This window comes from Babylonia areolata, chromosome 21, assembly GCF_041734735.1.
Source record: "Babylonia areolata isolate BAREFJ2019XMU chromosome 21, ASM4173473v1, whole genome shotgun sequence".
NCBI lineage: Eukaryota > Metazoa > Mollusca > Gastropoda > Neogastropoda > Buccinidae > Babylonia > Babylonia areolata.
Window position 1 is genome coordinate 43,632,673 of NC_134896.1, and position 273,565 is coordinate 43,906,237.

Consider the following 273,565-nt stretch of genomic DNA (forward strand, 5'->3'; position numbering starts at 1 on the left):
CTTATCAGTGCTTAATCATACCGATTCAAATCTTTAATTGTTGATTAGTCAAGTTCGCTTACTTTTATCATGAGTATTTCGTTCTAAGGATGTTATATTGTAATCTCATATTTTACACAAAATTTCACCAGTTATAAGTTATCTAACACACACACACACACTGCGTGAACAGTTACTTTTCCCTCACCAGTAGCTGTCTTTTTCCTCTGTGTTTGTCAAATAACACTTTTGGTTAAAAGACGCTAAACTGAAGAAGACGACGACAACAACTGCAGCAGCAACAACCACCACACACACAGACAACAACTGCAGCAGCAACAACCACACACACACACACACACACACACACACGGGGGAGTATCGACACGGGGGAGTATTGACGCGGGGGAGTATCGACACGCTCCCGTCTGAAACGATGGTCATGAGCTGCCATTACATACGCGATGATCCATCACACTTCTCCCTCGTCCACCCCGCCTGTGTGTGTGAAGCGTGAGAGTGGGGACGGCGTAGTGCATGGTGTGTCAGCAGTCAAGCTTCGTTGATCAAATACTTGACATTTGACGAAGTCATGATGACGTGCTGTGTCAATAGCAGTTTTTAAGGGGAGATGCATTCAGCTGTAGTTGTTTTTTTTTAATTCCTCTTTATCATTCAGTCCCAGCACTAAACGGTCCCTAATGGCTTCGTCTCTCTCCACGAAGTCGCAGTGACGTGAAAGTTCATAAAGCTATCTGACATACTGCTCAAACCAGCCCTGTTTTGCACACTGGGGTGAAATTTTGTTGTTTTGTATATTCAGAGATGTGAGAGACTGAATAAAAAAGCGTACTGTAGCCGGGGAGATGGGGTGCTGCAAAAGCCCTGGTGCAATGTAAAGGTGATACCTCCCTGGGAGGGGGGGGGGGGGGGGGTGTGGGGGGCAAGCCCACTTGAAGCTGACAAAAAGGAAAAAAAAGTTTTTAAATCCCCAATAACAGTGCAGGAATCACCAATGTTTCACTGTTCTGCAGGGCTCAATATTACTCTCTTTTTTTTTCTTTTTTTTTTTAACGTCATGTAAAGACACAAAAGGAAGAACAGTGTTTCCTATTTGCCTAAAATCTGGTATAAAACAAAATATTTTCTGTTCGTAATAGGAATGAATCTTTGGCACTTCGATTTTAGATCCCAGATCAGTCATCACTGTTTCACCGCATCATCAGCTGACGTAATTTCAGAAGAAAAAAAGCACATGTCCAATGTTACGGTTTTCGTGGCAAAACATCAGCACGCTCCCGAGGACAGGAGCAAATAATTTTTTGTTAGTTTGTTGTTTTTAATCTAAGCATTTTTGTTTGTTTTTTTAATCAAAATTCGCCAGATTTAACTGGAATTGACTCTTAGCCGGATCTGAGTAACGCATAAGCCTGTGGTGTACTTCCAAAGGAGCAAATGATGAATCTGTTAGTTGCAGTGGAACGGTGCATGGAGTGGCGAATTAAATAACGAATTTATTTTATATTTATATATATTTTTTATATAATCCTTTAGAGATGCTTTCCTCATTCAGAAAGTTACACAGCCAACAAGCCACATGAAACAATAAAAATCTACTTTTGATGACTTAGTATAAGTTAATGATGATCACTTAATATCAGATATTACACACATGGACCCCATGGGGAAGAGTGACCACGACATATTGACATGTGACCTATATGTGTCAAGAGAAAATACTTTTCAGAAAAGAAAATATAAGTTTGACCTTAATACAGAACATTGACTTGATGAGGGAGAAAATTAGTCAGTTTTGAATTCTCTGTGTTGGAAAACAAAGATGTAGAAGTAACATTGTCCACAATTTTAAAATATATATATATGTATATTGTGATGGAAAGCATGGAGACATGCATACCATCAGTCTCCGTAAAAGCGGACAGAAATTCAAACCCCTTATCCCTCAGCTTATGGATGAGAAGTGTCTAAAAGTGTGACAAAGAAACACAAATTGTACAATAGATTTTTACAAACTGAAGAAGGACGACTATAAGGTACATCGACAACAACGAAATGGAAAGAAAAAGTATGGATTATTGTATATGAAATACAAGAAAGTGAGAAACAAATGCAATAAAGTGATATAGAAGGCAGAGAAAGCACATGAGAAATATGTTGCAAGCAAGTGTAAAACAAATCCAAGATACTTTTGGAAATATGCACAAGAAAAAAACTCATTATAATACAGGCATAAGATGGTGGTGGTTTAGCCAAATCTGAAAAAGAAAAAGCTAAGACCTTGAACAAGTTTTTTTGCTAGCGTCTTCACTAATGAAGATATTTCCATCCTACCAGTACTGACAAGAGTGCTCCATGTCGAGTGGTGTATCAATTTCCGAGATACTCCACAAGCTGTTGAAAAAAATAGTTGAGGGAACTTCATGCCTTAAAAGCACAGGGACCAGACAAAATACCACCAAGGGTATTAAAAGAGCCAGCAAAAGAATTGTCATACCCACTGACATTACTGTACAATAGGTCAGTAGAATTAGGTATTGTTCCCAAAGATTGGAAAAAAGCTGATATCGCAGCAATTTTTAAGAAAGGGTCAATCTGAGCCAGGAAACTATCGACCAGTAAGTCTAACTTGTATCACATGCAAAATTCTAGAATCCTTTGTAACGGATGCCATTATTTCACACACGGATACAAATAATCTGTATGCTAAGTGCCAACATGGCTTTAGACGTAAAAGGTCTTGTGTCACACAGCTTTTGGAGGTGATGGAGGAAATTACTAACTAAAGTTACTTGACAAAGGTGACCCAGTGACATAATTTACCTAGATATTCGTAAAGCTTTTGATAGTATACCAGATGAAAGACTTAAAGAAACTAGAAGCTTATGGCATAGTCAGTAGTTTACACAAATTGACAAAATATTTTTTGACAGGAAGAACTCAGAAAGTCAGAGTTGGTGATGCGTACTCTGATGCTGACATTCATAGTGGAATACCGCAGGTAAGTATTCTAGGACCAGTACTTTTTACTGTTTTTATTAATGACCTTCCAGACTGTAGAATCATCTTGTAAAATCTTTGACGATGACACCAAAATATATAACAAGACATGCAACAGTAACAGCCTGCAGCAAGATCTGGACAAACACCAGGTTTGGACAGAGAAATGGAATCAGTATTTTAATGTGGACAAATGTAAAGTGATGCATGCTGGTAGAAGAAATCCAAACAAAACATATACTATGCAGCTGAATAACACTACAAACATAGTAAAATCATGTGACAATGAAAAAGACCTAGGAGTCACTTTAGATAGTAATCTTTCATTTGACCTATATATTCATAACTGCCATAAATAAAGCAAATCAAGTGATTGGAATAATCAAAAGAACTTTTAATTATCCTGACTGTGATATTTTTGTAAAACTATATAAAGCTCTGGAGTATGGAAATAATATTTGGTGTCCTCATCAATCGATTGCAATTGAGAGGGCACAGAGACGAGCTACAAAGCTTGTACATGAATGTAGGCTCATGTCTTATAATTGTGATATGCTAAGCTTGGCTTGGAGCTGTGACTTATTAAGAGATATAATGAATTTGCACATCCTATGCTCACAGCGCCAAGTTGTAACAAGGTACACTTGGTGGTAAAGGGCTGTGGTTTAGGGATGGATTAAATTTGGTTAAAAGAACTGATAATTTAGATCTATTATGTGATGGATCTTTATCCTGTCCGCAACGCCACTTTTGTAGCGGTGTAGTGGTATATAAGGGGACGAGTGGTATATAAGGGGACGAGTGGTATATAAGGGGACGGCGGTACAAAAGAACTAAATAAATGATGATTTACTGTATTAAAGGATAGACATGAACTCCCGCACACAGGCCAGGAACATATGGAGGCCAGTCACAAATGGGTTTTTCTATTGTTTTATTTACAATAGTTATTAGATGAGAAGAAGAGCTAAGAAGAAGATATAAGAAAGAGAAGACAAATAATGAGAGAAGAACAGAAGAACAAATAATGGAGAAGAACAGAAGAAGACAATGAGAGAAGAGATGAAAGGAGAAGAGATGAAAAGAAGAAGACAGTGCAGTGACACGTAGCGAGATGTCAGCCTGTGGGAACACACACGACACACACACTGCTTGCGACGCAGCAAGAGAGAGAGAGAGAGGCTCTGGTCAGATGACTGACCAGGTATGGAGTGACCACTCAATCACTCACTGTGCCAATTTATGCAAGTTAAGCGAACTACAAAGACAATCACATGTGCTGCGAAGCAGATCGGCTCAAATTAGGCCAAATCTGAGAGAAACTGTGTTTCTTACAAGGTGTTCAGTGATAGATTTCTTAATGATTCCTGCACTGATTTACGTCGGATAAGTTGCAAAAGAAAGAGCTCAACGCCTACTTTCTAATGAGTATAGGAATGAAGTGTTGATTATTTACGATGAATTTATAATCTAAATTTAAGTCACCTGAACAGGGTCAGTTTTAACGAGCTCGTCGCTGAAAATTACAAACTGCGTTAAATCAGTTTAATGTAGGCAAACATAAATGGCTGTGCGAAATAACAGAAATCATGCACGCCATTCGGGCCACTGGGATGGGGCACTAAAATTTTATTTTCCTGGTGGGTGAAACTTTGCTAGTTTCTGTTCAGGACGCTAACAATACTTTAAAAAAAATTTTTTTATATCGAAGACCCGCTAAAAATGTGTTATGGAATCTTCTGACAATCACAGCTTCTGACACCATGCTTTACAAGGCAGACAAAAGAACAAAGTTTCGACTTCCCTCAAATAACAGGTGTGAATCTTTTGTCAGTCATCAGGAATGATTCTGGTTTATCTTTACAACGAGGTAGGGGAAGTGACAGTCGCATCATTTAAACCGATAGCGTGCAAGCCTTTACTGAACAGTAATCGGGGTTTAAAAAATATAATAAAAATTCTGTTTCATCAGATTAACTCAAGGTTTCATACATTCCTCAATTTTATGATTATTATTTACAGGAACCCTTTCTGCTTATTTTGAATTGTCTAGGCTATATGGTAAATGAATAAAAACATCTTGCAAATAGCAATCCCCATTCATACTTTGTGGGTCAAAACAGACCCACACTTTCTAGAGAACAAAATATATAACAAAATATATCAACAATGTCCATCCCAACATTATGGGTCTCACAGACCCACACACACATGATCCCCATTCACAAAAAGGGAAAGGACAAGTCGAAGGCTGACAGCTACAGACCCATCTGCCTTACAAGCTGCTTAGGAAAGCTGATAGAGAGACTAAGCTTGTCTGGCACCTTAAAAAGTATCAGCTGCTGAGCCCTGAACAGGCAGGCTTCCGCCAACACAGATCAACAGAAGACCAGATCACATTCATCACTCAAAGCATTGAGGACGCATTCCAAGAAAAGAAGAACACGCTTGCTGTCTGGACTGTTACCTAGTTCAAACAAGGGACCCTCAGATCAAAAGTCATATGCGTTTATCACTCGGCTATTGTACCTGACTAATTGTTCATGGACAATTATAGCACTTCCACAATAAAAAAATAAAAAAAATAAAAAAAATTTAAAGAAAAAAAGATATAAATAAAAACTTTAAAAAAAAACTGTACAAAAGTCAGCCCTCTGACCAGACAGACGGAAAATAAACAATCTGGAGTTGACTGTGTGACGATGTGTAATGTGAAAGCTTCTGACCATCTCACAATGCAGGGAAGAAAGATTTTACATGTGCATGCTTTTAACCAGCATCTGAAAAATGTATCTGTCTTTGTTCAGTATGAAGTCTGAAACAGGATCATTGGCAGCAGTCATACACCACGATAAAAACTCACACCCAGACATTACCTATGCAGATGAAAATAAGTTGAAGTCCGGCAGAGGTCTATTGGGGCATGAAAAATCATGTGCAAACTTTCAGCTTTGACAAAATAAGTTAGTTTGGGGATTTACTGGCCATGGTTATGTCAGTGTCTATGTTGCCTAATGGGGCACACTACCAAATACAAAAGGGAGGGTTTGCAGAGACTGCCAACTGTTTTATTCCCCAGTCAAACATTCTAATGAAATAAACGGAAATTGTGAAAAATTAGAGTTCCAACTTAAAATTATTTTTGAAAAGACCCAGATCATTCATCTGTTCATCTTATTGTTCCATTATTTAAGGCTCAAGCATTCTTTAACTATTCTCATGGAGTTCATGTGAACATATCAAGGACTGGAAAAGACATCCATCTTAAAAGTATTCCCAAATCAAAATATATGCAATCACACGTGCACAATCACATCAATCATGAACATGTGTTAAACTTACTTGGATCTAAAAGGGAAACATACTCCCTGTTGATCCTGTTCCATGCCCATCTTTGACCTATCCTTATCCTGAGAATATATATATATATATATATATATATATATATATAATATTTACAGTTGTGCAGATCTGTCATCTCCTGTTTGAAATTGTTGACCTTTTCTACTATGATACATTCCGCTGTTCTCCCAACATTTTCCTTATGGAAGACCGCACACTCAGACTGGGCCCTCAGCAACAACCAAATAAGCTCTGAAGCCTGTTTCATGTACTGCAAATGAAATAGTATGATACACAAATAAATTATATTTCACACTGAAATATTTACATCAGTACACAATTCAAATATGATTATCAAAATATATACAATGCTGTAAAAATAGATAGTCCATATATATATATATATATAGAGAGAGAGAGAGAGAGATGTGGATGTATGTATCTGTGTATAGTGAGGTATTTTGTATAAAATGTGTGGCAATGCATATCAGATTCATGTTCTGATGTTTCCCTGTAATCCCTGACCCAGCCTGTTAACTATCAAAGCTGTTTCCCTTTTCTTACTGTCTGTCCTTTGGCATTATCACTATAGCTTTCTGGTTTTTGCTTCACTGTCCAGTTTACAGAATCCAAAATGCAAGCTGTCTTCTTTTTTTCTTTTTCTTTTCTTCTTTTCTGTGCTTTCCACAGACTGGACAAGAAGGTGGATCTCTACAACAAATGCTGGGGTTTACTTTGTTTAGGGTTTTTTGCCCCTCACATTTTGTTTCCACCATTACTACTTGGAGTCTCTTGCTGAGACACAGTTTCTGTGCAGCATTAGTCCTGTCCCTTGCCTCCACTTTTTATCCTGGAAAAATTAACCCAGTGCTTTTTATCCTGTTTTTTCTCCTTGCATCCTAATAAAATTCCATGTCTCTTCTGTTTTCTTCATACCTGCTGAACATTTTGTAGCTCCCATCTATCATTCATCATCAATGCCTTTGACAGGAGATTTCCCCAGCAAAATGTGACCACTTGCATCACACATATCAATGTTGAGGTGAAAAAGGGATACAGGTTTCATCAGGAATTGTAGAATTTAGACAGCATGTCCTGTAACATCACATTCTGCTCACTTCTCAGCTCATAAGTTCAGAGCCATACAGAGTTGATTATAGTTTCTTCAACTTGTGTTCAAAATTTATGTGTTTTGCAAACAGACAGGCTACCACCTTCATTCATGACATTTTGCACTGGCATATAACCAAAGAAAAAAACCTTAAAAATCCTCCATCATCCCATGATGATGAACGGGGTCATCAGAGATAACCAACACAGAAAATCTTGTCAGCCTCCATCTGTCAGAAAAATCATGTGAATTATTATAATATGCATTACATTCATCTGTCTGCCCAAATCATGTGATCAAAATATCAGATGACATATGCCTGGGAAATTATTCAAACTTTCAGCACACTGTGGCATCAGAGGCAGCGAAAAAGCGGACATTCTGGCAAAAGGAGCAGGCCAACAAAATGGTGTCATACGATGAAATCAAGACAATCATCAAGGCACAGCAAGGAATAAAGTGGCGCCTCCAGCACACCAAATATAACCCAGAAGAGTGGAGAATGCCCTTGTGGTGAGAGACCAATGACAACCGACCACATCCTTCAAGACTGTAGGATGCATGCAGCATCCAGGAGGAAGTACTGGCCAACACTGACAGCAGTGGAAGCCAAACTGTACGGCACCCTGGCAGAGCTGCGACAGATGGCAGCCTTCATCGAGGACACCAGGCTGCTCATCTAATGGGAGGCGAATGTGGAAGAAGAAGAAGAAGAAGAAGAATTCAAACTTTCACCCAACACTGCACAGCTCTGCAGTTGCTATGACACCAATTATGGAAACATAGTTTTACTTCGAGTATGAACTTTGGCCCACAACCCCAAGTCTGTGAAAGGAATACATGTGTGTGTGTGCGCATGTGTGTGTGTATGCGTATACTGCAGTGATAGGGAGGGTGTGCAGACCCACTTTCGTCTTATTTTTGTGGAGGTTCTGGTTATTTTTAGTGAGAACCACGTGTGCATGTGCATTCCATTTCCTTTTTTTCCAGGTCACTGAAAGGCTAAAATTTCGTTGTGGACATTGATGTTCTGATGAAAGGATTTTGAACATTTTTTGTGACTATTTTTGCAAGTTTACAAGATATATTTGGTTTTATTAATATAAATACACCTATTATTTGCTTCAGTCTTCTATGTTTACTTTGAGCGTGTTTCTTGTCATATATATGCCATTACGTATTCAAACTGATCTGTTTATAAACTCTGCTGAAAAGTTGTGAGAACAACTGCAGTGCAAACTAAGAGAAGCCAGTTACAGTGGTGGGCTGCCCATTTTGTCATATGACCTACTTCTTATTCTGCGAGTGACAAGAAGCCCTCCACAAAAGCAGGCTGCACACCCTCCCAAATAAAAGAATTAACAACTGTTGCTGCCAAAGTAATCAATCCACAGTGATTTGTGCTGCATCCAAGTGAGTACCACTAATAGAGGGGTTGGACTTGTTTCTCAAGTAGGCTGGATGTCTTGTGACCTGGCCACACAACCAACCAAGTGACTGCACTGCTACTGGACTAATCTAATCTTAGCAATATACTTTCTGTGTAACATGTTCATGTGTTGAATATGACGTCAACCTGTTAACCATATCATAAACCAGAGAACAGATGGTTAAGCTCACAGGAAAGTGTTCTGTGGATGATATACTATGTAACACTGTCCTGACTGCACACCTTTCTGTGGCTGCAAGAAAAGGTGCAAAACAATAGGGAACCACAAAACTTTATATGCCTTTGTCTGTACGAGGGGTACCGCTTACTAGAAAAAGCAACGTGGAGCAAAGTCAGGGAAGTATACCAGCAAAATGGCAAAGTTTTAAATAAAAGTATAAATAATATTCAACAACTGGAATCTATCAATCAATCAAATACATTCAGTAATTTAATCAGATTAAGGCAAATTCAGGCTTTATCGAACAGGATAAATCTGAACGCTTTTATAACAAAGTTCAGCAAAGATGTTAAATGCATGTGTGGAGAATCTATTTCTAGCAAACACGAACTCTTTGAATGTCAGAGTCTAAAATCGTTTTTACCAAACTTCTCGGAAAATTCTTGTGAATGTATTTTTGACAATTCAAGATGTTATCTGCTATTGCAGAATGTTTGCTGCATAGTCCAACAGGGCATTTGTTATAGTTGTTTGATGTTAACATTTCCTTCCATATGCCTATGTCTCCCTTTTTGACTCACTTTGTAAACAAAGTGAGTCTATGTTTTAACCCGGTGTTCGGTTGTCTGTGTGTGTGTGTGTGTGTGTGTGTGTGTGTGTGTGTCCGTGGTAAACTTTAACATTGACATTTTCTCTGCAAATACTTTGTCAGTTGACACCAAATTAGGCATAAAAATGTAAAAGTTCAGTTCTTTCCAGTCATCTTGTTTAAAACAATATTGCACCTCTGGGATGGGCACCAAAAAAAAAAAAAAAAAAAAAAAAAAAAAAAAATGAAGGCTAATTATATGCAAACTGCACTTATATTTATATTTTTTGTATTCTCTAAACTTGGCACTTTGATCTGATATTCTGACCCAACAACAAGAGCAGTCATTATTATCATTTTTTGTTCAAACAGGAACTTCTTTTGCTAAGCATGGAAGTTTTATTTATTTTGCAAACGTTTTGGTGCAGATAGTAAAAAAAGGGAAATTACTCTGTAATTAATGCTAGGGGACTTAATTTGCTTTAAACTGATCTTTCTCATCTTAAACATTACATTTTGAAATTATACTCAATACATAAAAAGCTTGGATTTTTTTAAAAGTGTATCACAAGTGAGTCTTGAAGGCCTTGCCTCTCTTGTATTGTTTTATTTTTCCAATGCTCTGTATCTTTCCCCACCACACACACATGCACACACACACATACACACACTCACCATTCTTCACCCTCTGCCCAATTGTGTTCCCACCACGCCGCCCCCACCCCCCTCCCCTTTTTTCTCCCTGTCTAATATCATTTAAAGTAGAAGACATTAAACTGAAGACCACTACACTAAGCATTTTACATAATCTAAACCTGAATTGTTGTCACCGATTCTTTCCAATTACTTCATGTTTGTTATATTTCAATTTTTCTTTGTTAAAACACTTTGCTTGCTTTTTTTCTGATCCTGAAATATTATTTTGTCTCTGATTCTAATCAATTACTTTATGTTTATTATATTTCAATATTTCTCTCTTTAAACATTTCTGTTTGCATTCTTTTCTTATTGATGTACTTCTCATCATATATATTTACTTTTAAAACATTTAAATTGCTTTTTCACGTACTGAAATACTTATTTCAACGTTTTCAATGTAATTCGTATTGGTTATTCTTCATACTTTTTTTTTTCTTTTAAGACTTATTGTTTGCTGTTTTACTACTTGATATTCTACTTTAACCTCTTCAGTGCTGGACATTATTCTGGCTTGCGCTTCCTATTTGCCAGGTGGTTTTTTGGTTATGGTGGGTGATTAAAAAATAATTCTAGCATCCAAACAATTTTATCCAAACTTTACTGATAGGTAATTGAACAGATTATCAATTTCTGATAGTTTGAACTTTAACACAATGGTTAGCAATAAGTGAACTATAAATGCGAGATGCACAAATTTCAGACTTTCTGAATATATGTTACAGATTGTTTGTCAAAACAGCTGAAATGAACATTGAAAATAAATTAAGGCTTAAAACTAAATGTGTTGCCATACCTTTTGTTCCCATAAAGTTAAGAAATATAATCCTAACTTCAGGTATTCTACACAATTTCAGCCCATGATTCACAAGCAACTAGGCAACTGCAGTAGAAAAGTAGTCTGTAGAAACCAGTTTCTTTTAGTTCAGTTTCTGCAAGAGAAATATTAATCACACACACTTGCATGTGCCACGCTCACCAAATGTTTACAAATGATAGCCGATCCTCTTCTTTGATCAATGTATATATATATGCATCCTTGGCACTCAAGGTGTTAAATGTTTTCAATTAGTGTTTTTGTTTGTTTTATTTAATCTTATTTCTTTTTACTTACTGATTCACTCAGTAAGCTCTTTGCAGATGAACTTTTTAGTTTACAGCTTATTTCTCTTATCTACTCATTCATTCGGGAGAAACCTTGATGCACCAGGCCACAACAGATTATGTTTTGTCTTTGTGGACTTAAAAAAGCAACAACAAAAAACTCATTTGTGTAATGGCTTCATTTATCACGTCAAACTCAGCTCTGTTTGAAATGCAGATGTTTTCCCATGTCCCATGTGCTGAACCTTTTTGTTTTGTGTATATCCATGTCTTAGGACATGTAACCTACGAGTGACGCTGACAGTTTTCACACTGCAGCCCAAGTAGGGGTGTGGGGGTGGAGAGAGAGAGAGAGCAATTTTGTTGTATATGGTGATGATAAAGATGTTGAAGGTTGCATTTGACTATCTCATTTCTAGAATAAAGTTGAAAAAAAACCACATGATCCACAAAAGCATTTCTTTCAATTTGTGCACACTTCAAGTGTGTGCGTGCTGTGTGTGTGTGCGCTGTGTGTGTGTGTGTGTGTGTGTGTGTGTTTACAAGGTGATGCAAGTTTCTGTGGCAAATTTACATGAACGACATATATGAAACTGTTCCAAATCCAAATCTGACTTGCTTGCAGCCAAAGAAGTCTTTGCAGGCACCATTCTGTAAAGCATCAGTGTACATTGCCCTGAGAAAGACTTTTTCTGTTTCCTGCTATTTCAGAAGAGGCACTATCATGTGCACAAGACCGATTTTACAAAAGGGGGGAACATGCATCCTCAGGATTTCAGTGGTCTTTACTGTGCTTCTCAAGTTTAAGGAACCAAATTAATACCATTTAGAAACATATATTTGATTCAATCAAAGTATAACTTTGAATATTGGATTCAATCACAGTATCTATGCTTTCATATACACTTGATGAAACAAACACTTAACAGACAGTGATAATATTCTAGAACTCCTTTATGAACAATTGCATTCCCATTGCACCAGGGCTCAGTCCTTGGTGAAAAATGCCAACAGACTGCTGCTTTGCAGAGCTGATACTTTCCTGGGCCGACCCCTCCTTCCCCCACTCCTCTCTGAGGATTTTCTTTTGCTACAACTCCCTGTTCCCACCTTGTCAGAGAGCGACAATGGGGAGGCAGAGGGTGGTGGGCCATCAGATTGCTGAAGCTCCATGGCAAAATGAAAGTCAGAGTGCTCTGGCATCTCCCACACAGGCAGTGTCTGGCCGCATTTGTCACAGACCATCAGGTCTTCATCCTGTAGTCTGTTGCTGTGGCTGAACATTGCATTAGGAGGTCCAGGCCACTTGGAATCTTCTGCATTGCAGCTGGTTACAGTAGAAGGTGTGACTGTGGACGAGCTTCTCTCATCTGACCAATTTATACTGTCAGAATGTTGGTTATAAACAGTTTCAGTGCCCACCTGACTTTTTGGTGGGTCAGATTTTAAGGTAAAGCCCTTCCCTACAGTACTATCACTACTGGCCATCTCCTCAGCTTCCTCAAGCACCAAACAGGGCTGCTCAAAGTTTTCAGGCTGGATCACAGTGGCTGGTCTGTCACTGCTGCCTGCTTTTTGCAGAAGGTATGAGAAGCAATCAGGCTCTTTGTGTTTGGTGACTGAACAACCAGCTGCTTCCCAGCGCTCACTGTGAAAGGAATGAACTCCAAGTTGTTGCTGTTTTTGTCTGCTGGCAAAGAAACCCTTCTTCACACATCTCTCTTCTTGTTCATTCCCTCTTGAACCTTCTTTCCCTCTCACACTGGTGTCCTGGGTGCCCTCCTGGCTCTCTGACCATTGTATTGACTGTTTGAAATAAAACTTCAAGCTTGTTGATTTCTTCTTCTTGGGGTCTGGACAGGGGGTGAGTTGTGGTGTGGGACTCCACTGGTCTGAACTGATGTGCAGAAATGAAAGTGGGTTTGGATATGAAGACCGATCTCTGACGACGACTGCAGCTGATCCTGTTGACCTGGCACCACTGACATTGTGTGTGAGCCCCAGCTGACTGCCAGGGTCCCAGGCTAACTTTGAACTGCAGCCGGTTGATGATGGAGTGATGTCCCTCACACCCACAAGCTGGTTTGACTGAGAGGGACAAGGGAGTGTAATTAAAGGTGAAGAGCAGAGATTACTGTGGGCAGCAGAAGCAAACATAGAGGTGATTTTTCTGCTGGAAGCCACCTGCTCCTCTTCAAACTTGCTGGCCGACAACCCCAGCATGGTGATAGGGGGCGTCCTGCAAACACACCGTCCACACAAGTTCATTCATACTGGGCTGTCGTAAATAAACACATGTTTATTCATTATGGGCTGACCTGAACAAACACATGTACATTCATACTGGACTGTCATAAATAAACACATGTTCATTCATACTGGTCTGTCATAAATAAACACATGTTCATTCATACTGGGCTGTCATAAATAAACACATGTTTATTCATTATGGGCTGACCTGAACAAACACATGTACATTCATACTGGGCTGACCTGAACAAACACATGTACATTCATACTGGACTGACCTGAACAAACACATGTACATTCATACTGGGCTGACTTGAACAAACACATGTACATTCATACTGGACTGACCTGAACAAACACATGTACATTCATACTGGACTGACCTGAACAAACACATGTACATTCATACTGGACTGACCTGAACAAACACATGTACATTCATACTGGGCTGACCTGAACAAACACATGTACATTCATATTGGACTGACCTGAACAAACACATGTACATTCATACTGGGCTGACCTGAACAAACACATGTACATTCATTCTGGGCTGACGTGAACAAACACATATACATTCATACTGGGCTGACCTGAACAAACACATGTACATTCATTCTGGACTGACCTGAACAAACACATGTACATTCATATTGGACTGACCTGAACAAACATGTACATTCATACTGGGCTGACCTGAACAAACATCTACATTCATACTGGGCTGACCTGAACAAACACATGTACATTCATACTGGGCTGACCTGAACAAACACATGTACATTCATACTGGACTGACCTGAACAAACATCTACATTCATACTGGGCTGACCTGAACAAACACATGTACATTCATACTGGGCTGATGTGAACAAACACATGTACATTCATACTGGACTGACCTGAACAAACATGTACATTCATACTGGACTGACCTGAACAAACAAACATACATTCATACTGGACTGACGTGAACAAACACATGTACATTCATACTGGACTGACGTGAACAAACACATGTACATTCATACTGAACTGACCTGAACAAACAAACGTACATTCATACTGGACTGACCTGAACAAACACATGTACATTTATACTGGACTGACCTGAACAAACATGTACATTCATACTGGACTGACCTGAACAAACACATGTACATTCATACCGGACTGACCTGAACAAACATGTACATTCATACTGGACTGACCTGAACAAACACATGTACATTCATACTGGACTGACCTGAACAAACACATGTACATTCATACTGGACTGACCTGAACAAACACATGTACATTCATACTGGGCTGACCTGACAAAGACAAAGCTTTCATTCATACTTCTGATGTTTAGTGCTTTATTTTTTGTGTTCAAAAGTAGTTTCTGAAACAGACACACACAAACACAACATGCGCATATGCATATATGCACAGTCAGTTTGTCTCACAGTCTGAGCAAAAACCAAGGTCAATCAATACTTTCACAGAGCAGATAGCAACAAAAAAGAAAAGAAAAAAGAGCAGTACAAGCACCACTCACCATTCTGGCCAGCTGGCAGCAGCAGTGCTGATCTTCAACAGCAAGGTGTACGCAACTTCTGCCATTTTTTTGTCATTGTAACTATGATGCAAGGGACACGTGCGACTGCCTGTCAACTGCGTGGGTTCTGCCATGTAACGGAAGTAGACTGTCATGGACTTCGCTGTTCGCTTGTTCTGGAAGAAAGTGGAAATGTATGCACAATTCACAGGAGAGAAAGATTTCCTGACAGTGTCAAATAAAAACAACAGAGGACAAATCTTCAGCAAAGTCTGTGGTGTTGGTTCGTAACCGCTATGATTTTCCTTTCCAAATTTTTTTCAGCTTGATCAAATGAAGGAGTGACAAGTAAATAGTAATAAGACACCAGCCGCCGTGGCAAAGTGGTTAGCGTAGTGGACTGACGGCTGGGAGGACGCAGGTTTGAATCCCAGTGGAGGTGGGTTTTTCACCCCGCAGCAGGCTCCTTCCCAGAGTTGAGTGTGCTATGGACTTAAATGGGGAGGCTGGGACCACACAGTCGAGTATCATCCACTTCATGGATGCGTCTTTGGGGGTGTTGCTCTAATTACCTGACCAGCACTGCAAGTGTCTGTATCTATTGGGCCTGGTTGACTCCAGGATATCATTAAATCAGGAAGTGTAAAGTATCGCCTTATCGCCAAAATGGACCTCAATAGCAACATCCTCCTCCTCCTCCTTCTTCATCATCAATATAAACTAAAAAGTCCCAAAGTCTGTGGCCTTTCATGCCCTGCTGTCATCGTGACCTCAGTTTCGATACCCCTCCACTTCCATGCTTGGGATGAGTCCTGTCAATGTCTTCAGTGTTGACAGATTCATAGGGGGGCTGTTGTTGGAGGGATGAGGTGGCAGTCTCCACTCAGGGAGGGACGCTCACTCAGTCTGGCTCTGCGACTCAGCCATTACTGTCATCAGTAGGGAGTTTAGTAGGTGGTGTCCTGAGTACATTGAATTAGAACAGGCACCACTGGACACCACAGAAGTGACTCGGCAGCAGTGCAGGGTCTCCTCTGGTGTGTGGTCTCCAGATGACCTAACATCTATGGTTCCCTGTGGACTGCCAATGCTGGGACTGTGACAGACAAACCTGGGTGTGGCCATGTTAGGGGGACTCGGAAATGGTGCAGTTGAAAGGGCAGCAACCCCCCCCCCCACCCCCCCCCCTGCATCCTATACCCCCCCCCCCCTCATGTGTTTCGCTGAGAGCACAATGCCTTTGTTGTGGCACCAACGAAGCAGAGCTTTGGCCTGTGGTCAGTGTTTGGTCATCACACATTTGCATTATTTATGTTATGCTGTTGCCTATTCCAAACTAAGTGGTAGTCTTTCCATTGTAATATATTTTTTTCCTTCAACGAGATTGCATTAACAGTCACATAGGGTAATTTAACATTAGAGAAGAGAGAAGACAGTGCAGCATGCAGGTTACTATGTCAACGAATGAAACGTTGCCCCAGTGACATTGCCCAACCAACCAACTTACTGCCCAAACTCCCAACGCTATCCGGAGAGGAAACTGGCAGAGAGGTCGGTAACTTCATCTGGGAAGTCAGACTGATCCTTCATCTGCAACCCCTGGATGACACGACAGCCTCTCTCTGGCTGATGTCAGCCCTTGATGGCCAAGCTCGCCAGCAGATCGTCAGGCTGCTGGAGACTGAAGTGGCCACACCCAGCCAAGATTCTTGCGGTTCTTGACGAGAACCGGAGAGAACAGTGGGACACCACAGCCCTTTCTGCTGCCTTCTTCAACTGACAGCGGCAGCCCAAGGAGACGGTGGTAGAGTACAGGTCTCATCCTCATTACCTGTGGGCCAAGGTCAACAAGGCTGAGGATGGGATCATGCAGGTACCAGCGACCATCCTCCACAATGCCTTCACCAGAGGCCTTCAGCCAGCGGCACTCAGGCACAATGTCAGGCGCTACATTAGAAACTACCCTGACACCACCTTCCAGGCAGCGAAGAAGAAAGCCCAGCGATGGCTGAGGGAGGACAGCAATGCTGATGACACCTGCCCTGGCATAGACAACATCATTGTTGCCTGCCTACAGACTCAGCCAGCCACACTCACAGCTGAAGTCAAAAGCCTACAACAACAACAGCTGCAGTTTCCCAGGCAGGCACACTGCCCACATCCTCCAGGACCAGCCCTTCACCCTCACTGCTGTGCTGCTGACTGGGCCCCAGACCCTCCACACTGTGTCTGGTGTGAGCAGTCTGTTTACACCAAGGACCAGTGTCGCCACAAGTGGCGCTACGAGAAGAAGGCCTGACAACTAACACAATTTTGGTCAATATTTGCCATACTCGGGCCAGTTTGCTTGTTGATCCGTGTGGGTGTCTTTGCAGTTAGCGTGAGTTGCAGAAATAGTCGAAGCATGTGATCACTGGTCACTTTTCACCTGAGCCTCCTTGTGGTGATAGCTAGCTGGCTGACCACTGACCCTGTGTGTGTCAGTGTGTGTGTTGCCCCAAAGGCCAGCGTCTCGCCACATCGCTGTAAATGTTAATGTGCTGATGATTTGTAGATTGTCCAACACATTGCTTGTATTCATATGAGTATGTTGATGGCGTTTGTTGGTAAACTTTGTCAGAAGAATTGCATTGTTCAATCACAGCTCCTATTACTGTTTGACGTAAATTATCATCCTGTCGTTGCGATTCGCTAATGGATAGTTTATTTGCCTGTTCTAGGGTGACGCGTTCTTTCTCATTTGCTCTCAATGATAAAGGTCAGGCTTTACTTATACCGCGTTAAGTGGAGGAAATTTAAATGTCGAAGCCACTTAATGGTCAAGCCATGATAGTTCTTCCAGTCGTTGTACTGAACACTGACTTACTACCTGGTCTGTCAGTTGCCAGTATTTAATCTGAAAGCTTCTTATTCTGTCATCTTGTTAATTATTCATGTATTATTTCATATCAGTACTAGTGTTTATCAGTCAGTGTTACACTGACTTTCAGTACTACCCATCTCATTTACAGTGTGCTTAATCCTTATGTGTGTGTAGTATTTTGTTGTGGTGATTACATGATAGTGTTGGATTAATATCAGTTATTGGTTAACACCATCTGAAATGAACCACAGTTTGCAAATTGTAATTCAGCTATCATGCTTTTTCCTATATGGCTTACTCCAGTATAGTGCTACATGATAACTGATTCATTTGAGTCACTGTGACACAGTATAAGCTTTAATCTATACTGTCAGTGTACTTTCACTAAATCAGCTTTGCTTCAACCACTTTAACCTCTTGACTGCGCTGTTGACGTACGGCGTACGTCATGAAATGTCGCTCAGCAATGCTGTATTGACGTGCGCCGTACGTCATGTTACAACGTTCCATGTTTCGAGTCCCGCATTGCAGAAAATACAGTCTGCTAACCATTAAATTAGCTCCCCTGAGAGCTCTTTATCTCCTGAGTTCCATAAGCTAAAATTATTCATTGGATTGTCATATTTATGGCGAAAGTTTTGCAAGTTTGTACGAAGCTCAAGTTGTGTTTGCAAAGCCATGGCTGAACGCAGACAAACCCAAACACTTGCACTTGTATTGAAAGAATTCTTTCGCGATGCAAACAGTAGAGATAAAGATTGTGGACTGAATGAGACAGAACTGCGTGAAGTTGATGCCGAAGACGCTGATTTTGACAGTGGAGGGGGGTGGGAGGTGTTGTGTGATGAAACTGAAGACAAGCAAGCTCAGCTGATTCAAGATGCAGGTGGGTGTTTTCGAGGTTTGTCAGTTTATTATTTGCTCTCCGTTTGTTGTAACAATGAATATGACTGCATTGTGTGTGTTTTGAATGTGTTAGCTGTGGTAAGTGGCTTCGTCAGTCACTGATCAGTGTGTGTGAGTGAGAGTCAGTCACGTGGGTACTGTGTCTGACCATCACAGCCCAGGGGGGCGTGGCTTGCTGGCTGGCTCATTGTTGATGACAGCGTGTGTCGCTCGCCTGCAGCTTTCTGTGTGTTCGTTCCTGAGTGTGTATTGGTTTGTTGTTGTTATTGTTGTTGTTTTGTGTGTGTGTGTGTGTGTGTGAGAGAGAGAGAGAGAGAGAGAGAGGGGCGGGGGGGCGGGGGGCGGGGAAGAGATGATGTTTATAAAACTGAAATCAGAGAATGATATACAGAACTGTATGTCTAAATTACTTTGTAAATGCAACACTTGTAGAAGTGTGTGTGTGTGTGTGTGTGTGTGTGTGTGATGTGTTGTCATTTTGTTTTGTATGAGAAAGAAAAATGAAGGGGGTGTGGCATACCATGAACCAGTTTCAGTGTGTGTGTGTTTTGGGGGGTGGGGTAGGTATGTGTGTGTTTGTATTTCAGCTTCTGAAAACAATCAAAAATAAAATGGTACCATTTCATGATCTTTTTATATGTAAAAAACAAAAACAAAAAAAAACCCAAACCCAACAGACTTAGTCTTTTATGCAATGTGTTTCAGGTATGCAGCATGCTGATGATCATGATGTTCATCCTGGACTATCTGGAGTTGACAACTTGCCTCAAACCTACAACTGAAGACCAGCAGCAGCAAGACCAAAAGGCAGTAAACAAGCCTCCAGCAATTCTGGATTACAACAAAAACATGGGTGCCATGGACCATCATGACCAACAGCTGCAGCCCTACGATGTCACAAGGAAAACCTTGAAGTGGTACAAATAGCTGTGTGTGCATTTTCTACAAATTGCCATGCTGAATGCACACATCCTCTACAAAAAAGCAGGCAACAGCAGTACACTCCTGGACTTCAGAAGGATGTAATTAGTGCCATGATTTTTGGTGACCAAGACACTGCTAAAGATGACCACGCTGTTTGTCTTGTGTGGACGACACTTCATCCCACCTACCCCACAGAAGGCCTGGCCACAAAGGAGGTGCAGAGTCTGCTGGAAGAAAGGACAAAGAAAGGGTGTGGGGTTCTACTGCCCAGACTGCCCCAGCAAACCAGCACTGTGTCTTGAAGACTGTTTCTGCAAGTACCCCACACAGCGTTTTTACTGGCGGTAGATCCTGGGTGAGTACACCCTTTTCATTCTTTGTGTGGACTGTGTTGGAGTCTTATGCACCTGGACACTGTTGCTCAGCCTTGACAGTGTGTGTGGTTGATCACAACAGTCACAAGAAAGACAGGTTGATAACCTGTTTGATATTGTAGCACCTAAATGATGGAATGACAGTCCCAATTTTTTTAATTAATGCATTTGATGGAATTTTTCTGTCAGATTGACTCATTATTTGAACATGTGAGTATCAAAAACAAAATCTTGGTTCATTTTCCTTTCATTTGATATATACTTTTATGCACTTATCTTCAGTACTTTTTGAAATATAAGCAAATTAAAATCATTGGCGTGTTTTTCGTGTTTTTCTGAAAATTTTCTCAGCATAGCCCATAGCAAAACGTACTAGCAGTGAAGGGGTTAATTACACTGTTTACATGTCTAAGACATGTCATTTGTTGTCAGTGTTTGGTCTTCACACATATGTATTATTTATGTTATGTTGTTGCCTACTCCAAACTAAACGGTAGGCTTTCCATTGTAATATATGCTGTGCTTACTATCCACTTGCATTACCGACATGTACTTATGACATTTGTTTGTGTTGTCTTCTTTTCTTCTGTTCTCCTTCTCTTAATCAATATTGCAATAAAACAATAGAAAACCCTTTTTGTGACTGGCCTCTATATGCCCCTGTCCTGTGCAAGGGGCTATTTATCCTTTCTCTTTTCATCCTGTAAATTCAGTAATTCTTTTGTAATCCCCTTTTATATCTCACCATTGGATTTGGGATTTGCCTTACACAAGTGGCGTCACTGACAGGATACTGATCCACAACAAGATTGATCCAAAAATATTCATCCAAGAATATTCCTTTTCCCTTCAATGTTTTAATTCTTTAATCTTTTATCCAAATCAAATCCAAACAACAATGAACACCCCTTACCACTCATGTGTCCATTACATATAGATCTAGATCAAATTGTGTGTATGTGTGTGTGTGTGTGTGCGCGCGCACGCCCACCTGCGTTTCCAGATAATTTCTTTTCTTTTTACTTTTTTTTTCTTTCTTGATTCTTTTCAGTTGTTGGATTTAGTGCATGCCACAAGTGAGTCTTGAAGGCCTTGCCTCTCTTGTTAAAATAATATTTTCATGTTCTGAGTGTCTTCTATGAAACTAAGAATTGATTTGTTGAGCAATCTTGCATGCGAAACAGACAAATGAACAAATGGGCAAGCATGAAATGAAGAACATTCTAAATATATGTGACAGAAAAGGTTGCATCATAACGAACATCAAACCTATTTGGTCCAGCTTTCACACTCCTTATGTGAAAGTAAAGCACTGTGAAGCACCTTTTTTTTTCTATCATATTTATGTAGAGAGCTGAATCATTTTGATGTTAATCCCAACATCCCTTGAGAAAGATTCAGTTCAAGTCTTATTATATTATTATTTATATCATATTATATTTCATTACATTATATTCCATTATATCATATTCATATCATATTATACAGTATGACATATTTCTGTTTGAGTTGTACACATTGCCTTAATTCTGTTGTTTGCTATTGATTCAGATTCCGATGTTGAACTTGAGTCAATGCATTGCAGTAATACATCTTTCGTGAAATGCGATATAAATTGATGCGTTTCAGTGTCATTACTGTTGTCTTTACTAATGCCAGTTCCCCCCTAGGCCATGAACAATGAGCTGTGTCTGAGTCGGGAATAAATTTATGGTGTGACTGATTGCTATTAGAAAGCAGAACGAAAGCAAAATGGCGGACTGGACTGAAAGACTGGATTCTGATTTGGCTTTACAACACTGTACAAACAACTGAAGGCTGTAAAATTGTATTAAAAAAGTGTTTTTTCAAAAAAGCAGCAGAAAACAGAGCAGACGAATGGAGAAACACAGCCAAGCCAACAAGTCTGATTCCAGGCCAGTTTTCTGAAGATGATATCACTACCCAGAAAATAACACCCGCTCTTCACTGAGCCATCATGGAGGACTTTCACTTTACGGCAGATGCAGTTTTATGGATGTGTGTGCTTTAACCTGTTCAAAATAACTTTTTCTTTCTTATCCAGGGAGTGTGCCTTATGTGCTGCAGCACCTTGTAGGCTGTAAATTACGGTACTTAAATTCATGATCATGGAGGCTTTTGACAAGTCTTGGAACCTTCAATGGTTCCCTAGTGATGATATCATTTGGCAGTCGGATGTCCTACCTAGTTCGTTAAAACTCGTTTCAAAACTGTACTGAGGTAAAACTTACACCTTCCTCTCTGGTTAACTCACTTAGTACTGACAGTTAGCTCCCCTGACTTTCCCCACAGATGACCTATTTGTTTGGGTAAGAAAAGAAATTGCCAAAAACAAATGTTGGAATTTACTAACTTAAAACTTTCAAACTGATCAGTAACATAACGAGTTAGGGACAAAATATAAAACTTCCTCCCTTCTTATACTATCATATAGTAAGATGGTGAAAGTATCCATATCTTTTGCTTGAAATTTGCACACACTGATGACTTGTAAATGAATCTCAGAAAGCACACAGAGTTTGAAACAGATTAAATTCAGAACGTTTTATTGCCACAATGAAACAGTTCTTGGGTCTGACTTTACTGCCGGTTGGACATTATGATTTTTTTCAAGAAAACTGATTTGTCTGAAAGGACTGGACAATCACATTTATGTTATCTTTTACAGTAGTCACAACAAATTGTGAATGTCTTTTTATTTTTATTTTATTTATTTATTTTTTGTTGTTGTTGTGGTTGTTCTAGTCTAATTTGTCTGTACAAGTATTATATATTTGTCCAGAAAATATATTACTGTGTAAATTACCTGACAAATGCCGGAAATGAACAGGTTGAAAATGAGACAAAAAACAAATCACTGATTTCAAAACAATTGCAAGTCACTGGAAATCAACGAAATTGGAAAATATCATGTGTTTTGTATTCTTTATTCATTTACCTTTCAGAAAATATATACTTTTATGGGTGTCTCTCTAATAACGAAGTGCACAGAATAAAACAAACAAACAAACAAAACCCCTCCCCCCCTGTTTTTTGTGAAAAAAAACTTGGCAAACATTTCACTCAAAAGGAGGAGTTTGTATTATACTCCATGTTTGGTGTTAAATATACTTACCATGTCAAACTGATGCAAACTAGGCCTATTGGTTTGCTCTGCTTGGCCAAATTTCGCGCGGCTAACGGTGAAAAGACGGGCCCACCCGCTCTCAGCCAATCAAACGCCTCTAAAAACTATAAGCGCTTAATCATTCCGTGGCCATGAACAAAAATGCCCCATGAGAACCACGGCGGAGACGCGGGGACGGACGGGCGGGCATTCGAGTTTGACATGGTAAGTATATTTAACACCAAACATGGAGTATAATACAAACTCCTCCTTTTGGTGTCATATACTGTACCATGTCAAACTGATGCAGAATTTAAAGCAAATGGAGGAGGGCAACGCCTACTGGTTCATATGGGGAGCCCTTGTAACTGAGACGGCAGTGTTAGCCGCGACAAAGGAAATCCCCTTGGAACCGTCAGCCCTGGTCATACGGAAATTCCTGAGGTAGAAGTTGATGAAGGGATTCTCAGACCACCAGAAGGCTGCCTCCAAGACATGCTGCGTTGGCACTGAGTGCTGGAAAGCAGCCGAAGTAGCTATGGCCCGCACTTCGTGTGCTCTGGGATGAAGACAGCTGATATCCCTGTGTGCATGAGAGTAGGCTCTACGAATGACTTGGGAAACCTGGCGGGAAATGGTGCCTGCAGCGATGTCTTTCTTGTAATTCTCATTGAGGGAGATGAGCAGACACCTCTGAGAAGAACGCCTATGGCGAGACCTATCCCAATAATATTTGAGACACCGAACAGGACAGGTGCCTATCCTCATCTTGGGCAAGAATATCAGACAAAGGTCTGACTCTCAGAGAGGGGGAAGGAACCTCAGGGTCTTGGTTCTTAGCCAGAAACTCTGGAAGGAAACGAATAGTGATGGAACCATCTCTGTGGAAGGCCAGATCTTGTGGCATTCCACTAAGCCCATGCAGCTCACTTCTATGACTGCCTGTGGCCAGCCACAGAAGGAAAGTGGTCTTGAGGGTGAGGATGTCAAAAGGAATAGTCCCCAATGGTAGGAAGGGCTGTTTTCGAATGAAATCCAGCACCAGGAACAAGTCCCAGAGGGGCACTCTTCTGGGGTCTCTAGCTTCCTTCAGAGGGGCACCCCTAGCCACCTCTCTGAGCAGGCAATCCGCTTCCAAGGCGGAACCACCTAGCTGTTTGCAATGTGGTACAGAAGGCAGACCTGTACCCTCGCCCAGAACTAGCAGACAGGATGAACCGAGGAGCAGAGAGCCAGAAAGTTGGCCAGCTGCATGCTCGTAAGGTTCGTAGGGGTAATGCCCTGAGCTGTACACCACCGCAACCATTTCTTCCAGCGAAAGTCATACAAAGTCTCCGTTCCCTGCCTCCTTGCTTTGGTGACTATGGAGAGGAGGTCAGAGGAGGCACACCCCTGGGTCAGCACAGCCGACACAGAGGCCGACCGAGGGGTCGAGGACTTCAATGGTGATGCTGACAGTTCCGACCGCACAGCAGCCATGCGTGCTGGTGGAGCAGTTGAGGATTGGAATGCGGAGTGCCTGAGCGAGGCTGCCTCAGCAGATGAGATTTGGTTTCAAGTTCCAGGGGTGGGAACATGTGTCAGGGACTGAAGGTCCGGAAACCAGGTCTGGACTGGCCATTTCGGCGCAATGCGGATCAGCTGCGGGTGTTCCAATCTGTCTTTCCGTATCACCTTGGACAGAATTGGAAAGGGAGGAAATGCGGAGGCAATCAGACTGCTCCAATCTAGAGAGAGAGCATCCACTGCCCACGCTTCTGGGTCGGCAACCGAAGAGACGGAAGTGGGAAGTCTCTTGTTGAACAAGGTCCACCATCGGCCGAAACCACTGTTCCCACACCCCCTGAAGGCTGTCCTTGTCCAGGGTGCACTCTGTGCGTATGACACTCTTGGACCTGCTAAGAGCATCTGCCAAGAAGTTGGTTTTTCCTGCTCAGCGTCTCGCTGAAAGTGCAATGCCCTTGCTGTGGCACCAACGGAGGAGAGCCTCAGTCCGCATGGAGAGGTCTGCCGAGTGCGCTCCCCCCATTTGTTCACATAACATGCGACCGTCGTCTTGTCCGTGAACAAGCGGATGGTCTTGGCAGTGGCCTCCCCCATGAAGTGCAGGAGAGTCCTGCGAACTGCCTCCAGTTCCAGAACATTGATGTGGCACAGGCGCTCCTCCGGGGACCAAGTCCCTGCTGCATAGAGTGAGTCCATGTGGGCTCCCCAGCCCAGGGAGGAGGCGTCTGTGAAGAGTGCCACCTGAAGAGTAGGTGGGGCTAAGGGCACCCCCTGTGTCCGAAGGGGGGTGATTAACCACTCTGATGTCACCTCGAGGAACCACTCGCCCAGACATATCTGGGTATCCCATGGCTGAGTGCTCTGGGACTGGCGTAACCTCAGTGCCCTCTGGAGAGGGCGCTTGAGAACCCTGTCCAGGGGAATGAGAGGTGCCGTGGACTCCATCATGCCCAAGAGGGAAGAAAGTGTCCACGCTGTATCTTGGGAGGAGTGGCGCCAGTGGCTGAGGAGGCCTGCCAGACGGTCCCAGTGATCTGGCGCCAGAGAGACTATCATAGACCGCGTGTCGAATCTCATCCCTAAGAAGTCGAAGGACTAACGTGGGGACAGATCGCATATCTGCTGGTCCATGAGGAAGCCCCGTTGGGAGCAAAGGTCTAGAAGTCTGGCCGTATGACTCAGGCACAGGGCCTGCGACTGGGCCAGGATAAGCAAGTCGTCCAGGTACACACAGAGACAAATGGATTCCGAGCGGACGATGGACACCAATTCCCGCAGCACCTTGGTAGACAGGAAAGGGGCAAGGGACAGACCAAATGGGAGGGCCGGGAACTGGAACCCCTTGTCCCTCCACACGAACCTCAGGTACCGACGGGATGCCGAATGGATGAGTATATGAAAATAAGCATCTTCCAGATTGATAGAGGTAGGCCAATCACCTTGTTGGATGGTCTCCCGAATCTGTGCCTGTGTGTCCCTCTTGAATTTGATTTTGGGGAGGAATTTGTTGAGGGGGGACAAGTCCAAAACTGGTCTCCACCCTCCCGAGACCTTTGGAATCACCAACAACCAGCCGTAAAAACCGGGGCCCGGGTCCGAGAGTTGAGATATAGCCCCATGAGGAGTGGGTGCGATATCTCTTTTTCTAGGACGCTCTCCTGCTCCGTCGAGCTGGGCACCTAAGGAGGAGGAGTGGATCTTAGAGGGGGAGGTCCTCCACCCAAGACAGCATGTACCCAGACTCTAGCACCGACATAATCCCGTCGTTGAGTCCCAGAGCACACCACTGATGTGCATGCCGGGACAAGTTTCCTACTTGGAGGGGCTGAACGACTGGTGGTGCTGAATCGGGGCCCAGTCATTGGGGGTGCTGCCTTCTGGCCTTGGGCATGGCCAGTCGGCTTGGACGGACATAAGGTGGTTTATTCCTCTGACCCTGATTCAGCACACGCTGCCTTGACAGGCGGCGTGGTATATGGAGGGGCCCTGGTGGCCGGTCTCTTCAATGGCATAGAACCCTGGAGCCCATGAGAGGTGTGGGCCAAATATGAGGCCACCTCCCTGTTTGTCCCTGCCCTGTGGCTGACAAAATGGGGCGGGAACTGGCCGAAGAGGGAGTGCTGCTGTGCTGGGATGGACCGCAGGGCAGCCCTCTCCTCCACAGGAATGTTAGAGAGGCTGAAAATGGCATCACGCCGCGCTAGCACAGTACTGAAGTGAAGGCTGGTAGCTGTGTCTGCAGCTGCCGTGAGACCAGATGCTACCCTATTGCCAAAAGCGTGTAACCTCTGGTCGGTGAAGAGGCCCGGCGGGACTGAGGAAGGAGACCCCTTGTCCTGATTAACCGGACACTGTTCCCACAGGTCATTGGCCCTGTGAAGGAACGTGTCGAAGGTGTACGCCGTGGAAACCTCGAGGGGGCAGCGGCGGGCCAATTTGTCCCACTTTGCTAACGTTTTAAAGTATAGGTTAGCTGAAGTGGGGAAGGTGGTGCGCTGTGAGACCAACATCCTGTCCTGTGCGGAGGGCTCTGCTCCGCTGTAGGCAGGGTGGTCCTGTGTGTACCAGGACCACACCCCTCCCTTGGAGGAATCTTAAAGAAACTTTCCCGGGGAAAAGGCGCCCGGGGCAGAGAGGGACTCCCTGCCTGGAGGAGGGATGGAAGCAGCACCCCTGACAGTGCGGGCTGGCTTATTAAGCCATACCTGCACCATTTCTGGCACTCTGAGTTGCCTTGTGGTTCTGGAGTTAGAGTCACATGGCGTAAGGAGGGTCAAGGGTAACAAAGTAGCCTGAGGGACTGATTCGGCATACGTGACCCTATTGGGGAGGGTCAGTTGGAGCTCGGCAAAGTCCGAGTTTGGTTCAGGCTGGTCCCTAGGGAGGCATGGGCTCAATCTGTCCCCCCTGGGATGTGGGCGAAGAGTGTTCATCTGCTTGTTCGTCCTCATCCGAAGACAGGGGCTCCCACTCTTGTTCGCAGTCCATCCCCTGCTGGGTGCCATCCCAAGTGGATGTACCCACTGGGGCGTCCTGTGAGCTGTGGTCAGCCCAGCGGGATGAGCTGGGACGATCCCGAGCCGGGACCATGGCCGCCACTGTTATGTCCTTGACACCTGAAGCGGGTGGGGAGCGTGTGGACCGTAGGTCCAACCATGCTTGGGATGGTGGGTGCCACACCTTTTCAGAGAGGGCGCCCCTGGATGCAAGAGTGACCCACGAGTGCTGTGTGGGGACAAACACCCACTCATCTCACTGTAGGACCGAGGGCTGGGCAGGTGGGGACTGCCGGCTTCGCCGGGCCGAGTAGGGCCCTTGAGCAGCCGTCGGTCCTGACAAGGAGGCCGTTGTGACCGTGGAGGTCACCTGTGGGTTGACAGAGGCCCGATTTGTGGACAGAGTGGCAATATTGGTCGAGGAGCTCGACCTGACCGACAAGAAGTCGATCCCACTTGTCGGGGCTGTGTGTGTCACCCTGTGAGATGTGCTGGGTTGGGTCCGGTGGGGAGCGGACAAGGGGCTGGCCCTTGGTGCTCCCGGCAACCCAGTGTGCACCCTAGGTGCACCCCAGTACGGGTAGAATGGGGGTAACCACCCGTGGGCACCAGCCATACTGTGACCCGAACCCCAAGGGTCACTGGTGCGTTGACCTCCATGAAGGGAACAACCTGGCCAAGTCGGAGGGAGGTCAGGTCCGACTTGGGTGTCAGTCCCGCCCGAAGACGAGCGGGCTGACTGCCCGGAACCGCCTGACACGCACGGGCCTCCCCCAGCAGGGGAGACCGGCCGGATAGCGGGAAGACCTGCAGAGCAGGTTGCCACGCGCCCCGAATCCCCTCCCGTGGGGAGACTGGGGTGGCTTGGTCCGGGGTGGGCAAAGTAGAGATCCCCCCCCGGAACCAAATTTTTCTCCCCCCCCAAAAGGAGGTGGGGGAGGGGGGTCGACAGAGAAGGGAGGAGGGGGAACAACAATGGGGCACGTGAGGGCCGTCTCCGAGTGGGGACCCGGGTAATGGCCGGGCGCGGCCTCCCCTTGGGAGTCCGCGCCTAGCTGCGAGTCCCCACAGCACGGAGATGACTTGCCATTCACCCTTCTCCCTGCCTCGCGCTGGGACACCTCGGGAGGCGACGCTCGTACCTCTTTCCCCCCGGTCCCCTTCATGACCGTTTTACTGGTACAAACGTCGCCTCCGCAATCAGCGTCTAACGACGCATCGCCGCGGTCCGTATTGGGAGGAATCATGAGCTCCGGGCCTGGGAGAGTCTCTTACCGAGTCTCAATCCCAGCATCATGATTCCCTGCCTTCGTGGTATGGCACACGAGGCATGGAACCTGCGCTTAGGCACCCAGCGAAAATCCGACCCCCAACAGAGAAAGGAAAGACAGGATCGACTTAGAGGCAGAAAAAATCGAACGAATCGAGGGTGCCGAGTCGAATCGAGTACACAGAATGTAAGAATACAATAAACACAAGCCGCATGCAACAAAATAAGGCCAAAAGGATACGCTGAATAGCCGAAAAAAAGCGTAAGACGAGACAGAGCGTAAACCTGACAAGATGGCGTGGAGAGCCTTGGCCAAAGGAATGATTAAGCGCTTATAGTTTTTAGAGGCGTTTGATTGGCTGAGAGCGGGTGGGCCCGTCTTTTCACCGTTAGCCGCACGAAATTTGGCGAAGCAGAGCAAACCAATAGGCCTAGTTTGCATCAGTTTGACATGGTACAGTATATGACACCAAATTGTATTTCCCTGGCAGAAAAAAGGGTTAATTTTGTTTCCACCTTCTGTGCTTTGTAGCTCAGATCTGGAAGCTTTCACTGCTTCCACACTTAAGTATATACAGTACAACTTACAGAGTATCGTGATATCTGTTTACTGATTATTTCCATGTCAATCACTTGGCACACATGTTTGAAAGCAAACCTGTGTGAGTCCTTTAGTTCCTCCTGGTCTGGATTAAATTCTTTGTCAGTACTTTTCTAATAGACTGGATTTCTCAGGTATTACCTGCAGCAGCTGTGGTGATAATTTGCTTACCATGCTAGCTGGCTAAAACACCTTATTCTCCACAAGTGCTTTTAAACCCTTTCTTATTTTTCACCTTGAAGGACCATCTTCCAGCCTTCGTATTCAAATATCGCAAGTACTTCTGATGCCCCATAATCATTTTTCTATGATTAATTTTCTTTCTTACTTCTCTGTTGCAAAAGATGCAGTCTGGCTTGAAAAATGCTTTCTTTCTCCAATGTATCAGAGGAATGCCTAAACGTTTTTGGCTGCCAGTGAACAATTTCTTCATCTTTTGTGCATATCCTTAAATGGCAATTTAAAAAAAAAAAAAAAATTTTTTATTTTTTAACTGTGAAGCATTTATAGCCATCTCTATTTGCAGACACGATCATGCAATAGAGTCTGCAGGTTCCAGCAGTCTCTGTCTATGTCTTCTGTAACCAAAACCACAGCCAATTGAAATTAGAAACACAGACGAAAGGCTCTCCAGTCAATTCCTTACAATGTATACTCCTGTCTTGGACTTCCTCAACTTTTGATGTGAGATTGTTCCATGCTTGCTCTTTCCTGATGCCATTTCTTCTACCTTCTTATACCATCGCCAAGTTCACTTCAGCAGATAAACGAATTTAAATGTGAAAACGTGATACCCAAAACTGTCCACGAGTTAATCATCAGCTGCGAACATGAACATGCTAAAAAATTTTCATCTCCATAAAATCATATGCTTGAAATCATCGCTTTTTGAGGATAGTTACACAAGATCTTGTTACATTTATAAACATCATGTCGGCTCCATGAGAGCCTCACAATTGCCTTCAAGACACCAAATCTTGTGGCTTCATGTGGAAAACAATTGTAAAATCATCAAGGAACACTCTAAATATGTTTGAAACCGGGCTGCTTTATTCCTGTAAGTGTTACAGGGGAGGTGGTGGGTGCTTGGTGGGCAAACTTCATTTTCCTGACTAATATTATTTATTTGCAAGAATACACAATGTATTTTGAACAAAAATTCTTCAAATCAGTCTTTATTGTATTCTGAAGCAGGGGAAATGACAAAAACCACACAATTTTTAATTGTGAAGAAGGAATGCAGATATTTTGATTCTGGATATCTATTTGAATAGAAAAGACCATACTGAGAAAGAAAACTGAAATACATGGTTGTTCTTTTTTTATATAAAAATGTTTTATGAGGTTGTAAGTTGAGCGTTTCTTAATTTCACTGACTCAGGAGCGAGAGGGTACCCTTGTGGCAAGGACAGTAACTGAGAGTGCATCCCAATTTTTTCGTTGGGAACAAGTAAAAATGAGTTAAGCATTCACCAACAAACATTTTAAGACTAGTCTTCATCATTCCTGAAGGGTCAGGGGGGCGGGGAGGGGAATTAAACAGTAGGCCCCTCGGTCTTGTGGACTTCCAAAGCTTCTCACATAGTGCTTCATAAAAAGAGGAAGGGACCCATGCATGCTGGGAGGGCATGAGCACCCACTGATCTCCCGACAGCTGAGGGAGGATAAACTGTAAACTTCCCCAACCTGGGAAGACTGACCAAAAGGTGTCCCAAATGGGAGGTGCTGGTGACCATGTAGGTCCCCCTGACCAACACCAGCATGGTCTGTATAGATGAGGCAGTGCGCATCTCCAGGGAGCACAGGATGTAGTTGGTAAGAAGTGCTGAGCTTTGACCAGGGAGGATAGGACCTGGGGTCATCCCCAGCCTTCATGGCCGCCTAGTGTGCGCCAGGGGCTCACCCAGGTACAGGCAGAATGGAGGAATCTGCCTGTGGGTGCCAAAATCCTGTGAGCCCATTCCCAAGGGTCACTTGCACCTTGACCTCAAAGAAGAAAGAAAAAAAACAAAAAAACTGGAGTCCAGTGACCAGTCTGACCAAGGTGTCAGACCGCCTACAGGCCAGTGGGCCTACAGCCATAGATTGCCTGACAAAAATGGGCCTCCCCTAGCACAGCTGGATAGCGGAGTAGCCTGACACATAGCTGAGAGTCAAACAATCAGTATCCCCTCCCATAGAATGCTGGGGTGACCTGTGGGGTGACCAAAGGAGAGCTGTCCCCTCAGCCCTCTCCAGAGGCCATGGCTTTCCCCTCCACTGAGGGAAGTGACTTTTTCTTCACTGTACACAAACACTGTGTAAGGATTATGTAATAAAGGTATGTATCAACCACTGCTAACATACACATGCATATACATACACATATGTCAGGCAGCTAAGTGGAAGTAAGCAATTACTCCAAGAACATTGGTTCATATGGTATACATGTGTTCTGAAAATCAGAATACCGTAAATTTATTTGTGCTATATATTATTATATTTTGTACTTATGTTGAAGCTTACTAAGAAATCCTCTCAAAAGTGGATTACTTTTGTTCATTTTATACTGAAATACATACTGCTTTGCCAACAAAAGTATAAAGTAAAAAGTGGCATCAGTATGTATATGTCAATCAACTCCAAGGATAACAAGGCTTTTTGTCAACTGCATGTCATGTATTTTTCATTCACCACTGAGATAAAATCATGTCAGAATTTTTGGATTCTGGGCAATTCCAAAACATGTGGTCAATGCTGTCTTTTGCAGAACGGCAAAAATTTCAGTCGTCATTATCTGACAATCCCATTTGTTTCAAAATCACATTTGTCCCTATGCACCTATGGACAATGCTCATTTGAAACCATTTCATTTTTACATCAGAAAGTTTATGTAAATACAGAAAACATTTTTTCCAATCATTTTCAACATCAAGTTTTTTGTCCCATTTTGCACAGGATTCTGGTGCAATGTTATTCTCAATGAGTGAGTCATAGTACATTCTGGATCCTTTGACAACAGACATTAAAGTTTTAAAACAAAGTGACAAAGTAATGAAATGAAATAAAATGAAATTATGGTGCTTAGAGCCTCGCCGACCACTAAGGCCATTTCAAGGCTATCGCCGCGTCAATAACTACTACAAGGATAAAAAAAAAACCAACCAATTAAAACGAGTCACCACTTCAAACTTTCCACTCCAAAGTTTAAAAAAAATTCCATAGTTTAAAACCTTCAAATCTGGTTAAAAAGGTTCACTTCTTTTAAGAAGTCCATCAGCGCCCACGGAGGGACATCACAAAACAAAGTCTTCAAAGAAACCGCCGTGTAATGTCTGCGTCTAACGTCATGCAGATCCCAACAATCAAGGAGCACATGTTTCACGGTGAGAGGCTCGTCACAGGGAATGCATCGAGGGGCCTCTTCCCCCTTCAAAAAGTAAGAATGAGTAAAAAAAAAAGTGTGCCCCGCACACAGTCTGCACAGCACAGACTCCTCCTTTCTGTTCTTCACCCCCGAAGGGAGGGTCTCTTTTAGGTCCGGACGGATCTGGAAGAGCTTGTTGTCCGTCTGGGTGTTCCACTCCTCTTGCCAAAGATCCTTAACGTAGGTGTTCACCTTCCGGTTCATGTCTGTATATGGCACAAAGGATCTGGACAATTCTTTCTTTACAGCGTTCCTGGCCAGCAGGTCCGCCCTTTCGTTACCACGAATGCCAACATGTCCAGGAACCCAGGCCAACATAACCTCATATCCTTTCTTCGTTGCAAGAGTAAAAGTTTCATAAAATTCCAGCAGTTTGGGATGAGTGATATTCCTGCAGGCTATCGCCTCCAGGGCTGACAAGGAGTCGGAAAAGATCATGAATCTCTTTTGTTTCGAAGAGAGAACCATTTTACCAGAACCAGTGCGGTCAGTTCCGCAGTGTACACCGAGCTGTCAGACAGGATGTGTTCCGTTGAGGGCCGGTCAGGAAAGGCGGGACAGAACACAGATGCGGCGACTCCGTCCTCTGACTTGGAACCGTCAGTGAAGATGCTTTCAAAAGTGGGGAATTTGTGGCACAGTTCCGAAAAGTAAGTTCTGTAGGCCAGAGAACTGGTGGTGTCCTTACGGTACGAGGCCAGATCGAATCGGACCTCAGGTGTTGTAAAGGTCCACGGAGGGCTGTCAGGGAACTTAGAGAAATCCGAGATGCCACCGACATCCAGATCGGCCTTTTCTAAGTGCGGCTGAATGCGGAGTCCGAGAGGAGGTATGCAGTTTGGGTTGTCTGTAAATTTCTTATCGAAAGCGTCGTAAGCAGGGTTTGTAGGTTCAGAGAACAATTTCAAATAATAATTCAGGGTCAGCTTCAGTCTGCGGTTGGAAAGAGGCGGTTCCCCCGCCTCTGCATACAGGCTGTGCACAGTGGTGGTGCGGAAAGCACCTAAGCTGAGTCGGAGCCCTTGGTGGTGTACAGGGTCCAACAGTTTCAGGTAGGACGGTCTGGCCGAGCCGTATACAACACTTCCATAATCCAGTTTGGACCGGACCAGGGCTCTGTAGAGGTGCAAGAGAGTTCTCTTATCAGCACCCCAGTTCGTGTGTGCCACAACTCGGATGATGTTCAGGGCTTTTAGGCAAGATATTTTCAGCTGTTTAATATGGCTGAGGAAGTTCAGCTTCTGATCAAAGACGACCCCTAAGAATCTGGCTTCCTTGACCGCCGGGATGGTGGATGTTCCCAGACGGATTTCAGGGTCCGGATAGAACTGGCGAAAATTATGAAAATGGATGCATTCAGTTTTGGAGGACGAAAATGTGAAGCCATTCTCCTCTGCCCAACACTGGATTTTGTTGACGCAGAGCTGAAGCCATTGCTGGATGCTGGCGTACGTGCTGCCGGTTGCATATAAGGCAAAATCGTCCACGAACAGCAAGCTGTCCGATCCCTTCTGAACGGATTGAACGATGTCATTAATTTTGATGCTGAAAAGAGCCGGCGACAGGATGCTCCCTTGCGGGACACCCAGCTCCTGCTCATGAATGTCGGACAGGGTGGTGCCGACTCTCACCTGGAATTGTCTGTCTTGTAAAAAATTGTGGATGAACTGAGGCAGGTGTCCTCGGAAGCCGAGCTTGTGCAAGTCCGAGAGAATACCAAATTTCCACGTTGTATCATAAGCTTTCTCCAAGTCAAAAAATATGGCCACCACATGTTGTTTGTTCACAAAGGCATTTCTTACAGTGGTTTCCAGACGAACCAGATGGTCAACGGTAGAGCGATGCTTGCGGAAACCGCACTGTTCTTTCGCCAGAAGGCCGTCGGTCTCTAGTTTCCACATCAGTCTACCGTTGACCATCTTCTCCATCAGTTTGCAGATGCAGCTGGTCAGTGCAATTGGGCGGTAGTTGGAGGGGTTCGAGGGGTCTTTTCCCGGTTTCGGCAGCGGGATTATGAGGGCTTTCCGCCAGGAGGGTGGAAAGAAGCCTGTGACCCAGATGTGGTTATAAACTTTAAGCAGGGTGTCCAGACAGGTTTGGGGAAGGTGCTTTAAGAGTTTATAATTGACCTCGTACATTCCTGGACAGGAATCCGTACAGGTCTGAAGGGCAGATTTAAGTTCATTCATTGTGAAAGGAAGGTTGTAATTCTCTGTGTTGACAAAGTAATGGATTTATCATTATCTACTTTTATTTTAGTATTCTTATATATTCCGATATTGCAGATTTGTAACCACAAAAGGTAACAAAATCAATTTCTACATGATATTGTTTGCTTAATTCTTCATATAACATAATGTGGCCATTTTCTTTTCAAAAGTGTGCTATACAATATACTCCTTTATCTACATACTTTCGAGACTTAATAATCATTTTACTTATTTGAATTCTTCTGTTACAGAAAACTGGTTCAGCAAGAAGTTCTATTGAGTCTTTACAACAAATTGTGTAGAAGTATGCTTTATAAGCCAGCTATACCTCTGTCAAAAAACTATTTGATGTCGTGAATGTCATAGCAATCTTGGGTCCATATTCATCAATATTCTTAAGCAAAGGAAAGTTATATAATGCAATATGTTTCCAATTGTGCTTTGTTATATGGAATTTTCAGAGCCAGGCCAGCTTCAAAGCCACAGCAAAAGTTTTCAAATCTGGCAGCCAAAGTCCTCCATTTCTTATACTTTTGTGAACAGTTTTTCTTCTAATTTTCTCTTTTTCTGTCCCATACAAACTGATAACATATTTCTGCAGACTTTGGAAGAAAATATCATGGGGGTGGGAGGGGGGGGGGGATTGGTTAAAAAAAACATCCAGAAATGTATCAATTTTGAAAGAATGAGTGATTTCAATACTGCCTCTCTTCCAATTGGAGTTATCTGTCTCTTTATCCAAATCTTGAATAGGTGTTTTATATCAGCAATTCTTTCTGAGTAGTTTATTTCAGTACAGTCTTTCAGTTTATTAGTAAAGCAAAAGCAAATACCTAATATTTTTAATCGTGCAGCGTTCCATTCTATCTCCATGTAATGGACTGGGGAGTTTTTATACTGCCGATCCATATTGCACTTGTTTTTCTAGAGTTCATATATATGTAGCCAAGTGCTCAATATGACTGGCTACTAACTGTGACTCAACTCACAACGCAAGTTGAAAGCTGAGCTATAGCAGATGTCTTTTTCACATCTAACTGCCAGTCTCCAACTCTCGTGCAGAATGTGTGACGCCACTCCCAGTTTGATGCAAAGACCATTCTAAACCTATTCTCTAAACATCTGTTAAATCAAGTCTCTGTATCGTTCACTGCAAAAAATTTGTTGTGCTTACACACACACTTTAATCAGTCAGAAGAGTGCTTACACACACACTTTAATCAGTCAGAAGCATGCTTGATTTCAGTTTAATAGTTCGTCAGTGTTAAGATTTCAACTGACGCTGAGCTTATGTCATTTTGTCCTTCTCGCCACACAACCACTCCACAACCAATGTCGCCAACTGGGTGAGCTCTAATCTGTGTTTCTGCTGCACTGTATTTAATTAATATATCTTTTGTTGGATCAGTAAACTGAAAGTATTATGTACTGGCAGAATCGTCGCAATTCCATCTTTAAATCTATTCCAGTTGTGTTTGCCTACATTAAACTGTTTTAACACAGTTTGTAATTTTCAGCAATGAGCTCACTAAAACTGACCCTTTTCAGGTGACTTAAATTAAGATTATAAATTCATCTTAACCTCTTGACTGCGCTGTTGACGTACGGCGTACGTCATGAAATGTCGCTCAGCAATGCTGTATTGACGTGCGCCGTACGTCATGTTACAATGTTCTATGTTTCGAGTCCCGCATTACAGAAAATGCAGTCTGCTAACCATTGAATTAGCTCCCCTGAGAGCTCTTTATCTCCTGAGTTCCATAAGCTAAAATTATTCATCGGATTGTCATATTTAAGGCGAAAGTTTTGCAAGTTTGTACGAAGCTCAAGTTGTGTTTGCAAAGCCATGGCTGAACGCAGACAAACCCCAACACTTGCACTAATATTGAAAGAACTCTTTCGCGATGCAAACAGGAGAGATGAAGATTGTGGACTGAATGAGACAGAACTGCGTGAAGTTGATGCTGAAGACACTGATTTTGACAGTGGAGGGGGGTGGGAGGTGGAGTTGCTTGACGAAACTGAAGACAGACAAGCTCAGCTGATTCAATATGCAGGTGGGTGTTTATGAGGTTTGTCAGTTTATTATTTGCTTTCTGTTTGTTGTAACAATGAACATGACTGCATTGTGTGTGTTTTGAATGTGTTAGCTGTGGTAAGTAGCTTCGTCAGTCACTGATCAGTGTCTGTGTGAGAGAGAGAGAGTCACGTGTGTAATGTGTGACCAACGCTGTGCGAGGGGGCGTGGGTTGTTGTCGTTGTTGTTGTTGTTGTTGTTGTGTGTGTGTGTGTGTGTGTGTGTGTGTGTGTGTGTGTGTGTGTGTGTGTGTGTGTGTGTGTGTGTGTGTGTGAGTGGGGGAGGGGGGGGGGGGGGCGAGGGAGAGGGTGGGTGGGTGAGGAGATGTTTACTAAACTGAAATCAGAGAATGATATACAGAATTGTATGCCTAAATTACTTTGTAAATGCAACACTTGTAGAAGTGTGTGTGTGTGTGTGTGTGTGTGTGTGTTATTATGAGAAAGAATGAAGGGGGTGTGGCATACCATGAACCAGTTTCAGTGTGTGTGTGTGTGTGTTGGGGGTGGGATGTTGCAGGGAGGGGGGTGGTTGGGGGGGGGGGGGGGTGGTAATTGTGTGCGTGTGTATTTCAGCTTCTGAAAACAATCAGAAATAAAATGGTACCATTTCATAACCTTTTTATATGTAAAAAAAACAACAACAAACTTAGTCTTTTATGCAGTGTGTTTCAGGTATGCAGCATGGTGATGATCATGATGTTCATCCTGGACCATCTGGAGTTGACAGCTTGCCACAAACCTACAGCTGAAGACCAGCAGCAGCAAGACCAAAGGGCAGTAAACAAGCCTCCAGCACTTCTGGATTGCAACAAAAACATGGGTGCCATGGACCATCATGACCAACAACTGCAGCCCTACGATGCCACAAGGAAAACTCTGAAGTGGTACAAATATATGTGTGTGCATCCTCAACAAAAAAAGCAGGCAACAGCAGTACATTCCTGGACTTCCAGAAGGATGTAATTAGTGCCATGATTTTTGGTGACCAAGACCCAGACACTGCTACAGATGACCACGCTGTTCGTCTGTGTGGACGACACTTCATTGATGTCATCCCACCTACCCCACAGAAGGCCTGGCTACAAAGGAGGTGCAGAGTCTGCTGGAAGAAAGGGCAAAGAAAGGATGTGAGGTTCTACTGTCCAGACTGCCCCAGCAAACCAGCACTGTGTCTTGAAGACTGTTTCCACAAGTACCACACACAGCAATTTTACTGGCGATAGACACTGGGTGAGTACACCCTTTTCATTGTTTGTGTGGACTGTGTTGGAGACTTATGCACCTGGACACTGTTCCACAGCCTTTGACAGTGTGTGTGGTTGATCACAACAGTCACAAGAAAGACTGGTTAATAAGCTGGTTGATGTTTTAGCACCCACATGATGGAATGACAGTCCCAAATTTTTTTTTATTGCATTTTATGGAATTTTTGTGTCAGATTGGCTCATTATTTGAACATGTGAGTATTAAAAACAAAATCTTGGTTCATTTTCCTTTCATTTGATATATACTTTTATGCACTTATCTTCAGTACTTTTTGAAATATAAGCAAATTAAAATCACTGGCATGTTTTTCTTGTTTTTCTGAAAATTTTCTCAGCATAGGCTATAGCAAAACGTACTAGCAGTGAAGGGGTTAAATAATCAACACTTCATTTTTAACTCATTAGAAAGTAGGTGTTGAGCTCTTTCTTTTGCGACCTATCCGATATAAATCGGTTCAGGAATAATTTATAAATCTATCATTGAACACTCTGTCACAAACACAATTCTAATCAGATTTAGCCTGACTGGGGACGATTCGCTTCACCGGCCACGCTAGCATCAGTGCAGTCCGCTTAACTTGCACAAATAGCCACAGCAGGTGATGACTGGTCAATTTTCCACCTGGCTGAGCCTGCTTACAGCCACAGCCTGCTCTCTCTCTCTCTCTTGCTGTGTCGCAAGCAGTATGTGTATGTGTGTGTGTCGTGTGTGTTCCCACAATGGTTGGTGTCATTGCCATATTGTTGCACTGTTTTCCTCTTCTCCTCATTCTTGTTTTTCTCTTCTTTTTCTTTTCATTTATTCTTATTTTCTCATACCTATTGTAAATAAAACAACAGAAAACCCTTTTTGTTACTGGCCTCTACATGTTCCTGGCCTGTGCGCGTGGATTCTTTCCTATCACTTATTTCAGTAAATCAATCATTAGTATTTCTTTTGTACTGTCCACTTGGCTACAAAAGTGGTGCAGCCGACAGGATAAAGATCCACAACAATATAGATCCAAAATTATTCCTTTTAATGTTTCAATTCTTTTATCCAAATGAAATCCATCCCTAAACCACAGCCTTTTACCACCAAGTGTACTTTGTTACAGCTTGGCGCTTGTGAGCAAGAATATGTTAATTCTTTATTCTCTTAATAAATTAATGCCCTCCACCGCTAACGTGATCACATATAATCCTGATTTTTGCCAAAAATATCTAATATGTCTATGCCAGTCTCAAATGACTTCTTATTACCTGCTAAGAAAAATTCTGTATCATCAGCATACTGAGATATTTTGTGTTCTGTGTCATCTATAGTAATGCCACGAACATCCTTACATTCAGTTACCATTATAGCCAAAATTTCAACACACATTAACTCTTTCATTCCTATTTTTCTATGAACCATTACTCCCCCTTGTTCCGAGATCCCTACCATTCGCATATTCCCTTCTTTCCTGGATTTAGGGAAGAGAAAGAACGTATGAAGGAGGATACTTATTTCGGAGACTTTCGGCAACGCGGCTCATTACAGTACACTAAGACTGTCATGTACTGTTGTGTACAGAATTGATGTGAGAAGTTGTCTTGAGACCCTGTTGACACTATAGGGTGACATCTCTGGTGACACTCAGGTGTAAAACAGGGGGGGTCAAACACAATGCATACAAGTACGTACTACATGCAGGACAGTGTTTTGCTTGCAGAGTATGCACATCATGCAGGTACTCACCGAATAGTGCCTCATATGTATCTCAGTGCCACACTGCTTGTCATATCCACGAAAAACTGTCACAATTGTCACTACTATTGTCCTTATCACATGAATGATTTGAATTTTGTCTCAAAGAGAATATATGCCTTTCACCACACTAGCAGTCACTAAGCCAGAATCAGATCATTATCTACACAATTCTTGAACAAAAACTATTCAGAAACGATACTGTCTCTAAATACGCATGTCCATGTCACAATCATCACGTAATATGCGACACAAAGGTGACACGTGTGTGATATACCTTGAAGCAGTCATGCCAGTTACTGCACAAGTATACACCACAATTTTCACACTTCTTACTTTTTTAACTTTTCATCACCCGCTATCTGTGCTTCTGTAGCAACAGCTAATTGCACTCTCTCCTTGTCATTCATTTGAAACAGATCGAAATCATTATCTGTTAGAGCGTTATAAAACTCATCATCAGAAATTTGGTCACAATCCGAACTTTCTACACATTCCGTTTTTCTGTGTCCGTGTGTCTACACAGCAAATCGGCAAGAATGTAGCGGCGCCCACTTTCCCATGGCCTAGGGAGGGGGAAGGGGGTGTCTGGCATCCATTCCACTCATAAACACTGCCCCGCGAGTGACCCGGTCAAGGATAGATGACGCACACTGATGACACGACTCGCGGGAAGTTCAAAGTGCTTACTGCGAGAACCAATTTTCCGGGCTGCAGGAAGGAAAGGGGGAATTCTCTGCTGCATGGTTTTCCGGCCTCCAGGAATGAAGGGTAAAAATCCTGTAAACTGGAAAACCATGCTGCAAGGATGAAAGAGTTAAAAACAAATATGGTGATATAGGGTCACCTTTTCTACATCCTCACTCACATTAAACCAATTAGAAATCTGGTCATTAAAAATAACACAAGATTTAATGTTGTTATAGAATGTTTCTATCCATCTGCATATGTCTTCTTGAAAGCCAAAAGTCTTCAATACTTTGGACATAAAGTTCCAGCTGACAGAGTCAAAAGCTTTTCCGAAATCTCTGTTCAAAAGTAGTCCAGACAATTTTCATCTAAACATGCTATTGCATCATGAATATGTCTAATATTATCCCCAAAATACCTATGCCTCATGAAACTTGTCTGATCCTCATTTTTAAGTTTTGGCAACACAGTCTTCAGACGATTCGCTATGCAGATGATCCAATTCTGTAACATTTAGAAGTGATATAGGTCTCCAATACTTTATAAAATGTCTATCTTTGTCTCTTTTTGGTATGCATGCTATCATTCCTTGTGTTTGTATACAAGACATTTCCCCTTTTACCAAAAAAGCATTTAGTGCCCAAACTATAAACGGCCCTATTTTCGCCCCAAAGCATTAACAAACTTCTGCACCAAATCAATCTGTTCCTGGGCTTTTGTTGTTTTTCATATTTCTAAGTGCATTACCTGCCTCTTCTAATACATGTGATCTTGCCTTCTAGTTCATTTGCTTCACCAATGTTTAGTTTGGGTATATCCTTTACCAGGTCATATATCTCACAGTCCTTGACATTTGATTCCTCGTATAAAAATTCATAAAAATCTTTTAACCTCCTGTAGAATATGTTCTTAATTGTTTAATATATTTCCATCCTTATCAATGAGCTTAGCCATATTCTTACTTAGATAATGTCACTTCTCTAAATTGCAAAAATATTTTGTTACTTTCTCACCCTCATATATCCATCTGGCTGATCCTGAGGTTGAGCTATCCTGCCTTGATGCGTCTCCAAAGATGCATCAGCCTGATCACCAACAGAAGAACCCATGGGCCCCAGGACCTGAGATAGCCTCCTGGGAGAGCACTAGCCTCATGGGTCCAGCAATAGCAGGGTGCCGTGAGAGGCACTGCGATCAGGACAAGTCATTCCCCAAAATTGCGACAAGCCCACAAAGAAAAAGACAAATAAGAAGAAAAAGGAAAAAGAAAAAGAGCTAAAGTGAGTTGAAAATGATACAAAAACATGAATTTGCCACAAAGATGTATGCGAACCCCTATCAAGTGTTTGCAGGAACAATCAGGAAATTTGGTAGAAACATTTTGAATATGGCAGAAACTCCGAGCCACATCAGCAAATGTACATTTCATGTTCTGTTCCCACCACTGCTTCTTTACAGTTGACAAATCTGTGGCACTGTGTTGCTTCCCTGATCTTTGTTCGTCTTGTTTCTCACAATCAGAATCCATGGCTGACTTCTCTGTTTCAAGCTGCTTGTTCCTTCCTTGCACTCTATAGTTTTATCCACCAGACACAGACACCGTTTGACCAAGATGCAACCTGATTCAGCCATATTCTCTCTTGTTCAGGCAAACGATTAAGCTGAATGGTCAACTCAATGCTGTTTCAATGTAAACATGCATGCGAATAGCTGAGCACCATCACGTGAGACCAAGGTTAGTAGTGACTGCCCTGGCCTTGTGATCGATAGGTCTAGAGTGGGTAATGTTACGAGAGGAAAGCATGTGACCATGCTATGTTGTCGAAAATGAACTCGTCCGAAAAATTTTGACACTGGCATAATGTTGGAACAAACTCATAATAGTTGGCATCTCTGTTGACATCAATCAAGAACTGACTAAAATGATGTAAATGATATGAATTCTGAGATGAAAATGTCGCAGAAAACCGCATTAAACAACAGGCATGCAGTTCAAATGCATAAAAGGTTGGCAAAGACAGAGCAACAAGGTATGTACTTATCTCAAGCAATGGTGGCCATTGTGAATGAGTTATCAGCTCCAACTGGAAATGGCGCTTGATTGGCTAACAGACTGCAGACTAATAGCGAGACATCTTATCACTGAGTAGCCACAAATTTTGGCCAAACAGAGCAAACCAACAGGCCTAGTTTGCATCAATTTGACATGGTACAGTATATGACACCAAACTGCAGGTCAGGAAAGCCATTCGACAGCATGTTGGTTGGTATGAAGACCTACTGACCACAGTGAAAGAAAGGAAAATGAGATGGTATGGCCATGTGACAAGATCTGACGGGCTCTCCAAGACCATCCTTCAAGGAACAATGCAGGGGAAAAGGAAATGAGGCAGACAGTGAAAGAAGTGGGCAGACAACATCACTGAGTGCATTTAGAAGAGCTTTGCCAAGACTCAGGCACTATCCCACAACCACTAGAAATGGAGAATGTTGGTGATGCATTCAGCAGTGCAGCACCCCCATGACTAAACAAGGTTTCGGTGACAGTCACAGTCTTTCTTTCTTTCTCTGTCACACACACACACACAGTGCAAATCCATCAAATAATTAAATATAAGAACAGAATAAAGGTAAAGAAAACTGCTCAAGTATGAAATAGTGCAGGTCAGTCTAATAAACAACAGTGACACTTTGCAATACAGAGTTTCATGTTCACTTACATTTTCTCTGTCTTTAAGCAGTCTCTCAGTGACTTCTTTGGCCAGTTCTCCCACCCAGAATTTCACCTGCAATACAAAAATCGTCAAACTAAAAATAATATATATTTTTTTAAAACTCAACTTTTTGCTTACTCCCCTTAGTCTTTTAAAAATTTTTTTACCCCAGTCAAAAAAAGTCATATGCAGCACAAACAAAAACAGAAAAGAAAATGTGTGGACTTAAATGCAGCCAGCACACACACACACACACACACACACGCACAACCCCCTAAAAACTCTACTTATTTCAATACATCAAACAAACGGGAAAAAAAGAAGAAAAAAAAACAAACAAAAAAAACAAAAACTACATGGGTCTGTATACCTCAAGCCTGGCTGATACTGAGATATATTTTATGAAAGGCAGTGAAGAGCACAACCACATTACTGAATCTCCAATCAAAATGTACTTTGCACCAAACAGCCTTCTCCTCCTCAATTTCTTTTTAAATATGGAAAAAAAAATCACTCAGTTTTGTGGCCCTTTATAGACACTTTACATTCTAATCTAAATGATGCATTTCTAATCACAACAACAATTCTAACACAGTGGAGTCTGTTGAACACCAATATCAGGGGGCCGTGGGAAATATTGTGTTAACCGATGTTTGTGTTAAGAAAATGAAAAGAAATAGCTTCTAGAATGTTAGTTGAGAATGTAAAATTTTCTTGTATTTATATTACATTATCATGTCATCTATCCTTGGTGTTATGAGGACTCCACTGTACAATGTTTACTTTTTCCTTTGTGTCCAGTTTCTCCTTGCCCCGGAACATCTTGCTGCAGCCTATGGACTTTGCCAGCTGTCTGGATGACACTGCTTCATATTCCAACCCTTGACACGCTTGATGCAGCCACAGCCTATAAGTGTTACATCAGATGATATCAAGCCAAGGTATTTTACATGTTTCATGCCATAATCATAAACAGTCATATTCTTATCACTAGAAATGTCTATACTGCTACAGATCTGTCACCCAAGTACGCACGCACACATGCACAAACACACACACACATGGAGACATGCACAGAGCAGAGCAATAATTTTCATATAAAACACATCTCACTCTCCAAAATATTTCCATCGACTAACACACCACAGCATGAAACGGATGAAACTGTCGATGGTAAGTGAATATTTCTTTGGTAACTAAAAAAAGGAAATGTGAAAAAAGAAAAACCTATCTTTAGCAACCGACGAGAAACAAATTCATTCTCTGTACAAAACTACATACACATACGTCTGTACCAAAACATATATTGATATATACACATATGACATACCCAGTGTGTGAGCACATCACACACACACATACACACTATGCTGAAACGCACTTTATAAGCAAACATCTGAACTGATACACAAACATAGTTGGCATCAGGAGACTATGGAGTGGTACTCTGGGTGATGTTTCTGTCATAGCATTGGTTGTGGTTTGACAGGCCAGTTCAAGAATGGCAATCTCTACTACACTTTCTGCAGACGAAGTCTGATGCTCGTGTGTCTGTTAGACTCTGGGCCTTCCTTCTACACCATTTCTCTTCTGATGATGGGACAAGCGTCTCTTCAAACTTGGAAAAGTATTTTTGCACTAGGATGATCATTTGGAAGCTACAGCTTCCCATGTGTTTAGGTTGATGCCCAGGGTCTTCAGGTCTCTTTTGCAGACATCTCTGTAGTGTAGTTGGAGTCTGAATGTGAGGCATTTTCTCTGAGCCAACTCCCTGTGCAGGAGGTCCTTGGGTATTCAGCCATCATCCATTCACATGTGTCTGAACCAGCGCACGCATATCAGCTTCAAGAAGGCGTACATGCTGGGGATCCCAACCTTTTCCAGGACAGTATCAGCATCAGTATCACTATCAGTAGCTCAAGGAGGCTTCCCTGCGTTTGGACAAATCCATATACGCTACACCACATCTGCTAAGCAGATGCCTGACCAACAGCGTAACTAAATGCGCTTTGTCAGGCCTTAGTCAGGACAGTGTTACTGAAGACTTTCTCCTGCCAGATGTTCAGTATGTGTGCAGGTTTTGAGCTCTCACTCCTGTCTGGCACGCACTGTCCAACCTTCATTGCCATACAAAAGGATGTTCACAGTGCAAGCTTAGTAAACTGTACCATGGTCCAACTCTTTAGTTAAGCAGCGTCCTGGGTCAGACATTTTCTACATGTTCAGCACTTGCCGGTGTATCAGGTTTCAAGGTACTTCTGGCCCCATGCTTGAATCCTTGGCACTGCCTTGTTCCATGTTAGCACTATGCCAATATTTACTATACTGACCCTTCCCTTTTATCATGCTTTCAAAGCCTCCACACATTTCCTGCAGTGATCACACTTAGAAGTACAGAAACTTAAAAGTTAAATAAATAAATGTTTTTCCTGCTGGTGGTCACTGGATGCAACTTAAACTGTTTTAAACTTGTTTGTTTTTTTACTTTAAAAACACTGTCTTTTCCATGGAATAAAGGGGTGAGAGTTGGCTGCTTGTGTGTGTGTGTGTGTGTGTGTGTGTGTGTGTGTGTGTGTGTGTGTGTGTGTGTGTGTGTGTGTGTGTGTGTGTCTGTGTGTGACTTTTTTCCTGTGTGTTCATGTTCTTGTATATGTGTATGTGTGCATGTGTGTGTGTGTGTGCATGCACCCTCACTTGCGTGTGTGTGCGTGTGTCCAGTGTTGTGTGTTGTTCAGAATTTGTTGGTGCATGTGTATACAGTTCACATTTTTAAAAAGAGTGTGTATACTGAGATTTGTTCTGTTAATTCAGACAGGCGCCATAGCCGAATGGTTAAAGCGTTGGACTTTCGATCTGAGGGTCCCGGGTTCGAATCACGTTGACGGCGCCTGGTGGGTAAAGGGTGGAGATTTTTACGATCTCCCAGGTCAACATATGTGCAGACCTGCCAGTGCCTGAACCCCCTTCGTGTGTATGCGCAAGCATAAGATCAAATACGCATGTTAAAGATCCTGTAATCCATGTCAGCGTTCGGTGGGTTATGGAAACAAGAACATACCCAGCATGCACACCCCCAAAAGCGGAGTATGGCTGCCTACATGGTGGGGTAAAAACGGTCATACACGTGAAAGCCCACTCGCGTATATACGAGTGAACGTGGGAGTTGAAGCCCACGAACGCAGAAGAAGAAGAAGAAGAAGTTCTGTTCATTCTTTCTTGTTTGTTTGTTCATCTGTTTGTGCATGTATTGTTCAGATTTTTTTCTGTCCCTGGAGTAACATGTTGGGCATTATGTGTTTCCAACAAGTGCATTCTGCTATTCCAAGTTAGAAATTTCAAAGTCAGATTTGTAAACCAAGCATTCACTATTTGCTATGCACTGGTGTATATGTTTAGTGGGCACTGGTGTATATGTTTAGTGGGCACTTTTTTTCTGTGTCAAAATCATTTAGTGAACAAACATCAACAGAGCAAGGATACCGCTAAAAGCTGATGAAAAAGTGTGAACAGTGAAATGTGTACCTAATCACTACCACACACACAAAAAAAAACAACAGACAGTAACCCACTCCCATCCCCATGCTGCTCACACTGCCAGTGTGCCACAGTGTTTTTATTTGCTGACTTAATGTGCTGTCAGGAAAAATCTTGCAAGCTGATCTGCATGCAGACATACTGATTGTTCAGTAAGATTTCATGATGTTTTCCCTGTTTTCTTTAAAAGGGATTTAGATTTAATAATTTTTTGCAATCATGTTTCAGCCTACTTTCTCTTCTCTTTCTTCATTTATGTTTCAACCATTGATACAACAAATGCTATGTAAAACATACTGTGTTTGGAGTCATTGGAAAGCTTATTCTGCGCTCTTTTTAGTGTTTTGAAGTTATTTCCGATCCACCCGGGAAGATGATGCATGAAAGAAACAAAGCTAATTCACCACCGATAGTGGGGGTCATTAAGTCCGTAAAACAGGAGAAAGCTGCACTTCATGGTAGAAACATTCTGTTTGGTTTTTCTTATTCCTTATTCATTTATGGTTCATTTAAGCAAGGAATCCACCTTATCACTGCATCGGAAGTGGGCATGGTCAGCGTCTAAAGTAGGTCACTGAGTTCAAAACAAATGACACTTATTTCCACGGTAGTTTCTTTCTCTTTCCCAATTTCACACAGTGAAAATGTCCAGAATATGGCCTCCGAATGTTAACTATGTTATTTTTTACTTGCTATGTTTTGTAAATGGTTTCTGGGGTGTTTCGTGACAAAAATAATAAAGATGAAATAAAAATAGAAAATAGGTCATAGTGTCAGAGATGTTAACTGGTCGTTGTTTGATCCCAATGTCCACAGTTATGTTGCTCATACATTTTAAGGAACATGTACATAATTTTCATCTTTGTCTGGGCTACTTGTACCCAAAACAAAAAACAAACAAAATAAACAAAACAAAAACAAAAAAACAAAACAAAACAAAAAACAACAAAAAAACAACAACAAAAAAGAGAGGGAGGGGAAATCTGTTGATGTAAGTATGATCAATGTCAGCTCTGCCAATTTCCATAGGGTATCACACACATGTCTAAAACATTTTTTGCTTGGATACGTTTTTGAGTCATATCAAGCATTCACCAAACAATTCACTTGTGTAGACATTCTTTCAGCAATGACAGACAATATCGTATTTACTAGATTCAATGTGCAGAAGACCAACAATGATTGTAGAATGGTAAAATCCTTCTCATTCTCATAAATGTAAAGAGTGTCTCCCAGGAAAGGTGGTGGGTCTTGTCGCTGATGCTTGACTGCCTTCTGTCCTGCTGTCTTTTACAGCAGTCTGATGTGGGAGGATAAGGAGAAATTTGAATGTACCGATTCACACACTGGTGACTATAGACATTTTGTTGAAGTATTAAGTTTCACATTTGTTTTTTTCTTGCCCAGGGCATACACAGGTTGGTCCAATGACTCCATGCTGCCCTGGATGCTCCACTGCAGGCTGCACAACATCCATTACATGTTTTGTCATTGCGATTTAGTGCACATTTTCTGATAGCATGGCCAATGTTGCTGGTATATCTGTCCACATACCCATGACGTGCAGCATGAAAATCTGACCAGGAAAGTGTACCAGTGGCGATCTCACGTTCATCTTCAATGACACCTTTGCAGTGACTTATTGGATTTTTGCCTCTTGACTCCTTGTGGACCATAGGGATGCAACAGTACTCCTCCAGCGGACTCGGTTTTTGGCTGCTCTCTTCAGCCGGGCCTATGTCCATCTGGCTGTGCCTTCATCTCATCCTCCAAGCTTCTTCTCCAGGTCTGCTTTGGTCAGCCCGCTCGCCTCTTTCCTGTCTTGTGGTGTCGTCTGGAGGCTTTCGAAGGGTATTGCCTATCCAGCCCCATTTCCTCTTCCTGATCTCCTCACTAATGAGCACCTGGATGGTTCTTCTCCAGAGGCAGGCATTTGATATCATATTGTCTCTGGTCATCTAATGTTTAAAATATGATGCAGGCATCTATTGATGAAGGGCTGTAGTTTGCTTGTGTTCGTCTTGGTTGTTCACCATGTTGCAGAGCCATACAAGAGAACTGCCTTAATGTTGGTGTTGAAGATCTTCAGTTTGGTGTGAGTGGAAAGAAATGTGGAGTTTTCCAAATTGGCCGCAGGGTGTTGAAAGCATGCCCGCTTTGTTGATGCGGTTCTTGATGTCTTCATCCACCCCTCCGTCCTTGCTCACTATGCTGATACCTTTGCAGTACTCCAACCATTCACTTTCAGCATTGTGCGTCTTGTTTTCAAGTCTGATGGCTGGTTTTGCACTGACGTCACATGGTGGTATTTAGACATCTTTGGAGGTCTGGGCAACTGGATGCACTTTTGTGTAGGTGACAGGGAGGGGAGGCATTATTTCAATTCTGGCTGACACCGAATGCTGAATTGGGGGTGTGAAGTGCATAATTGCTTCTGTGTCTTCATGCTCATTCTGCATCAAATATCCAATGGAAGGTGTCTCCTGCTGTTGTCAATCTTGAGATGTGGTCAATTTTGTCGACAGCTCCAAGTATGTAAATGTTTTTCATCATTCTTGGCGGAAGAACTACACCATCTGTTTCAAATTTTTTATATACACTGTTTGCAATATCTGTTGAAATAGACAACACACGCTTGTATGAGATCCCATGGCTACAACTACTAAGGATTTCAACCAACCCTTTCTTTTTTGTCTGACAATGAACTTAAAGACTGAAGTAGATTTGGAGTGATGTCTCTCTGTTGCGCTGGATATGTGATGTTGCTTTTAATGATTTTTTGCAGTTATACGCAGTCATCTATGATATGCTGAGAACAGCTTGAATCTGGGGTGGAGTGGTTAATTCTTCAATGGAATCTGGCCCATTGGTCGTCATGCTGACGGCAATCTTTAGGGAGAAATATACACAATTTTCTTGACATTCTTTGGATGAATTTGCCATTGAATGAACTATCTAGCTACAACAGATCACTTCCTATCAGCTCAGCGGTTTTTGCAAGATGTGAGGTTTCTGTATCATAACTGCATGTCTTGATGGTGTCACTGAGGTGTTTGTCAAACATTAGGACAGTTCTCTGCCTTGTAAAGTGTGATGGGGTCTGTAAGAGCTGTGCAAATTTATGTTTGATACGTGTTAAATGCATTTCAGTTTGCTCGATTCCTGATTGTGCCAGTCCATTCATGTATATTCTACACAACTGAGACATATCATCATCCATGTCTTCATTTTTCTCTCGTGAGTTTGCATTCGACAAATTGTCAGCACGTCCTTAGAGTTAAATGAGCATGTGTATGGTACACATCTATTGTTACCATGTCCCCTGAAGCAAGTTTAACTAAAAGACTTCTATCCTGAAGCTCTTCTGCAGTTTCTCATCTTGTAATCAAGTCCTTAAGTCCTGGCTCCTTGCAGTATACCCTTATCACTGTTTAAAAAAATGCATTAATTTATTCGCATGAGATGTGTTACCAAAACGGTACTTTTTTCACAGGACTAGCAGTGGATTTGGAATTTTTTTTTTTTTTTTTTTGCTCTCAGTCTCGTTTTAGAGTTTGTCACTGCTTTCCTCTGTTCTACACCTCTTCTGCCACTTAGCAAAATGTCATTGAAACGTTGCTTCATATCCATCTCCTTCATCAAACAAAGACAGATCAATAGGATTTAGGCAATATCCTAATCTTTGAAAATCAGCAAGGGTTTTAGTAACACAGGTGTAACCAGCACATTCTTGCTTGGTTGGGCAGATCAAATTTCTTGTGATGCTGTTTGACATAATGTACAAAGATTCCAGTTGATTTGGACTGTGGCGGATCACAGCAGCCACATACTTGTCTGCATTGACAAGATACTAACTGTCTCTGAGAACAAATCAAGACAGTTGTGATGAGCTCTTTTATTTCAGTTTCAGATTCACATTGTTCAGAGCCCTGTCGACTGTGAAGGCCTCTTCAGGGCTACATGCTCTAATCATACACACCAGTATGAACAAATCAATTTAACCATACTTCCTTACAAAATATGCAACCTACAGGGTTGTCAACAGCTACCATTAAGTCTGTAAAATAATTACTGTTATTTTGTCTTGTACAAACCAAACAATCTCCTATTAATTTTTTTCTTCTTCTCTCTCTCTCTCTGTGTCATTCTTTCTTTCGTTATTTATTCATCTATCTATCTATTCATTTATTTATTCACTCATTTTGTAAACTGTACAGTCACAGTTATATAATACTTTCATCTAAAAATAAAACACAATAGCAATAGCCTATTGTTGATTACCACACTTCAATGGCAGATTTTTAAAAATGATTTTTTTTTTTTTTTAAAAGAAAGAAAGAAAGAAAAAGGCATGACACCTTCATTATAAAAATCTAACTTTTGCCACTAAGGATAGCCGTACTTTAGTTTCTGGTCTGCCATGGGTGATAACAACCAAACCAGCGTAATGCACGCTTAACTCCAGTCCCTGAAATTAGGGAGGTGCTGACAGCTGCGGGTTGAGCCTGGCTCACGCCACAACCCGCCTTGCTAAATACTATGGTGTCCCATTCACGTGTGAGCATTGTAAATGGTCTTCGTAATTAACTTTAATTAATTTTTACGCTTGCCATAAGCATCTGCGAACGTGGATCCCTCACTTGGTGGGTTCATTACGGGTTATTGTACATGTATGTTAATTATTATGTCTTTATCACGAAGTGCAGAATTTTTATTTAAGGAACCCAACTATAAACAAGCAAACAGAGATGACCACTAGCACTGCCTGCACATCAGCTGAGTTTATTTTTTCGCCATGCCCTACTTCCTAGGTTCATGAACTTTCACTGGGCAAACTGAACTGCCTGTGCTGAACACCCATGAGCTTGCCATTGCTCCTTCCTCTCTTTGTCAGGCTGGACATGGTGGTAGCAGCCTTGCCAATATACTTGTTTAGCCCGGAGTCAAGAGAGAGTCTGAAATTGTTGACCCCAGGTACACAAAGTTCAGGACAACTTTCTGTTCATGATCAGAGATTTGCTTGGTGGACAGTCCAAATCCTGTCCAATGACCTGTGTTCTTTTGAGACTGATGGTGAAGCCAAAGTCTTTACATACTAATCAAATAAAACAACACAGAACTTCATATCAAAAGGTATTTTCCCAATCATCTCCCTTTTTCCCAAAGCCGATTGCTTCACCTATTAACTTTAAAGTCACATGCTTTGGATGAACTGATACATTATATGTAATTCTTCTAAGGGATAATAAAGTCGTTTTGATTCAATTTCATTTAATGACTATTCATTCAAAACTTTTTTTCTCCATACAATCAGAATGGCATTTCAAGCATGTCTGTATTGTTGAATCAAGTCTCATTTCAAAACCTGTTCTCCTCTAACTGTAAGCATCTGTTTATCTTTTAGTAACACAAAGTTCTGATTAAGCATAATTTTGTTTTCTTTTATTGCCGATGATTCTGTGATAGTTGATGCATGCTGGGTATTTTCAACATCTCCATAACCCACCGAACACTGACGTGGGGCACAGGATCTTTAAAGTGTGTATTTGATTTTCTGCGTGCGTATACACATGAACGGGGTTCAGGCACTAGCAGGTCTGCACATATGTTGACCTGGGAGATCAGAAAAATGTCCACCCTTTACCCACCGGGCGCTGTTACTGGGATACAAACCTGGCACCCTCAGATTGAAAGTCCAATGCTTAAACCACTTCACAATTGTGCGTTTAATCTCATTCTGAAGATCGTCAGTGCCAGCAACCTTGACCTCTTGTTTTAAGTCATATCTTTTTATCTTAACACATGCAAATCAAAAAGAACAACATAGAACCTCATATCAATAGGAACATGCTCAAACACATTTCTGAACTTCATATTGCAAGCCCTAAACAGAACTTGCCCAATCAGTTTCCAATCCTGAATTCAGACATGTGTCACAATATGTCACCCATACACAAGACACAAAATGGAAACTGACCCGGACTTGTCTCCATACAACGCCTGGAGATGCTGCAAAGAGAACTTCTTCAGATCTCCCATCATCCGCACTCCCAACTCCTCCATCAACGATTGGCCCAACTTCCCCCCAAGACTGCGCCTGATAACAATAGGAAGAAATATCAAAACTGAACATCACATCTTACAACAGAGGTAAAATAACATCAAGATGAATGTCATGTCCTACAACAGAAGGAAAACAAAATGAAAATGAAAGTCTATATTTTTGCTCTGATGATCAATGTTTTCATTCATACTTTTTCTTAATGCAGTTATACTCACCCAGAATAATGAAAGAAGCAGTGAGCATGTTTCAGGTAAGGTAAGGTTACCCTAGGTCTGTGGCTATCCATGTATTAAAAAAACAACAACAACAGCAAGCAGCATGTTTGTTCACTTTTACTTTTACAATGGAGATGGGTTTATCTGAGCGAATGACAAAATATATTGCAGGTGTGCAGGTATGTAGACAAGATGCAAGCAAAGTGAGATTTCTGTTGTTGCAGGTAGTAATGGCTGAGGTGCAGGTGGAGATGATGTTAAGTGTGTACCACCTCTCTTTCAAAGGTGATCCTGAGAACCCAGATAATCACAGGGGCATATCTTTACTAAGTATATGCAGTAAAAACTACAGTTACATCCTAAATTGAAAAAAACAAAAAACATCCTGGACAACAAAAAAAAAGAAAAAAAGAACAGTCTTGTGAGTGAGTGTAGACTGGATTTCGCAAAGGTTACAGTACTATGGACCATTTATCTATAACAGTTGCTGTGATAAAAAGAGAATTACCTTACCATTGAAAATGATATGTAGCCTTCATTGATTCCAGAAAAGCATAAAAAAAGTATGAAGCAGTCAGAAGTATGTAGAATGTTGTGAAAGTAAGGGTGCAAATTAAAGGAGATCTAACAGAATCATTCACATGCCCTGGAGGTTTAAGTTGGGGAGAACTATGTAGTCCTACTTATTTTCACTTTTCTTAAACGAACTTGCAAAGGGCATTCAACAACATGGCAAACACAGTGTTTAATTAATACCTGATTTTATTGAAATATTAATTGTTATGTTTACAGACGATGTGATCTTGGTTTCTGACACTGTGGTCTTCAAAATTCAGCTTAATATTCTATACAATACTGCCAGTTGACTGGGTCTATTGCAAACTTAGATAAATCCAACATCATTGTATTTAGAAATGGAGGATATATCACAACAAATGAAACATGGCTATAAGGTAAACACTATGTAAACAATGTCAATGTATATGAGTACCAAGAAACAATATTATCAACTAGATTACCATTTTCACATGCACTGAACAATACTGCAAAATGTGCAAAGGAAGGGGTTATTGGAATTTTGAAAATCATTGTGGACTCTTGGAGAGAGGTCTTCATATGTCTTCATTAAACTTTTTGAAACACAGATCAAGTCCATGTTAATAAAAGGCACAAAAATATGGGATCTGACTGCAGACCTGGATCCAATTAAGATAACCCATCTGTTTGCTTTGAAAAGATTATCATATACTACTATCAGAACTCCAAATACTATGGTTTATGGTGAAACAGGAAGATACCCATTACATATTGTTTTGTTAAATGCATAAGATTCTGGTTACGTATTAGATACCACATCACTAGATGTTATGTTAATCACATAAGCAGAACAGAATTACTTGGGCATCTTCCGCCTGCTTTTGTTTTGTCTTGGTATGGGTTTGACAAAGTTTGGATTAATCAAGGAGTTGGTGATGAGAATGCACTTCTCACAGAATTTAAAGAAAGAATAATTTCTTCATATTACAATGAAAAATGAAGTTTCTCAAATTTAGTCAAAAGAACATTTCACATTTTATTCCACGTTCAAATCAACTTTGTCCATATCAGCTATCTCTCTGAACTTAAATCATGTGAGAGGAAGAAATCTTCAGGTCAGATTGTGGTTGAGTGTGTCTGCTTTGAAGACACATAGATTGCATTACTGCAAAAGAGCCATTGACTCCTCCTGTCCTTTCTGTTCTGATGAAGTGGAAACGGAAGTGCATTTTATACTTACTTAGATGCTCTTAGTATGCAGAACTATGAGAACAAAATCAACTATACATTCCTAAAAAGAGATAACAGCAGTCCATCAAGTTTTAAGCTTCCTCTTCTTGTTGCTTCTAACCACAGACCCACATTACTGCACCTAGCCTCTTATATCTTTAAAGAGTGCCAGATATGTAACGTATAATGACTATTCTTTATTAACCCTTTCGCTGCCAGGAAAATAAGATTTAAGTGAAATCTATTTGCCAGGGTTTTTTCACAAAAAACGGGTATAAATTTTCAAAAAATTCTGTGCTCTTTGTTATTGGAGAAAGACCCATAAAAGTATATATTTTCTGAAAGGTAAATGAATAAAGAATACAAAACACACGCTGTTTTCCCATTTTATATATTTTTAGTGACATGCTGTTGTTTTGAAATCAGTGTTTTGTTTTTTGTCACATTTTCAACTTGTTCATTACAAACATTAGTCAGGTAATTTGCACAAAAACATCATATTTTCTGGACAAATGGATATCTGCAAACACAAAATCATACTAGAACAACCACAATATATATATTTTTTTTAAGAGATAGATACACAATACTTTGTGACTTCTCCAAGTGATAAGATGGATGTGAGGCCACGCCCCCTCAGTCTCCACCCCCCCTCCTCCTCACCCCTCTCACACGGTCACTTGATCCAGTTCTCATCAGACCGCATTGGCTGCGTGCCAAGAATATCGCTCTGCTGCTAATTCGGTCATCTGTCGTCTGCTAACATCTGTACAGCTGGCATCACTCACTGACAGTCACATCTTGGCCACTCTCTTGATTACTCCCTTTATTTTCTATCAGATCGTCCTATAAATGTTCATCTCTATCTTCTCCTTCGAATTTACGCTTCAATTCTTTCTGAGCATCAGCTAAAGAAGGAAATCATGGTTGATTTAGTTCGTCACGATCGCATGTCTTGAGCACGGCGTCAGTCCGACATTTTGTTGAGCGAGCGAGGAGAGAAGTCAGGCAAACACTTGGACAGTGACCCAACCAAAACGTTCAAATAAAGGACTGCTTCATGACGTAGATGGGGTTTCTAGCTATGAATAGAATCTAGAGAGATTCCCCAGGCTAAAGCTACCACTATTTTTGCCAAGGAAGTGAATGCAAACCAGGGAAAAGTCAGAATATTTCGATGACGAGTTATCTCGTCATGCAGGCAGCGAAGCATACATGCTTGCCATGACAAGTTATCTCGTCATGCAGGCAGCCTAGGGGTTAACAAACGAAAGGAAATATTTGCTGATGGTACTTTTGAAAAATCATCTTGCTGCTTATTTCTGTGTCCCTTTTATATTACGTGTATTGTGTATGAATTAACCCCTTCAGTGTCTGGCATTATTTTGACTTGTGCTTCCTATTTGCCTGATGGTTTTTGGTTGCGAAGGGTAATAATTAATTTTTTTTTAAATTCTAGCACGCAAACTACTGTAAGAAAGTATACATAATCCATACTTTTCTTCAAGGAAAATGAAAATTTCTGGTTAGCAATTTTGAACCATAATCATGAGAAAAGTATATTCAATTTCAACACACTTTCTGAATACATGTTATAATTTTTTTAGTAATATGTAATAGATTGTTAGTAACAGCAGCTGAAATGAACCTAGAAATACATGAAAACTAAGAACTAAATGTGTCGCCATACTTTATACATAGTGATGAATTGTTGTCCAAATCTCTGGAATTCTACACTTTCCAGCCCATCATTCACACACATTTTCTTGGTAACTGCAGTATAAATGTGGTAAGCAAACCATTTCTTTTAATTGAAGTGTTTTCAAGAAAAATAGAAATCTCTCTCTCTCTCTCTCTCTCTCTCTCTCTCTCTCAAGTCCTTCACCAAGATCATGTGCCATGCCTGCCAGTACCACACCCACTCACCTCATACTCACTTTCAGACAACATCAAAAAGGTTAACAGTGACCTAGTTGGTGTATAAAGCAGGGGAGGGGGTGAGAACAGCTCAGATTTTCACCTGCAGTTGACAGCTGATCCCCTTTTCAGGTCAATACCAATGTGATTTTCAAAAACCATGCTTCTCCAGTGACTCATTCAACACAGAACATTGTTCCACCCCTTGCATCAGACACTCCCTCCCTGCCCTGAATAATAGGACAGGTTGTCTTTGAGGTCAATTCTGCATCAGCCACAGAGCTCTTCTTGGCTTCCTATCTGCTCTCTCTCTTCTTTAACCGAGTAGTTAAAAGCGTTGGACTTTCAATCTGAGGGTCCCGGGTTCGAAGCTCAGTAACGGTGCCGGATGGGTACAGGGTGGAGATTATTCCAATCTCCTAGGTCAACATATGTGCAGACCTGCTAGTGCTTGAACCCCCTTCGTGTGTATACCCATGCAGAAGATCAAATAAGCATGTAAAAGATACTGTAATCCATATCAGCTATCGATGGGTTTTGGAAACAAGAACGTACCCAGCATGCACATCCTCGAAAACAAAGTATTGCTGCCTACATGGTGGAGTAATAAACAAAACGGTCACACACGTAAAATGTTACATGTCTCTCTGAGTGTGTAAATATCTGTGCATGCCTGAAATCTGACTGAATGACACAGGAAACGAATGATGAGCATCCAGTAGCAGCCCTCAGTCAGCTCTACCCAGGTAGGCAGCCTGTTGTGCAAATGACTCCCAGTTTGTAAAGCACTTAGAGCTAGGTCTCCGACCAAGGATAGGCACTATATAACTTTTGTAAGTATCCATATCATCATCATCATCCTTTTATTGGAACATCTAGCTCAACAACTACCCCCACCCTCTTGGCAAATCATCACTCTCACTTTCATTCACATCAAGTAAACCATCTGACAAGATTTTTTAACCACAAGTAACTAAAGTCTTCAATGACTTGAAAAGTTTGTGCAACATCTTGGATGACAAAATCACAAAGGGTGTTTGCAGCATGCTACTGTCTCAAGTCACTAGAGCCAGTTTGTGTTTCATTGTCCACCATCTTAGAATTATCTGGGAGGGGTACTGACAATAACATCCAATAAATATCACACAGTGTGACTGGCTGTGACTGGCTAATGAAAGTAGACATATCAAGCTTTCTGACTGGTGTTTTTTTGGACACATCAACTTTGAAATGTAACTGTTAAAAATCCTGAAATACTGCGGACATTAAGACACATCATAGGGCAAATAGCAATGCATTTTCCATGATGTACATATACGTCATGGGGCATTAACCCTTTAACTGCCAGGAAAATAAGATTTAAGTGAAATCTGTTTGCCAGGGTTTTTTCCCAAAAAACGGGTATAAATTTTCAAAAAATTCTGTGCTCTTTGTTATTGGAGAAAGACCCATACAAGTATATATTTTCTGAAAGGGAAATGAATAAAGAATACAAAACACATGATGTTTTCCCATTTTATATATTTTTAGTGACATGCTGTTGTTTTGAAATCAGTGTTTTGTTTTTTGTCACATTTTCAACTTGTTCATTACAAACATTAATCAGGTAATTTGCACTAAAATATCATATTTTCTGGACAAATGGATATCTGCACACACAAAATCATACTAGAACAACCACAATTTAAAAAAAAAAAACTGAAAAAGAAATAGATACATAATGCATTGACTTCTGCAAGTGATAATATGGATGTGAGTTGACTTCTGCAAGTGATAATATGGATGTGAGTTGACTTCTGCAAGTGATAATATGGATGCGAGGCCACGTCCCCTCAGTCTCCACCCCCTCCTCTTCACCCCTCTCAAACGGTCACTTTAACCAGTTCTCATCAGACCACGTTGGCTGAGTGCCAAGAAAATAGCCCACACCGTGGCCTGCTAAAAATTCGGTGACTTCTGTCGTCCGCTAGAGCTGAACAGCCGGCATCGCTCACTGACAGTCGTATCTTGGCCACTCTCTTGATTGCTCCCTTTATTTTCTATCAAATCATCCTATAAATGTTCACCACTGTCTTCCCCTTCGAATTTATGCTTCAATTCTTTCTGAGCATCAGCTAAAGAAAGTAATCTTGGCTGATTTAGTTCGCCACAATCACATGTCTTGAGCATGGCGTCAGTCCGACATTTTGTTGAGCGAGCGAGGAGAGGAGCCAGGCAAAGACTGCGGCCAGTAACCCAACCAAAACGTTCAAATAAAGGATTGCCTTATGACGCAGATGGTGTTTCTAGCTATGAATAGAATCTAGACAGATTCCCCAAGCTAAAGCTACCAGCATTTTTGTCAACGAACTGAATGCAAAGTAGGTAAAAGTCAGAATATTTTGATGATGAGTTATCTCGTCATTGTGGCAGCGAAGCGTACATGCTTTCCATGACGAGTTATCTCGTCATATAGGCAGCCTAGGGGTTAAAGAGGTTAATGTTTTTGTGTATACTCTTCAACTGAAATAGACCTTCAGCCAAATCAGTAAACTATTCAGACTAAGACTTTGACTCAGACTCAGACACATACACTTACACTTTGTGCAGAGGCAGTGAACTGAAGATGATGTCAACAGAGCCATGGGGGATGACAGTCTGCTTGTTTGGTTTATGTAAACCACAAGCCAGTTTGGCCAGCATCTGTGCACATACACCCACATGGGATAAAAAACACATGCTATAATATTCATTCACACATACAGACACACCAAAATCATGTATATATATATATATATAAATATACACAAACACAATCTTTAAAAATCTGAACCTGACAGTTTAAGTATTTGTACTAGCCATTTCATGAACAAGCATCTCCCTTATAAACTCTTCCTTTTTTTCCCTTCTTGTGTCAGTTAGACAGATGTAAAAAGAAACAGATGATTGATACATATTTAGAAAACACTGTAGTATTTTAACACCAAAAATGAACGTTTGGAAATCTCCAGTCCTGATCTTGCCCTCAATATGACAATCAGTGACAACTACATACCAACAACAACACAAAGAGAGCAGGGGAAAGAGAAAGGAAGAAGAAAATATGTGAATTATTATGTATAACAAACTACTGAGACACCATGTATTAAATATGTGCTTGTGCAGATTTGTGTGGATCACTTCACACCTGCATGTGTGTGTGTGTGTGTGTGTGTGTGGTTGCTTACAAGCAATGCAGTCTATCAACTAGTACTAACATGACAAATCACCTTATTGTGGGCAATACCAGCCGAACACGTAAACCCTGTCTGTTCGAAGATGGCCGCTCGCATCTCTTCCACAATGACAGCTGCCATGGCCAAGAGACGATCCCCAGAACTGGTTTCCTCTGAGTCAAACGTTTTGGTCAACCACTTGGCTGTGCTTTTATGCATCCTTCCATCCTCTGCACATATCCAAAACAGTGCCTAACTTGAAACACACTGACTGATCAATAACTTACATCATCTTCCAATTTTTATGTTTATCCATATCAACAAATGTGTCGTGTCGTGTTGTATCATATTTTATCATATCGTATCGTATTGTATTACTCTTTGTAACAACAGATTCGTATTGTCTTGTGTTGTACCGTATCGTATCACATTGTGTCGTGTCATACTACTCATTGCCACAACAGTTCCTCTATATAAAATGCAGGCTGCTTTCCCCAGGGACAGCACACCGCTACAGCGTATTGTCTTGTGTTGTATCGTATTGTACCGTATCGTATCGTATTGTGTGTCGTGTCGTATTGTATTGCATCGCATCGTGTCGTATCGTATTACTTTTTGTTACAGCACATTCCTCTGTTTGAAACGCTGGCTGCTCTCCCTAGGGAGAGCACATCGTTACAGTTTACCGGCACATTTCTTTCTTTCTTTTCTTTTTTTTTTTTTTTTTTTTTTTTTTTTTTTGCCCACAAGTGTACTTGTTTTCCTATCAAAGTGGATTTGTCTACATAACTATTTCAGAGACAACAATTTTGTTGCCGGCAGTTCTTTTACATGCACTAAGTGCTTGATGCACCCGGCACATCATCAGTTGATCATCTCATCCAAATGACTAGAGTCCAGTCCACAACCCACAAGGTCTCGTGGATTCGGGGGAGGGGGGAGCAAGGGGGGGCAGAGAAATTGCTGGCGAGTGTGGGATTTGATCCGCATTCAATTAAATGGATTTCCTATATATTCATTTTTGACTCACTTGTGTAAACAAAGTGAGTATGTTTTAACCCGGTGTTCAGTTGTCTGTGTGTCCGTGGTAAACTTTAACATTGACATTTTCTCTGCAAATACTTTGTCAGTTGACACCAAATTTGGCATAAAAATAGGAAAAATTCAGTTCTTTTTAGTCATCTTGTTTAAAACAATATTGCACCTCTGGGATGGGCACAAAATTTTTTTTTAAATGAAGCCTAATTATATGCAAACTGCATTTACGGTTATATTTATATTTTTTGTATTCTCTAAACTTGGCACTTTGATCTGATATTTGACCCAACAACAAGAGCAGTTATAATTATCATTTTTTGTTCAAACAGGAACTTCTTTTGCTAAGCATGGAAGTTTTATTTATTTTGCAAACGTTTTGGTGCAGATAGTAAAAAAGGGAAATTACTCTAATTAATGCTAGGGGACTTAATTTGCTTTAAACTGATCTTTCTCATCTTAAACATTACATTTTGAAACAAGAGAGGCAAGGCCTTCAAGACTCACTTGTGATGCACTTTTAAAAAAAAAATCCAAGCTTTTTATGTATTGAGTATAATTTCAAAATGTAATGTTTAAGATGAGAAAGATCAGTTTACAGCAAACTAAGTCCCCTACAGAGTAATTTCCCTTATTTTACTGTCTGCACCAAAACGTTTGCAATAAACAAAACTTCCATGCTTAGCAAAAGAAGTTCCTGTTTGAACAAAAAATGATAATAATGACAGATCTTTTGTTGGGTCGAATATCAGATCAAAGTGCCGAGTTTAGAGAATACAAAAAATATAAATATAACAGGAAATGCATTATACTCAATACATAAAAAACTTGGATTTTTTTTAAAAGTGTATCACAAGTGAGTCTTGAAGGCCTTGCCTCTCTTGTTGTAGTTGTTGCTGCTGTTGTTTTGCATCCCAGAATTTGTGATTAAATAATTATTTTCTTTATTTCAATGATGATGGGGGTGATGACCATCCTACTTTGGGGGTGGGGGAGGTGGTGGGGGGACATGGGGGCAGGGGGCATTTAGTTTTGGATCTACTTATTTGTTATTGCACTTTTTTTCCCCTCAAGGCCTGACGCACGTTGGATTACCCAAGCGCGTTGGGTTACACTGCTGGTCAGGCATCTACTTAATGATGTGGTGTAGCGTATATGGATTTGTCCGAACGCAGTGACGCCCCTTGAGTTACTGTAATGAACTGAACAACAAAAGTTTGAAGTAAATAACAAGACTTATATTGGACATTTGTGAACTGTTTGTCCTTCAGTATCATAACAGACAGTCAAATATTTCTGATATGATTTGTCCATTATGCAAGAAGGAGGAATTTGTTTAATGTCCTGTCACACATATTGGTGCTTGAAGACATTTTGTTTGAGTATCAATACATACATTTGAGTATTATTGTTTGGAAAAGTGGCTCCAAGAAGCTGTGGCATGTGCAGCAGCCATATTCAAGTAAACTGTCTCAGCAGACAGGCTAAACCTGGTGAGGGTAGCCGATGGGTCTCAAACCCTCGGTGAGTTGGGGCTTGTCTACCGAGAGCATGTGAAGACTAAATTCGGTGGACTGCGTGGAGGAAACCACCAGATCGGTTCAACGGGCAGAAAGGCGAACACAGGAGGAAGAAGAGACGGAGGAGGATGAAAGGTGAGTTGGGGGAAACCGGATAAATAAAAATGAAATTTGAAACAAATATCTAAATACAATTACAGAAAATTACTTAATGGACTTCGTAAAAGAGAAGTCATTTATCTAACATGCGAAACAACTGATAATGAATGCAAAAAGTCAAAAACATCCATGGACTCAGTCACTTGTGATGACACACTTTTGTGCAGGTACGGCTTCATCAAATCAAAGTAAACAAGAAAGGCAAGGCCTTCAAGACTCACTTGTGATACACTTTTTAAAAAATCCAAGCTTTTTATGTATTGAGTATAATGCATTTACTGTTATATTTATATTTTTTGTATTCTCTAAACTCGGCACTTTGATCTGATATTCGACCCAACAAAAGATCTGTCATTATTATCATTTTTTGTTCAAACAGGAACTTCTTTTGCTAAGCATGGAAGTTTTATTTATTGCAAACGTTTTGGTGCAGACAGTAAAACAAGGGAAATTACTCTGCTGGGGAACTTAGTTACATTACATTTTGAAACAAGAGAGGTAAGGCCTTCAAGACTCACTTGTGATGCACTTTTAAAAAAAATCCAAGCTTTTTATGTATTGAGTATAATTTCAAAATGTAATGTTTAAGATGAGAAAGATCAGTTTAAAGCAAATTAACTCCACTAGCATTACAGAGTAATTTCCCTTTTAAAACAATTGCAAAATAAATAAAACTTCCATGTTTAGCAAAAGAAGTTCCTGTTTGAACAAAAAATGATAATAATGTAAAGCACCTAGAGCAGATTTCTGGATAGTGTGCTATATAAGTATCCATTATTATTATTATTATTATTAATGACTGCTCTAGCTGTTGGATCAGAATATCAGATCAAAGTGCCAAGTTTAGAGAATACAAAAAATATAAATATAACAGTAAATGCAGTTTGCATATAATTAGGCTTCATTCTTTATTTTTTGTGCCCATCCCAGAGGCGCAATATTGTTTTAAACAAGATGACTGGAAAGAACTGAATTTTTCCTATTTTTATGCCAAATTTGGTGTCAACTGACAAAGTAGTTGCAGAGAAAATGTCAATGTGGAAAAGTTTACCATGGACACACAGACACACACACACACACAGACAACCAAACACCGGGTTAAAACATACTCACTTTGTTTACACAAGTGAGTCAAAAATCATATACGTAATTGTCGCATTAATGAAACATATTCATTTGACTTAAGAGCAACATTTAGTCCGAAATGAATAATAGTATGAAAATTAAACTTAGAATTGGTCTGCAAATCGGACCAAAATCTGAGAGTCAACTGACAAGGTTTTAGAGTTGAATGAAAGCACCTATAAAAGTCTCTTTCTTGTATATTACTTATTTCCTTGTTTGACAATGAGCAATATACTTTTAAACTACCTGTATAATTCTTTGCTCTCCCCTTTTGATGCTTTGTCTGCTTGGTTGTTACAAAGGAATCCAGTATGGGATGGTATCCAATAAAATCAACATCTGCAATTTTCATAAATAGGGAGTGTAATAAATACCTGATTTCAAATAACAATATATCTTCTCTCTGATTATTCTCAAAAAGGAGCAAACTTTTTAAAACTGATCAAGAATCAACACAAAAGGAAACTACTTATCATCATCGGTATTTGAACAAGATGATTTAAGGCCATAAGGATGGCCGCTAACTCAGGTGTAAAAATTGAACGTCCCTTCCCTATATGATTTTTCTGCTTATAGGCTAGGAACAAAGCAGATCCAGCACTGCTATCATCCAGAACCGAGTCATTTAAACTTTTAACTGCCTTAGTCACTGTTGAACCAATGTGTTTCTTCCATAGTAGTAATTTGCTGGGATTCTAACAATTATCAAAGAGGATCAAGTGCGTTTTTTCTACAGAAAACTCAAAACCTTTCAAGTGCATAGAGCTATTCAATCTATCAAGTTCACCAAAAAAAACGTTTCTGTACATAAATGATGTAATGTAGGCTTGTCCTTTTCCTTGACCAGTTCAGTGCCACAGAATTTTGTAAAAAAAATTATTAAAAAAAAAAAAAAAAAAAAAAAAAGCAAAAGCGCTCTCCCCTTGCCTGAGATTTCTGAGGATTTGGGGATAATAAATCACAAAAAATTCTAGCACAAAAGCTATGGGCGAAACAGAAGGAAAGTAAACATTTTTGTGAAGGAAAATGAGTGTAGATTCTGCTTCTGGCCTTCTTTTCCCAGTTATGTTAACTGTAGATAACTGTTCATGCATGTAAAGTCAAGATAATAATTTTTGTGCAAAAAAAAAAAGTCTATTTCCACATCTACATAATGACATCCATAAAGAAAAGAAACAAAATATAGCTAGAAATAGCATGCCTATTGTCAGATTATTGTCTGCAGAAGAAATTAAAACAGGCTATAAGTTTATAAAAACAAATCACAGCTTGTGCAGACATGTAAGTAAATCACTGCCCCAACAACGACAAAGGTGGGTAATGTCAACACAAAAGGTCAATCATGGTCTCAGAAACTGAGCTGGCAAACTTTTTGGCAGCAAAGAGCGTTCGCACGTGAGAAGGTGAAGTTCTTTGATGACATTCACTCCTTTCAAGTTGCATGTGAGCCAATTAAAGTGTCTGCAGTGCAACTGGCTTGCCACCTCTTCAAACAAGTCATCCAGCTGATTCAGCGGGGAAAAAAGCGTTAAAAACAAAAAGCACATGTTTCACGTCCAATGCAGGTTCAACCCTGCATTTCATGAAAATCATGAATCATTGGCAGTTGTCAATTTCCTCCAGTCTGCACTGAAATATGAGTACTCTTCCGAATAGAAATAACCCAGAATATTATGAACATCTAAAGAAAGTTATCCAAAGTTTTCAAACCCATTACATAATAGCAGTAGGAGACTGGAATCTTGTACTTGACTCCTCTATTGATTATGATAATTACATGCATAATACCCTAGAGCTCAAGAAACTGTGTTGAATATGATGTATGAACTGCAGCTGTCAGGTGTATGGAGAGAACATAATCCTGAATGTAGATTTACTTGGCGGAAAACAACCCCTTCAAACAAAGCAGGTTAGATTTTTTTTTCTTCTTTCAGAATATTTTATATTTGCTGTGGAGGAGCATGAAATTCATATTGGCTATCAATCAGACCACTCTATGGTTAGCATAAAATTCAAATTTGGAAAGGCAAACAAACAGTTCTTTACTTTAGGACCATATTTTTGTCGATGAAATTAGCAATCCGATTGATAGCATCATTGAAGAATATACTGCAGATAATCATGATAAAATACATGTTAAAAACATTAACAGAGAAGATGTAAAATTAAAGGTTCCTGACAAGGTGTTTCTTGATTTTTTGCCTATGAAAGTTAGAGGTAAGCCGATCGCATATGCAATGATGAAAAGAAAGGAAAGGGAAAAGGAAGAAAATTGTCTGGAATGTAAAATTAAGCAAATTGAAAAAAAAAGAGCATAAGACAGAAAATGATGTAAATACATTAAATGATCTTAGCATGAGACCAGGTGCGGTAAGAGAGGAGAAAATGCAAGGAGTCTCACTGAGATCAAGAGCAAGATGGGCAGAAGATGGAGAGAAAGTTATAAAATATTTTCACAATCTTGAAAAAAGAAATTATGTCAGAGGAGAGAAAGTTATAAAATATTTTCACTATCTTGAAAAAAGAAATTATGTCAGTAAACATATGTCTAAACTAATTGTAGATGATAAAACAATACATGAACAAGATGAATTAATAACTATTGTTAAAGAATTTTATCAAAATTTATATCACGAAAGCAAATTTCAAGAGTGTGAAATTAAAGATTTGATTTGGGATATGCCTTTATCTATCTGAAGAAGAAAAATTATCACTTGAAGGAGAAATAACTATTGAAGAAGCAGGGTATGCTCTAAAAGATATGCACAATGGCAAAAGGCCAGGTACTGATGGTTTAACTTCAGAATTTTTCAAGTTTTTTTTTTTGGAGACAGCTAGGTGCTTTTGTCATCAAAGCCCTGAATGATTCTTTCAGGGGGGGAGAATAATCAAATAAACAAAAAGAAGGAATAACAATTTGCATACCAAAAGGAGAAAAAGCTAAGGAGTACATAAAAAATTGGAGACCAATATCCTTGCTAAATGTTATCTATAAAATAGGCTCCTCATGTATAGCTAATCATATTAAAAATGTTCTTCCAAAGCTTATTAGTGAAGATCAAACAGGTTTTCTTACAAACAGATACATCAGAGACAATATAAGACTGCTTTACGACCCCATTTCCCCTATTTATTTACTCTATATGTAGAAGTTTTAGCAATTATGATATGAGAAAAATATATATCAAAGGAATACACATTAATGATGCCGAACAAAAGCTGTCGCAGTTTGCAGATGATACACAGTTATCAAATGAAGGGGGCAGATTATCTTTTGAAAGTTCTATGGAAACTCTTGATCCACTCGAAAAGAGTCCAGTTTGTTTATAAATATTGAAAAAAACAAAAGCAGTTTGGCTAGGGAGGGAATTACATTCAAATATAAGATATATGCCACACCTGAAAATGGATTGTAATCCATCACAGTTTAAGATACTAGGTATTTGGTTCACTCCAGATCTTTCACAGTATGTTGAACTGAACTATAGCGAAAAATTCAGAGGTAAAATCCATTTTTAATGTCTGGATCAAGACAAAATATTACACCTATAGGCAGAGTAGCAGTACTAAATCACTAATTCTCTCGAAACTGATATATCTCTGCATACTGTTACCTAACCCACCAACTAAATATACTGACCTTCTTCAGAAACAGTGTTTTCGATTCATATGGGGTGGTAAACAAGACAGGATATCAAGGAGAACAGTAATAAAAAGTGTAAGAGACAGAGGAATAGGAATACCTTCTATTAAGCATCTGATAATGGCTCTCAAACTGGTGGTGGTGTGTGTCCATCGAGATCGATGATGACCATCGTTGTCATCCAGCTGGGGGATGGGGGGAGGGTGGTGGTGGGGGGTGGGGGGGATGCGCATCTGTGAATGCGCATATGGCTGAACAGTCTAATCTGCACACGTAATGTTCGCTGACAGTTGGGGTAGACAAAGACAGGCATAACACTGTCAGGGAGCTTGTTTGCCTGTGACTTTCTGGCCTGCCTCTTCTGAACAGCTGCAGCAGGCCTGTTGGCCTCACACAACTTGGCGCCTTTGTGCACAGCAGCGTGCCAATTGTCACAGTCCTTTGCAGACTCCTCCCAGGAGTCAGGGTTGATGTCAAACACTTTTAGAGAGACTTTCAGAGTATCTCTGAAGCGCTTCTTCTGGCCTCTGTATGATCTCTTCCCTTGTTGCAGCTCGCCATAGAAGAGCCTTTTGGGCAGCTGATGGTCTGGCATGCGTGCCACATGTCCAGCCCAGCGAAGCTGGGACTGCATCAGGATGGTGAAGATGCTGGGAAGGGTGGCTTCTGCAAGCACCTCCGTGTCTGGAGTCCTGTCTTGCCACTTGATGTTCAGTAGCTTCCTGAGGCATGTTGTGTGGAAGTGGTTCAGCTTCTTGGCGTGTCGTTGGTACACTGTCCAAGTTTCACAGGTGTACAGTTGTGTGGGGAGAACTACTGCTCTGTAGACCTTTAACTTGGTCTCGAGACCAATGCCTCTTCTGTTCCAGACATTTGCATAGAGTCTGCCAAAGGTTGCGCTTGCTCTTGTAATCCTGACGTTCACTTCATCGTCGATGGTCGCATTTCGTGACAGTGTGCTGCCAAGGTATGTGAACCACTCCACCGCACTGAGTCTCTGACCGTTGACTGTGATTTTGGGCTCATCTGGGGTTTCCCTGGGGCCAGCTGATGGAGAACTTCAGTTTTCTTCGTGCTGATGGTAAGGCCAAAGTTCCTGCTGGCAGTGGCAAACTTGTCGACGCTGAGTTGCATGTCAGCTTCAGATCCAGTGTTGAGGGCACAATCATCAGCAAACAAAAAGTCTCTGATGATGTCTGTCATGACCTTGGTTTTTGCTTGAAGCCTTCTGAGGTTAAACAGCTTGCCATCTGTTCGGTACTTTAGGCTGATTCCAACATCGCCATCTCTGAAGGCATCAGTAAGCACTGCAGAGAACATGAGGCTGAACAATGTTGGAGCCAGGATGCAGCCTTGCTTGACACCATTTGTGACTGGAAAAGGAGCAGATGTTTCACCATTGTCCTGGACTTGAGCCTGCATGCCTTCATGGGATTGGCTGACCAAGGAAATAAATTTCCGAGGGCATCTGTACTTGGCCATAATCTTCCACAGACCCTCTCTACTCACGGTGTTGAAGGCCTTGGTGAGGTCAACATAGGTGGAGAACAGATCAGCATTTTGCTCCTGACATTTCTCTTGCAGCTGCCTTGCAGCAAACATCATGTCAATGGTTCCACGCTCTTTCCGGAATCCACACTGGCTCTCAGGCAAATGACCTTGGTCAAGGTGTGCTGTGAGGCAGTTTAGTAGGATCCTGGCAAGTATCTTGCCTGCGATGGAGAGCAAGGAAATGCCCTGATGGTTATCACAGGCTTGCCGGTTCCCCTTTCGCTTGTACAAGTGAATGATAGAGGCATCTTTGAAATCCTGGGGGAGCGTCTCTTCTTTCAACATGAGTGAGTACAGCTGATGGTGCTTCTCAGTCAGCACAGTGCCTCCATCCTTGTAGACCTCTGCTGGCATGGAGTCTGAGCCAGGTGATTTGCCACTGGATAGCAGACGGATTGCTTTCTGGGTCTCAAGAAGTGTTGGCGGATCGTCCAGTGCTTCGTTGATGGGAACTTGTGGGAGATGGTCTAAGGCTTCATCATTTATGGAGGAAGGGCGATTTAAGACCTTGCTGAAGTGCTCAGCCCAGCGTTTGAGAATTTTCTCCTTCTTGGTGATTAAGGTATTCCCATCTGCACTGAGGAGGAGGGATGATCCTGAGGATGTGGGACCCTAGACTTCTTTTAAGGCATCATAGAACCTCTTCATATCGTGCCTGTCAGCATATCCCTGGATCTCATCAAACTAATGTGGATTAGAAAACTGAAATTTAGTAATCACAAGGAGAGATCCATAATAGAATCTATGTGACCTCTAGTTAAAGAACTTGATAAATACAGTCGTGATATACCAGTTAAACGAACAAACTCTAGAGATATCTGGAACGACACCTTCCAATGTTTCGAGAACAAGTCCATATTGATAATTCTGAAGACCTCTTAGCTGAAAATATTTTCTGTAATGAGTTTATCAAAATTGATAGAAAAATAATCCACTATTAGGAATGGATGAACAAAGGTGTACATCACATTGCAGATTTAGTCAGTGAAACTGGGGCATTCATTTCCTATGAAGATTTCAAAAGTAAAGTTAGCATCAAAACAAACTTTTTGGAATTCTCAGGCTGTGTACAAGCGGTCAAAAAGTTCATTCATGAAAATAGTGTTGATCTGAATAGTACTGTCAAATAAAACACAAAAAGCTCTTAACATAATCCAAAATGTAGGGAAAGGGTCAAAACTTATTATGAAACTCTTACTGCAGATAACAAACAACCAAGTTGCTGTGAAAAATGGAACAATGAAATAATCAATCTTAAGTGGAAAATATATTTGAGACAATACAAAGTATAGAAGAAAGTAAACTGAAATGGTTTCAATTAAGAACAATTCATAGAATACTGACAAAAAATATAATTCTTGAAAAAATGAGTACTGTTGAAAACAACAAATGTACATTTTGTAAAACCAAAAAGGAAACAATCAGCCACTTGTTCATCACATGCAGTATAATGTCTCCCTTCTGGAAAGATATAGAACATTTCTTAAATGACAATTGCACAAACACACAAAACTTCGTATTGTCAAAAGAATTTGTATTATTTTGCACCAACTGTAAGTTCAAGAGAGATGAAGTTCTCATCTACATAATAATATCTGCAAAGTTCTTCTTGTACAAATGCAAAGTTGAAAATGCTTATCCCCTGTTTTCAGTTTTTAGAAAATATTTTTAAATGAGATACCAAACTGAAGAATACATTGCAAAAACAAACATGCTGTACATAGATTTTACCTTTAAATGGCACCATTACAAAGAACTTATTAAATCAATTTCATGAAAAAAAGGTGAAGAAATTAGAATGCATGCTTATCTTTGCAATTCCACCAAATACAGCAATATGCTTGGCTTAGATCAGAAACATGTTCAGTTAGATATTGATATCCTCTTGTATGAGTTCGAGTATGTGTACTTTTTTTTTTTTTTTTTTTTTCTGAGTATGTTTTTGTAGTGTGACATTATCCCTTATCATGCATGTCAGAAAGTTGTATATCAATGATGCAGCCTATCATTATGTTCTTCTAACATTTCCTATGTTGTTAATATGTTTGGTTATATGTTTACCATAGGACACACCATTTTTGTTCTTCACTCCATAACTTTGTTGAAATATTCAAAAAGCATAACAGAAAAACAGCAACAAAATAGGCAAAGAATGGAAAATGAATTTAAATGATAGGTGTCTCTCTCTCGCTTGTTTGTTTGTTTGTTGGTTTTTTTTGTTTGTTTGTTTTTTGTTTTTTTTGGGCGCCATGAGACCCACCCCAACCCTGAAGATGGAGGAGACCACTGGGCTATAGTCACTGGAGGACAGAAGGGACACAAAAATCCTCATCCAGGCAGCAAAATACAAACGCCTTGAAAACCATCCAATGAATAACAGAATGGGCAGACCCACCAAGAGCCGGCTGAAAAGAGGCAGCTTCATCCACCAGTCAAGACGCCTTGAAAGACAAACCCCAGTCTTGATGGAACACGAAGCAAATCCTATCCCGGCAAATGTCACCCACCCGTCTTTGAAGAGGCAGGTGTTCCCAACAGTCGTCACCAGCATTCCCAGAGTGGAGAAGAGAGGAACACAGTCAGACAACCAAAGGAAGGCCCTGGCCATGGAGTACATCTGCAACCAGTACCCCCAGGAAGACTGGACCCATGTCTTTACAGATGGCTTCGTCACAGAAGCAACGAGGGATGGTGGAGCTGGAATCTTCCTCCAATACAAAGATGAGATGAAGTGCAATCCCAACAGGAAAATACTCCACCAACTTCTGAGCTGAGCGAGAAGCCCTCTGTGATGCAGCCACAACAGTCTCGCAGAACTCAACAAGAACAACAGGGCAGGTGGTGGTGTTCTCAGACGCTCTCTCCATGCTCCAAGACCTCAAGAACTCCCGCTGCAAAGAACAGAACCATCTCACTTCAGCCCTTGTTGCCCTGAGTGCCAGAGTGGAGAAAGTGGTGATACAATGGGTACCAGCACACTGTGGCATCAGAGGCAACGGAAAAGTGGATATTCTGGCAAAAGACGGTGCACAGGAAGAGCAGGCCAACAAACTGGTGTCATACGATAAAATCAAGACAATCATCAAGGCACAGCAAAGAATAAAGTGGTGCCCCCAGCACCCCAAATATAGCCCAGAAGACAGATACCATTAGCTGGAACAACAGGAACAGGTCTAGATCTTCAGCATGAGGACTGGACACAACTGCCAGCTCCACCACATGCACACAAAATTTGGCATTGGACAGAGTGGAGAGTGCCCTTGTGGTGAGGGACCAATGACAACTGACCACATCCTTCAAGACTGTAGGACAAATGCAGCATCCAGGAGGAAGTACTGGCCAACGACAGCAGTGGAAGCCAAAATGGGAGGCGAACAAGGAAGAAGAAGAAGAAGGAAAAAAAAGAAGAAAAGAAATGATAGGTGTGTCTCTCTCTGTTGTTGTTTTTTTTTTTCAGGTTTTTTTTTCATTTACTATGTTGTTTTCAGTTGTTGATGTTTTGTTGTATCTGTTCCAAATGTACTTGTGTACATGATACTACCCTGTAATATGTCTGGTGTGAACACTGAATAAAAAAGGAAATAAAAATCTTTAAAAAGAAAAAGAAAAAAAAGGTTATTCCTACTTTTTCCACTTTAGTTCTTAAACTTAATAAGGATTAAACATTGTGATAAATAAGACCAGACAAACCAATTTGTTTCAGCTTTCATAACAGTTTCCTTTGCCATACTCGGTCATAAGCTTTAGTAAGATCGAAGAAAGACGCAAGGATACTTTTTCGCTTGGAAAACAGTTTTTTGATTTGTGTAGTGAGAAGGGTCAAATGATTTGTTGTAGATCTTCCTTTCCAAAACCAAGTTTGAGCTGATGGAATTATGTTATTTTTGTCACAGTTATATACCATTCTAAAATCCACAACTTTCTCCATGACTTCCCAACGTGGGAAGTAAATGAAATTGGTCTATAGCTCGAAGCTTCCGTTCGGGGTTTACCCTGTTTAAGTACAGGAGTTACAATGAAAGTTTTCCATACCTCAGGGATTTGTCCGCATTGCCAGCACTTTTGAAATAGTGTATGCAATATATTATCCATTTTTCTGGTAAATGGTTGAATTATGGAAGATTCAAAGGACGTTGAAGTCTAGTTTGTGCTTGCTTGTTTCGAACTGAGAGATATCAGAGAACAATTTACCAGAGAAAAATATTTAATAATAATAATAATAATAATAATGGTACTTATATAGCGCTGAATCTTGTGCATAAACAAATCTAAGCGCTTTCGCACCAGTCATTCTCACGCACGCATAACTCTACAACTGGAGAAATTAAAGACAAGGAAGAGGCAGGGAAGGGAGGCTATTTTGGGAAGAGGTGGGTTTTAAGGCTAGACTTGAAAGAGCTGAGTGTGGAGACTTGACGAAGTGAAAGAGGAAGTTCATTCCAATTGCAAGGTCCAGAGACAGAGAAAGAACGGCGGCCAACAGTCGAGAGTTTGAATCTGGGTATGCGTAAGTGGAGTGGATCCGAAGCTGATCGTAGTGAGCGAGATGGAGTGTAGAGGTGAAGGCAGCCACAGAGATAGGAAGGGGCTGATTTGTGAATACATTTGTAGCATAGAGTGCTGATCTTGTACTTTATTCGGTGTGAGACAGGGAGCCAGTGGAGATGTTGCAAAAGAGGAGTGGTGTGCTCAGATCTTTTCTTTCTGAGGACGAGTTGGGCAGCAGAATTTTGTATGCGCTGAAGGGACTGAATGGATGAAGCAGGCAAACCAGACAATAGAGAGTTACAGTAGTCAAGGCGAGAGAGAATGAGAGAAACGACAAGTCTAGATGTTGCGTCAATGGACAGATATTTCCGGATGGAACTGATGCGCCGCAGTTGACAGTAGCAGGATTGACATGTCTGATTGATAAATGTTTGCATGGACAGTGTGTTGTCAAGGACAACGCCGAGGTTCCTGACTGAACTGGACAGAGGGATGGATGTACTGCCAAGTTTGATTGAAAAATATTTCAACAAAGCTGCTTTAACCTGTTCAGTGACAATAAGATGTCAGCTGACATCCTACACAAAATGTTGCCATAGTGCCTGTATGAAGTCCACTAACATCCTGTTTCTATTCTGATTTTTCCTTCATTGGAGTTTGGTTCAATTATATGGATACATATATGGATACTTATATGGGTCATTCTCCTGAAATATGCAAAACGTGAGGTTAGATTATGTTTGCAGCAATTTTTAAATAATTTATAAAACACAAACTTATTCTTTCTTTGCATGATTTTGTTCTTATTTCATTAAAGAAATAAAGGAATTGATTTTGAGTGAGTGTGTGTGTAAAAAAGATCTTGATTTATATCATTTTTCTTACTAACTGCCCGCTTTTTTCTCACTTCTGTTGTGACATACCTTTGAGGGTGCAAATTAGTTGCTGAAAAGAATTAAATGAAACGATATATTTAAAATCAAACAGCTTGAAAACCATGTACATCTGACTTAATATCAGGAAAACTGAAATTTTTAGTCCACATTACCCACTTTCTCAGAAATATTTGCGATAAAATCATGTGACACTTGTAACTTGTGGTGTTGAAAAACATGTGCCGAAGAGAAAAAGCAAACTGGAATGTTTGAAATATTGCTACATCAGGGTGTGTTATTCAATTCTCAAGATAAATATGTTTTCTATCAATTCTTGTATGATCTACACTCAAGGAGTGTAAAGATACATATTCAATGAAGAGGTAAAAAAAAAAAAATGTTGTGCCATGGCGTCTGAGAAAAATCATTACATGTGCGCATTTTGGGAACTATTTTTCTGAGATACACGGCCTGTGTGACTGCCTTTCGCACTTGAATATCTGAAGGCTTGTGTTGGGGCTTATAAATGGTTGTGACCACTCCAATCACTGAAACCTGTTGGGAATGCCGGTATTGAAGAAACCAATGGCATCTAATCTAAATTCGCCATTTTACACGCATGACAGTTTGTCCAGTGTCTGCTGAGTCATCTCATTTCAGTTAAGCTTCTTGCTCTAAACATGTATTTTGTAAATAACTTGTTTATCTGTGTTGATTATGAGACATTCCCAAATATTTTGATTGTTGTAAATACATTGATAATGAAAGTAAGCTTGTATAATATGAACAATACCAGCAACTGAGGCTCTTGCAACTTTCGACAACACTCATGGAGTAGTACGTTGGAATTTTTGCTTTTTGATTTTTTACATAACATGACCAGCTTTTGCATAAACAAACAGAGAAAATGAATGGACTTTGTAGAGATTCAATTTGATTTCTAATTTATTACTGTAAATTGGTCAATTCATTGTTGTGATACGGTAATTTTTGTGTGTGCATGTGTGTGACCTGCTTAACAGTATGCCAATACTGTGCTCCTTAACCAGTGTCTGAATGACATAGCATCACACTTGTTGGACTCTTATCTGATTCAGAATCCATATTCATTTTCCTTCACACAAATGTTGACAATGCTTTGTATCTCATAATCTGTTTTAGTTTTTGTACCAGTTGTTTTTTTTTTTATACTTAATTTATTACCTCTGAATCCTCAAAATTATCTGGCAAAGGAACAGCACTTTTTTTTTTTTCTTTCTTTAAACAAAATTCTCAGGCATTGTACCGGTTAATTATGCTTGTCCTGATGTTGTGATCTGTAAAGTGCAAATGAAATGTTTGTAAAACAGTTCACTCTGTACCTGTATAAAGCATTCAAAAGGTGAAGTGCCTTTATAACTACATGAACTTTCTGTGTGAATTGGTACCCATCTTTCATCTACTCATGTGTATCCCACTTTTAAGGGGTAAATCTTCATGAATAAAACATACAGATCTGAATGAGTGAGTATATCCTCTACACAAATGAATGAATGAAGAATTGGCATGCCCAAGAACATTTCCACAGCCAAAAACATTATCTCTGCAGCAAAGGAGGGAGGGCTTTAAAAACTAAATTAAAAAGAGGAGGGCGGCAAGAAATAAAAAAACCCAAAACAAGCATACTTTGAACAGGAACATAATATTAAACTTTATAGAATAAGTTAGCTATCCAGATCAACAGAAACAGAACAATGTTTATTCATATCTTTTGTAGAATTTTTTTAAATTTAAGTTTCAAGTGTCAAGAACACAGATAATATGCATGACTTTAACAATATAACAAAATGAGAAATGACAGGTAATAATAATATTAAGAAGAAGAAGAAGATCAATACTAATATTCTAATAATAATAATGATAACAATATCTACATTTATGATGCGCTCTGCTTCCTTAGCATAGGGGCCCAGAGCACTAATAATTAACATCAATATGGGATGGAAATGGTAACAAAAATTAACACCACAGGGCACTATAATCAAGACTTACAAATAAGACAATCAAATCAAATCAATTCATGTTGCTTATAGCAAAGCTGACCACAAAGGGGCCATTCCAGAGCTGAACATGTCAGTTCTTAAAACCAGTCAAAGAACACAAAATAATGTTAAAAGGTTTATAAAAACAATGATATAAAAATCAATCACCAATCAGTTCTTAAAAACAGTCAAAGAACACAATATAATGTTAAAGGGTTGATTTAAAATGACGATAAAAGAACCAGTTTGCTCACGCCTCACTTGATCTAGGCAAAACTGAAATCAAGATAAAACTGTTGTAAAAGTCTAAACAGATCATATCAATGATGTATATGATCTCAGACCATATAAAATTCATATCAAGTTTAAAACACTGATTTCCCTCAGGTACAAGAAAATGGTGGTGAGGGAGACATCCCTGATAGGATCTTCATGAAGCAAGCTGTAAAATGTTTGTGCCAGATATCATACAGATCCCAGCTGTTAATCAGAAAATGTTTGACACTCAGAGGCTGGTTGCATGGCACATACCATGGAGGTTTTCCACTTTTCAGAATTAAACAATGTGTCGGGTAGGAATGGCTTAAATGCAGCCTGCAGAGGACAGTCTCCTCTTTCCGGTTTCCAAACATGGAAGAATTCCTAAAAGTCAGGCCGGATATGAAACAACTTCTTCTGAGTCTGCAGATTCCATTCCTCCTGCCAGAGGCATCCCACATAAGAACTTTGGGCCTAAGGTCTGTGTTAGATAAAGTGACATGAGAAAACAGTTCCTGGTCCATGGCACTCTTTGCCAGTCAATCAGCCACTTCGTTCCCTCTAATGTCTATGCAACCTAGCCAGTACAATGCTGTAAACTTTGTGTTCCAGGCTCATGTAAAGTTCATGAAACTCCACCAGCATAGGATGGTCAATGTTAAACTTTAAGCTGGGGATGGCTTGACGAGCTGACAATGTCAGATTAAAAGAGAACTTTTTCAAAGAGAGGTTCTTGAACCAGTTTCAATGCGAGAAACAGGGAAGTCAGTTTGGCTGTGTAAACAGAAGGGATGTAAACCCACAATTTCTCGCAATCCCACGATTTCTCTCATTTTGAGAGAATTCTGTGAGAAACTGTGGGAAGCCCCCCTTATTTTAATCAAAAATATTTCCTTTATCATCGGAGTTGGGTTCTTGTCTTTTCCCAATGCAAATCTAAGAGAAAAATCTGTGAGAGGAAAAAAAGAAGGAAAGGTGCAACGACAATGACGATAGTGATAATGACAGTGGAGTTATTGATGCCATCAACAGTAATGACACTGAAACACATCCATTTATTGTATTTCACATAAAATGGATCACTGCAATGCACTGACCTCAAAATCAACATCCGAATCAATAGCAAACAATGAAATTAAGGCAATGTACATAACTCAAGCAGAAATATGATATAATATAATATAATATAATATAATATAATATAATATAATAAGACTTGAACCAAATCTTTCTTTCCCAAGGGATGTTGGGAATAACACCAAAGTGATTCAACTCTGCATAAATGTGATAGAAAAAGAGATGTTTTACAATGCTTTATCCTCATGTAGGAAGCGTGAAAACTGGACCTGTCACATTTATTTAGAATGTTCTTCATTTCGTGCTTGCTCATTTGTTCATCTGCTTGTGTCAGCATCCTTTCGCAGTAAGATTGCACTGAAAATAGATTCTCACTTTTACAGAAGACACTCAGAACATGAAAATATCATTTAAAAAACAGAGTGAAAGAAAAGAACAAATCAACCAGCCAAGGAAACACACAAAAGGAAACACACACACACACACACACACACGCACACTCACCCAATCACTCACCCACTCATACACATTTTTTTTAAACCAGTACTGTGTCATTACCTTCACCATCTGTTGTTGATATCTTCAACAATGCCACTGTCATTATCATTATCATCGTCTTTGCCCCATTTCTCATTTCTTTCTTTCTCTCTCTCTCTCTCTCTCATATTTCTCTCAGAATTGCATTGGGAAAAGACACAAACCCAACTTTGACGACAAAAGAAATAATTTTGATTAAAATAAGGGGGACTTCCCACAATTTCTCACAACTTCAAGAAAACGTGGGAAGGGAACGACCATGCTTTCTCGCAATCCCACAATTTCTCTCAAAGTTGTTTCTTACTTACAAGTCATCCATAAAGACTAGTAAAAGGAGGATAGGCTTGGCAGAACTTTCAGTAAAAAGTTTTGGTATTTTTCTTGTGAGCAGCCAGGTCAAAATGTACAGCAGTTGTTTGGAATATCAATGGAACATGGAAGAATCATCAGTGGCTCTGATGTCAATGTCCAAACTGTCAAGGTGAGGAAGAATGTGTATCCCCAGAGGTGTAATGCTGCATGGACTTTATTCATATTTGTCCTGGTAATGAGGCTTGAAAATGCAGTCATACGCAGGATTACCTGATAAATCATGTAGTTTCAGGTAAAAGAAATGAAATTATGGTGCTTAGAGCCTCGCCGACCACTAAGGCCATCTCAAGGCTATCGCCGCGTCAATAACTACTACAAGGATAAAAAAACAACCAATTAAAACGAGTCACCACTTCAAACTTTCCACTCCAAAGTTAAAAAGAAAACTTCCATAGTTTAAAACCTTCAAATCTGGTTAAAAAGGTTCACTTCTTTTAAGAAGTCCATCAGCGCCCACGGAGGGACATCACGAAACAAAGTCTTCAAAGAAACCGCCATGTAATGTCTGCGTCTAACGTCATGCAGATCCCAACAATCAAGGAGCACGTGTTTCACGGTGAGAGGCTCGTCACAGGGAATGCATCGAGGGGCCTCTTCCCCCTTCAACAAGTAAGAATGAGTAAAAAAAGTGTGCCCCGCGCGCAGTCTGCACAGCACAGACTCCTCCTTTCTGTTCTTCACCCCCGAAGGGAGGGTCTCTTTTAGGTCCGGACGGATCTGGAAGAGCTTGTTGTCCGTCTGGGTGTTCCACTCCTCTTGCCATAGATCCTTAACGTAGGTGTTCACCTTCCGCTTCATGTCTGTGTATGGCACAAAGGATCTGGACAATTCTTTCTTTACAGCGTTCCTGGCCAGCAGGTCCGCCCTTTCGTTACCACGAATGCCAACATGTCCAGGAACCCAGGCCAACACAACCTCATATCCTTTCTTCGTTGCAAGAGTAAAAGTTTCATAAAATTCCAGCAGTTTGGGATGAGTGATATTCCTGCAGGCTATCGCCTCCAGGGCTGACAAGGAGTCGGAAAAGATCATGAATCTCTTTTGTTTCGAAGAGAGAACCATTTTTACCGCCAGAACCAGTGCGGTCAGTTCCGCAGTGTACACCGAGCTGTCAGACAGGATGTGTTCCGTTGAGGGCCGGTCAGGAAAGGCGGGACAGAACGCAGATGCGGCGACTCCGTCCTCTGACTTGGAACCGTCAGTGAAGATGCTTTCAAAAGTGGGGAATTTGTGGCACAGTTCCGAAAAGTAAGTTCTGTAGGCCAGAGAACTGGTGGTGTCCTTACGGTACGAGGCCAGATCGAATCGGACCTCAGGTGTTGTAAAGGTCCATGGAGGGCTGTCAGGGAACTTAGAGAAATCCGAGATGCCACCGACATCCAGATCGGCCTTTTCTAAGTGCGGCTGAATGCGGAGTCCGAGAGGAGGTATGCAGTTTGGGTTGTCTGTAAATTTCTTATCGAAAGGGTTGTTGAATACAGCGTCGTAAGCAGGGTTTGTAGGTTCAGAGAACAATTTCAAATAATAATTCAGGGTCAGCTTCAGTCTGCGGTTGGAAAGAGGCGGTTCCCCCGCCTCTGCGTACAGGCTGTGCACAGGGGTGGTGCGGAAAGCACCTAAGCTGAGACGGAGCCCTTGGTGGTGTACAGGGTCCAACAGTTTCAGGTAGGACGGTCTGGCCGAGCCGTATACAACACTTCCATAATCCAGTTTGGACCGGACCAGGGCTCTGTAGAGGTGCAAGAGAGTTCTCTTATCAGCACCCCAGTTCGTGTGTGCCACAACTCGGATGATGTTCAGGGCTTTTAGGCAAGATATTTTCAGCTGTTTAATATGGCTGAGGAAGTTCAGCTTCTGATCAAAGACGACCCCCTAAAATCTGGCTTCCTTGACCGCCGGGATGGTGGATGTTCCCAGATGGATTTCAGGGTCCGGATAGAACTGGCGAAAATTATGAAAATGGATGCATTCAGTTTTGGAGGACGAAAATGTGAAGCCATTCTCCTCTGCCCAACATTGGATTTTGTTGACGCAGAGCTGAAGCCGTCGCTGGATGCTGGCGTACGTGCTGCCGGTTGCATATAAGGCAAAATCATCCACGAACAGCGAGCTGTCCGATCCTTTCTGAACGGATTGAACGATGTCATTAATTTTGATGCTGAAAAGAGCCGGCGACAGGATGCTCCCTTGCGGGACACCCAGCTCCTGCTCGTGAATGTCGGACAGGGTGGTGCCGAGTCTCACCTGGAATTGTCTGTCTTGTAAAAAATTGTGGATGAACTGAGGCAGGTGTCCTCGGAAGCCGAGCTTGTGCAAGTCCGAGAGAATACCAAACTTCCATGTGGTATCGTAAGCTTTCTCCAAGTCAAAAAATATGGCCACCACATGTTGTTTGTTCACGAAAGCATTTCTTACAGTGGTTTCCAGACGAACCAGATGGTCAACGGTAGAGCGATGCTTGCGGAAACCGCACTTTTCTTTCGCCAGAAGGCCGTCGGTCTCTAGTTTCCACATCAGTCTACCGTTGACCATCTTCTCCATCAGTTTGCAGATGCAGCTGATCAGTGCTATCGGGCGGTAGTTGGAGGGGTTCGAGGGGTCTTTTCCCGGTTTCGGCAGCGGGATTATGAGGGCTTTCCGCCAGGAGGGTGGAAAAAAGCCTGTGACCCAGATGTGGTTATAAACTTTAAGCAGGGTGTCCAGACAGGTTGTGGAAGGTGCTTTAAAAGTTTATAATGGACCTCGTCCATTCCTGGACAGGAATCCGCACAGGTCTGAAGGGCAGATTTAAGTTCATTCATTGTGAAAGGAAGGTTGTAATTCTCTGTGTTGTCGGAAAAGAAGTTACATGGTGTTTTTTCTGACAGGTTTTTGGTTTTAAGAAACCGAGCAGATTTGTTAGCAGATCTCGAGTTCTGTTCTATTGTGGAGGCAAGCAAATTGGCAACTGCTTTCTTCTCTGTGACCAGAGCGTCTGAAAGTTTAAGATGATGAAAGGTCGGGCATACGTTTTTGCCCTTAATTCTTTTTAAAACCCTCCACACTTTCTTCTTGGGTGTGTTGGAGGTTAAGGAAGAGCAGAAATCTCTCCATGACTTCCTCTGGCTCTTTTTAAAAACATACCTGGCTTTCGCCCTCAGCTGTTGATGGGTTCGAACGCTATCGGTCTCCGGTCTCCGAAAGACGCGTCGCTGCGCTCTCTTCCGAGACTTGCGGGCCTCCCGACATTCCGCGTTGAACCAGGGCGTTCTAGGGACCTGAGGCTTGGAGGTAGACGATGGGACTGCTGCTTTGGCGCAATCTAAAACGATCCGAGTCAGAGCGTCAGCACGGTCCTTGCTTTTCAATACTGTTTCTTCCTGCAGCTCCGCTCTTATCTTGGTGGTAAAAAAAACTCCAGTCTGCTTTGTCGTAGTACAGGCGGTCAGGCAGAGAGTCACCTTCTCCATCTGTGGGGCGGAGGACGACAGGAAAGTGGTCACTCCCGTGCAGATCGTCGTGCACTTTCCACTCGTAGTCCAGGACCAACGATGGATCGCAGACCGACAGATCTAAACACGAGAGCTTTCCAGAGGACAGATGCAGGTAAGTGGGAGACTTGTCGTTAAGACAGCACAAGTCCATGTCAGAAAGAAGGTTTTCTAAGAGAAGACCTCGGGCTGATGTCATCTCACTTCCCCAGAGCGGGGAGTGTCCATTGAAGTCGCCCAACAGTAAAAACGGACGTGGGAGCTGGTCGACCAGGTTCATGAGGTCCTGCCTCAGAACACGGACGGAAGGAGGAAGGTAGAGAGAGCAGACAGTGATGGTTTTCTCAAGCGTGACTCTGACTGCCACCGCCTGTAAAGGGGTGCTTAAAAGAACTGTACTGTATAAAAGGGACTTGCGAATAAAAAGAGCGACACCTCCCGTCAATCCCTCTTGCTTCGGTTGAGCGGGTTTAAAAACGGAGTTAAAACCAGAGAGAGATAAAACCTTGCCATCTCTTTGCAGTGTCTCCTGCAGCGCCAGCACTGAAGGTTTCAAAGCACGACAAAGCAGCTGGAGTTCCTGAAAATTGGCGTGGAACCCCCGGATGTTCCAGTGGATCACTGCCATTAAAAAAGGTTAAAAAAAATAAAGCAGCAGCCTATTCCATCGCTACCCCCTGCTCCTCTGCTTGCGGTGGCTCAAGGTCCGCCAGGATGGAGTATTTATTTTTTGAAATAAATTTTTCGGATTCCGGCCGAGTCGGAATATCCACCACCTCGGCCCCTCCCAATCCCGCCGAGGCCGCAACCCTCCCCTCCTTGAGTTTTGGAGGTACAGGGGGTTTCCGGCCACTTCCGCCAGCCCGAGGGCCAGGCAGACGAGAGGCGGGGCGAGGGGTGCCGGGGGGTGGGGTGGGGCGGGAGGAGGACAACGTGCCTCCGCCCGAGGTTTTCCGCTCCCGCCCAGCAGCCCCTGAGGACTGCCGCACAGGATGGGAAGGGGTGGACACAATGCCTCCACCCAAGGCCAACGGTTCCGATGAGGCGGTTAAGTCGTCCGTCTGCGTTCCTGTGGATGTCCACCGTCCCGGGTCTGACGACAGAGGCATACGACGCCTTAGGCGACGCGGCCTCCACCTGTTTCCTTGCCTCAAAGAAGGAAATTTTCTTTTCTGTCTTGACTTTCTGGATTTGTTTTTCTTTTTTCCAGGCGGGGCAGTCTTTCGATGAGGACAGGTGGCCACCTCCGCAGTTCGCACACCGGGCTGGATTGACACAATCGCCCTGGTGCGCCGCCTTTGAACAGGTGCCACACGCCTCTTCCTCCTTACATCGGTCTCTCACGTGTCCGAATTTCTGGCACTTAAAGCATCTCAGAGGGGTCGGCACGTACAGGCTTACATTAACTAGCAGGTATCCGACCCGAATGTCCTTGGGGACATGCGGGCAGCAGAAGGTGAGGAAGAAAGTGTTGGTCGGGACTCTGTCCGACCCCTTCCTCACCGTCACCCTGTACACGTCGGTCACTCCCTGAGAGGACAGCTCGCTCTTGATCTCGGCCTCAGACACACCTTTCAACTCCGGGCATCTGATGACTCCCTTTGAGCAGTTGAGACCTTTGTGAGGGGAAACCTTCACCGCCCTATCCACGAAAGTGGTCGCCTTGAGGAGGAGCTGTGTCTGCCTTCTGGACTCTGTCTGCACTAAAAACGCTCCGCTCCTCAGTCTCTTGATGGACTTTAGCGGTCCTGCCAGACACTGAAAGCCCTTCTGGACAGCGAAGGGGCTGAGAGCCGACAAGGGCTTGTCGTCATCAGCGCCCTCCATCACAAGCCACGATGGTCAAAAACCAGAGGTCTCAACAACCTCCGAGTCGGAGTCGGAGTCGTCCGTTCCTTCTCGTCGTCTTTTGCCAGAGTTAGGGGGGTGTAGTTTTTTGGAAGTCATGTTGAAAAAAATGTGAATTCATCCCTCCCTTACCCACCCACCATGGGGTCCAACTTAGGGGCCAGGGTCAAGGGAACACCAGCTTGACCCCTTCCAGGTTTCGGGAGGGATATACGACCAACAGTCCAGCTCCAACGTGTTCCCCCCCGATCATGCCCAGCTCCCGGGGACAGAGAACCGAGCACTACGGGGGTTACCTTCGTCAGCCACTAAACTGCCAGTCTTGACCCAGCCCCACGAAGGGGTAGCCGATTGACACACACGGGCCAATGTGTGCCGCCTGTCTTAGGAGAGGTCCGAGCCAAAGGAATGTGTTGAGAGCAGCGTGCTCTCTCTGTCCCCAGGATCTCATTCCCCTCCATCACAGGTCGCGCCGCACGGCAAACACGGCGGGCCTAAAGAAGGCCGCAGAGAAAAAAAGAATGTGGAAAAGAAGGCTTGATGGGGAGCTGAGGACAGAAAAGAGGCAATAAAAAGAAGAATAGAGAACAGCGAAAGGGACAGTGGGTCACGTTTAGTTTGGGCCTCACTCACGACCTGTTCGGCATGGGAAGCCCTATCAGGGGCATCAGTACAAAACCACCACTTATTCAGCCCTGACAGCTACAATGGCTATGTAGGCTGTCAATTAAGACCTGGGATCAGAGCACCAAACCCCAAGAAGCACTGATGCCCCCGCCGACATAGCTCGCTCGATCACTGGCCACTAAGCCTCCCGACCACGACAAGGTAGTGACCCTCCCGGGAGTGGGTCAGGAGAACACCAGCCTGACCCCCTCCAGGTTTCGGGAGGGTAGTTTCAGGTAGTAGTTCAAAACCAGTGTCTGTCTATGATTAGTCAAGAAGGGCTCTCCAACTTCAGCATACAGACTGTACACCATAATGGTGCAGAATGCCCCCAGAAAGAACCTGAGCCCCTGATGGTGTAGGGGTTCTAATGTTTTCAATGGCTTTACAGAACCATAGACGGCACAACCGCAGTCCAGTCTGGAGTGGACCAAAACTCTGTAGAAGGGTGGAAGATTCTTTCGGCCCATCCCCCAGTCCATGTGGGCCACTAAGTGCAAAATGTTATGCACTTTTTGGCATGCTGTTTTTAAGTTCCTTAACTTTTTAACTTTTTAAGTTCCAGTCAATGCCTCAAGGACTCAAACTGGACTAAATTGTCCACTGTAGAACAAAGTTTTCAAAAACTGCACTGTTATCTGAAGAATTATCCTGGATAGTGGGTGCCAAGAAGTTGGCAACAGCTTGTCTTTCAGTGATCCAAGCATCTTCCAATTTCAAATGGTTGACAGGAGAGGGGTTTCCCATTTAATTTTTGACTCACTTGTGTAAACAAAGTAAGTCTATGTTTTAATCCGGTGTTCGGTTGTCTCTGTGTGTGTGTGTGTGTGTTGTGTGTCTGTGTGTCCGTGGTAAACTTCTTTAACATTGACATTTTCTCTGCAAATACTTTGTCAGTTGACACCAAATTAGGCATAAAAATAGGAAAAATTCAGTTCTTTCCAGTCATCTTGTTTAAAACAATATTGCGCCTCTGGGATGGGCACAAAAATATAAAATGAAGCCTAATCATATGCAAACTGCATTTACTGTTGTATTTATATTTTTTGTATTCTCTAAACTTGGCACTTTGATCTGCTATTCTGACCCAACAACAAGAGCAGTCATTATTATCATTTTTTGTTCACACAGGAACTTCTTTTGCTAAGCATGGAAGTTTTATTTATTTTGCAAACGTTTTGGTGCAGATAGTAAAAAAAGGGAAATTACTCTGTAATTAATGCTTGGGGACTTTGCTTTAAACTGATCTTTCTCATCTTAAACATTACATTTTGAAATTATACTCAATACATAAAAAGCTTAGATTTTTTTTAAAAGTGTATCACAAGTGAGTCTTGAAGGCCTTGCCTCTCTTGTTATGATTATTTTCCACACTTTTTAACTGGGGTGCTTGAGTTCAGCTTGAAGCAAAAGTCTTTCAACAACTGCTATCTGCATGCCTCGTAAACATGCCTGGATATTGCCCTGAAGCATTGATGAGCTCTAGCGTTTTCTGAGGCTGGTCTTCGGAAAACCAGTCACTAGGCTTTCCTCTCTGCCTGAGCCTTCCAACAGCCTCTGTTGAACCAGGTTGTTTTCAGTAGCTGTGGCTTTGTGTAGGTTACAGGGATAGTGTAGAATAAATTTTGTCAAGTTTTCAGCCAGATCTCCACTTACCAAGATCTGATCCTCCTGCAGTTCTGTTTCGATGTTGGTTGAAAAAAGATTCCAGTCAGCCCTTCTGAAATTAAAGAGCTCAGAAAGAATTTCCTGATCTACTTGGTGTCAAAACCACAGGGAAATGGTCACTTCCATGGAGTTCCTCGTTAGTATAGCACTTCCCACTTATAGTCTAGGACCAATGAGGGATCACACACTGACAGATCCAAACATGAAAACGAATCATAGGCAATGTGGAGGTTAAGTGGGGCTTTTCCCCATTATGAACTCTGAGAAGGCAGCCTCCAGAATCAGACTTCTAGTCAACATGTGAATGCTGCCCTGCAGTGGAAAGTGACTGCTGAAGTCACCCAAAAGCAGAAAAGGTATGAGCACTTCCTGGTTAGGGACTGTAAGTGATGGTGGTAAACATGTATATGCTAAACTGTAAATCATTATGGTTTTGTGCTGAGTGAGTATCAGTATCAGCAGCTCAAGGGGGCGTCACTGCATTCGGTCAAATCCATATACACTACACCACGTCTGCCAAGCAGATGCCTGACCAGAGCATAACCCAATGCGCTTAGTCAGGCCTTGAGAATAAAAAAATAAAATAAATAAATAAATAAATAAATGAAATATAAAACAAAATAACAAAAATAAAAAGTGCAATAAATATTGATATTCTTTTCTTTTTGTAGCACATGCTAAACTATCCTGATCTCACGTATGCGCTGTGCAGCATGTCATTTTCTTCATAAAAAATGTCTGTATAATGTTCTACTTTCGCAACACTCAAAAATAAAGCAGGCTTTATTTCTTTCTCTTCCTATTCAAACATTTCTCTTCATGGATTCCTACAGCAGACTGAAGGATCTGAACTTTGAAAGAGACATATGAATATCAAGGTTGATGTATTCTGTTGCCTCACTAAGTGAAATCACTTAGTGAAATCAGAAACCATTTAAACTATTTGACGATTAAAAAAAAAAAAAAAAAAAAAAAAATATATATATATATATATATATAAAAGAACACACACACTTGAAACCACCTAAAATGATGAGGAGGGTGTGTAGAGTGAATCTGGCCTCAACAGCCTGAAGATGAGTCTGAAGATAAACCAGACTCCACAATAAGGGTCCATGAAAAAACAACACACTACTTGTGGGATTCAGCGCACGACAGCCACGCTGAGAGGATGTGTTTTGTCTGCGCTCTCTCTGACACTGAAAGTGAGCTGAGTTCGTGTCAACATAAAGTTTTCTTTGCCCACAGAGTGTAACACAGCTTTACAATCATGCTGCTTGAAATAGGAGAAAAATAGTTTGTGTCTCGATTTTTCTTTAGTATTTACCACAGCTTTCTGTCTTGCCTTGACTTTGTTTTTGTTTTTGTCCGTTCATAGTGCGTCACCTTGATTACTGTCTGTTGTCAGATAGCATGTTACTTCACTGTGTCTCTTGTGAACATCTAACTGTTCCCAACTCCGATCACAAAGCAGTTGTGATCAAACTTAATGTTAGTGAATTTCTTCGTGGTCCAGGTTACTGGAAATTCAATAATAGTTATTGAAAGATGGTGAACGTAATGCTAGATATTTTGTAATCTCAAAAAAGTTAGGGGGAAGACAAAAATCTATAACTAGAATAAAGAAAGAAACGGGTGAACTTATTATTAATCAGGGCGATGTCTTACAACAGCTGACGTCTTTCAATAGAAGTCTTTACAATAAAAAAACAACAGCAGAGAATCAGCAGAGAAACAAGAGAAGTAAACACGTTTATAGAAAATGAGGCTTTTCCACAGCTAAATGAAAAAGATGTGGCATCATGTGAAGGGATAATTTCACAAGGTGAAACAACAAGAGCATTAAAAAATGCCTCAACTCCTGGAAGTGATGGAATAATCAAAGAATTTTTGAAATTCTTTTGGGGGCAAATAAGGTGAAATAGTCACAAATCCTTTATGAGTCCTTTCACAGGGATGAACTATCATATACACAGAAACAGAGAATAATTACTTTATTACACAAACTGGCAAAGGGAAAGATTTAGAAAGAGATAAACTAACTGGAGACAAATAACATTAACCAATTCTGATTATAAAATATTTGCAAAAGTTTTAGCAGAAAGACTTAGCAATGTCATACACAAATTAGTTTATGAAGACCAGGTTGGGTACATCAAACTCAAAGGCAGAAACATTACTACGATAAGGACAATAGATGTTCTTGCTTCTGTTGTTTATAGTCCAGCCAACTGTCAAACCATACAAATGCTCAACCACGTCAACACAACACTGTGACATCTACAAAAAAACCCCACTAAGTAAGACAAACCCACAAAACACAGTTCATGACACAGTTCAAAACAATACTTCAAAGCCAAACAAAAAATAAATTAAAAAGGCCATGTAGGCAAATAACACTGCCGAATGGGCAGCTAGAACCCATCCTAGTGTTAACATCTCACTACCTAATCGCCAGAGCAAAACAGTACAGATAGTACATCATAGAATGCTGAAAAGAGAAAAACGTGTGAAAGCTTGCTTGAATAAAGAAAGGGGAATGGACTGGGAAGGCAGAAAAAGGAGAAAACAGTGAAGAAAGAAAAAAGACAGAAACAAAGCGAGTGATAGAAAAGAGGAAATTTCTAGCACAGAATTTCCAGAGGGTGGGGATGCTATTTATACTGAAAGACCGCCAGCATCCCCACGGGGGGAAGGCCAGTGGATGATGTAATTAATCATTTAAACAAAAGCAATAAAGCAGGTTATATATTTGCTATCAATTATTCTAAAGCTATCGATTCTGTGTCAAAACTGTTTTTCTTTCATGTGTTTGAAGTGTTTGGTTTGGTACAGACTTTAAAAAATGGGTTCAGGTTTCAAACAATGGAATCTCAAGTAGCATTAACAACGGGTTGGGTTTCTGAACCATTTGAGCTGACATGTGGGATTAGACAAGGACATCCTTTTTCTCCACCTGCTTTCGTATTAGCAGTAGAACTTCTTGCCATTCAAAATTAGAAATAGTTCTATAGAAGGTATCAAGTCACCCATGACAGATAATATAGATTCAGTCCATTTGAAAATAAAGCAAATGGCTGATGATACAACATTATTTCTTAAAAGTAAAGAAGACATGCTTAAATCAGCAGAAATACTTGAAACGTTTGAAAGATTTTCTGGTCTGAAGATGAATACACAGAAAACAAAAGCTATGAGAATGGGTCAGCAGAATAACGTTGAACATATTCCTTTTTCTTTAGTGAGCAAATAAAGATCTTTGGTATCCACTTTGAACTGAACAGAATGACAAAAGAAATTGAGGACAACTGGACTCATTGAATAGACCAAATGAACACTTTGATTAAAGAATGGAGTAAACATGACCTTGGTGTGTGTCCATCGAGATCGATGATGACCATCGTTGTCATCCAGCTGGAGGATGGGGTGGTGGTGGGGGGGCGGGGGGGGGGGGGGGGGGGGGGGATGCTCATGAATCTATCTGTGAATGTGCAGATGGCTGAATAGTCCAATCTGCGCACGAAATGTTCGCTGACAGTTGGGGCAGACAAAGACAGGCATATCATTGTCAGGGAGCTTGTTTGCCCGTGACTTTCTGGCCTGCCTCTTCTGAACAGCTGCAGCAGTCCTGTTGGCCTCGCACAACTTGGCGCCTTTGTGCACAGCAGCGCACCATTTGTCACGGTCCACCACAGATTCCTCCCATGAGTCAGGGTTGATATCAAACGCTTTCAGAGAGACTTTCAGAGTATCTCTGAAGCGCTTCTTCTGACTTCCGTGTGATCTCTTCCCTTGTTGCAGCTCGCCATAGAAGAGCCTTTTGGGCAGCCGATGGTCTGGCATGCGCGCCACATGTCCAGCCCAGCGAAGCTGGGACTGCATCAGGATGGTGAAGATGCTGGGAAGGGTGGCTTTTGCAAGCACCTCCGTGTCTGGGGTCCTGTCTTGCCACTTGATGTTCAGTAGCTTCCTGAGGCATGTTGTGTGGAAGTGGTTCAGCTTCTTGGCGTGTCGTTGGTACACTGTCCAAGTTTCGCAGGCGTACAGTAGTGTGGGGAGAACTACTGCTCTGTAGACCTTTAGCTTGGTCTCAAGACCAATGCCTCTAACATGACCTTAATATCTTAGGTAAAGTTGTAGTTATAAAAACTTTTCTTATCAGTCAACTTACATATGTAATGCAGTCTACTGGTCTTCCACACTGTGTGCTTTGCAAAATAAATATCAGTTTACAAAAAAAAATTGTGGCAAAATAAAATCAGAATAACAAGAAAGGATTTGAAGATGTTAAAAGAAAAATAATGGAAGCTGATTTTGAAGCAGGTAGGGTTACAACAATGGTTATATTCACAATGGGCTGGAAAATGTTTTGATGCCACTGAAGAAAATAACTGGGCATTAATTCCAAAATGGCATCAAGGAAAATTGGCCAAACACAATAATATATTCTATATCAACTGCAAAGTAAAAGATATAAAAGGTTTAGATGGAATAGATAATGAGTTTTGGAAAGAAGTCGTTCGTAATAACTTAGAAAGCAAAAATGCACTACACTAATTCATGAAGTCAACAGTAGCAATGTACAGATCAGCTGATTTTCAACAATTCATTAATCACTTATAAAAGTAAAATGTTTTTTCAAACATGGCAGAATAAAAGAATGGAACAAATTAGACAAATAATTAATCACAATGAAAATTGATTATTAACTTTAGAAGAAATACAGCACTTGCTCAGTACTAATAAAACAAACACAATGATTAAATACATCTTAGTCAACTCAATTCCAAAACCATGGGACCGTTCAATCCAAACAGAAGAAACGGGAAGGTACATGGGAATGTGAGGCATGTCAGTACAACAAGAAACCAAAATATATTAAGAAAATCTTAGCAGAACACAGAACAGCAGTAACTCCATGTGCATTTTGTTACAGAAAATTTGGTATAAATATAGATAGATCAGTGTGGTTTAGAGCCAAAGAGGTTACAAAAGAAACCAGATTACTGGTCCTTCATTGGAAGATATTACACAATATCTATCCTACAAACATTCTTCTAAACAACAGGGAAATTAAAGAAAACAACAAATATTCTTATTGTAATGACACAGTCAATCTTATGGAACACTTTTTCTATGAATGTCCAATTGTACGCAGTTTCTGGAGACACATCAAAGAAAAGATTGATACAAAAACAGACCTTACGATTTTAGTTAACAGCGACTAATGTTTTGCTTGGTGTTCCAAAGTCAGACATGTTTTCAGAAAGTTACAAATATATCAACTTACTTATACTCATCAATAAAATGTGTATAAGCATTTACAAAAAGACGGATTCTGCTGTCTCCTCACAATAAATATTTGAGAAAGAGTCTGAACTTAAGACTTTCATATAATAATAAATAGTGCATTTCCATTTTCAGACTGCCTTGGTTTTTTAGCATCTTTAAATTTGATTTATTTAGAATGATAAGTACTTGGTGAAAGCTGGCAAGCACACAGAGGCACATGAATTCAGGCACGAATTCAGAATCACTTGCTACATTGCAAGTGAAAGACATACACATTCACCCATTCAATACTCAAGCTAGAGCATTAAAAAACCTAGACATCATGAACAATTGTAAGATATTAAAAGAAAAAAGGGTGTCCATCAGTATGAAAACACACAGACCAAAAATTGTGAAAGAAAGGATTGCATGAGAGAGAATGAAAGGTGGGCAAGACCCGCCTCCCCCAAGAAAGATAATTGCACATGCTGCCCCATCCCTCTTCAGTATTACACATGAGCATGCAAAACAGTCAGATTGGTCTTCTATGTGTGTTGTGTCTATTATTTCTGTTGCTGTTCAATAAAATGACAATAAAAGAATAAATTAAAAAAAACAAAAAAAAAACAACCAAAAAAAAAAAAAAAAACAACAACAAAAAAACACACACACATAAAAAAAATACTTTCATAAAAAAAAATCTTTTTCATGTGTTGTTGTATCATTATCATTATGTTACATCTGTTTGTCTAAAAAAAAAACCAAAAACAAACAAACAAACAAAACAAAACAAAAAAACACCACCCCTGAGCCCATTCCATACAGGATGAGCTGCTTTGTATATATATATATATATACACTGTATCATGAGCAAGAGCATATGTTTCTCTTTCCATCCAAAGGGTTTCTTGAAGCACCAGCACTGAAGGCTGGTTTTCATGATCAACCAACATGGCTAGCTGTCGTTTATTTTTTATTTTCTCACTCTGTCAGTGTCCATGTCCGTCTTCATTCTTGTCCTTTTTGATGAAAAGGTTTTGTGTTTAGTCATGAAGCATAGCTCAAATATAGCAGTAAATAAATGGTCACTACAGAAGAGCTGCTGAACTGGAAGATGGACAATGGATGGCCTCACGGCATCCATCCACTTAGAACCATCCCCCATGGAACCAGACAGTGTACTTTTGTGACTGACAAACATACAGTCATTCACCCCTTGCCAATCAGCTTGGCGAAGGTCAAAGGTTGCTTACAGCAACCACTTGTGAATATGGAGATAGTGAAGATGAAGATTGGACCCTCACCCCTTCCCTATTGGCATTTTTCATTGAAAGGGAGTTATCTATTTATCTATTATTTATTATTATCTATTATTTATTCACCCTTTTTTTCTTTCTTTTTTTCACAAGGCCTGACTAAGCGTGTTGGGTTATGCTGCTGGTCAGGCATCTGCTCGGCAGATGTGGTGTAGCGTATATGGATTTGTCCGAACGCAATGACACCACCTTGAGCCACTGAAACTGAAACTATCCACCCTCAGTCAAATCAGAGGTTTTCTAAGGGCTAAGATCATTACAAAAATACAAAAACTATGTCTAAACTAACCCAGACAGCATATCTCAAAGAGATCATTCGGACCTCAAGCTCCCCAATTTCCGCATCAAGGCAGTGGTCCTTCTGAGTTCTGGAGGTTGGGGGTAGACAAATCAAATGTGTCAGTGACAAAGCACACACACACACACACACACACACACACACACACACACACATGCATACACAAACACACCCACCACATGCTAACACCCAAACAGAAATGAAAGCACATTTGTACAGACGTTTTGAGGCGACATTTGACCTGAGATTTTTGTTTCAACATAGCAAATTTGATAAAGAAATGAAAAAAAAAGATGACAAGAAAAAGGAAAGCAAAACCTAAAAGAGGAAAAAAGAGAAAGAATGTAAACAGGAAATGCCACAACCAACAGCTCATAATCTGGCAATGTAACATAACTATTATAGACCAATTTGTAAATCATACTGTAAATTTTTTAAATGAGTTACATGTCTCTTGAAAACAGTTGGATAATAGAAAGTGTTATACAATGTAAAACTGAATAAACACATGTAAAAACATGAATGAACACAATGTATGAGAAAATGAATGAATTAGTAAATCTAAACAAGTAACAATAAATTAAAAAAAAAAAAAAAAAAATATGCTCCTAAAATATTGCCCATAACCAGCCAAGAAACTGACTCTACACCTCACTGCTTCCAAAGAAGATTTGGCTCCCACAGAACTACGGACAACCAACAGAGACAAGTTACCAAACTTACCTGCTTCTTTCACTTTCTCTTTGTCACACTCCTTTGTCTCACTGCACCAGCCCCCTACAAAAGTGTTGGGCAATTCATCCACTGTCACCATCTTTCCAGAAAGAGAATTGGCCAATCTCAGTCTGGCTTCAGTTTCTTTGGTTAGGTCTAAGTATGCTTCATCAATACTGGCCCTTTCAACACAACTGCTGAACTGACTCATCACTTCTATCACTTCTGCCCCTGCCTCACGGTATCTGTGGCACAAACACACAAATCACATCATCGTCATCAATACCAGTGATCAGTAAGATGAAAGGTGATACCGACAACATGCCAATGAGATCTATAGAAATCAGGACAGCTACATCAGACATCACCAAGATCCACAAAGATTTGTGTACAATCAAAATGCAAACCAGCTTAATAGCTTCAGACAAATCAATGACAAGAATGACCACAGAAAATGGCAACAAAAGACAAATTCCAGCTGGAAAAAATGATATATCAGTCATGGTGACCTATACAATGACACTGATAAAGGCCAGAATCAGTATCAGAATAACTTTATTATCTCAGTAGAGAAATTAAGTGTGGCAAAGTCTGTGATATGTACTGATTACATGCACAACAGTAAAATTTGGCATACAACAAGTGAACAACATACATTAACAAAATGACACTTAACTCAGTCACAGCAAAGCAAGTCTGATAAAAAATATATAATTTACGCTATTCAAAACACACACATACAATGATACATGTGTGCCTGCACACACCCGCCTGTATGCAAGCACCCATGCACCCTTACTGTATATATATTTATATATAAATACACATGCACAATGTACAGTGGTGAAGTCAACATAATACACTCATCTGTAAAACACACAACCAAATAAGGCACTGGACAAGGAGCATCAATTACAGGCATAGAAACAATTACAGCAGTATAATTAGCATCTTCATTATGAAATATATGTTATGTTTCTATGGAGGGTGATAGTCATGTTAACAATCCTGTTAAGGATGTTGTTTTTTCTTGGGATGAAAACTCCAACATGAAACTTGGGATGATCTTAGCATCACCAGAAATGAGAAAAAGTAATTCAGCTATATTAATGATATTTATAATAAAAAACTTCCTAACAAGTCCAGCCTCTATGATTTATAGTCATTGAAGAGTTTATGCATATGTTGCAAGATGCAGCAAAAAAACCAAAAAAAAACCCAAACAAAAAACGTCTTATACAGAGGTGTATTGTTATTATAAATACCATGTGTGGAAAGGACTGAATTGTTCTTATTTTTATGCCAAAATTGGTGTCAACTGAGTATTTCAAGAGAAATGTACTACGTTAAAGCTTATCACACACACACACACACACACACACACACAAAGAGCAACACTGGGTTATTATACAGAATAAAGAACATATACATCAAAACTAGGTAACTAGCTAAACAAAGATCTAGCATGTGATCCAAATACATTACAGAAAAAAATTAAACAGCTAAAAACTATGGAAATGCATCAAAACGCACAATCTGTGTCAGTTTAAAGACTGATAACCCACTTACTTGGGATGGATGAGGAAAGCAAAAATATGACTGAGAAACTCAAAAAGAAATGAAAAATGTTTTAACATGGATTGTAATAACAGTAATCTAGATAATGATATATCTGAACCAGAAACAATAAGGCTTGCCAAAAACTGAATAACAATAACTGATGAGATCAGAAATGAGTAGTCAAAGCTGTTTTACAAGACTTAATTCCTACAATCAAAACTGTATCTATGTTCTGAAAACTGGATGTTATCCAGATTAATGAAAAAAAAATGGTATCTGTAACCCAATTCATAAAGAGGGTGATAAATCAAACCCAAACAATTACAGAGGAATAAAGGTCAACTGCTCTGTTTATTAAGTTACAATTACAGAGGAATAAAGGTCAACTGCTCTGTTCATTAAGTTATCTACTTTGTTTATCCTCAACAGCAGATTGTTTGATTATTTAAAACCAAACAATTTATTTGCAAAAAAAAACCCCAAAACAATCCAGTTTTAGAAAAGGTTTCTGGACTACAGACCATATCTTAGTGTTAGAAAAATAGTTGATGAAATCATTAAAAATATCAAAAAGAGACTAAATGCTGGTATTGTAGATCTTAAAAAAAGTTTTTGGAATCATTTTGCATGCAGGTTTGTTCACAAAACTATATATAAAAAAAGGAATACAATGTAGTGCTTCAGTTTGATAAAAAGTATGTATACATAGCTGTATAATTAATCTCATAAACAATTTTCCACATGAACATGTTCATTTAAGCTTTTTAAACATTGGAAGTCCAGAAAAAACCCACAAATTTAGCAGTACTAAATGACGTAGGTAAATATCCCTTAACTTTAAAAGTGATTAGTCAAAAATAAGATTCTGGTTCCACAAACACAGGCACAAATTCATATATTAAACTTGTTTATGACGATATGCTTAAAAAGGAGACAAAACAGCGAACATGGATTACCTTATTATTACAGGGTTCGTCACTAACGAGAGCGCTGAGCGGAACGCTCTGAAAAAACAAACTGCGCTCTGGAAAATTCCTTGACTCAGAGCGCTTGCGCTCTTGATTTTGAAAAGACATAAGCATACACTACTGTATCTAAATTGTTATTCCATTGTCCATCACAAACAAGAGTCAAAAGCGCGATCGTTTTGCATTTACCGAAGTTTGAAAGCCGTCTGTTTACGTTTTGTTAGTTCAACCGGAAGTAGGCCTAGTGAATCAGGGGAGGCTATGCAAAGGAGCGCTCTTCAGACTTGAAGAGTAGAAAAGTGGAGCACACGATCGATTTCGCAGCCGTGCAAAATCAAAATGAATTTATGTTTGAGACTTGTTGCTCTATGTTTTTAGTGTGCGCTCTTAGTTTTCAGTTTGCGCTCATCAAAATTCTGAAACTAGAGCGCAGGCGCTCATGTGAAAAAATGTTAATGACGAACCCTGTATTATATTACAATATCTTGGAATAGCCAGACAAAACTCAGCATAAATACCTTCCAAACACTATCAAACCCTTTCGGCTGATGCATGAAGACAAACTTTCAAAATTGTTTGGAAAATTTGTCTATAACTGCAGCCCAAAACATCATAGCACAGAGAACTTATTCAGTTTCTTGTTCTATATTTCATTTCATTTACTGATGACTTAATTTTTGTGTGTGGAATATATAACTCTGTTTGAGTGTCTTATAAACCTTTTTTAGGTTTAGTTGGCAGTTAATACAGATTCTGATTCTGATTCACACAGACAAACATACAGTCATGAAATCAACACGCATACATACACACACATTTGAATGCATATATATTCAAAGTAAGCATGCATGTACAAACAAGTGTACAAAGTCATGAGATAGGTATGGATGCACACATGCATAAACATGCATATATTCATGTGCAAATGCACACATATGTGACCAGCTTCTACAAAACGACAGATAAGTCGATTTTTGAGGAAATAAAGATATATGTATATACCATTGGAAAGAAGACGAAACAACCTTTCCAATTATGTTTTAAACATGTTTCTGGGTTAAAAAATGTAGAAGTTGAGGTTGTTCAAAGTGTGTTAGTAGTGTGGCAGCCATTTTGAGAAAAACTGCTTTAAAGTTTTGCAACTGACTCTTGAGATTTTTCCCTAGTAATGGGTGTTTGTTTTAGCTGTATGCCTGTGAAAGTTAGGCAGGTTATCAAACTAGGGTCTGTACATGCTTTGGGCAATGATATTCACACTTGATGATAATATTAATGTAATTTTGAATGGTTGTTTTGGGGTGTAAAAGAGTTTCCTCCTCTTGATCTCTAAACAAAGCTTCTTTTGTTTTCATTTCTTTTACATCAAAATTAGAATGATGCACATCTAAATTTTGATTTTGTTAAGAATTGAAATAAACCTGTGAATTTCTTTAATTTATTTTTTATCTTTTGTACTTTAAATATGCCAGTGTGTGCCAGTGTGAGTGGGTGCGCAGGGGTTTAATGAGTGTGGCCCATTTTTGTTCATTCTTTATTTCAGTGATTTGCCCTCTAAATATCTTCCATTTCCACTTTATTATCTTTTTATGTATTTACCTATATGTTTATTTTTAGTATTTCTTTTTCTTTTGTGATAATGTATTCTATTAAGATATTGAATAAATATTACTGTTAAATATACTGTTTTTTAAAAATAATTGCTCCACAATATCAGCACGTAGGTGCAGAAATTAACTAAATTTTCAATTTTATAGAACTTTTGAATTCAGCAAAAACAGCGAGATATGTTGTAATTTAGAGGTTGAACTATGCACTGGCGCAAAAAACTCGATTTACCCCAGATGGACCCTCAGCACTGTTTTTGCCTGTAGCGCAACTGAATGCAGCAAGAGTTATCCATCATTTCGTGGGAGATGGTCACATATCTGAGTATGCAAATACGCGCTTGGTGACTTGTTCTCACTAACACACACAACACAAACATGCATGCACACACATCACACACACACAAACCCTGCCAGACTCACTTTGTGAGATCTGCTTTCCCTCTGACTTCAGGTACCCGGGCAAACTGAATGTCAGGACACACTTTTCTGGCATCATCCCCCATCATGTTCCGAGTCACACCAAATGCACGTGCCTCATAGCCTACAGCAATGATGCTGAAAGAAAAATCAGAAATGTATAAAATGTCCCTCTTGGGCTTTTTATTTTCTAGACCTTACCTTATTCATTGTTCAAAATGGCGTGTTCCAAATCAAATTCTCACCACTGAAAAAAAAGTTTTTAAAAAAGTCGATTATATATATTCAATAATAAATAAGAACAGTTCCTTTGCCCCACAAATTCTCAAGTGTACATAGTTCCAAATTCAGTGATGCTTAGCATTACACAACACCTCAAGAACAGACAGAAATGAGTAAACAAACCCAGAAAGTCTTCTGCTTTTGTTAATGACCTGTAAACTTGCAATTTGATAGTGAACATCACTGACCTGAAATCATGCATTTGTCTTATGAGTAAAACGTGTGTATTCCTGAAAATTTCACACCCTTGTCCAAACAGGGTTCCCACATATGTGACCAAACAAAATTCCATGCATATACTTTTTCTGGGCCTTTTCCAAACCAGACTGAAAATTGTCATACCAAACTAAAGCCAGACAATGTCAAAAATTCATCTGCTACACTGCTGATGAAAGAGACTGGCAGATATCTGAGTACCGATGTCCAATTTTGATCACTTGTTTTTGTTACATTGAATGCATTAAGCTCTTTGTTGAATGGAACTGGTCAAGGTTTCTGTTGTTGTTGTCATTTTAACTTAGACTTTTCCTGGCCCTTTAGGGCAAGCCATATTTTCCAAGTACTTTTCCAGCCATGGAAAAGTTTTTAAAGTTTATTACGTCCAGCATTATATTACAATCTATGGTCTAACAGTTGATTCCCCTCCCTCTTCCCCCCAAAAATAAAATATGTCAAGTAGTATTGCACAACAGTGTCCTGCTTTGTTCATTTTTTTCCATTCTGTTTTCAATTCTCTTTATAACCAATACAGCATAATCTTCATCATTTATGGACAATGTCAGTGCAATACTGCAAATCATTATTCCTGTAAATTACAACACACATTTCCTAACTTACCCTCCTCCTCTATAGGTTTTGTACTGCACGACGGCGCAAGGCTTGCCCTTCAAGGCTGGGTTCAGTCGTTGTTCTACTTGGACATAGAAACAGTCCATGTCTACCAGTACCACTGCTCGATCCATCTTCTTTCACCTGCTGTCCGACAATATAGAAACACATCACAAGTAATGTGTAACTACTACAATGCATAATACATTTTATTGAGTGTAAAGCCCCAGTACTGTCCAACATAAGTTGTACCAATGCATGTTTATAATTCTACTCAAAACCAAGTTACATTATAAGTATGTTGGAGACCACAGAAAAGTAATAATCATAATAATAATGATGATAATAATAATGATAATAATAATAATGGATACTTATACAGCACATTGTCCAGGAATCTGCTCTAGGTGCTCTACAAAAACACTTTTGTTTACATAACACATTACATCAATGTTACATACACACACAAAATGTGACAAAAAATAAAATAAAATAAAATAAACACACACACACACACGCACACACACACACACACACACACACACACACAATGTATGCATACATCTTAACATACATATATACATAGCAGCTACCCTCAACACATGCACACACACAGGCATGCACAAACACAAACATACATGAGCAGACACACATGCACGCATGAGTGTGTGCGTGTGCGCACACACACACACACAAATACACATTCATATACATGCATGTAGTTATGTACACATACATATGTATACACACATTGTCAAGTACAGCTCAAGCAAAGGAAGTGGACCTGCCACAAAAGAACTTTCTGCTGGGGGAAGAGGCGAGTTTTAACTCACTCAGTACGGCCAGTCCTCTCTTCTCCTCTACACAGACCCCTCGGATGTCCAGTGGGTGTCTGAATGACCCAACATTTAGCTTCCATCGTCAGAATTGTGGTATTCTTTGTCCACATTCACGTCTTCAGTATAAGAGCCTTCCGCTTGCAATATTTTGATGATGGTAATTGGGGTGAAACGCTGTTAACGTCGTCTCCGGCTTTCGCCGTTCGTATGGAAAGAGTTAAGACCAGATTTAAAAGAAGCAAGGGAATCAGATTGACAGAGGTTATCAGGGAGCTTGTTCCACATCTTTGGCGACTGAAAAGAAAACGATCTGTGTCCATAGGTCTTACTTCTGATGTGAGGTATCCTGAGAAGTCGAGTATCAGAGGAAGAACGGAGCTGGCAAGGCAGAGTGCAGATATGGAGGAGTTCAGAAAGATACTTGGGGCCAGATCTGTTGATTGCAGAAAAGGTCAGGGTGGATAGCTTTTAGTCCAACTGGTCAGAAACAGGCAACCAGTGGAGAGACTGAAGGAGAGGAGAAACATGGTCAAATTTAGAAGCTCAGCAAAAGAGTCTGGCAGAGTTATTCTGAATTTGTTGAAGTCTGTCTAACAGACATTTGGGGAGGCCGGCCAAAAACGAATTGCAGTAATCCAATCTTGAGTGAACCAGAGCACATATAAGTGTCTTGGTTGCATCAGCTGAGAGATAGTGGTGGATAGAACTGATTCCAGATAGGCAACTTTACAGATATTCGAAATGTGCTGTTGGAAGGAAAGAGACTGGTCTAGGATTACACGAAGACTGTGAAGAGAAGCAGAAAGTGAAACAGGTGTTCTATTAATCAGATCAAAGTCAGGAAAGAAAGGATGTTGACGAAACTTCTTTGGAAAGGCTATCATAAATTCAGTCTTATCGTCATTTAATTGCAGCTTATTGACATGACACCTTTTTCCTTTTACAACACCATCAACTTGCTGATGAATCTTGTTGTGGTTTATGCATGCTGGGTGTCAGCCCATGAATGTGCAGGGAAGTCAAGAAAATGAGTGGTGGTGCATATGTGTTTTTGTAGATCTCTCACTCCCAAGTACTCCTTGGAACAATACAAAACTACTGAGCTAGGCCAAATCATGCTAACATTTATTATTTTCTTTAACCCCCCCAATCTAATAGCTTAAACTAATTTTTGTCAATATTCAATCGCTCCTGCAATATATGAACACTTCAGCAGAATTCAGCAGAAGACACAACACTCCATCCTGGTATAACCTTTGTGTTCTATAATGATAGTATTTATATAGCGCTGAATCTTGTGCAGAGACAGATCTAAGTGCTTTCACACCAGCCATTCACACGCATGCATAACTCTAAAACTGAAGAAACTGAAGACAAGGAAGAGGCAGAGGAAGGAGGCCATCTTGTGAAGAGGTGGGTTTTATGGCCAGACTTGAAAGAGCTGAGTGCAGAGACCTAACGAAGTGAAAGAGGAAGTTCGTTCCAAGTGCAAGGTCCAGTGACAGAGAAAGAACGGCATCCAACAGTGGAGTGTTTGAATCTGGGTATGTGTAAACAGAGTGGATCCGAAGCTGATCATAGACAGCGAGATGGAGTGTACAGGTGAAGGCAGCCACAGAGACAATGAATGTAAACAGAAAAAACATGAGGCAGGCAGAGCAGTCAAATCGGACGGGGAATAAAAATGACAAAGCAATATACAAGCAAAAAGGATCAGAATACCAAAAAATTTCAGATAAAAAAAAAAGAAAAAAAGTACTGAAACAGGTGCTAGATAGCCTGCTGGAAAACAAAAATGATAGTACAAAGTTTTGGTCAACAGTTCAGAAAGGTAGGAGGAAGTCCATCAGGCTGTTATAGTGTTAAGTCACAGGACAAGAAAAGCAGCCAGCCTTGATCAAATTTTAGGCGAGTTTCTGAATATGGATGAAAACAAAACCGTTCCCTTTCTGACAAAACTTTTTAATCGGGTCTACAATAGTGGTCAGAATCCAGAGGCATGGACAAAATCTGTCGTTGTACCCTTACTTCAGAAAGGTGTATTTCCCTGTTAAGCATAATTAGCAAGATGTTTACTTCTCAGTTCTATCCTAAACCAGCATTTATACAAATGGTGGTTCGTCCGTCGGGATCGACTAGGACCCTCTAGTCATCCTGGGGGTGGGTGGGATGGGCTCTGTGGGTGCACAGATGACTGGTCAGGCCAATCCCGCCTGGAAGGTTCTGACGCAGTGTGGACAGGGGATGGTGGCAGCTGTGAGGGCTTGCTGGCACTGCTTTTCCTGGCCTGTCTGCGTTGCTCTGCTGCAGCGATTCTGTTGGCCTCACAGGATTTGGCACCTTTGTGGACAGCTGAACGCCACTTTGGTCTGTCCATTGCATTCAGCTCCCATGTGTCGTGGCTGATGTTGAAGGCCTTCAGAGAAGCTTTCAGAGTGTCTTTGAAGCGCTTCTTTTGGCCTCCATGGGAGCGCTTGCCATGTTGGAGTTCGCCGTACAGCAGTTTCTTGGGGAGCCGGTGATCTGGCATGCGAACTACATGGCCTGCCCAGCACAGCTGGGCCTGCATTAAGATGGTGTAGATGCTGGGCAAGTTTGCACGAGTGAGCACCTCTGTGTCAGGGATCTTCTCTTGCCACTTTATGCCGAGAAGTTTTCTGAGGCTGGTGGTGTGGAAGTGGTTCAGCTTTTTGGCGTGGCGTTTGTAGACCGTCCATGATTCACATCCATAGAGCAGTGCAGTGAGAACTATGGCCTTGTATACTTTGAGCTTCGTCTCCAGGGTGATGCCTCTCCTGTTCCAAACATTCTTATGGAGTCTGCCGAAGGCAGTGCTGGCTTTGGCGAGTCTGGCATTCACCTCGTCGTCGATGACAACTGTGTGAGAGAGCGTACTGCCCAGGTATGTGAACTTGCCCACCGCGTTCAGTCGTTGCCCGTTGATGAAGATGTTTGGTTCAACGTAAGGCTTTCCTGGAGCTGGCTGGTGCATCACCTCAGTCTTCTTTGTGCTGATTGTGAGGCCAAAGTTGTCACAGGCAGCAGAGAACTTGTCGACGCTGTGTTGCATGTCAGCTTCGGAGGCAGCATTGAGAGCGCAGTCATCAGCAAACAGGAAGTTGTTGACAGTGTCTGTCCTCACCTTGGTTTTTGCTTGAAGCCTCCTGAGGTTGAAGAGTGAGCCATCTGTGTAGTACCTGATGCCAATGCCTACGTCAGCGTCTCTGAAGGCATCTGTCAGCATGGCTGAAAACATGAGACTGAACAGGGTGGGGGCAAGAACACACCTTTGCTTGACTCCGTTGGAGACAGGGAATAGTTCTGAAGTCTCTCTGTTGTCTTGGACTCGGGCCAGCATCCCATCGTGTAGTTGCCGTATGATGGTGATGAACTTTCTGGGACATCCGGACTTCGCCATGATTCTCCAAAGGCCATCTCTGCTAACAGTATTGAAGGCCTTGGTCAGATCGACATAGGTGGAGTAAAGGTCGGCATTCTGTTCCTGACACTTCTCCTGGAGCTGCCTGGCAGCAAACACCATGTCGATAGTCTCGTGCTCTTTCCGGAAGCCACACTGGCTCTCTGGTAGGAGACCTTGCTCAAGGTGCGCTATGAGACGGATGAGTAGCACTCTGGCCAGAGTCTTGCCTGCGACGGACAGCAGGGATATTCCACGATGGTTGTCACAGGCCTGACGATTTCCTTTGCACTTGTACAGGTGTATGATGGAAGCGTCTTTGAAGTCCTGTGGAACTGCCTCATGCTGCCAGATAAGCTGGAATAGCTGATGAAGCTTCTCAGTCAGCGCCATACCACCTTCTTTGTAGACCTCAGCTGGAATGCAGTCTGAGCCAGGGGCTTTGCCATTGGAAAGCAGACGGATAGCTTTCTGGGTCTCCTCCAAAGTTGGAATGGCATCCAACGACTCACTGACTGGCACCTGGGGGAGTCGGTCGATGGCTTCATCACTGATGGTGGAAGGGCGGTTCGGTACGCTGTCAAAGTGTTCAGCCCATCTCTCAAGGATCCCGTCCTTGTCAGTAATCAGGGCAGAACCATCAGCACTCAGGAGTGGAGCAGATCCAGAGGTGGTGGGACCGTAGACTTCTTTCAGGCTGTTATAGAAGTTCTTCATGTCGTTCCTGTCTGCAAAACCCTGGATCTCATCAGCTTTGTTGCTCAACCAGGAATCCTGCATCTGCCAGCGCTTCAGCTGGATGGTGCTGCATGTGCTCTTCAGTATGTCTTTCTTTGACTGTGACTTGGGATCTTCAATGTGGGCTCTGTAGGCTTGGCATTTGTCTTCTAGCAGCTGCTTGATCTCAGTGCAGTTCTCATCAAACCAGTCTTTGTGCTTCCTGACAGAAGGCCCCAGGCACTCCATGGCAGTGTTGTACACCGTCTCACGCAGTGCGCCCCATGCTGCCTCCACATTCTGGTTGTCCAGCACGGTGGACTCAAGGCGTTCCTCCAGGGTGTCAGCAAAGCTCTGCTTGATGTTGCCTAGCTCCAGCTTGTTGACATTCAGACATCTGGGTGCTTTCATGCCCTGAGGCCGTCTCTTGGGCTGGATGCAGAGGCTGAGCTTGGAGACAATAAGGCAGTGGTCTGTCCAGCACTCAGCGCCGCACATGGCCCTCGTGACTCATACGTCCTGCCTGTCCCTCTTCCTGACGATGACAAAGTCGATGAGATGCCAATGCCCAGAGCGAGGATGCATCTATGACGTCCTGTTGCGGGTAGGGAGGCAGAAGATGGTGTTTGTGATAAGAAGGTCGTGCTCGGCACGTCTGGAGAAGTAGTTGGCCATTGCTGTTACAGTTACAAACCCCATGCTTCCCAATCACGCCTTCCCAGGAGGTGCTGTCACAACCAACTCTCACGTTAAAGTCACCAGGAATGATGAGCTTGTCTGCGTTGGGAACAGTGGTGATGACAGCGTTCAGGTCCTCATAGAACTTGGCCTTGATCTCATCCGGGTTGGTCATGGTAGGCGCGTAGGCACTGACAATAGTGGTAAACTTCTTCCCGTTGCATATAGGGAGTTTCATCATCATCAGGCAATCGTTCACTCCTTTCGGGGGGCCAGCCAGCTTGCCAACGAGGGTTGTCTTCACTGCAAAGCCAACTCCAGCCTCACGTCTCTCCTCAGGTCCGCAACCACTCCAAAAGAAGGTGTAGCCTGCGCCTCGCTCACAGAGTTCGCCTTCTTCTGCCAGTCTGGTCTCACTTAAGACAGCGATGTTGATGTTGTACCTGGCTAATTCACTCTTTATGAGTGCTGTGCGTCTCTGTGGTCTGGCTGAGTCGCCTCTGTCCAGAAGCGTACACACGTTCCATGTGGCAATGGTCAATGGGGTGCTCCTTGTTTTCTTCTTTCTTTCCTTTGTGTGTCGACCGCTTGAGTAGGGTCCCCGTCAGCCACGGTATGCTGACTAGGGTGGTGTGGAGCAGACAATGTTTAGAGCACCTTTCCTAGCCCCTTCCTTATGCCATGGAGGTGAGCAGTGCTGTCCTGAAGAGGGCTGCTCAGTCGCTCAGGGGGCTGCCGATCTCCACTGCTGCTCCAGTCGGTGAAAAATGACCCTATGGCCTGTGTGCAGGTCCACGGCTACGACTGCCAGTGTACCCACACCTGTCGCTTCGTCGCTCGCCTGTCGCCACAGGGTTTGGGGAAAATGATGCTATGGGATGAAGGATGACTGATGACTTGCGCGATGACTTTGTTTATATTGAGGAGGAGTTGCACACCGTCGACCTCACTCTCTTGTCTGAGACCGTCTGTATCCAGTGGCAAGACGTGGTCAAGACGACTGAAGATGGAAATGGATGCAGTGGATGACCAGGATGTCCTATGTGCCTCATCCTGCCCTCAGCACTCCACAGTGCTCTGCTGCAACCGCCTTCCTCTCCGTTGAACCATGAAGGTTTCTTCCACAGAGTCCGCCGGATCCAGTCTTCACATGCTTGGGTAGACAAGCTCTAACTCACCGAGGGTTTGAGACCCGTCGGCTACCCTAACCTAGTTTAGCCAGCCTGTCAAGGCCGTTGCCCGGGGGTTGGGCGCTGCCGCATGCTAGCAGCTTCTAGGACCCATAGGTGAGAGCTGGGTGCCGGTGGGGACCAACAGAGGACAAACCACTCCCGGAAGAACGTGACAAGCATGACAAGAACCCCCTCCAGAGGTACTACTCTTCCCGTGCACCCCCTAACCCCCAGCATTTATACAAAAGCTGAAGGGAAAACCAGTTCTGAGCAAGCAGGCTATCATAAAACATTACTCAACAGTCAATCACATTTTTACTCTTATGTCAATGATCAAGAAATGTTTGTTTGGTTATAACAGGGTTTTATAACAAGTTTCATGTTGTCTTTATTGATTACCAAAAGGCCTTTGATATTGTGGACAGATACAGTCTATGAAATATTTTGCAAAGACTACAGAAGTCACCAAAAATGTTGCAATGCTCAAAGGCATGTACAGTTCTGTAAAAGTTGTGTCCAATGGGGCTCTGAATTTTCAGAGTTCTTTGACTGCTCTTCTGGTGTGAAACAAGGTTGTTTGATGTCTCCACTGATTTTCTCTTTCCTGATCACTGAGGTTACTGATGTCTTAAACTGTAATGGTAAGCATGGGTTCCAATTTATCCCAGGTTTGCAGGTATTCTTTATATTGTTATATGCAGATGACAGAGTTTTACTGTCTCTGACCCCAGTTTGACTCCAGAACCAGTTAGACAATCTGGCAAGGGCGTCAAACAGGCTTGGTCTCACAGTCAATTTGCAGAAAACAAAGATAATGGTCTTTTGTAAGGGAAGATATCTACTACCTAAGCAGAAACAAAACAAAACAAAACAAAAAAGAAGGTTCTTTAAAGGGAAAAGCACTGATGATGTCAACAGCCATAAATATCTTGAGTTCATGTTTACCACCAAAATGTCCTTTGAGACTGCCCAAGAAGAATGCTGCAGACATGCTAAAAGTAAAGTCACAGAGGTTTCGAAGATAATGTGGGCTCTGGGCAAGTTGGATACGTCAATTTTCTTTAAATTATTTGACATCCAAGTAAAACCTATGCTGTTATACACATCTGAAGTGGGGGGTTTATACAGGTCTGAAAAAGAGTCTGTACATTTAGATTTATTTCTTGTAAGTGTTTGCTAAACTTCCACCCAAAAACTCCCAATGCAATGATTTACAGGGAGTATACTGTACTCTCTGTGTCTTTGTGACATATTGCTCATTCAACTCAATCTTGGAGCCACAGAGATATATATATTAATGTCATTACTATAGCCAAATCTAGACAAACATTAACTGGACTCAGGCTGAACAGGCTGAAGCTGAACATCCACCGCCTCCCTGTCACCAAGGACGTGCTGCAGCAGCAAATCCAAGCAGCTCTCCAAGAAACTCCTGCATCTACTGATGTAGAAGAGGTATGGAGCACCTTTAGAGATGCTGTGTACACAGCAGCAGCTGACACACTTGGCTTTGTACAGAGGAGCCACAAAGACTGGTTTGACGAGAACGACTCTGGAATCTCCAAGCTCCTGAACATACTGCATATACAGCATCAGGATCACATTTCCGATAAAGACTGCAAGAAGGAGGAGAACCAGTTCTTGCAAACCATGCAACTCATACAGAAGAGGCTGCGTGAGATGAAGAACACCTGGTGGGAGAGAAAGTCTGAAGAGCTTCAGTCCGCTGCTGATGCTCACGACATGAAGACCTTCCATGATGGTCTCCGAGCTGTGTATGGGCCGAGAGTCACAGGATCAACCCCTGTCCGAGCCTTGGACCAGACCACTCTCCTGACAGATAAGAAAGACATCCTTGCCTGCTGGGCAGAGCACTTCAACACCCTCCTCAACAGGGACTCGTCCGTATCTGACAAGGCAATTGCAGCCCCCCCACAGCTACCAGTCAATGACTCACTAGCTGCCCCTCCCACCAAGGCTGAGACCCGGAAGGCCCTTAAGCTGACAACGTCAGGAAAAGCACCAGGAGCGGATGAAATCCAGGCTGACATCTACAAGTGTGGAGGCAAGGTGCTGACAGACAAGCTGACCGCCCTGTTCCAGTCTATCCAGGAGACAGGGGAGGTCCCTCAGGATTTCAAGGATGCTTCAATTGTCCACATTTACAAACGGAAGGGAGACAAAACATCCTGCGATAACCATCGTGGAATCTCTCTCCTCTGCATCGCTCGCAAGATCTTTGCCTGCATTATACTGAACAGACTGGTTGACCATGTCTCAAACACAGTCATCCCTGAAGCACAGTGCGGCTTCCGCTCAGGCAGGGGAACATGTGACATGGTGTTCGCCGTACGCCAGATGCAAGAGAAGTGCCGTGAGCAGAACAAGGAGCTCCACATGGTCTCTGTAGACCTGACTAAGGCCTTCGACACAGTTAACCACCATGGTCTGTGGAAGATCCTCCTAAAGTTCGGCTGCCCAGAGAGCCTAATCCAGCTGATTGTATCATTCTACGATGGCATGCAGGCGAGAGTACAGGAAAATACTGACATGTCGGATCCATTCCCTGTGGTAAATGGAGTGAAGCAGGGCTGCGTCCTGGCACCCACACTGTTCTCCATTCTCTTCTCTGCCATGCTGATTGACGCCTTCCAAGACTGTGACTGGGGCATCTACATTCAGTTTCACACAGATGGCAAACTTTTCAACTTGCGGCGACTCCACGCCAGGTCCAGGGTGTTTGAGGCACTGTTGAGAGAGAGTTCCTCTTCACTGATGACTGCGTGCTTGCTGCACACACCCATGAGGACATGCAGTTCATTATGGACAGGTTCTCAACATCCTGCAGGCGTTTTGGACTCACCATCAGCCTCAGCAAGACCGAGTCCATGTACCAACCAGCTAGCGCACAGTGCCTCCCCCCCACCTGCAATCAAGATCGATGACACAAGAGATCAAGTCAGTCGACAAGTTTTGCTACCTGGGCAGCACCCTATGCAGCAACGGAGCCCTTGATGCAGAAGTAACACTGCGCATCGCCAAGGCCAGCTCCGCCTTTGGCAGATTTAACAACAGGCTGTGGAACAACAAAGGCATCAGGCTCAGCACCAAAATCAAAACCTACAGAACTGTTGTGCTGACCACCTTGTTGTACTGCTGTGAAACATGGACGACGTATCACCGTCACATTCAACAACTTGAGCAGTTTCACCAGAGATGCCTACGAAAGATCCTTGGCATAAAGTGGCAAGACAGGGTCTCCAACCTCCAGGTCCTAGAGAGGAGCGGCCTGCCCAGCATCGAAAGCCTGCTGATCCAGTGCCAGCTACGCTGGACAGGACACGTTGTCCACAGGACAGACAGCAGGATCCCGAAGATCCTTTTGTATAGCCAGCTGAAGGAAGGCCACCGTGAACTTGGAAGATCCTGCAAGCGCTTCAAGGACACCTTGAAGACAAACCTCAAAGCCAGTGACATAGACATTGCTTCCTGGGAAACTGATGCCCTTGACCGCTCTCACTGGAGGATGCTGTGCTCTAGTGGCATAAAGACGTTTGAAAACAAGAGAACGCTGGCCATTAAGGAGAAGTGTGAGCGAAGGAAGCAGGGCTCAACTTCTGGAGACATTTTCCCTTGCAACACCTGTGGGAAGTGCTGCGCATCGAGAATTGGCCTCTTCTCCCATATGAGGACGCACACTGACAGATAAGCCTGCCTGCCTACTCAGCCGTCGGCCCGACGGGAGACTCCATCATCATAGCCAAATCTAGACAAACATTAACTGGACTCAGGCTTGGGTCAGGTGAGATAAATATTAACAACAGATGTTCTCAAAAACCAGATAAATGTCCGTTTTGTGATCACACTGAAAATGAAAATCACTTCCTTTCTGTTTGTCCACGTTATTCCACTCACAGACTAAAGACAAACAGATTGTAAAGCATTGCAGAAATACACTTGATCAAACTCTAGCTTATTACAGAACGAAGATACTCTCTGTCTGAGGAAGGCGGCAGAATGATTAAGATGCTCAGCTGCCAATATAGACAGTCCATGAGGGTGTGAGTTTGAATTCCATTCTCATCCTTTCTGCTAAGTTTGACTGGAAAATCAAACTGAGCATCTAGTCATTTGAATCACATGATAAACTGAGGTCCTGTGTGCAGCACACACTTGGTGCACAGAAAAAAAAGCAACAACAACAAAAAAAAAACCCAAAAAAAACCCCCAAAAAACAAAAAAACCCATCACAATGAGAGTGTTGTCCCCTGGAAAAATTCTGCAGAAGAAATCTACTCTGACAGGTACACAAATATATTCATAAACATGCACTCAAGGTCTGGTTAAGCACACTGGATTATGCAGCTGGTCAGGCATCTGCCTGGCAGATGTGGTGTGGTGCATACGGATTTGTCCGAACGCAATGATGCCTACTTGAGCGACTGAAACTGACACTGAGAGATTTAGCGATGTACAGTTCTTATGCCTTGAGATTGCAATATCAGTTGCTTACACACCAAAAGTATACTGTATTATGTGCAATGACGCAATGTCCACATATATTTTTTTCCTATTTTTTTCCCAACTCAGTTTGTTTACATATCGGTGGCCTCACAAATTAAACCAGTTCAGTGTTCAGAGAGTTGTCTGTCTCACATGCACACACACACACACACACACACACACAATGTGTGTGTGTGTATCAGGTCTTCCATGCTACTGGTAACCATGTAACCCAGTTCCACCTGCCGCATGCGGGGAGTAAACCCAACATGAAAATCCAATCTGGAGAGGGATAGTCTCTGCCAGATTTGGCACATCATTAATGATGGCTTAACCCTTTCGCTGCCAGGAAAATAAGATTTAAGTGAAATCTATTTGCCAGGGTTTTTTCACAAAAAAGGGTATAAATTTTCCAAAAATTCTGTGCTCTTTGTTATTGGAGAAAGACCCATAAAAGTGTATATTTTCTGAAAGGTAAATGAATAAAGAATACAAAACACATGCTGTTTTCCCATTTTATATATTTTTAGTGACATGCTGTTGTTTTGAAATCAGTGTTTTGTTTTTTGTCACATTTTCAACTTGTTCATTACAAACATTAGTCATGTAATTTGCACTAAAATATATTTTCTGGACAAATGGATATCTGCAAACATAAAATCATACCAGAACAACCACAATATATATGTATATTTTTTTTAAAGAGATAGATACACAATGCAATGTGATTTCTCCAAGTGATAATATGGATGTGAGGCCACGCCACCTCAGTCTCCACCTCCCTCCTCTTCACCCCTCTCACACAGTCACTTTATCCAGTGCTCATCAGACCGGGTTGGCCGAGTGTCAAGAATATCACCCACACTGTGTTCTGCTAATAATTCGGTCACGTTCTGTCATCTGCTAACATCTGTACAGCCGGCATCACTCACTGATAGTTGTATCTTGGCCACTCTCTTGATTGCTCCCTTTATTTTCTATCAAATCGTCTTATAAATGTTCATCACTGCCTTCTCCTTCGAATTTATGCTTCAATTCTTTCTGAGCATCAGCTAAAGAAAGCAATCTTGGTTGATTTAGTTCGCCATGGTCACATGTCTTGAGCATGGCGTCGGTCCAACATTTTGTTGAGCGAGCAAGGAGAGGAGCCAGGCAAACACTGGGACAGTAACCCAACCAAAACGTTCAAATAAAGGACTGCCTCATGACACAGCTGGTGTTTCTAGCTATGAATAGAATCTAGAAAGATTCCCCAGGCTAAAGCTACCACTATTTTTGTCAACAAACTGAATGCAAACCAGTGAAAAGTCAGAATATTTCAATGACGAGTTATCTTGTCATTGTGGCAGCGAAGCGTACATGCTTGCGGTGATGAGTTATCTTGGCATATAGACAGCCTAGGGGTTAAGGGAGGTGGTGGTTGCTGTCCCCCTACATAACATACTGCGCGCATGGCCAAACTGTGTGTGGATACTCCCTGGTGCCCACAAACCAACCCCCATGTATGGGTCAAATACAAAAAGGTCATCCCAACGGCGGAGCAGGCGGAAGAGGAGACATCTCCCATTGGCTGCAATGGCAGATGAGGATGCCAAGAACAGGTGGGGAGACTTGTGAGCACACCACAAGAACTGCCATGGAAGAAACCATGACTGGTTCAATGGGCAGAAAGATGATTTTCAGCAATGCGTCAAGGAGCGCTAAAAGATTGCAGTGACACATATGCAGAACACTGCTGGCCATTCACTGCATCCTGAACTTTCTCCAGCCGTCTCAACTATGCCTTGCTACTGGGTCCAGATACGCCAGGACAAGAGAGTGAGGCTGATGACCTGAGCAACTCTCCCTCTCTTTAATCCGAGTCAAACTCATCACAATTTCAAATCAGACCATGCAACACCTCAAGTCCTGTGGTGATGGGGGAGTTGTGAAGCAGCAGGTGTGGATACAATGGAAGCTGCAGTCACAAACCTTCACACTGGCAGCATACGGTCACTCTCTACTGGACAGAAGCAGCAGTGGAGTTCGAGAGCCCTCTGGGTGTCTGAGCAGCCCTCTTCAGGATTGCTCTGCTCACCTCCATGGAGGAAGGGGCTAGAAAGGGTGCCTCAAACATAGCCTGCTTCACTTCTCCCTGGCCATCTTATCACAGCTGGTGGGGATCCCTCATAGCAGTCAACAAACTAAAACGAAGAAGAAAGTGATGGTGCTCAACCTTGGCACATGGAACGAGAGAATTCTGCTGGATAACCTTAAGGCAGACAGACCAGACAGAAGATCTGCACTGGCTGCCAAAGAGCTGGCTCGCTGCAATGTGGACATAGCACCTCTCAGCGAATCACGTCTAGCAGACAAGGGCCAGATTACAGAATGTGGTGGTGGATACTCTTGTTTGAGAGTGGGAGCTGAAGTGTCATCAGGCAGCCATTGATACCCTCTGAAAGCTTAGTGAGTTTACAGGGGAGGTGAAATTTGGCAAATCCCAATGACTGCCTATGACAAGAAACGTACAATGCTGATTAGTGTCTACGCTCCCACCATGACCAACCCAGATGACATTAAAGACAAGTTCTATGAAGAACTCGACATCCTCATTTCAGCAGTCCCACAGGTAGAGAAGCTCACTGTTCATTGGGACTTCAAATGTTCAATGCCAGAGCAGGGACAGACTACCAAACCTGGGTAAGGATCATTGGAAGACTCAGCACTGGCATGTGTAACAGCAACAGCCTTCTGCTCAAGACATGTGGCACACATGACCATGTCATCACCAACACCCTGTTCCGCCTACCCACCCGTAAGACAACATCATGGGTGCACCTTCACTCAAGGCACTGGCATTTTACAGACTACATCATCATCAGGAAGAGGGACAGGCTGGATGTCAGAGTGACGAGAGCCATGTGTGGTGCCGACTGCTGGACCAACCATCGCCTCATTGTGTCAAAGTTCAGCCTTCGCATTCTGCCCATGAGAAGACCCCAAGGTCAGACAAGAGAGGCAAGGCCTTCAAGACTCACTTGTGATACACTTAAAAAAAAAAAAAAAATCTAATCGTTAAAATGTGTTCTGTATTTGTTATTACGAGGGTCATTCAATAAATAAGGTGAATTTTTCGGTATAAGGACTTCTAATACAGATAGAAGCTTACTTTTTTTTTTTTCTTTTTTGTTTTACTTCTTTTTCACATGGATTTAATTTGTTTTGCAGATTAAAAAAAAACTTTGAGAGTTTTGGCGATTAACAAAGATGGCCGACCAAGAAGCATGCTCCAGGATTGAACAGCGGTCAGTTATCAAGTTTTTGGTTGCTGAAGGGTGCAAACCAGTTGAAATTCATAGGAGAATGTCAACTGTGTATGGTGCCACATGTTTCAGCCGAAAAAATGTCTACAAGTGGGCTAAATTGTTTAAAGAAGGACGGAGCAGTGTTGAGGATGAAGACAGGCCTGGAAGGCCTACAGAAGTGAGGTCTCCTGAGGTGATCAAATCAGTCAATGACCTCATTCAGTCTGACAGAAGGGTGACAGTGGATGACATTGCAAGGACTTTGAGCTTATCTGTTGGGACAGCACACAAAATTGTCCATGATGACCTTGGCTAAAGAACAAACACAGGGGTCATCAGTCAGAAGGAGTCATCTTGCATCAACGCAAGGCCTCACACAGCAGCCCGAACGGTGCAGACCATCAACGAGCTGGGCTGGGAACTGCTCCCTCATCCCCCTTACAGCCCAGACCTTGCCCCTTCAGACTTTCACCTGTTTGGTCCCTTGAAAGCGTTCACGAGAGGCATGAAGTTTGAAAGTGACGATGAAGTCAAAAGTGTTGTGAGCGACTGGCTGAGACATCAGTCCAAAGATTTTTACGCTGAGGGAATACGGAAGCTTGTGCACAGATGGGAAAAGTGTGTGACAGTGCTGGGAGTCTACGTTGAAAAAAAAAAAAAAAGTAAGCTTCTATCTGTATTAGAAGTCCTTATACCGAAAAATTCACCTTATTTATTGAATGACCCTCGTATAAAGCTTCGAGTTTAAAAAAAAAGAAAAAAAGTCCTAACCAGATTTGAACCCCGCGTGTTCAGGTGAGAAGAAACTGCCTTATCCATTACACTATCGTGGCTCCTTAACTGACGTTCTAAAATTTAACATTTGAACATACTTTTTTAAAGGGTGATAAATCAATTGCGGTATTCGCAGTGAGAACGCTGTTTAAATCATATTATTCTGGTGTATCTTGGGCAATAAAAAATTCTTTTTAATGGCTATCGCCGCAATCACACTGCAACATTAAGCTCTTTTCACTAGATCTAGATAGATGTACAAGTTTAGTTACACCCACCGGGAATGTAGTACGACACAGTCGATTCAGTTTCTCTTTTATGTTCATTCTAGTTTTATAGTTTTAAAGTTGATATGAAAATTTAGTATTTTGTTAAACTAATAACATGTAGAGCCAAGTACAAGTACTTTTAAACGTTGTAAGAAGTGAAAAGGACTTCATTTTGAGAAAAGTCAAGACTGGAAATTTTTTCGTTTCATTGTGATCAGTTCAAGGGTATTAACTCGCATGGTTTACAATTTTTAACTGTGAATTCAAACTGATTCTGTGGGATATTTTTATGGCAGTTTGGGGCATAATCCAGTAAGTGATGAGACGTTCACAAATCTTTCTCTGAATAAATATTTAACGGTCTCCTTCTCCAACTTTCCATCACGTTATCGTGTATTGTCCATTGAATATAGGATTGAACAGGCAGGTCAACAACCTGAAACAAAATGGCATCGTTCCCATTCGCGAAGAACATGAGCACGCGCTTTGAATGTGTATAAATATGTGTATGCAATTGATTTTTGCCCATGACCTTCAGGGTTCAGCCAACAGATCTGTAAAGTCCACTCGTCATATTGATTTTAGTATTTTCCGAAAAAGACCACTTGGGCGAATGAACATAGTGAAAGCCCTGTACACTGAGAGTAAAACACACAAGCTTTTTATGTATTGAGTATGATTTCAAAATGTTATGTTTAAGATGAGAAAGATCAGTTTAAAGCAAATTAAGTCCCCTCGCATTAATTACAGAGTAATTTCCCTTTTTTACTATCTGCACCAAAACGTTAGCAAAATAAATAAAACTTCCATGCTTAGCAAAAGAAGTTCCTGTTTGAACAAAAAATGATAATAATGACTGCTCTTGTTGTTGGGTCAGAATATCAGATCAAAGTGCCAAGTTTAAAGAATACAAAAATTATAAATATAACAGTAAATGCAGTTTGCATATAATTAGGCTTCTTTTTTTTTTTCTTTTTTTGTGCCCATCCCAGAGGTGCAATATTGTTTTAAACAAGATGACTGGAAAGAACTGAATTTGTCCTATTTTTATGGCTAATTTGGTGTCAACTGACAGAGTATTTGCAGAGAAAATGTCAATGTTAAAGTTTACCATGGACACACAGACACACACACACACACACACACACACAGACAACCGAACACCGGGTTAAAACATAGACTCACTTTGTTTACACAAGTGAGTCAAAAACTGTGAAGAGGCTGCATGTCTCCAGGTTGAAAAGCATCAAGGTTGCAGAAGAACTCGCTGATAACCTTGAAGGTAGACTGCCAGACACACCACAGGAAGACAGGACAAGCGTTCAGGAACAGTGAATGGCCTTCAGAGACGCTGTCTATACTACTGCCCTCATACATCTCAGACCAGCAACCTGAAGAAACCAAGACTGGTTCAATGACGATTATGAAGAAACAGAGGCACTGACAACAGAGAAAAATAAACTTTTCAGAGCACATCATAATGACCCCACGTCACAAGCCAAGGAAGATGCTCTTGCTTACGCAAAAAGAAAGGTGCATAAGAAACTTCATGAGATGCAGGACAGCTGGTTCAGCATGAAGGTGGATGAATCCAGGGCTAAGCAGACAACCACAACAAAAAGCGTTTCTACAATGCACATAAGGCTGTATATGGATCCCAGTCCTCCGGCTCCTCACCCCTCCTCAAAGCAGATTGGACCCAGCTGCTGACAGAGAAGAAGCAGATTCTGGAGCGGTGGACTGAGCACTTCAACAACATCCTCAACCGTCCTGCTAACATCAACGACGAGGCCATTGCTTGCCTGCCCCAGGTAGAGATCAACGAGGACCTCGACACCCTCACCACAGAAAATGAAGTCAGAGGCCTTCCCAGTGACAAACAGCATCAAACAAGGCTGTCTTTTCACCCCGACTCTGTTTAGTATGGTATTCTCTGCCATGCTGACAGATGCCTTCCTTGACTGCGAAGAAGGAATCCACATCAAGTACAAGACTAACAGGAGATTGTTCAACCTCAAGCGCCTGCAGGCTGTAACAAAGGTGAAAGGGACTGTCATCTGAGACTTCTTGTTTGCTGATGACTGCACACTCAACGCCAGCACTGAGCAGAATATGCAGTGTGAAATGGACTGCTTCTCACAAGCCTGTAACAACTTCTGTCTCACTATCAGCACCAAAAAGACCAAAGTTATGTACCAGCCTGTCATACCAGGAGCCGTGCATCACAGTGAAGGGGCAGAACCTCCAGGCAGTCAACAACTTCACCTACCTGGGCAGCACATTCTTTTGCACAGTGAACATAGACACTGAGGTCAAAGTCCTGGAACGAGCTGGCCTCTGCAGCATCTATACCCTCCTGCAGAAAGCCCAAACCAGGTGGGCTGGACATGTGGTCAAAATGCCAGTCGACTGCCTAAGCAGCAGCTGTACGGAGAACTGTGTCAGGGCAAGCACTCACTTATAGGGCAGAAGAAACCCTACAAAGACTGCCTCAAAGTGTCCTTCAAAGATTCGGGTGTTGACATCAACATGTGGGAAATGCTTGCTCTGGACCGTCCAGCTTGGCGCAGCAAGACCACCACAGGAGTCCATGCTGCTGAAGCCAGTTGCATCACCAAGGTGCAATGAAAGCATGCTGTGCGTAAGGCCCAAGCAGCATCCACTGCCACGACAGCATCCACTCAAGTGTCCCACATGTGGGCCAGCCTTCAAGGCCCAGATTGGCCTCATCAGTCACCTCTGGACCCACAGCCACCTATCTTCCACCTGAAGCCATGGTCATCTTCGAATCAGAAGGACAAACGTGTGTGTATGTGTGTGTGTGTGTGTGTGTGTGTGTGTGTGTGTGTGGAGAGAGAGAGAGAGAGAGAGAGAGAGAGAGAGAGAGAGAGAGAGAGAGAGAGAGAAGGAATGAATGAATGAATGAATGAATGGTTTATTCATTATAGGCCAAGGCCCCTGAACAAAATATGTAACAACATAATTATACCGTCACACAAAGATGTTGGTATACAGTCTGTTATGAGCACAGTGTCTCTCTTATTTTAAATGCTTGATACAAAAATACACATATTTTTTACTATCTTTTGATTTGTTAAAGACATTAACATACTAAAACGGAAGAGAGTAGGCTGCCTGTAATATTTTTCTGGGATAAACTGTTGTTTTAAACAGTGAATCAAGAGGCATAATAGGACAAAATGTACTTCATCTTCTTTGCAATTTCCACAAAGTGGGCATGTTAAGTTTTGATTGGTTTGGGTTTTACACCTATAATGATGAACACAAGTATCTGACTCACCAAGTTGAAACTTTGACATAATTTGGATTACAGCACGATTTAAATTTCGAGATTGATATGGTCTGATGAAATGCAAAGTCTCAGTGAATAGAAAGAATGTTTGAAACCTATCACTTGTCTGAATGTGGTTTTGCCAGGAGAGAGAGAGAGAGAGAGAGAGAGAGAGAGAGAGAGAGAGAACACAGATTTATGTTCTTACGCACACATTTCTTGATCGTGACAGAAGTGGCATACAAAAGAAATTGAACTCAGCCACACACACAAATTAGAGACAAGGTCAAGTCATGCTGCAGACACTGTGCATGCAGAAACCTTTGTCATCCATTTGGCACTGTTGTTTAAACAAACTGTCTCTACATAAATGTCACAATTATGTGTTTTCAAGTTATATAATAAACAATGATAAACAAATACATGACATAACATGATGTATTAGTAATATTATGTGTAATGTTATATATTTCATATCATATATTATATCAATTATCATATCAGATCATTATATTACAGTATTTTTTAATATGATACCAATATATATCATATTAAACTAGTATATATCATACTATACTATATAAAACTCTATTACAATTCATCATTATTCGAAAACTTTTGAGCCGAACTTCGCAAGATATGACCACTGGATTTCATTTGGTAAAAGTGCTTCACACTCATCCATTGTTCACAGCCACAGCACCCAAATGGTAGTATGGTTGTTGTGTCAGAAGTAGCGTGCAGATGAAAACGCAAATTTTCAAAATTTATTTTCAGTTAGCTTCTCCCATTATATTTTGGCAGACTTTTTAAAATCACATTATGCATACAAGAAAAGTATCTAATCACTTGAAAAAAAAAAAAAAAAAAAAACTTTGAAAGGAATTAGTTTGCACCCAAGTCCTTTTTTTTTTTTTTTTTTTTTTTTTACAAATATTACGGACTATAAGCCACAGACATAAACAGAATAGGCTGAACCATCCTAAAGCTCACTGCGAGACAGCTTGAAGCAGCCATTGTAAACCCACAATTTCAGTGAGTGAAAAAGCGAAAGAGAGAACATGCCATGTTGTGCTGCCATAAATAGCACTAGAAAACCTTCATGGCAGAAGATGAGAAAGAAACAACATTTCATTTAATCTTCTGTACCCATTCAGGACATTTTGAACGTCAATGTGTGTTTGTGTGTGTGTGCTCTCAATGTTAACTACATGGAAAAATTTATGTGCTTCTTATGTTTTAAACATATTTTATTTTTAGCACTTTTTCTATGCATGGTATGATGTTATTTTAACTTTGCTCAATCTGTCAGCTGTGTTTGACACAACAGACCACAGTACACTCTTTTCCAGACATGAACATGTTTTGGGGATTCATTTAACAGTCCTGAATTGGTCTTCTTCATACCTATCCAACCGCTTCCAGATTGTATGTTTACTTTAAGTCTGAACCAACCCTGATCTCCTATTAGGGTGTGCCACAAGGCTCTGCCCTGGGCACCATTCTGTTTGTTCTGATCACTGCCCCTCTTTCTGATGTCATTTCGGGTCATTCTGTTCTTCACCACTCTTTTGCTGATGATACTCGCTACAAATGTCTGCAGAACCAAACCAAATAGACAGTCTGATTCAGTCAATGCTGGATTGCATTTTCAATGTTAAATCTTGGATGACATTCAACAAACTAAAATTAAATGATTACAAAACTGAAGCAATGATTATTTCCTCTGCAAGAATGTCTACATCTATTTCTTTTCCTGCCTCTATTGTGGTTAGTGATGCCACAGTTCAGTTATCTAAATCAGCGAAGAACCTTGGACTGGTTGGAGTCATTCTTGACTCTCAGCATGCATGCTCAGGTAGTAAATCTAAAATGCATAGTCAATTGTGAACTTCGTCGGATTAACTCTATCCATCAGTACCTTTCTGTTGAAACTAAAAAAACCTCTTTTTTTGGCTTTTGTGCTGTCATGAATAGACTACTGTAATTCTCTTCTCATAGGCTGTCCACATAATCTTCTTCAGCAAATTAAAAAACTTCAAAACAATGCTGCTGTCTGACTCTCAGAGTCCCACATACTGATCACATTTCTCCCCACCTCAGCTCGGCACTCTACACTGGCTCCTCATTGAAGTGAGAATTAAATACAAAATTGCGTGTCTCTGCAATTCTACTTTCCACTCCACAGGACCTACCTTTTTTTCTGACCTTATCAGTGTTTAAACTCCCTCACGAAATGTCGTCAGGTCAATACAACAACCCATGGTGAACGTTCTTTCCTGTTTGCTGCTCCTCATATAGAATCTCGAACAACCTTCCTCATCATATCCGTGCATCTGATTTTATCTCTGCTTTTCACTCATCACTAAAAAAGGAAATTTTCTTCCTAAAATTACGTTTAAATAACATACTTACCGTGACCCACTAGTGCAGACTCCGGCAGGGGTCTGACATTCCTATCCTTGCAAACTACTACCCGCCTATGCGGAGAAAGCGAAAGTAGCTACAGCCGATAACCTCCCTAAGTAGGTTACCTCCCCTGTGTATCCCTGACTAGCACCCTCTTTTTACAGCAATTCGCCGCAACCAGCGCAGCATTCAGGGAGAACAGAAAGCGGGAAAGAATGGGAGGGTCTTAAATGTGGGTCATGGTATTGTTATTTAAACGTAATTTTAGGAAGAAAATTTCCTTTTAATTACACATACTTAACCGTGACCCACTAGTGCAGAATGGCACAACAAGGTGGAGGGCTCGTCTGTTCTATTGTCAGTGTGCTGCGATGGCCTGTTGTGTGACCATAGCAGAGGCAATGCCTCTTGAGCCATCATCCCTAAAGCGATAGACGTCCCTCAAGTGTATCCATGCTGAGTAGGCAAAGGCAAGGGAAGAGGACCATGCTCTGACTTCGTGAGCTCTGGCTGAGGGGGCATGCGCTAAGGGGTCTGAGTTTGAGTGGGTGAGCTGGCAACACCACTCGCCAGGGGCGATGGGGCTCAGAGATAGGGTTTACTGTGTCACCTAAGGATATTGGTGCGGGCAAAGAAGACTGAGGCCCACAGCTGTATTGTGGGAGAGGTCTGTGGACCACAGCTGTGCTGATAAATGTAGCGCAAAGAGAATCGGATCAGTGTGATGAATCCACACTTTATTGAGAGCCCTTCAAATCAAAGGAAGGGAAGGAAACACGTACCCTATAGGGTTGTCTCTTGAGTGCGGCTGAGCACCATTGCAAGGAGGTGCACATGTGGCTTGATCTGATGATTCCACATCCGTTGTGGGCCGATAGTGGAAATGATATATGTGTTTGAAGGAAACTGTGGCATGAGACAGAGGTAGCCCACCATGTTGGGCTTGCCTTAGGCGTGACAGCCAGATCTGTAGAGCTCCTCCATGCGAGCTGACAGGTGATGGGCGCTCCCCCCGCCTCTTTTTTGTCGCTGCAATAAAACAGCACTGGTATGTTGCCTATGCATAGAATGGCAGACATTTGGCAACAAGAGACTTGAGGTCCCTGGTGTCTCTGGGACATGGCTGTGTAAATTGCCCAGGTAGGTACCATCACAAAGGGGCATACAGAAGGCTTGGTGGCTTCTCTATCTAAGTGTGGCATGTTGGAGCAACCTGCAGAAAGCTGTTGGCAGTCAATGGCCGGGTTGGATCAGGCTGTGGGAATGCACTTCATGTGCCTCCATGTCATTAAGTCTCAATCTGTGGTGGAATTCCTAATGGAAGAGGGTTTCCATGGGGAAAATTTTCGCTAAAGGTTCTTTAGTGAGAAAGGGGACCGGATCCATGACAGGCCTCTGGCTATGTGTGGTGCGCACTAAGTCTGGGATGGAGCCAGGCGGGGGCAGGGAGAAAGGTGCCTCTAGATGTGTTGTACTGGCCATTTACATCAAATCAATGATCTGACATACTTTTACAGTATGGCCAACAGGAAAGTGAGAGCTGTATTATCAGTGGTTTCTTAACTGCAAAGGGAAATCGTTTGCAACTTAGTCTTTCATGAAGGACTATGTCTCTCAGACTAGAAGTCAATTTGCACTGGTCCTCCCCGCTTCCTGTTCTCCCTGCTTGCTGCGCTGGTGATGGCATATTGCCGTCAAAAGGGGGCGCTAGCTAGTGGGACAAAGGGGAGGTTACCTACTTCCGGGAGGTTATCGGCCGTAGTTGCTCTTTTTTTCTCCGCATAGGCGGATAGTAGTTTGCACAGGACAGGTATGTCAGACCCCTGCCGGAGTCTGCACTAGTTGGGTCACGGTTAAGTATGTGTAATTAAACAGTGGTTTCTTAATTGCAAATGGAAATCATTTGCAGCTTCGTCTTTCATGAAGGACTATGTCTCTCAGACTAGAAGTCAAATTGCACTGGGACTTAGTGCTGTAGCCTTGGGCCTAACTAGCCTTTGGGATCCATCCCAATGATGAGTCCTAAGGCCCTCTTGATCGAGGGACTGGGGATGCAACTTGGGCAAAACACTCTCTACTATAAATTGTATAATCGAATTCCAGCCCGAATAGTCGGGACAGCAGTTGCCTCCTCTGCTGTTCTGATGGTGACTGTCGTACATGACTGATTATCATATATTGGTCCTAGGAGGACACCAATCAGCATGGGTAAATCAGGAAACAGCTGCTGTGTGCTTGAGGGATGAAGGTGTCCACCATGCAGGTTATGTTGAAATGTAAGGAAGCCAGAAAGAGTTGATGGGGTCTTGTGGTGCAACCGTGTGTCTGAAAGACATGGTGCTTGCTTCCAAAGTGACAACAAAGTCATCCTCTGACAGGCCCTTGACTGAAGGCTGGGGCTCCATGATGGGATAGCCTGCCTAGGCTAGAAGCCCCTGGAACTGTCTCATTGGAAAGAAGGAATTGAGAAGGAATGCCCATCTGTAACCACAGCAGTGGTTGTGTGTTGAGGCTGAAAGGATCGGGCAGGGAAGACCAAGTGCAGAAATTGCTTTCAAACGCCAATTGTTTGAGACATCGATGGTGGATCTCTGTTCAAGCAAGGTGATGGGGCGAACTGATGTGCTTGAATGCGGCATCTGCCGTGCTGGTATGAGTGGGCAGAAAGGTATGCCCCTGTGGCTAATGGACGGTTCTTTGTGCTTTGTGAGACGCATCCATCCTCGTCAATATGCCTTTCTCCCAAGTGTAGAGGAAAACAATTATTACCCAGGCCTTCTGCTACTAGAAATGAGTGGAAGAGATGGGCTTAGGGTGATTGTCTCCTGCCCAGTGGGCAGTTTTTGGGTCCGCTAAAACTTGGAAGGCAAAGATAGACACCCCTTCATGGGAGATCTGGCTAGGATGTAGGGCCCGTGTGGAGCTGTTGTCACAACCACAGTGGTGCAAACCAAGGGCTGTTGTAGGCATGCGGGGGAAGAAGGGATGCCTTACAAACATGGAAGGAATGAAAGGCATGTGTGTCCGGAATGGCACCTCTAAGTTGGACTGCCTCATCCCTCCTTGTACCAAGTTAGGGCATCTCCAGCCCTATGGGTGATTGTTGTAGGCAAATAAGTTGGGTTGCCTTGTCCCTCCTTGCACCAAGAGAGGACATTCTTAGCCCTGTGGGTGGGAAGGGAGTGTGTGTGGGTCCCTAAGGACCAGCCACTACTAAAATGTGAAGGAGAGTACATTCAGGCGTGAATGAGGCAGTTTTGTCTGTGAGTGCAGTCGTTCTCCAAAAGCAAGGTAGGGATGAATTTATGAAAATGAATACATATATGTGCAAAGGGATTATAAACTTCCATCAACTCAAGTGATGATGTCAGGAATATGCCAATGACAAGAGATCGAGTCACAAGAAATAAGCGGCTGTATAAGCATACGTGTAGCGTGCACAGATATAGCCAAGTAAATGGGTAAGTGTGCATAATCAGTAATGGAAAGGAATCTGTGTATGCACCTATATATGAGATGTACATACACATATGAATAAAGTGCCAGTACGTAGACGCAGAGAGTTCTGGGCATTGTGAACAGAAGGACGCAAATGCAAGTGTGCCTATATTGCTATGTAGGGAATCTCAATGAACAGATGTCAGTGAATGGAGATAGAAATATAATTGTACAAGTTAATATGAAAGTCGTATGAACCTATCCCGTAAGCGCACACATGTGTATACCGAGGGATAAGTATACATCTATAAGTGTAAACAGAAATGTGTATAAATGTAGCAAGATATCTCATATATATATATATATACATATATATAAAATTTAAACTTATTTATTTTTATTCCCCCCCCCCCCCCCCCCCCCCACTGTTGTTGTTGATTTGGATATTAAATCAAAAAGAATAGAAGGGGAAATATTGTGATTTATTTCCGGTTATTGTGTATAACAAGAAGAGAATGGTAATAGAATTGGTTGCCTGCAGAGGGCTGTGTGCAAGTGTGGGGGGATAAAGAACCCAAAAGTTCAGTCGCCAATAGCCTGAGAAACAGCAAGAAAGGTGCAGTAACTGTGCAAAGTTGTGTGAAGCCCATGAATGGGCATCAGGACCCAATAAGAAACATCTTTGGTGGACAGCACGGGGGGGCAGGAGTGACGTGCTGTGTCGGTTACAAATGCAGTTGCCTCCCTTGGCGCCGATAATCGGCGAAAAGGATGGTGTCTTTAGAGCACATATCCCCTGGTGTGACGTTTCCTCGCTGTAGAAGGAGGAGTGTCATGCTGCGTGTGAGAGTCCGTGGTTCGATGCCACCGTAACCAATACAGGTGAATACAGCCGCGAGGGGAATAATTATAACGTCCCTTAGTGCCGTGGGCATCCCTACCCGAATCGGTCGCCATCGGACGCGAGATGGTCGGGACATGTGGCATGACGGCGCCGTAAGCCAGTGTTATGGGCGTTTGTGGACGAAGGGGTGGCAAGTCCGTCGGCTTGCCGTGGAATGTGCATCCCCCTGTAGGTGAACGGCGGTCCAATCTCGCGAATAGTTCCTGCGAGAGGACCGACGTTCAACTGTTGTATGTTGACGGGTAAAGGGACAGACAAGATCGGCCCGAGCACTGCCGAGAGGCAGGATCAAGTTATTAAGAGGCACTCTGATGTGGAATCGCCGATATTAGTCTGGGTAACAGTGGAGTTATGCAGTGGGGCAGAAAAAACCAGCACTGCCGAAGTTCAATGGGCCGTACATGCATCTGCTCTGTGGGTAAGGGGTGGAGCAGGCGCAAGGTGTGGCACCAGTGCATAATTGCTGCAGCAAGTTACTAATGGGTTGCTGGTTGTTTGGTTGAGCAGCTTGCTGAGATGCCATTAGTGGATGGGAAACAGCAACAACCGGCGGTGTGGCAGATGGGGTCATCACCGCAAAGCTTGAAGGGACCGTGCACGCACCCGCACTGTTGGTGAGGGGCCGTGCCGGTAAAGGGAAGTAACAGCGGCGGTCACCGGCAAGGTGAAGAAGCAGGAGTTGTCTACCCTGGATCGGACGCTCAGGACAAGGGGAGGGTGCACGCACATGGACGAGTGTGTCCCCTCGTGGTCCATCTTCCTCCCTACGCCTGGGGAGGGCATCCCTAAGTACCCCAGTCGCCATAGGATCCAAGACGGAAGAGGCATGCCACATGGGGGGGCATGAGCCGATGTCACGGCAGCTGCCACGGACGCATCGCACATAGGGCCCAGTCTAGCGTGCGGATCCAAAGCCAGTGTATGGTGTTGTTTTCCCGAAGGGATTATGGCACACTTCATTGTTGGCATGGGAAAAGTGATAGAGGAGATCGACTCGGGCATCCTGCCAACTGGCAAGGCCGAGAAATGCGGATCGCGTCGAGTTCGTTCACAAACTTCTTCTTCTTCTTCTGCGTTCACTCATATGCACACGAGTGGGCTTTTACGTGTATGACCGTTTTTACCCCGCCATGTAGGCAGCCATACTCCGTTTTCGGGGGTGTGCATGCTGGGTATGTTCTTGTTTCCATAACCCACCGAACGCTGACATGGATTACAGGATCTTTAACGTGCGTATTTGATGTTCTGCTTGCATATACACACGAAGGGGGTTCAGGCACTAACAGGTCTGCACATACGTTGACCTGGGAGATCGTAAAAATCTCCACCCTTTACCCACCAGGCGCCGACACCGTGATTCGAACCCGGGACCCTCAGATTGACAGTCCAACGCTTTAACCACTCGGCTATTGCGCCCGTCATTCACAAACTGAAATGAATAGCATCAATGGAACCACTGACCTGAGTATGGGGTAACGAACCCCTAGAAGTCGCCGGAGAAGGTGCAGAAGGTGGTGAAGGTCTGGAGTCGACAGGAGGGAGTGAAGGAAGTGGAGGAGGCGGCGGGTTGGCGTTGTTGAGAGGGCCAGAAATAGAGGGCCCAGAGTGTCCATGAATTGACTGCGATCGCACCTTAATTTTAGCCCGAACTCCCAATCAAACCATATAATTATGTGACCTGGTTGAAGACAAAATTTGACAAAAAACAAGAACGCCAGAGAATCGACAGACAGACAGAAAATACAAATAAACTTAGCCGTATGAAGAGCACAGGAACACGAGTCATAATGGCTGCCGGAAAAAGAGGGCACTAGCCAGCGGGACAAAAGGGAGGTTACCTACTTCCGGGAGGTTATCGGCCGTAGTTACTTTTGTTTTCTCTGCATAGGCGGATAGTAGTTTGCACAGGGCAGGAATGTCAGACCCCTGCTGGAGTCTGCACTAGTTGGGTCACGGTTAAGTATGCGTAATTAAAACCCAAATGTTGCTGTGCACCCTCAACAACAAAACTGCGAGTAAATCACCATCACCTGAGTCATTCGACGGAATTCAGATCAAGAAAACTGAATGCCTACGCTACCTAGGAATACAGTTCAACAGGATGCTGACCTTCAGAAAACATATGGAAAATACTGTTATCATATGCAAAAAGGGTCTTTCAGTCTTGAAGGCAATGGCAACCAAAGGTATCGAACAACGCTGCTTCTTCCTGCTATATCAATTACTCGTTCTCAGTGTGATCGACTATGGACTTGGGCTAACAACACCATCTCAAAGCAGCCTCCTAAAATTAGTGAGTTCAAAATGAAGCTATGAGGCTGATCCTTGGAACAACAAAAGACACATCTACAGAAATCATGTGATACCTGCTTGACCTTCCTTCAATGCAGGCCAGAAACAAGTTAGAACAGGTTAAGACCTACTTCAGAGCATTAGAAAACCCTCAAAACCTACTGCATGATGCAGTCAAGGAACCAAAAGGCAGCTGTCTAGGATGGGGAAGATCATGGATGGGGCAAGCAGAAGACACAATCCAGCTTGTATGCCGACTACAAGACCTGAAAGAAACAAAAGAATGGGAGGAAAACCCCAAAAACCTCAATCATCTATTCAACACAGCCATTTCACCCACTCTAGCAAGACATTGTTAGGAATGGCCAGTGGGCAAAACTGACGCAGAAGTGAAGCTACTAATTGAAGAAAACAGTAAAGAAGAGGACATCATCATAACATATACAAATGGCTCAGTCACCAAATACCAATTCTGCTGGGGATTCACTGTGAAGCAAAATGAAAAAACAATTGGGGAAGAGAATGCTGCCTACAAAGTCAAAACCTCCAGCCCTATGATGGAAGTTGAAGCTGCAACACATACCTCATTCAAAAAATCGAAAGTGGAATTGGTAGCCCAGAGTGGCATAAGGCAATGCACAACTTTCAGATTCAAAAACTTACATGGTCATACTGCCCGGGACATGCAGGTGTTATAAGGGAAATGAGCAAGCTGACAGACTTGCTAGTAACGCAACAATAACAAGTGGCCTACATCTAGGAAAATCAGAAATCCTCAGAAAAGTCAAAGAATACCAAAAAGAACAGGTACAACTACAAGGCCATCACACCATCAATTGCCTCAAAGAAAGAAAGGTAGAGAGAGGGAGTGGCCGTAAATCTCGAATGAAAGGTAGAGCATGATGCTTTGCAAATCAAACGAATATTGCCACCACTTCAAAACCAACATTGCACAAATTTCTTCAAAATGGAACAGAGTCTCTCTGGGCTTTTCCAAGTACAATAGACTGAGCAACACACTAGACATCAGAGATTTTTTCCCACCCTTCTTGCTGCCAATCAGTAGCAGTGTGTGTGTGTTTGTGTGTGTTTGTGTGTGCGCGCACGCGCGTGTGTGTGTGTGTGTGTGTGTGCATGCGTGTGCACACGTGAGTGTTTAAGTGTACACATGTCAGGAGAGATCTGCATGTGCGAGCACGTCTGTATTTGCTTATGTGTGTGGGTGTGGGTGTGGCTGAGGATGTGGGGGTTGTGCATTGTGGGTGCTACAATTTGTGTGTGTGTGTGTGTGTGTGTGTGTTTGTAGAGGATGAGGTGTGTGTGTGTATGCATGTCTGTATTGTGGGACCAATGGAATATTGGAACGTGCAGATGTGCATATATATATATATATATGTGTGTGTGTGGGGGGGGGGGGGGGGGGTATGGGCATATGTGTGTGTTTGTGTGTGTGCATGTGCATGTGCCATGGAAGCTGTGATATGTAGCCTAGAAATGCGTGTGTGGGAAGTGGGGTGGGTGGGGGTTGCAGGGTAATTTGGGAGATGGTGTGTGTGTGTGTGTGTGTGTGTGTGTGTGTGTGTGTTGGGGCTCATGTATGTTTATGTGTATTTGGGCCAGTGCACTTTTGCTTGTGCTTTCATAACTGTGAAACTGCATGTTTGTTGCACATCTGTTTTGTGTGTGTGTGTGTGTGTGTGTGTGTGTGTGTGTGTGAGTGTGTGTGTGTGTATATTTTACATTTATTTCCTTATTTGTTTATTTATTATCATTATTGTCTTTTTATTTTATTTTATTTATCTTTTTTTTGTGATTATTTATTTATTTATTCTATTTTACTTTATTTCATCTTTGTTTATTTTTCCTTTTTCTTTTCTTTAATATTCATTTACTTCTTTTCTTTTTTCTCTCTTTTTTCATAATTATTATTATTTTCTTAAATATTCATGTACTTCTTTATTTGATTGTTTTTTAATTTGTTTATTTCTATTTCTATTTTATTTTATCTTACATCATTTTTTTTTATATCATTTTTTCTCAGTGCCTAAGCATGTTGGGTTATGCTGCTGGTCAGGCATCTGTTTAGCAGATGTGGTGTAGCATATATGGATTTGTCCGAATGCGGTGACGCCTCCTTGAGCCACTGATACTGATACTGATACACACACACACACACACACACACACAAAGTACACATGCGTGAAACATTCACACACACACACACGTGTACTGCACTTGCAGTGTGCGGCTTCTGGGAGGACAGGCATGGCAACTGCATGGCGCCAGCTGTGCAGCAATTTGTTTGGTCCATCTATTCATAGGCTCATGACTATAACAATAAGCACTGTTCAAAGACCACAGCCATGAACAAATTGATCTATAAGACCCACAATAAATAATAAACGTACCGGCAGGCCACAAACACAGTATAAGCTTACATGGGTACATTTTTTATGTTGCCCTAACATCTGATTAACAAAACGACCACAAAATCTCTAACCTTAGCAAGTTTCAAAAAAAAATTTCTACTTTGGCCTACTTCAAATTTGAAATTCACACTGTCAGTCAAACTCAAAGAGACAGAGGTGGACCAATGAAGTCCCATGTTATATATATATATATATATATATATATATATATAAATATATATGCTTCATGCAGGTTCTAAGTTCAGCAGCTTTTGTCTGTCTGAAGCAAACACACTGACAATGAAAGTAACCCTACCAGACAGGTAACAGGGCAACTGGCCGCTGATGTCTGGAATCTCAGTTTTGCCGATGTATGTGCAAGAAAGAAATGCGAGGGAGTGAGTGTGTGTGTGTGTGTGTGTGTATGATAGGGACAGACAGACGGAGAACATGTATTCAAATTTCAATTATTAAATAACAAAATGCCGCATTCATCATTTGAAATGGAGAAATCTGCTTACAATCTATCTGTGAAAATTACAATCATGTGTGGGTACTAGGAATAATATGTAATATTCAGTTCAGTGAACTATAGGACGTTCCCTCTCTCTCTCTTTCACACACACACACACACACACACACACACACACACACACACACACACACAAACAAACACACACACACACACACAGAAATATCTTGCGATATTCAGCTTCCCATTGGAAGTAATCCACTGATTATTAATAATCGGACAGTTCGAAAAAAAAAAAGAGAAAAAAAAATGTTCTTCTGAAAAAAGAGTTTCAGTTAAAGGTATTGCAGAATGAACAAATTTGTTATGTAATATGGTGTTATTGTTTTTTCCTCAAATCAGCATTAAGAATAAAAGAGAGAGGTGCGGAAGCTCTGGTTATATTTAACCATTGCTTGAACTGGTATGAGGCATAGTGTGTGTGGGTCAGAGGAAACAGTGGTACTGGGACACTGCTGCTCAGTATAAACGATATCAACAGACCAGATTCTTTTCCCCATGTCTTGCAGCCAGAAATATGACCCCTAGACTCATGACAACCTGTCAGTGAAGCCAATGCAGGAATGGTCATGCAAAAAAACTGTCCAACTGTGAGCCTGTATTTTAAGTGGAATCCCAAAGTTTTTTCATCAGCACTTTTTGTCTTCATCCATTTGACACCTCAATCATCTTTGCGGACAATTAACTTAAAATTGAACTTGAAAAATCAGTGTTTTAGGCCAATCTGGCCTTTAAACGGTCCATAACTTACTACTAGTACTGTGGCATGCATGGGTAATAGATTGCCTACATGTACTAGCAGTGACATACTGGATCATACTCATAGACAGTTGGGCTGCCTCTCCAAAAAACGTCAAGACTGCTCTTGAAATTGTTTACTGATGGGGCTGTGACCACGTCCCCATATGTTCACGACTCTCTGGAGAAGTAACAGCTGCGTACTTTGAGCCTGCATCGTCCCTTGGCCAGCTTCGGGGAGCTTAAGGGCAGATCGCCAATAGGTTGTTTAACTCACCGCTACAAGCGCTGTGCACACCCACTTGAATGTCTCAGTGGCAAGACAACGTGTCTACCAAACTGAAGATGATGAGTGAAGCTTCTGATGTGTGATGTTGGTGTTTAAACTGAAGACATAGTTACAAATTGTAAACAATGGAAGATATCTTTCAAGTACCTTGGTTTGTAACAAGCTTAAACTAAAATGGGTAATGATGCTTAAGTGCGATTATACCATCAACATGTTAGCATTCTTGCTTCTACAGAGACAGACAGACACAGAAAACGTATCAGTTTCACCAAATACCATAAAAGATGGGCTGCTTGAAACTCGCTCCAGATTTAACATAAAGGAAGCGGATGTTGCAGTTTCACTTTTAAATACATGCGCACAGAGTGTCAATGACAAAGCTTGTCACACCGGAAAATGGACGGAGTGGAAGTGCTTGCGTACCTTTCCTCTTTGAATCACATTACTAGAAAAATAGCACAACCACAAACGTTGTTAGTAAAGTACATAGGGAACAAATGGCCGGAGTATTCGCCTGAACAGCAAGAGGAGCTATTTGATGACTTATGCGTTCCAAATTCTGCACGGTTTGACTTGCCATCGGTAGCAGACGATGATTCCGGGTTGCCGTCATGCTGGCCAACACTGAAACTTCCATCTGGGGAGAAAATAATTGTCGACGAAAACGACGTAAGGAAGTCAAATGACTTAATACTGGGGTTAATCTGGGTGATGACTAGAAAGCTAAGTGTTTTGTTGTTGTCGTTCCAGGTACTCGTGAAACATACCCACCAACCACCCCATCCGTCATCCGCCACTCTCTCTCTCTCTCTCACACACACACACACACACACATGTTGAAAAAAGGCTGAGGGAACTTGATGCCTCAAAAGCACAAGGACCAGATAAACTTGCATAAGTGACAGAATAATCAACTAGCTGATTGTGGTCGCTGCCAAGGAAGAAGAAATAATTCCACACAGAGTATTAAAAGAACTTGGCATAGACTATAGAGTTGTCATACCCACTGACGTTGATGTTCAATAAGTTATTAGCATCTGGAGTTGTTCCCAAAAATTGGAAAAAAGCTGATGTTACAGCAGTTCTCAAGAAATGTCTAGGTCCGAGCTGTTTCCCAACCAGTCAGTCTTACTTGCATCACATGTAAGATTCTGGAATCCTTTGCATTAGGGATACCATTATTTCACACATGGATACTATCAGTATGTATGCTAAGTCACAAGTGCCAACATGGCTTTAGAAACAAAAGGTCTTGTTTCACACAGATTTTAGAGGTGATGGAGGAAATTACAAAGTTATTCAACAATGGTGATATAATTTATATACAGATTTTGACAAAGCTTTTGAAAGTGTACCACATGAAAGACTGTTAAGGAAACTAAAAGCTTATGGTATATGTTGTGTCCATCGTAGCCAGTCTAAAAATATACATTACATGTTTGCTAGTTATGTGCATAAAGATGTGCAGATGTTACCAACAGTTGCTGCAAGTAAAGAACTCCGTGAAACTGTCACCCTGTGATCTGGCATAGTTTTCATTGTGTGCACAAGCCGTACATACGCATACTCCTAACATATACACACAACATAAAAGTATAGTCAGTACCTTTCATGGATGGACATGACTTTTTTTTTTTTACAGAAAAAACTCAGAGTTAGTGATGAGTACTCATTAGGCTGACATTCGTAGTGGAATACCGCATGGAATTATTCTAGGACCAGTGCTTTTTACTATAGATTTTTATACATGGTCTTGGAGACTGTGTAGAATCATCTTGTAAAATTTTGCTGATGATACTGTAGCGACTTGCGGAACTTACCTCATTCGAGTTTCTTTTGATAGTTATCTTGCTTGTCTGTTGTTAGGGTTAGGAGTTCCTTCCCTTGTTGTTGTCTTGAGTAACGTTTTTGTTACTTCGTCGATCTTTTCTGAGATATATTAAATCTCACAAACTTACCAAGTCTTTGTCTACAAATTATTGTCTTCCTAAATTGGTGACCCCGACACTGAACAACGTAAAAATGGCTGAAGAAATATCTCCTAAATCTGTCCTAGCTGACTTAGCTGTTCAACTACAAGCTCTCAATGCTCAATCAAACCATGTCAACACAGTGGCAATCAAACTTCCAGAGTTCTGGACCAAGTCACCTGAAGTTTGGTTTGCCAGGGTTGAAGCACAATTTGGAACCAGAGGAATTGATCAAGACCAAACAAAATACGACTACATTGTCAGCGCACTAGACATCAACACAGCAGAAGTAGTACAGTCAATTCTTATCAACCCACCAACTGATGATAAGTACAACACATTGAAGAATGCTCTTATCAAGACTTTTGGCAAATCTCAACACCAGAAAGATGCTGAACTCCTCAATCTCAATGGACTTGGTGACAAACGCCCTACTGCTCTCTTGCGGAAGATCAACGCCCTCACTGACGACCCCCAAACACTAAAACGCGCATTGTTCCTGGCAAACCTTCCTTCTGACATTCGAAGCATTTTAGCAGGACACAACATCGCAGACACAGACACACTTGTTGAGGCAGCAGACCGCATCTGGGAGGCACGTACTGCCTGTGTACAACAGGTCTCCATGGCACCATCAGAAACACACAGCACAAACATGAAACTGCTCTCTGATCAGAATGTGGTTGCACCACCATCGGAAAAGACTGTCTTTGCCTTTCAAAAAGAAAACTCTGTAAAGCGACGCCCTGCTCCTTCACAGCGTAGCACAACCAGTTCGTCTTCCGTGTGCTTCTACCACCAGAGATTTGGACCAGATGCCCGCCGCTGTCAGCCTGGCTGCAAATTCGCATCACTACTTTCCAGAGCAAGCAACCAACGTGCATCATCCCAGGGAAATGCCAGTGCCGGCCATTAAATGTGTTTGCAGCCGGCGTTTCCAGTTCCAACACGTATTCAGTTTATGATCGACGCACTGGCCAATCTTTCTTGATTGACACTGGCGCTCACATGTCAGTTTATCCAGCCTCTCCACAGGATCGCAAGACCAATCCACCTTCCATACCACTCTCTGCTGCTAATGGAACTTCCATTAAAACCTGGGGCAAACGCAACATCCCCTTGTAAATTAAGCCTAATCATGTGTTCACACACGAGTTTTAACTCGCTGACGTTACTCGCCCCATTCTTGGTGCTGATTTCTTCATTGCTCATGAACTTATCATTGACCTTAAGGGCAAGTGCCTTCTGTCCCTTGACAATGCCTCTGTTTTCCTCAAAAGCACCGATTCCTCCATGACTCTTGCAGGTCTATCACTTCATCCACACAACAAGTACTCTGACCTCCATCAGTTCCCAGAGTTACTCACTCCACGTTTTGACTCGACCATCAATAAACATGGTGTGGAACATCACATCATTACTCATGGACCGCCAGTGCTCGTGCTTGACACCTGAGTCCAGAAAAACTGACTGCTACAAAAACTGAATTCTTGAAGATGGAACAGATGGGCATCATACGTCGGTCAAACTCACCATGGTCTTCACCCCTCCATGTGGTTCCCAAAGCGGGGGGCCTATGGCGACCCTGTGGTGACTACAGACAACTGAATGCTGCTACCAAAGATGATCGCTATCCTTTGCCTCATATCCTCATATCAACAATATCCTCACAAGATGCAAAATCTTCTCCAAGATTGATTTGGTCAGGGGCTACCATCAAATTCCTATGGCACCATCTTCTGTTACAAAAACAGCCATCATCACACCTTTCGGACTCTGGGAGTACTTTCGCATGCTCTTCAGCCTCAAGAATGCTGCTCAGGCATTCCAGCGACTGATGGATGGCATCCTTCGGGACATACCGTTCACCTTTGTCTACATTGATGACATTCTTGTGGCCAGTCACTCACACAAAGAACACCTCGAACACCTCAGTCAACTTTTCCAGCTACTTTCCGCTAATGGACTGGTTATCAACAAAGCTAAGTGCGTCTTCAGTGTTTGTGAGCTGGATTTCCTTGGCCACTGCGTCACTGCTCAGGGAATACGTCTACTTCCAGACCGAGTGGCCGCTCTTCAAGACTGCGCTCCCCCCACTGATCGTTCAGCTCTTCAAAGGTTCCTTGGAATGATGAACTACTATCATCGTTTCATTCCACATGTTGCTGACATTCTAGCCCAACTCCATGCTCAGGCAAGTGGTAAAGGACAAACTATTCAGTGGTCTGAGCCTTGTCAAACTGCGTTTGAAAAAGCCAAGGAAGCTCTGAAAGAAGCTGTGCTTCTACATCATCCTCATCTAGATTCACCTACAAACCTCACAGTCGATGCTTCCAACACAGCTTTGGGTGCCCAGCTTGAACAGAAACAGGGTCAGTCCTGGGTACCTCTCGCTTTCTTCTCTCGAAAACTTTCTGAAACAGAGAAGAAATACAGCGCCTTCAATCGTGAACTTCTGGCAGCCTACAGCGCAATCAAACATTTCAGACACTTTCTGGAGGGACAACCTTTCACACTGTACACTGACCACAAGCCACTAGTGTCCGCACTCAAGAGTCAAACTGAACGCTCTACTCAACAAACGAGACACCTCTCCTACATAGCTGAGTTCACCACTGACATCCAGTACATCACTGGCAAGTTCAGTGTTGTAGCTGATGCCTTTTCACACTTCAGCATCAACTCCAACTCTGAGGAACAGAGCTGTTTCTCCATTAGCAGCTTCAGTCAACTTGCTCAAGACCAAGTCCAGTCTGGTGAGATGGACTCCTATCGAACAGCTACCACTGGCCTCAAACTTCAAGACATCGAGTTTGGTACATCAACTGTGCTGTGTGATAATCCACTGGTGTCACACGCCCAATTTTGCCAAATTCCTGCCCAGTTTTTGATCAAATCCATGGACTCTCACATGCAGGTCCACGCCCCACACAACAAGCCATCACCCAACGCTTTGTGTGGCATGGCATGAAGCGCAACATCTGCAAATGGTGCAAGGAATGCCATCCCTGTCAGTCCTCCAAGATTCATCAACACACACGGGCACCACTGGTGGACCGCCCACCTCCAACTGACAGGTTTTGCAGTCTTCATGTGGACCTTGTAGGACCACAGCTGGCCAGTCAAAGTATGACCTACCTGTTCATCATCATCGACCGCCTCACTAAGTGGGCAAAAGCCATTCCTCTTCCTGACGCCCATGCCTCTACTTGTGCTACTGCTCTTGTACATCACTGGATCGCCAGGTTTGGTGTTCCTGAGGACATTACCTCTGATCGAGGAAAGCAGTTCACCTCAGTGCTCTGGGCTGAGTGCAACAAACTTTTGGGCGTTGAAGTTGACACAACCACAGCCTACCATCCACAGGCAAATGGCATGGTTGAATGTTTCCACCGTCAACTGAAGGCAGCACTCAAGGCACGTACTACCACCCCTGACTGGTTTAATGAATTGCCCTTGGTCCTTTTGGGGATACGTTCTTCATGGCGGGTGGACCCTGGATGTTCTCCTGCTGAACTCATCTATGGCTCAGCTCTTCGCCTTCCAGGTTAATTTCTTCAAACATTAGATGCATGCACCATGGAACCAGACTCGATGTTTGTCAAACATCTGCAACAAACCATGCATACTGTGCTACCACCAGCTCCAACGTACCATGGAAAGCAGCCTGTCTATGTTCCTTCAAGCCTGGCCTCCACTGGGTTCATGTATGTCAGACACGATGCCCACAGCCACCCACTCCAACGACCCTATGACGGCCCATACCGTATCATGGACACTGGTGACAAATTCTACACCCTTGACATCAAGGGCCGTACAGAGAAGGTGTCTGTGGACCGTCTCAAAGCTGCTTTTGTCACACCACCCTTCACTTCAGAGCGCAAGACTGTGGTTTCCCCTGGTACTGACGTTTCACCGTCATCACCAAAGACAACATCCTCTGCAGCAGAGTCTGCAGAACCATCCATCAAACCATCATCATCTCCTACTAGAGATCATCCTCCAGTCGCAACACGTTCAGGGAGCATTTCACGCCTGCCACCAAGATTTTGATGACTCTGAATTCAGTTTTGTTGTTTTCAAGATTGTCAAACATTTCGCTGCGTAGTTGTACTCCACTGGGAAGGGAGTAATGTAGCGACTCGCGGAACTTACCTCATTAGAGTTTCTTTTGATAGTTATCTTCCTTGTCTGTTCTTAGGGTTAGGAGTTCCTTCCCTTGTTGTCTTGAGTAACGTTTTTGTTACTTCATTGATCTTTTCTGAGATATATTAAATCTCACAAACTTACCAAGTCTGTGTCTACAAATTATTGTCTTCCTAAAATACCAAAATATATAATAAGACATGCAACAGTAACATCTTGAAACAAGATCAAGACGAACTCCAGGCTTGGACACAGAAATGGAATCTGTATTTTAATGTGTACAAATATAAAGTGGTGCATGTTGGCAGAAGAAATGCAAACAAAACATGCTCTATACAACTAAATAATAATACAAACAATGAAACATTGTAAAATCATATGAAATGAAAAAGACTTAGGAGTAGGAGTCACTAATTTTGATAGGAATCTTTCATTTGACCTACTCATTCATTACTACATGAATTAAACAAATCAAATGATTGGAATAATCAGAATAACTTTGACTTATCTTGACCATAATATTTTTATAAAACTATACGAAGCTCTGGTGTGACATCACTTGGAGTATGGAAACAGTATGTGGTGCCCTCATCTGAAGCGATAATCATTTGCAATTGAGAGCGTGCTGAGAAGACCTACGAAGCTTTTACATGTATGAATGTAGGTACATGACTCGTATGAGTCATAATGATCAATTATTATTTTCCCATAAGGGTGGAAGGATATGTTGTGATATCATTGAGACATATTAACTTTTCAATGGTCATGTTGATGTGTCTTGGGAACAGTTCTTCTCTGTGCCTCAGTGCAGTTCCACAAGAAATACAGTTGGAAAAAATGTTGTACAACATTCAAATACTAATACACGGAAGTTTTGCTTCAGTAATACAGCTGCTAATGTATTGAATCAACTGTCACCTGATTTAAAACAAGCCTTTCTACTAACTCATTCAAGAACCAACTGGACAATTCTACAAAACTCTTTAACTATTTTTAGAGAGTTTGAGGAATAAATAACCCGTAAATGAAGTGTCGAACCTTGACCAAAATCTCAACCAAAATATATGAAATAAAGAAGGGACTGTTTAAAAGCTTAAAAGCTTGCTTTGTCCCTATCCTACTGCTGCTGCTGCTACTACTACTACGACTACCACTGCCACTGCCACTGTATACTACTACTACTACTATACACACTCAGGGAGTTGGATGGGATGGACAAAACAAATGAATTCTTGACTTTGATGTATTACAATGTGGGAGCCTGGTTGGCTTTTCACAATGGGAGAAGATTTGCAGCTGTACACAGCACACATGCTACTGTCACTTTGATGGTGGTCCTACACCCTTGCTTGCTATGTCTGCCAGTATTACTGTGTGTGTTATCCAGTGTATATCATGTAACAGAGTGGTAAGAATAGATCATGTGAGATCGATTTTAAGGTAAGATAGTCCAGAAAGGGAAGCAGAAACAGACTATGAACACTTGACACTTATCAAACAAACACATGACAAATTGCAAAGTAATACATTTTAAGTAATGATAAATACATTCTAAACCAAAGAAACATAAGGAAGACAAACGTTCAACTAATGCAAGAGAAAAATAATTTCAGTCTGTACACTGCCTCCTGCAAATTCGTATTGCATCTTGTCTTGTTTTCATGTGTGTGTATTAAAGTAAAATGATTAATCATTGCACTGATCCCTAAATTTTTTTTTTTTTCTGCCCCATCATCTGCACCGTTTCAGTGGCATTACTCCCACGCCGCTCATTTAGATTCCCCCATACTCAGCCACACCCGGGTTCGTCCGTCGCAGTTCCAGCGCCGGCAGTCAACAGGGAACCATCGATGTTAGGTCGCCAGGAGGCCACACACCAGAGGAGACCCTGCACTGCTGCTGAGTCACTTCGGTGGTGTACAGTGGTGCCTGTTCTGTTTTAATGTACTTAGGACACCACCTACTAAGCCCCCTACTAACGACAATAATGGCTTAGTCGCGGAGCCAGACTGAGTGAGCGTCCCTCCCAGAGTGGAGACCGCCACCACGTCCCTCAAACAACAGCCCCCCATGAGTCTGCCGACACTGACGACATTGACAGGACTCACCCCAAGCACGGAAGTGGAGGGGTATCGAAACTGAGGTCACCATGAGAGCAGGGCATGAAAGGCCACAGACTTTGAGACTATTTTGTTTATATTGATGACGATGAAAGAGCAGGAGGATGACGATGATGATGACGATGTTGCTATGGAGGTCCATTTTGGTTTGGGACTGCGTGACAAGGCTGTACTCTACGCTTCCTGTCATAATGATATCCCGGCGTTAACCAGGCCCGAGAGATACAGACACTTGCAGTGTTGGTCAGGTAATTAGAGCAACACACCCAAAGACGCATCCTTGAAGTGGATGACACTCGACTGTGTGGTCCCAGTCTCCCCATTTAAGGCCACAGCACACTCAACTCTGGGTAGGAGCCGGCCACGGGCCGAAAAACCCACCTCCGCTGGGATTCGAACCCGCGTCCTCCCAGCCGTCAGTCCGCGACGCTAGATCCCTAAATTTTCATTGAATTTCAAATCATTACTAATATATAAAAAAAATGAAATAATGATAATAGAGAGTACTTAAGTTATAGGGCACAAACTCCCCATATAATGGGCTCTTAGCGTCTTATTAAAATATGCAGTTGTGCATAATAACATACTTCTGCACATGAAAAAGCAAAACAATTTGTCCAGACACCAAGACAGTACTATAAATTGCAGATAATCACACACACACACACACACACACACACACACACACCAAAAAATGCCTTACATATCACACACACACATGCCCGCATAGATGCACCCGCTCGTGCACACCCCCACCCCACAGACACATACACACTAAATGATGATTTCAGTAGAGAGTACAGTGGGGTGGGTAGGAGGAGGAAGAATAGAGACAACTGAATTAGCTATGCTTCATCTCACCCAAAGGCCTGTTTAAAGAGGTTGGTTTTCAAGTTTGTTTTGAAGGAGGACAGCATTGGTAAATGAAGATCTAGAGGAAGAGAATTCCAGACAGAAGGTGCTTGATACTGAAAAGCCCTTTGCCAAAATGTCTTTCTCTTTGAAGAGGTTTTGGGGACTCAAAAGAGCTTTTCAGCAGAAGACCTGAGAGAAAGGAAAGGGGTGTAACTAAGTATAAAGGACAGAAGTAAGATTGATGGGAGAGATCCTTCAAAGTGACAGTAAGCCAGTATGGCAGTCTTGTACTGAATTCTGTACTGGAGTGGTAACCAATGAAATATGATGCCTGTGATTTTAAAGATGTTTTAAAGATGTTAAGCAGTTAGTACAAACTACAATATAAACTGATGATTTCTTTCTAGAACAAGTTATTAAACGAACTTGTACTGAACAGTTCAGAATTTCTGATAAAATTTATATGAATAACAGACCATACAACGTGTTTTCATCCATGTAAAACTAAAATGTTCCATTGTTCTTTTTCTGTAGATATGGACCTGGCGGGATGAACACTCAGGGCCATTTTCTTGGAAATCCAAGGTATGTTTGGTGTATAATTTGGTTGTGTTATGGAAACTAGAGCAACAAGGGAATCATGACTATATTTCATTATTTGTTGCTTGAAAATTACTGTACTGTGCTTGGGTATTGGTTCATGTTCGCTGAAATTTTGTTATAGCAATGAGCAGTAACTACCTGTAAAAACTGTAATGAAATATTTCTTCATCTTCTTCTACAGTGACTACTTCTTCCATGTGATGACCATCATCTGTATGCAGATAAAACTGTCATTTTGTGAGAGATTGCTGTAGGGTGCAGTTTGACTGGACTGCTGAGAGACATGCTGTTTGTTGATAGGGGAGTGGGGGAGGGGCAGTTCACTGGTATGTTTGTGTCTTTAGCAAGGCCAATGCAGCTACTGTAACAGTACCTAGGAATACTCTCAACCAGCACAGCCGTAGCCTTCCATGACTCAACTTATCAGTGGGAATGGAAAAAAAAAAATGGAAAAAAAAGGTGAGGTGAGGTGGGGCATCTTAAGAAACATGGGGTACAGGGGGTTGGAATTTTATTTTGTTGAGTAACAGGCAGGAGGCTAGTCTGGACTTGAAGCAGTCCAATGTCTCAGCTGTGACAACTTCTTGGGGCAGTGTGTTCCATTCCAGGATGATGCAGGGGAAGAAAGACATATGTCTGTACTCTGTCCTGCAGGCAGGGATGTTGTAGTTGCAGGTGTTGTTTTATCTGGAGCTCAGCCTGCTGCTGTCTGATGGTCTTGGTAGGCAGACTGAGTTTATGGAAGCGAGTCCATGGTGGAACTTAAAAAAAAAAAATTTCCAAGGGAGCTTTTTTTCATCTGACTTGCAGGGGTTGCCAGTTGAGAGAGCTGAGGGTGGTGTTGATGCAGGATGTCTGTCAATGTCAGTTGGTGACCCATGTAAACCCCAATTTCTCACAGTCCCATGATTTTTCTCACTTTGAGAGAAATTGTGGGATTGCAAGAAATCGTGGTCGTTCCCTTCCCACGTTTTCTCTCAGTTGCGAGAAATCCACATTGTGAGAAATCATGGGAAGTCCCCCTTCTTTTAATCAAAAATACTTCCTTTATCATTGGAGTTGGGTTCTTGTCTTTTCCAAATGCAAATCAAAGAGAAAAATCAGAGAGGAAAAGAAAAGAGAAAGAGGCAGCGACAACAATGATGATAATGATAATGACAGTGGCATTATTGAACGATGATAATGATAGTGACAGTGGTGTCATTAAAGACCTCAACAGTAATGACACTGAGACACATCTGTAATTGTATTTTAACAACACATACTTAACGTGTAATTGTATTTTACATAACATGGATGAATGCAATGACCTCAAATTCAACTTCAGAATCAATAGCAGCGACAACAATGATGATAATGATAATGACAGTGGCATTATTGAACGATGATAATGATAGTGACAGTGGTGTCATTAAAGACCTCAACAGTAATGACACTGAGACACATCTGTAATTGTATTTTAACAGCACATACTTAACGTGTAAATGTATTTTACATAAGATGGATGAATGCAATGACCTCAAATTCAACTTCAGAATCAATAGCAAACAATGAAATTAAGACAATGTACATAACTCATTGATAATGTAATAATTCTTTTATGAAATAACACAAAAGAATATAATAGAATATAATAAGACTTGAACAGAATTTTACCCGAGGGATGTTGGGAATAACACCAAAATGATTCAATTCTCTAGATATAAATGCGAGGGAAAAAAGATGTTTCATAATACTTTATCCTCATGTTGGGAGCATGAAAACTGGACCAAAATAGTTTTGATGTTTGTTTTGATGCAACTTTTTCTGTCATATATATTTAGAATGTGCTTCATTTCATGCTTGCTCATTTGTTCAAGAACAAATCAACCAGCCAACTAAACACACAAAAGGACACACACGCACGCACGCACGCACGCATGCACGCACACTCACTCACTCACTCATACACATACACATTTTTTAAACCAGTACTGTGCCATCACCTTCACCATCTATTGTTCATAATGTTGTCTTCGCTAACGTCATTGTCATTATCATGATCGTTGTTGTCGTCGTCCCCTTTTTCTCATTTCTTTTTCTAGCTCTCATTTTTCTCTTAGATTTGCATTTGGAAAAGACACGAACCCAACTTTCATGACAAAGGAAATATTTTTGATTAAAATCTTCTTGTTCTGCGTTCGTGGGCTGCAACTCCCACGTTCACTCGTATGTACACAAGTGGGCTTTTACGTGTATGAACGTTTTCAGGGGTAAATTAAAATAAGGGGAGCTTCCCATGATTTCTCACACATTGTGAGAAATCATGGGGGCGTCCATCAGGATTTTTTGCAATTGAGAAAAAACGTGGGAGGGGAACGACCATGATTTTTCACAATCCCATGATTTCTCTCAAAGTGAGAGAAATTGTGGGATTGGGAGAAGTCGTGGTCTTACAACCCATATTGCTGCTTGGCATTGGACCTTTTCAGTGGCCTGGAATTCACTGGCTGTGCAGGGGTCCCACACAGAGGCTGTATATTCAAGGATAGGTCAAACAAGGCCATTGTGTGCAGTTTTCTTTGTCTTGTTTGTTTCCTATCTTGCAGTTGCTTCAGAGAAAGCATATGTTCTTGTTGGCTTTGTTGGTTGTAGAGTTGATGTGGGATCCCCAATATAGGTTGTCGTGGATGTTCACACCAAGATAATTTATGATGTTTACGTTTTCCAGTTCATGGCCATGAAATTGGTAATTAGGTACAATCTTATTTCTCTTTAAGCTGACACTCAAGCTCAAGGTGGAGCACTTTTGTAGGCGGCATTTTTGCATGGTCCACTGTTTCACCCAGATGGTAAGGGAGATTAGGTCTTGAGTATGTGCTGACAGGCTGACCTTGTCAAAGGCCTTGGAGAAATCGAGGACAATTATGTCCACTTGCTTCCCTCTTTCCAGCTTGAATGTGGTTTCATCAGTGTAGCTGAGCAACTGTGTCTCACAAGATCATCCTTGTCTGAAGCTGTGCTATTCTGGGCAGAGGTGCTATTGCTGTCAAGGTACATAAAGATGTTGCTGATGATTATGCACTCCATCATTTTACAGGCTACACAGGTAAGGGAGATTGGACAATAGTTTTCTGCCTTCTAATCTAGCGTTCACCCTTTTGAAGAAGGTGTGATATAAGTCTGTTTCCAGTCATGTGGTAGCATTCCAGTGTTGTAGGAACTGTGGAAGAGCAGAGTGAAGGCAGGGGCAATCACCTCAGCAACCGTCTTCAGGAGCCTGGTTGTGATGCCTTCTGGTCCACATGCTTTGTTGGGGTTGAGTCTGAGAAGCAACTGTCTTACCCCTTTCTCCATGATGTTGATGTCGCTACATGTGCGGTGGCAGGGTAACTATAAGTCAGGTGGTGAGGGACATCACTGGTCAAAATGATCAGCTGTGATGTTCTCCTTGCGGATGAAGACAGTCTGGAACTGCTTGTTTAGGATCAGAGCTTGTTCGTTTGAATCAGTAATCAGCCTTTGTTAGCCTTTCTTTTAACATTAGTGGCAACCCTTTCCTGTGAAATATGTTTTGTTATTTGAAATTTGTTGATGTTTCTGAAATGAACTCAGATGCACAACAGGATGCCTGTCTTGGTTGAGCCGACTGAGAGCTGCCTTTGGGTCTCATCATTTGTTTCCTGTGTCATTCAGTCAGATTTCAGTCGCACAGACACACACACACACTCAAATAGACATGTAACATTTTAAGTGTATGACCTTTTGCTTTTTTACCCTGTCATGTAGGTGGCCATACTCCATTTTGGTAGGTGTGCATGCTGGGTATGTTCTTGCTTCCATAACCCACGGATCGTGACATGGATTACAGGATTTTCAACATGGATATTTGATCTTCTGTTTGTGTGTATACACCATTTTGGAAAGTCTTTGGTTTGAAGTATTCAAGCATACAGTGATTCTGTTGTGAATGAATTGAAGCTATGTCTATCCATGATGATAATATTGCCATCATGATAATGACTAAAATTAATGTGTAAACTGAAATAACATTTGAGCACATGATTACACACTTTTGAGCTAATCATCTATGAGATGAAAATAGATTACAAGAATCATAAGAAAGTGATAAAACTTTGATGTCTATAAAAAAAATTTTTTTAAATTCTCATTGAAAATACATAGGGTGAATCTGTGTATCTGTGATTTGCTGTATGGCAGAGCCAGCAGGATCTGACCCTTCTGGACCTAGAATCAGACAACCTCACCAAGTCACATGCCAAGCACAAGTCGTCAGAAACAGAGGAGCCTTCTTCACTCACTCTTCCCACTTCCAGACCCCTGTTTTTGCCCAACCAGGGTTCCTGGACACAGGCTGTACTGGATGATTTTACCACCAACTGTCAAGAAGAGATAGAGTCAGCAGTATATACTGTAGCAGCTGCTTTTCCTGCAGCTGAAAGCCCCTCCGAAGAGGTGAACCCGGCTTTTGAAGGCAGTGTGGAAGACTTGTCATTATCAGCAACCCCTACGCATGTCGAAACCTCTCAACCTCAGGAAAACAAAAGTCCTGATGGTGTGCAAACTGATCAAGAAATGCCCATCAAAGTGCAAATGGTTTTGAAAGAGGATATGAGCACAACTCCCCCTCCCAAAAAACTCTCTCACCCAGGTCTGGGGAAGAAAGATGGAAAGGGTTTGGGAGGCAAGCTGGCAATTGACTCCAGCCAGCAGCAGCTAATCATCCACAATAGAGAGGAAGAAGGAAGCGCTTTCACCAACCCTGCCATGGAGGTGGAATGGTCCAACTTTGTGGGACAGTCCACTACGGACCCAGACAACGATGATTCTCTCCAAAGTGACAGCCAGACAGAGAAAGTTCCTCCCATCAACACACTTCCATCAAATCCTGTCCAATCACCAACTGTCAGTGAGCCCCAACCCATGATGATGGATCGTGGGGTAGTGCAACTGGGTGAAGAGTCGGTTGAGAGCACACCGGACCACACCACACAGTTGCTGAAGCCTGTGGCCGAGTCAGTGTTGGCAGAGGAGGCAGAGAAGGAGGAGGTAGTATATGTTGTGGATGAAGGTTCTGGAGCATTCAATGTGTCGTCCAAACTTGTGGTGAGTGGTCCCTTTTCACATGTTGCTTTTGTTGGCAGTCTGCAGTGATAGTAATATTCAGGTATTTAGGTACATTAAAAAAGATCTGGAATTGTTTCAGTATGAAACAGCAATATGAAGTCTACATGATTGCCACTGCAATTTTTACCCTAGGAATATCCTACTGGTAGATGTGTTATGTAGAAACAAAACATAACAAGCAGTTGAAGCAGCTTGCTAGGTAATTACCTTTACAAATGAATTAAAGACACTGTGTACAAATATTCAAGATATTTTATGATACATTTTGAATGACTCTCATTTTCATTTATTCTTTTTCTTTGCAGGTCCTTTCGCATGGGCATGTATCCATAACAGATCATTAGGCATGCAGAAATATGATGCTCACATATGCATGCACACAGAGTAAACACACACCACACACACCACACACACACAAACACACACACACACACACACACACACACACCGCATACCTTTACAAATGAATTAAAGACATTGTAAACAAATATTCAAGATATTTTATGATTAATTTAAAATGACTTTCTCTTTTTTATTTATTCTTTTTCTTTGCAAGTCTTTTCCCATGGGCATACCCATTACAGATCATTAGGCATGTAGAAATATGATGCACACACAGTACTCACACATAAACACACACACACACACACACACACACACACACAGCTTATAACTCGAAAAAGTATGTAGATTCAAATCAAATTCATGTTCCATTTAGTCTCCAACCAGTGATGGTCTTTGATGTAAGTAAAAGTTGGTCTCTTCTGAAACGGCCTGGCACATTAGATTTAGATGGGTTAGATAATAGGATATTAAACCTTTCCTTCCCTGTTAATGTTGACACTCTGACATATCTTTATCAATTGTGTATCGATAAAAGATGTTTTCCCTATAAAAAAAAAATCAAAAAAAAAAAAATCAAACAAGCTAGAGTAATTCCAATTTACAACTCAGGTTATTCAACTGACCCATCGAATTCCAAACCAATTTCTGTCTTGTCTTGCAATTCAAAATTTATCGAAAAACACTTGCAGAAAAACTTATACTTGTCAACAACAAACTAATCCACAAAGATCAGTGAAAATCACTCTTGTCAGACAGCTCTCAACTTACAGATAACATACATGAAAATAAATTTACAGGTCTCCTTTTTTATGGATTTTGAAAAAGCCTTTTCATGTTACTGCATAAATTAGAAGTTTATTAATTAACATGGGAACTTACTCATCTCATACAATCTTTCCTTTCTGACAGGAAACGGTGACAGTTAACTCACTCGGAATGACAAGTTTTCTCCCTTGCTTTTCCCCACAGACGGCCCATTTGTAAGGGTTTGGAAAAAAATTACAAAAAATACAAAATACAGAGTAAGAAAATGAAACTTTCAGAACTGGTTTATTACTTGTTGAGCTATTACATAAAAAAAAAAATCTAATTTCTCATCTTATTTTTACAGTTTTACCATATGTAGAAAATGCTGCCAATTTTTCACCCCGAATCACCGTACCCATGCTCGCTTTCTGCATTAAATTTGCTTTCTTCTTCGTCATCATCCACCTCTTCAATGTCCGACCCTTCAGTTTGTAGCATTTCAAGTACTTCAGCAACCCTAAAACGTTGCCGTCACTGCCTTGTTCGCTTCACAACATTCTGAGAAGAGCCCGCTTTGCTAACAGGCTGGCACGCGAGCAGACGACCGGTCAGTGACTTTGTCAGCGTGTGTGCGAGACGGGCCACACATGCCAGGCTGACCAATCATACTGTTCGATTGTGGAGTGACCCAGAATAGCGCATTCTGCTTGGCTAATCACAAAATCACGTGTATAGTGCGTGATGGAATTTTACTTTCGGAGAATGCTATTCCATTCCTTCATCCGAATCCGAATACGTTTTGTGTAGGAATGCGTGAGCATTCCTTCGTCCAGAGAGAGTTAATCAAACCACAGCACTTACATATAATATATCAAACATGGAGTACCACAGCGATCCATTTCAGGGCCAATTTCATTCTCTGTTTATGTCAATTGTCTTGCCTTGTTCCATGAAGTGTAAATGCTAAATGTTTGCAGATGACACATCCATTCATTAAAATAATTCAGATGCATGTAATCTTACAGATGAGCTTCAAGATAGTATTCATAGACTTAATGACTGGACACAATTGAATTATTTTGTTTGTATTTATATTTCTTCATTTACATTTATTTGTTTCATTTTTTCTTCTTCTTTTTCTTTTCTTTTCTTGTTGTTGTTCTGATGGTTTGATGTATAAAAAAAATTCCGTCGAATGACTCAGGTGATGGTGATTTACTCGCAGTTTTGTTGTTGAGGGTGCACAGCAACATTTGGGTTTTAATTACACATACTTAACCGTGACCCAACTAGTGCAGACTCCGGCAGGGGTCTGACATTCCTGTCCTGTGCAAACTACTATCCGCCTATGCGGAGAAAACGAAACTATGGCCGATAACCTCCCAGAAGTAGGTAACCTCCCCTTTGTCCCGCTGGCTAGCGCCCTCTTTTTCCAGCAGCCATCATGACTCCTGTTCCTGTGCTCTTCACACGGCTAAGTTTTTTCGTATTTTCTGCCTGTCTGTCGATTCTCTGGCGTTCTTGTTTGTTGTCAAATTATGTCTCCAACCAGGTCACATAATTATGTAGCTCAATTGGGGAATCGTGCTAAAATTAAGGCACAATCGCAATCGATTCGCTGACACTCTGGGCCGTCTACTCCTGGCCCTCTCAACAACGCCAACCCGCCGCCTTCTCCACTTCCTCCACTTCCCCGGTCGACTCCAGACCTCCGCCACCTCCTACACCTCCTCTGGTGACTTCTAGAGGTTTGTTGTCACACACTCAGGTCAGTGTTACCTTTAATGTCATTTTTATCGATCCGCGAACGCACTTGACGCGATCCGCGTTTTCTTGGCCCTGCCAGTCGGCAGTGTGTACGAGTCGATCTCCTCTATCTCTTTACCCATACCCACAGTTGCACCAATGGAATGTGCCACAATCCCTTTGGGGAAACTACACACAAAAAAAAAAAAAAAAAAAGGCAGCTTGTTTTGGATCTGCACGTTAGACTGGGCCCTATGTGCGATGCGTCCGTGGTGGCGGCCGTGACATCGGATCACGCAACCCCCCACGCAGCATGCCTCGACCGTCTCGGATCCAATGGCGACCGAGGTGTGTAGGGATGCCCTCCCCTGGTGTAGGGAGGAAGGTGGACCACTAGGGGACACGCTTGCCCATACGCGTGCACCCCCCACCCTGTCCGGATCACCCGATCCAAGGGAGGCAACCCCTGCTTCGGCACCCTTGCCGGTGACCGCTGCAGTTATTTCCCTTGCACCGCCACTGCTCCTCGCCTTCAGTGCGAGTGCGTGCATGGTCCCACCAAGCTATGCGGTGATGACCCCATCTGCCACACTGCCGAGTGCTGCTGTTTCCCATCCACTAATGGTGTCTCAGCAAGCTGCTCAACCAAACAATCAGCAACTCATCGCTAACTTTCTGCAGCAATTATGCACCACTCTGCCTCCCGGTGCCACACCTTGCGCCTGCACCGCCCCTCGCCCACAGAGCAGGTACGTGCACGCCCCATTGGAACTTCGGCAGTGCTGGATTTTTCTGCCCCATTGCCTAACTCTGCTGTTACCCAGACTAATATTGGCACTTCCACGTTGGAGTACCTCTTAATAACTCGATCCTGCCTCTCGGCAGTGCTCGGGTCGATCTTGTCTATCCCTTTATCCGTCAACACACAACAACTGAACGTCGGTCCTCTCGCAGGAGCTATTCGTGAGATTGGACCGCTGTTCAGCAACAGGGGGATGCACATCCCACGGCAAGCCGACGGACTTGTCACCCCCTCGTCCACGACGCCCATAACACTGGATTATGGCGCCGTCATGCCACATGCCCTGACCGTCTCGCGTCTGATGGCGACTGATTCAGGTTGGGATGCCCACGGCACTAAGGGACATTATAATTATTCCCCTTGCGGTCGTTTTCACCTGTGTCGGTTACGGTGGCATCGAAACACGGACTCTCACACACAGCATGATACTCCTCCCTCTACAGTGAGGACACGTCGCACCAGGGGATATGTGCTCTCAAGACACCATCCTTTTCGACTATTTTCGGCGCCAAGGGAGGCAACTCCACATTTGTAACCTAGGCGCTTGAAGCTGTAGTTACTTTCGCCGACACAGCACGTCACTCCTGCCCTCCGTGCTGTCTACCAACGATGTTTTCTTTCGGTTTCTCATTGGGTCCTCATGCCCAGTCATGGACTTTACACATCTTTGCATAGCAACTGCACTTTTCTTGCTGTTTCTCAGGCTATTGGCCACAGGAAATAAATCACAATATTTCCCCTTCTATCCTTTTGATTTATTATCACAAGCAACAATCACGAAATATATATATATATATATATATATACAACAACAAAAAAATCTATATATATATATATATACATATATATATATATACACACACATATACATATATATCTATGAGATATCTATGAGATATCTTGCTACATTCATACACATTTCTGCTTTCACTTATAGATGTGTACTTATCCCTCGGTATACACATGTCTGTGTGCTTATGGGATAGGTTCAGACGACTTTCATATTAACATGTACAATTATATTTCTATCTCTATTCATTGACATCTATTCATTGAGATTCCCTTCATAGCAATATAGGCACACTTGCGTTTGCGGCCTTCCGTTCACAATGCCCAGAACTCTCTGCCTCTACGTACTGGCACTTTATTCATAGGTGTATATACATCTCATATATAGGTGCATAGACAGGTTCCTTTCCATTGATGATTATGCACACTTACCCATTTACTTGGGTATATCTGTGCACGCTACACATATGCTTTTACAGCCGCTTATTTCTTGTGTCTCGATCTCTTGTCATTGGCATTTTTCTGACATCATCACTTGAGTTGATGGAAGTTTATATTCCATTTGCACGTATATGTATTCATTTTCATAAATTCATCCCTACCTTGCTTTCGGAGGACGACTGCACTCACAAAACAAAAAAAAAAAGCCTCATTCACGCCTGAATGTATGCTTCTTCACATTTCAGTAGTGGCTGGTCCTTAGGGACCCACACACACCCCCTTCACACCCACAGGGCTAAGAATGCCCTCTCTTGGTGCAAGGACAGACAAGGCAACCCAACTCATTTGCCTGCAACAATCACCCATAAGGCTGGGGATGCACAAGGAGGGATGAGGCAGTCCAACTTAGTGGTGCCACTCCGGACACACATGCCCTTCATTCCTTCCAAGTTTGTAAGGCATCCCTTCTTCCTCCCCTTGCCTACAACAACCCTTGGTTTGCACCACAGTGGTTGTGACAAAAGCTCCACACGGGCCCTACATCCTAGCCAGCCTTCCCATGAAGGGGTGTCTATCCTTGCTTTCCAAGTTTTAGCGGACCCAAAAACTGCCCACTGGGCAGGAGACAATCACCCTAAGCCCATCTCTTCCACTCCTCTCTAGTAGCAGAAGGCCTGGGTCATAATTGTTTTCCTCTACATTGGGAGAAAGGCATATTGACGAGGCCAGATGCGTCTCGCAAAGCACAACGAACCGTCCATTAGCCACAGGGGTGTACCTTTCTGCCCACTCATACCAGCACGACAGATGCCACATTCAAGCACATCAGTTCACCCCATCACCTTGCTTGAACACAGATCCAGCATCAACGTCTCAAACAATTGGCGTTTGAAAGCACTTTCTGCACTTGGTCTTCCCTGCCCGATCCTTTCAGCCTCTACACACAACCACTGCTGTGGTCACAGATGGGCATTCCTCCTCAAGCACTGTCTTTCCAATGAGACACTTCCAGGGGTTTCTAGCCTAGGCAGGCTATCCCATCATGGAGCTCCAGCCTTCGGTCAAGGGCCTGTCAGAGGATGACTTTGTTGCCACTCCGGAAGCAAGCATGTCTTTCGGACACATGGTTGCACCACAAGACCCTGTCAACTCTTTCTGGCTTCCTTACATTGCAACATAACCTACATGGTGAACACCTTCGTCCCTGAAGCACACAGCAGCTGTTTCCTGATTTACCCATGCTGATTGGTGTCCTAGGACCAATATATGATAATCAGTCGTGTACGACAGTCACTATCAGAACAGCAGAGGAGGCAACTGCTGTCCAGACTATTCAGGCTGGAATTCGATTATACAATTTATAGTAGAGAGTGTTTTGCCCAAGTTGCATCCCCGGTCCCTCAATCAGGAGGGCCTTAGGACTCATCATTGGGACGGTTCCCAAAGGCTACTTAGGCCCAAGGCTACACCACTAAGTCCCAGGGCAATTTGACTTCTAGTCTGAGAGACATAGTCATTCATGAAAGACTAAGCTGCAAATGATTTCCCCTTGCAATTAAGAAACCACTGATAATACAGCTCTCACCTTGCAGTTGGCCATACTAAAAACGTATGTCAGAACAGTGCTTTGATGTAAATAGCCAGTACAACACATCTTGAGACACTTACCCCCCTGCCCCGCCCCACGCCATCCCAGACTCAGTGCACACCACACACAGCCAGAGGCCTGTAATGGATCCGGTCCCCTTTCTCACTAAAGAACCTTCAGCAAAAATTTTCCCCATGGAAACCCTCTTCCATTTGGGAATTCCACCACAGAATGAGACTCAGTGACCTGTGGGCACATAAAATGCACTTCCACAGCCTGATCCAACCCAGCCATCGACTGCCGACAACTTTCTGCAGGTTGCTCCAACATGCCACACTCAGGTAGAGAAGCCACCAAGCCTTCCGTATGCCCCTTCGTGATGGTACCTACCTGGGCAATTACACAACCCTGTCCCAGAGACACCAGGGACATCAAGTCTTTTGTTGCCAAATGTCTGCCATTCTATGCATAGGCAACATACCAGTGCTGTCATTTTTCGACAACGTCACAAAAGGAGAGGGGGGAGGGGGGGGGGGGTGGAAGTGCCCATCGCCTGTCAGCTCGCATGGAGGAGCTCTACAGATCTGGCTGTCATGCCTAAGGCAAGCCCAACACGGCGACCTACCTCTGTCTCGTGCCACAGTTTCCTTCAAACACAAAAATCACTTCCACTATCGGCCCACATCCATTGTGGAATCATCAGATCAAACCACATGTGCACCTCCTTGCATTGACGCTCATCCGCGCTCAGATGAGACAACCCTATAAGGGTACGTGTTTCCTTCCCTTCCTTTGATTCGAAGGGCTCTCAGTAAAGTGTGGATTCAACCCACCGACCCGATTTTCCTTGCGCTACATTTATCAGCACAGCTGTGGTCCACAGACCTCCCCCACAATACAGCTGTGGACCTCTGTCTTCTTTGCCCGCACCAATATCCTTAGGCGACACAGTACACTCTACTTTCGTTGAATTCTACTTGAGGGATACCTATCGCTTTAGGGATGATGGCTCATCGACTTCTACCAGAAAGACGTCGCACGCCTGCGGGATGATGGCGCAAAAGGCATCGCTTCTGTGGTAGTTGCACAACAGGCCATCACAGCACACAGACAGTAGAACAGGCGAGCCCTCCACCTTGTCGCGCTATTCTGCACTAGTTGGGTCACGGTTAAGTATGTGTAATTAAAAGGAAATTTTCTATCTAAAATTACGTTTAAATAACATACTTACCGTGACCCAAATTAAAGACCCTCCCGTCCTCCCCGCTTCCTGTTCTCCCTGCTCACTGCGCTGGTGATGGCATATTGCCATCAAAAGAGGGCGCTAGCCAGCGGGACAAAGGGGAGGTTACCTACTTCCGGGAGGTTATCGGCCGTAGTTTCGTTTTCTCCGCATAGGCGGATAGTAGTTTGCACAGGACAGGAATGTCAGACCCCTGCCGGAGTCTGCACTAGTTGGGTCACAGTAAGTATGTTATTTAAACGTAATTTTAGATAGAAAATTTCCTTTTCAAGCAGTTGCTGTTTTATTCAGTGTTCCATCATGAAATACAAATTTGACACACACAACAGACAGACACATACACACGCTCTCTCTCTCTCTCTCTCCCTCTCTCTGACACACATACCCACTCACTCTCATGCACACCTACGTGCATACTCATGCATATGGATGGTTTGTAAATAAAAGTGAAGTTATTTGAATAGGTAAACCTTAAGGTGAAAGAAAAATGTTAGTTTTTTGTTGTTTGTTTGTTTTCTGTGCTTGTTTGAACTTGTTGAAGTATAAAAACAGTTTTCTTGTCATTATCATGATAATAGTGACAGTATTATAAATACAGTTTCAGTATATTTTGGATCCAAGTGCACCCCTGAACTATTCCACAGTGTCTGATATCTTTGGCATGCGTGTCCCTCCACCCTGCAGTTGGAACATGGTGTCATTGTCATCAGCTGTAATATAGCTGTAAAGCAGTCAGTAGCCAGTCCTGTCCATTGCCTCCAGCATGATTGTGTGGTTCAGACTGCTGTAGGCGAAAGTTGTGTAAAATTCTGTGGAGATATGCTTCAAGTTCTCAGTCACTGCTTTCAGACAGAATGCTCTTGCATGCCATTTCTGGGAAGAGAACCTTTCTGTTTTCCACAGTTTACCAGTCTCTGCAATCCATGGAAGTATTCTGCTTTGAAGCAGCTTTATGTAGATTTTGTAGAATGAAGTAAGCAGGGAGATCAGGTGCCATTTGCTGGGTTGGTTAGGATTCCCTCCCTTCTTCAGCATCAATATAACATCATGCTTCAAGTCTGCAGGGATCTTCCTGTTCTTCAAGCAGTTGTTGAACCCAGCTGTGAGGGCACTAATGACTTTGGTCCGGTTCCTTTTCAGATAGCCATACTGTGCTCAGACATACACAGATGTCATGTTTTGGTTTTTAGTGATTTGATAACTTTTGTAACTTCATCCACTATGAATGAATGTAGACTGGGGTTGCCTGTCGCTAAGGGGAGTTCACATCATCAAGCCAGGGTGGGTGGAGGAGGGTTACTGCAAGCATTTCTCACTCTTCCCTTGAAAATAGTGTATCAATGGAACAGGATTTGTGTGAGTGTGACTCAAACACACTGCTGTTCTTGATAATGTCAGTTGCATGCTTTTAGTTTATGGACCACAATTCAGTCAGTTCAAATGTACTGAACATGCCTACATGTGCTAGGAGCATGTCTGACAACTGACACTCTTGTGTTGTCTCAGGCTAAGGAAAATTATTTCATCAAAAATCAAAAGCTTGTAGTCTGGTTCAGCAGTGTTTCTTCCTCTCCAACTTTATCCCTGTTTCACTGATAAAGAAAGGAAACTTTCACAGAATCCTTCACATTATTGCAATGTGTTAATCTTGAAACTCTGTCCACTTTGTTTCTGTCAGTGGAGTGTGTTTTTCTTGCAGAAAAACCTGTGTACACAATCAAACAGCTGGTGTTATAGTTGATAGTCGCTGTGCTCAAATTTTACTCTGATGTTTGCTGGCATGGCATGGATAGATTTTCTATACAATCTTTCTGGTCTTTTAGAGTCATTCCACTCTTCAGAAGAAAGTTCATTATCGAAATCACACCATGTTGCCTCACATGATTGCACTCACCATCAAACTGCTCAGTCTTTGCCAACCTTTTATGTATTTGAAATGTTATTTTATTGCACATTTGTTGTTTGGTGCAGCTTTCTGAGATGATTATGTCTCAAAATTCATGTCATTTACATTGTTTGCATCAGTTCTTGATGTCTGATTATATTTTTTGTTTTATGAAATTTGTCTCACTCTTCTTTGTTCCTTCCTGTTCTTACAGCCTCACAGCAATACATGGGAATGATTTGTCCTGATCATTGCGCATCGCACACTATCCACAGTTGCTAGACCCTTGAGGTTGGGATAGTGCTCTCTCGGGAGACTATCTCAGGTCCTGGAAACAACAGGTTCTCCTGTTTGCAGTTGGGCCTATATACCTTGCAGACACATTGAGGCGGGATAGCTCAACCTCCTAACACAGTCTGGAAGGGACTTGAGGGCAGTTGTGGTTGGGCTTGACCCTAAGTTAACCCTAGTGGAGGGGGTTTTGTTGAGGGATGTGTCTCTACTGTGCTGAGTGCAGATGTGCAAAACCAACAAAAAAAACAAAAAAACATTGGACAGACATACCCTCAAAAGTGGATTTTGTTCAGTCCTCTATCCTCTCTGCACGGACAGGCTGTCTGTGGTGGCTGCTCTCTCTCTTCCTCCATGCCGAGTCCCTTCCCGTACCTTCCTCAGTGGGGGGACAGAAGCTATGGCCTCTAGGGTGGTGGTGGAGGCAGCACTTCTGTGCTCACCGCAGGTCAGGTCACCACAGCATCTGTTAAGGAGGGAATACTGGTTGCGTAACACTTACCTATGTGTCAGGTGACCCAGCTATCCGGCAGGTCTCCCCTGCTGGGGGAGGCCCATGGGTGTCAGGCTTTCCCACTATCTGGCGGGTTTCCCCTGCTGGGGGAGTCACGTGCATATCAGGCAGTCCAGGGCTGTCAGCCCGCCAGTCTGCCAGCTGTCTGACACCCAGGTTGGGCTGGTTACTGGACTTCCTAGGGTCCTGGTTCGGATGGTAACCAACCCTGGATTTGTCCCCCTCAACAGTTCCTGTCCCAGGGCAAAATTCATTTGGACACACAGGCACACATTCAAGAGACCATTCAGTAAGGTGATGGTGATACCACTATCAGCCTGAAGGATGTGTGTTTCCATATCCTCACTCATCCAGCATCACACCAGTACCTGAGGTTTGTGTTGAGGGACAGAATATTCGTTCCATTGCTTTCCTTCCTCTGCTCAAGGTGGGACTGGGATTTGTATCCATGGTCAGATGAGAGGCCTTTCTCTCTGTATGTACATACGCAATTGGCTAATCTTGGCACAGTGACAGGCCATGTGTCCCATTCACATGTCCAGAATTCCAGATCTGTGCACCCAACTCTCTCCCCAAGTCAGTCCTCCGACTTCTTAGGGATGACATATGACACGCGATCTTTGACAGTCTTGCTGACACAAGGTAGCTTCCACCAGTTGGCAGATCTTCTCTCGTGCTTGTGCAGTTCATCCTGGCCAACAGCACGCACTCCACATTCTTCTGAGGCATGATATATCACTGGCAGCTATCATCTCCCTGGGTCAGGTTTTCAGGTGCCCACTTCAGGGAGCACAGAGGCTATGTTGGTTTCAGAGGACTCAGCCCAGGGACATGCACATCTGTTTGGGAATTTGGTTCCTCAAAATGTTGTTAGCGATGGCTTCTCTGTCCTCCTTCTGGCTTAGAAGGCCCCCCATACTTCAAGTGGCGCTCTTCATGATGCATCCTCGCAAGGAGTGGGGAGCCCACACGGGCTCATTCCATGCAGTGGGGATTTGGTCCCCACAGGAGCCCACGTGGAACATCACTCTCCCAGAACTTGAAGCAGTTCACTTGGCTCAACTCCACTCAGCAGGGGAGGAAGCCATCAAGACTATCTGCCCATTCACAGACAGCACAACTGTTGCGTGTTACATGAACACAAAGAAGGGGGTGGGTGGGGGCATTTTGAGAACCTCACATTGTTGGTGGAGGTTCTCTTTCAATTGTAGCTACAAGTACGAGAAGGGCATCGAGCTCTCAGGTAAGTGTTACGCAACCAGTATTCCCTCCTGAACAGATGCTGGGGTGACCTGACCTGCGGTGAGCACAGAAGTGCTGCCTCCACCACCATCCTCGAGGCCATAGCTTCTGCCCCCCACTGAGGAAGGTAGGGGAAGGGACTCGGCATGGAGGGAGAGAGAGAGCAGCCACCACAGAGAGCCAACCTTGGGGCAGGCACTTGCAGCAGGTCCAAGAGCGTCCTCCACATGGAGTGGACCCTACACAAGAACACCCTTCAGTGGGTGTGGTGTTTGTGGTTTCCACAGATGGTGATTCTCTTTGCCACGGGTCAACAGAAGACCCCTGATTTCTGTTGCACCAGTTTCAGTCCTGCAATCTTGGGCAGTGGCTGCTTTTTCTCTGGACTGGAGCAAGCTGACTGCTTATGCTTTTCCTTCCTTCCTGATCCTGCCCTTGGTGGTTCAGAAAACCTGGTTGGAATGCCTACAGATCAGAACCTGAGATATTTTCAGTTCCTTCACTGCTTGATTCTGAAAGCACATGAGGCACACGCTATTACTACTTCTGCCACCTTTCAGCACTTTGTGCCTCGTTGACATGTTTTGGAGGTAGCCTTCTGCCGTTTGGAGATTCCCTTCATCAATTTCCATCCACCTCAGGGAATTCTGTATGCTCAGGGCAGATGGTTCCTTGGGGTATCCTTTGTCGAGGTTAACTCAGCTGTTCTATTACAAGGGCTCCCCATACAAACCAATAGGCATTGCACTCCTCCTTTTGCTTTGAATGCTACTTCAGTTTGACATGGGACAGTATATGACACCAAAATGAGAAGTTTGTGTTATACTCCCAGTTTGGTTGCATATACTTAACATGTCAAAATTGAATGCCCACCATGTTCTTAACATGGGGCGTTACTTTGCTGGCCATTGGATTGAGTAGCTCCAGCCAGAAATAGCGTTTGATTTGGCTAGCTGTTGGCAGACTATTAGCAAGACGTCTTATCACTGTCGCCTAGGGTATTCAGGTCTCTTTTGAAGACATCTTTGTACCATAGTTTGGGTCTGTCTGCGGGGAGTTTTCCCTGTGCCAACTCTTCATATTGGAGGTTACTGGGTATTTGGCCATCGTCCATTCACACAACATGTCCATGCACATGCACCTCTGCTTCAGGAGGGTGTACATGCTGGAGATCCCAGCCCTCTTGAGGACAGCGATGTTGGAGACTTTGTTCTGCAAATAAATGTTTAGGATGCATTTGAGGCAGCACATGTGGAAGGCTTCGAGTTTTTGCTCCTGTCTGGCACGCAGTGTCCAAGCTTCACTGCTGAACTGCTGAACCAACTATTCGTAATTTTTTCATATTCCGAATTGATTATAGCAGTATGCCCAAAATATTGTGTTTTTAAATATTTGTTTTTAAAAGGATTAAAAGATGGTATGCATTTATTCATTTTACATTTGTATATGAAAAAATTTGCAAATTGAATACTCAGATCAAAAACATCATCTGACTTGAAGTTTTCCAAATAACCAAAGAAAGAGTACGAATGTTTCATTGACTTTGAACACTGTGAGGTAAAGACATTTCTATTATACTTTATACTTGTAGTAGCTAGAATCCTGTGAACTAATCTGATCTGAAACCACTTTAATTTAATTTCTTTAATTTTTTGTTATTTCTTCAGATTTATTTTCCAGTTCATGTCTCCCTGGCATTTGTTGTTCCATACCTAGCAAAAATTCAGAAGGTCTTTCCCCTGAACCAATAGATCGTAGTATTTACCGATATCTTTTTCTACTGAAGGTAGTTCAGTCAAAAAGTTTGGGAACTGTGTTCTCATATTACTCTCTATTTGTATGTTTGATTTTAGCGAGACAGTTTTGATCATTTTCAGTAAACCCACATAGGAAAGGAAATTTGTGATTATGTTATTCTTTTATCTTAATTCAGCATATGACATAAGGTTACCATTTCTTTAAAAAGATCTGCAACATTACAGATGCCCTCTCGTATCCATTCCCTTTTATTTCATTCAAGATTATTCAAAACAAATTTGTTATAAAATATTGGTTCCGCCAACATTTGTGCTTTGTTTTGTGGCCAAATCGTGTTTTCAAAATCTTTAAAGGCATAAAAGACATCCTTCCAGAATACATTTTTTTCAAAACGTGTAAAATAATTTGATGCAGAAAGGTAATTACATTTTTCCATTTATGCTTTAAGTTTGTTTGGTTTTTTCTTATCCAACTCAACTTGAGAGCCTTGATGAAATCATCATTATTATTATTATATTTATTCTCATTATGAGCATTTACACATAATCTTGAAAATAAGCCCTAGGCGTTTCCAAATAGAAAACATGTTAATATCAAAAAGGAAAAATTGAACACAAGATACCAAACTTTAAATCATTCATCCACACACACACACACACACACACACACACACACACACACACACAATTCGTAGCACACAATCGTAGATAGTACACAATCAAAAAGAAACCAACAATTTCTGAAACTATCAAAACTAACTCACTCACTAATAGTCATTTTAGTTCATACTGGAAAGGGATGAGCTGTTGAGAATTATTCAGGAGGGGAAAAATCAATTCAGGTATTCCTAATCCGCCGTTTTCTATATGTATCATAGCTGTTTTTCTTGCTATCCTGTCACATTTTCCTTTCAATACAAATGTGAAATACAGCTGTTGTAAGTTTTTGATAAAATTATCAGGGGAGGTTAGTAAAGATATCCATAAGTATATCAGTTTTGACAGCATTAAGGATTTCAAAATAGCAATTTTTCCAAGAGGTGTAAGTACAGGTTTTATCCGTATTTTGAATAACTTTTTAATTTCCTTGATTTTTTTCTGAGTGATTCATTTCTCCACATCCTTGCAAATCTCCTGTAAGCCATATTCCTAATATCTGAAAAACTGTCTGATATTTGCTTCCCAACCAAATTGCTGAAGTCTGTTAATAATCCTTTTGTAATCTTGATATCTTTCCAAATTTGTTAAACATATTTATTATTTCTGTAAATGAGGATTCACTTCCATTTAACATCATCTGTGTGTCGTCTGCAAACTGTGCTATCTTATGTTCCTTATCGCCAATTGATGTACCTTAAATATCCTTATTTTCTCTAACCATATTTCCTAGAATTTCAATGAAGAGAATAAAAATATAAAGTGAAACTTGGTCACCCTGCCTGCAACCTCTCAAAACTTCAAACCACTGGGATGCTTGTCCATTAACTATTATAGCTGAATTAACTCTTTCCGGACGAAGGAATGGTCACGCATTCCTACACAAAATGTATTCGGATTCGGACGAAGGAATGGAATAGCATTCTCCGAAAGTAAAATTCCATCATGCGCTGTACACGTGATTTTGTGATTAGCCAAGCAGAGTGCGCTATTCTGGGTCACTCCACAATCGAACAGTATGATTGGTCAGCCTGGGATGTGTGGCCCGTCTCACACACATGCTGACAAAGTCACTGACCGGTCGTTTGCTCGCGTGCCAGCCTGTCAGCAAAGCGGGCTCTTCTTAGAATGTTGTGAAGCGAACAAGGCAGTGACGGCAACGTTTTAGGGTTGCCGAAGTACTTGAAATGCTACAAACTGAAGGGTCGGACATTGAAGAGGTGGATGATGACAAAGAAGAAAGCAAATTTAATGCAGAAAGCGAGCATGAGTATGGTGATTCGGGGTGAAAAATTGGCAGTTTTTTCTACTTATGGCAAAACTGTAAAAATAAGATGAGAAATTTTATTTTTGACTCACTTGTGTAAACAAAGTGAGTCTATGTTTTAACCCAGTGTTCGGTTGTCTCTGTGTGTGTGTGTGTCCGTGGTAAACTTTAACATTGCCATTTTCTCTGCAAATACTTTGTCAGTTGACACCAAATTAGGCATAAAAATAGGAAAAATCCCGTTCTTTCCAGTCATCTTATTTAAAACAATATTGCACCTCTGGGATGGGCACAAAAAAATAAAAAATGAAGCCTAATTATATGCAAACTGCATTTACTGTTATATTTATATTTTTTGTAATCTCTAAACTTGGCACTTTGATCTGATATTCTGACCCAACAACAAGAGCAGTCATTATTTTCATTTTTTGTTCGAAGAGGAACTTCTTTTGCTAAGCATGGAAGTTTTATTTATTTTGCAAACGTTTTGGTGCAGATAGTAAAAAAGGGAAATTAATCTGTACTTAATGCTGGGGACTTAATTTGCTTTAAACTGATCTTTCTCATCTTAAACATTACATTTTGAAACAAGAGAGGCAAGGCCTTCAAGACTCACTTGTGATGCACTTTTTAAAAAAAATCCAAGCTTTTTATGTATTGAGTATAATTTCAAAATGTAATGTTTAAGATGAGAAAGATCAGTTTAAACCAAACTAAGTCCCCTACAGAGTAATTTCCCTTATTTTACTGTGCCCCAAAACGTTTGCAATAAACAAAACTTCCATGCTAAGCAAAAGAAGTTCCTGTTTGAACAAAAATGATAATAATGACAGATCTTTTGTTGGGTCGAATATCAGATCAAAGTGCCAAGTTTAGAGAATACAAAAAATATAAATATAACAGTAAATGCATTATACTCATACATAAAAAGCTTGGATTTTTTTTTTTTTAAGTGTATCACAAGTGAGTCTTGAAGGCCTTGCCTCTCTTGTTTTATATGTAATAGCACAACACGTAATAAACCAGTTCTGAAAGTTTCATTTTCTTACACAGTATTTTGTATTTTTTGTATTTTTTTTTCCAAACCCTTACAAATGGGCCATCTGTGGAGAAAAGCAAGGGAGAAAACTTGTCATCCTGAGTGAGTTAATACTTTTTATAAAATATTTTTAATACTTTTTATAAAATATTTCAATCAAAGAGCAAATATTTTCGCCAAAGCCAAAAGTTTTTAGTACTTTTGCCATGTATGTCCAATCCAGGGAGTCAGATGCTTTCTTAAAATCAACATAGAGCAAGAGTCCTGGTAAATTATTATCTGTGAGATAATGAAGTGTATCACATATAAGTCTAATATTTAATTACACATACTTAACCGTGACCCACTAGTGCAGACTCCGGCAGGGGTCTGACATTCCTGTCCTATGCAGACTACTATCCTCTTATGCGGAGAAAACGAAAGTAGCTACGGCCGATAACCTCCCGGAAGTAGGTAACCTCCCCTTTGCCCCCCTGACTAGCGCCCTCTTTTTCTGGCAGCCTGCACTAGTGCGTCACGGTAAGTATGTTACTTAAACATAATTTTAGATAGAAAATTTCCTTTATCTCCTATGTATCGCCCACTTACAAATCCTGTCTGATCTTTGTTTATGAGAGTTGGCAATATTCATTTTATTGTGGAGGCAATACAAGAAGAAACAATTTTGTATATGGTATTTAGTAGTGAGATGGGTCACCAGTTTTTAATTATTCTTTTGGTTTGCCTTTTTTTGGTATACATACTATGATATTTTCTGTTTGAGTGTTTGATAATTCCTTTTTATCGAATCCTTCATTAATTGAATTCACAATAAAACTCCTTAACTCATTCAAAAAAAAAAAAAAAAACCCTTGAAAAATTCACAAGGAAATCCATCTGTTCCGGAACTCTTTCCATTTTTTCTTATTTTTAAAAGTGATTCCAGCTTCCTCTACAGTGATTTTACCTTCAAGGTTTTCTGATATTTCTGGGTCTGGTTTAACATCATCTTCAGTTCTACAATTTTCTACTGCCCTCTGTTTATATAACTGTTCATAAAAAATATACAAACTCTGTCATAGTACTTAATTTATAACCATCATTGTCAACTAATTTTATCATTTGTTTGCTACTATAGTGTCGTTTTCTTAAGTCCACAAAAATGATCTGAGATCTTTTCCCCCTTTGCAATCCATCTAGCTTTAGATCTAAGAGTACTCCATCCATTCATTTATCCCTAATACATTATAGCTGTTCATTTTTAATATGCAGTTCTTCATAATCTAAATTAGTTTTATCTGGAGGAAGAATTTTTGTTTAATGTCCCGTCACGTATATCAGTGACTAAAGACATTTTGTTAAAGTATTTTACGATTTATTAATACATTTGAGTATTATCAGTTAGAAGGGGTGGGAGATGTGAATGAATGGAGGGTTGAGGAAAACTGGGCAAATGAGGGTGAAATTTGAAAAAAAAAAAAAAAAATCTAAATACAATTACAGGAAATTACTTAAAGGACTTCATAAAAGAGAAGTCGTTAAACTGACAAGCGAAACAACTGATAATGAATGCAAAAAGTCAAAAACATCAACATTCTCAGTCACTTGTGAAGACACACTTTCGTGTACATAAGGCTTTCATCAAGCTACAGTAAAAAAAAAATATATATATGCTTAATCATCAGGTTACTAAAGCACATGCACTTGACATTAGAACAATATCTGGCTTTTTCTCTAACCTGTAAACATCGGTTGTTTAATATTTTTCTTCTTTCTTCTAAGTTTTCTTCTTTTTCATAGAGGAATAGTTTTGGTTCATATTTTCATTAGTAGGACATCCAAAAACAATTGATACGAAATACTTAGTTGAATCTGTTCAAAGTCATTTTATCTATATTTGTATTAGAATGTTCAGTTATGGCATATTCCTCTGTTGTTTGCTTGATTACTTCTTTAATTTCTGAAATATATTTTTCATCTTTTAGTAAGGAGCAATTAAATTCCAGAAGCTGCTATGTTTTGCTCTTGTTCCACATTTTAGTTGCAATGTAAACATTGAGTGGTCTGTTCTATAACCTGGAATAATGTCACAGTAAGCTACTTCTGTCATTAAAGTTTCAGGGAGAAGAAAGAAATCTAACTTACTTAGCTGTCCAGGTTGAGGTCTTCTCCAACTGAAACGCCTACAGTCTGGATTAAGTTCTCTCCAAATGTCAGTTACGTCAAATGTAAGCATTATGTCAGGTCAGGGGCATAGCCCTTGCTGCTGGTACCATGTAACCCAGTACTACCTGCCGCATGTGAAGTCTCCCAACGACGGAGCAGGCGGAGGAGGAAACCTTTCCCAACGGCTGTGAAGGTGGAAGAAGATGACCAAAGGGCAGGGGGAGCTCTTATCCTTGGCTGGAAGTCCCCCTAGGAGACGTAGCTCCGAAGAAAAAACCTGCACCTGCCAAAGCCGTCCTACATGTGGCAGTATCTGCACCAGTAGTATAAGGGATGGGGGTTCTATATGTAACGGTTTTAAGCGTCCATAAGGCGCAAGAACACCTTAAACCATAAAAACGAAAAACCCGCGCAATCGGCTTAAAAAGGTGTATGGAGAGCCAAATCACTAGATAAAAAAATGATGGTTAAATATGTGTATGGAGAGCCAAATGGTCATGGGGGTTCTGGTTCATAAGACTCCTTAAAGAGAGGAGGTATCAAGTGGGTCAACCGTTCACATATGAACGTTTGACCTAGTTAGCTTTTTGGATGGTTTACCATCTTGAATATCAAATAGATTTTTCTTTCCGTTAAACAACTGAGTTTTGTGTTTCGATTTTATGTCTGTTTTCATTGCATTGAATTTTTCAACTTCAGCCAGAATGAGACTAAATTCTTCATCGCTTATTTTATCATCTTTTGAAATAAGATCATTTATAGTGTTCAGTTTTGACTCGGCCAACACGCGAATCTCGTTGTGCTTCATAGCTTGTGACATTAATTTTTTATGAATAAATTTACAAGTTAAACCAACCACACCAAGGAGACCAGCTCCCACTTCTATTCCAATAGCTACGGGAGCAGCGGCGACACTCAACAGTAATCCAACACCCGATGCCCCAAGGGCGAGACTAAGAGTCGTCAGCGTTGTATCCACGGCTGTAGCGATATTTACACCGCGTTTATATTTTTTATAAAATAAAGTTCTTTCATCACGCTCTTTTTCGAGGTTGTTTTTTATATTCGATATCTCTCGTAGGCGAAACTCCATTATTCTATAGTAATCATTTGTTTTTAAATTATGGTAACAGGATGAGGAGAGTAGCGCAGTCTTTTAAGCTGAAGAGGTCCGATGTGAATAAAGTCGAGAGATATTTTATCTAACGATGGACGTTTGATGACACCTTCGAGCGAGAATTCTATAGAGGGATCGGGTTGATCAGATGGGCCAACCACTGGAATTTTGATGGTAATTCTCAAGAGTTTATTTTTAAGATTTCCAGGCCATTTTATCTGCAACCCTTTTAAAACTTCTCCAAAATCATCTGGCACCCCACTAAGGAGTATATCTAAAACGATAGTTGACCCCTGAATAGGCGGCTCAAAATCAAACTCTTTAATTAACCGCAGCGTACCAGTCTTTTTACCTTTCATACCAATAACATATCCAAAGTCGTCGCTGTTAACGACGATTAGATCTTTACGCGTATGATAGGAAGCCAACAGTTTACCACTATTTTGTATTTTTTGTAGAGCGTGATTTCTTCCAATACTAACATAGGGTTGTTTTATTTCAAAATCTAAATCCCAGTTATCCACCGGATAAGGTACCCACGTATCATCGTCGGAAGGAACAAGATGATGTGGTTTGTTCACAACAACACCATCAACGTTCACGTCTGCAAGTTCGCTGAATTTGTTGACACCACCATTACTCGTTATTTCTTTTCTTTTGTACGTTCCTTCAGAAAGTTGGAAGGCGTACAACTGATTTTCTATTCCCGACACATCAAATCCGTCTGTATCTCCGAGATCAACCAAACCGAGCGTAGTGCAGGGTTTGATATTATGTGTTCCTGGCCCTCCAGGATCAACCATTTCTAATATTTATAGTATATTCTAAATATTGAAATTGGTGCAACGTAGTCTTCTAAAGGAAATATTTTGAGGAAGACGGAGCTGGTTCCAAAAACTCATTGTTTTCTGTTTTGTGGCAATACCTTCAAGCGAGAATTCTATATGACTACCCTGTGGTATAATATTGGGCACACCATCTTGTTTTTCAATGGTGATTCTCAGGGGTTGATTTGCAAGATTTTTGGGCCATTTAATGTAAAACCATTGAAAAACTTCTACAAAATCATCAGGCTCTTCACCGAGAATTACATCATAAATAATACGGAAACGGAAGCCCCACAAACTATTTTGCTCATAAAAATGTATTCCAAATACAGATTCAACCTTCGAAGATTTCTTAAGCACATAACACCTCTTCTGGTATTTTACTAAATTTACATCCAACGCTGTTAAATCAGCGAACACCCAGCCACTGTTTTTTATTCTATAATTATTATTTTCTTCTTTGGTAATGTAAGGTGATTCAATTTTAAAATCTATTATCCACTTGTCGAAGGGTTTTAGCTGCCATGTACCGTTTAAACGAACAAGTTGATAGGGCTCATCATTGACAACATCATCCTCACTCACGATATCACCAATTTTTATTTCTTTTCTTTTGTATGTTCCTTCAGAAAGCTGGAATGCGTACAACTGATTTTCTTTTCCCGGCACATCAAATCCCTCTGTATCTCCAAGATCAACTAAACTGAGCGTAGTGCAGGGTTCAACCATATATGTAATGTAATATTTAAATAATCAATAGAAACGGGATTATGATTTTCATCTACTATAGAAAGTGTTAAACGTGGTAAATCTCCGTGAGAAAGTCTTTTGTATTGGGGTGATGTCAACGTGGTTGTTCGACCACCCCCGCATCTTTCATTTTCTACTGGGATTGATTGTAACAACGTAGAAGGCAATCCGTTATAGAAATTATCGGTGGTACTAATTTGAGAGAGGTGAATGTAAAGTGCTTTATGTATCGCGAGCCGCGGATGCCTGTTTCCTATCACCATTATTCCCGGCGCGATGAGTTTTTTGGGGAACCCCAGAGTATGTGCAAGACGCTCAGAAAGTTCAATCGATTTGGTGCTCTTTATTCTCAGATAGCCACTCGGAGCGTGCAAGTCTAACTCTGCACCGTGGGGGGTGAACACTTCTTTATTCAATTCACACACATTATAATAACCATCTGGGATTATTATCTTACGATCGGTAGTAGTAAAGAAATTGTTTCCGAGCTCATCACTGATATTTTTCCAGTTGGGATAATAAGTTGTTTCACGCAGCGCGATTTCTAGTCTTCCACTTTGATTAGATATGCACCGCGGTAATTCGTCTTTTTGAATATCGGTTGTTATTATATACATAGCTATGAATAAGAAAATTTACAGCTTCAACAAGGACGCGTCCTATACAACCGGGTATAAAGAAAAAAGAATAAGTTGTACGCAAATGATCTACGTGAACAGCGAATATTCTTTTACCACCAAGTTTCCCGATGTTTTTCAGTCTTATGCGAACCCCACTATGACTGGGGATATTCGCGCGATGAATGCAGCCTGGCTTGCGTGGAGAAACAACCCGATAGTGTGGTGGCAGAATCAAATCAATTTTGTGGTATGGTGCGCGACCACCGAGTGTGGAGTAACGGAAGAACATTTTCAAGCTTCTGATCCGTTTATTCGAGCCGTGTATAGGTTTCATTTTTACTATCAGATTCGGAGGTTATTGGACGAGTTAAAAATCCCGCTACCCACCGACCAAGCATTTAACATGTATAATAATCCGTTTGATAAAGCAGTTTATCAGCGTTTGTGTGCCGAATTTGGGCAGAGGGATTGGAGACAGAAAATAGAAAAGCATGGCTTTGGTTTGGGAGAATTTATTCAGGCTGAGACCCCCGGTGGGGCTGCACGACAGGCAATGAGAAACAGAGGAGAGGGACCTGTGTTCTTTAGCCCACACGATACAATCAGACATATGGTGGACATCACCCGGGCTTGGACAACATTTATTCCTGATAAGGGGTTGGGTTTTACACATGCGGGGATAGTTCGTCTCAACGATAGCATTCGCACTTACGTGTGGGCTCTAATAGGGTCACAAGCGCAAACGCGCACGAGTATAACAACAAAAGGAACTGGATTTGATGCGCAAAAACAATTTTTAGCCAATGTTGAAGATGCGATTAATGCCCCCGAAAACCTACAAACGGCGATAAAAAAATACCAGGACGTTCTCCAGTACGCGAGATCCGAAGTAAACTTTGCATTTGGTGTTGGCCTTTATATGGCCCCATCTGATATGGCATTGAGGGTTGGTACACACATTAATTATAATAATAAAATTGTCATTGCGACAGAAGAACAGAATATTGGTGTTAATGATGGATTAAACGAACTACCACACATTGTACCACCTACCCAGAGTGTTTCACCCCAACATACCCAGAGTGTTCCACCTACTCAACATCCAAGTGTTCCACCAAATGTACATGCATACTATTTTGTTGCCCCATCAGGAAAAGCTCTTCAATGGTCTAGAGGTCACTGGGCTCTTGTGCCACCTTCTGATGCAGACTTGGCAATGCTTGATGCAAGTAATACGGTGCTCGATTATAAATCACACAAGCCTTTGACAACACCGAGGACAGGAGCGGGTGAAACGAGAGTTTTGTTAGGCATTCGCGGGTGGTGCACTCTTACCTATAGAAATAAAAAATTAATACAAACATCTCGACCAGGATTTGCAATAGCTACCGGTGCTGGTAATAGACCCTTTCTGTATGGTGCAGGTTCTTCGGATAACAAATTTAAACTCAAACCAGCGAAAGTATCGTACGAAGAAGAGCCAACAACTCACAAAGACTATAAAGTCGCTCTTACTTTAGGATTGATAGGTGGTATTTACTTTCTCTTCTTTAAATAATCAAACAGGAGGAGGCCAGCACCGAGCACGAGTGCCCACAGGTTGTTGGCTAACCACCCAACCGCTTTACCCAACGTGCTTAATAACCACGAAACAATAGCCCCAATGACTCCTGGGAGGGCATCAATCGCCTTTAAACCTAATTTTTTAAGTAATTCTCCCAAATCTTTAAGTCTTTTTCTTATCCAGTTGTCATCTTTTTTACCCGGCGCCCGTGGAGTGCCCCCTCCACCCGTGACGGCCAAAACGATAGTGCTGATAATCATACCAAAGGCAGTAAGAATGGAAACGATAGTAATGCCTTGTTCTCTAAAAAGCGTTCGAATATGTTCCGCTAGTGTTGTGTCCTCCTCAAGAATTCTGCGTATCGTTTCACGCATTCTGCTGATTTGAGATCGCAGCGCTTCTTTGTGTGTTGATATCGCTTCTAGTCGTGCAGCACGCTCGATGTTTAGATCGTCTAATTGTAAACGCAAGGGTTTGATTTCGCTTTCATGTTTATCAGCTAGTTCCGCAGACTGAATTCTTATTTTTAAAGTTGACATTTCTTCATCCAGGTGAGAGAGTTTTGAGAGGTTGTCAGAAAGATTACCGCGCTGTCTTTGCATGGCTTTGTCTAAACCTTTGAGGTCACGAATATAACCACCCAGTTCATCGGTGCCATCCAGGGGAGGATCATCTATAGTTTTAAGTACTTCATCAATTGTATTTGGCGAGAAATCATCCATCTCAATTTCTTCGCCCAGTTTGGTTTCAACCTTTTGGAGAGCCGCGACCATTTGGGGTTTTAAGTTTTTCCTCCAGTCTACAAAACCAAGTTCCTCACGAATAATATTTGCTCCACCAGGTTTTCCCGCTAGTGTTGAAAGTGCTAGGGGTTGTTTCGTGCGGACGTTAATGATATTAAAATCTGGATTATTTTTTAATCGTAGTGTACCTCTACTATCAAGTTCAAAATTGGCATAATTTCGCCCAACATCGGGCTCTTGTCCAAATGCATCATAGTAATCATCAACCGCGCTCTTTAATAATTCTGTTTGCAAGGAACCAGATTCTATTATTGACTCACCACCTTCTGCGAACCCTTCCGCCATATTAAACTTATAATATAAAGTTTCATTATATCTATATAAAACAAAAAACGAGTGGAAGAAAGCTTAATCCAATGAGAAGTTTGCGGGAGCCGCGGGGGATAAAGGGCGTGCAGCAGACTGTCGTGATTACTAACAATCCGTCAACTATAGATCAGAATCAACAACTTCTTGTACGCTTTCCTAATTTAGGTGTTGACGATGTGATCGTTCCGGGGAGTGTTCGACTAGCATTCAAAATTTCTTTGACTTCTAAAACAGATGTGAACAGAACACTCGTTGATAATATTGGTAGAGCCATAGTACGTAAAACAACCATTCGCATTTCCGGTAATGAAATCATGAGCGTTGAAGATAGTGATGTATTTTATACTTATGGAGATCTTTGGCGAACTCGACAAGAACGAAGAAACGCCGTTTATCAAGGTATTGACTTAACTACACACCGTAATGTGACACGATTGCGTATTAACGCGGATAATAAAGATAACACTATCGTTAGAGATGCCGCCATTGCGGAGGCTTATGGTAATTGATTTTGTATTCCGCTTGATTTCGAATTGCTAGAATCTCATGCACCATTTTATCAGAGTGCTCTCGGCGATCGCCTGGAGTATGAACTTACCTTTAACGCTTATAACAAGGTTATCCTCAGCACAGACCCGGATGTATCCTATACGATAGAAGGGATTAGTCTCGAGTTTGAGAAAGTCACACAACCCGAACTTGCGAGACAGATAGCCGGTTATTATTCGGGTAGGCTCGCTATTTTATATGATAGAATACTACGACATCGTAAAATTCCTCTGGACAAATCTGACACACTCTGGAATATTAATCTCAACGTGCCGGCAAAAAGTATGAAGGGGGTACTGCTGTTGTTTGATGAGTATTACAATCCTAAGATCAATAAGGTTGAAGTGACGATCGAAGGTGTGCCCAATCAACTGTTTAGTCAAGGTATGCATTCCTATCAACAATGGGATGAAATCAGAAAGTTTTTCGGAACGCAAAAACGCGACCCCGAAGTAGACAAAGTGGTAAAAGATTTAGAACTAGCAGATGTCACAGTCGACGAATATTTCACGAATAATTATGCTCTTTGGTTGGATATGCACACCACAGATGATAATTCTCTTCACGAGAGTGGACGTCGTATCGAAAATGCGTCTGAAGGCATTACGATTCAGATTCAGAAAAAAGCTGAAACGGCAGAACCGCTAAATGCGTATGTATTTGTAATTATGGATGGACAATTAAATATAGAAGATGGAAGATTTGTCGAGGCTGTTTACTAAAGAAGCACATTCCGCAATTATTTGCGGGCAAACTGGGTGCGGTAAGACCGAATTTATTTTAGATTTATTACAAACGACATATCGTGGTGTGTTCGAGAATATTGTAATTCTATGCCCTACTCTCGAATATAATAAAGCCTATCGATCCCGAGTGTGGGTAAGAAAGGACCGCGGGGTATACACCGTTAATCCCGGTGATAAACTTCACGAATGGCTTGGGCTGTTTTTTTTAAATATTTGCCAGGGAGCCAACGTTGTACATCATCGATGACTGTAGTGACTTAAAGGCTCTTACTCAAAAGAAGCAAATGTTGAGTAAACTCGCATTTTCTGGAAGACACGCGAAACAGTCTGTGTGGGTGTTGACTCAGAAATACAACTCGGTTCTTACTGACCTTCGCGAACAAACAAAATGGGTGGCTTTATTTCACTGTAAGGATAGGGACTCGTTTGATGAGTGTTTAAGAGAAAACGATGTCATTCCAACACAAAATGAACGTAAAGAGGTTAGGAAATCATTGGCAAATACCAAACACTCCAAGTTGATATTAAAAACTGATCAACCAGTTGCATATAAAATTTGCTAGTAATAATCAACAGCTGTTTAACAATGCTTAACAATTTCTTAACACTGCTTAACAGTTCCTTAGCACTGGTTAGCAATTTCTTAACACTTTTAGTCGTTGGATTTGTAGTTTTTCATTATTTTAAACTTAAAAGGAGGTATATAGAATATAAGAAGATGGACCAATTACTATCTGAGGATCCCAAACGCGACAGGCTTATGGCGGTGGTCTCAGCCGGTGGAGCAAAAGAATATTTAGGGAAAGAGTTTAGTGTTGATAAAATCGAAGTGATGAAAGATGCGGATATAGACAAGCTTTATACGAGATACGAAGCGAGTTTAGGATCGATGATTACAAAATCACTCGGTAATACAATTATACAACTGTATACCAGAGCAGTTTGTATGTATCTCCCAATTGATGACCAGACAAAATTAAATAGTGATCTCGAGCAAGATCCATTCCTGGGACATGCGCTTAACAGCTTTACTTGCGAACTATATCACAGATTTGGCATGTTCTTAGCTCCGCTCACCACAGCTGTAACTACTGTTAAACATTGTCAATTTAATAAATATAATGGAGGAAGTAACGAAACCAAAGAATCAGAAGAAAGTTGAAGCGGGTCGAAAAGGTGCTGCTGCTAGAAAAGCAAAACATGAAGAACTTCTCGAAAAACTTCGAAAAGCGAAAGAAGAACAACAACAACAAGAAGAACCATCATCGAGGAGACCAGATCACGTTTTTATCAATCCCTTGTACATTGCTGCTGCTACGATGATAATAGGTTGTGGTGTTTACATATATTTTAATCGGTCGAAAAAACCAGTACAACCACCACCACCACCTGTGGTAACAAAACCCAACCCATTTATCATGTTTTGAACATTAATTTGAACACTATTTATAAACAACAAACAATGGCAACGCCAAATATAAACGGTAAAGAAATTGCAAACACTGTATACCACGCGGTTGTGGTCGGCGCATTGGCCGCTGGTTACTCGAGATTGACAAAATTAATATTTACGAAAGCCCCGACACCTAGACTGGCTTTCAACCTCGAAGATATCGGGATGGTCACTTTGGATATAGCCCTCGCTATGGCTACGAAGGATATGTTGGAAAAACAAGGTATTCTCCCACATGATATTTTGAAGTAATAATAATATCATCATTATAGTATGGCATCAGTAGCGTTACTCGTTGGTGGGGCAATAGTAAACGCTTTAGCATTTACCGGAAGTAATTTTTTATTTAGTAAACTGGGGTCTTCAGACGCGTTAGAAGAACAGAAACGACACAACAAAGCACAAGAACAACTTCAGGCAGCGACCGCAGAATGGCAGAAAGAGAGGATTCAACGTTTAGATTATATAAATGAAAAACTAAGACAACAACAACATGCTGTGAACACGTTTAAGGATGTGGATATGGCTATGCAAGAATATTATAAAGTGATGGGGGAGCCACTACCCCCTCTTTCTCATAAACCCCAACTTTCAGATTTTTATACACCCTCAGAGGGACAAAAAGATCGAGAATACGTATTTATTATCATGACCATGGTCATTTTTGGTTTTGCGATTTCAAAATATTAAACATTTACTTTCTTAAATAAAATGGAAAAGATCTATTACAGCCCAAGCGGTTATTGGAAGGGTTATTCGGCGATTAAAAAACTCGCGAAAGCAGCCAAGGTGTCTGAGGATGAGGCTAGAAAATGGTTACAAAAACAAGCTATATGGCAAATTTATCTACCCCCTCCAAAGTATATTCCGAGAGCAAAATTTGATATTACTGTCCCAAATGAGGTTCATCAGGCTGACCTTTTATTTTTACCCTATGACAGAATTGGGCGTAAGACGTATAAGTATGCAGTGACTGTCGTTGATGTTGCGAGTCGATATAAAGAAGCCGAACCCCTAACAGCGAAAGACAGCGTCGAAGTGGCGGCCGCTTTTTTACGTATTTACGACCGTAGCCCATTGAAGTTGCCCAAACTTCTTCAGGTAGATCCTGGCCGAGAGTTTATGGGTGCTGTGAACAAAATTTTAAAAAAAGTAAGGCGTGGAAAGACACACAGAAGCCAGGCTATTGTAGAAAGATTTAATCGTACGCTGGCAGAACGATTGTTTAGTCATCAATATGTGGCTGAAATGAAATCGCCGAATCAATCAACAGAATGGGTCACTAGATTACCGGCTGTTGTGGCTGCATTGAATAATGAGGTGACGAGACTTATAGGTAAGAAACCGTCGGTCGCAATGAAGGCCAAATCGGTAGAAGCCGAATCCTCTGCACCGACTAAAGATGATAAAGGAGAGTTACCGCGTGATGCGCAAGTTCGGTACTTGTATGAGCCCGGTGAGCTCGAGGGTGGAGCTCGCAAACGAGCAACGGATCCCGTTTGGTCTCTTAAAGTTTATAATATTAAGCGTATGATGCCCGGCGATCCTATTCTTTATTATTTACAAAATGGCCCATCCAGAGGGTTTGTACACAAAGAGCTTATGGTTGTTCCTCACGATACAGAAATACCATAGTGCCCGTAGGCGTAAGGTGTAATACCATCATCTAGCCAATAGCGTTTGGAATCGTACGGTGAGAGTGATGTCTTCATTTGCTTGATCGTGTACATCTTGTGCTTATACGATCTGAACGTTCTCATACTATTAGTAAATTGAACAGATCGATCAATACACTCCTTATACATATCGGGTTCAATTTCATCCTTCACCACACATTTTTTTATGCCCTTGGCTTTCTTGATAACTGATCCATCATCCGCTACAACCGAATACATCTTCGAGCGCAAGCCGCAGAATTGTCGGATCGGTTTACATCCGAGCTCACTTTTCATGTATCCTGGCACTTTCTCTATCGATTTATCGTACAATCGATGATCTTTTGGAAAATTACTGCGGTCATGTACATTATCATCCATACCAGCGATAAAATCCTCGCATTCTACGTGGAGAATGAATGAATCGGTATCAGTATATAACAACCTGCATCCATATTTTTTCTTGTAGTGGTTGTAATACAAATCATACATGAGATACTTTGATAGGTCGAGAATGGCCATCCCGATATAGATAGGTTTATTGAGCACAAGCTTATTTTTTTTGTAGTGAATCGCTAGAAGTTTCTTGTTGATGATCATGTGATCGACATAAGCCGGTTTGTTTATTAGTTTGCGTGCCTTGTCCTCTTCATCTAACTTGAATAATTTGATATTCGTTCTCATTCTGATGTTTTCCATAGTTTTACCAAATACCGAGTTGTTCATTAATTTATACAGATCTTTATCGGCATCGTTAGTAGCGGCTTGTCTCAGTTTGGTGTTCATCAATATATAGGGCGCCATCCAGGGACTTTGATTAAACTTTAACACTTTTGTGATTTTAGTTACTTTCATGCCAAGTTGCGTGTATAGCTTGAGATTTCTATAGTGAACGACATAACCAACCTTATTCCATAGATTCGGAACTAATTTTCTCGTTTCCTTTCCGCGCATCTCGAGTTTTTCACGAAGGCGTCGTTGATAGGGTGAGAGGTTTTCGAGTTTTATTTCTATTTTCTCAGGAGCTAGGGGATAATCGTTATGTTCGTCGTGTAATTCCTTAGGGTACTCGATATCACACTCCACAATATATCCCGTCTCATCATCGTCGGGGTGATTTAGAATCTTTTCGAGATTGGCATCATTATCCCAGATAAATCCACCTGTGGGTAAAGCTTGTAACATCGCCCAACCATACAAGTTGTTCGCGTCGAGATACATGATATATGAATCCGTTTTTTCAGGCCTGTAATCTTTCATATACTTGTTATTAGCCTCCACGTATCTTCTTACAGTCATACTGATTCCACCGCGTATTCCCGCCTCTATCATGTTATATTGTTCGATATCCATCAACAGTTCGAGTTCTATTCCCGTACTCTTGAGTAAAGCATCCCAAGACATTCCGGGAAGCGTGTAATAATGAACAGGATCGAGATTATGAGTTCGCAAACACGTATTTCTAAAATTCTGGAACACATCGGCAAGTAACAGCACATCAGTGACTAAGTCCAGATCGTTATAATCACCTAGATTCTTACATTTAAACTTCTTCCACACATTCTTGGCATGCTTGTGGTCACTTTCTGATATATCCGTGTTGTTAAGTTTACTAAAGAAATGACTTTTCTTTGGTAGTTTTGTATCTTCGTATTTACTCCAATCGGTAATATATTCGTACGGAAAGACTCCTTTTCTCGTAACGAGCTTGAACTCCTCCTCATCCGTGAAATGTTCGCGCGTTAAAAACTTCTTATCATCCGGAAGGTTCTTCGCAAGCTGGTCGAGACTCGAACTCAAGAATGCGAAACTATCTAAAAACTTCAACCTTCCCCAACTGAATGTGATGTACTTCTCTTTATTATTCGCGATACACGTAATTCTACCACCACCTTTGTTCGCGAGCTCCGAAATGATCGCGTGAGAGTTGTAACCTTTGAGGTTGTGAAATAATATCGGCAACACAAATTCGTCGGGTTTTATTCTCAATTTAAGATTACACGATGCATGCGCGGCACCTCTATAGTTCCCTGTGATATGGTCATGATCTCTTACTTTATCATTTGCGAGTAGTTCCCCTCTACATATCCAACAAACTCGTTCGTTTTCAAACGATTCGTTATCTTTTTTGGTCACCTTTATTGGAACTGGTTTTTTCAATTCCTTGACAGTATGATAATATATTATTCGAAGTTTTTCGAGAAAATGACTGACCGCATTCACACCACGAAATAGTTGCGGTTTGTACGCCCTTCCATCAGACCTAACATGCACAAACCCGTATGACGAGATGATGTGTTCGCTTTCTTTGATGGTATTATTCGAATCGGAATCATCTTTTATTTCTTTACAAATCGCCTCAAAATCAGCATATATCACATCACTAACTTGCATTTGATTTTGAAAATTGGTAAATTTGATCATTTTTGTCTTCTCCGATGGCATCTCAACGCGAGAATAGTTCTTGTGGTTGATCTGCGCGCATCGCTTAATATGTTCTTCTAAAAGTTCTGATGATGTTGTACCTGTCAAGCAATACTCACAAAAGTACATTGCTGCTTTGTGTTTGTTTGTATTACTAAGTAGTCTGTTAAAGTTCTTAATATAAGTATAATGTTGTCCACCATTTTCATTTTCTATAATAAGAAGTTTAATACGCTCCATGTTGGCGGGTTGTTTTGATATTCTTGCACGTTCAATCGTTTTATTTTTTAAATAGTATACATTAATAGCAATATTATTTTGAGTCTCAATCTTTGTAATTTGTTTTATAGGTGTAGGAAAGTCAATATTTTCAAAATTTAACCCATCATCAGAAGGATAGGCAGAAGTTAAATTAGAATTCGTTTTTGTTGGAAACTTGTGTGCACGTAAACAATGTCTTATACATTGATCATCTTTATTTTTAATATTAATCACAGCTCTTTTATTTTTTAACCACTGTGGTGATTCAATAAAGGATCCTGGAGATGTAATAGAAACTCTATTCACCCATAAACTAAAGATTCTTTTAATGAACCATCCTGAACCTTCATTTGTAAAATTTTCTATTTTTAACAAAATATGTTTTATTTGTTTTTCAATATCTTGATCATCAACAACATCAATAATACTTTGATATTCCGATCGAAATATAGCTACAGTAGTATCATCATTTTTAATTTGAGCAAACTCAACCGTTAAAACAATATTTTGTTTGGTCAGTGGAATAGCTCTTTGGTTAATAGTGTCCACTTTACTCATCATAAACGAAAGCGGATCTATTTCATTTGGAAGAGCCGCAAGTTTATAATTTTTAATAATACTACCAAACTCCTCCGTGGATTCAGCTTTATGTTGTAGTTTACGTATAATTTTAATAAGTTCATCTTTTTTCATTCTACTAAAACCACAAATTTTGAGCTTTCGTGCAATATCTTTAAGCGTAGCATTGGTCTCCCCCTCCAAAGCATCAAACCCCAGTGCTTTAATCAACTCAGTTTTATTCATAGATTCATGATTAGGAATCTCTTTTTTAGAAGCAAGATCACGGTAATACTTTTCAGAATATCGTTGCGCCATTTTTACTCTCAATATGTTCTATATATAATCTTTTCTCTAATAGGATTTCACAAGCTGATCAGTCTCTGAATCCAATGATAACTCCACCAAAGGGTGGAATATACCCTCTAGAATAGGCTTCAAAAGGGTCATCAGAAGCATAATCCTCATCCTCAGAGTCGCTTGAATGTTCTCCACAATCGGGTATAGGATCAATCTTTTTCTCCACGGGAGGAGGCTTCTCTTTTTTATACTTACATGTACAGCAAATAGCATACTTCGTGCGTACATAAAAGTTGCATTTTAAACAAAGTACTGGAAGTGGCATTCCTTTTCTATGGCATTTAATATGATCTTTGCAATAGAGTCCCATGCAAGGTCGGCCGCATACTCCACTTGTTTTAACTTTGGGGTACTCGCAAATGTTATGCGGAAAAGGCATTTTTTCTATATTTACAATATAATGTATTTCTCTAAAAGGGTGATCACAAGCCGTGCGCGCGGGCAGGAAGATCTGCGAGGCAGGCTGTGCGCGCGGGCGGGAAGATCTGCGAGGCAGGCTGTGCACGCAGGCGGGACCACACTCTTAGCTATTGATCCCGTCCCAACTCGGGCCACACACGCCGAGCGATCGCTATCTTGCCAGCACGCACACACACACACACACACACACACACGCGGGGAACGGGGCGACCGTTTCGCTCTCCATACACATATTTAAGGATCGCGCGTACTCAAACTAACTAGGTCAAACGTTCATATGTGAACGGTTGACCCACTTGATACCATCCAAAAAGCTAACTAGGTCAAACGTTCATATGTGAACGGTTGACCCACTTGATACCTCCTCTCTTATGAACCAGAACCCCCATGACCATTTGGCTCTCCATACACATATTTAACCATCATTTTTTTTATCTAGTGATTTGGCTCTCCATACACCTTTTTAAGCCGATCGCGCGGGTTTTTCGTTTTTATGGTTTAAGGCGTTGTTGCGCCTTATGGGCGCTTAAATCCGGATCGCGCGGGTTTTTCGTTTTTATGGTTTAAGGCGTTGTTGCGCCTTATGGACGCTTAAAACCGTTACATGTAGAACCCCCATCCCTTATACTACTGCACCTGTGGGACTGTGAGCATCGGTAGGCGAGAGAATGGGGAAGGGACTGCACAACTTCTCCTCACTAAAAAAAAGTCACCTGTGCTGGTCAGGCAACCAGGCTAATGTTGGAACGACGAGCTAGCCCTTCAACACCCAGCTTTCCCAAGCCCTGTGGTGATGGAGAAGTGGTAACAGGGACAGGCAGAGGATGCTGCTGGCAGTTCCTAGTCACGACTCTGCACGCCAGTGGCTGTGGGGTGATGGTCGTCCGCCGTAGACTGGGGCAGATGCGGCGCCCGTATCCTCCCACAATATCAGAGCAGCCCTTCAGCGGTAGACAGAAATGACAGGCTGATCATCCTTGGGGATTTCAACGCCCGCGTCAGCGTGGACTTCTCATGGCCAAAAGTCCTAGGACAGCACAGCACTGGCAAGTGCATCTCCGACGGACTGCTTTTGCTCTCACTCTGACCATCACCAACACCCTCTTCCAACAAGCAGACAAGTACAAGAACACATGGATGCACCCCTGCTTCAAGCAATGGCACATGGTGGACTTTGTGATTGTCCGGCAGAGGGACAGAGGTGATGTTTCCATTACACGCTGCATGAGCGAGCAGTCTGTTGGTCGGACCATCGCCTGGTACGCAGCAAGATGTGAACATCATACTTGCACGCAAGCTCCAACCAGCTAGGCAGAAACCTCTTAGGAAGTGAACATCCACTGCCTCCGTATCACCAAGGAAGTGCTGCAGCAGCAAATCCAAGTAGCTCTCCAAGAAATTCCTGCATCGACTGATGTAGAAAAGGTATGGAGCACCTTTAGAGATGCTGTGTACACAGCAGCAGCTGACACACTCGGTTTTGTACAGAGGAGCCACAAAGATGAGAACGACTCTGGAATCTCCAAGCTCCTGAACACACTGCATATACGGCATCAGGATCACATTTCTGATAAAGACTGCCAGAGGAAGGAGAACCAGTTCTTGCAAACCAAGCAACTTGTACAGAAGAGGCTGCGTGAGATGAAGAACACCTGGTGGTAGAAAAAATCCGAAGAGCTTCAGTCCGCTGCTGATGCTCACGACATGAAGACCTTCCATGATGGTCTCTGAGCGGTGTATGGGCCGAGAGTCACAGGATCAACCCCTGTCCGAGCCTTGGACCAGACCACCCTCCTGACAGACAAGAAAGACATCCTTGCCTGCTGGGCAGAGCACTTCAACACCCTCCTCCTCAACAGGGACTCGTCCGTATCTGACGAGGCAATTGCAGCCTCCAGTCAATGAGTCGCTAGCTGCCCCTCCCACCAAGGTCAAGACCCAGAAGGCCCTGAAGCTGACATCAGGAAAAGCACCAGAAGCGGATGAAATCAAGGCTGACATCTACAAGTATGGAGGTGAGGTGCTGACATACAAGCTGACCACCCTGTTCCATTTTATCTGGGAGACAGGAGGTCCCCCAGGATTTCAAGGATGCTTCTATTGTCCACATTTACAAATGATAATCACCATGGAATCTCTCTCCTTTGAATCATCGGCAAAATCTTCGCCCGCATCATACTGAACAGACTGGTTGACCATGTCTCCAACACAGTCATCCCTGAAGCACAGTGCGGCTTCTGTTCAGGCAGGGGAACTTGTGTCATGGTGTTTGCCGTACGCCAGATGCAAGAGAAGTGCCATGAGCAGAACAAGGAGCTCCACATGGTCTTTGTAGACCTAAGGCCTTCAACACAGTGAACCGCCATGGTCTGTGGAAGATCCTCCCTAAAGTTCAGCTGCCCAGAGAGCCTAATCCAGCTGATTGTGTCTTTCCACAATGGCACGCAGGCGAGAGCACAGGAAAATACTGACATGTCAGATCCGTTCCCTGTGGTAAATGGAGTGAAGCAGGGCTGCGTCCTGGCACCCACACTGTTCTCCATTCTCTTCTCTGCCATGCTGATTGACGCCTTCCAAGACTGTGACCGGGGCATCTACATTCAGTTTCGCACAGATGGCAAAGTTTTCAACTAGCGGCGACTCCATGCCAGGTCCAGGGTGTTTGAGGCACCGATGAGAGAGTTCCTCTTCGCTGATGACTGCGTGCTTGCTGCACACACTCATGAGGACATGCAGTTCATTATGGACAGGTTCTCAACCTCCTGCAGGCGCTTTGGACTCACCATCAGCCTCAGCAAGACCGAGTCCATGTACCAACCAGCTAGCTCACAGAACGCCAGTGCCTGCCCCCCACCTGCAATCAAGATCAATGACACAGAGATCAAGTCAGTCGACAAGTTTTGCTACCTGGGCAGCACCCTATGCAGCAACGGAGCCCTTGATGCAGAAGTGATGCTGCACATCACCAAGGCCAGCTTCGCCTTTGGCAGACTCAACAACAGGCTGTGGAACAACAAAGGCATCAGGCTCAGCACCAAGATAAAAACCTACAGAGCTGTTGTGCTAACCACCTTGTTGTACTGCTGTGAAACATGAACGACATGTCGCCGTCACATTCAACAACTTGAGCAGTTTCACCAGAGATGCTCAGCATAAAGTGGCAAGACCGGGTCTCCAACCTCCAGGTCCTAGAGAGGAGCGCTGATCCAGCGCCAGCTACGCTGGACAGGACACAGTGTCCACATGACAGACAGCAGGATCCCGAAGATGCTACTGTATGGCCAGCTGAAGGGAGGTCACCGTGAACTTGGAAGACCCTGCAAGCACTTCAAGGACACCTTGAAGACAAACCTCGAAGCCTGTGACATAGACATAGACATCGCTTCCTGGGAAACTGATGCCCTTGACCGCTCTCGCTGGAGGATGCTGTGCTGTAGTGGCATAAAGACGTTTGAAAACAAGAGAATGCTGGCCATTAAGGAGAAGCGTGAGCGAAGGAAGCAGGGCTCAACTTCTGGAGACGTTTTCCCTTGCAACACCTGTGGGAAGTGCTGCGCATCCAGAATTGGCCTCTTCTGCCATATGAGGACACACACCGACAGATAAGCCTGCCTGCCTACTCATCCGTCGGACCGGCGGGAGACTCCATCAAGCATTATGTTTTCAACCATTTCCCTTGCCCTTAAAGTGTTAACATGTCTGTAATTATCATAATCAAGAGTTGGGTTTACAACTAAATTCCAGTCCCCTCCCAGAAATAAGTGTTGCTTTCTTAATTCTTCAATATGTTCTTTAATTTCTTGGTAAAAGGTTGGATTGTCTCTGTTTGGACCATGTATATTGATAAGCAAAAATATTTTTCCATAAGCCTAAGTGAAACGAACATATAATTTCTGTCAGGATCTTTATAAACCTTTTTCATTTTGTATTCAAAATTATTGTTAAATAGCACAGCTGCACCTCTTGAATTCTTATTATGGGATGCGAAACAAGCGTGGTAGCCCCATTCTGCTGTGTAGTATGCATCCATTGTAGGATCTAAATGAGTGTCTTGGAGCAGAATAATGTTATGGCCTTTTTCACGAAGATAATGGAAAACATCTCTCCGTTTTCTAGGATTACCAAGACCCTGACAATTTATTGAACAAATTGTAATGTTTTTATCCACAGTATGGAAGCAGGGTATCTGTTAAGTTTTCACTGAAACTGATAGTAACATTGTGTTTCACAAGTCTTTCAAAAACATTTGTACAGAAAACTGTAAATAGATATCCTGTGATAAATCTCAAATCAACATTTGAACATTTCAAAAAGAAACATGGAACCTTGATTACACCACACAGTGAGGTCTTGGATAAGATAGCAGGTGTGTGTAGACATGCGTGAGCAACACAAAACATATACCTAAACATACATAAAAAACATTCAAGTGTATACTCCCACTATGGAGTGCACCATGATTGTTTAAATGACTACCCCTCATGCATCACTAATTCCGTGATCCTCTTTACAAATGATTCTGAAAGTACCGTCATACCAGCCATTCTGTTGTTTGAATTTTGGACACAAGAAAATTATGAACAGTATAAAAAAATTAATATTCAAGAAAAAAAAACCCATCTCTTTAGAGGCTGTCTCATTGGGTGAATTAAGAAAAAGAAAAAAAATCCAAGAAAAAAACCTCCTTAGGCCATCCCCAGCTTTTGTTTGTTTGTTGTTGTTTTTTTGTTGTTGTTGTTGTTTGTGGGGTTTTTTGTGGGTTTTTTTTTTTTTTTTTTTTTTTTTTTTTACTCCACTCGCTTTCATCTTTCACATAACCCCACCTGAAACCTTACCAATTATGTGCCATGAATCACCGTTCTGATCCGTCTCCTATACTTGTTAACATTTGTTCTGCATCATTAGATTTGTCAGAATTGTATTTCGATGTATTCAAAGTGTTGTTTCAGTGTTAGTGAGTTACATGTATATTTATCTTTTGTATGTGGCCACTTTGTTGTGTCAGTGAAAAAAAATACTGTTGTGAATGTGATGGCACAGTGTTGGAAATATTCCTGTCAAGGCTTTTCGTTGGTGAAGCACTGAAAGTAATGTGCATGATGTATGGGTTGAATTATTCATGTTTTCATTATTTGTGTTTTAGCACATTGGTAAAATTTGTTCCATCATCAGCTTTTATTGCACACACACACACACACACACATATATATATATATATATATATATGTGAGTGTGTGTGTTTATATATGTATATTTATTTATTTTAGCTCATACACTTATACAGAGAAAAAAAGGGGGGGGGGGGGCCAAAACAAAATGAGAACAAAAATGAAAACTACAGTACATTTTGGCATCACAGTATTCTGAATTATTTCAGTACAATTAAGTGATTACCTAGTAAATAGTTTACATAAATGGTCACATGGTGTGGTACATGGTGTGTGTCCATTGAGATCGATGATGACCATCGTTGTCATCCAGCTGGGGGATGGGGGGAGGGTGGTGGTGGAGGGGGGGGGGGATGCTCATGAATCTATCTGTGAGTGCGCAGATGGCTGAATAGTCCAATCTGCGCACGAAATGTTCGCTGACAGTTGGGGCAGACAAAGACAGGCATATCATTGTCAGGGAGCTTGTTTGCCCGTGACTTTCTGGCCTGCCTCTTCTGAACAGAGCTGCAGCAGTCCTGTTGGCCTCGCACAACTTGGCACCTTTGTGCACAGCAGCGCGCCATTTGTCACAGTCCACTGCAGATTCCTCCCAGGAGTCAGGGTTGATATCAAACGCTTTCAGAGAGACTTTCACAGTATCTCTGAAGCGCTTCTTCTGACCTCCGTGTGATCTCTTCCCTTGTTGCAGCTCGCCATAGAAGAGCCTTTTGGGCAGCCGATGGTCTGGTATGCGCGCCACGTGTCCAGCCCAGCGAAGCTGGGACTGCATCAGGATGGTGAAGATGCTTTTGCAAGCACCTCCGTATCTGGGGTCCTGTCTTGCCACTTGATGTTCAGTAGCTTCCTTAGGCATGTTGTGTGGAAGTGGTTCAGCTTCTTGGCATGTCGTTGGTACACTGTCCAAGTTTCGCAGGTGTACAGTAGTGTGGGGAGAACTACTGCTCTGTAGACCTTTAGTTTGGTCTCAAGACCAATGCCTCTTCTGTTCCAGACATTTGCATAGAGTCTACCAAAAGTTGCGCTTGCTCTTGCAGTCCTGACGTTCACTTCATCGTCGATGGTCGCATTTCGTGACAGTGTGCTGCCAAGGTATGTGAACCGCTCCACCGCACTGAGTCTCTGACCGTTGACTGTGATGTTGGGCTCAACGTGGGGTTTCCCTGGGGCTGGCTGATGGAGAACTTCAGTTTTCCTCGTGCTGATGGTAAGGCCGAAGTTCCTGCTGGCAGTGGCAAACTTGTTGACGCTGAGTTGCATGTCAGCTTCAGATCCAGCGTTGAGGGCACAATCATCAGCAAACAAAAAGTCTCAGATGATGTCTGCCATGACCTTCGTTTTTGCTTGAAGCCTTCTGAGGTTAAACAGCTTGCCATCTGTTCGGTACTTTAGGCCGATTCCAACATCGCCATCTCTGAAGGCATCAGTAAGCATTGCAGAGAACATGAGGCTGAACAGTGTTGGAGCCAGGACGCAGCCTTGCCTGACACCATTTGTGACAGGAAAAGGAGCAGATGTTTCGCCATTGTCCTGGACTCGAGCCTGCATGCCTTCATGGAATTGGCTGACCAAGGAAATAAATTTCTGAGGGCATCCGTACTTGGCCATGATCTTCCACAGTCCCTCTCTACTCACGGTGTCGAAGGCTTTAGTGAGGTCGACATAGGTGGAGAACAGATCAGCATTTTGCTCCTGACATTTCTCTTGCAGCTGCCTTGCAGCAAACACCATGTCGGTGGTTCCACGCTCTTTCCGGAATCCACATTGGCTCTCAGGCAAATGACCTTGGTCAAGGTGTGCTGTGAGGCGGTTTAGTAGGATCCTGGCAAGTATCTTGCCTGCGATGGAGAGCAAGGAATTGCCCCGATGGATATCACAGGCTTGCCGGTTCCCCTTTCGCTTGTACAAGTGAATGATAGATGCACCTTTGAAATCCTGGGGGATCGTCTCTTCTTTCCACATGAGTGAGTACAGTTGATGGAGCTTCTCAGTCAGCACAGTGCCTCCATCCTTGTAGACCTCTGCTGTTATGGAGTCTGAGCCAGGTGATTTGCCACTGGATAGCAGACGGATTGCTTTCTGGGTCTCAAGAAGTGTTGGTGGATCGTCCAGTGCTTCGTTGATGGGGACTTGTGGGAGACGGTCTATGGCTTCATCATTTATGGAGGAAGGGCGATTTAAGACCTTGTTGAAGTGCTCAGCCCAGCGTTTGAGAATTTTCTCCTTCTCGGTGATCAAGGTATTCCCATCTGCACTGAGGAGGGGGGATGATCTTGAGGATGTGGGGCCATAGACTTCTTTTAAGGCATCATAGAACCTGTTCATATCGTGCCTGTCAGCATATCCCTGGATCTCATCAGCTTTGTCACTCAGCCACTTATCCTGCATCTGACGCAACTTTTGCTGAACAGTCCTGCGGATGGCATTGTACGCATCCTTTATTGATGTGGACTTTGGGTTGCTCAGGTAGGCTTGATGCAGACGGAGTTTCTCATCCAGAAGCTGCTTGATTTCATCACAGTTTTCATCAAACCGGTCTTTGTGCTCTCTGGTCATGGGTCCCAGGGTCTCTGAAGCTGTACTATAGATCAGCTCGTGCAGGGTCCACCAGTCAGACTCCACATTCTGGTTGTCCAGAGAGTCGGATTCCAGACCATCTTCCAGCAGCTCCACAAAGGTCTGTTTGATGGTGATGTTTTTCAGCTTAGCGAGGTTGAGCCATTTTGGAGCCTTCTGGCCTTGGGGGCGTCTCTTGGGCTGGATTCGAATATTCAGCTTCGAGACTACAAGGCGATGGTCTGTCCAACACTTGGCGCCACACATGGTCTTTGTCACACGTACATCTTGCCTATCCCTTTTCCTGACGATGACGTAAATGGTCACATATAACTGATTCAACTATCTATCAGAACCAAAATGTGTCAGTTATGAAATATGCACTATCAGTTTGCCTTAATCAAGAATTTTTATTTTTTTTAAAGTTCGGTTTATGTTTGATATTTTAATAGTTTGGTCAATTCATAAGAAAACTTTTAAAGGTAAGTATAGTAAACTTTTCCCTTGCTGTCATTGCATTTTATTCTTCACTTCTGTATTTTGATAGACAACTTTCAAAGGGTTCATATTTAGAAAGCTATTATTTCATTTGCATAATTTGTAAACTTTGCTGTATACTTTGCTAGGATTGTCTTTGATTATAAATACATAAGTGTGAGTTTGTCTCTACATGTGCATGGGCAGATATGTGAATGTGTGAGCATATGAGTGCAACTGTGTATGATGTGAGTGATCAAGTGTACATGCATTGATATGTATATGGTCATGAATATGAGATAGAAAGATTTAGTTTTCAACTGTTTGTCATTTGTGTGTTGCAGGCTGGTCCTGAGGATAATGAAAACATTCCTCGTTCAGGGTTTGACTTTTTAGACAACTGGTAATGGGGGAAACAACAGGAACATATAATTTCTTATGAAGCATTTCCTATTTGGCTGAATCTCGGACATATGGTTTTAATTTCTTGATTCATGCTCCCTTTGAATCTAGGTGGAAGTATTTTTTTGTGTTTGCATAAGACAGGAATGTGGCTGCATAAGTAAATCATGCCAGTGGATATAAAGAACAAAATGTTGGCAACTTTTCTTCTTCTTTAGTATTGGTATTTGAGAAGATATTAGTTTGGCTTCACATGTGTCTGTTTAGGAATAATTAGAATATAGAACCTACCTTCATAAATAAATATACCCGTGTCACAAGGCATATTTTGAGAGTTTGTAATGTACTCATATTTAATGGACTTTTGCAGTGAAAAGCAACATAGAATCAGTGTACATATATTGGTAAAAAATTAATTTAAACACTTAGAGCTTGGTCTCCAACCAAGGATAGGTGCTTTATAAGTATCCATATCAATCAATCAGTCACTTGTAAACCAAACTATCAAACTAGTGAATTTGATGTATGTTACATTATAGAAAGGGTGCTCATTATGTAGCTGAACAGAGAAAAAATACAGGAACAACAGTTTCACAATTTACATTAAACAATAGAGCAGTAAAATCCAAGCTATGATATCAAGCATCATTCTATTCCTGAAAACCTGTTCTGCTCACTGAGATATAATTATATTTACTACATATATGCCTATGGTTCTGCTCAGGAAGGCAACAATGATGGCCCTCCTGCAGGAAACATAACCCTTTCACAGCATGAGTTTCATGTTATGATCCATTATCATTATGACATCTGCAAGAGAAAATTTTTCAATGAAAGATTTTTAAGTTTGACACATTGCTTTATCAAGCAGTTTCCATGCACAACAACAGTTATAAACTGGTTCAAAGAATCAAGTCAGGGAGATCAGTGCTTGAAGATGATGACCATTGTGGTCATCCAGTAACTGTCATTTCTCCAGAGAAGATTACCCAGATATTGTCAGTGATTGAGGAGAATTCAATAATTACATATAACAAAACAGAAATTCAGTTAACTTGTCACCAAGCAGTATCAATGCCAGTCTAACATCATCATCTTAGATGAACAGACTGTAAATAAATAAATGAAAGGAAAGTGTCAATGTTATTTTCCAGGATCACCTTGGCATTGGGAACCATTGTGCTCATGGGTCCCTCATAATTTAAAATGATGAACAAAAGAAAGAAAGGGTTTATTGCAGCACACACAGGCTCCAAAACTTTGACAGAGAAAGATCAAACCCTGCCTTGGGCATTGCAACTGGAAACAAGATTTAGGTATTTCAGTGTAATCCTAAAACATCAATAGTCAGCAGTCAGGGTCTTCCCATGTGAGAATCCGCCAGTAAAAAATTTTTAAAATCCAGAAGTGCAGGCAAACAAATGTCGGCGAAGTCTGGCCACCTGACCACTTTAGGACAGAAAAACAATGACTATACTAGAATGGCAACCACTGCCCATGTAAAGTATTTGAGGCATGGTGCAGACAGCGTATCTGCTCTAAAATGCTTTTATGCAGCATCATGACAATGCCAGTGTACACTGCAGCAGCTACTTTTGACTCTCTGGCAGAAGAAAGTGCCCAGTTAGTCAAATATCCCCCATATTCCCTTGATTTGTTCCCTCGTGATTGATTATTGTTCCCTTTGGTCAAGCGACAGCTGAGAAAAAAGCAGTTCCAGAGTGCTGAATATGTTTGAGCTTTCTTAAAGGGTGTTATTTTGGGTATATCTATTCAATGCAGACAGGTACAATGGACATGTGATTTACCAGTTCAGTGCCAGAGAATTTTGTTGAAAAAAGTGTTCTCCCCTTGCCAGGGAATTCTGAGGATTCAGGGGTAATAAATTTTAAATAATTTATTTATTTTATTTTTATTTTTGTGTGTGTGGGTGAATGAAAATGAATGTGGATTCTCAGTCCAGGCTTTTCTTTTCTTTTCTTTTTCTTTTTTTTTTTGTGCAATTATTTTGAATTTAAATAACTATTCAGACATTTCAAAGTGAAGACAATGATTTTTATGCATTCAAAAAGTCTTATTTCCGCCTCTGCAGAATGACACCCAGAAAGAAAACAAACAAAATGCAGCTGAAAATACATGCTTATTGTCTGATATATACATGGAAATGAAAATAAAATTGCTTTCAAGTTCATGATAACAATTACACTGCATGTAGTCCTCAAATGTAAGTGAATAACTGTCACAACATTGACATTCATGGGATCGGTCAAGATAAAAAGTCAAACGTTCGCAGAGAGAGAGCCTCCAAGCTTTACTTACACCTAAAAGTGCCCCCTTTTTGAGGAGAGCGCTCTGATGATATTCCTTTCCACCTGGTTGTAACTGATCTGACAAAGTGTCTGCTGTGTATCTGGTTTGTCTCCTCTATAAATAAATCGGTCAACTGGTCAGTGACAAAAAGCGTGAAAAAGTATAAAATAAAAAAAATAAAAAATAAAAATTGTGATTCCCGTCTATTGTCTGTCAACCCAAGATTTCAAGAAAATTGTGGATGATTGGTTGTTGTCATCCCTAGCTGTTGATCACTATGAAAAGACAGTAAAATGACAGCTGAGACATGCCGACTTATCACACCTTCTGTCTGGCCTTCAAGCTGTTGTCTTACACTACTCCTCTTTTCAAATTATATGAAAGAACTGCACCTTCACTGTCAGTCATAGTCACAGAAACGATGTGTGATTGGATATATGGACTGAAGAAAGAGTGGGATGTCATTGTCAGTTTCATTACTGTATTTGTCATCACCTCCAAGTTTTAGCCAATCACGAGACAAGACAGATCCATTTCTCATCATTATACTCATACATAATCACCAGCACAGCTAGCAAAATTGTGTGAATCTGCTGACTGGAACCACTGACTTCACTTGACGAAGTGTCAGACGCCTTTTTGGCATGTGAGGTAAACCCTCTTTACACGCACGCTCCAAGTGGTCCAGTTAGCAAAACATTATTAAGAAAAAAGGGGTCTTCCACCAGACGTATGCTCACCTAAGTAACAGTGGTATATTTATAATCCAGACATATTAAACTAACCATTAAGATTCTGTTTATGTTCATTATACCAAAATCAGATGAAAGAAAAATCGAAATAATGTAGGACGTTAGTGGACATCTTATATGTGCTATGGCAACACTTTTTGCAGGACATCAGCTGATGTCTTGTAGGCACCCAACTGATTAAAAGAATGGGAAAATGCATGACTGTTGAGGGAGGATACAGTGATAAGCTGGAACAGTAATAATAAATTTTTAAAAAATTAAAAATTAAAAACAAAAGTGAAGTATGCTGATATGGCTGCAATCAGATACTTACTGAGTGTCCCTAGTTTTGCAAAATGTAATGGAACATGTTTTGAGAGAATGATTTCACCAGCCTGTGGAATGTAATACATTTTCATTTTTGTACTTTTTTTTTCCTGCCCTATCATCTGCACCGTTTCAGTGGCATTACTCACACGCCGCTCATTTAAATTCCTCCACACCCGAGTTCGTCCATCAGTTCCAGCGTCGAAAGTCCGCAGGGAACCATCAATGTTAGGTCGCCTGCACTGCTGTTGAGTCACTTCGTGGTGTTCAGTGGTGCCTGTTCTGATTTAACGTACTTAGGACACCACCTACTAAGCCCCCTACTAATGACAATAATGGCTTAGTCGCGGAGCCAGACTGAGTGAGTGTCCCTCCCAGAGTGGAGATCGCCATCACGTCCCTCAAGCAACAGCCCCCCATGAATCTGCTGACATTGAAGACATTGACAGGACTCACCCCAAGCACGGAAGTGGAGGGGTATCGAAACTGAGGTCACCATGAGAGCAGGGCATGAAAGGCCACAGACTTTGAGACTGTTTTGTTTATATTCATGATGATGGAGGAGGAGGATGACGATGTTGCTATGGAGGTCCATTTTGGTTTGGGACTGCGTGACAAGGCTGTACTCTACGCTTCCTGTCATAATGATATCCCAGCGTTAACCAGGCCCGAGAGATACAGACACTTGCAGTGTTGGTCAGGTAATTAGAGCAACACACCCAAAGACACATCCTTGAAGTGGATGACACTCGCTGTGTGGTCCCAGTCTCCCCATTTAAGCCCACAGCTCACTCAACTCTGGGTAGGAGCCAGCCATGGGCCGAAAAACCCACCTCCGCTAGAATTCGAACCCGCATCCTCCCAGCCATCAGTCTGCGACGCTGACCACTTTGCCACGGCGGCTGGTTTTATTTTTGTACTCTTTGGTACAGGGGTATTAGGATCAAAACACAATTTTTCAGAATATGTACTGTCCAATCTGTGCCCAACCCAGTGACAGAATACTGTACCTGTTAGCCGCTTCTGCATTTGAAACTGATGTTAGTGTGTGTGAATGAGTGGTGTAAAGTAGGGCTCCACAAAACACCTTAAATGGTGTCTTTGTTTTATTTTATGCTAAAATGATTTACATATGTGTTTATTTTTTTCAAACTCTACGATTTTTTTATCAGAGGAGATTGGTGGGTAAAAAGAATTCTGAATTCAGATTTGACATCTATTTTTTCGTCATTGTCTTGTTCAGTTCAGTCTGTGCAACAAACACACATCCAATTTTATCAACTGAATCAGGGTGTGGTGAGATGTGAAATTGTTGTTAACAGTCTGTAGCACAAGAAGAAGTTGGTAAAATGTTTTTCTCTGTTCTTCAAGTTCGTTTTTTAAATTTTTGAAAAGATAGATAAATACACAAATATGCAGCATATGAAGGGTTTTGCTTTCAAGACTCCACACAAATGGCAGTGATTTGGTGCGAGAGAGGGCATGAGCAGACCCGAGATTCCCAAAATTAGCAACTGTGCTATAATTTTACACTCTCATTCTAATTATTAAACTTCGCTGGCTGTCGCTTTTGACTACACACGGAAGCTCATGTGGGTCGTCCACGACCCATACTGCAGTCGCTTTTGACTACACACGGAAGCTCATGTCGGTCATCCACGACCCATACCTTTAAAGAGACAAAAACCTGTATATTCCTCCAAAGCTTGTGTGGGTCATGCACGACCCATACTTTGTAAAGAGACAAAAACCTGTATATTCCTCCAAAGCTTATAACAAAATATAGAAAAGGGAAACATATCGTAACAACTGATTACACACATGCGCTCGCACACGCACGCACAGACTCACACAAACACATAAACTCAGAAGAAACACATGCTCACGCATTCACATACACGCACTCACACACACGCACACACAACTGATCACACACACAAACGCATAACACCACATGCACATACATACAAACCCTACTTATGTACACACAGATAGAGAGAGACTGAGACAGCGAGACAGAGAGATGACTCATAGCATCCTATACACGCACAAAGATATTCAGTCACACAGGTACATTCTGTTAGAGAAAGGGATGGAAGGGGGTTATAGTTGAAGACAGGCGAAAGGGACGGGGCGGGGAGGGGGCGTAGTGGGGTAGTGAGGCTATTGAAAGTAAAACTTTATTTTCCTTCACTAATTGCAAATTGAACGTTCTGAAATCACTATTAAAAAGGTATGGGTCGTGTATGACCCACACGAGCTTTGGAGGGGTGACCACGTTCTTTCCTCTTTAAAAAAAACCTGGGTCATACACGACCCACACAACTTGCAGCGTCCGTGTGTTGTTAAAACGCCACTTTTAATTACTTATTAACTAATTTTTTTTTTCAATTGTTGGCAAAAGTTGGCCTTTTAGGTGTAGAAAACATTTCTGAAATGTCGTAGAAAAATATTAAGAATTGGCCAAGATATTTGCGTTTTTGTACCCTTCTGGGTCGTGTACGACCCACATGATAGCCAGCGAAGGTTAAGCTCTAACAGCTACATGTTTACTTAATTAATAAATTCATTGTTCTTGGTTCTTGCATTTTGTGTGTGGATATGTGTATACTTACTTGTCCAGTATATTTCATATTGCAATATATATGGGGGGTCTTTTTTCTGTTTCATTGGACAAGGCACTTTCCGATTATTGTCTAATTATTGCCACAACAATATCCCTTCCTTTTTCACAATCTTGGATATCATTCTTAATTTGCCTGAGAGAGTTTACAAGTCCGATTATAGGGTACCTTATTGTTTTCTTCATATTTTTTAATGTCTTATGTGTATATCGTTTACATGCAGTGTATGACCGTTATCTCCGTCATATAGGCAGTCATACTCAGAGCAGGTTTGTACATCTTTTGACCTGGGAGATCAGAAAAATCTCCGCCCATTACCCACCAGGCGCTGTGACCAGGATTCGAGCCTGGGACCTTCAGATTGAAAGTCAAATGCTTTAACCACTCTGCCGTTGAGCCTGTCGAAATTGACAGTGAAACTAGTTTGTAGCATCTGAACTATACACGTACCACCATATTCATTCTTTACTATCAATATTGACCAACATTTCATTTTTCAACATAATGAAAAATTGACAGCCTGTGATTAGGTTTATACTATTATAGCAAAGGTGGTGGGGTTTTTTGTTGTTGTTTTTTTTAAGTTACTTTTTAATGTGGCCTCAGTGATTGCAAGTATTTATGAATTATACTCTGTATTTCTTGTGCCTATCCATTTTGCAGTATTCTTGACTTGATGTTTTTTTTAGTCTGAGTCATAGCAAATATAACTTGATGTTCATATGACATTATGTTCATTGTGTGCAAAAACTCGTTCTTTATTTTACATTTGTCTTTCATTTATGTTTCTCATTTGGAAACAGATCTGACAAATATCCATTGTATTGTTTCTTCTCAATCACAAATCAAATCAAATTATGAATGGTTTGTTTACCATGATGTCTTTACTGTGTTACAAAACATGAAGTAATAAAATAACAAATCTTGAACTTGTTACAGTGCATTTGTTGTTGCAAGATGGGTGCTTTGGTCATTGTATGTTGCACTAACAGTAACATATGTCATGCTGTTTTCACTTTCTCCTCTCCCTTGAATTCTTGATCATCAAATAATATTGTGCTATGTGTTTAATATTTTAAGTCAACAAGCCAGACTCAGTCACTTGACAGATGAAGTTTGTTGAACATTATCTACTGAAATTATGTACAAGAAGGTATAGACACAGGCATCAGTTTCGTCGTTTGTTCAAACCCTTATGTTAGAAACAGCAATTTGTTCAGTGCTGCCACTGTTCAGAAGCTTTAATTCATCAATTTTGCATTTAGCACATCACAAGTTATTACAGCTGATATCCGCATTGAAGAAAACCTGCATCTGTTTAAATACGCGGGAAAGCTAAAAGATGTCAAAGTGAAACTCCACATTGATGAGAATGTCCAACCCACTGCACAACCTCACTGAAGGATCCCATACCATATGTGGAAGAAGGTGGAGAAAGAACTGCAAAGGCGTGAAAACCTCGACATCACAGTATTCTAAAAGTTGATGGACCAACTCCCTGGGTGTCGTCCATTGTTGCAGTTCCCAATCTTATGAAACCAGATGAGATAAGAATCTGTGTTGACATGAGACTTCTTCTTCCGGTGATGTCCAGCTGCCAACCTTGGCAATTACTGACATTTGGAGAAGCTGCGCACCGCATTGGTATCAGACGAAGAGAGAGAGAACGAACGAACGAATCTTTATTGTTTTTAGATACGCTGATCCCAAAACAAGGGTGAGCAAAGCCCATGGCGTAAAACATCGTTAAATGTGAAACGGAATCAGAAATATATAATTATGAAACGCAGAGAAAATTCCGTTAATCATAAACACTTAATTTTTACACTTCGCTAGGTTTATGGGATATCATATTCGTAGGCACTCACAGACACAAGCACTCACGCACACACACAACCCCCCACCTCCCACCCCCGAACACACACATACACACAGAGTACTTATCCATGTAACCGCATGGCTCAGTCAAGTCCTCCATGGTCTTAATCGCTATCGCACTGGTCATATATGTAAGTTGTGTACATATATTCGTGTATATGTTAGGCCATAGCCAACAATAACTTATGGTTTTATTCCCTTGAGTGGCTATCTCTGCAAATCTACACGGACTTTTAAAGCTTCAGATATAAACCTGGCCAATTCGAGTTCGTGTTCTGATGAGAATAATGTTGCAATACTGGTCACATTCGAGTGTGTGAACAAATGGGATGAATTTCTCTCTTAGGTTTTTATACTTCGTACACACTAAGATAAAATGCGCCTCATCTTCTATTTTGTTATCACAAAAAGAACAGTTCTTCATCTGAGAATTTGCAGCATATCGATATTTATTACAATTAAGATCAATTACGCCACATCTAAATCTTACAAGACAGTCCCGCAGTCTTTTGTTTTTGATTTGAAAGAGGTATGGCTCAAGCTGCACATTTTGCTTAAATATTCTGTAGGTGGAAAATCTGTTGCTCTCCAACAGTTTGTTGTGCCAGTCTTGGTGTGAACAGTCTATCAGTAGCTGTTTCAGCTCATTTTAAAAAAAAGGATGTCTTATTACCCCCCCCCCCCCCCCCCCCCCATGCTGTAGCCAAACAAATCAAAATCCGTGCAAAAAGAAACATCGCCTGATCTCACTAGCCCATGTTTGTATGCCCTTCTCATCAAGTTGTTTAACTGTCTCATACGCAGCTCTGGGTATTCAACTTCCATTTCTAATAACCGAAACCAGTATTTAATAGCTTTAATTACTGTAGCAACATACAATGGGTATCTTCCTAACTCTCCATAGATCATGATGTTTGGCGTTTTTGCATGCGTACATATGTACCTTTTCTATTTCCTTTAGACGGACAGTTCCCCAGATTTCTGCACCATACGTTAAAGCAGGCTGGACTTGCAAATTAAAAAGTTTAAAGAATGTTTTGACATCTGGTTTTCCCAGCCTCCATAACGCTCGAATGATGTCTGTGACTTTTTTCTTTGTTTTGGCTATAGCATTCTGTACAGCCAAGTTTAACCTTCGCTGGCTATCGTGGGTCGTACACGACCCAGAAGGGTAGAAAAACGCAAATATCTCAGCCAGTTCTTAATATTTTTCTACGAAATTCCAGAAATGCTTCCTACATCTAAAAGGCCAACTTTTGCCAACAAATGAAAAACGATCATTAATTAGTTAATGAGTAATTAAAGGTGACGTTTTAACTACACACGGACGCTTGTGTGGGTCGTGTATGACTCATGCTTTTTAAAGAGGAAAAAACGTGGTCACCCCTCCAAAGCTCGTGTCGGTCATGCACGACCCAAACCTTGATTTAGTGATTTCAGAAGGTTTAATTTGCAATTAGTGAAGTTTTACTTTCAGTAGCCTCACTACCCCCCTACTCTCCCGCAACCCCCTCCCCGTCCCGTCCTTTTCGCCTGTCTTCAGCTATAACCCCCTTCCATCCCTTTCTCTAACAGCATGTACCTGTGTGACTGAATATCTTTGATTGTGCGTGTATAGGATGCTATGAGTCATCTCTCTCTCTCTCTCTCTCTCTCTCTCTCTCTCTCTGTCTCGCTGTCTGTCTGTCTGTCTCTCTATCTATCTCTCAGTGTGCATAAGTAGGTTTTGTATGTATGTGCATGTGGTGTTATGCGTTTGTGTGTATGATCAGTTGTGTGTGTGTGTGAGTGTGTGTGTGTGTGTGTATGTGCGTGTGTGTGAATGCGTGAGCATGTGTTTCTTCTGAGTGTATATGTTTGTGTGAGTCTGTGTGTGTCGCGTGTGCGAGCGCATGTGTTTGTAATCAGTTGTTACGATATGTTTTCCTTTTCTATATTCTGTTATAAGCTTTGGAGGAATATACAGGTTTTTGTCTCTTTACAAAGTATGGGTCATGCACGACCCGCACAAGCTTTGGAGGAATATACAGGTTTTTGTCTCTTTAACTCTCTCCATACGAACGGCGAAAGAGATGACGTTAACAGCGTTTCACCCCAATTACCATCATCAAAATATTGCAAGCGGAAGGCTCTTATACTGAAAAGGTGAATGTTGACAAAGAATACCACAGTTCTGACGACGGAAGCTAAAGGTTGAGTCATTCAGACACCCACTGGACATCCAAGGGGTCTCTGTAGAGGAGAAGAGGGGACTGGCCGTACTGAGTGAGTTAAAGTATGGGTCATAGACGACCGGCATGAGCTTCCGTGTGTAGTCAAAAGCGACAGCCAGCGAAGGTTAAATGACAATTTTGTGGTGAGTGTAAATCCAAGGTACGTATACGAATTGACCACTTCGAGTCTTTGTCTTCGCATGTACCATTTTTCATTTGCTGCGAGGTAACCCTCTTTTCTGAAAACCATCACTTTTGTTTTCTTTAAGTTCACTTTAAGGCCTAACTTGTTAGACATGAAGAGCCTGGAGAGAGAGAGAGAGAGACGGGGTGGGGGTTGTGCTAATTTGCAGTAGACAGCTGTATGCAGAGCTGCATCACAGCTGTTAGGCCTTGTCCCACCAGCAAGCTGGAGGCAAGTGGTGCCCCAGGGCACCCTAGTGGTGCGCCATGCCTACAAAGCGCCGTATGAAGTTTGAGGGGAGAAGGGATTGGTGGAGGGGGTGGGGGGTGTAGGGGGCACGGACGAATAGTCTACTGCTTGGACACCCTCCGGAGGAAGATGCCCAGGGTTGGGGACTGGACTGCTGAAAAAGGCCTCACTCCAAACAAGACGGAGCGCGAGTCCAAAAGACTATATTTTGGTTTCATTTTTGGCAAGTAGAGTTTCGCCTGAAACAGTCCAGTCTACGACTGCCAAACAAAGCAATCAAAAGAGCGCATCACGTACTGCCAACGACTGATGACATTCTGATGCAACTAAATGAGTCAAAAGTGTTCAGCACACTAGATTTGAATTCACGACCTCATCAACTTCGATGCCGTAGCTGCAAAGGCCAACCGCACACTGGGTTTCCCTTCGTAGGAACCTGAAGATCGGCCCCACCACCATCAGAGAAAGAGCCTACAAGTCCCTCGTCAGGCGAGATTCGTCCTAAACCGACACCGAAACACCTCAAGTGTCGGAAATATGCTGGAATAACTAAAGTGGCCCAAACTACAACAGCGAAGGAAAACAGCTAGTCTCGCCAGGCTCTACAAAATCCGTCACAACCTGGCCAAAGTCGAGACAAACAACCTCATACTAAAGAACAGAAGAGGGAGAGGCCACAACCAAGCGTACAGAATACCATCATGCCGCACTGACTACCGGAAATTCTCATTCCTGCCACGTACCATCAGAGAGTGGAACTCACTACCAGAAGCTACTGTCACCGCTCCTTCCCTTGAGGCCTTTGTCTCAAGGATGACCCGAATGTCTTCAAAGCCCTGCCCCGCCATCAGCCAAAGTAAGGCAAGCGAGGGACTAGGGCTCTGCCGGTCGGAGCTTGACCCCGGGGGCCGCTTCGGTAGCCGGAAAGGCCTGGTTCTGATGCCTGAAACAGATGATGGCTTCCCCCGCTACCCCCTGGGCCCGCCATCTTTCTACCCCCTCCACCCCATCACCCCCTTTTAGGCAGCCCTAGGAAGGTGGTTTTTGTTGTTGTTGTTTTTGTTTTTTGTTTTTGTTTGGGTTTTTTTCTCCACGCCGCTGCGCTCCTCCCCATTATGTTGTCAGAATGGTCAATGTGATGACCGTGGACACCTACAGGAAGAAGAAGAACTTGAGTTTGATGAAGGATCACTCAACATCACGACATTTTCAATTCATATCGGTCATTGACGATACTTCTTCTTCTTCTTCCATGTACACCCACGGTCAACATTTTGACCATTATTGGCGTTTTAGGGAGTGCGCAGGAAAAAAACAACAACAACAAAAACGGGGGTGGGGGTGGGGGGGTCTAGTGTAGGCCTGACACCTTTGAAGAAAAGGTGTCAAGGTTGGGGGACAGAACGGCGTCTGCTGTATGTGAGTTCTTTGTCTAGCTTGTATATCACAAGAAACTACATATAGACCTGTAACACACATTATTTTCAGTACTTGTTTTGAGCAGAACATTTCAGATACACTCAGTGAGTACAACGCCATTTGTAAAACCAGTAATGTCAGTTCAGTTCAGGAAAAGATAACTATCAACAACAGTTTCGGTTAGCCCTAACAGATCTCCTTTAGATTCCTAAACAGATACAAAGGTCTAAACTTTGGAGTTAATCAGCAGCAGAATTTTTTTTTTTTTTTTTTCCCAGATTCAGATTTCTGAACTACTCTCCGACACACCAGGTTCACTCAACACCAGTGACGATATCATCGCTGAAAAAGGCCTCACACCAAACAAGGCGGAGTGCAAGTCCGAAAAATATTATGGTTTCATTTTTGGCGCAAGTGGAGTTTCGCCTGACCCAAAGAAAATCGAAACAATATAAAAGGCAACAACTCCAGCTAATGTATCAAAGAAATTCGTAGTCTGCTTGCTCTGACAAACTATGTCTCCAGGTTCATTCTGAAATATGCAGACATCACAAATGAAACCACTTTGAGATCTCACACGAAAAAACAAAACAAAACGTGGAATAGAAGTGGACAGAGACTGAGGAAGAGGCAGTTCAAAAATTGAAATCAGTTCAGACAAGCAATACAGCTATGAAGTATTACAACCCTGATTTTGCAACAGAAATAGTAGTAGATGCCAGCCCCCTATATATGGTTCAGGTGCAATTCTTGCCGACAGCGAGACAAAGAAGATATCTCACATGTTGCGTGTGCCGGCCCAGCACTCGCTGAGGTAGAATCACACTACTCACAGACGGAACGAGAACCTCTCGCATTTGTATAGGCTTCTTGTAAACACTTTCACCCTGTACCTGTGCGGCCATCCTTTCAAGGTAATTTCAGATCACAAACAGCTGGAGGGGATTTACAACAATCCAACCTCAAAGATCTCGGCACAGATTTAAAGATGGAACCTCCATTTACAGACCTATGATTTTACTCTTCAATACAAGGCAGGTGACAACAACCCAGCCAACTTTCTCAGTCACCCAGTCAGTCCTGCTGATTGCCAGTTTGCACATTACGTTTATCATTGACCAGACAGTTCCAAAAACAATGAAGATAGAAGAAATCACCAGAGCAACAAGAGATGACCCAACACTGTAAGCAGTGAAGACGGCAGTTAAATTTAGTCAGTGGCAAACACCCACTGACAGTTCTGTTGATATGTCTTTATTTCAGATTTTCGAAACAGTCCGAGATTTACTCTGCATCAGTAAACATGACAACATTCTTCTCTGCGATGATCGAATCGTCAATCCCAAAATTCTTCAGCAGCACTGATACAGTTGACATATAGCCCACGGAGATCATCAATGAATTCTTAAAACAAAAACCCTGCTTTGTGGTATAAAAAGTCAGATCATGTCTTGTGTGCCTCTCCACAACGCCAGATTACCCTTCTGAACCACTGAAGTTGTCTCCGTTACCTTCTAAACCCTGTTCTGAAGTGTCGACTTTACTTGACCACTGCCACCGAGAGACTATCTAACGGTTGTGATATATACCTACCCCAGATTTCCTGAAGTGGATATAATCAAGTCAACAAGAGCAAATACCGTCATCCCACTATGCTATCATCGCTCGACATACAGTACCGTCACCGTCACCGTCACCGATCCCTCAGATTCCGAATCCTTTGGGGCGCCTTCGAAGCTTTGTCAACCACCTTTCTCCAGTCCTCGCGTCTCTCGGCCGCTCTCAGGGTGTCTCTCAGCTCCATGCCTGTCTTTGTCAACCACCTTTCTCCAGTCCTCGCGTCTCTCGGCCGCTCTCAGGGTGTCTCTCAGCTCCATGCCTGTCCACTCTCGAATGTTGTCCTCCCATCTCTTCCTTTGTCTGCCTCTTCTTCTTCCTCCCCTCACTGTGCCTTGTAAGATTGTTTTAGCAAGACCAGAGGAGCGCGTGACATGACCAAACCACTTCAGTTTTCGTTGTCTGGCGAGTGTTTGAAGGTCAGTATAGGGCCCGATTTCATTGCGGATGCGTCTCTTGACGTCTTCATTCGTGATGTGGTCTTTGTATGAGATGCCTAAGAGTCTTCGGAAGCACCTCATTTCTACAGCTCTTATTCTTCTCTCTAAGTCCGCTGTGAGGGTCCATGATTCACATGCATATAAAAAGATTGACATGACCAGAGAGCGCATCAGTCTGATTTTGGAACTGATGGCGATTTTTCTGTTTCTCCAGATGGGTTTGAGCTTGGTCATTGCGGCTGTGGTCTGGGCAGTTCTTGACAGTATTTCTGGTTTTGATCCCTCGTCTGTCACGATAGATCCCAAATATTTGAATCTGTGTTCACAGATTCAAATACAGTACCAGATACTGTCAAATCTGACAATGAACCACCATTCAACATCAGTATATTTGGTGGACAGTTTGCTGCTACTTAGGTTTTCAACGCCGCAATACTACTCCTTTGTGACCCTAAGCCAATGGTCATGTTGAAAGGTTCATGTCTACATTGACAAAGACAATCCAAGCTGCTGATGTAGAAGCTGAAAGAATGGCGTCAAGAACTATTTACATTTTTGATAAATTACCGAGCCACTCTGTCGCGTGCGACAGTGTAGTGTTGAAAAAAAAGAAGGAAATTTTGGTCAACTTGACCCCTCGAATACGTCATGATTTTCGCTGTTTGATGTTTTGGTGTTGTTTTTTTTTGTTTGTTTTGTTTTGTTTTTTTCTTGTTCCCTTTCTTTCTTTCTTTATTTCTATGCGTGCGTGCACATGTGCGTGTGTATGCGCGCATGAGTGTGTGCTCCTTCCCTCCCTCTAGTCAGCTCAGGTTGATGTTTTCTTTTTCTCGTGCATGCATATCTGCCGGTTGTTTAGCTCAACTACAAGTTTGATAAAGACAACTCATACGGAATCTACCTCGACGGGTCGGATCAACTGGGGAAGAACAGTGTGTTTTGCGGGCTTCGCGCCGACGGCAAAGAGTTTCACTTCAACTTGACTCTAAACACGGACCTGTTGTCCGACGACTTTGTGGTGGAGTACTGGGGCGGAAATGGAAGCTTGCATCGCAGCAAGGAATTGTGGGACTGGGATTATTCCGGAAGAAGCAAGGGGCCAACGGTCGCCAACGCCGCACTAGTAACTGTGTGGGGCTGTTCCTGCTCCATTCGTTTTGGAGTGAGGAGGTTTTTGCCGATTCGGTTCGGGTTTGGGGCCTCCAGTGCCACTACGTTTCCTGGGTCCGTGTCCGACCAGTAGGTCTGGAACTACGTTCTAGTTCCAGGGATTTAATCTCCTGTATTATTTTTTTTTCACGAGCTCTTGAGGTGAGTCAGGTTGGAAGAGTGAAGAATGCTAGTTTTGTTGTTGTTTTTCTATTGACAGGGAGCGGCCGTTGATATATATTTCAGGTTTTTGGTGTTGTTGTTATTGCTGCATTTGAGATACATACTTTAATTTCAGTGCAGTATGGCCCTGCCAATCCTTGTGGATTCAGATTTATGTATATCTGTGTGCACACATTCTGTTATTGTTTTTGTTTTGTTTTTTACAGTTGTATTAAGGCATTCAGCTGTACGTGCGAGTGTGTGCGAAACCCCTCTGTGTGTCTGCTTTAGCACATGCATTGTTTTTTGTTGTTGGTTTTTTTTGCTTGACTCTTGACTCGAGTCTCTTTACAGCTCCGAAGAGTGGTCCGACGAATCCTGTATGTTCCCTGGGTGTTAAGGTCGTCTTGGACTCACGCAATCCCCCTTCCCCAGCCTCCGCCGTTGTCCTGGGCACCCACAGCCTTCCCTGCACCTGTGAATTCCCTGAGACTGTCACAGGGGTGTCCCCGACGTACACGACGATCACCGCTTTACACGCCCTGTCTACAGAAGGACTAGGACTCTCAGTGGTCGCCGGCATCGTGGGTTGTCTGTGGCAAGGACCTTTGTGTTCAGAACTAATGCGAGCCGTACATGGATGGTAGAGGATGTGTGTGTATGTGTGAGAGCAGTGCACAAGAGGGGTGAGTGTACGTGTTCGAGCGAATGTGATTTACTCATTTATTTTTCCCTCATTCCCACTTATGATGTGGTGATTTGTATTAGCGGGTTAGTAAGTTTGGGGAGTGGAGGGGGGATTAAGGGAAATAGTTAGGCCTCACTGCTGTTTTGGTAGTCAGTATATCTGTGTGAGTGAGTGAATAAAGTTTGGTATTGTGTATAAATTCTTGGTGTTGGCTGCATTTAATTGAGCGTGCGAGGATCCGGAGACCCATTTTTCTTAAATTTTCTTTTATTAGATTGCGCGGGGCCTGTCGGGTTGTAGGTGGGTCCTCAACCTCGACCGGTCACGTGACACACTCCACACAGCAATACTGGTGTGAGCCCAGCAGAAGCTTTGCACTGCAGAAAAATGAAGATCAGATTTCCTGCCAGTCGAAACAGCAGATCCTGGAAAATTATCACAGCTACTTAATGATGATATCCGTCATCATGATAACCTCAGGAAACAAAAAGTGAAAGTATATGCTGATGAGAGACGCCATACAACAGACTCAAACATTCAGACTGGAGACACTGTTCTTGCCCGTCAGAAGAAAGAAAACAAACTGACACATTATTACAATCCAACACCTCTTAAAGTAACAGCAAAGAAGGGATCTATGCTGCCAGCTGGACAAGGTGAAAAACAAATCATACGAAACTCATCGTTCTTCAAAAAAGTCAGAAAGCCTCAAGTCCCTCCAAGCAATGCCGAGGCATACAGTCCAGTTACAACTACCAATGATCGTACTGATCCAGAGGGATCCCCAGATGAAGCATCTGAGCCCGACACCAGGAAGTCGGAGGCGATACGACGCTCGAAAAGACTATGTTGTGAAATGAACAGCACTAAAGAAGATGTAGAAGATGATGCACTAGGCAGTGATCATTTACCATTTATTCTTAAACTAATTCATAACAATTTTAAATCTAACGAAGTAATGGTGCAATACCAAAGTTCCACTACGAACAGGCTGATTGGGGAAAATATCAATCCTTTCTTTCAAGCCAAAACTTAGATAAAAGTAAGGATTTAGACGTTGATATCTTTTATGAAAAATGTACTGAAACAGTCATTGAAACAACTGAATTATCGATTCTAAAAAGAACACCCGCCAGAAAAGGAAAGCAAAATGGTAATATTTGGTGGAATCAAGCGTGTGCAGAGACTGTTGAACTTAAAAAGAAGACTTTTAAACAATGAATAAAGGATAGTAAGGAATTAAAAAATGATAAGAACACGGAGAATGACAAGCAAAGATTAAAGGACAGAGTGGAGCAATCCCATGAAGAAATGAGGAAAGCCAAAAATCATCGCAACAGAGTTGTTGCTGAAGCCAAAAGACAATATTGGTCTAATTATTGTATTAAAGAAGTTTCAGATTACAAAGATACAAAGAAAGTATGGAATAAAATTAAGGATATGAAAAATGGGTAATCTTTTCAAGAATATCCTATTTAAGTTAAGGGGAAATGTTTCCCTACCTCTTTAGAAAAAGCGGAAACTTTTACAGATGTGTGTGTGTAACAGCTTGCTATCAGAATCAATAGTGAATCAAATGAACAATATAAGGAACCAGCTCCTATAATGACATATTCATAAATGCTCCACTCACTTCTAAAGAAGTTGAAGATGCAATTGCGTCATTTGGAAATATAAAAAAAAGAGTTGTTGTAGGCTATGATGGTATCTCGTACACCATGATCAGTCATCTTCTTAAAGAATGGTGCAAGCTTCTTCATACACTTTTTGCGAAATGTTTGGAAACAGGTAAAACATCTTGTATATGAAAAAAAAGAGCTATAATTACTCCCATACTTAATTCAGCTTAACCACGATCAGACCCACCGAGTTATAGTCCTATATCTTTAACATCGCACGTCGGAAAAATCAGTCCTGGAGAAAATTATATTGATGAGACTAACTTATTATTGTGATAAAAATATAATTGTTCCAATTGCACAGTCCAGATTCAGAAAGGGCAGATCTACTTTAGATCTCTGATCTAGTAAAACTAACAACACACATAAAACAACAGTTTTCACAGAGAAAGAGTGTTTTGGCCACGTTCTTTGATGTACAAAAAGCTTATGACCGCATTTGGCATGCCAGATTACTGTTTAAGCTACAGAACATTGGGTTAAGCGGCAAGGTATATAAAATCTCTTTTGACAGAAAGAAGCATCATCACTAAAGTTGGGCAATCACTGTCGTCTTCAAGATCAATTAACATGGGTATTCCGCAAGGATCTATAATTTCCCCACTTTTGTTCGACATAATGTTATATGATTTGCCAAAATATTTGTCTAAGTCTATAAATCTCGCCAAATACGCTGGTGATGTAGCAGTTTGGTTGAACGTAACTTTGCGAAAGAAAACGGGTTTGCTGATGTTCTTGAAAGAAGCGAACATTTTTAATCAGATTTGAAGGTTTTAAACTGTGGAAGTTTTTTTTTGTTTTTTTTTAAATAAAACTTTGAGTGGAAAGCTTAAAGTGGTGACTTGTTTTTATTGTTTGTTTTTTACCCTTGTAGTAGGTATTAACGTAGCGATAGCCTTGAGATGGCCTTAGTGGTCGGCGAGGCTCTAAGCACCATAATTTCATTTCATTTCAATCAGAACATGGCAAATTAAACATTTTTATGAGAAATAATGGATTACAGTTACCAACAGTAATTAGACAAATATTTTGGCAAAAAAAAAAAAAAAAAAAAAAGCAATGAAAAGCTTAAATTTTCTTAAAATCGTCAGTAAACAGCCTTGGAGTCAAGATTCAAAAACACTTACTCATCTTGCTACTGCACTGGTAAGATCTAGATTGACGAATGGACTGGAGGTATTGTTCTCTGCTCCGAATGCTTTCCTTAGAAAAAATTGCCAAACCTTGATAGCAAAGCCATAAAGTTGGCCCTAGGTGTTCCGTTTCATACGAACACATTACAGTCGTATAGAGCTGCAGGAATAATACCCCTTAATGAATTAAGAATTCTAGCATCGGCAAAGTATTAATTAGAGCAAATGATACAGAAAATTCTGTCAAAACTGAGATTAATATGTGACAGAGTACGTGGCAAGGGCTGCGATTTATAGCAAGAGATATTTAAAGAATTAAAACATCCTTGCTCAAGTGTCAAGTTGTAACAAGGTACACTTGGGTGGTAAAGGACTTTAATTTTTTGTTTGGATTCAATTTGGATAAAAGAAATTAAACATTAAAAGGGATAATTTTGATCTATGTTGTGATGGATCAATATCCTGTTGGATCAATATTTTGATCAGAATCCTGTCGGCGACGCCACTTTTGTAGCCGAGTGGTATTATAGAAGGGGACGGTACAAAAGAATTACTAATGATTTACTGTATTAAAGGATAGAAAAGAATCCCCGCGCATGCCAGGAACATATAGCAGGCCAGGAACATAAGGATTTTCTATTGTGTTATTTACAATATTTATGAGAAGATAAAAGAGAAGAAGATAAGAAAACAGTGGAGTGATATGGCGATGACGTTAGCCGTTGCTGGAACACACACACACACACACACACACTGCTTGCAACACAGAAAAAGAGAGAGAGAGAGAGCAGGCTCAAGCCAGTGACTGGCCAGGTGGAAAAGTGACCAGTGATCACCGGCTGTGGCTATTTATGCAAGTTTAGCGAACTGTAAAGGCACTCGTGTGGCCCGTGAAGCGAATCGGCTCAAATCCCCCTAAATTTAATTAGCATTGTGTTTGTTTCAAGGCGTTCGGTGATAGATTTCTCAATGATTCCTAAACCGATTTACGTGGGATAGGTTGCAAAAGAAAGAGCTCAACACCTACTTCCTAATGAGTATAAAATGGAGTGTTGATTATTTAAGATGAATTTATAATCTTGATTTAAGTCACCTGGAAAGGGTCAGTTTTAGCGAGCTTGTCGCTGAAAATTACAAACTGCATTAAATCAGTTTAATGTAGGCAAACACAAATGGAATAGATTTAAAGATGGAATTGCCACGATTCTGCCAGTATATAATACTTGCAGTTTACTGATCCAGCAAAGAGATATCTAATTAAATAGGGTCTAGCAGAAACACAAGTTTCAGCTCACCCTATGGCGTACAGTGAGACTAGTTGAAGCTTAGTGTCAGTTGAAATCTTTACACTGATGAACGATTAAACTGAAATCAAGTATGCTTCTGATTTAAGTGTGTGTGTAAGCACAACAAATATAATATTGCAGCGAACGATACAGATACTTGATTTAATAGATGTTTAGAGAATAGGTTTAGAATGGGGTTTGCATTCAAACCGGGAATGGCGTCACACATTTTGAGTGTCATTGAAGACAGGCGTGTTAGTTGCGGAAAAGGCGTCTGCTATAGCTCAGCTTTCACCTTGTGCTGTGAGTTGAACTACGGTTAGTAGCCAGTCGTATTGAGCACTTGGCTACATCTCCCACCATCTTTTGAAGTCCATCGTCCACGATGGTTAATCAAAAGTAATTCTTGTGAGTGGACATAGCTGAGCATCAAACAAGAATTATTGATAGGTAAAGGGAGATAATTTAGCTGATAAGAGATAGAGTGAAATTTGGAGTGACCGCAACATTCCTAGGAATAGTACCCTACTTCAAAATTGAAAGTGCCATTAGCCAGGTTAAGTTATGGATTTGAACTTAGTCCTATGTATCCAAGGTTAACTTTGAACAATTCGATATAGAGAAGGGGTCCCAATTAGGTAAATACACTATGAAGTTGGAAAGCATTCTTATTTGTCAGTGTCAGTGTCAGATGCTTTGTTGCTCTGGTGGTGTAGTGGGACAGGTTCAGTAGGCGTGACTGCAGGTGGTGGATGTTGGTGGTGCCTCTGCTGCGTGGGGCTGACTACTGGTGGGGACACCTGTGGGGCCACAGCGTCAGGTGTGGTACTATGGCACTTCCGTCTGCGTAGGCGTCTCCTGCGTCACTGGTTTGGAACTGGAGCCACTGGCGGCAGTCCGGGTTGCCCAGTGTGTGTGTGGCAACACACTGTTTGTAAACTGGGACTGCAGGCTGGTGGTCAGCCTTCTTATGCCTGGCCTTCTTCTGGTAGCGCCGCTTGTGGCGACACTGGTCCTCGGTGTGACCAGACCTCTCACACCAGACACAGCGTGGAGGGTGTGGGGCACGGTCATCAGCACAGCGGCGAGGATAAAGTGCTGGTCCTGCAGCACGTACTTGGCGCATTGAAAAAGAACCCATGGCAACGAGAATGTTGTCCTCTCAGTCTGGCAAAAATCATGTAAAAAGGAATCCACTCTGATAGTTACACAAATACATAAGCACGCACTCCAGGCCTGACAAGTGCGTTGGGTAATGCTGCTGTCAGGCATCTGCAGATGCGGTGTAGCGTATACGGATTTGTCCGAACGCAGTGACGCCTCCTAGATAAACTGAAACTGAAACGGATAGTTGTTGGCTTTGTCATGTCTTATCAAGAAAAAATGATAAGAATACATGATGTAACATGACGATGATGATAATAATATTGATAAGTACACATGGTGTGGCATGATGATGATAATCCGCATGCGCAACAGTGTTGCAGCCTTAGACTCAGGCTATGGGTTGTGTCGGTGCTAGAATCAGGGTACACACTGCCTTGGGCTGAGGACCGCCCTCCTCTAAGACCCACTCCTCCTCCTCCTCCTTATATGTGCCCTGCTCAGAGGACGAGACCTATCCCAGTTGGTAGTATTCAAAGCACCTAACTAGGCAATCATCTTCCCGGGCCGATGTATCAGACAAAGGTCAGAGCGAGAGACAGGGCACCTCTTGGTGCTGGTTCCTAGCTAGAAACTCCGGAAAGAAAAGGAGTGTGATGGAACCGACTCTGTAGAATGCCATGTCCTGAGGCAATCAGTCCACTAAGACCATGTATCTCACTCACTTTATCGGCCTGTGGCCAGCAAAAGGAGAAAAGCAGTCGAAGGTAAGTCAAAAGGAATGGTGGTCAAAGGCTCAAATGGTTCCTATCAATGAAATCTGGCACAAGAAACAAGTCCTACATGGGAACTCTCCTTGACTTTCTTGATTCCTTGAAGTGAAGTGCCCATATAGACCTCTCTGAGAAGAAAATCTTTTCCGTCTTAAAAAAACAACAACAAATAAATAAATTCAAGATGTTCGAGCATGCAGACAAATCCATATATTCTGGACTACATCTACCTTATGATAGGCTAAATAAATAAATTGAAAAAAAAAAGACAGCAGGTGATGACCTTCGCAAAAACCCAATTTGCTGATTCAGGCCTTGAGAGCCTATTCCAGGTTTGTGTAAATCATTAACACTTATGAAAATGAAAGAAAACAATAAGCCAAAAGAAACAAATAATACAAAGAAATATAGTGATGAGAAAGATTCCTAGAAAGGAATGAAATGAAAAAAATTAATTAAAAAAAGGGCCATGTTCAACAAACCCGACGGGCGTACCCACACATGCGAACACACCGACACAAGCGGGCAAATAAAATAAATAATCACACAAACGTGTGTATTGTGCGTGCTTCTTCGGAGCTAGCACACACAACTAGCTTAACACATTCGGAAGACCACTAACACGTAGCAAGACTGACTGTCTTTTTGTTATCATGTGTATTCGCCATCTTTTCTAACCGAACCCGTCCAAACCGAACCGAATCGGAACCAACCAAGTTGGAATACAATACATCTCCTTTTTTTTTTTTTTTTTCAATGGACATTCTTTCATAACCGAAGTTAATCGAAACGAAGCCGAATATTGCGAAAGAATTGTTTGTTCTTCACTGTTCAATCAGTCTTTGGGTCGGCTTCCTCGGTCTTGATGATCGTCTCGGCTCGGATGTCTGGGCTGCAGCTGGTTCTGGCTCCAGGCTCCCAGTCGTTGGCAGGCGTGCCAGCGTCCTCTGGGCTGCAGGCGTCTTCTCGTCTGCAGGCGTCTTCGGGGCTGCCGGAGTCTTCGGGGCTGCCGACGTCTTCAGGTCAGCAGGCGTCTTCGTGGCAGCAGACATCTTCGGGTCAGCAGGCGTCATCTCGGCTGCATCGGAGAATGCACCCAAGTTGGGAGGTGCACAGGAGGTGGAAGAGGCACCTTCTGTAGTGGGCACGGATGGGTACAGTTTCCGTGTCATCTGCCGGTTTCGCCTCAGGAGGCCACCATCGGAGGTCTGGATGATGAGGCTTCTAGGAGCCTCGTGGAGTCTGATCACAGTGCCTCCTTTCCTCTGGTCAGGAATCCAAACAGCATCACCGGGTGTCAGATCTTCTGGTTCGACTACCCGATGCCGTCTGTCATAGTTAGTTGCCATGTCCTCACGATACTGCTTCTCCCTCCTCTTCAGGATGTAGTTGTCAGGGGTCTGGGGTAGGAGGGTATCGGGGTGACATGGGACACGGGTTTTGAGTCTGCGTCCCATACTCAGTTGGGCAGGGGAAAAACCATTGGCCAAGGGTGTGTTGCGGTACATGAGTAGCCCAAGGTACTCATCACCACACTTCTTGATGAGATTCTTGATGGTCTGAACGGCACGCTCAATCTCACCATTGGCTTGGGGGTAGTGAGGGGAAGAGGTCACATGTTCAAACCCCCAGGATTGGGCAAACCTTGCGAATTCCTCGCTGCTGAACTGGGGCCCGTTATCTGTGACAAGGGTGTCTGGGATGCCATGGCGACTGAAGACCTTCTTCATGCGGGATACAGTCTCTGCAGTCGTCACTTTGTTGGACACAAGTGTAATCTCCACGTCTCTGGAGTAGTAGTCAATGGCAAGGAGGAAGAGTTTACCATTATGCTGAAAAAAGTCAGCTGCGATCCTGGACCAGGGCCGCTCCGGAAACTGCGTCCCCTTCATTGGTTCCACTCTGGCCTTTCTGTTCTTGGCGCACTCAGGGCAGGTTTTCACCATGAGGTCAATGTCTTGAGAAAGGCCAGGCCACCACACACAGTTTGCTGCGTTCTCCTTCGTCTTGTTGACTCCTTGATGTCCATCATGGAGATGACGTAGAACGTCTTGTCGGAGAGATGCGGGAATCACCAGTCTTTTGCCTCGCAGTAAGAGGCCGTCATGAACAGAGAGGTTGCCCTGTTCGTTCAGGTAGGTCTTGACTGGACGATTCAGAGTGTTCTTGTTGGGCCACCCATTCTGCACATGATGCATGACTACCCGAAGTGTGTCGTCTTTCTGGAGCTCTGACCTGATCTCATCCAGCCTCCTGTCTGAAGCTGGCAGGGTTAGTAGGACAGCATTGACGTATGCCTCCGCCTGGTAGGTCAGATCGATGTCCGCCGTCTCGGTCGTTGACAACGGTGCTCGGGAGAGCGCATCAGCAGTGTACAGATGTTTGCCCGGAACATGGATGATGTTGAAGGTATACCTCATCAGCCTCATCCTGAAGTGCTGGATGCGAACAGGGAGTTCATCAATCAGTTTTGACGAAAAGAGGGGGATGAGAGGTTTGTGGTCTGTCTCCACACGGAATGTCATGCCGATGAGTAGGTGGGACCAGTGTTCAAGGCTCCAGGTGATGGCTAGTGCTTCCTTCTCGATTTGGGCGTACCGCCTCTCGGTCTCCGTCAGTGATCGACTTGCATAGGCGACAGGATGAAGCACCCCATTGCCTTGGCGTTGCAGGAGTACCGCCCCAAGTCCGAAGCTACTGGAATCAGCAGAAACAACGGTCTCACGATCTGGGTTGTACAGCGCAAGTGTCTCTGGTGATGCTAGGTCTTTCTTGAGAGAGTCGAAGGCAGACTGCTGATCCTGTCCCCAGGTCCATGTAACATCCTTGTGTAAGAGCTCTCTCAGAGGCTTCGACTTCTCAGCCAGATTGGGCACGAACTTCATAAGTTGGTTCACCATACCCAGGAATCTTCTGACATCTGACACATTCTGTGGTTCCTGCATGTCCACAATAGCCTTCACCTTTGTGGGATCCTTCCTCACGCCCTCTGCATCGATCACCTGGCCTAGGTATTCGAGCGTTGTTTTGCCAAACTCGAATTTGTCAGAGTTCAGCGTGAGGCCGGCCTGTAACAGCCTGTCAAGGACGTTCTTGAGCTTGAGGTCATGGTCCGCCTTATCCTTGCCAAAGACAAGAATGTCATCCATATGGCACAGCACTCCATCCAGGCCCTGGAGGATGTTGTCCATCATCTTCTGGAAGTATTCGGGCGCCGATGATATGCCGTACGGTAAACGCTTGAACTTGTAGCGTCCAAATGGCGTTATGAACGTTGTAAGCTTGGAGCTTTCTTCATTCAGCTGGATCTGGTGGAACCCGGAGTTGGCGTCAAGCTTTGAGAAGACTTTGCCCTCGGAGATCTTGCTCAGCGTCTCCTCTACTGATGGCATGGCGTACACTTCTCTCTTCACACTCTGGTTCAGTTTTGTCAGATCCACGCAGATTCTGACGTCACCATTAGCCTTCGGCACCACAACAATGGGACTGGACCAGTCAGTAGGCATACTAACTGGTTCGATGACACCATTATCAGTCATTTTGTTCAGCTCTACCTCCACCTTCTTGAGCAACGGAACTGGGATACGTCTGGGTACGGACTGAGAGAAGGGCTTAGCATTGTCCTCCACCTCAATGTTCTGCTCACCCTCCAGTTTGCCTAAGCCAGTGAACAGCTTGGGGTAACGTCGCTTTATGTCCTCGGAAGATGTGAAGTTGATCTGATCTTGTGTCTTGGGAGATTGCTGATTGGCTTTCAGCGTTCGAATGGCACGTACTGAGAATGCACCGGGAATGTCGTGAATCAATCCGAGCTTCTGAATGGCAGGCATACCCAACAGCAGTTTGGAGCTTTTGACGACATACACCTTCTCTTGAATGCTTGTTCGGCCGTGGTGGAGCCTGATGTAAGCAAAGCCTTTGACACTGAGACGCTGGTCACCAGGTCCAAGAAGAGTGCGGTCAGCTTGGTGTAGAGTCCCAAAGGCTGGCTTGTAGATGTGGTCCGGCATCACAGAAACTTCAGCTCCAGTGTCGATACACCAGGTAAGCTCTTGCGATCCAACCTTGAGTTTGATGTGCCACCCCAGGCTGGTCGATGGCACTGACTTGTCGTTCACGCCTCCAATAAAATGGCTGTCTTCCCCTGCTTGGTCAGCTGGGTCTTGAGAAACTTCACGAACTGATGCTGCACTTCTGCACACAGTGGCAAAATGGCCCATCTTGCTACACTTCTTGCAGCGGCTCTTGGCTGCAGGACAGTTCTTCTTTCCAGCAGGATGTCTTCTATTGCAGTAGCCACAATTGCCACTGGCCATAGAATCACCTGAAGGCAGGCTGCTTCTCTGGTTCTGATATTTGGGGTCTCGTCTTTCTCCCCCATGTCGCCGGTCGCCGGTTTTGGTGGAAAGTGCCTCAATACTGGCAGTCTTGGATTCAGCAAGCTCTTGCTTTGTCATCTCTCGCACTGAAAGAATCTGGATAGTCTTATCCAATGTTAGTTCTGCCCCTATATCATATAGCTTCAGTTTTGATGAGTCATCTCTGCATGCGAAGACTAGTTTGTCCCTTATCATTTCACTGACATTGTCAAACTTGCATGCTTTTGCTTTTTCTTTGACTGTACGTAGCCACGAGTCAAACGACTGTCCGGGTTCTCGATGTAGAGAGTACCAGAACTGTTGCCGTAACATCAACTGCGGGTCACGTCTGAGAAAGTGTTCGTCGAACTTCCGTATGACGACGTCATAATCCGTCTTGCTTTCTGCCGGTAACTGGTTATCAGCGTCAGCTGGATCTACTCTGGCGTCAAGGAAAACAAAGTTCGAAAAAATCTCGAGCCCGTCGTCACCAATATGGTTTAAGAGCAGTCCTACCTTGACAATGTCTGGCTTTGTTGACGCTCCAGTTGCCTGTAGAAATATCTCGAATTTCTGTCGCCACTTTTGCCAAGCTAAACTGGGATTTCCGCCGCTGACGAGCAGAGCGTCTGGCGTTCTTGCGATATGTGCTTCAGCCATTACTAACTTCTGACACCATGTATTGTGCGTGCTTCTTCGGAGCTAGCACACACAACTAGCTTAACACATTCGGAAGACCACTAACACGTAGCAAGACTGACTGTCTTTTTGTTATCATGTGTATTCGCCATCTTTTCTAACCGAACCCGTCCAAACCGAACCGAATCGGAACCAACCAAGTTGGAATACAATACAACGTGCAGAATCTCTTGTGAAAAATCACTGGAGGAGTAAAACGTGACCCGGACTGTCGGAAAAATCACGGTTTGTACATCAGGAGAAATCACGGTTCTAAACACATGGGTCGGGCTGGGCTTTTACCGAGTCCAGTGAGCTTGAAAAGGGATTTGCCCGTGCAGGTTTTTCTCTGTTCGTCACTACGTTTCTAACGAAACTACAAAAGTCTTATTTCCGCTTTTGTGCTTTCATCATTCAATAACCTGTAGCATCGTGCATGTTAATGCTACTATATTGGAGCAAGATGGGTAGGGTAAACCCTGTTTGACTACCAGCCTTGTTATGGGGTTTTTTTCATTGTGCTGTTAATGAAAAGTATATGATTATCATGCAATGTGTGTAGAGTTTGTTCGTAAAGACTAAAAGAGGATGCTTGAATGTGTAAAGATGAGATGTCAGGGGTGAAGTCACAGTGCATTCGTTGTCCTAGATTTCAACAGACCCAATCTTCTGTCTTATGCTCTCTCTCTCTCTCTCTCTCTCTTTCCCTCCATCTACACCTCTCTGCGGGAGGGTCTTTATGACCGGTTCCCTTTCCACCTAGGCCTACTTTTAGAACGCCGGTGCCAACGTGGCATTCTGGAACCATACCGGCAGGCAGGCAGGACCGCATCTCTTTCCATATACTAGCGCTAGGGAAATAGTCCCTGAAATAAATAAAGTAATCTAGCAGTATTCTATGGGTTTCGGTAACAATTATTTTTGCATATATTTAGTTAAGTCGAAGTTAAAATAAGTCCAGTTGTGCAGCCTAGTGGTGTAAAACTAAAGACGTAGTTTATTGTTCTGGATGGCGTAGTACCACACTGTAGCAGTAGCTAGGTTGTGCACAGATCATGATTTGCGCCACTTTCAGCAGAACTTTGTTGGGATGCAGACGTAACATTTAATCGCTCTCTATTAGATCCATTGTGACTTGTGCCCCTACGAACTCGAAATGTAAAAGTTGTGGCACTCGCTCCTGGCTAGAGCTCATGTTGTAGGTTTTAGTTTCCCTTTCCTTTTTTTTTCCTGTTCTTTTTAATGTTATAGTGTGCCAGCAGTGTCACCCCCCACCACCTGCACTCTGTCCCCCTTCCCTCCCCATCCCTTCGTTCCCCCCCCCCCCTCCCTCCTTCTTATCTCCCTTCCCGCGCCATCCAAAGTCCAGTCTTTGAGGTCGCGCCGACACTGCGCCACCCTCCCTCCTTTCACCCTCCCTCACCCCTACTCCCTAGTCGGCCCTCTTTGGTCAGCGACGCCGCGTCACCCGCCCCAGCTATAGGAATACGTGCAGTTACGTGATGTCTGCCTCAATCTCCGTGCTGAGCGGAACGTCCCGTGTGGCGGCCTGTCTTTCAAGTCGTTCCCCATCTCCCCTTCCACGAACGCAGCCGACGTAGATGGCGGGACTTCGGAACGTAAACTAGGGAAAATTATGCTTATGCGAACTTTGATCAAGCCGGCTGCTAACAGGCCCAGAGTTGTATTGTCCTGTCTCCCCAATCTCTTTGTGACGTAAACCGGTGAACTTGTCATCATAGAATGTGTATAGACAAGTGGGTTGAATTGTAGCGAATGGGATCAATCTGTTGAATTGGACGAATTGAGATCAAGCAGTGAATCAGTCAGTTATTCACATAGCGTCATTAGGACAAGCAAAGATTGGTTATTTCAGTTCAACTAGTTGGGGAGTGAGTGTTGTAGCTTGCATTAGTATACACAGTATGTTGGGGGAAGGGATAAAACCAGTCAGCACAGCCAGTTCTCAGCTGTCTCCCAGAAGAACTGACTGACACAGGGTGACTGACTGATCAGTGATGTGAGGAACAAGGAAATCCCTGTTGGGCTGTGAGTACATGACGTGTAATGGTTTTATGTTATGTTGATAACTTAGTTGTGTTGGGAAACTATGTTTTATGTCAGTGAACAGCCAATTTAAGTTGATCTTGTGGCTTGTGGAAAGAAAAGGGGTTAATGTGTGAAAGCTACCCACTGAGAGAAGGACTGGCCTAAATCTTTTGAGCCCCCCCCCCCTCCCCTTCTATTTTGTTACGGATATCTTGTTCTGTATTCTTGATGTATTACTTACTTGTTTTGTATATAGTAGGTGGTGTTGGTTCAGTGTGGACTGAACAGATCTATGGGCTAACACACTGTCAGTGTGTGTTGAGGGTTTTTCATGTGTGTGTGCACATGGGGGTAACAGCAAGTGTTGTGGAACACATGTTTGATTTGTTGGTAGTTGTGGTAACATGTGTAGGAGTTGTGCTATGTGTCAGTGGTTTACTTTGTTCAGACAAAGTGGGAAGGAACATTGTAATGTGATTAGTGAGTTGGCAAACTATGAGAGCATTGAGGGTCAGTGCTATGTTGTTGCACATTGCTGTTTACCAGAGATATGTTGGAAGTAATAATGTCCTTACATGTACTTGTGTCGGTGGTATACCTTGTGAAGACAATGAGATTTGTTTGGTAATGGTAACACACAGTTTAATTGAATGATGGGTAACATGAGTTGGAACACAGGGTTGTATTGGTCAGTGATATGTTTTGTACACAGTATGGTAATTGGTATGTCACTGCTGGTGGCAGGTAAGCTTGATGAAGCTTGTACCTCACATAGATCTATGTGTGAGAGGAGTGCATACTGGTGGACATGTGATGAAAGGTGCTGAGAGGGTATAGGCCTTTTATGTCAGTGATGTCCAGATATTTGAGATTTTACCTGACCTGGGTTTTGGTTGTGTGTTTGTGTTCCAGGTGTGCTGCTTATAGGTGCTGCTTTAGGTGTAGGATGATCTTTTTACTGTGTGCTGTATTGTAAAAGTAAACACTCTATAAAAACCATTCCATGTGGCCCTGCTATTGATGTGAGGAGAGAGTGAGTGAGTGCATCATTAGTTGATCCTATATCCCCCCTGCATAACTCCCCTCTCTAGGAATAGAATCGAACCACAACACTCTCAAACACCTTTTTTACATTAAAAATAAACTGTTATAAATTTAGGACACGTGTGGACTCTTTTCTTTTGAATGAATCAGATCAACCATTAGTTCCCCGACCCGTAGGCAGCAGCGGTCTACATTTTGGCGCCCAATGTGGGGCAGGTTGATATAGATAATAGAGGGAAACACCAGAATTAGATAGCATTAAAACTGAGCTATAGCCAGGAAATGGCAGACCACCATGTTGAGGACCCAGCACCGCAGCCAACCATGGAGGAGCAACTCCAGGCCTTAAGAGAACAAGTCGCTGCCCTGACCACTGCGCTCCAGACAGAGGCTGCAGCAAGACAGCGGGATGAGCAGGAGAAGGAGGAGGCAAGGCAGCGTGGAGAGGCTGCACTCTGGGCAAGTGAGGTGGCGAGGCAGAAACTGGAGGAAGACGTCCACGAGATGAGGAGGCAGTTGGAGGCCGTGGACCTTCAGAAAGAGCTGACCTCTGGGGCACCGCGCGTGATTGAGGTGCAAGCCCCATTACCCCTTCCTCGCCTACGTGTCTTCACAGGGTTGCCTCCCCGATCCAAAGAGGAGGTAACCTACCCTGAGTGGCGACGTCAGGCAAAGGCTGCAGTGACAGACACTACCATCAAAGAACCGGTGAACTTTCTCAAGCGCAGTCTCCAGGGGGTTGCGGCTTCACAAGTGAAGCACATGACGGGGGTGGCGGAACTTTTCCGGCACTTTGACGAACTGTATGGTGACACAAAATCTGCAGATGAACTGTACCTAGAGCTGCTCCAGAAGAGGCAGGGGAAGCAACAGACCACTGCCGACCTCCTGACGGAGATCTGCGAGCAGCTCGATAGGATGCACGAGGTGTCCCCAATGCCACTCCTAGAATATGAGCAGCGGATGTACACGGTGCTCACCAAGGCGTGTGCATCCACCAGCCTGGTCAGGGAGCTGCGTTCCCGCTTTGGCATACCAGGGACTGCAGCACCTGGATACAAAGACCTGCTGCACTACCTGCGGCGGGTGGAGGAGCAAGACCAACACAGATCACGTGACCGGCAGCCCTCGACTTCAGCAGTGGCAGCCCACCAGGTGGAGACCCCAGCTCAGCGACCAGCCGGAGGGGGAAGGAGGCAGGGGCAGCGCACCTTCCGCTGCCTACAGTGTGGGGAGCTGGGCCACTCACTCAAGCAATGCCCTAACCCCTACAACGAGGAGGCGATACGTCGACTGTTCGGCGAGGATGGGCTCGCAAGATCAGCTCGCCTCCGCAGTCGAGTGGAGGGTTTAAACTAAGGCGGGTGTGCGCTAAGGGGAATGCGGAGACCCGGCAACCTACTCCCCAGCAGCGACAGGAACTACAGGCAGCAGTTTGGCACCTGGAGACGAAGGCAGAGCTCCACCCAGTGAGGCTCCATTGTGGTATGGTGGTGACAGTACCATCACAGGGGACAGTGGAACTCTGGGGGCGCTTGTCGGCGAAGGTGAGCCCGGGGGTCTGTGTTGTACCACGGACCCAGGACTGGCTACCCACAGGGGTCAAGGTGGAAGCTGCAGAACTTGTGGACTGTGGTGGGGAGGCGCAGCAGGTGAGGCTTCAAGTCTCCAATGAAGCAAAGCGAAGTGTAGCATTAAAGGCCAGTCATGTCCTGGCTGAACTGCACTTTGCGGCGGGATCTGCGGCCAGCCCTAAGCTTGAGGCCGTTGTAGGGCGGTGCTGTGAGACACAGGTGGAGGTGGAGGGACATGAAGCCAAAGGACTGATAGACAGTGGGTCCCAGGTGACTGTACTATCAGAATCTTTTTACAGAAGACACTTACACCACTGCACGTTAGAGCAACTGACCCCAGCAATAGGGATCGTAGGGGCTGGGGGTCAGTCAGTGCCGTATCTAGGGGTGATAGCTGTAGACATTAGAATACCAAGGGAAGTAGGGGGTACTACAGAGATAGTTAGCAGTTACGCAGTGGTATGTCCTGACACTAAGATGTCAGAACGCACACCTGTCATTGTAGGGACCAATACACTCCGTAGGTTGTCCTCATCCGCCACTTTCCCTTTTCGTTGCGAAGTCGCTTTCGCTTACCAAGAGGCCACAACTCCAACCACGGGCCGTTTAGGTTCAGTCAAGATGCCAGGAAGGGGGGTGACGATAGGGCCTCATGAGGTGTTGATGGTGACTGGGCGAGTCAGGAGGGTGAGGGTGAACAGGGATGAAGTTTTAGTACAGGAACCAGTAGAAGGTACACTCCCTGAGAGCTTGCAGGTTCTTAGTAGCAAGGTTCACACAGGTAGCTTCCCACGGGTTAAGGTAACTTTAGTAAATCAGTCAAGTGAGCCAGTTAGAGTTAAGGGGGGTAGGATCATAGCTGACCTGTTTACCATCCAGGATCAGTATGCCTTTTCAAGCGTGTTGCAGCAGCTCAGGGAGGCCAGCCCGAAGACCGCAACAACGCCAGAACCACCAGCCACTCCTACAGACCCAGATGCGTTTGTGTTCCGCCTTTGTTTTGGAGACCAGGTTGACCCAGTGTGGAAAGAGAAGTTCACAGCGCAACTTCTCCAGTACCAGGATGTCTTCAACCTAGCTGACTTCTCCAACATGGGTAGGACTGACATAGAGCATGACATAGAACTTACACCAGGCCCAGCAATCAGAGAGAGACCGCGTCCCGTACCACCTCAGGACATGGAGGAGCTGCGTCAACATCTACAGCAGTTACTGGAGGCGAACATCATCAAGCCTTCAACATCACCATTTGCCAGCCCAATTGTCCTTGTACGGAAGAAGAATGGTGCACTCCAGATGTGCTGTGATTACAGGCGCATCAACAGCAGGACAATCTGGGACTCCTATGCTTTGCCAAAAATCGAGGACCTCTTCATGACACTCGGAGGGTCCAAGTTCTTCAGTGGCCTCGATCTCTCCAAGGCATACTACCAAGTCCCACTCACAGAACGCGCCAAGAAGATCTCGGCGTTCACTACACCATTTGGGTTGTATGAGTTTGAGCGACTGAGTTTTGGGATGGTGAACGCCCCCATGACATTCCAACGGCTCATGGAGCAATGCTTCAGGGACATGAACTTGATCGACCTCATCATCTTTTTGGACGACCTCCTTGTTCATGCAAAGACCCTTGAGGAGTTAGGGGAGAAGACGATCAAAGTCCTCCAAAGGCTGCGTGAGTTCAACTTGAAACTGGACCTGGACAAATGTGTCTTTGGAGTGGAGGAAGTCCGTCACCTAGGGTTCTTGATTTCTGGAGAGGGACTGAAACCTGACCCCAAGAAAGTAGAAGCGCTCACAACGTGGCCCACCCCCAAGACCGTGAGGGACGTAAAGGCTTTCATAGGCTTCGCTGGGTATTATCGGCGACACGTCGCCAACTTCTCACAGCTCACGAAACCCTTGAATGACCTGACGACTGGATACATCCCTCGCGGCACCCAGAAGAGAAGCGGCAAGAAGGGCACGCTGACCCTGTCCTCTGACATCAGCCACCTCTGGACGGATGATCACCAGCAGGCGTTCGACACCATCATCAGCAAGCTGACATCGGAGCCCCTGCTCGGGATTGCTGACAAGTCCAAGCCCTTCCAGCTACACTGTGATGCCAGTGGGACAGGACTGGGTGCGGTTCTCTACCAGGAACAAGGAGGGAAGTCGAAGGTCATAGCATACGCTTCAAGGGGACTGAACAAGACGGAGGTAAACTACCCTGCGCATAAGCGTGAGTTTCTTGCGCTGAAGTGGGCGATGACCGACAAGTTCCATGATTATATCATAGGGGCTAAAGTGACAGTGGTCACCGACAACAACCCCCTATGCTACATCCTAAGGAACGCCCGGCTGGACGCCACCAGTCATCGCTGGCTTGCTTCGCTATCCTTGTATGACTTTGAGCTTCGGTACAAGAGAGGCCCAACCCACACGGACGCTGATGGGCTGTCGCGCAGGCCTCAACCGCTGCCAGAGGATGACCCAGAGTACCTGGACTTGCTGCAAAAGACCGAATTCATCAGGGAGAGGGCACGAGACTTTGAGGACACGATCAGTCAAGAAGCTGTCACCGCCATTATATCTGCAAGAACGCTGGTACCCGAGGCTCGGTGTCACTGTCAGACAGTGACCACATATCGAGACCGTCTCATTCCTGCAGCTGAACTTCTCGTGAAGGACCCCAGCCTTATCCCTGATGGAATTCTGGACCCAGCTAAGAAGGGTGAGACAGTAACTCCGCAACAGTGGCGAGAGCTTCAGTGGGCAGACCCGAACCTGCGTGTAATCATTGAGATTCTCGAAGGCAAGAAGGAAACCCCGACTGTGGCAGGAAACCAGGAGCTCAAAGTTCTCCTCCGTGAGCGCCCCAAGTTAGCACTGCGCAACGACATCCTGTACCGGAAGGTCATGCTAGATGACAACACCGTCACTCATTGGCAGCTCGTTGTCCCCTGCGCTTCTCGCAAGCAGGCAATCCAGGGGGTGCATGAAGATCTGTACCACATCAATGCAGAGGGAGCGCTCCAACAGGCTCGACTGCGTTTTTTCTGGCCCTTCATGGCGAGAGACATAGAAAACGTCGTCAAGAAGTGCGCACAATGTGTAAAACGAGGCGTGCCTGCCCACAAAGCACCGATGCAAACCATCACCACCAGCTACCCCCTTGAGCTGCTCAGCATAGATTTTCTCACCATCGAGTCCAAGGGGAAGAAGCAGGACATTTTAGTGATTCTAGACCACTTCACTAAGTTTGCCAGTGCCATCCCCACACCCAATCAGTCAGCAAAGCAAGTTGCCAGAGTGCTCTGGGAAAAGTTCTTCTTAATCTACGGATTCCCCAGCCGCATCCTCTCAGACCAGGGACGGGATTTTGAGGCAAATCTGATCCAAGAGCTCTGCAAAGTAGCAGGGATCACGAAATGTCGCACTACCCCATATCATCCGGCTGGAAATCCCGTAGAACGGTGGAACAGGACCCTTTTGAATATGCTGAGGAGTCTGGATGGAGCGGCAAAGGAAAACTGGAGAGCCCACCTCCCGTCGGTAGTCCATGCATACAACTGCTGTGTGCACTCAAGCACGGGCTACAGCCCATACTATTTGTTCTTTGGCCGCCACCCTCGCCTCCCCATTGATATCGCGTTCGGCCTAGATCGTGATGGAAAGGAGACGCCTGTGAAATACGTGAGGAATCTCAAGTCAGGCCTGAAGACAGCCTATGAACAAGCGAGGAAGAACATGGACACCAGGGCAAGCAGGAACAAGGCCCGCTATGACCCCTCAGCCCACGCTGCAGAGTTGGAGGTTGGTGACCAGGTTCTGGTACGACGTCTAGGACATCGAGTGGCAGGGAAACTTTCTGATAAGTGGGAGGAAGAGGTCTATACTGTCACGGCCAAGAACCCTAGTGTACCAGTTTACACTGTTGCAGATAGAGAAGGGAGGACTCGCACGCTCCACAGGAATCTGCTGTTGCCTGTTGGGTTCTTGAGTAGTGAAGAGGACGTCATACCGGCCAAGGACAAAGCAAGGGAGAAAGCGCCCAAAACCACTGTAGCAGAGGAAGAGGATCACACACCGCCGACATTCACCCTTATTTTGCCGGGTGACACTGACAGGAAGAAACCAGGACAGCCTGTGCCCGACTGCAACGATAGGGAAGAAGAATCCTCAGAGGACGAAGACGAGGATGAGGCTGCTGAAGTAGGAAAGGCAGTAGAGACTGCTGAAGAAGCAGAGGTCTCCGGTGTAGAACCGGAAGAAGAAAATGAGACCCCAGATGTAGGGGACTCGGATGGGGAAGAAGAGGGTGCCCCAGGCGTTGAGCTCCAGCCACAGCTTGATGCAGGACACCAAGCCCCAAGACCTCCCATACACTCGCCGGAGCCTCCTCCTCCTCACAACGATACCCCAGAGCCGGTGGTATCCATCTCCCCAAATTCTTCTCCTGTACGAACCCCTCCTGTTCCAGCACCCCGGAGATCTTTAAGGCAAAGACGGCCAGTAGACAGGCTCAACCTGGCACTGATGGCAGACCCGGTATGGGTGTAGGTAGTAGTAGAGATCACTGTTTTCTAGAAGCCCAACAATTTACACACATTAGGATCAACCAGCTGTTAACCCTCAGGGAACTAATAGTTTTTAGACATAGTGCTAGTTCAGGGGTGCTCAGTGCAACTGGGGGCTTTAAACACCTCACCACATAGAGTTTTAGACACTTTTCAGGGTAATCTGGGGCTACTTGGTAATAATTTGGTCTGTGTGGAGAACAATAGGGCTGGAGCTGATTCTTGAAATGGTTTCTGCTGGGAAGCAGCTAATTCATTTTGTCGCTGGTGCTCAGACCAACAAGTAAAATGCAAGTGTTCATTATTACAAAATGTGGGGAAATGTTTCAAATATTTTGGACAATATTGGTGGAAACATTTGTCTTTGAGGGGGTAAATGTAGCATCGTGCATGTTAATGCTACTATATTGGAGCAAGTTGGGTAGGGTAAACCCTGTTTGACTACCAGCCTTGTTATGGTTTTTTTTCATTGTGCTGTTAATGAAAAGTATATGATTATCATGCAATGTGTGTAGAGTTTGTTCGTAAAGACTAAAAGAGGATGCTTGAATGTGTAAAGATGAGATGTCAGGGGTGAAGTCACAGTGCATTCGTTGTCCTAGATTTCAACAGACCCAATCTTCTGTCTTATGCTCTCTCTCTCTCTCTCTCTCTCTCTCTCTTTCCCTCCATCTACACCTCTCTGCGGGAGGGTCTTTATGACCGGTTCCCTTTCCACCTAGGCCTACTTTTAGAACGCCGGTGCCAACGTGGCATTCTGGAACCATACCGGCAGGCAGGCAGGACCGCATCTCTTTCCATATACTAGCGCTAGGGAAATAGTCCCTGAAATAAATAAAGTAATCTAGCAGTATTCTATGGGTTTCGGTAACAATTATTTTTGCATATATTTAGTTAAGTCGAAGTTAAAATAAGTCCAGTTGTGCAGCCTAGTGGTGTAAAACTAAAGACGTAGTTTATTGTTCTGGATGGCGTAGTACCACACTGTAGCAGTAGCTAGGTTGTGCACAGATCATGATTTGCGCCACTTTCAGCAGAACTTTGTTGGGATGCAGACGTAACATTTAATCGCTCTCTATTAGATCCATTGTGACTTGTGCCCCTACGAACTCGAAATGTAAAAGTTGTGGCACTCGCTCCTGGCTAGAGCTCATGTTGTAGGTTTTAGTTTCCCTTTCCTTTTTTTTTTACTGTTCTTTTTAAAAATAAACTGTTATAAATTTAGGACACGTGTGGACTCTTTTCTTTTGAATGAATCAGATCAACCATTAGTTCCCAAACCCATAGAATGTCAATATTTCTCCTTTTCCCGCACTTCAGTGAAGAGTAATTGGGGCGCCGCACAGAACTATACGTTAGATTCTTCCAGATCTGTCAGTTCCAGTCAAAGCCTGGATCTCTGCTAATGCTTTTCCCATCCATTCTGCAATGTTGTCAGTCCATCGTTTGGTTGTTGTTGTTGTTGTTCTCTCTCTCTCTCTCTCTCTCTCTCTGTGTGTGCATGTTTATGTTTTGTTTTGTTTTATTTTTGTTTTTACTCACTTGTGTAAACAAAATGAGGTTATGTAATAACCTGGTGTTCGAGTGTGTGTGTGTGTGTGTGTGTGTGATAAACCTTAACGTTGTCATTTTCTCTGGAAATACTTTGTCAATAGACACTGGCATAAAAATTGGAAAATTCAGTTCTTTCCACACATTCTAACCAGCATGATAATTTTACTTCTGGGTAGGGCGCAAAAACATTTAAATATTTTCACACAAAAATTACTGTTAGATATTTTTTCATTGACAAAACTAAGGAATTTCATGTGAAATACTCACATGCTGATTAATAGCAGTTGTTTTGATCTCTTTTTTTTTTTCTTTTTTACTGAAAGGAGGAGTTTGTATTATAGAATAGAATAGAATATGTCTTTATTACCAAGTGTACCTGGGTCACAAGGAATATAATCCCTGTCTGGTGATACATATACCTACCATATCAAACTGATGCAAACTAGGCCTATCAGTTTGCTCTGCTTGGCCAGCCCTGGTCTCCTGGGGCAGAAGTTGATGAAGGGATTCTCAGACCGCCAGAAGGCTGCCTCCAAGACATGCTGCAGTGGCACTGAGTGCTGGAAAGCAGCTGAAGTGGCTGTGGCCCGCACTTCGTGTGCTCTGGGATTAAGACAGCTGATATCCCTGTGAGCATGAGAGTAGGCTCTAAGAATGACTTGAGAAACCCAGCGGGAAATGGTGCCTGCAGCGATGTCTTTCTTGTAAATGTCATTGAGGGAGATGAGAAGACGTCTCTGAGAAGAACGCCAATAGTATTTGAGGCACCGAACAGGGCAGAGATGCCTATCCTTATCATCTTGGGCAAGAATATCAGACAAAGGTCTGACCCTCAGAGAGGGGGAAGGGACCTCTGGGTCTTGGTTCTTAGCCAGAAACTCTGGAAGGAAAAGGAGGGTAATGGAACCATCTCTGTGGAAGGCCAGATCTTGTTGCATTCCACTAAGACCATGTATCTCGCTTCTACAATGGCCTGTGGCCAGCAACAGAAGGAAAGTGGTCTTGAGGGTAAGTCGAAAGGAATAGTACCCAAAGGTTCGAAGGGTTGCTTTCAAATGAAATCAAGCACCAGGGGCACTCTCCTGGGGTTTCTAGCTTCCTTCAGAGAGGCGCCCCTAGACACGTCTCTGAGCAGGAAATGTGCTTCAAAGGAAGGACCACCTAGCTGTCTGATGGTGGTACAGATGGCAGACCTGTACCCTCACACAGAACTAGCAGACAGGTTGAGAACTGAGGAGCAGTGAGCCAGAAAGTTGGCCAGTTGCATGCTCGTAGGGTTAGTAGAGATAAAGTCTTGAGCTGTACACCACCACAACCATTACTTCCAGTGAAAGTCATATGAAGCCTCAGTTCCCGCCTTCCTTGCTTTGGAGACTGTGGAGAGGAGGTCAGGGTAGGCGCCACCCTTGGTAAGCGCCTCCGACACAGAGGCCGACCGAGGGGTCGAAGACTTCAATGGTGGTGCTGGCAGTTCCAACCGCACAGCAGCCACGCATGCAGGTAGTGCAGCTGAGGATTGGAATGAGGGATCCCCGAACGAGGCTGCCTCAGCAGATGAGGTTTGGTTTCTAGTTCTAGAGGTGGAACGTGTGTCAGGGACTGGAGGTCCGGATACCAGGGCTGAGCCGGGCATTTCGGCGCAATGAGAATCAGCTGCAGGCGTTCCAGTCTGGCTTTCCAGATCACCTTGGACAGAATTGGAAAAGAAGGAAACGCGTAGGCAATCAGATTGCTCCAGTCTAGAGACAGAGCATCTACTGCCCACGCTTCCAGTTTGGCGACCGGTGAGACATAAGTGGGGTGTCTTTTGTTGAACTTTGTGGTAAAGAGGTCCACCATCAGCAGAAACCACCGCTCCCACACCCCCTGAAGGGTGTCCTTGTCCAGGGTCCACTCTGTGTGGATGACACTCTTGGACCTGCTGAGTGCATCTGCCAGGATGTTGGCTTTTCCTGCTATGTGTCTCGCTGAAAGTGCAATGCCCTTGCTGTGGCACCAACGGAGGAGAGCCTCAGACCACAGGGAGAGGTCTGTCGAATGCGCCCCCCTCACCTCTCCCCCTTTGTTCACGTAACATGCGACTGTCATGTTGTCCGTGAACAAGCGGATGGTCTTGCCAGTGGCCTCCCCCGCGAAGTGCAGGAGAGCCCTGTGAACTGCCTCCAGTTCCAGAACATTGATGTGGCATACGCGCTCCACCTGGGACCAAGTCCATGCTGTATGGAGTGAGTCCATGTGGGCTCCCCAGCCCAGGGAAGAGGCGTCTGTGAAGAGTGCCACTTGAAGTGTAGGTTGGGCTATGGGCACCCCCTGTGTCCGAAGAGGGGTGGTTAGCCATTCTGATGTCACATCGAGGAACCACTCGCCCAGACATATCTGGGTATCCTATGGTTGAATTCTCTGGGACCACCATAGCCTCAGTGCCCTCTGAAGAGGGCGCTTGATTCATTGCATCAGACTTTGGATTGTCGGTTTTTTTAAAGACTTCTTAATTTTCACGTCAAAAGCAAAAAAAGTGTCCCATCAAGGGAGATATTATGGCGGGGTCATTGTAATGATCAGAAAATCATTTGCTGCTTTTGTAGAAAGAATTAAGACTGACATTGCTAACACTGTGATGGTAAAAGTGCACAAAGAATTGCTTTCTACTGATAAACAAATAATATAAGTCTGTTCTTATATTCCACCCAGTGATTACCCTTTTTTGGAAATCTCAGGAGAGCGTTTTTGGCATGGAATTAACAGAACAATGTATTGTAGACCTACATGGAACACAAGATAATTTTCGTATTTTGTTAAATGGGGACCTGAATGCTGGAACTGAATCTCAAAACTACTCTTTCAGTGGAGACAGTACTCACTTTGAAAAAATACGTTCTCCAGACTGTACCTTATTTCAAAGGTATTCACAGGATAGCCAAATGAATTTATTTGGTGAACAGCTAATTGAGTTGTGTAATGTGTTTAAATGCATTATCTTTAATGGACTTGTTGAATTGAACACTGTTTTGATGATAGCTGTACATACATTGCTACTTCAGGTGTAAGTACAGCAGATTATTTTGTTGCATCATGTGAACTGCTGTCATCTCTAAATATCATGTCATTCACCGTGGAAAATTTGACAGAATCTGACCATCTTCCAGTTATAATGGAAACAGAAATACAGAATCATGTTGGTGTTGGAAATGGAAAAGAACAGCAAAACAGAAACAAAATTTGTAATAAATGTATTTGGAATGAGGAGTTTGAAGGTGACTTTATTAACACGTTGAAAAGCAGATATATTCAGGCTGATCTTAAGCTGGCCGCCAACACTTTGGACAGAAATATAGACAGTGCTCTAAATATATTTTGTTAAGTGTTTAAAAGATTCCAGTCAGTGTATGCTTAAACCTATAACTAACAGGAAAAAGAAATCAGAATTATTTGATGATGATTGCGAAAAAGTAAGAAAGGAAAGTCGTAGCAAATTCAGCTGGTTTAGAAAAACTCGTAAGAAAGAGGACAGGATGCAGTATGTAAAAGCCAGAAGAAATACAAACATTTATTGATAGAGAAAAGGTGACCTTACAGAAGGCAAAAAGAGTAACTGGAAATCATAGAGTCAGATGAACGGATATGATGTGGAGAGTTGTATGAGGAGCAGCAGAGAGAAAAGAGCATTCACCATAGTTAAAATGGTGTTTAACGTCCTCTGGCGTAAGCCATCAGGGACATTTCTGTGGACTTTGCCTATGAAAAGGGGGGGGGGGATTAGCAAATAATAAAATGTATGTGAGATGCATGTATAAAAAGTTACATATAAAACATTTTTATGATTGTGGTTTACATGCTCAATGGCTGTCATCCATGGGGAGGGGCGGGTAAAATGTCATTATTCTGAGTCATTTAAAAATGATTTTAAAATCACAGGCCACCAGGTTAAAAACTGTAATAAGGAGAAATGTAATAGAGAAAAGATAAGGAATATCATTTATATGTTAAAAGGGGGTGGCGGGTAGGGGTTGTACGGGTAGGTGTAGAAGGTGAAGGGGTAGAGTAGGATAACAGGCAGAGGATAGGTGCACAATCCACTCTCTCCTCGTACCACAGCAGGGTCTTTTAGAAAGATCAATTGAGGTGTTTATTTAGGTGCACAATCCACTCTCTCCTCGTACCACAGCAGGGTCATTTAGAAAGATCAATTGAGGTGTTTATTTCTCTAACTTTAAACAGCACACCTGGAACACACACAATATTAAAACCCAGGTTAAATCAATACCAAAACATATGCTAGACATAATTACACTGATGTAACAGAAACACCATTATGTTGTCTGGGCAAGTAAACAATTCCACATATAACCTTTCTCCATCCTGACACTCAATGTCTATCCGTACACTCTCTTCTCAAAGAGATCTATGTAAAGATGTAAAACAAGCTTCATTTAGCTTACTATCAACAGTCAGTGGCACATAAGTTACTGTGCACCAAATATATGACTAACAAATACTAACTCCCAGTGTTTAACTCCTGTCAAACCACCACAGAATAATAGCTGTCACACCAAATATATGGCAGACAATTACAAACTCCCAGTGTTTAACTCCAGTTAAGTCACCATACAGTAATAGCTGTTTCCATTGAGACTGAACAAATCTGTACTTTGTCTCTGCAAAGTATCTCACTGGTAAAATTTTTATATGGGAATCATATAGTTACCAAGTAATTTGGTAAATATATAGCAACCTGTGTGCACCAACATAGGACTGCCTCTCAGTGGTCTCAAATCTTATTGAACACATACAGCTATGTGATACCCCACTGGCATATAACACATGACTACAGCACATGGTAATCACAACTACCAAGTCACACATGTTCCCCATGTTGCATTATCACCCATGTGCACAGACATGGAAAAGCATGAACATACAGTTAGCCTGTAGATTTGTTCACCTTGAATATAACCATCACCATCTAACATACAAAATAGGTATGTCATACCTCAAAATAACTCCAACTGTTGCAACCAAAACATTCTACACAGATGCAACACACATAATCTCTGTGTTTCTTTGTGACTGAATGCTTACATTGTTCCCACAGTATGTCAACAATTGACACACCACTGACATGTTACTGAACATTATCATTTATGTAAGCCAAGATGAACAACATGTAAACCCAAACATGATGTCCAAGCATCATACCATAATATCAACCTGTAGAAAACAGGAAAGGGGTGGGGGGTGGAGGGGGGATACCCAAATACCCTAAACCAGTACTCCATTTAGTCATGTATTGGCTACAGTGTGTATTTTAACCACTTTTCCCTCAGTCACTAGCCTCAAATACAGTGAAGCCATACACATGCTGGCTATGCTCTCTCACAAGTCATGGTATCTGCATCAACATATTCCAGTTACATTAACTGTGAAATACCACATCAGATAAAAAGGATCTCTCAACGCTCTCGTGACACAACATCACAATTCTACAAACTCCAAACTGTTTCCAAAAACCAGAAAGTAAATTGCCAACAAACCAAATTACCAGTACAAGCATTACTCACAGCCCCAAACGTTTCAGGGTTCACTTTATGTTCATGTAGCAGAACACAATCCCACTGAGCCAGTGTGTTAGTCACAGAATCCAAATGTACCATAAATCAAGCATTCAACTAAGTCTGAAAAATAGATGCTAGTTTGACACTCACAGCCCCCATGGTACTGTCTTGTCCGTCTGGCTCTCCTGACCTGCTCCAAGCAAGGAAAAGGAAGGAACCCCACTTGCCTATTCATTTTATCCTCTTCACAAGCTGGCGCCGTATGCAAACTATCTTCCGACCCAGAGTGTTTCCAATTGGCTGAAGTTAACAAACCAGTCTGGGACCAACAGTGCTAGACTTGCACATCCAGCACTTTTCTCACAGAACCCTGCATTGCCAAGGAGAAGGGGGGTGGGGGGTGGGGGTGATGAAAAGAGGAAGGGAAGGAGGAGGAAAGATCGTCCAGCCCTGATTCTGTTCTAAACAGCTCATGATAAACACACCACACCATGTGGTGACCATTGAGGCAGATGCCATCCTGCCAGAGACAGACATGGGGGGTAAAGAGGGGGGTTGGGGGGGGGGAGTGGGGAACGGAGTTGAGGGTGATGGAAGTGGAAGGGAAAAGTGCAGGGGAGTGTATTGGAAGAGAATGGTCAGAGGAGATACCATCTTTACTTAGTATTTCTTGATAGCTTGCTCCCTCTGCACTTGGCCAAGGGAAGGGGGGGAAAGGGTGAGAGGGTATGGGGAGGGGTGTTGGTGGGGATAGATGCCATGAAAGGGGGATGGGGGGAGAAGAGTAGGGAGGTAGGAAAGAGGGGTCGATCAGTGAGCAGTGTGTCTGAGAAAATTCCACCATAGGCGCCTGACACACTATAACATATATACAAATGTACGAAGACTCGCACGTGGGAAACACAACTCATCAACTTGAAGTTTTGTTGTTTTTCTAAAAAAGTAAAGATAAAAAAAGGAGAGATCTGTTTTATATATAACTTATCAGGTCAGGTCAGGGGCATAGCCCTTGCTACTGGTACCATGTAACCCAGTACTACCTGCCGCATGTAAAGTCTGCCAACGATGGATCAGGCAGAGGAGGAAACCTTTCCCAATGGCTGTGAAGGCGGAAGAGGATGACCAAAGGGCAGGGGAGGGGGGGCTCTTATCCTTGGCTGGAAGTCCTCCTAGGAGACGGAACTTCTGAAAAAAAACAACCTGCACCTGCCGAGGCCGTTCTACACGTGGCAGTATCTGCACCTGTGGGACTGTGAGCGTCGGCAGGCGAGAGAGTGGGGAAGGGACTCCACAACTCCTCTTCACTGAAAAAAAGTCACCTGTGCTGGTCAGGCAACCAGGCTAATGTCGGAACGACAAGCTAGCCCTTCAACACCCAGCTTTCTCAAGCCCTGCGGCGATGGAGAAGTGGTAACGGGGATAGGCAGAGGATGCTGCTGGCAGTTCGTAGTTATGACTCTGCACGCAGGCGGCTGTGGGGTGATGGTCGTCCGCCGTAGACTGGGGCAGATGCGGCGCCCGTATCCTCCCACAGCGTCAGAGCAGCCCTTTTTAGGGACAGCACTGCTCTCCCCACATGGGGAAGGGGAGATAAAAGGATCCCTAAACAAAGCCTGCCTCACCTAGTACCTAGTAGGAAACCACACCTACTTGGACATCCCACACTAGTGGTCGACATCAACAGAAGAAAAGAACCAGGAGTCATGCCCTGACTCTGGGTGCCTGGAATGTTCGCACCCTTTTGGACAGAGACGACAGACCAGAAAGACACATAGTGCTCATTTCTAAAATGCTTGATCGCTACCAGGTGGACATAGCAGCCCTGGGCGAAACCAGGTTTGCCGGTGCAGCTGGAGGAAGTTGGAGGGGGCTACACCTTCTACTGCATTGGGAAGCAAGATGGCACCCCAAGAACCTCAGGCGTGAGCTTGCCATACAAACCAAACTTGCATGACAGCTTGACAGCCTTCCACGTGGGATAAACGATAGGCTGATGACCCTGCGTCTGAAGCTGTCCAAGGACCGCTTCGCCACAGTCATCAGCTGCTATGCCCTGACGATGACCAACCCTGATGACATCAAAGAAGTTTTCTACGAGGAGCTCAGCCGCACCATTTCAGTGATAGACAGAAAGGACTGGCTGATCATCCTCGGGGATTTCAACGCCCGCGTCGGCGTGGACTTCTCCTTGTGGCCAAAAGTCCTAGAACAGCACGGCACTGGCAAGTGCAACTCCAACGGACTGCTTTTGCTCTCGCTCTGCACGCAGCATGGACTGACCATCACCAACACCCTCTTCCAACAAGCGGACAAGTACAAGAACACATGGATGCACCCCCGCTCCAAGCAGTGACACATGTTGGACTTTGTGATTGTCCGGCAGAGGGACAGAGGTGATGTTTCCATTGCACGCTGCATGAGAGGAGCAGTCTGTTGGTCGGACCATCGCCTGGTACACAGCAAGATGAACATCAGACTTGCATGCAAGCTCCAACCAGCCAGGCAGAAACCCCCTAGGAAGCTGAACATCCACTGCCTCCCTATCACCAAGGACGTGCTGCAGCAGCAAATCCAAGTAGCTCTCCAATAAATTTCTGCATCAACTGATGTAGAAGAGGTTTGGAGCACCTTTAGAGATGCTGTGTACACAGCAGCAGCTGACACACTCGGCTTTGTACAGAGGAGCCACAAAGACTGGTTTGACGAGAACGACTCTGGAATCTCCAAGCTCCTGAACACACTGCATATACGGCATCAGGATCACATTTCCGATAAAGACTGCCAGAGGAAGGAGAACCAGTTCTTGCAAGCTCGTACACAAGAGGCTGTGTGAGATGAAGAACACCTGGTGGGAGAGAAAGTCTGAAGAGCTTCAGTCCGCTGCTGATGCTCACGACATGAAGACCTTCCATGATGGTCTCCGAGCTGTGTATGGGCCGAGAGTCACAGGATCAACCCCTGTCCGAGCCTGACAGACAAGAAAGACATCCTTGCCCGCTGGGCAGAGCACTTTAACACCCTCCTCAACAGGGACTCGTCCGTATCTGACGAGTTAATTGCAGCCCCCCCACAGCTACCAGTCAATGAATCACTAGCCACCCCTCCCACCAAGGCCGAGACCCTGAAGGGCCTGAAGCTGACAACGTCAGGAAAAGCACCAGGAGCGGATGGAATCCAGGCTGACATCTACAAGTATGGAGGCGAGGTGCTGACAGACAAGCTGACTGCCCTGTTCCAGTCTATCTGGGAGAGAGGGGAGGTCCCTCAGGATTTCAAGGATGCTTCAATTGTCCACATTTACAAACAGAATGGAGACAAAACATCCTGTGATAAATCACCGTGGAATCTCTCTCCTCTGCATTGCTGGCAAGATTTTCGCCCGCATCATAATGAACAGACTGGTTGACCATGTCTCAAACACAGTCATCCCTGAAGCATAGTGCAGCTTCCACTCAGGCAGGGGAACATGTGACATGGTGTTCACCATACGCCAGATGCAAGAGAAGTGCCGTGAGCAGAACAAAGAGCTCCAGTCTTTGTAGACCTGACTAAGGCCTTCGACATGCTGAACCACTGTGGTCTGTGGAAGATCCTCCAAACGTTTGGCTGCCCAGAGAGCCTAATCCAGCTGATTGCGTCATTCCACGATGGCATGCAGGCGAGAGTACAGGAAAATGCTGACATGTCAGGACCGTTCCCTGTGGTAAATGGAGTAAAGCAGGGCTGCGTCCTGGCACCCACACTGTTCTCCATTCTCTTCTCTGCCATGCTGATTGATGCCTTCCAAGACTGTGACCGGGGCATCTGCATTCAATTTCGCACAGATGGCAAACTTTTCAACTTGCGGCGACTCCACACCAGGTCCAGGGTGTTTGAGGCACTGTTGAGAGAGTTCTTCACTGATGACTGCGCGCTTGCTGCACACACACATGAGGACATGCAGCTCATTGTGGACGGGCATCAGGCTCAGCACCAAGATGAAAATCTACAGAGCTGTTGTGCTGACTACCTTGTTGCACTGCCATGAAACATGGACGACGTATTGCCGTCACATTCAACAACTCGAGCAGTTTCACCAGAGATGCCTACAAAAGATCCTCGGCATAAAGTGGCAAGACAGGGTCTCCAACCTCCAGGTCCTAGAGAGGAGCGGCCTGCCCAGCATCGAAAGCCTGCTGATTCAGTGCCAGCTACGCTGGACAGGACACACTGTCTGCATGACAGACATCAGGATCCCGAAGATGCTACTGTATGGCCAGCTGAAGGAAGGCCACCACAAAACTGGAAGACCCTGCAAGCGCTTCAAGGACACCTTGAAGTCAAACCTCAAAGCCTGTGACATAGACATCGTTTCCTGGGAAACTGATGCCCTTGACCGCTCTCGCTGGAGGATGCTGTGCTCTAGTGGCATAAAGACGTTTGAAAACAAGAGAATGCTGGCCATTAAGGAGAAGCGTGAGCGAAGGAAGCAGGGCTCAACTTCTGGAGACATTTTCCCTTGCAACACCTGTGGGAAGTGCTGTTCATCCAGAATCGGCCTCTTCTCCCATATGAGGACATGTAGTAGAGTGAAACTGAGACTATTGAAGAGAGAAATATAAAAGAAAAATAAGAAACTAGTAATGAAGAATAATATAAATAAATAAAAATAACTATTAAGAAATTATTACTTTTTTTTAAATAATAAATGTGCATAGCTTTATATTGTTAGAATGCAGAATTCAAGTTTTTACAAAACAGATGACGTTTTAGGAAGACAATAATTTGTAGACACAGACTTGGTAAGTTTGTGAGATTTAATATATCTCAGAAAAGATCGACAAAATAACAAAAACGTTACTCAAGACAACAACTCCTAACCCTAACAACAGACAAGGAAGATAACTATCAAAAGAAACTCGAATGAGGTAAGTTCCGCGAGCCGCTACACTACTCCATTCCCAGCGGAGTACAACTATGTAGCGAAATGTTTGACAATCTTGAAAACAACAAAACTGAATTCAGAGTCATCAAAATCTTGGTGGCAGGCGTGAAATGCGCCCTGAACGTGTTGCGACTGGAGGATGATCTCTGGTAGATGATGATGGTTTGATGGATGGTTCTGCAGACTCTGCTGCAGAGGATGTTGTCTTTGGTGATGACGGTGAAACGTCAGTACCAGGGGAAACCACAGTCTTGCGCTCTGAAGTGAAGGGTGGTGTGACAAAAGCAGCTTTGAGACGGTCCACAGACACTTTCTCTGTACGGCCCTTGATGTCAAGGGTGTAGAACTTGTCATCAGTGTCCATGATGCGGTATGGGCCGTCATAGGGTCGTTGGAGTGGGTGGCTGTGGGCATCGTGTCTGACATACACGAACCCAGTGGAGGCCAGGTTTGAAGGAACGTAGATAGGCTGCTTACGTTGGAGCTGCTGGTAGCACAGTACGCATAGTTTGTTGCAGATGTTTGACGAACATCGAGTCTGGTTCCATGGTGCATGCATCTAATGGTTGAAGAAATTAACCTGGAAGGCAAAGAGTTGAGCCATAGACGAGTTCAGCAGGGGAACATCCAGGGTCCACCCGCCATGAAGAACGTATCCCCATAAGGACCAAGGGCAATTCATTAAACCAGTCAGGGGTGGTAGTACGTGCCTTGAGTGCTGCCTTCAGTTGACGGTGGAAACGTTCAACCATGCCATTTGCCTGTGGATGGTAGGCTGTGGTTGTGTCAATGTCCTCAGGAACACCAAACCTGGCAATCCAGTGATGTACAAGAGCAGTAGCACAAGTAGAGGCATGGGCGTCAAGAAGAGGAATGGCTTCTGCCCACCTAGTGAGGCGGTCGATGATGGTGAACAGGTAGGTCATACCTTGACTGGCCAGCTGTGGTCCTACAAGGTCCACATGAAGACTGCAAAACCTGTCAGTTGGAGGTGGGCGGTCCACCAGTGATGCCCGTGTGTGTCGATGAATCTTGGAGGACTGACAGGGATGGCATTCCTTGCACCATTTGCGGATGTTGCGCTTTATGCCATGCCACACAAAGCATTGGGTGATGGCTTGTTGTGTGGGGCGTGGACCTGCATGTGAGAGTCCATGGATTTGATCAAAAACTGGGCAAGTCCAGGAACTTGGCAAAACTGGGCGTGTTACACCAGTGGATGTATCACACAGCACAGTTGATGTACCAAACTGGATGTCTTGAAGTTTGAGGCCAGTGGTAGCTGTTCGATAGGAGTCCATCTCACCAGACTGGACTTGGTCTTGAGCAAACTGACTGAAGCTGCTAATAGAGAAACAGCTCTGTTCCTCAGAGTTGGAGTTGATGCTGAAGCGTTCAAAGGCATCAGCTACGACATTGAACTTGCCAGTGATGTACTGGATGTCTATGTAGGAGAGGTGTCTCGTTTGTCGAGGAGAGCGTTCAGTTTGACTCCTGAGTGCAGATACTAGTGGCTTGTGGTGAGTGTACAGTGTGAAAGGTTGTCCCTCCAGAAAGTGTCTGAAATGTTTGATCGTGCTGTAGGCTGCCAGAAGTTCACGATTGAAGGCACTGTATTTCTTCTCTGTTTCAGAAAGTTTTCGAGAGAAGAAATCGAGAGGTACCCAGGACTGACCCTGTTTCTGTTCATGCTGGGCACCCAAAGCTGTGTTGGAAGCATTGACTGTGAGGCTTGTAGGTGCATCTAGATGAGGATGATGTAGAAGCACAGCTTCTTTCAGAGCTTCCTTGGCTTTTTCAAACGCAGTTTGACAAGGCTCAGGCCACTGAATAGTTTGTCCTTTACCACTTGCCTGAGCGTGGAGTGGGGCTAGAGTGTCAGCAACATGTGGAATGAAACGATGATAGTAGTTCATCATTCCAAGGAACCTTTGGAGAGCTGAGCTATCAGTGGGGGGAGCGCATTCTTGAAGAGCAGCCACTCGGTCTGGAAGTGGACGTATCCCCTGAGTAGTGACGCGGTGGCCAAGGAAGTCCAGCTCACAAACACTGAAGACGCACTTAGCTTTGTTGATAACCAGTCCATTAGCGAAAAGTAGCTGGAAAAGTTGACTGAGGTGTTTGAGGTGTTCTTTGTGTGAGTGACTGGCCACAAGAATGTCATCAATGTAGACAAAGGTGAACGGTATGTCCCGAAGGATGCCATCCATCAGTCGCTGGAATTCCTGAGCAGCATTCTTGAGGCTGAAGGGCATGCGAATGAATTCCCAGAGTCTGAAAGGTGTGACGATGGCTGTTTTTGCAACATAAGATGGTGCCATAGGAATTTGATGGTAGCCTCTGACCAAATCAGTCTTGGAGAAGATTTTGCATCCTGTGAGGATACTGTTGAAATCTTGGATATGAGGCAAAGGATAGCGATCATCTTTGGTAGCAGCATTCAGTTGTCTGAAGTCACCACAGGGTCGCCATTGGCCCCCCGCTTTGGGAACCACATGGAGGGGTGAAGACCACGGTGAGTTTGACCGACGTATGATGCCCATCTGTTCCATCTTCAAGAATTCAGTTTTTGCAGCAGTCAGTCTTTCTGGATTCAGGTGTCGAGCATGAGCATGGACTGGCGGTCCATGTGTAATGATGTGATGTTCCACACCATGTTTATTGATGGTAGAGTCAAAACGTGGAGTGAGTAACTCTGGGAACTGATGGAGAAGATCAGAGTACTCGTTGTGTGGATGAAGTGATAGACCTGCAAGGGTCATGGAGGAATCAGTGCTTTTGAGGAAAACAGAGGCATTGTCAAGGGACAGAAGGCACTTGCCCTTAAGGTCGATGATAAGTTCATGAGCAATGAAGAAATCAGCACCAAGAATGGGGCGAGTAACATCAGCGAGATAAAACTTGTGTGTGTACACATGATTGGGCCTAACAGGGATGTTGCATTTGCCCCAGGTTTTAATGGAAGTTCCATTAGCAGCAGAGAGTGGTATGGAAGGTGGATTGGTCTTGCGGTTCTGTGGAGAGGCTGGATAAACTGACACGTCAGCGCCACTGTCAATCAAGAAAGATTGGCCAGTGCGTCGATCATAAACTGATTACGTGTTGGAACTGGAAATGCTGGCCGCAAACACGTTTAACGGCCGGCACTGGCGTTTCCCTGGGATGATGCACCTTGGCTGCTTGCTCTGGAAAGTAGTGATGCGAATTTGCAGCCAGGCTGACAGGGGCGGGCATCTGGTCCAAATCTCTGGTGGTAGAAGCACACGGAAGACGAACTGGTTGTGCTACGCTGTGAAGGAGCAGGGCGTCACTTTTCTTTTTGAAAGGCAAAGACAGTCTTTTCCGATGGTGGTGCAACCACATTCTGATCAGAGAGCAGTTTCATGTTTGTGTTGTGTGTTTCTGATGGTGCCATGGAGACCTGTTGTACACCGGCAGTACGTGACTCCCAGATGCGGTCTGCTGCCTCAGCAAGTGTGTCTGTGTCTGTGATGTTGTGCCCTGCTAAAATTCTTCGAATGTCAGAAGGAAGGTTTGCCAGGAACAATGCGTGTTTTAGTGTTTGGGGGTCGTCATTGAGGGCGTTGATCTTCCGCAAGAGAGCAGTAGGGCGTTTGTCTCCAAGTCCATTGAGATTGAGGAGTTCAGCATCTTTCTGGTGTTGAGATTTGCCAAAAGTCTTGATAAGAGTATTCTTCAATGTGTTGTACTTGTCATCAGTTGGTGGGTTGATGAAAATTGACTGTACTTCCTCTGCTGTGTTGATGTTTAGTGCGCTGACAATGTAGTAATATTTTGTTTGGTCTTGATTAATTCCTTTGGTTACAAATTGTGCTTCAACCCTGGCAAACCAAACTTCAGGTGACTTGGTCCAGAACTCTGGAAGTTTGATTGTCACTGTGTTGACATGGTTTGATTGAGCATTGAGAGCTGTAGTTGAACAGCTAAGTCAGCTTGAACAGCTTTAGGAGTTATTTCTTCAGCCATTTTTACGTTGTTTGATGTTGGGGTCATCAATTTAGGAAGACAATAATTTGTAGACATAGACTTGGTAAGTTTGTGAGATTTAATAAATCTAAAAAAAGATTGATGAAGTAACAAAAACGTTACTCAAGACAACAACAAGGGAAGGAACTCCTAACCCTAACAACAGACAAGGAAGATAACTATCAAAGGAAACTCGAATGACGTAAGTTCCGCGAGTCGCTACAACGTATTTAGAATAGAGTTGCTTCCCTTGATCTTTTTGAAGACGGTTCACTGATGCTGTGTTTGGTGAGCCAGATGACAGTAGTGCAAGTTGCTCAGCATGGAATATACACTGTCACTGTGTAAAGCCTTTGAGCACACTGCTCAGGTGGGTGTTTCTTCCTAGTTTTTGACTCACTTGTGTAAACAAGGTGAGTCTATGTTTTAACCCGGTGTTCGGTTGTCTGTGTGTGTGTGTGTGTGTGTGGTAAACTTTAACATTGACATTTTCTCTGCAAATACTTTATCAGTTGACACCAAATTAGGCATAAAAATAGGAAAAATTCAGTTCTTTCCAGTCATCTTGTTTAAAACAATATTGCACCTCTGGGATGGGCATAAAAAAATCTTTAAAAAAGAAGCCAAATTATATGCAAACTGCATTTACTGTTATATTTATATCTTTTTTATTCTCTAAACCTGGCACTTTGATCTGATATTCTGACAGAACAACAAGAGCAGTCATTTTTATCATTTTTTGTTCAAACAGGAACTTCTTTTGCTAAGCATGGAAGTTATATTTATTTTGCAAACGTTTTGGCGCAGATAGTAAAAAAGGGAAATTACTCTGTAATTAATGCTAGGGGACTTAATTTGCTTTAAACTGATCTTTCTCATCTTAAACATTACATTTTGAAATCATACTCAATACATAAAAAGCTTGTGTGTTTTACTCTCAGTGTACAGGGCTTTCACTATGTTCATTTGCCCAAGTGGTCTTTTTCGGAAAATACTAAAATCAATACAATGGGTGGACTTTATAGATCTATTGGTTGAGTCCTGAAGGTCATGGGCAAAAATCAATTGCATACACATATTTATACATATTCAAAGCGCGTACTCATATTCTTCACGAACGCGAACGACGCCATTTTGTTTCAAGTTGTTGACCTGCCCGTTCAATCCTATATTCAATGGACAATACAGGATAACATGTGATGGAAAGTTGGTAAATATTTATTCAGAGAAAGATTTGTGAACGCCTCATCACTTACTGGATTGTGCCCCAAACTGCCATAAAAATATCCACAGAATCAGTCGGAATTCACAGTTAAAAATTGTAAACCATGCCAGTTAATACCCTTGAATTGATGAAACGAAAAAATTTCCAGTCTTGACTTTTCTCAAAATGAAGTCCTTTTCGCTTCATACGACGTTTAGAAGTACATGTACTTGGCTCTAGTTTAACAAAATACTCAATTTTCATATCAACTTTAAAACTATAAAACTAGAATGAACATAAAAGAGAAATTGAATCGACCATGTCGTACTACATTCCCGGCGGGTGTAACTAAACTTGCACATCTATCTAGATCTAGTGAAAACGGCTAAATGTTGCAGTGTGATTGCGGCGATAGCGACGTCTCCTTTACCGCGGACTTAAAAATAATTTTTTATTGCCCTTAAAGATTTTTTGAATGCCCAAGATAGACCAGAACAATATGATTTAAACAGCGTTCTCACTGCGAATACCGCAATCGATTTATCGCCCTTTAAAAAAGTATGTTCAAATACTAAATTTTAGAATCTTAGTTAAGGAGCCATGATAGTGTAATGGGTAAGACAGTTTCTTCTCACCCGAACACGTGGGGTTCGAAGCTAGTTAGGACTTTTCTTTTCTTTTTTTTCTTTTTTTTTCTTTTTTTTTTTAATCTGAAGCTTTATAATAACAAATACAGGACACATTTTAACGATTAGATTTAAAAAAAAAAGTGTATCACAAGTGAGTCTTGAAGGCCTTGCCTCTCTTGTTAAAGTATCTTTTTACATATATACATGTTTAGTTATTTTTGGAAGTTTTATATTTTAGATTTGTACAAGGCTGAACAGACGCCATCATAACATTTCTTTCTTTCAGTTCTTAGTGAACTGGCTCAGTGCATGGTGCTGAATGAATTACTAGTAGTGTGACCTTCTGTTAGGATTATTGTACATTTAATCAGATGGTCTGTCGATAACTAAGCCATTTGAGGAATACTTTTGTTTTTCAAAGATAGCTTTTCCCAAGCATGAAGGGAGAGATTTTGCTGACGCGGTTTTGGTGTCCTTCCGCTTGGGAAACACCTCTTGGGGGGTTGTTTTCAGGAATATGGTTGTTGGTTGGTTTTCTTTATGAAGACCAATATAATCATTGGTGACCAGTCGCAAAGTCTGTCTTTATTGTCTTTAAAGATGCCTTTGCTTTCAGGAATGTTTGGCATCAGGATTTTTTAGCCCTGTAGTTTCTTTCGGCACTTTAAATTTACATTACTTGCTTCACTTGAAATTAAGTCCTGTTCGTATCTCACCACCGCCTCATGGTACACATGGAAAATAGTTGTTGTCTGTTTATTGGTTGCATAGGGTTTTTTTGTTGTTGTTGTCATGTGACTTGCTGTCCACTGTACCAATAAAGTGGAACCACTGTAAACCGACGTGTTCCCACGTGTTTGGTGTTGGACTGGACGAACGAACTCCCAGGCAGACTGCATCCTCACATAGCACCCTGCCGTTACAGACACACACCGACAGATAAGCCTGCCAGCCTACTCATCCGTCGGTCCGACGGGAGACTCTATCATCAGTATTATAAGACTAATATTAAAAATTGTATAAGCTGTCATATCAGGTCACAAGTATTGTCAGGGTGGAGGGTGGGTGTAAATATCGCGAGGAGCGATACCCCTTCGCTCCCTTCCCTCCTAACAAGAGTTTATGTGTCGTGCATTCATAGTGAGCATGGCCCAGTTCAGTTTGTCGTCCCGGGTGGGGAGGTACCCCTTCGCTCCCACGGTATAAGTTTTAAGTCCGTGCGGGGAAAGCGGGAGTGGTGGAGGGAGGGAGGATGTGGGAGTGGGGGAGGAGGGGGAATGGGGAGGCAGGGTGGAGGTTGGGCGGGAGGAAGGGGGTGAGGGGCACAGGACGGGGCGGTAGTCGACCATGTCGCCATCAGAACAGTTAGCCTCTTTCAAAGGTGTGTATACATTCTGCTAGTTTAATGAGGGGATTCCATCCTAGTGTGGGCCCTTCTGGTTTGTTGTGTCGTGTGTGCATGCTAGTTTTTCTGTTTCTAATATAAAAAGAAAATTAAGTGGATAAAATGTGTGTGGGTTTCGGTGCAGGGGTCAAAACGATGTTTCATATTCATGTTTTGTCCGCAGTTACATCTGATTTGGTTAAATTTTGTTTTGAGGCCATCCGTTCTGATGCGAAAGATCAGCTTATTAATATCTACGTAGGGGGACTTGAAGAAAAAGGCCGCCCCTAACTCGGGACAGGTCCCACCTGTGATCGGTGGCCACCCGACCTAAGTCTGTCTCCCACTGTCCGCGGACCACCCGTCGGGCCATGGCCTTCGCCTCCGAATCGGAGAGGCCAATATCCACAACGTTGACCGTCTGGCCCAGAGCCGCTTCCTTAGCGGCTCTATCTGCAGAATCATTTCAGGCTATTCCCGAGTGAGACGGGATCCAAACCAGTGACAACATTATACCCTTTATGGTGCTTTGGTGGTTCAAAAATAAGATAAGATTTCCTTGATAATTTCATTCCTATTTGGGTAGTTATTCTTTACTGCTGTAATGACTGATTTACTCGGAATAGGAAAGGATTGGTACCGAAATAGGGGGATTCTGTATGTCTTTGATATATGTATAGGCTATACAAATGGCCCAAAATTCGGCTGTGAAAATGGATATGTTGTTATTCAGCTTATATTCAGACCAATTCTGAGTTTAGCTCTCAGACTATTATCAAATTCATTACGAACCAAGTATTGTTCTAATGTCAAGTGCATATGCTTTAGTAACCTGACAATTGAGCATATAATTGACTCACTTGTGTAAACAAGTGAGTCTATGTTTTAACCCGGTTTTCGGTTGTCTGTGTGTGTGTGTGTGTGTGTCTGTGTGTCCGTGGTAAACTTTAACATTGACATTTTCTCTGCAACTACTTTGTCAGTTGACACCAAATTTGGCATAAAAATAGGAAAAATTCAGTTCTTTCCAGTCGTCTTGTTTAAAACAATATTGCGCCTCTGGGATGGGCACAAAAAAATAAAGAATGAAGCCTAATTATATGCAAACTGCATTTACTGTTATATTTATATTTTTTGTATTCTCTAAACTTGGCACTTTGATCTGATATTCTGACCCAACAGCTAGAGCAGTCATTATTATCATTTTTTGTTCAAACAGGAACTTCTTTTGCTAAGCATGGAAGTTTTATTTATTTTGCAAACGGTTTGGTGCAGATAGTAAAAAAGGGAAATTACTCTGTAATGCTAGGGGGAGTTAATTTGCTTTAAACTGATCTTTCTCATCTTAAACATTACATTTTGAAACAGGAGAGGCAAGGCCTTCAAGACTCACTTATGATGCACTTTTTAAAAAACATCCAAGCTTTTTATGTATTGAGTATAATTTCAAAATGTAATGTTTAAGATGAGAAAGATCAGTTTAAAGCAAACTAAGTCCCCCAGCAGAGTAATTTCCCTTGTTTTACTGCCTGCAGCAAAACGTTTGCAATAAACAAAACTTTCATGCTTAGCAAAAAGAAGTTCCTGTTTGAACAAAAAATGAAAATAATGACAGATCTTTTGTTGAGTCGAATATCAGATCAAAGTGCCAAGTTTAGAGAATATAAAAAATATAAATATAACAGTAAATGCATTATACTCAATACATAAAAAGCTTGGATTTAAAAAAAAAAGTGTATCACAAGTGAGTCTCCTGGCATGGGAACTTTTTAAAACAACTCCAACCGAACAAACTTGACCTTAAGGGTGTAGACGCCAATAGGTCGTTAAACTCCAATACTCGGCGAGTCTTGAAGGCTTTGCCTCTCTTGTTTTTCACTGTAGTTTGATGAAGCCTTTTGTACACGAAAGTGTGTCTTCACAAGTGACTGAGAACGTTGATGTTTTTGACTTTTTGCATTCATTATCAGTTGTTTCGCTTGTCAGTTTAATGACTTTAAGTAATTTCCTGTAACTGTATTTAGAGTTGTTTTGTTGTTGTTGTTTTTTTTCTTCCAAATTTCACCCACATTTTTACCCTCATTTGCCCAGTTTCTCCCAACCCTTCTAACCGATAATACTCAGATGTATTCATAAATACGTTATAGTGTGTCAGGCGCCTATGGTGGAAGTGTGGGATTTTCTCAGACACACTGTTCACTGATGGACCCCTCCTTCCTGCCTCCCTACTCTTCTCCCCCCCCCCCCTCCACACATTCCATGGCATCTATCCCCACCAACACCCCTCCCCATACCCTCTCTCCCTCCCCCCCCCCTTTCCCTTGGCCAAGTGCAGAGGGAGCAAGTTATCAAGAAATACTAAGTAAAGATGGTATCTCCTCTGACCATTCTCTTCCTATACGATCCCCTGCCCTTTTCCCTTCCATCACCCTCAACCCCCCCACACCCCCCCCCCCCCATGTCGATCTCTGGCAGGATGGCATCTGCCTCAATGGTCACCACATGGTGTGGTGTGTTTATCATGAACTGTTTAGAACAGAATCAGGGCTGGGCGATCTTTCCTCCTCCTTCCCTTCCTCTTTTCATCACCCCCCCCCCCTTCCCCTCCCCTTCTCCTTGACAATGCTGGGTTCTGTGAGAAAAGTGTTGGATGTGCAAGTCTAGCACGGTTGGTCCCAGATTGGTCTGTTAACTTCAGCCAATTGGAAACGTTCTGGGTCAGAAGATAGTTTGCATACGGTCCCAGCTTGTGAAGAGGATAAAATGAATAGGCAAGAGGGGTTTCTTCCTTTTCCTTCCTTGAAGCAGGCCAGGAGAGCCAGACGGTCAAGACAGTACCATGGGGACTGTGTGCTGTTAAGTTAGAGAAATAAACACCTCAATTCATCTTTCTAAAAGACCCTGCTGTGGTATGAGGAGAGTAGATTGTGCACCTATCCTCTGCCTGTTATCCTACTCAACCCCTACCCCCACCACTACTACTACCCCCTTTTAACAACTTGGCGTCACCGACAGGATCAGCAGGTGAGGTGTCTCTTAGCTTTAGCAGCACACAGCCCAACACAGCCCAACGCAGCCCAGCACAGCCCAACCCAGCCCGAGGATGACCATGCCTACTAACACAGCACAGCAGTCCCCCATGCAGTGGTGTGTGGCACCCACACTGCCAGTGTTCACTGGTGAGCCAGGCGAGACGTCGGCTGAGGACTTCGTCACTGAGGTGGAGAGGGTCCTGGCCGCATACCCCATGGGAGACGAGATGGCTGCATACTTCATCTACAGCCATATGCAGGGAACTGCACGCAGGGAGCTGATGCTGCGGGACCTGGAGGACACCAACACCCCAGAGAAGGTGACCGGCATTCTACTGGGGGTGTTCGGTGGCGGACGGCGTGTCACCACACTACTGTCCATACTTTTCAGCAGGGTACAGCAGCCGGAGGAGTCCATCATGGACTATTCTCATGCTCTGCGCAGCATGGAGAGAACTATCCAGATGAAGACGACTGGGGCCCTCACTGCTGACATGCTGAGGGACCACTTCATCAGTGGCCTCCGGGACGCCTTGTTGAAAAGGGAGCTGCACCAGGTAGTGAGGTGAGAGCCTCAAACCACCTTCATCCAGGCCAGAGATGAAGCTCTGAGGCTGCAGAGAGAGCTGGAAGAGGACCAACAACAGCAACAGGCCAGGGAACAGATGGCACAATTGGGGGACAAACTGTTGTTGTTAGAGGGAAAAGTCAGGTCCATGCAGGGGCTAGTGTCAGGTCTAGTTGGTCAGAGAGATGATGTTTTAGTTAAGAATAGGGCTGTGGGCAAAAAGAAAAAGAAGAAAGTCGGGAAAGGAAAAATCCAGTCAGCAGTGGGGAATAGGATTTCCCCAAACCACAACAAGGGTAAGGATTTCCCCAAAGTAAAGAGCAAGGTTTCCCACAATGAAATACACAGAGACTTCCACAATGGTCTCAAGGGGCGGGATCACAAACTGGAAGAAAGGATTTCAGATAAACTGATGAAGAGCCATTCAGTAGGTGACTGCAATGGTGATGGTCCATGCCGAGATGAATGGGTGCTGCTGCCCATGCCACCTGATCCAGGGATTCCTGGTCAATGTTGGAAGAGGGAGAATGGCGTAGACTGCCAAGCTGCAGTCAAGACTCCCAGACCATCACGCAAATCAGTGTGCACTGGTTTGTGTGAGACTAGCACCAGGTCTCATCTTAAGCCTGAAATGCACATGTCTTGTGGCTCAAAAGGTGCTAGAATGTCGGCTCAAATGGATAGGAACTGGGATGGGAGACTGACAGGGTCAATACTCCCAAAATGTAGTGCTATGTACAAGACTAATGTGAACCGCCTTTCAGTGAGTAGACTTGCTGCTGTAGCCTGCTAGTGGATCTGGTATTTTGCGTACAGGGTGGTGTTTTAGCTGGAAGTTTAATGCTGCTTTTCATGTTTTATGGTTACTCAGTCTGTTGAAGTTACAATTTCTATACTGGCCTTTCCTGTTTGAAGGTTTTTAGGTATTGCTTTTTTGTTGCTGACAATGTTCTGCATTTATTTGCAATATGTAAGGGTGACATACATCAGATAATGTATGATGACAGGGATTCCTGTAAGATCCTTATGTATTAATGTTTTGCTAATACTCTTCGTTGGAGAATTTGTCTCACCATTAGCATGAAGCAATTGATTGGTATACAATCTGCAGCAATGAGGACATTGCTTTCAAAAGCAAGGGGTGGATGTTATAGTGTGTCAGGCGCCTATGGTGGAAGTGTGGGATTTTCTCAGACACACTGTTCACTGATGGACCCCTCCTTCCTGCCTCCCTACTCTTCTCCCCCTCCCCCTCCACACATTCCATGGCATCTATCCCCACCAACACCCCTCCCCATACCCTCTCTCCCTTTCCCCCCCCCCCCCCCTTCCCTTGGCCAAGTGCAGAGGGAGCAAGTTATCAAGAAGTACTAAGTAAAGATGGTATCTCCTCTGACCATTCTCTTCCTATACGATCCCCTGCCCTTTTCCCTTCCATCACCCTCAACCCCCCCACCCTCCTCCTTACCCCCCCCCCCCCCATGTCGATCTCTGGCAGGATGGCATCTGCCTCAATGGTCACCACATGGTGTGGTGTGTTTATCATGAACTGTTTAGAACAGAATCAGGGCTGGGCGATCTTTCCTCCTCCTTCCCTTCCTCTTTTCATCACCCCCCCCCCTTCCCCTCCCCTTCTCCTTGACAATGCTGGGTTCTGTGAGAAAAGTGTTGGATGTGCAAGTCTAGCACGGTTGGTCCCAGATTGGTCTGTTAACTTCAGCCAATTGGAAACGTTCTGGGTCAGAAGATAGTTTGCATACGGTACCAGCTTGTGAAGAGGATAAAATGAATAGGCAAGAGGGGTTTCTTCCTTTTCCTTCCTTGAAGCAGGCCAGGAGAGCCAGACGGTCAAGACAGTACCATGGGGGCTGTGTGCTGTTAAGTTAGAGAAATAAACACCTCAATTCATCTTTCTAAAAGACCCTGCTGTGGTATGAGGAGAGTAGATTGTGCACCTATCCTCTGCCTGTTATCCTACTCAACCCCTACCCCCACCACTACTACTACCCCCTTTTAACAAATACTTTAACAAAATGTCTTCAATCACCGATATGTGTGACGGGACATTAAACAAAATTCCTCCTTATATTTATGTATAATCTTTAATGCAGGAATTGAAAAGGCGCTGCCTATATGGGTGTTATCTAGCTTGGATCCATCAGTGTGTATCTGTAGTGTATGTGAAATAGAATTTTTTTTTCTTTTGCTTTATAGCTTATTATGTTTGGTTGATGTTTCTTGGATGTATCTTCCAAGGCAGTATCTATAACGGGTGGTTCTAAAACCCAAGAGGGCAGGGGCACAGAAAATGGGTTAGTGATATATTTTGTGTCTACGTTTGCGTCTTTTAATGTAGGTGTAACGTAGTTTGTAATTTGAGTGAATGCCTTATATATTTGTGGTGTCTTGTTTTTCATTTTTTGAAAATGTGTTATGCTACTCTCCTCTCCATACAGAGATGAGAAAACAACTTGTGTGGGGTTCTCCGTCGCAAAAGAACGGATAGCGTAATTAGTACAGTTCAATTTAATTGTATGAGAGAGGGGCATCCAGTCAATGTCCCGACAAATTGTCCCTGGTAAATTGTGGCATGTTTGGGAAGGTCAAGGGCTATCTTGAGAGCCCTTGATTCGACTCTCTGTAGTCGTATCAACGACGACCCGGGGGCATTGAAAATACCTCTTTTCCACAGAGGAGTCTGGTTCTGACAAGGGCCATGATCAGCTCCACACGGACCTTGAGATCAGTGGCCCACCTCTCCCTGGACAAGGATTTAATAAAGTTGATGGCTGGTGTTGCTTTACTAATAAGGTGATTAATGTTTACATTGCAAGTGGGGGGTTCTGTAAAGATAACTCCTAAAAATTTTACCTGTTTTGACTGTTTGATGATGTCATCATATACATGTATACTAAGGTCTGTGTCCCTTCTCCTGCTACAGATGACGAAGACACATTTGCCTGTGAAAAAAGAAAAAGAAAAAAAAAGGTAGTTAATAGGCCGATGTCATGTTGAAATTTTTTTTATAGCTTTGTCATATTTATTTACCTTATGGGTCTTATAAACCTCCGACCATATGAGTATGTCATCGGAACACACAAGAGCAGAACATTTTCTAAAATCTAATTTACTCATGTCGTGTAAAATGATGCTGGCCTGTGGGACGCCCATGTTGAGTTTATGCGTTTGTCTGACGGCATTCCTCGTTACACCAGGGGTTCAGTCTACGTGTGTTTGTTTTATTTGTGACCGTTTTTATCGGAATAGATCTACTGGCTGCAGTAAGGCTATGTTGTTTTATATCATTGTAGTGAGTTTCTATGTCTGTCGTATAAGTGGTCAGGGTCTATCAAATTAAAAGAGTTTCCGAACAATGTCCAGTCAGCTTTATCAAAATCAAATGTAGATTTTGTGATAGTTTCTGTTTGATTGAAGTCGGTATGGACTTGCAAGCATATTGGCAAGTGGTCAGAGCGGAGGGGGTCATCTCCCACAGTCCACTCATGCATAACGGCCAAGTCAGAGCCAGTAACCAAGGTCAAGTGTATTGCAGTCTGTCTGTCTGTCTGGTAGTCTCGTCGGCGTCCCGTCGTTCAGTGGAACCAAGTCCGACTCAACTATCGTCTGATGGAGGGCTCCGCCACCCCCACACCCCCCCCCTCCCCTGTGTATATTTTGTTGTTATGTTCCTAGCTCAGGGTAGCGGCTGTTAAAGTCACCAACAACAATCCATTTTTTGCTTTATCCAGATTTTGTAGCCAGCCAGTACAGCCGGGCATGGTACATCCTTTCGGATAGTAGATATTCACCATGTTCGCTTTTGTATTAGCTAATTTTAACTGAATTGTATCAATATATGATTAGCCGTCAGTATTATCAATTGGAGAAGGAGTGTATGAATATTGTCAGTGTGTATGAACATAGGTCGCTTTGTAAACTTTATTTATTTTATTCCTAACTTGGGGTGGGTAATAATACCCTTCTATTTTTGGTAGGTCAGGATAAGTCGCGTTGAGTGATTGTAAGCAAATAACATGATGCATCTGGCTACTATTGTGTAGGAAATGAAGGAGGTATTCATAAGTTGTTTTAACACACACACACACACACACACACACACACGCGCGCGCACGCCTTACACAAAAACTTAATACTCGCGCGCGCGCGCGCACACACACACACACAAACACACACACACACCCCATCTTGTCCATTCACTGTCCGACTGGTCTTTCCCCTCCTCACACACACACAGATTGCGTTGACCTTTTTTCTGTCCTTTTTTCCTCTCTTTTTTGTTTTGTTTTGTTTTTATGTTTTTGGTTTTTTACCTGTTCTCACGCCTCCCCCTCTCTCTCTTTCTCTCTTTTGTTGTTTTTTTGTTTTGTTTTGTTTTTTGTTTTGTTTTTGGATAAGTCATTGTTCAGTGCTTTTGACTGAGTGCTTTTTTTCATGAACTTGCGTGAATACAGCAAACAATGTATTCGATGCTTTTTACTGAGTTCCAGCAATTCCCAATCATTTCTAACTCATTATTTGTTTCATTGGTAAGTTGAACAGCTACTATCAGTGTAATTAGTAATCCCACCGTCAAGAAATTCTGTGACAGAGTCATTCATGTCTGATTTTAGACTTGAGAGTTGGACATCAACAATGCGTGACATTCCTTTTGTTGTCCACGACATGTGAATTGCCCGCAGGCATTCAGGGCTTTGTATGCATGTTACACTCCATGCATCATTATTACCGGGTGTGGTTCAGATTATATTTTATTATTATTATTATTGTAATCAATACCTCCATTATTATGATTGTTGCTGTTATTGTTATCAACAGAAATAATCGTAACATTAATATCATTCCTTTTTTTTTCCATTTTTTTAATCCTCCGAAGAAAGACTGATGGAATGATCAATGTCAGAGGCATGTCCATTGACAGAAATGTATCAACATGCACATCCGAGAGGTGAACGATGAATATGTGTGTTATACCCGGCTGAGTAGGGTTGTCAACAGATCGTGTATACGTTTTGGTTTCTTGTCAAAGGATCTTTTTCTGGAACACACACACACGCGCGCGCACACACTCACACACGCAAAAGCACATTCGCTCACACACACACACACAATCAACTCACACACGCGCGCGCGCTCGCGCACACACACACACACACACACACAAACACACACTTCCTCCTTGTTTACGTATTTACTTTATTAATTGATTTGTTTATTCGTTTATCTGTTTATTTTCTAAGCTCCAGTCTCTAAGTTGAAAGACCAGAAAATGGAGAGGCTGCACTTTTTGCTCAAGAGAGATAGTTCAGAATATCACTTTTTTTACAGTTCTTTTTCCTCATTACTATGTGTCATATGCTGTGTATTTGGTGTTATGTTTTATATATTTCTACATTTTGTCTGTGTCATGTGAGATACAATTTTAATTTTTGGTTACCCTTCCACCCAGTTTAGAAACCAGTTTATTGCCTGAATTTGACAATAGAAAAATGCTCACAATGCACCCCAGAGTACTACAAGATGTTACATTACTGGAAAAAGTGCTGTGTTGGAAAATATCTTTACTTAGCAATTATGCTGTTAATATGTTATACTCTCCATAACAGTTTAACATGACTAGTTTAACAATATCGTCCCTGAAGTGTCAGGGATTATGAAATCTCCAGAAAAGAAGAGATGTGTATCATTTTCTCCGCAAAAAGTCATATGATATTAATTTCTATAAGGCACACATTTTACTGCCGAACTGAAACATATGTCAAGTCAGAATGGGATATAGGTGTTTTTTCGTCTCATATAAGTCTAATGCAAGGGGAGTGGCAATATTGTTTAACAATAATTTTGAATGTAAAATACATTAAGTAGAAAGGGATACAAATGGAAATTTTATCATCATATCTTTAACTCACTCAGTACGACCAGTCCTCTCTTCTCCTCTGCACGGACCCCTCGGATGTCCAGTGGGTGTCTCAATGACCCAACCTTCAGCTTCCGTCGTCAGACTTGTGGTATTCTTTGTCAACATTCACCTCTTCAGTACAAGAGCCTTCCACTTGCAATATTTTGATGGTGGTAATTAGGGTGAAACGCTGTTAACGTCGTCTCTTTCGCCGTTCGTATGGAAAGAGTTAAGAGCTATGGAAAGACATCCTGTTGATAAATGTGTATGGTCCAAACAAAGATAATCCCGAATTTTACGAAACTTTGAAAGAAAGAATAAAGAAGTATGCTAATCATGCCCCCCTATTAGCAGGTGATTGGAATCTCGTTCTTGACTCATACTTAGATTATGATAATCATAGTAACATTCATATTCCAAAAGCAAAGGAAATTGTTGAAAACATGATGGCAGAATTCAGTTTGACAGATGTCTGGCGTGAAAATAATCACCTTGTTAAACGTTTTACATGGTGAAGAAGTTCACCTTTAAAACAAACTTGCATAGATTTTTTTTCTTGTATCGGATGATCATATATGGAATTCTGATGATGCAGATATTATACCAGGGTATCGAGCAGATCACTCAATAATTACTTTGAAATGAAAATTCGGTAAAACTATAAAACATAGCACATTTTGGAAATTCAGCTGTACTTTACTTGGAGATAAGCAATTTGTAGATGAAATTTACAAATTGATAGACAAAACTATTTGTGAATGCGTAATTGAACAGTATGATACAGAAACAGTCAGGGGAATTTCTTACATGAACATTGATCTTCAAATTTCAGATATAGTATTTATAGACTTTCTTCTCATGAAAATACGATCTAAAACCATAGCTTTTGCTAAAATGAAGAAAAAGGGTGCAACAGAAAAAGAAGAACCGATAACAAAAATAGATTTATTGGAGAGAAAAAAGAAAATAAAGGAGATAAAGATATGAAAAAGTTAAAAGAGAAAAACGAAGAGTTAGTGTCCTTTAGGGAAAAGAAAATACAAGGTCTTATATTAAGATCGAGAGCAAAATGGATCGCAGAAGGAGAAAAAGTAACAGACGAACCAGAAAATATAAAACAGGAAGTTAATTACTTTTGCATAAATTTATACACAAAACAAAAAACTTTTGATACTTGTGAAATAAGAGATTTAGTTAGTGAATTGCCAGAACTATCAAACGATGAACGTTTTATTAGAAGGAGAAATAAGTTTAGAGGAAGCGAGCTTAGCATTAAAGAATATGAAAAATGGAAAGAGTCCTGGCACAGATGGGTATGGAGTTGAATTTTACACACAAAAAGAGGAAAAAATTAGGCCCTTTTGTAGTTCGTGCTTTAAATCAGTCAATGAGAGATAGAGAACGATAACGTGTATCCCCAAACCAGACAAACCGAAAGAATACAGAAAAAACTGGAGACCTATCTCACTACTTAACGTGCTGTATAAAATAGGGTCAGCATGCATTGCTAAAATAATAAAACAGGTTCTTCCAAAGTTAGTGGGTGAAGATCAAACCGGTTTTGTTGCAAACGGGTATCTTGGAGATAATATAAGACTGATTTATGACCTAATCACTTATTTAGATTCACGACATCTACCAGGACTTTTACCATGCTTAGACTTTGAAAAAGCCTTTGACTTGCTGGACTGGCTTTTCTTGTTTAAAACTTTGAGAACATATGGTTTTGGTGTTAGTATATGTGGATGGATAAAAACTTTTTATAAAAATGTAAAATCGACTGTAATAGTCAATGGTCAAACAGAATGGTTTCTTATAGAAAGGGGCTGTTGACAAGGTGATCCACTTTCTCCATATTTGTTTATATTATGTGTAGAAATAGCAATTATGATTAGGGAAGATAAAGAAATAAAAGGTGTAAACACTGATAATAAAGAGTATAAGATATCTCAGTTTTCTGATGATGCATAGCTGATGAATATTGGGGATGTTAAATCTTTTGAAAGATCTATTCGTCAAGTAGAAGAATTTGGTATGTTTTCAGGCCTGTTCATGAATGCACAAAAAACACAAGCCACATGGCTAGGATGTAGAAAAAGTTCAAAAATAAAATCCATGCAGCGTTTGAACATTAAATGGAATCCAGAGAAATTTAAGATACTGGGAATATGGTTTACGAATGATATCAAAGACTGCGAAAATATTAATTATGCAGAGAAACTATCTAAAATGAAGGCTCTGCTTCAGATATGGGTAAAAAGAAATATTACACCTATAGGACGTGTTGCAGTTATAAATCTCTGATCCTGTCCAAACTAATCCACCTATGGATTTTGCTTCCAAATCCTCCAGATAATTTTGTAAATAATTGTCAGAAAATGTGTTTTCAGTTCGTATGGAATAGCAAATGAGACAAGATCAGAAGAAAGACAGCAACAAAATGTATTAAGAAAGGGCGTTTAAACATACCATATAAAATATAAGAAAATATACCGAAGCACTGATATTAACTTGGTTAAGAAAATTTAGAACTACAAAACACAAATGGGAAAAAAATTGCAATGGAAAATTTCCCATTTCATTCTAGTTAGCTGAGTATCCACTTTAAAAGATTTGTAGCGACTCGCGGAACTTACGGCATAGTTCTACCACCCGAAAACGCCTAAAATTACCATTTTTTGTTATCTTGGTTTACCCACTAAATTTCAACCAATCTGTTTCAAATTTGGTCTGTATTTAGTTTAAGTTTTACTGTTTGCATATCTGAAATCAGCTGAAGATTTTATCGTATCTTCACATTGTAAATAGGGTTTGAATTTTGTGAAAAGTAGTGTGTACGGAAAAACGGTTCCATCAGGGTTTCCCTGGTAACATAAGAACTAAACATGCTAATGGCATGAAATTTCACAGAAACACTGTCAGATGAACAGGGAACAATGTGTTGGCAGGAAAAAAGTCATAGAAAAAAAGTCAATGTTGTTTTGGTCTTCTAAATTATGTGAAAAACTGGAAAAATACAAATTCATTTATAAGGCCTAAATTACCAAAAGCTCCCAACAAAATGTAGCAAAATGTGTAATAAACACATACTGAAAATTTGAGCTCAATCTGATGAATAGTTGGGTTTTTTTTAGTTTTTTTTTTTTTTAGATATTTGGGAAATGGTGAACATAAATGGCGAAAATTGCGTTTTGAGAAAATGGGCTTTAAAGTTTTCATTTTGACTGCATCCTAATTATGTATTAAAGTACTTCAAATGACTTTTTTCCATCATGTGGTGCATGCTTGAATAGTTTCTGACTCACTGTACTACTCATGGGCCCCTGCCTGGTAATACTCCTCAGTTTTTTCACCCTCCTGGTCCGCAGCAGTCAGCGCTTTATGTCGTCAAGCAAACTTCATCACAGCATTTGCCTGTATTTGTCCTGATGCAACTCTTTTTCTGTCCAGCTGAGCCTGTTTCATTTTATCTAAATTGCCTGGATTCTTTCTGATAGCTGCACCATAGTGCCCTTGAATTATCTGGATGGCTTTTTTGGTAAGTTTGTTCTGGCCTCCAATACCTTTTACTGTCTTTCCTCTATGGCTGAATGTTTTTTCAGATCACTGACTTTGTTTGAAAGATGTCTACCCATCCTTTTTTTGGACATGGCCACAGCAATCTAATTTTCTAATTGTCACATTTTCATAAATGGCTTCATTCTTCAATGTAGTGTAGGTCTTACTGTCTCCGTCTCCTAAAAAGTTGATGTATCGAAGGCCATATTTCTATGTCTTGTCGTTCAAAGAAGTGGGGATATTCATGTTCCCTAAAAATCTTTTTCCCTGAGCCTGGTGTCTTCCTATTGCAAACATAGACAATGGAAATCTTCTGTTTACTTCAAAAACTTTGTTTATCATCTCAGAAGTTGTGAAACTGACCTTGTTTTTGCATCCACACTCAAATGTAAACAAAGAAGCAAGATCGGTTCTTTCTTCTTTCACAGAAGATAGGTGACTTGAACCCAGTGGTTTCTTGCAATCAGGGCACAAAAGTCCATTCACAAATTGAACTAACAGTTCACAATCAACAAATCTATACCGTGAGAGTTCATCATCCTTGTCAAACTCTACATCCAGAGGGTGAGAAAGTTTTTCACCCTAAGCACTGGGTTCAGAACTTGTAGCAGACGACAGACCAGCTGCTTTGTCATCACCACTATCGCCTGAACTATCATCTTTTGCACCACTCTGCTCTAATTTTCTCCTTTTCTGTGGAGGCACACGCTTTTTGGACTTGTAAGAAGCCTTCATCTTACCCATTTCTGACCAAAAACAAGTTTATACACTCACTGTGTGTTGAAAACAAGCAATGCATGCAACTTCGGCAATCAGCTTCCATTTGTTTCACAGTGTCAAGCCAAAGGCCATTAATGACGCGGCCTCTGATTGGTTGAGAACTAGGTTGCTGCTGTGTGGCCCTTCTACCAACAGCCAATGAAATACTTTGTTTTGGACTGTTTTAGCTCAGTTTTTAGGGGGGTTGAGAGGATTCTGGTGTTTATTTTCGTGTTTAAATTTTGTTTTTATGTTCAGTAGAAGCTGAGATATGATTTTTTGAAGTTTATGCATAATTAATTAGCTACATTTCTGTTTTAATTTTAACATACATACCTCAGAAAATAATTATTTAAAAATACTTATGAAACTTGACTGCAAAAGGCATTGATAACACGAAATCAGTAAGGGTTTTCGGAATCTAAGTCACGGAAAACCCCATCTCATGCAAAAAAAAGATTTTTTGCGTTTTTCCATGGTAGAACCTTCCCTTAAATTAAGTTAATATTAAGTCATTCGAGTTTGCCTTTATAGTTATCTTCCTTGTCTGTTGCTAGGGTTCTTCTTCTTCAGTGTTGAGGGCCCACAATCAGACTTGATTATTCTGGTACCTATAACTGGGGGTTCGTAGCAGATAAATCTGGGTACTGGACACAGTTCAGTTTTCAGTCGTGATGATCATGATGGTGGGGTGGGTGGGGGAGGGGGGCGGGGGGGAATGAGGAGGTAGGAGGAGGAGGGTGGGTGAAGAAGGGAGGAGAGGGATGGTGGGTTAGGGCAGCAGGGTGATGGTGGGTGATGAGGGTGAAGAGGGTGGGGGAGGGGGGGGGGGGGGCGGGAAGTCAGTCTAGTCTGAGGTTTTGGAGGCCCATGACACAAATGTGTCAAGTGTTGTGGCCTCAACTGTTCCTTGTTGGAGATTATTCCAGTTTTTGACAGTTCTAGGCAGAAAAGAAGCAGCTCTATACTGGGTCCTTGATGTGACCAGTTGAAACTGTTAGTCATGGCCACGTCGTCTATGGTCAGGTAGAGGGACAAGTTTTTCTTTCAGACTGGGATAGTGAACAAGGCCTTGGTGCGCTTTGAACAGCATACAGAGTCTTGCTACTTGCCGTCTTTCCTCCAATGAGGGCCATCCCAATGTGTCTAGCATGCTGTTAACACTTGAAGTGTTCCTGTTCAGGACGAAGCGTGCAGCTCGTCTTTGAACCACTTCTATTTTTGTTATGTTCTTTTCTGTATGGGGGTCCCAGACGGAGGACGCGTACTCCAGATGGGGCGGACTAGCGCTTTGTAGGCTTGTTTCTTGATCTCTGAGGAGTTGATTTTCAGGTTTCGTCGGAGAAATTTGAGTGTTCTATTTGCTTTGAAATGGAAGTCATTTGTAGTGGACGTTGGACTATTTAGGGACCATTCTAGCGCAGAGTCTGTCCAGTCTACTCCGTGCAGGTCGAAGACAGTTTTGCTGTTAGGGCTACCGCAGTCCACACAGTACCAGGGAGTGTCGGGGCTCTCTCCCAGAGCATGGTAATACACAGTGTCTATACTTTGGCAATGACCATGAAACCACTGTCCACACTGTTCACAGGCCACGCCTCTGTCACCCCAACTCACTGCCAGGTCGTATGTGCCGCAGATCCAGGAAGAATGTGACTGAGTGTCAGTCAGGGACTGGGTGTTGGACGGGGACTGAGTGTTGGGCTTGGGGTGGAGGGAATCCTGTTGTCCTCAGCCATTGGTGCTTGGTCCAGGGTTTGGCTCTGGGGAATACGAATTGGACAGCAGGATGCTGCCTTGTGAATACATGCTTGGCCAGTGCGAGCAAGGGTGTCCACAAAAACACTGAACCCCGTGCCAAGTGAACGGAACACTGTCTTTTCTCTAAAGTTTACAGAGTCCAGCTGGTTAGGGGCTAAGGGTCTGTGGGTGTCACACGTAACAGTTTTATGAATTAGGGCTGTGGCCGCTGTAATGAGCAGCGTAAAGTTTAAAGAAAACATTGTCACACACAACACCGGAACTGGCGGAAGTAAACAAACAGTATTCACATTGTCACTCACTGACCCAGTCAGTCACCACAACGAATATAGAAAGTTTATAAGTGAAGTTTTTTTGGATAATCATGACTTAGCATATGTGTGCTAATATCTACACCACAGTTTCTGTTAAAAAAAATTTGACAATTTAATAAAGTATTTAGCAAAAACAAAGTTTTTTCATGTAGAACATTCACAGTGCTGAGAAAACACGTCCATCATCGCGCTTCCCTTGTTGTTGTCTTGAGTAACGTTTTTGGTTACTCTGTCGATCTTTTCTGAGATATATTAAATCTCATAAACTTACCAAGTTTGTGTCTACAAATTATTGTCTTCCTAAATTGGTGACCCCGACACCGAACAACGTAAAAATGGCCGAAGAAAGTTCTCTTAAAGCTGTTATAGCTGACTTAGCTGTTCAACTACAAGCTCTCAATGCTCAATCAAACCATGTCAACACAGTGACAATCAAACTTCCAGAGTTCTGGACCAAGTCACCTGAAGTTTGGTTTGCCAGGGTTGAAGCACAATTTGGATCCAAAGGAATTAATCAAGACCAAACAAAATATGACTACATTGTCAGCGCAATAGACATCAACACAGCAGAGGAAGTACAGTCAATTCTCATCAACCCACCAAATGATGACAAGTACAACACATTGAAGAATACTCTTATCAAGACTTTTGGCAAATCTCAACACCAGAAAGATGCTGAACTCCTCAATCTCAATGGACTTGGTGACAAACGCCCCACTGCTCTCTTGCGAAAGATCGACGCTCTCAATAACGACCCCCAAACACTAAAACACGCATTGTTCCTGGCAAACCTTCCTTCTGACATTCAAAGAATTTTAGCAGGGCACAACACTGCAGACACAGACACACTTGCTGAGGCAGCAGACCGCATCTGGGAGTCACGTACTGCCGGTGTACAACAGGTCTCCAAGGCACCATCAGAAACACACAACACAAACATGGAACTGCTCTCTGATCAGAATGTAGTTGCACCACCATTGGAAAAGACTGTCTTTGCCTTTCAAAAGGAAAAGCGACGCCCTGCTCCTTCAAAGAGTAGCACAACCAGTTCGTCTTCCGTGTGCTTCTACCACCAGAGATTTGGACCAGATGCCCGCCTGGCTGCAAATTCGCATCACTACTTTCCAGAGCAAGCAACCAAGGTGCATCATCCCAGGGAAACGTCAGTGCCGGCCGCTAACGTGTTTGCGGCCAGCGTTTCCAGTTCCAACACGTATTCAGTTTATGATCGACGCACTGGCCAATCTTTCTTGATTGACAGTGGCGCTGACGTGTCAGTTTATCCAGCCTCTCCACAGGACCGCAAGACCAATCTACCTTCCCTACCATTCTCTGCTGCTAATGGAACTTCCATTAAAACCTGGGGCAAACGCAACATCCCTTTGGAAATTAGGCCCAATCATGTGTACACACAATTTTTATCTCGCTGATGTTACTCGCCCCATTCTTGGTGCTGATTTCTTCATTGCTCATGAACTTATCATCGACCTTAAGGGCAAGTGCCTTCTGTCCCTTGACAATGCCTCTGTTTTCCTCAAAAGCACTGATTCCTCCATGACCCTTGCAGGTCTATCACTTCATCCACACAACGAGTACTCTGAGATTCTCCATCAGTTCCCAGAGTTACTCACTCCACGTTTTGACTCTACCATCAATAAACATGGTGTGGAACATCACATGGACCGCCTGTCCATGCTCGTGCTCGATGCCTGAGTCCAGAAAAACTGACTGCTGCAAAAGCTGAATTCTTGAAGATGGAACAGATGGGCATCAAACAGCAGTTAAACTCACCGTGGTCTTCACCCCTTCATGTGGTTCCCAAAGCGGGGTGCCAGTGGCAATCCTGTGGTGACTACAAACTACTGAATGCTGCTACCAAAGATGATCACTATCCCTTGCCTCATATCCAAGATTTCAACAATATCCTCACAGGATGCAAAATCTTCTCCAAGACTGATTTGGTCAGGGGCTACCATCAAATTCCTATGGTGCCATCTTCTGTTGAAAAAACAGCCATCATCACACGTTTCGGACTCTGGGAGTTCATTCGCATGCCCTTCAGCCTCAAGAATGCTGCTCAGGCATTCCAATGACTGATGGATGGCATCCTTCGGGACATACCATTCGCTTTTGTCTACACTGATGACATTCTTGTGGCCAGTCACTCACACAAAGAACACTTTGAACACCTCAGTCAACTTTTCCAACTACTTTCCGCTAATGGACTGGTTATCAACAAAGCTAAGTGTGTCTTTGGTGTTTGTGAGCTGGACTTCCTTGGCCACCACGTCACTGCTCAGGGAATACGTCCACTTCCAGACCGAGTGGCTGCTCTTCAAGACTGCGCTCCCCCCACTGATCGCTCAGTTCTTCAAAGGTTCCTTGGAATGATGAACTACTATCATCGTTTCATTCCACATGTTGCTGACATTCTAGCCCCACTCCACGCTCAGGCAAGTGGTAAAGGACAAACTATTCAGTGGTCTGAGCCTTGTCAAACTGCGTTTGAAAAAGCCAAGGAAGCTCTGAAAGAAGCCGTGCTTCTACATCATCCTCATCCAGATGCACCTACAAGCCTCACAGTCGATGCTTCCAACACAGCTTTGGGTGCCCAGCATGAACAGAAACAGGGTCAGTCCTGGGTACCTCTCCCTTTCTCCTCTCGAAAACTTTCTGAAACGGAGAAGAAATACAGCCTCAACACTGCTCTTCTCGTCAAAGGTGGTCATAATGTGGTCGTTCATCTTCTGTGCTGCCTCTTTCAGTGGCTCCTTACATTCCTCAGTGTAGATGGGAATGAGTCGCTGGGGTTGGCGTTTCTTTGGGGAATGAATCTGCAACTCCATGTACACTGTGTGTTTCAGTTCTTGGGACAAGGTTGAGGTGGTTTGTGAGGAACAAGTCCAGGGTATTATTTCCTTTTGTTGGCTCCATTACCATCTGCTTCCAGACTACATCATTGATGGCGTCCATAAACTGTCGGTGAGTCTCTGGTTTGGGGCATCCCTTCTTTAGCGTCTTGGTGGGCCAGTGCCAGCCTGGTAGGTTAAAATCGCCACCGGCAACGATGATGGCATTCTTGTATGAGTGCGAAGCAAGACAGGCAGATTTCACAAAGGCGTTCATGCTGTCGGTGTAAACTGTGTTGGGATGGTAGAAGCAGCAAACCAGTAGTGTGTGCCGTCCTTTCATCTTGATCCCCACCCAAAGGTTTTCGTAACCCGTGGAGAGTTCGGGCATCTCATGGGAGGTCAGGTCTTCTGAGACAAGGATAAAAACACCTCCCCCATTCTCTTTATCCCATTCACCCGGTGGTCTGTCTCTGCGATAGATGTTGAATCCCCTGGGGAAGATTTCTGCGTTGGAATGGGACTGGATCAGCCATGATTCTGTGCCGACAATGATGTCTGGTCTTGGGGCTTGGACAAGGTTGCTGAATTCGGCTACCTTACCAACGATAGAGTAGCAGTTCACATTCAGGAACTGGAGGGATCGTCTGCTGTGTTTGTCTTGCTTACTTGCTCTAGAGTGTGTGGAAGTATGGATTGATTTGAAGGGGCTGTTTATGTTGGAGCAATTGGATGTGTCACTGTGACGACTGTCAGATATTTCACTGAGATGGGTGGTATCTACACAATGCAAGTCAAAGGCAATGGTACTGTAGTTGACATTGGCGCAAACAACGCAGTGCCAGGTGACATCGCTTCTGCCAAGGAGGTCGTAGAATCCACTGCTGATAAGCTGGCATTTTGCATGGAACCACTGTCCACAAGACTCACATTCAACGTCTAGTTGGTCACAGGTAACAGTGCGGTCACAGGCACCGCATGGGTAGCGGGAGTCCTTGTCTTTATTTGAGGGGTCATGGGGTTGCATGCCATTTGGTGGAGTTGTGTCTTGCCCACGGTTTGAAGTGAGAGACATGACAAGGAGGAGGAGTACTGTGTACTTTGGGAGTTTCCTTGAGGTCAACATGGGGGCATATCAGCTGGTGGGAGGAAGGTTTTCAGGGCAGTGCTGTCAACACGAAGTCCGCCATGTTTGTTTACATTCTAAACATGGTCGTGGATGTCATATAGCCAGTTTGATGATTTTCCTTGATAGTCAGGTAAGGAGATGATATAATTCGCTTACCTTATTGCAGCAAGGGTCAGGGGAAAGAGTTTCTGATCAAACAATATGGTTTTGAATTGAAGAAAAATATTAATTTTCACTACAAACTGAAGAGCTCACAAAAACGAACTACACAAATCCTCGCGCACGCACAATCTCCCCCCGACCCGCAATCTCCCCCCAAGATTATAACATAGACTCATTTTGATACTGTAGGCATAGGGCACTATTTGATCTAACTGTTTGCAAATGGTTTGTATCTATGGGCCGTCTAAAGATATCATCTCTGCATTGTCAGGGGCTTGGTAATTTACAGAAAAGAACAGATGTTTTCAATTAATTAAGGCAAAAAGAATTACTATATTTACTTTTTACAAGACACACACTTAACTACAAAATAAGAAAGACAAATGACAGCTGAATGGGGTTTCAAAAGCGTGTTTTCTTCAAATAATTTAAGATCAAGAGAAGCAGCTATATATCTTTCTGAATAATAACATTGACTAAATTATAAAAGACACACACAGTAATTATATTTTCATAGTATTAAAAACAGATGTGGAAATCTTACTGGTTAATATTTATGGTCCCAACAAAGACAATTCTGTTTTTTTCCAATAAATTCAGGGAAATTTTTTTTTTTAAATCAACATTTCTAATATAGTAATTTGTGGGGATTGGAATTTGGTTCTAAATACTAATCTAGATTATTCTAATTACAAAACTGTAAACAATGTAAGAGCATGGGAGACAGTAATATATATGATTGCCGATTTAGAACTTGTAGATATCTGGAGAGACTTGAACCCAGTAGTTCTTAGATATATCTGGAGAAGGCGGACTCCATTACAGCAAAGTTGTCTAGATCTTTTTTCTAATATCTGAGAATCTCATTACAAATGTAAAAGAAGTAGATATTCTCTATGGCTATAAAAATGATCATTCTCTAATTAATATCGCCCAAGCAATTAATAAGGACATCAAAAGGAAGACACTCTGGAAATTCAATTCATTTCTACTCAAAACAGTAAATATACAAAATTAGTAAAACAAACCATAGAATATATTAAAGAACAGTATGCAGTATCCCCCACCATAGAAATAATATAAGTAAAATACCAATAAGTGGTATATAAGTGATCAGTTATTCCTAGGTGTGTTGCTAATGGAAATAGAGCAAAGACTATATCTTTCAGCATACATAAGAAAAGAGAATTTAATCAAAAAGAAGAGATTTTGGAAAAAGAAATACCCAGATAAGAGAAAGCTAATTCAATAAATAATGACACTAAGGAACTCCTAGAGAGAAAGGGTGAACTTCAAGAGTTGAGCAAAGCAGAAATGGAGGGCACAGCACGACGGTTAATGCAGAGATAAAAGACATCTAATGTTACAGTGTCAGGTTATGGTTGGGTTTTGGCATCCCCAAGCCACAACACACTACCCCTTGTTTACCAACTCCCCCCTACTCTCCCCCCACCCCCCATCCCCACTCCTCCCCCACTTGAGACTGTTGGTCACAGGAAGTCCCTTTCCTCCCCGCCTCCCCCCCCCACCCCCTCCCTCTCTCCCAGCCCTCTCCTCTCATGCTAAGCCCACATGCCTACTCTGTTGTTAAGCCACTTGCAGGCACCTCACAGTCAAACATAGCCAGAACAATTAGCCTCTCAGACACCACTTCAACTCCCTCCCCCCCCCCCCACACACACACACTCTCCTCATCCCTCCCCCCATCCTTTCCCTGCTGAAGTGTTTGTAGGGATTAGGACAGCGTGTGTGTTGCATCCTGGCTATTGCTCATCCTCTTCTGACCAACCAGAGGTGTCCGTTTGGAACATTTTATACACAAAGTCTACGCCTGCGAGACTTGGACCCTGACTGCAGACATCGAGAGAAGAATCCAAGCTGTCGAGATGAGATGCTTTCGTAGACTACTTGGCATCTCCTACAGAGACCACATCACTAACACGGAAGTGAAGAACAGAATCAAGCAAAGTATTGGACCCTACGAAGACCTTCTGTCCATAGTGAAGAAACGCAAACTTAGGTGGTATGGACACATCTCCCGACCATCTGGTCTTGCCAAAACGTTCCTGCAAGGCACCGTACAAGGAGGCAGAAGGAGAGGACGGCAGAAGAAGAGATGGGAAGACAACATCCGGGGGTGGACAGGCTTGACTCTCGGTGACGCCCTGAGGAAATCAGAAAACCGTGAAGAGTGGAGAGGGGTGGTGGTCAGGTCAGCAGCGGTGCCCCAACGGTCTGAACCCAGACTACGGGAGAGGTGAAGGTGAAGGTGATACACAAAGTGTGTTTACAACCAATCGGGTGATGTGTCTCTAAATCATAGACACAGACGGAGTGTTGGGACCATTGGTCCATTTGGGTTGTACCAGTTAGGAAAGCATGAATATAAACAGCGAGCTCAGATGGCTACAGCCTTTTCCCTGCTGTTAGCAAACTAGGGAGCCAGACTGAGAGACTGAGGCTCCACTGAGAAAGACATCTGTTGACCAGGAGGAGTGTGTGCTGCTAAATGCTAGCTGCTGCTAACTGCAAAGTTAGGATGTGCTGCAAAGTTAGGATGTGCTGATAAGTGCTAAGTTAGGGAAATAAACACCTCAATTCATCTTACTAAAAGACCCTGCTGTGGTACGAGGAGAGAGTGGATTGTGCACCTATCCTCTGCCTGTTATCTTACCTCTTCTTCCTTCTTCTCCGTTTACCCCCACTCCCGCCCCTTTTTACATAAATATTTCTGTAACCTTGAAAAACGGCATTTTGCTTGTAAACAAATGTTGAGATTAATAACTGATCAAGGTATTGGAGACTTTGTAGTTACATCAGAAAGATATTGGAGACTTTGTAGTTAGATCCATAAATGAAGATTTCATAAGAGAAGGAATGTCTGATACTCAGAGAGAAGTAATAATTATGTGTTTACTGAAGGGAGACAAACCTCGGGAATATCTTAAAAACTGGAGACCAATATCATTATCAAATGTAAGATATAAGGCAAGATCATCATGCATAGTCAAAAGAATAAAAACTGTCTTTCCAAAATAAATAAATGAAGGCCAAACAGAATTTGCCACAGGAGGAAAGTACATTGGAGATAATCTCAGAACTCAGAAATATTTTACTGCAAGGCCACCAGCCTGTTTGCAAAGGAGGTACATACATAAAATTGCGACACACAAAATACCGAAAATAATGGGGGGGGGGGGGGGGGGGGGGGGGGGGGGGGATGTCATGGACACAACACTTCATAACTGAAAAAGTAGACAAAGATTATTGGCTCGTGACATTTCCTTGAGTAACTTTAAGGTTTTTTGAAAAGTTATATAATCATGTCATTTCTTCTTTCTTTTTTAAGGCGTAATAAATATACATTGCCACAGAGCGAGTCATGAGCCTGTTTTCATTTTGTAAAAGTAACGCTAAGTCTGTGTATTCATTTATGTTTCTGGACATTTTCACGAGGTATTTTTCCCTGATTAACTGATACATTGGACATACTAACAGAAAATGGCGTTCGTCTTCTTCAGCGTTGCAGAAAGGGCAGGAGTTTGATCTTACTGTGTATCTTTTGTGCAAATTTATATCACTTATGCCTAGCCTGAATCTAGCAAAGACAGTACGAAACTTAACAATGGTTATGTCTGAAATGTACTTAAAACAGCGATATGTAGAGTATCTATCACTTTCAAATAGTTTACTTGACCAGTCTTGTTTATGACAGTCTATTATGCGTTGTTTAAAAACTTGTATGAATGGGTTTTCGTTTCCAACTCCTCCATTCAACCAAACGTCTGAAAATCCATATATATCTAGGCAATGCTTGACCATGTCGGCCCAGTTGTGTTTGTCGAGCTGGCTTTCTGCGTTTCTGATAATTATGTTTTTGTTCATTTCATAAGCTTGTTTTGGCAGTCTGGAAAGATTTAATCTTCGTAGTTTGAACCAATACCGAATTACCTTAATCATACTGTCAACATATAGGGGGTACCTACCTAGTTCACCATACACCATCAGGTTTGGAGTTTTGGGACCTACCCGAAGAAAACGCTTACAGGCAAATGTATGAGGGGCTTCTACAGACTGAAAACGAGTCAACCCCCAAATTTCAGCTGCATACAACAACATAGGCTTCACCTGTGCATCAAATAATTTAAAGGAAACTGAGTATTCCATGCTTCCAAGGCTCCACATTGTTTTAATGATTTCTACCACTCTGCCTTTCGCTCTTCCTGCAATTTCTTCCAATGGAGATAATCTCAGAACCCTGTATGACATTGTGCGCTATCTAAAAATTAACAGTCTTCCATGTTTATTAGTTTCAGTAGATTTTGAAAAAGCCTTGACTCAGTAAATTGGACATATATGAATCAAGTTCTCAAAGCCTTTGGATTTGGAGAAGGTGTGTGTAACCTCTAACAGAAATATAAAATCTCATGTAATAGTAAATTGGAAAACATCCCAAAGCCTTGAAATACAGAAATGGTGTCAACAAGGAGATCCAGTTCCACCTTATTTATTCGTGTATTAATTATCTATGTGTTATGTTCAGAAATACTAGAATTCAAAATAAGATCAGATGAAAATATTAAAGGTATTACAATTCTTGATACCATATTCAAAATTAGTCAATTTACTGATGATCCATCATTCACTTTGGAAGGGGATAAGGAATCATATGAACAACTATTCAGAACTCTAAATGATTTCAAAGAAATCTTGGGATTAAAACTTAATTATGAAAAAAACCTGTTAATAATTGGTTGGGACAACAAACAAAAATAAAAAATTTCATATTTACCTGATAAAAAGACGAAATGGAACCCTCCTAAATGTAAGCAATTAGGTGTGTAGTTTGTGAACGATCTGTCAAAATTAACTGAAATCATTAACATGATAGATAAGTTAACAGAAGTTAGGGCACTGTTCAAAATTTGGTAAAAACTATGTAAGCCCCTTGGCAGAATTGTTAAACTGACATCTCTTATACTTTCAAAACTAATATACCAGTGGATTCTTCTTCCGTATCCTCCAGACAAATCAATTACAAAGAATATGGTATGAGTTTATATGGGATAAAAAATCTGATAAAATGAAAAGGAAATACTCAGTTCATAGCATAGATAATGGGGATATAGGTATTCCAGACAGAAACGTTTATAAAAGCTTTAAAATCACATGGGTTAAAACGATATGTACACGGGAAATAAAGGGAAGTGAATGCTGTATCTCAAATATCAGGAAATTAAGTCAGTGGATATATATGGCTCCAAAAAGTTATCAAATAGTAAATGTAATAAGTTTTGGAGAGATGTATTTCAGACTTTTGACAAGTTTTCCAACAACACATTTTACTTCATGAACTGGGCTAATAAAAAGATATACTCAGTTCGAGATACTATTGATGATGATGGGTTGTTTCTAAGTCATATAACTTTATCACAAAAATATGGCATTAACACTAACTACCTAGAATTTATGGGATGCATAAGATCAATAAAAGGATACATACGATTCAATAATATTACTATAAATGATAATCAACAATGTAATGATAGATCAAAAGCATTACAAATAATAATCCCAACAATCTGATGAATGACCGTCCTATTTCAAATCTTCCCTTTCTAAGTTGTTCGAGTGTCTTGTTCATTTGCAGCTTAGTGACCACTTGACTCACAACTTACTCAGCCCTTTCCAGTCAGCATACATCATCACAGCACTGAAACTGCACTTGAAAAGATCATGAATGATATTTCAACATCCCTTGACAATGGTAAAATTTGTGTTCTTACATTGCTTGATTTTTCTGCCACTTTTGATACCATTGGTTGCAATCTTGCTAAATAGACTTAGATACTCCTTTGGCATCTCTGGCTCCGCACTATCATGCTTCCAATCCTATCTTAGAAACAGAACAGAAACACTCACCATAAATGGCCATCAATCTTTCCCATCATCAGTTATATATGGTGTTCTGTAAGGATCTGTACTTGGACCAGTGCTGTTTATTCTTTATACTCAACCACTTTTTGATGTTGTCAAAAACCATTCTGTAAATCATGCTATTGCTGACGATAACCAGCTCTACAAAGAAACAACATTTTCCAATCTTGACTCTTCCATTGGCTTCAACAGTTGAATTGCTGACATTAAGGCATGAACGAATCAAAACAAACTACAACTAAATGATAGAAAACTGAAGCTATCATTATTTCTTCAAGCAGATCTATTTACAACACTTTACCTTTCTCTCTTAAAATTGGAGATACAGATGTAGACTTTGTATCTTCAGTGAAGAATCTGGGTGTAACATTTGATTCAAACCTTTCAATGAAGAAACACATAAATAATCTCTACAAGGCTGCATACTTTCAAATTCAAAAGGTCAGTTCCATTCAACATCACCTTACTACTCAAGCAACACAAACTCAGGTGTGCTCTCTTGTCTTGTCCAGACTTGATTATTATAATTCACTCCTCATTGGTTGTCTTCAGTACTTACTACATGAACTCCAGAAAGTTCAAAAAGCAGCAGCAAGGTTAATCAAGGTTAACCAATATTGTCAATTCATCCCTTCTTACTGGAACGTTTCCATCCACTTTCAAAACTGCAATTGTCTGGCCTCTTCTGAAGAAACCCAATCTTGATGCAAACATTTTGAAAAATTATCGACCAGTTTCTAACCTTCCTTTCCTGTCCAAACTCCTCGAAAAAATCTGTCCTGAAGTAGCTCAACAACCACCTTTGTTTCAACAATATCCTTCACCCTTTTCAGTCTGCATATCATGCTGACCACAGCACCAAAACCACTCTCCTTCACATCCTGAACAATCTACTGCTAGCATCCTACTCAGGAAAAATTTCCCTTCTCACCCTTCTCGACTTGTCAGCCGCCTTTGACATGACAGACCATTCAATCCTTCTCTCCCATCTTCATTTTACATTTGGCATCAATGGCACTGTTCTCAACTGGTTCAAATCTCATCTCACTGATCGATTCCAGTCTGTCATCATCAATAATTTCCAGTCTGAACCCGTTAAAATCAAACATGGAGTCCCACAGGGATCTGTTTTAGGCCCAGTTCTCTTCAGACTGTACACTGCTCCTCTTGCTGAAATTATCAACAACCACAATGTTAGTCATCATTCCTATGCTGATGACACTCAAGTTCAGAAGAGTGATACCCCTGAAAAATTGTCCTCACTCTTGCAAGAAACATCTGAATGCTTCATGGACATTCAAAACTGGATGACTCTAAATAAGTTACAATCGAACGCAGACAAAACCGAAACAATAATCATAGGAACTAAACAAAAACTCTCTTCCATCACAGATGACAAAATCAAACTTGGCAGTACATCCAACCCTCTTTCCGGCTCAGTCAGTAAACACAGCGTTGTCCTTCACAACACACTGTCCATCCAAAAATTTATCAGTCAGACATGTCAATCCTGCTACTGCCAATTGTGACGCATCAGTTCCATTCAGAAATACCTGTCCACCGATGCAACATCTAGACTTGTTTCTCTCATTCTCTCTTGCCTTGACTACTTTAACTCCCTATTGTCTGGTTTGCCTGCTTCATCCATTCAGTCCCTTCAGCACATACAAAACTCTGCTGCCCAACTCGTCCTCAGAAAGATAAGATCTGAGCACATCACTCCTATTTTGGAACATTTCCACTCTGTGTTATAAATGTATTCACAAATCTGCCCCTTCCTATCTTTGTGGCTGCCTTCACCTCTATGCTCCATCTCGTTCTCTATGATCGGCTTCGGATCCACTCTGTTTACACATACCCAGATTCAAACACTCCACTGTTGGACACCGTTCTTTCTATGTCTCTGGACCTTGCATTTGGAATGAACTTCCTCTTTCGCTTCATCACGCCTCTGCACTCTTCACAAGATAGCTTCCCTCCCCTGCCTCTTCCTTGTCTTCAGTTTCTTCAGTTTTAGAGTTATGCATGTGTGTGAATGACTGGTGTGAAAGTGCTTAGATTTGTCTCTGCACAAATTTCAGCACTATATAAATACTATCACTATTATTATTATTATTATTACTAATCTTAAGAACTGAAAAGACTGAAAATATCACTCATATTCTGCATTCTCTTAATTGATAACCAATTTCTGCCCACATTCAGTATAAAGTCGCAACTCTTACCTTCAACTCTGCACCTCAGTATTTGGGAGAAGTCATTCAAACCTATACACCCCCACAACAACTCAGATCATCTTCTGATTCATGGCAGCTACTCATTTCCCATGTTAAAACCCAATCCTTTGGTGATTCTTCCTTTTCTCATTCAGCTCCATCTGTCTGGAACAGTTTACCTCACGAGCTATGTCACTCTCCCTCATTTCAATCTTTTAAAACTGGTCTGAAAACATAATTTTGAAAACCCCTATGCATACACCTTCCATCCCTTTCCAATGACATTCAGTAATAAGCTATGCAGACTCCACGTGCAGGTGCCCGCGTGTGTGTTTAATTAAGAAATGTAATAGGCGTAGTCTTTGAATCTGTTTTGTGCTTGTGCGTCAACCCATTGTTTTTTCGTCTTCCTTTTGTAAGTTATTGCGTGTGTTTGTGTATGTGTTTAATGTTTATTGTAAAGCACTTTGAGCTCCCTTTAATGGAAGAAAGTGCTCAATAAGTATTCATTATTATCATTATTCTTATCATTACTATTATTATCACTATCAGGGACTAGTAAAGGTTCGTGAATATATTATAACATAATACTGAAACAAATATTACATGGTGTAAGACCTTTCAAGTGGGAACAAAATCTCGACACCCAAGTTAACTGGAAAACCACTTTAAAACAAATAAGAAGAACAAACAAGGTGAAACTGAAATGGTTCTAAATCAGACTATGTTATGGTATCTTTGTGACAAATAGTATTTTGAAGAAGATGGACATAACTAGTAGCGGTAAGTGCCACTTCCGTGGACGTGCAAAAGACAGCAAAACATTATCGACTGCACATTGTCTCAAAACTTTTGGAGAAACTTGGAGAGGATACTAAAAGATAAATGTGAAAATTGTGTAAAATTAATACTAAATGTTGAATTAGTTTTATCTGAAAATGATTGAAAGACAAAAACAGACGATATATTTGATCAAATCATTTTACTTGCCAAACATTATATATACTGGTGCAAAATTAACAAACATATACCACTTGTTCAACATTTCTTAGAGGATCTGAAATTGAACTATAAGATTGAAAAATACTCACATATTTTGGAAATGTCATATGAAAACTTTGTCAGAAAATGGTATCCTTGTAGAAAGCTTGTGTTCACTGAAGAACAACTGAACGAAGTGGTTTTACAGAATATACATGGGATTGACATCAATATCTCATGTTTAAATACCCTACATAGTGCCCTATTTCTAATGCCTAGAATACTGTATTTCCACTTATATGCCACTAAAAAAAAAAGTTAAATTAAGGTTGTAGGGTAGGCATGCCTAACTGTTTGTGTGCCACCCAAGCGTTCTCACCACAAACATTTCACAATTTAACATCTGCCTCGACCTCTTTCGATACTTTAATGAACATCCATTTCCAAAACCCAGTC

At 42.5% G+C, this 273,565-nt stretch overlaps 2 protein-coding genes across 2 annotated transcripts; one reads left to right on the plus strand and one right to left on the minus strand.

Annotated features, from left to right (window-relative positions):
- Positions 1–4,072: 4,072 nt before the first annotated feature.
- LOC143296061 (DNA polymerase eta-like) lies at positions 4,073–132,455 on the minus strand. The gene is made up of 11 exons (XM_076607813.1): positions 132,403–132,455; positions 100,177–100,314; positions 99,061–99,195; positions 94,515–94,750; positions 60,648–60,823; positions 59,978–60,081; positions 53,414–53,533; positions 44,686–44,809; positions 43,909–43,974; positions 15,243–15,418; positions 4,073–13,688 (listed from the first exon to the last, which is right to left on the minus strand). The coding sequence occupies exons 2-11, from the start codon at positions 100,299–100,301 to the stop codon at positions 12,437–12,439; spliced, it is 2,514 nt and encodes an 837-aa protein (XP_076463928.1). The 5' UTR covers positions 100,302–100,314; positions 132,403–132,455; the 3' UTR covers positions 4,073–12,436.
- A 62-nt stretch (positions 132,456–132,517) lies between these two features.
- On the plus strand, positions 132,518–193,498 carry LOC143296730 (uncharacterized). The gene is made up of 4 exons (XM_076608787.1): positions 132,518–132,795; positions 141,752–141,802; positions 146,021–146,926; positions 188,407–193,498. Exons 1-4 carry the CDS (start codon positions 132,523–132,525, stop codon positions 188,467–188,469), a joined length of 1,293 nt encoding a protein of 430 aa, XP_076464902.1. The 5' UTR covers positions 132,518–132,522; the 3' UTR covers positions 188,470–193,498.
- The last annotated feature ends 80,067 nt before the right edge of the window (positions 193,499–273,565 follow it).

What these genes read in the sequence shown, in the direction of transcription:
- LOC143296061 (XM_076607813.1), bottom strand. Translation starts at nt 100,301, where the DNA reads ATGGATCGAGCAGTGGTACTGGTAGACATGGACTGTTTCTATGTCCAA. An exon ending in AACTGGACACAAAGGAAAAA is followed by an intron (nt 43,975 to 44,685) that starts GTAAACATTGTA and finishes TTTGTATTGCAG; the next exon opens with GTGAAATTCTGGGTGGGAGA. An exon ending in GCTGCCAGCTGGCCAGAATG is followed by an intron (nt 13,689 to 15,242) that starts GTGAGTGGTGCT and finishes GTGTGTTTGCAG; the next exon opens with GACGCCCCCTATCACCATGC.
- LOC143296730 (XM_076608787.1), top strand. Translation starts at nt 132,523, where the DNA reads ATGGACGGAGTGGAAGTGCTTGCGTACCTTTCCTCTTTGAATCACATT. An exon ending in TAATTGTCGACGAAAACGAC is followed by an intron (nt 132,796 to 141,751) that starts GTAAGGAAGTCA and finishes CTTTTTCTGTAG; the next exon opens with ATATGGACCTGGCGGGATGA. An exon ending in ATGTGTCGTCCAAACTTGTG is followed by an intron (nt 146,927 to 188,406) that starts GTGAGTGGTCCC and finishes TGTGTGTTGCAG; the next exon opens with GCTGGTCCTGAGGATAATGA.